The sequence below is a fragment of the Monodon monoceros genome, unplaced genomic scaffold (genome assembly GCF_005190385.1).
Source record: "Monodon monoceros isolate NGI ecotype Baffin Bay Population unplaced genomic scaffold, NGI_Narwhal_1 Super_Scaffold_19, whole genome shotgun sequence".
NCBI lineage: Eukaryota > Metazoa > Chordata > Mammalia > Artiodactyla > Monodontidae > Monodon > Monodon monoceros.
Genome location: NW_021703775.1, coordinates 71,088,322 through 71,376,679, shown reverse-complemented (window position 1 = coordinate 71,376,679; position 288,358 = coordinate 71,088,322).

The following is a 288,358-nucleotide window of genomic DNA, read 5'->3' as shown; positions in this document are numbered from 1 at the left end:
CAACCCACTTAGCCACTGGGGACAGACACCAAAAACAACGGGAACTACGAACTTGCAGCCTGCAGAAAGGAGACCCCAAACACAGTAAGATAAGCAAAATGAGAAGACAGAAAAACACACCGCAGATGAAGGAGCAAGATGAAAACCCATCAGACCTAACAAATGAATAGGAAATAGGTAGTCTACCTGAAAAAGAATTCAGAATAATGATAGTAAAGATGATCCAAAATCTTGGAAATAGAATAGACAAAATGCAAGAAACATTTAACAAGGACCTAGAAGAACTAAAGATGAAACAAACAACAACGAACAACACAATAAATGAAATTAAAAATACTCTAGATGGGATCAATAGCAGAATAACTGAGGCAGAAGAACGGATAAGAGACCTGGAAGATAAAATAGTGGAAATAACTCTTGCAGAGCAGAATAAAGAAAAAAGAATAAAAAAACTGAGGACAGTCTCAGAGACCTCTGGAACAACATTAAACACACCAACATTCGAATTATAGGGGATCCAGAAGAAGAAGAGAAAAAGAAAGGGACTGAGAAAATTTTGAAGACATTATAGTTGAAAACTTCCCTAATATGGGAAAGGAAATAGTTAAGTCCAGGAAGCACAGAGAGTCCCATACAGGATAAATCCAAGGAGAAACACATCAAGACATATATTAATCAAACTGTCAAAAATTAAATACGAAGAAAACATATTAAAAGCAGCAAGGGAAAAACAACAAATAACACACAAGGGAATCCCCATAAGGTTAACAGCTGATCTTTCAGCGGAAACTCTGCAAGCCAGAAGGGAGTGGCAGGACGTATTTAAAGTGATGAAGGAGAAAAACCTGCAACCAAGATTACTCTACCCAGCAAGGATCTCATTCAGATTTGATGGAGAAATTAAAAACTTTACAGACAAGCAAAAGCTGAGAGAGTTCAACACCACCAAACCAGCTTTACAACAAATGCTAAAGGAACTTCTCTAGGCAAGAAACACAAGAGAAGGAAAACACCTACAATAAGGAACCCAAAACAATTAAGAAAATGGGAAGAGGAACATACATATCGATAATTAACTTAAATGTAAATGGACTAAATGCTCCCAACAAAAGACACAGATTGGCTGAATGGATGCAAAAACAAGACCCATATATATGCTGTCTACAAGAGACCCACTTCAGACCTAGAGACACATACAGACTGAAAGTAAGGGGATGGAAAAAGATATTCCATGCAAATGGAAACCAAAAGAAAGCTGGAGTAGCAATTCTCATATCAGACAAAATAGACTTTAAAATAAAGACTATTAGAAGAGACAAAGAAGGACACTACATAATGATCAAGGGATCAATCCAAGAAGAAGATATAACAATTGTAAATATTTATGCACCCAACATAGGAGCACCTCAATACATAAGGCAAATACTAACAGCCATAAAAGGGGAAATCGACAGTAACACATTCATAGTAGGGGGCTTTAACACCCCACTTTCACCAATGGACAGATCATCCAAAATGAAAATAAATAAGGATACACAAGCTTTAAATGATACATTAAACAAGATGGACTTAACTGATATTTATAGGACATTCCATCCAAAAGCAACAGAATACACATTTCTCTCAAGTGCTCATGGAACATTCTCCAGGATAGATCATATCTTGGGTCACAAATGAAGCCTTGGTAAATTTAAGAAAATTGAAATTGTATCAAGTATCTTTTCCAACCACAATGCTATGAGACTAGATATCAATTACAGGAAAAGATCTGTAAAAAATACAAACACATGGAGGCTAAACAATACATTAATTAATAATGAAGTGATCACTGAAGAAATCAAAGAGGAAATCAAAAAATACCTAGAAACAAATGACAATGGAGACATGACGACCCAAAACCTATGGGATGCAGCAAAAGCAGTTCTAAGAGGGAAGCTTATAGCAATACAAGCCCACCTTAAGAAACAGGAAACATCTCGAATAAACAACCTAACCTTGCACCTAAAGCAATTAGAGAAAGACGAACAAAAAATCCCCAAAGTTAGCAGAAGGAAAGAAATCATAAAAGTCAGATCAGAAATAGATGAAAAGGAAATGAAGGAAACAATAGCAAAGATCAATAAAACCAAAAGCTGGTTCTTTGAGAAGTTAAACAAAATTGATAAGCCATTAGCCAGACTCATCAAGAAAAAAAGGGAGAAGACTCAAATCAATAGAATTAGAAATGAAAAAGGAGAAGTAACAACTGACACTGCAGAAATACAAAAGATCATGAGAGATTACTACAAGCAACTATATGCCAATAAAATGGACAACCTTTAAGAAATGGACAAATTCTTAGAAATGCACAACCTTCTGAGATTGAATCAGGAAGAAATAGAAAATATGAACAGACCAATCACAAGCACTGACATTGAAACTGTGATTAAACATCTTCCAACAAACAAAAGCCCAGGACCAGATGGCTTCACAGGTGAATTCTATCAAACATTTAGAGAAGAGCTAACACCTATCCTTCTCAAACTCTTCCAAAATATAACAGAGGGAGGAACACTCCCAGACTCATTCTACGAGGCCACCATCCCCTTGATACCAAAACCAGACAAGGATGTCACAAAGAAAGAAATCCACAGGCCAATATCACTGATGAACATAGATGCAAAAATCCTCAACAAAATACTAGCAAACAGAATCCAACAGCACATTAAAAGGATCATACACCATGATCAATCAAGTTGGGTTTATCCCAGGAATGCAAGGATTCTTCAGTATACGCAAATCAATCAATGTGATAAACCATATTAACAAATTGAAGGAGAAAAACCATATGATCATCTCAATAGATACAGAGAAAGCTTTCAACAAAATTCAACACCCATTTATGATAAAAACCCTGCAGAAAGTAGGCATAGAGGGAACTTTCCTCAACATAATAAAGGCCATATATGACAAACCCACAGCTAACGTCGTCCTCAATGGTGAAAAACTGAAAGTGTTTCCACTAAGATCAGGAACAAGACAAGGTTGCCCACTCTCACCACTCCTATTCAACATAGTTTTTGAAATTTTAGCCACAGCAATCAGAGAAGAAAAGGAAATAAAAGGAATCCAAATCGGGAAAGAAGAAGTAAATCTGTCACTGTTTGCAGATGACATACATAGAGAATCCTAAAGATGCTAACAGAAAACTACTAGAGCTAATCAATGAATTTGGTAAAGGAGCAGGATACAAAATTAATGCACAGAAATCTCTGGCACTCCTATACATTAATGATGAAAAATCTGAAAGTGAAATCAAGAAAACACTCCCATTTACCATTGCAACAAAAACAATAAAATATCTAGGAATAAACCTACCTAAGGAGACAAAAGACCTGTATGCAGAAAATTATAAGACAATGATGAAAGAAATTAAAGATGATACAAATAGATGGAGAGATATACCATGTTCTTGGATTGAAAGAATCAACATTGTGAAAATGACTCTACTACCCAAAGCAATCTACAGATTCAATGCAATCCCTATCAAACTACCACTGGCATCTTTCACAGAACTAGAACAAAAAATTTCACAATTTGTATGGAAACACAAAAGACCCCGAATAGCCAAAGCGATCTTGAGAACGAAAAACAGAGCTGGAGGAATCAGGCTCCCTGACTTCAGACTATACTACAAAGCTACAGTAATCAAGACAGTATGGTACTGGCACAAAAACAGAAAGATAGATCAATGGAACAGGATAGAAAGCCCAGAGATAAACCCACGCACATATGGTCACCTTATCTTTGATAAAGGAGGCAGCAATGTACAGTGGAGAAAGGACAGCCTCTTCAATAAGTGGTGCTGGGAAAACTGGACAGGTACATGTAAAAGTATGAGATTAGATCACTCCCTAACACCATACACAAAAATAAACTCAAAATGGATTAAAGACCTAAATGTAAGACCAGAAACTATCAAACTCTTAGAGGAAAACATAGGCAGAACACTTTATGACATAAATCACAGCAAGATCCTTTTTGACCCACCTCCTAGAGAAATGGAAATGAAAACAAAAAATAAACAAATGGGACCTAATGAAACTGAAAAGCTTTTGCACAGCAAAGGAAACCATAAACAAGACCAAAAGACAACCCTCAGAATGGGAGAAAATATTTGCAAATGAAGCAACTGACAAAGGATTAATCTCCAAAATTTTTAAGCAGCTCATGCAGCTCAATAACAAAAAAACAAACAACCCAATCCAAAAATGGGCAGAAGACCTAAATAGACATTTCTCCAAAGAAGGTATACAGACTGCCAACAAACACATGAAAGAATGCTCAACATCATTAATCATTAGAGAAGTGCAAATCAAAACTACAATGAGATATCATCTCACACCAGTCAGAATGGCCATCATCAAAAAATCTAGAAACAATAAATACTGGAGAGGGTGTGGAGAAAAGGGAACACTCTTGCACTGCTGGTGGGAATGTGAATTGGTACAGCCACTATGGAGAACAGTATGGAGGTTCCTTAAAAAACTACAAATAGAACTACCATATGACCCAGCAATTCCACTACTGGGCATATACCCTGAGAAAACCATAATTCAAAAAGAGTCATGTACCAAAATGTTCATTGCAGCTCTATTTACAATAGCCGGGAGATGGAAACAACCTAAGTGCCCATCATTGGATGAATGGATAAAGAAGATGTGGCACATATATACAATGGAATATTACTCAGACATAAAAAGAAATGAAATTGAGCTATTTGTAATGAGGTGGATAGACCTAGAGTCTGTCATACGGAGTGAAGTAAGTCAGAAAGACAAATACCGTATGCTAACACATACATATGGAATTTAAGAAAAAATTAATGTCATGAAGAACCTAGGGGTAAGAAAGGAATAAAGACACAGACCTACTAGAGAATGGACTTGAGGATATGGGGAGGGAGAAGGGTAAACTGTGACAAAGCGAGAGAGAGGCATGGACATATATACACTACCAAACGTAAGGTAGATAGCTAGTGGGAAGCAGCTGCATAGCTCAGGGAGATCAGCTCGGTGCTTTGTGACCGCCTGGAGGGTTGGGATATGGAGGGTTGAAGGGAGGGAGATGCAAGAGGGAAGAGATATGGGAACATATGTATATGTATAACTGATTCACTTTGTTATAAAGCAGAAACTAACACACCATTGTAAAGCAATTATACTCCAGTAAAGATGTAAAAATAAATAAATAATTTTTTTAAAAAAAGTAATATAAAAGAAGAATGAAATTCTAAGTTGTATTTACTTTACCTGTAATGATGAGTTCCCTTTTTGACCGTATCCTAAGCATCTATATTAATTATCCCAGGCTGAGAAAGGCCTCACAAGAAGATGTCATAGAACAGCTAGTTTTGAAGGTTATTTATTCCAGTCTAGAAATGTTTAAATTTTCTCTATTACATTTCTACTTTCTCTATTACATCTTCACTGAAATCATCCAGACCATTCTACTCTGCCATAAGTAAGATAGGATCCAGTGTATTAAATCTCACCGAACATGATGAGTAAATATGTGTTTATCTAAATCCTACTGTTTCAAGATCCACTGTGTATCTCTTCTATTACAAGAAAGTCTCCCAAAGTCTCAAAATTTTATGACTAGACATTAAAAAAAACTGTATGACCAGACATCATTATAAATGCATACATCTTGTCATGTAAATAGATGAGATGACTGTATGGACATAATATATACTATGGATATTTTCAAGATGATTTGAGGTAATCTATAATAAAATCACATTTAAAATAGAATAACTAAAAATAATTATTCTAGAAAATATTTGGAAAGTCAATAAATATCAGGTCAAGGTCAATTCAATATCCTATGCTGAACTGCAGATATCTGTGTGTCTTTGACCAATAAGAGGACCAGATGGCAAAGCTAACAGTCATTTATGCAAATAAAAGGGTCAGACTTCTTTTCCTTGCTAGTAAGGAGGCATCCTATCACCATGTTGTACCCATGGAAAGACAATTTTTTCCCCAAAGTTGTTCTTTTCCAAGTATGTAATTCTTAGTTATTCATAGGGTAGAGATGGACAACAAAATCTGGATATTTTTTTTTAAAGCAAATTAACTGCTTTCTCAGAGTGGCTTTTGTAGAACATATGAATTTTGACTGTATCTTTTTTTTTTTTTCCCCCCAGAATGAGACACTGTAAAATAAATACCTAGTAGATATTTGGTGGAATTCACGGTTTGCTCATTTTCATGCTGGGGAATGGTAGACAAAAATAAATTTTGTCATTTTGGTTTAACCATTATTAAAAATAATGAAATATTCTGTTCGATTTTTTTATAGTAATACCCAAAAGTTTAAGGTAAGTACTACAAAGTATGCTAGTAATATCCAATAAATTAATCTATCAAATAAATGTGTTGCTTTTTATAGCCCCTATGTAAGGAGTTGGATCTACAAAAATAGAATGGATAAGACCCAAAGGTCTAATAAGGGAGAAAAACATGAAAATATGTAATCATAAGACACTGTGCTAAATGCTTAGATAATGGTACATACAGTGAAGTTATGAATTATCCATTGGAGGAGTCTTGATTTTCTTTGTCATGCCAGATGATTATGCTTGCAATTATCTAAAAACTGAGTTATATTATTTGAGAACATGTTAATGTATTAGGGATTCGGAGGGAAATCTCTGCTATATTACTTTATATGTACATTCTGTATATGTATAATCAATGCACTATTTCTTCTCAGTCTGGTTCTGGGATTTATATAAATATACAATTGTTAATGCCCACGTTATGTACTTTTCCTTGGATCTGACTTCAAGCTAGATATTCTTTCAATAACTAATATACAGAAATATATATCTAGCAAATATAGTATATATAGAGAGAATATTGATTATTTACTGAATGACGTTTCTATAGCATTTGGTTATTCATTGTAGTTTTCTACTACTTTTGTTTTCAATTCACCTTCAAGTACATACAAGGAACATTGTGACAATCAAAAGCTCATTAAGCGATTGAATATGGATTATGTAAGTTACAAAGCAGAATATTAATTAGATGGGTGTTGTTTTTTTTAAACAGATTTGCCTTTTTACAAAATTAAATCACTTAGAGGATTCTGCATATCTGTTAACTTTCAAAATGTCCTTCAAGAGCAGTGAAAAGTAAGACTTAGAAATTAGCAATGTACAAAGACTTACACCATTCTTCTGGCTTGCTCCAAAGATTTACACCTCACTTTAACTACTGAGTGTCCAACCAAATAGCATTTATCAACTGAAACAAGGGCATAATTATCCTCAAGCAATCTACAGTCCTCCTACATCACTATGAGAAGTATAGGCCCACTGAACAGCAAAGCCCAGACCCACAACTTTGGCATCGCCATTAGCCTTGAACTCTTGGGTGAGCATCTGACATCTTCCTGGCCCTCTGCTAGCCAGGGAGCTGGGTGAGCGATAACATCATACTTATTTTGATGGAGCTTAAACTCTTGATTTCTCTCTCTTTTTTTTTTTTTTAACCCCCTCTAACATTAATCTTCACAGTTAAACTTTCTTGCATAAAGGAATTCTATCGTTGAAAATTCTGTGTCTCACAGCATTGTCCACATGAAATATGTTTAATCAAAAATATTGAGTAGTTGTATATGTGAAAAAGTGAATGATGAATTCAGCCACATGATACATTGGCATGCCAATTCTCCTTAACTTCTCGAAAGTTGTGGATGCCTCCTACCTCGAAAGCTGTAGGCTTCCAGATACAAGATTTACTTGAGTATACAAATAATTATAAAAGAAGAGCAAATGGTTCATTAACTTACCAAGTTAATATCAGCCTATGTTGGTCTTCAGCCAAAAACCTTACCAGTAGGTGGTTATAAAGTAAGCTTTCCTAGGTCCAAATGACATCTATGTTCTATTAAGTGCTTAGAGTCGTCTGGTGTGCCAGTAAACAAGACTATCGCCCCCCAAGATCTGAGATGTGACATATGATAATGAGCTAAAGCTCTGCTCTATCCTCACATTCAATTTGGGGATCTTTCTGGATGAAAAGGCTATTAAGCCCAGAGATGTCATAGCCATCAAAGCATCAATATAAAAGTCATTTATTTTTAAGGAGCTTTACTTCATATGTTAACCTTTCCAGGGTTAGATTCTAAATTCTCCAGGATCAATTAGAATTAATCCAAAGCAGAATATTAGACTGTGCTTCCCTTTTATGTATTTATTTGTAATTCTCCTGCCAGAAACACACTGGCATACCGAGTTTGCTGATGAACAGCCCTCTACAGAGAAAAACATTTCCTGCCTGTGATCACTACACAATGCAAATTTTCCCCTGAGAATCTTATAATCCATCGTGCTAAATAGGAAAATAATATGGCCTTAGTGTGGTCAACTGTAAGTTCCAGGAAGAAAGCTCACTCGTTTCTTGATGAGTTAGGACCACTGAGTTGGAAAGGAGTGACGCCCTCCACCTCCATCTGCTGTGGCTTCTTTCCACTAGGGATTAATTGACGTGAACTGAATTAGCAGGTACTCTCTGTGCAATTGCTTAATGAGTTGACGATGATCTCAGTTCAACCACTGATCAGCTTGTTGGAATGTCCAGGTGAGGTGATCATTGTTTTAAAAACCTGAATTTAAAACTAAATTTCTGCAGACAACATTGAAGAAACAGAACTTAATCAGAGAAAACCTGTGCTCTTTATTTACTGCAGTAGGAAGCAAGCTCTAAAAACCAGGTCTAACTCTGATGCATGTGCTTTAAACACCGATGGCATATCTGTCATCCATTTTTCATTCTCAGACAGGGATGGTTAAAAATATTATGTAAAGAATGTATGGCAGATTTTTGAGTCAACAACTGTGAAGAAACAATGTGAATAACCAAATTAAAGATGTGACAGTTGAGAAATTGGAAAAAAGTTATTATGGAGCATGTGTACACTCAAAGTTCCTAAAAGGTTCTTAAAATAGAATTAATCCTTACAAGCCACTAATGTTTCTGAACTAGATTAATGTTACTATTCACAGAGGCTGATCATCCCCAAGGAAGTTCACAGTACATCAAACTAACACTGTTCACGAAAGGGCAATTATATTTGGTAGAAATAATCCCCTTGAAAGTAGAAAAAGAAAAGAAAATCAATCACTTCATGATTTAATGGACTACACAACAGCAATGCTAGCCATTACCAAATACAAACTACTATGGTAATAATTAGAACATACTTTACTATGGAAAAAACACTCACACTTTGGAACACTTTAAATTCAAGCCCACTAAAATTTAATTCATATTGTCTATACAATTAAAAAAACAGCAATTTGGAAAATTTATCACAAATTTGAGATATCCATTAATTATTTGATTATTCTGTCATTTAAGAAATATTTATTTATTGTCTTTAATATGCTAGACACTTAGTCTCTTTTATACATATTAAAAAAGTTGTTCTTTTTAAATATAGATGTACTTTCTTCTGATCAATGTCGGTCTCAATAACGGTAGTTAAATCTATTTTAATAAATTCAGGATATGTTGAATGGAATGCAGAAATTGTAGCAAACAAATTCTTTTGTATCTGTTAAGATCCTAGCCTTATCATTCATCTCCTTTTCTGTTTTCCCTATTCCCAAGTCTTTACCTAACATGTCCTATGCTGAAACATGGTCTTCACTTGCAGTTTTTACACCTTGGTTTATGCTACCCTTTTGCCTGTACGATTCAGCATTTCCATCTCTACCTGTCAAAATCTGTTTCTTCCATCTAAGCTCTGTGTCAAGGTCAAGTAAAATTAGCAGATATTCTCAGTCAGAGCTAATTACTCATTTTTGGGCCTCCCATGTCATGGTATACGTATTTCTATTATAGCACTTTTCATGGCTTTACATAGTTGAAAACTTAACAAATGTTTCTTCCCCCTAGACCTAGAGATTCTTTTTTTTTTTAATTTTTCTTTTTTATTATAGTTGATTAACAATGTTGTGTTAGTTTCGGGTATATAGTAAAGTGACTCAGTTATACATATGCATGTATCTATTATTTTTCAAGTTCTTTTCCCATTTACGATATTACAGAATATTGAGCAGAGTTCCCTGTGCTCTACAGTAGGTCCTTGTTGATTATCTATTTTAAATATAGCAGCCTTTACATGTCAATCCCAAACTCCCCTCCCCCCATCCTTCCCCCTGGTAACCATAAGTTCATTCTCTAATTCTGTGTGTCTGGAGATTCTTGAAAGAAGAGAATACATCTTTTTTAACCCAGAGACAGAAACTTATGTAGAAAATCTGAATTATAGAAATTAGTATAGAAACTTGCAAATCCATCTGGAAAGGACTTTATCATCCCTCATTGATGATTTAAATTAGTGGAGAATTTGCAAGCCATATTCTATTTCTATGAAGGCTATTGCAGCATAATTAGTGGTTAATTAGTGGATGTGGAGTTCAAGATCCAACTATGCCACTTATCCACATGAATGTCTGTGGAGAAATTCTTTAAGCTCCTTAAGGTTCAGGTTCCTTATGGGAAAATGGTGATAATAACAATACTTATTTAATAGGACTTTTGTGAGAATTAACTGAGTTAAGTATATAAAGAGCAAACTGTAAGTGGTATAGTAAAAATATACTCTTACTAGACTGGAACTCATGAGCATACATGAACGGAACTGCTATGGAAGTCATGAGAACCCTGAAGAACTCATAAAAAGATAATAAATTTTAGTGGATTTTGAGGCTATCAATAAATCAGTCTTTGAGAATAATCTATACTACCTAAAACATCTGCAAAACTCTCTTTTCACTTCTCTTTCACAGGGGAGAATCTAAAAATTAAGACCCAGTTGGAGATTATATATTCCATATCAGGGTTTCTCCCTTCATTTCTTTTTTCTTTTTTTTTTGGCTGTGTTGGGTCTTCACTGCTGTGCATGGGCTTTCTCTAGTTGCAGCAAGTGGGGGCTACTCTTCATTGCGGTGCGTGGGCTTCTCATTGTTGTGGCGTCTCTTGTTGTGGAGCATGAGCTCTAGGTGTGTGGACTTCAGTAGTTGTGGCACACAGCCTCAGTAGTTGTGGTGCATGGGCTTAGTTGTTCCATGTCATGTGGGATCTTCCTGGACCGAGGCTCGAACCTGTGTCCCCTGCATTGGCAGGAGGATTCTTAACCATTGCACCACCAGGGAAGCCCTCTCCCTTCAGTTCTATGGATTACTTTCATCTCTATCTCAAGTAAGGGATGTTCCAAGCAGTAACATTTTAAGCTACAGTCGCAAATCAAAGGCAGGACTATGTTCACAGTTCTAGACAATACACTCATGGTATCTAGTGGTAACTGAAACTCACACCAACATCCTCAGGCATGGGCAGATTTTGCCTGACTCTCCATGCTAGGCACCCTAGCTTCTCTCTGCAATATGGTGACATTTTAGTCAACAAAAAGGATATTTATTATTTATTATTCATAATGAGCAATAGAAATAAAGCAATTTTTGTTTACTTCCAACACAATTCCTAGATCTATTATTGATGTATATAAACTGCAGGGACACTTCAATAACATGGCGAAGAAGAAACCCCAAATAATTCCAGAATTAGATACAAAAAAAACACAAACAATGCTTCAATACGTAAGTAAATCTCCCTTCTTCAATATTAAATCGTGTTTCAACATTTCCATAGTTACAGAAAGCTTGAGTGTTCTTGGAAAGGATTCTATGCACAGAGAGGTTTAAATGTTTCTTTTAAACTGAGGGTCATTTGTCTCATTCTAGCTATACACAACACTCTTCAGCGTTAAGAACCTTGATTTATGCCTGTACATAAATCCCCTCCCTCATTTTCCTAATGAGTAAAGCCTGGTAGGAAATAGAACACATTTTGATTAATAGTGCTTTGATAGTTATCACTTCTTTGTCTAGGAGGAAGCTTGCTCATTGCCTCTTATTTGCAAATTAGAAAATGATACTTGAGTCATCCAGGCCTCTCTATGGTCTCTGAGGCAACTCAGTTCTAGTTAATTAGCATTAATGAATGTTTACTCTTTTCCTGGCACTGTATCCAGTGAGGATAAAAACAGGAACGAGCATGGTGCCTGACCTCAAAGAGCTTACAGCACAGTTGTTCCTCGGCATCTGCAGGGGATTGGCTCCAGGACCCAGACAGATACTAAAATTCTCAGATGCTCCAGTCCTTTATATAAAATGGTGTAGTACTTGCATACAACCAATGCATATGTGCCATATACTTTAAATCATCTCTAGATTACTTATAATCTTTAATACAATGTAAATGCTGTGTAAATAGTTGTAAATACAATGTAAATTCCATGTAAATAGTTGTCTGCATGTGGCAAATTCAAGTGTTGCTTTTAAAAACTTTCTGAAATTTGGAGGGAATATTTTCAATCTGTGGTTGGTTGAATCCCCAGATGCAAAACCTACAGATAGGGAGGACCAACTATATACTCAGGCAGACAGACATACAGACACATAAGTGAAGCAGTGTTATTGAAGGGTTGCTTCTATACCCTGTACAGAGGAGAGGGAAAGATGAGGCACAATAGAGGAAGAAATAAGTTCTGTAGGGAATGGGAATGTGTAAAAAGATAAACTTCCATACCCGGAAGTTTGTAAATATAATGTGGTCATATTACTATATTAATGACCCTAACCTGTTGATGTCATAGTTCCCCATGAAGTCTCCTCAGGTGTTTCCTGGAGACCCCAGGTGATGTGTCTTATGTGCTCCTAATATGTTTCTCTTTTATCTGTTCTGATCTCGCTTTCCTGTTGATGTTTGCTGTTTACAAACCAGTTGAGGGATTTCCTCTTCACTGACCTGGAGAGAGGTACCCTCCAGGGAACCTTCGGCCTTCCTCCCAGCATGCCAAACCTGATGCCACTGACTTGCCCAACAGCAGTGTGATCCTTTCAGGCCCCACCCTGTGGGAGACACACTGTGTTCTGTGTCCTTTTCCAGTCTCCATGTTGCATTTTCTTAGCTGCTTCTGAAGCCCTATTGCTTGTGCACAGTTCACACAATGTCCTGCATCATTTTTTCCCTTTATATTCTACCTGCAGCCTCTCCCTCTAATGGATTCAATAGTAGACACTGGCTGTGACACACACTCTCTAATCTCTAGACATCTGAACGTCAAATTTCTTCCCTATTGAGTCTTCTCTGCAACCCTCCTATCCCCTGATTGTGAATGACAGTAACTAGATGTTACATGGGGAATATTAGCTCACCAGTTCATGAAAAAGAGCCATTTAGGCTTAATCCCTGCTATAACACCTAGAAGAGATGAAGCCTGAATTTGAAGTTACTAGACAGGAAATGTGGAAAAGCCATCCCAGGCAGAGGGAACCACCTGGGCACAGCACAGAGTGGGAGTCGGGCCAGTGTAGTTTAGTCCACTGAGAAGAGCAGTGTGGCTGGAGAGAGAGTAGGACCAGATCACAGAGAGCCTTGAGCACTCCGATGGGAAACAGTAACTTACTTGGGTTGGCATTAGGGAGCTATTAGCCCATTTTACCTGAAGGAAATAACATAGTTTTAACTGTACACAGTAATTACTGTGATCTACAGAAATGTGGAGGAAGAAATGGAGGATAAAACTACTAAAGAGAGGGAGACAACTGTGATCATTTATGATGGAGGAAATTCTAAAATGCAGCACTGGCTCTGCAGTAGCTGTAAAAAATCCTAAGAGGATATAGGCAATTACAGGACAGACAAAGTTGCCAGATTTTGAGGTTGTCTAACATCGAACATGTTGGTTCCACTAGCCAAACCAGGAAATTGAGCTAGAAAAGCAGGTGTGAGGGTAAGATTGGGGAGTGGGGAGAATAATAAGCCTGTTGCAGATATGTTGAGTTTCTAAAGCCTCTGCTACATTGTAAAGGGAGCACCTGAATTTGCATGTCTTAAGCTTGATCCCAGGAGGCAGCTGAGTTGAAGATGTAGATTTGAGTCATCAGCCTGTAGATGGTAGTTTAAATCAGACCAGTGGGTGAGACTGCAAAGCTATTCAAAGCTTGAGTAAGAAGAGATGAGGACCAAAGAGGAACATTTTGAACAAAAAATAATTTCTAACGCATATTTGCTAGACTAGTATATGATCCTTAAAATAATCTGTCCTGTGCATTCTTACTCATATGATCATTCTTAGACCTAAAGGCTTTAATTTTTTTGATACTTTTTCTAATTTTTTTAAATTTCATTTTTCCATTGTTTTGCCTTTTTTTTTCTTTTCACCAAGAGGTCTGGTAAGTGTTGTGCTCTTACTTGTTCTGAAGATGAATGTTCTGTTCAGAAATGAAGCCGAAAACATTGCCCATAAGACTGGCTTTCTGGTAAACAACTGGATCATGGTACCCTAGTGCCTGGTACTTTTTTGTTTTACAATGCCACTGCCACGGGGGCTAAATTTCAGCAGGCTTGGCATTGGCCCAAGTTGTTTTACTGTCGTAAGAGATGGTCCTTCAGGGCACTTACACTTGCTCAAGGTATAAAATGTACTGATTAATAGCATGACTTTGTAACAGTGGGCCAGTGGGTGTTTGTATCAACTTGATGGCACTGTTTATTGATAACCGAGATTAATGGTTTCAGAAGCCCTTGCCAAGATCCGTCTTGGGCTCCCTGGTTCTGAGGTGCTTTCAAGAGAGGAAGTATATCCAGTATGGCCTGGAGGAAGGAGGACTTTTGAAACTCATGCCGGGTCTCCCCAGAACCTTTGCTGTGTAGCAGCCTTTGACTGCAAGGCATATCCTTACTTTAATGCTGTTTCTAAATTGTGTCATTTTCCTCTAATAAATCATAGATTTGTAAGCACTATCATTCTGGGTCCTGAGGGTCTTCTTTAGAAATTGAACCCTGTCTATCTACCATCATTAGAGCAGTGCCTCTGAACCAAATTAATTAAGTAGTTAGATCCAAATAATCATAGTCATTTATTAACAACTTAGTAGTCATTTGAAAATATACATACATTGAAAGAAATAAAATGTCCATTTCATTTTTCAGTAACTACAATTGGTCACTAATGGGTCGTGTACACTGAGGATTCTGTATAACTTCACAAACCTTGTTATCAGATTGGACATCCTCACTCTTGTTTCCTGTTCTGTGATGATATTCACACCATATTTTCTGGTTATCATAGCAACCTCCTGCAGCCCAGTCATGTAAGGATATGACATCATCTGGAGGAAAGTAGCTCAATCTAGTATTGAAACTGCAAACTACTTTGGGTAGTAGTTTGGACCATGTCCAACAAACACTGTTGTTTCACTCAGACATTGAAACTATCGTACAAGGCCCATGTGAAGTTGCTGCAGCACTCTGGAGCACTTTAGCACACATTATGGGAGCCACAGATACAAAAGAATGATACTAAACAAATCCCTTGTTCGTAGATGGTCTTCCTACAAGAGTCAACAATAATGGTTTGGAGGTGGAAATGTGATAGAGGTGGGGTGGGAAGACAATATTTATTTTTTAAAAAGTCCTAGCATTTACTTTCCAGAGAAAAAAATTTAAAAGGTGGCTGAAATCAGAAACTTAGATACACCTGAAAAAGAGCTTTTCTTATCAATGAGCAGTCCTGCCACCTAAATAAAACATTATTTCCTTGTACTTTTTACTCTGGAAAGCCTGTGGGTAGTCTCTGTACATTGCCTCAGTAAGATAAAGAAGCCACATTTATCAGAAACAGGTGTTTTCAGCAGGTGAGAGGCATATTTCAACAGACAGGGGTTTCTCTTTGTGAAAATTTACCTTTGAAGATGGAGAACGTAATTTTAGGTCTATAGATATCTGATCTTTGAAAAATCAATAGAGAAACTTTCTGAATGAGATTCTTCAGTACATATTGCATGCCTGGTTCTTGCACTCTGCTGCTCTTAAGGACGGCGATCAACTTTTTCTATTTAATCATTCATTCACTCATTCAGTTATCAAACATTCATTGACTATCAGCTCTGTGCCAAGTGTACTATTCTAAACACTGTAGACAATTAACGAGTGGAATGTTGAAAGGTAATGTCCACTGGAATTTGGGAATAGGGTTGTCTTCTACGTTTTAGATGTTACTTTTGATTCTACAAAAGCCAGAAGGCATTTAAAAGACTAGTTGTCTCCAACAGGAGCTGAGAAAATGCATTTACCAGTTAAGACGTTCTTTGTTCGTTGAGGTGTTTCTGGACATAAATTCCCATGTGTCTGGTTTCCAGTGCAGTCATCTTTTTCCCATGGTCTTGAAAATGAATCTGAGCCATATATTCTAAGGGTATCACAGAACTGTCATAGTGGAAAAGAGAGAGTACCCAGCTGTGGACTTTTATCCCATTTTATCTATGGCACTATCGTTTTTATCTGTTCTATGTATTAGACTTAAAATAAGTTTTCAAACAAAGGGATTCTCTTAACAAAAGAAAAAAATTGAAAACTATCACCCTTTATTCTGCTACCTCCCCTTCATCAAAAAAAAAAAAAAAATGTATTCTCTAGCAGGGAAATTCCAAATAAATCACATGCCTCTGGACTTCCACGGTCTTGTTCATGTTTGTCAGCAGTTATGGTTATGTTATTTACCATCATACATGTCTTAGCCAAAATGCTTTGCTTTCTAGTTCTTTGGAGGGAATTAATACTGAGCTTATTAACTGAAGCAAAAGAGGATATAGTGAGATCATTCTCATCTCGTAAGAGGGCATTCAGAGGAGTCTAACAACAAATTATAGAGGAAAACTTCAGTCGTAGTTGTTGGAGTTGAAGAGGAAGCAATTGTTGTTGCCTCTCTATCCCAGTTCTGATCTCATTGAAAGAAATTAATCAGGAAGATAAAGATGAGTGTATCACATCTATTGCTCTCAAAAGCTAGGTTGGAGAATATGGTTTTAAGCCTGTTAACTAGGTAGACTCGTTAGTACTACATCGTTGAATTTTAATTACCCACCTCATTACAAGCGCTGCTAGGAAACCATAGGCCTCACCTGAAAAGTCAGCTTACCACATGGCCAAAGGCAGACCAAAGCTTAAGCTCTGGGCATGCAAGCATATCCCAAAGAGAAAAGGGGAGCACCTGTGTTTCTAGGCTTTAGTTCCTGCTCCAAGAAGTATTAATCAGAATGTACTCCTCTTTTCCTGGAAAGGAGTGAGTTAGGAAATAGAGCAAGAATCTAGGCATATATAGGAAAAATCTCTCCTGGGGGAAACCACAGGAGTGGAAATAAGCAATCCATACTGATATTGCATAGCATCACCTGTGAATGAGGAATCAGGATGAGTACTTCCCAGTTTGTAAAGGAGTGTATGTATGTGTGGGGGGAGGATGGCATATGAATCTACATCACCTGCATCTAGTTGGTCAGTACTATGACATTAAAACCATCACACTGAATATCCCAGCTTGGACTCTAACAGCTACAAGTAACAGGATCAGCCCACCAAGTAACATCTTTAGAAATGTGATCATGAATTTATTTGCAACAAAATTCTGGATACTAGAAAGGGAGAGGGGAGGCAGGTTAACACCAGGATTAATGGATTCCAGTGCTACCCAGCAGTATCTCCAGAATGAATCTGTGTCTGAATACACTGAATTAAAAAGCATCCTGGGCACATCCATTTGATCAAAATGAAAGAAGATAACTAAGGCTATGTGAGATATTAAAGCAAACACTAAGGGAGGGCACGGAGGAGGAGAAGGAACTAAGGCAAGAATGATAATAGGAAGGTCCACTTGAGCTTTCCCCACATCCCTGATAAAACTCAGAAATTTATCTCCTCATTTCTCCTTTGCAAAGAACTCTCTTTTGAGAAGAGAGATTTTTTTTTTTAAATCATCATTTTATCTTCCTCACTACCTTGTCCCTAAGTATAATGATTCTGTTGATCTAGGTAAGTGACAATCTATAAAGAAATTTGAGCCAAATTTACATTTTCTCTAATATCCAGCAGTGTATAGAATAACGGGCTCCAAATACATATGCAATGCCTTTTAAAAATCCAAAGTCTGCTCTCAAACTCGATTCCAAAGGCTGTTAGGATTCACTCACTCATCAATCAAGTATTCAACCTTCTTAAATTAATTGAGCACATGGTAGGTACCTTAGGCACCTACAGGACCTAGTGAAGAAGAAAACCACCACGACTTTTGTAGAGTCCATATGGTCCGTTTTAGACCTACACAGAAAAAGCTCATCATGATGTTCGTGATGTTATCCTACTTCAAATCTTTCACCTCTACACTGCTTAAAGAACAAACGCTAACCTCCTTTTATGACATACAAGCTCCTCCTTATGCATTTTCAGCTTCATTCCTCATTACACCTCTACAGACATCCCATACTATCAGCCACACTTAATTACTTGCTATTCCTCAAACCCATCATGTGATGTCATTGCTTTAGTTCTTTGCATAGGGTGTTTCCTCTATCTGGAATGCCAGTCACTTCATTCTCTTTCGGAAAATGCTGACTTATTATTCAAAATTTCTGAATGAAAGAAAAAAAGAGAGATGGAAGGGAACAAGGGAAAGAGGAAGGAAAGGAAATGCCTTTATTCTCTTGGCAGTGTTTGATTCTTCTCAGGTCTGGCTGTCATCTGGACTGGGTTTTCTCATTGTTCATTTACTCATTATTCAATGAATATTTACTGAAAACTAACGAAGTAACTAAGTTTGCTATTTCACTTCCACTTGAATCTGGGCTGGCTTTGTGACTTGCTTTGACTAATGGAACTCAGCAGATGTGACACTGTGCCAGTCCTGGGCCCAGACTTTAAGAAGCCCGGCAGCTTGAGCTTCCTTCTCTTGGAATCCAATCACCATAAACTAGGGAAGCTGGTCTAGACTAATAGAAGAAGAGAGACCATGTGGAAGAGAACTGAGCTGCTCAGCCCACAGCCAACATGCCTGACAAACATGTGAATGAGGCTATCTTGGACTTTCCAGCCTCAGCTCAGCTGCCAACTGAATGCAGAGGACTGCTCATAAACTCACAGAACTGGAAATAAAAAGAAACTGCTGTAATATTAAGTTACTAAGGTTTGGGGTATATTGTTATCCAGCAATAGATAAATGAAACATTATACAACTGATGCTATGCCAGTCACTAAAAACAAAAGGTAGAAGTCTACACCTGAGAATAACTCAGTTATGGCTAGAAGAGATGGATGTATAAATATTGAATGACACATTACAAAAACATGTATAAGTGTGATGAAAGCTGTCTTATCAGTAATCTCTTTTTGGTGCAAAACATTAAGATACATCTTCCTTTGCAGTGGTAATAAATTAAGAAAAACAAAAAACAAAACAAATAAACAAGTAGTGAGACGGTCCATAGACCAACAGAGAGGTGTCCTGGCAGAATCCCACAGATTTTCAGATCTGTCCTTTCCTTAATCATTAAATAATCATGAAGCATGAGTCTGAAAATTCCTTGCTAATTGCCACTTGGCAATGTGAAAAGGAAAAAGAATTGTGAGAGAATTTCTAATTTTTGTCTCTCCAGTTTTTCCAGAGTCCTTCAAATTGGTTTTTCATTAAAGGAGTGTTAATAATTTCCAATCAAGTTGTCTGGTGCCAGAAGGAGGGTTTTTTTTGATTCAATACATATATGAAAATTTAGAATGTACAGAGTAGAAAACATTATTTCTTAGCTGGCATTATCATCCTCAGAGAATGTGTTGGCCTCAAAGCTAGTCCATTATATTAAGCACCTTCTTTATGTTCAGCGCTCTGCTGGTCATGAAGATAGAAAAGAAGCAAGATACATATGCTAGAGGAAACATATGCAAACATATTAGCAAACTTATTTGACAGAAAGTGCTTTATTCTGTACCTGTGAAAGGCCAAGGATGGTACTGAAAGACCCCAGGGGTGCGGAGAGTGGATCCAAAGTGTATTAGGCACAGCTTTGACCCTCCATGAAGTAAGTCTCTGGTGGAGAAAAAAACTCTGTATAAACACTGGTTCCCTAGGCTGCTGATACTACTACTAATACTATTAATAATAATAATTTGATGATGACAGTTCTACAATAATGGGAATAATTCCATATAAATGTGCTTCACATTTCAAAATGAAATGAACATTGTAGTAAGTTCTGTAGGAAATAAAATTTATATCGAGGCAGACAATTTTGAAGCTGTCCCTAATTTCAGGGAATGGATTTCTACATTAACGAAATGCTACAAATGCTGACATATATTTTCTGAAATGAATCTCATGGGATTTTTTGTTTCAATGCAAACACACAGCAAATCAGACATTTTTGCTGCATCTGTGGTTGTTCAGCCTTGTCTAAGGGGTTTTGAAATATTGCTTTTAGTGAGCATCATCTTGCAACCTCACTGAGGCTAACCTGCCTAAAAGTGGAGCGTACAGTTCTTCAGCCCTCCACAGACTTCTGGGACCTTCAAGAAAAGACTGATTTGATTTCTCAAGGGTAATGGAGGATTGAGCTGTTTAACTTGGTGCCAGAAGGGCAGCATCTTCTGAGAGCTCACTGTTAGCATTTTAAACACATGTCTAGGGTCTGTATTTACAGCACGTTCATTCTGCTGCTTTTTTGACACTTGGGGACTTTGCATTGTTTCTGCATGTCAAGGTTCTCCTGTGGGTTTATTTTTAATTGTGGTCAGGCTTTAAAAGCCTGTTATTACTTTAAAGAAAATCCAATCAAGCAGGCTTTCAAAGACCTGTTTAAGTTGTGAGAGGTCAACATGATACTTCCCTACCAACCCCATGATTTTATTTATTTATTTTTGTAAAACTCCAAAACAGAGATATAGAGAAACCACTGTATACCTCTAATTAAATATCTCTTTACTATTGATATTTTAAATGCATCAAAATTTAAAATTAAAACTCAGAAGGAATTAAAATTTGTTTCTATCACAAAAATATAGGTAGAAAACTTGAAAGGTTCTCAAATCTTGCTGAAGTGTTTAATAGATTTAATTAAAGTAGGATTTTACACATGCTGAACTTCACTTAAAAATAAAAGTAAGACCAATAAAGACACATCAAAAGAAACAGTAAAAAACAGCCACAGGGAAATGTTGTATCTCCATGGTTGCATCAGTTAGATTTGCTGCATAACAATCTACCCTAATACTTAGTGGCTTAAAACAACATTTGTTTTAATAGTTGACAATTACATGGATCAGCATCTTGGGCTGGGCTCAGCTGGGCAATCCTGCTACACTTTCCTGAGCTCATTTATCCAGTCGCAGTCAGATGGCAGATCAGCTGAAGGCTAGTTGGTCTTGGATGGCCTCACACTCATTCCTGGCATTTGGCAAGCTGTAAATATGGGGGTAGTTTTTCTCTCATGTGTCTGATGGCTTGATGTCAGCTGGGGTGATGCCTACATGTCTCTCATCCTCTAGTAGTTCATTCACATGATGGTGGAAAACAATACTTTTCAAGCTTCCGCTCGCATTACGTTTGCTAGTTTCCCATTGACCCAAGAAAGTCTTATGGCTAAGCTCATATTCAAGAGGTGAAGAAATAAAGAATTCCTTTTGATGGGAGGAACTTCAAAGAATTTGTGGTGATTTTCTACATGTGAACAAAATACTCATAACCTTCCTTAATATTTCCCTGTCTGATTATAAAATATAAATACCTAACATCTGTTTTGTACCAAGCAACCTTCTTATTATGTGCTAAACAATTTTGTGTGAATTACCCTTTGTCATCTTCACAATGCCATGAGGCAGATAATATTATTCATTGCTATTTATAAATGATGAAACTAAATAACAGAAAGTAAGCTGTCTAATATAATACAGCTTGTGTGAGATGAAGTCAGGATTCTAGCCTATTAAGTCCAAATCTAGAGTTCATTTTCTTAACCAAGACTGTACCTACAGAGGTTGAATTATTTCTCCTTTTAGTGAGATAAAAGTTTAAGACTAGTAATTTCACAGGAGAATTGAAGATAATTATATTCAATTAAGGCTAAGATGCATATTTTAACATGTCTGAAATTAAATTCATCTTGCATTTGCTGAGTATCTTCATGTAGTTAGCTGCAGTATTTTTTTCTGTCTTAATGGTACATAAAACCATGGTGTACCTGCTATCTAGGGTATCTTATATTCAATAAACATGATAGTATCATCATATGTCACTTGGTTAACTTATAGCATCAATGTATTCAGCAACAAAGAGGGTTAAGCAAAGGGATCACAGCCCAAGCCCAGTGGCTCAGATACTGCTTAATTTATACTAAATGATGAACAAAACTTATTATAGGCTCAAGTGTTGGCATTCTTTGCATTTTACTCTAAATTTTATCATTTTGAATGAAAATGTTAGTTTTGATGATATGTTGTTACATGAAGCCAAGAAAGGCTCCAGAAAAGACATTTTCTGAACACATTAGAGATTATTTGTCTCTGTTATGTACACATCAGTGGTTTATTCACTAAGCATTTTGTTCATTTGAACTATTCTGAGAAAACTCAGTATATAAAACTAATGAACTCAGAAGTGTACTATTTAATTGGGGCTTGTAGAGTATTAGAGAGGCGAGTGGACAACAGAGTACCTACAATTCAGACACAGGGTAGTGACTGGGAGTGGGGACTATTAGTACCTGCCCCTTGGGTATAAGGCCTGGTAAATAGTCAATAGACAGTATAAACTATTATTATTATTGGCACAGCTCCTTCCATAGGAGAGCTCCTGGGGTGGTGAGGTGCTGTGTAAGGGTAGAGTTTGTAAACTATGGAGTGGCAGCTTTTAAAGTTAAGGTCTTTGAACCACAAAACCATAGCCAAGTAAACCACAGCAGCAATATTTATGAGGTGAATGCTACACATACTTACTAAGAAGGTAGTGGCTCTGTACTATGCAGGGGAAAAACAAGTAGGACATAAACTTTGCCCCTTCAAAAGACTTACAGTAACCTGAATTATAGGCATAGTGTCTTAGGAGGAACGGATTGATGGCCAGACTCACACATCCTAAACTATTAGTTTGGGGCAATTATATTGGTGGTGATGGTAATAAGGGTGTTGGAATCAGCAGACTGATGTCATTTTCCCTTTTCCCATGAATTCTCTCAAAATTTCTTCAAAGTGTATGAATGTATCTGTGCCTACTTTACAGATGGAAAAATAGGGTTCCATGTAAATTATAGATTCTCTCCAAATGAAGTGCAAAGAAGTGCAAGCTAAGTATTCAGACTTCCAAAGTCTCTGTCTACTTAGAATGCTTCTTGGTAGGAAAAAACCAACAACAACAGAGTAACACAACTGATTTCTTTCTGCTGAAACTTTCAATCTTGGAGTCAAACAGGGCTTCAGAGAGAAAAATCCTTGCCCGTTCTACACAATATATTCATCATAAAGGTCTTGGCCGAGTCAGTTAGCAGGGGGTGAGATCAGGATTTAGGGGTTAATCCCTGAGAATGGTCTCTCATAAAATGTCATTTTGTTCTTAGTGACAATTAACTTAGCAGAGCACTTGAATCAAAGAGCAAGCAAGGTCAGTTTACAGTTGGTGCTTTCTCCTCCATTAAATGACACACGGTGCCTATATTTTTAAATTATGCATAGGAGGTGACAGCCTCCTGAATGCATTCCAAAATATATCACAGACCAGGTGTTAAAGCACATTGCTATTAAGCTCAAAACATGAGCTGAAATCCGTAGTAATAAAGTGAGAGACTTTTCTACAGATGTGTCATACACAGTGTAATTTTTTTTCTAATGTTACACAGACAAAAGGAACCATCCTTTTGTTAGTGACAGCTGATGGAAATAACAAATAAAAGTAAAACAACTTCCCTAAGCATAGAGGGTGCGAAGCCTATAAAGTCAGGGAAAAGTTTTAAAGGTGGACCTGTGAGGAAGCAGGAAGCAGAGAAAGCACCTCTCCTTGGTGTATCTCCTGTCCATCATGCATACATCTGTTATAGCAGTGTTTCCCAAAGAAGCTCTGTGGACTAGGTCATCAGAATCACCTGCAAGGGGTTTTGTTTTTAATACGGAATTCTGGGCCCCACCCTGGAAGGTTCCGTTTCAGTATCCCTGGAGCTGGGGCAAGAAATCTGGGTTTATATCAAGTATCTAGTAAAGTGCAGTCATTTGTCTTTTCTCTTATGCTCTGCAAAGGATTCTTTTCTCCATCCCTCATTCTCTGTCCCCTTAACATTCTGGATTAGGAATTAAATATTGGAGGCAAGACCGAGGGAGCTGGAGAACATGGGGGACGAAGTACAGTAAGGAGGAAGAAACCATCAGCTAGGAGAACATAGGCAGAACCTGGCTGTGGATCAGCTCTTACCATTGCCCATCACTCTCCACTCCATAAGGGGGTGAGTCTCCGTGGTCCCTCATGTGGACACACAGTAGCTCAAATCTGGGGATCATTTCCTGCCCGGTAGCCATGAGTGCAGACTCTCTGGATGGCAGCACTCCTCTGCTTCTGCATATGTCTCTCCCAGCCCTCATCTCATCATGGTTGCACATGGTGACATACTTGTCTTTGGGGAATGAAAAGGAAAGGAAGACTTTGAGAGACAAAGACAGATAAAATCAGTTGGCATTAAAATTTCCTCTCCAAGTTGACTGGCCTCTATTTGGTCCTGGTCTCAGAACTCCATAAAAGTTGTCAATAATTTTGGCTGCATTGTCTATTAAAAAGAGTCTCTTTAAGGCATGATTGGTTTCTCTTTAGAAAATTTTAAAGTGTGTGTGTGTGTGTGTTTGCAATTATAGATACATGGAAAAATAAAATGAAATTCTTAAAATGTAGGTCCTAAGTTCTGTATGTAATTCATGATGCTCATCACTGATGGTGTCTTCCACAACAGGACCCTCAGACTCACAACTCTGACCTGATTGGGAAAGTGCCCATTGTCAGCCCTCTACATTCCACCTTTCAGATGTTTTAGCGGCTTCTGACAATGGCAAGTTACCCATGTTCAAGTGCATTCATTCTGATTCTTATACTCTTCCTTCATATTTATGGCTTCTGCCTTAAGGTTCCATTCCAAGACAGAGCACTATGTCTTAACTCAAGCCACTGACTTCAGAATATCCTTCATATATTTCCCAGACTCCAGAGGGGAAAGAGCCTTTTTGGAAAGCATACATGAGAATAATAATTAGTGACTGAGTTCCCATTTTATCCATGGCTACATGCTGGGTTTATATAATTTAAAAGATCAAAAAAAATGTCGGTTGTGGTAAATGACTATTCTCTCCTCATTACCCAATAATCCTAGACCTAAAGGTTTAAGAGTGATGTGAATCCATAGCTTGAGATTCTGATCTTCCCCGTGAGCTCAGCTTCACTTCAGATTAAATATGCGCCCAAGGATTAGACAGCAGCCTGGCAAAATGGGAACACTGGGATTCTGCAGGCAGCCTCTCATTTGCAAGCCAGGGATTGTGCTGGATAGAAATATCTGCACATAATCAGCTTTGTCCTTACCTTCTTGTAACACCATCTCTAGGATACTAAGGACTTCTAGAAAATATATACTTTCGATACCTGACTTTAAGCTACTGCCCTACCTTGCAATCTCAGAGACAACTGTTTTTCAAGTATGACCCTTCCCCCTTGTAACTCCTCCAAGTTAATTTCTCTCAAATTAACCACGCACCCCCCCACTACTATATCAGTACCTGGCACACAGTCGGTGCTTAATAATTATTAAATTAATAAATCAAAAGAAGAAGGGAAGGGGCTTCCCCAGTGGCACAGTGGTTAAGAATCCGCCTGCCAATGCAGGGGACATGGGTTCAAGTCCTGGTCCAGGAAGAACCCACATGCCGTGGAGCAGCTAAACCCGTGTACCACAACTACTGAGTCTGAGCTCTAGAGCCCTCGTGACACAACTACTGAAGCCCGCGCACCTAGAGCCCGTGCTCTGCAACAAGAGAAGCCACCACAATGAGAAGCCTGCGCACCACAATGAAGGGTAGCCCCCGCTCGCTGCAACTAGAGAAAAACCCACGCACAGCAACGAAGATCCTACGCAGCCAAAGATAAATTAATTAATTAATTTAAAAACAAAGAAGAAGGGAAATGTTACAGTGTGAGAAATGAATCATTCAGTCCGCAAGTGCTTCTTAAGTACGTATGTCCAAAAAGATCTCTGCCTTCATGGAATCTAGAGTCTTGGGATGAGGGAGTTAGAATAGTGGGAAAAGACATAGGCAGCTAAACAAATAAGTAAACAAGACAAGTTTATAAAGTTCTGAATGATAGAAAGAAAGTGAATTTTGATGCTGTGATAGAAAGTGAGTAGGGAAATGGGGACTTACTTTATAAAGGATAATCAAAGATGTCCTCTCTTAACATTGAGGTGATCTGAGAAAGATTATTCCAAGCCAGGGGTCAGAAATTAGGAAGATTTCCAAAGATTAACGGGTAATGTTGTGTCCAGACATGGAAAGACACAGTCTGTACCCTCCAAGAGCCCCGGGCCTACTCTGAGCTTCTCCCCATAAGAACTGCCTGGATTACTTTTGCACATGGCTGTAGCAAACAGGTCTTGCCTTGCTGCTTGGCTTCCTCAATTTCTGCTCTATTCTTGTAAAACATTTAGAAAAATAGCTTCAGATGAAGAACAGCCTGATTTCCTCTGTGTCTGGTAGTGAGAAGAGGGCATTTCTGATGACAGTTCAAGGTGGACAGCCATCATGCAGGACATTTAGATGGAGCTTGTTCTTTCTCCGCTCCTATGAACAAGTCTGAAAATCATCATTCTGGACTTGCTATTAGCCAAAGTTGAAAGTAAATGATGGGATGTTTTTTCATTACTGCATTCATTCATTCACTCACTCATTCATTCACACATGCCTTCATCAGGCATTTGGTCAGTTTCTCAAACACAATTCTGGGCACTGGGAATACAAAGAATACTTCCCTTTCAGAGGTGTACACACTAGTCTAGGGATAGACAGGTAAGCCCCAATCACAGTAATGTGATGTGTGCTCTGAGAGATTTGCAGAGGTTGGTGTGGAAACACAGAAGCATAAGTACTTAATTCAGCCAGGAGAGGTTACAGCAGATTCCTGAAGGAGGTGATGCTTGGCCTGACTCTCAAAGGCTGTATAGAAGTGTGCTAGGTGAGCAAAAAAGTGGGAGAGGATTGCTGTTCTACAGAAAGAGGGTGTTGTTTAGGCATGCAGTTATGACATGCATAGTGTATTCAGGGAACTAGAAGCCTGTCAAGAAGCAGTAAGAAAACTTAATAGGTGAGGGAAGGATGGAGAGGGAGTTTGGGATTAGCAGATGCATACTAGTATATATAGAATGGATAAACAACAAGGTCCTACTGTATAGCAAAAAGAACTACATTCAATATTCTGTAATAAACAACGATGGAAAAGAATATGAAAAAGAAAATATGAAAAAATATAAATTCAGTTAAAATATATAACTGAATCACTTTGCTGTATAGCAGAAATTAACACAGCATTGTACATCAACTATACTTCAATAAAATAAAGCTTTAAATTTTTTTTTTAGAAAAGAAAACTTCATGAATTAGAAGGGGTACATTGCCTCAAATGCCAGTTTTCTGTGGCCATAAATTTTGCACCCCTTTGTTCTAACAGTTCATTATTTTTTTAAGGCAGTCATTTCCCTAGTTTTCCAGCCTTGTCTGGCTGTGACACTGTCTCTTTTCCCTTGGGTGCTCACCAGCAACCTTAGCTCTTCTCTGCTCTCCCAGGAGAGAGAGGGGTGCCTCCAACGTACCGGGGAACATGGAAGGGGCTTGACAACCATCACCTCATATTCTGACTGTGCAAGGTGGTTACCATTCTTAGAATGGAGGTGAGGAAGGGTTGGGCCACCTTGCTTAAGGTCACAGCGCTAGGAAATGGCATGGTTATGATTCAGCCTCAAACTTGGTGCTCCTCAGATTACACTGGAGCAGAGCTGGTCGTAAGTCAGGCTGGCAGTCCACTGAGCCTGTGGTTTTGGCTGGTGTGAAGATGTTGAAGGAAGGTTTGTATTAAGATGCTCTGTGGGGCTTCCCTGGTGGCACAGTGGTTGAGAGTCCGCCTGCCAATGCAGGAGACACGGGTTCGTGCCCCGGTCCGGGAAGATCCCACATGCCACGGAGCGGCTAGGCCTGTGAGCCATGGCCGCTGAGCCTGTGCGTCCAGAGCCTGTGCTCCTCAACGGGAGAGGCCACAACAGTGAGAGGCCCACGTACTGCAAAAAAAAAAAAAAAAAAAGATGCTCTGTGATTTTGGCACAAGAGCTGTGGAAGCTTATGGGCCTCTGGAGAGGTTAGCAATATGAGCAAGAAATAGCAGGATGAGATTCATCTGGAAAAATGCTAACGAATACATCTGGAGGCAAATAAGTGGAAACACACACAATTAATGGGAAGAAGAGTGGCAGGGACCACAAGGGCTTGGAGAAAGTGGACACTTCATCATAAAGACATTGCCAAGAGGAGATGGGAGCAGACGTGCAGGAATCACTTGGGCTGTGAACAAAAAAGACTTCATCGAACCCAGGCAAAAGAAAAAAAAAAAAGTCTTCTGCGTGCCTGATATTTTGGACCTGCAATAGCATTTTCACTTTGGGTCTCTGTATTTTAAACAGGCCTCTACTAATGCTGGGGAATTCAGAGAGAGAGAATCACACATATGATTTAATACCAGAGCGGATGAATTCAAGAGGAACAAACAAATAAGAAAATAAGATCCTCTTACATCTCTACAATTATGAAAAAGGCAACTGTAAAAATAGCTGAACTGAGAATGTGCAAATACGAAGGTTAACAGGGCTCCTACCAGTACCAATTAAGGCCCTGGGTCTCCTCCGTTATTTGATCTTCTGCCAAAGATAACTGGGAAACTGTCTCCTAAAATGTGGGTGTTCCACGACTGAAGTCTAGCACCAACCTTGTGGAAGCTCATTTCATGCCGATGCCTATAGAGGGAAGGCACTCAAGTCCTTGGAAGGCAGCCTGTTGCATTTCTGATCATCTTTTAATCTTATTTAATGACGGCTCACAAATGATGCCTATGGATGCCTTGCAGTATCTTCTCTAGATGTGATGTAACGGACCTCCGTTCCTGAGCTACAGCCACAGGGCAGGGAATGACACCATTTCCTAGTTTTTACTCTATTTTTTTCTCCTTCTGTCAAAGAACACTGGGTAGATTGGAAATGACCCAAGTGGCTGTCTTAGTAATTCCTCAACCAAATGTTGTTTTTCAATAACCATCTATCTTAGAAACTGTCTCTCCCATTATCTTTATCCTAACTGCTTGAAACAGATGGTACTTTGTACCTTAAACTCATATCAAAATCGTTTCAACTGGCACTGCCCTGTGATTTGGGACTCTAGACCTGAGAGGGGGAAAAGTACATTATAAAGTGTGAAAAAAATGCTTCCGTTTTGTAGGGGAACAGAAGGTACTAGTGATTTTGGTGTATCATGTTATGGGCCTCTAAGAAATAAAGGGTCACGTTCTTGGTGAAAATTCCCCATGTAAACCCTATGAGTACTGTGCTAAAGTAGAAGATTCCTGAATGGAATTCCGGCATATGCTGATGTACCCTGGATGTGACAAGAAAAACGTTGAACTGCCACCCTACCGTTAAGTTTTAGTTTCTTCTCATTCACTCAAGATTCTAAAAGGCAATATTCTCCTTTTGAACATAAGAAGTGCTTCAGAAACATTTGCTCAATGCATGGATGGGTGACCTCAATGATGAAGCAGAGTCAGGACTTGGCTGGTTTTGGTGCAGTGGAAAGTCCCAAGTTTGGACTTTAAAGTCAGACAGATCTCATTCAAATCTTGCCCTCACCACCTAAAAATTGTATGTTTTCAGAATAGTAACTTCAGTTTCATGTCCTTGATTTCCTCGTTGCTGTTGTTATTTTTGTTTTTAAGGGACCATTTTACCTAACTCACAGGGTTCTGGTGGGGATTAAATGGAAAAAACAAAAACCAAAAAACAAAACATGTCTGATGACTAGCGTGATTCCTGGAGCATAGGAGAGGTTTAGCTAAAGTGCTTTTGCACCTTTTGTCACTGCTTTGGGGACCACCCGTGACAGTTTTCTGGCCAATATCTCATTTACTCCCTTCCTATCCACGGTCCAAAGCCCCAAGGGAGCTTTCTTGACAAAGCTTCCCCTTCCCCGTGTGCCTTTCTCCTTTCCCAAAGCTCTTTCAGCAGTCAGTGTCTACATAATTCATTTAGACACTATGCATATCTAGCTGGCCATACTGTATTCCTTATTTAATTGTTACTTTACAGATTACATGTATCAGTTATGTGTCCTCGAGTTGAAAACTTGAAAGCAGGGGTTGCAAAAGGCTGAGTCCTAACGCAACGGGAACTTCATGGGAGATAAATTTAGATAAGCGTTAAATGAACACAATATGTCACTCTTAAACCTTTTGAACCGGAGATGCTTCATTTGTGAAGGATATAATATGTACTCTACTTACTTTTTAGTTGGGTTATAAGGATGTAATGAGATGATGTATGTGAAAAATTTTGTAATTCTTAAAGCTTTCAGAAATGTATATAATTCTTCTCTTATGATTATTTTATCCTATTTATCCTTTAACTACAATTTCAAGTATGAAAAGATGGTTTCAGACTTGACTTTGAAGAACCAAGCCCAGAAAGTGTAGTTAGGTAGGCAATATCAAATCCAGTACTAATAGCTGGCTCCCCCATGTCCAAACACCTTCTTTCTACTACCTATGCTTACAGTGACCATATTATTTAATTAAAAAGCAGGATATGCGATTTTTTTAAAGACATGTCAGCACAATAGGAAGATATATGTATTGCCTATCCCTTCCCTCTCTACAGCATCCATTGCATATCTCTATTAATGGATATTATATTTTATTGAAAAGATCCATGAAGACCTTTCAGCTGTGGCCCTGATACAGCATTTATGAAAACACACACACAAACATTACCAAGTTGAAACAGTACTAGAAATTCTAAATTTCTCAATGCTTTGCCAAAACCCTGGAGGAATTTCTACTAACCAAAGCACAGATGAAGCTTTGATGGAATAAAAAAATGACTAGCAAGGGCAGATGTGGAGTCATGGGAAATTGATGAATTTTCTCAATTGTAATTTCTGCATTATGGCAAGAGAATGATTGTAGATTACATTAATTGTTCAGAAGTAGGAACTCCTCTGTACCATCAGTTGATCAAATAGTGAAAGAAGATATAATTTTAGTAAAGCCCAGGAATGGGAATAAAATAGATCTAGATTTGCAGGCCAACTTGCTACCTAGTAGCAGCAGGGCTTTGATAACCTTACTCAATAGTTCTAAACTTCAGGTTTTTTATTGATATGTAATTGACATATAACATTGTGTAAGTTTAAGATGGACAACATGTTGATTTGATACATTTATATGCTGTGATATGATTACCACCACGACATTAACTAACACCTCTATCATGTCACATAATTGTCATTTCTTTTTTGTAGTAAGAATATTTAAGGTCTAGTCTTTTATCAACTTTGAAGTATGTAATAAACAGGGATAGTGTTAGTGATTCCTTTATATAGTCACTATGGAAATATATGTAATGTTGCTAGTATGGTGAGTAGAACAAGGTGAAGTTCAGTAGTATTCGTTTTATTATTTATATTATTACTATTTGCTGGAGATTGTCTATCTGTATTCAGGCCTCCTCCCCCCAGCAAAAAAAAAAAAAAAAAAAAAAAAAGAAAGTTATACACATACATACATTCACACACACACACACACACACACACACACACATCTAAGCCTCACAAGTTCTGGAAGCCTGGAAAGCACCTTTCTCAGATTCATGGGTTCTGACTTAGATTCCATCAATGAAAGTCACCTACACAAAATTAGGAAGAGAGAAGAGAAAGCAAGCCATTATTCTCATCCTCCAGTGGCAGGTAGACAAAAGGGCAGAAGCAAAAGTGGGATTCACAACTTTCTGGGTCTGCTCCTATGAATCACCCACCCCAGAGCTGCAGGTCTTTGAAATCATGTGCACAAATTCCTGGAATTCCTACATTTCTTGATTTGCACAAAGTCAGCTGCTTTAACTGACCCTCACTCTTGGCTTCCCCAGCTTTCCCCAAGTTTTATAAGTAGCTAATTTCCTATATTAAATCCTTCCCACTTAACATATCTAGAGTGAATTCTATCCTTCTGGCCACATCTTGCATAATACATATTCTTTCAATACTCACAACTGTTGTTTGATTCAGCTGTGTCTACCAGGTAATTCACGGGCAGGTATTGACAATTTGCACTTGAGCTGGCCTCCATCTCAATCTCTGAAGGAGAAAATCTCACTCCAGAGGCTTATTTCTCCCTAGACCTAGAACAGCAAGATTGTAATGATCTTTCCTCATTAAAGGAAGAATAAGGAGAAGACAACAACAACCATAACAAATCAAGAAGTACAGCCAATAAAAGGTGCAGCAACCTTGCAATCAAGATGTGAGCAAAAAGAATAATTTTTCTGATTGTTACAAAATTTTCTCCAATAAGCTTCTACTACCGACACAAATGAAGGATAACACATTTCAAAATTAAATAATAGCCCAGGAAAAATAAAAGTGAAAAAAAACTTAGCTAATAAGGTTTGTACTCCTCAAATGATCTGAGAATTTGAGGAGGAGAGGAGGAAAAGCAGGAGGAAAACAATCATGTTTAATTGATATTCGTATCCCAAGCACCTTGTGTAGATTCTGACACACATTTGCTGAACTGAAGGGAAGTTGGAAATCAGGATTAGCCTGTACTTCAGGACACAGGGAAGTTGGTGTGATCTGGTTAGTTCCAGACCAGCTCCAGAGCCAGTTTTCTTCCTCTGGGCTTTCCCTGCCCACCTTCCCCAGCTTTCACCCCTTTTAGACAGAGGTCCCTCTCTGTGTACAGAGCAGCGCCAGCTCCAGGCTCCCTCTCCAGGCCCGCCCTGTGGATTTGCCTTTCCCATCCCCCATCTGGGCAAGCGGGTTTTAATAAAGAAACTTTTCCAGATTGGCACCCCTACTTCTGATTCAGTACTTTTGGCATTCTGGGTTAGTTAAAATAAAAAATAATGATAATAAAATTCCAGAAAGCTTAATTATTTAAAAGATGTGCTTTAATTTAACTAGAAGCTTACAATAACATTTATTTCCCATTATAACTGACAAAACAACTAAAAGTTGTGAAGAGTGTTACAGCGTTTCTGATGAGATAAATCTTTATTCTCAAGGACATAATTAACTTCTCTGAGAAGGCACGCTAAGTCGAAAATTCAAGCATGCTTATTTTTAAATTTCCGAAGTTCTGAGATTCCACATCATCAATTCAGGTAATGCATTTTACCTTCTGTTAAAATATTTTAACCTCCTCCTCCCATACATGAATTTTTGGTTCCAATGGTTGTTAGGCGTATCCTTGAGAAACTATGGATTCTTTAAAGCTGACATACTTCTGGCTACAAGAGCCCAGAAAACAAATCCTCCATGGGTTTTCCATGACACTTGTATCTGGGAGATGGGTGAAGTTATCAGGTTATTAGTAAGGTTCTGTCCATCAAGGACAGAATGCCACTGACCCACGGCTATTTACTAAGCTTCCTGTGTACCTTGGGGAAGGGAGTGGTGGTAGTTTATCTACTTTTAAAAATATTTTCTTGGGCACAGAAGCCCAGACGCCACTCTTTGGCTCTCATTCCTGATACAGAGCACTACATTTAGAATGTCCATTCTCCACAGAAGTGACAGGGCACCTACTGCCACAAGACTGTTTTTTATAATTTAGAAAAAAAAAACAACACACATCTTGCAGCTGAGTATTTACATAAAGGAAGAACCATGAGGATAAGGGTTTCAAGGTGATGGATCATTCAATAATTATGGCAGCCAAAGCTACTAATGACCCCCCAAGAAACCTGTGGATAGACTACTGGTTTTATGTAACTGCACTGAATTCCGAAAAAAACCACAGTTATAATGAAACAGAAGATTAATGTGGCATTCCTTGGTCTCAGTGACAAAAGGATTGAAGGCATCAGTCAAGAAAGAAATGTGGGATATATAATAGATGCAGCCCAACTGCAGCTGTTGATGTCAGGATCTCTGAAATGAGGCTATTCTTCACGCAGATGCAATTCCACTCAGAACGTAAGCAAGTGAACCATTTGGATTCAGGTGAGAACTGGAATTTCGCACTTCTAATGTTGCCATAATCCATCCCTGCTTGCTGCATGATTCATATACTTCTTGTATATGAAGTATAACCGTTAGAACTAACAACTTTGATGTTCACAGCTTCAGAATGCTTTTCAGTTTCTTAGCTTGAGATATAGTCCAATCTTAAATAAGCAGAATATGAGTTAAACTTTGCATCTTTTAGTAAGGGATCCTTGTATTTTCTTTGTCTCATGGGGTACTATAGATTCTTTAAGTCAGGCATAGAGAGGGTGGGGATACTCTTGGCTCAAGAAGTTTAAAACTAGGGCAATATTTTTATGGATTAGAGACCCATCCTCATCTCAGATACGTCCAGTGAATTCAGAGTTCCCTATAAGAAATTTGGGGAATTCTCTATTTTTTCCAGTGTAGCCTGATTCCCCCATAGAGACGGCTGCTGAAATCTCCATACTTTCGTACCCACTGAGCCCCAGTGGAGGCTACACGGATAGCCTAGAACCTGAGAGGATACTAATCCAAGCCTTTCATTTTGACGTCCCAAACTGGGGCCACGATCTGGGCCCACATGGGGATTCTGTGGGCTCTGAACGCTTGCCCCATCACTAACACTATCCTGTAAGTCCTGATGCCCATGTGAGAATTGATCCTGCTCTGCTGTGGATTTAACCGAGCTGAGATGAGCAAAAATCTGTCAATCACTGGGACAGATTGAAAGAGCTTGGGCATACCAGAGTGTGTTGCCACTGCTTCTGTATTGTAATGAAAATGACAATATATTCTACATTTTACACTGCAGTATGTCCTCTTCCAGAAGATATTTGCTATTGGTGAAAGCTACATAGGTCATTCAATGTCAAACTGTTTATACTACTTCAAACTGACAATTTCCCTTTCTTCAGGCATCAAAAAATAAAAAATATCCTCAACCTCCTGCTAAAAATGCAATGTCTAATTATAGCACCATTCATACAACCTCTGAAAAGACAGCCAAATCTGATAGTTAGTCACCAGACCTCTTGCTTCCTATATTTGAAGTTATTGTTTCCTAATTCTATAGCTCCATCTCCCTTATTACAGGTATAAGGCATAAACTAAGTGAAATGTGCTGTGTGTTCTGGTCATGGCATAAGTCACCAGCTTGGCAGAAGCAGTTATTAGGAAATCAAAGATTATCATAACATCTTCAAAATAGCAACCATCTAGGAGTTCCCTGGTGGCCTAGCAGTTAGGATTCTGGGCTTTCACTGCCGTTGCCTGGGTTCAATCCCTGGTAGGGGAACTGAGATCCCACAAGCCGTGCAGCATGGCAAAAAACAAACAAACAAACGAACAAAATAGCAACCATCTGAACATTGGTATCTGGAAGTAAACCCTAAGGTAAAGGCAGCAGGAAAGGAGGACCTCAGATATTTAAAACCACATTTAATTATAAGAGCATGTCAGATCCCTGGTGGGGAGTGGTGCTGGGAGGTGCCAGGGGAGGGCTCATGACTTGGTGGCTACAGTATGTTTCCTGGAACCAGTGATTGTACCCTGAGTGTTACAGTGCATTACTCAGGGAGGAAGGATGCCGTGGGACCTGAGAGTGTTCACGGTGGGTGGGCAGCATGGTGGGGGAGAGGGAAGAGTGCAGTTACAGAGAAAAGAGGATACTTAAGAACTCAACACAAACTGGGTGAAAATATTCACAATATAAGTGGGACAGTGTAACAAAGGACTTGAATCACAAATATATAAAGAGCTCTCACAACTCAATAATAAGGTAACTTTTTACTTTTCATTTAAATTAGGATAAGATTTGAAGAGACACTTTAACAACAACAAAATATATGAATGGCCAATAAAGATATGAAAAGTATCTCAACGTCATAAGACATCAGGCAAATGCTAATTAACACTGATGAGATATTGCTTCACACCCAAATAGAATGTCTCAATTTGAAAAAGATTTCTAATACTACGTGTTGTCAAGGATGTAGAATATGGCACCAGAATTGTCATGAATTTCTTGTGGGAATGTAAAATGCTACAATTATTTTGGAAAACATCAAGCAATTTCTTCTCAATTTTATAATATACATACTATAGAACTTAACAATTTCATCCCTGGATATTTACCCACAAGAAATGAAAGCGCATTTCCACAAAAAGTCTTCTACGTGAATGTTCATAGCAGCTTCATTCACAATAGCCCCAAACTAGAAAATTCAAATGTCCATTGATAGGAAAATGGGTAAACAATTTGAGTTGTGCTTGTACCGTGGGAAACTACTCAGCAATAAAAGTGAGACATAAAATATCATGCTTGAATCTCACAGACATTTTATTGCATCCAATAAACCAGATATAAAAAGTATATACTCTAGTATTCTAGTTTAAGTGAAGTTCTAGACTAGGCAAAACCATTCTATGGTGACAGACATAAGATGAGTGATGGTTTGGAATGAGGAGTGTGGGATTAACTACACCTGAAATATGTATATTTTATTGTATGTAAATGATATCTCAAAAGTTATATTTTAAACAGAAAAGCAAACCAAAAAAATACTACCAGATATTTCATAGGTCACTGTAAATAAGAAGAGTAAATATTTAGAGTCGAAGAACCAAGAAAGGGGGGTAAGAGTAGAAGAGATGGATAGTGAACCACCAAGTGGAGGGTTATATGTGTGGTTGACCTTTCTGTGCTCTCTACACCGTGTATGAGCAAACCAGCTATGTATGGAGGGGACAAGTCCAGGCTGGTGCAATATCCCCTCACATGTGCAACTAGAATCTCAGAACGTTCTAAACTGGACTAGATTCGAACTCTGGCTATGACCTGCTTAGCTGTATGATCATAAGACAATTGATTTTAAACTCAAGGAGCCTCTATTCTCTCAATTGTGAAATGAAAAGGATATTGGTTCTTAGGGTTATTAAAGGATTAAACTAAGAGAAGATATGTAAATTACTTATATACCTCAATACACTTAAGTATTACTTTTATCCTCATACTCAACCTACTGATGGGGCAGAGAGCAGCCCAGACTGAGATGGCCAAGAGCCCCGTGGGCAGTGTGAGCAAACCCAACAAACACAGTCTGAAGGACTGTGAGGCAGACTCAGACCACCGATCTTGCTCTTCTTGCTTTCTCTGATCTGTCCAATGATTGCAAGACAACTGGACACAAAGACATGGTGATATTGGAACATAGAAAAAAAAATCTTACTACTGTCCTACAAAAGAAAAATGCAAGCACATCATAGAATAATTAATATTAAGCTCAATTTTATCTAACTGAAAACAATAAATTCAGATGTAAACATAATCAGCCGAGCCATTCTAAAAATAACCACAAATCCATCTGTCATTTGCCAATGACTGGAAAATACTTAGAACATATTTGGCAATGTTTTGGACACCTTGCTCGCAGTCTTTGTGCCTCTGGTTCCCCAGAGTGCTTTATGGTGCACGAATCACAGGTCCAAGGTAACAAAGCTTCTGTGTTACCTCCTTTTAAGACCCTCTTAGAGCTATAGCAAAAGTTTGCCTTCTTCCCTCTGAGTTTTCAGCATTAGCTGTACTGTTTACCTCATGTCAGTTTAGTCATCCCAAAGCAAACAAATAAATCACTTCTCCCCCTATTTATTCAACCATGACCAAAAAAATAAACCATACATGTGATTTCAAAGTACAGGTTCATTTCAGAACGGGGCTGCAAGGGGGAAAAACTAAGTGTGTAAACTATTATTAATTTGAAATGTTTGTAAATGTTGCTGAGAGTCAAAGTGCCTAGATTTTCCTACAGCCTCAATTACTCAGCCAAATCATGGTGACCACAGCTCCCTAAATCACAGGAAAGGGGGTACTTTTGCCTCTGAAACATCCAGAGGTTACCTCTAGGTTGTCCCTGGGATCAAGAAGAAACATGGGAATTAAGACACATTAAAAGGGGTTCTTCAACAATGAAGCCCATGGACATCATCCAGGAAGAAGCCCAGACCAGCCCTACTGTAAACACCCTCTTTGGGGGCTTGTGAGCAGTCTGCCCAAGGGAATGGAGATAACTCTTACATGAGCACAGAGCAGATAACTCTTATAAGAGCACAGAGTCACAGACAGAGGAGCCGAAACACAGGGCATTAAATAACATTTGGTGGTTTATCATCTCATTATAAAAGTAATAAGAACGAATTATAGGAAATTTTAATACAGAAAAATTTAATAAAAGAAATAAAAACCTGGCATAAGCATACCACCCAACATTAAATATTAATAGTCTCATCTAATTTTTTCTACAGATACACATACATGCTTGCATGTACAGAGTATTTTTTAAAAGATGGATTAGGCTGTAAATATTTTGTACACTGATTTTTTTCACTCCTCATATATAATAAAAGCTCTTCCATCTAGTGCCTTCAGAGTTAGTAACTGTCAATTAATCAAAAAGTTCTGTAAAGCAGATAATCCTTAAAAAACACACACATTGCTTAAACATATTATTTTCACCTAAGATATACAAATATGCATTTATTAGCTATGCTTATGTTGTAGGGCCAAAGTCTTTTCTTTGTGTTCAAGTCCTCTATGACAGTTCCACAAAATTTTCTTACAAAAGCAATGTTTATGTTGCATGCTCCACAATTCTCTTTTTTGGTATCTTTGAGAGTGAGAATGCAAAATCTCTGGAGAGTCAATCTGAACCAAGAATTCTAGAATTTTACAGCTTCCCTCATCTTTTATAATTGTCTAACTATACCTAATTCCACAAAATTTTTAGCAACCTTACCCTCCTAGAAAAAACAATCTGAAACATTTTTTTCTTGCACTTATGGCTCATTGATTTGCATAATATTTAATAGAGTTATGCAATTACAATGGCAAAGGCAACTGGCATAAACATATTTACTGACTCGTGATAAGCTCCCCAGCAGTGGTGGGAACAGGCTGGCACAGGAACAGGGGTGAGGAGCCTGTAGGCCATGATATAAGCATGCCTGGACACTGCTCAGTGTGTTTACAAATGGAGTGCGGGGCTAAATTATTCTGATGAGTTGGTTACGTGAAGGTTGGTTAGGCATCTTCTGTAATGATCAACTTCACTATGTTTCAACAATGAAAAAGTTCCCAGACTCTTGAACCAAATGGAAATGTTGTATAGGGGTTGGAAGAGATGAGTAATTCTACACTTAGGTTTATACTATCTCTAAGTGGTCCACCTGTGGATTTGGTGATAGTGAAACCTAGCAGCATCAATCTATGAACTCCTTCTTTCAGAAGGAAGAACACAGTTAAAGTCAGGGAGAAAAGTGAAGCTTAACTCACAAGCAGCGATTCATCTTTTTGGCAAAAGACGATCAAGAGACCTGCTTCTATCCCATTTGGGTATCAATAGTCAACTTAACTTGATGGCTTTTGCATAATAATTCAGCAAGGGATGTTGACATCACCTTAGATTAGGGGGACTGCATAGGCTTGCTGTTTTTCTAAAAGAAGCCTGATATTTCTACTTTTTGTTTTGTTTTGTTTTGTTTTGCGGTGCGCGGGCCTCTCACTGTTGCGGCCTCTCCCGTTGCGGAGCACAGGGTCCGGACGCGCAGGCTCAGCGGCCATGGCTCACGGGCCCAGCCGCTCCGCGGCATGTGGGATCTGCCCGGACCGGGGCATGAGCCCGTGTCCCCTGCATCGGCAGACGGACTCTCAACGACTGCGCCACCAGGGAAGCCCCTCTACTTTTTACTGCAATGTATGTTCTCACAAGAGTCAGCAGTGTTCTAAGTACGGTGCCTGGGCAAAGTGCTAACAAGTAATTAACAATGCACTCATTAGTAAGGCAGTTAATGCCTCTGATGACCCTTAATCACATAATGAAATGTTTATTAGAAATGTTTTATTCCGCAACTTTTTCCAATCATTATTTATTATTAATTAGTTAGTGAGGAGTTGTGAGCGTTATCTTTTGATAAAAAGGAATTGTACAAAAGAACTAAAAAATTGCATGATTGGCAATCTTTCAATTTAATGCATATACTGTTTAATTCTATGTATCTGGAACCTTAGCTACAAGATTCTTTTTCTCAACACACGTAATTCTGTCTAAGACATAAATGCCATATGTTTAAATATGGTCCAATTATTGCATTTATCCATTTTCCACTTAAAACTAATGCTCTCTTGGGCACCTTAGCCTGGGGCTATACATCTGTTAACCATTTAAGAAGTCAAGCTCTGTGACTGGGCCTCTTTGAAAGAATGCAGACACTCTGCTTAACTGGCACAGTTTAAAATTGATCAGTGTGGATACATATGTAAAATATATACTGTGTGTGTGCCTATAATGCTATATATGTATTGTACATGTGTATTTTATATGTGTATACTTAGATGTATATATATGCCTTTAAATAACTTTTAAAATAAGTTCTCTCCTTTACTAGTAATCTTTATTAATGGCTTCACCATCCATAGACTCAAACAAGCCAGACCTCATAGAGGCATTCAAGATGCCTCTTTTTCATGTACCATATTTCATAAGTCAAGTCATTAGAATTTTACCTTAGAAATATCTCTTACATTTCTACTCTGCTTTTGTTCTGCTGCCATCATTTCTCATTTCTCATCATCTCTCTTAAAGAAAACATTTGTATCTTCCCTATTCGATATTCTTTCTGATTAAGAGAAGAATTAGGGCAGGTTGTGAGTAGGGATGATGATGAGAGTAGGAGACAGTTGGGCCATAACGCAGGAGGTCATGTCTCAAGTTTCATAGGGGAAGATGGTGCTTGCTGGCCTACACAGTGCATGCAAGAGAGAGAGAAAACAACCTTCCTAAGAAAGTCTGATTTTCAGAAGTCATAGGTGAAACAAGTCCTAGAATACTACACTTATAGATCTAAAAGGGGCCTCACCCATCATTCAGTCTAACCCGGAAAACACTTACACTTTGTTATGGGCTGAATTGCATGAATTCCCTCAAAATTCATAGGGCTTCCTAAATCACAGGGCCTCAGAATGTGACTATTTGGAGATCAGACCTTTATACAAGGTGATCAAGTTAAAATGAAACTAGGCTGGGCCTTAATCTAATCTGTCTAGTGCCATTATAAGAAAGAGCAACTTGGACACACAAGGAGATGCCAGGGATGCGCACACAGAGGAAAGACCATGTGAGACACAGGGAGAAGATGGACATCTGAAAGCCAAGGAGAGAGACCTCAGAAGAAAGCAGAGCTGACAGTACCTTGAACTTGGACTTCTAGCCTCCAGAACTGTGAGAAAATAAACATCTGTTGTTTAAGACCCCCAGTCTCTGTTATTTTGTTATGGCAGCCCTAGTTGACTAATACACTTTTATTGACTCCAGAGAAGGAATGCTATCCTTTCCTACATCTCTGCACACTTTACTTTTTCAGGCAAAACAATATAGGAAAGAATAATTTTCATACTGGAGAACATTTAGGGCTGTGTAAATCTCATAGGAAAGCATGATAACAAGAGATTTGCAGCAATTAAACTTTAAAAAACCTCTCAAGATCTCCCAAATGTAATGTGCACATTTCAACAAAGCCAAGTGCTAACAAACACATCTCCTGAAGCAACACCACTAGAAAAACACCTTCTCTACTCCCTCGTGATTCTAATTGTTTACTTGATAACTTCTTATCTCAACCAAATTCCCAGCGTGGAATCAGATAGTGGTTGGGTTGAAGCTGTAATGTGCCGTATTGAAGGTATGAATCTAATGTGAAAAAGGGAAGTCCTGTAGTTCAAAATGACATATCATCAGTACTTTTAACACAAAATAGACAATCATCAGACACAAAACATATTTCACCCCAAGCCATTCTTTCAAGAATCTGATCTCTAGTCTGAATTATTGCTGTACTGAATAACTGGGTAAGGAATTGATTCTACTCTGAGTCATTGCTATCATTGTCCAAGGCCACCTCTCCTTCCTGGTGGCCAGAGGCTCAGAGACAGAAATATGTCTTCCTGTGATGTCTATTTCTGACCTCTGGCTCTGAATAATATATGATTCAAGGTTCCCATCAGGGCCTTAGCGGGCTGAAGAGCCGTCAACAGAATGTACTGAGCATCAATCTGTACGATTCATTGATGACTAAAGAATCAAAGCTAAGTTACTCATTGGTGGCCCTTTCTGATATTTTCTCCTTCAATTTTATAATTAATTTTCTAATCCAAGCAATATTCAGAAGTTTTTAAACAGAAGACTTTTGGACTCCTTATGGCTATAGATTAGTTTGGAAGGTACATTTTTTATTTGAGAAATGTATTTGTATATAAACATCAACACTTACATGTGGATTATACACACTCTCGTTTGCCACAGTCCTCAGGGTCCTCACTATACTTTGCCCTCTTCATAAGATACTTGAAGGGACCCTAAAGTCATCTGAGTTTTTGTGGCCTTTGAGAGACATTTTGAGATCCCTTAGCTGTAATCTAATTGGAGGACTCAAAGGTAAAAGTACTGTCTGAAATACAAAACTTCCAACAAGCAAAGTTGTTCTAAAATGATAATAAAACACAGGGACTGGTTAGGGCAAGCTCCTTGGATGCTGTACCACCCAGTCACCAAAAGCTGGGCAGTCTTCTAAAATCTGACTTCTATTCTCTCAGCAGCAAACTGACTCCAGTGTGATTTTCCCTAAAATTCCTTTCTAAAAAGAAAATATATATTCTGAAAAGAGTAATAAACTAATCTATGAGATCAGGGATCTTATTTCCCAGAGTATGAACCTACATACCACTTTTTCATAATATAGGACAGGAAAATACTGATTGAGAATTGAGGAGAGCAGAATAAGAACTTCAGGGGAGGGATGACAGTGAACATGAGGGTAGAATTCACAGAGCCTGAGTGCAGAAAAGGGGAACCAGAGACAAATCACCTAATTCTCTACTAGCCTTGAAGTTAAGCTTTGTGTGGAAGGTGACCCTTGACTTCTGTAGACAAGGCAACCCTATAACTTGAATTTCCCTCTGATATCTTAGGGTTAGTCACTTTTATTCTTTAAGAAAAAGAAATACATGTTGCTGAATAAATAAATTATATACAAATTGAATTTAATTTTATGTCTGAGACTTTCTATAAAAGCAGATTATTATATCAGGAATAATAATTGATAAAATTAGATGTTTCTATTCAAAAAACATGCCCAACATGTTCTCATCTAGAAAACAGGCAAAATCATCTTGACCTATTTAGTATCATTAAGATAATGCTAGGGAAGTACTTTGATTTATACAGATTTAGAAGGTGTTACCTTTACTGCTATCTTGGTTTATGAAAAGTACATTGAGTAACACAATGAAGATTAATTCATAAGAGAACCTAGTACTAATCTTAAGGGAGCATTAGGTGAGATTACAACCTTCTCTCTCATGCATCCCTGTTCTAGCATCTACACTGCTATCTAGATCTTCTTGCCTCCATTCCTGAATTTCCCTGGATTTCTAACTCCCCTCTTTCCTGTATGTGGAACAATTCATCTCTGTCCAAATTCTGACCAGCAGTCCCTCCTTATCTCCCAGTACCGAGTGAAACTAATGCTGTCCAAATGGCAGCTGCCACTCTCCTTAGAAAACTGTTTCATGGCTATCTTTCACTACTTGTGTCCTCTTGTTGAATATCACCTCCCATTTCAAAATACTTATTTCTCTAAATTCTCACAGTGCTCTCCCTAAGAGTAACCAAGGTGAATAAACTGTCCTCCATCTAAATATTTTAAAGTGCAGACAACCTCCATCCGAAGAGGGGGTACAGCCACTGGGAGCAAGATGCCAAGATCCCAGAAGTGGGCAAAGTGCTCACCCTCAACATGCCTTACCGTCCTCGCCACAGACTTCCTCTCACAATGTATACATACATCAAAACTTCAAGTCGTACACCTTAAACATATGCAATTTTTATTGTCAATTAAACCTTGATAAATCTAGGAAAAAAAAAAACAGCTCAGAAAACTTGACCCTGCTTGAACTGGAATGCAGTGGGGATTCCTATGGACTGGAAGAAAAACTGAGTTCATATAGAGATATGAAAGCTAGGAAGAGACAGGACCCATTCTGAGAACCCCCAGCACAGGGCAAGTGATGAGTTAAAAAGCCAGCTCTGCACCATCACCCAGCATTCCAGAGAATGAAGATGCCTCAGTACACCAAGGCTTCCCAAGATGTTTACTGTCTGAGCCCAAGCTCAGGGCTCACCGTCACTAATGCCAGTCCTCAGCCATAGTGAACCCTGTTCTGCTCTTCCAGTTTCCAACTCCTCATAACCCAGCATTAAAGTACACCTTTGAACCACACAAACCAACGGCTTCAAAATGCAATGTCATATTCTCCCCCTTTACCAGTGAGAGCAGAGAAAGCACCGTCCCTGGGGGCTTGGGAGAGAGGTCCTTCAGCCTCAGGACTGACTCCCAAAGGCTGCCACAAATTCATTCCTCACATAGTCACAGAGCCCTATAGCAAGGATGTTGTCATGGCAACCAAGAGACAGCCAGGAGCCGAATGGATCTTATCACCCCACAAGTGGTGCTTCAAGTCTCCCATCTCATCCCTCTTTCCATCTGACAAACTGTGTCATTAAGAGGCCCCAGACAGTAATTAATTACCAAGTGTGTCTCCTCGACTCCAAGTTTGGTCATGCCAGAATCAACCTGAGGATGAGTAAAAAGCAAGTTGCAGTTGCAAGGTCTAAAATTTCAGATTGGGATGCAAGGGAGGATACTAGGGAGAGAGATCCAGGGAGGGAGAATCCTGGAGGTCATGTCCCTCAGTGCCCACATTGCAGCCCTCTGTGTGAGCATGGTGATGAAAAATCATGCACTGTAACATCTGATTGCCCTTTTCAAATTCCCAGAACGGAGCAATATGAATCAGCAGTGTCCCCTGGAGCATAGGAAAAAGGCCTCCTGAGACAGCGGCAGAATACTGGCCAAGGTCTCTGAAAATTTATTTATTCCCTGGCTCAGCCAAGGCAGGATTGGAGTGAAAAAACTGGGGTAGCTAAGTCATTTGAGGGCAAGTTATTTTAATAAGGAACCCATTTTGTATAATTTAATAAATTCTATGCTTTGTCACTTGCTTTTTTTCTTTTTTCTTTTGCTTTCTATTTTTCCCCTCATTATTCTCATAAAAAAAAGAGCCTCCTTATCTTTAGAGGACAAATGGAAGGTCCCTCTTTCCATGACTCACCCAGTAAAGCTTGAAGGTTCACAGTGTTATACAGTGTTATAAGAAGCCTGTTATCATGGCATCAGGGATGGAGGGCCTGCTGAAGCAGGGGGTTGGGAGAGGGATGTCTACTGCCCCTCATCCTTCCAGGCAGAGGAAGTAACATATTTGGCATCCTAGAGAGTGGCAAATTGGTGTATCTTCACATACATCTAAATGGCAGAAACATATGTAATAGTAGTGAAATATTTGACAGCAAAGATAGGCAGAGTCTGGTTATTAAGCTTTATTGAGCTAAATAAAGAGTTTAGATTTTGTTTTAAAAGTATCAGTAGACAGTGATCAGATTAGTCTTAGCTAAACCATGCCACCAAGGCGAGGAAGGCAATTAAACCTAGGACTGGTATTCATGATGTCCCGAAGAAAGAGGAAAAAATATGATGGTTTTGAAGAATTTGGACAAAGACATTATTATTATTATTGTTTTTTTATGTGGTACGCAGGCCTCTCACTGTTGTGGCCTCTCACTGTTGTGGCCTCTCCCATTGCGGAGCACAGGCTCCGGACGCGCAGTCTCAGCGGCCATGGCTCACAGGCCCAGCCGCTCCGCGGCATGTGGGATCTTCCCAGACTGGGGCACGAACCCGTGTCCCCTGCATCGGCAGGTGGACTCTCAGCCACTGCGCCACCAGGGAAGCCCACAAAGACATTATTGAGAAGAGTTGCTTCTATAGTGTTGTCTGAAGGGGTAAAATGTTCTCCTTACAGGTGAGATCAGAGCCATTTCTTAACTGTGAAAGGTCAAGTACCCCAGGGAGAGGGATGAAATAGATCCATTGAAGGTCAGAGTCACAGGACTGAGCTGGTAAGGGCAGAGGAGTCACAAATGAGAGCGGAATCTGCTCGTTTCCTTCTTCCTTGCTCCAAAGCAAAGCAACAGAATCTAGTCCAAAGTCCTAGGCTACAGATGGTGAAATAACACAGCATGTTTTGCAAGTATTTCCAAGAACCACCTATATCTTGGCACCTAAATACTTCACAACACAAAAAAAATGTGCTGATAAATCATATATTCAATACATGTTCATGTGGGTATATGTCCAACACACACACACATGCACACACTCACACAGAGACAATGCTTAGCAAACTGCACTCCTGAAACTCAGCTCATGAACCCTACACTTCTCTTTCTTATGCTTTCCTTATTCCTAGTACCTTCGCACTCTCTTGGTGCTCCAGTCTTCAGCCCTGCTCTTGGGAAAAGTTTTAAAAACAGTTTCTTATCCCTCCAGAAGACTCCAAACTTCCTAGGATGCTCAACTGTTAACCCCTGCCATACGAAAAGTTGCTTCCTACTAGAAAAATTTAACACATCAGTAAGCATGAAAGGGAGGGCCACAAATTGACCTCATAGTCTATAGTCCACTACCTAAAGCCAGGAATACACACGTACGGGTACACGGTGTGTGCATACCCCATAGACACCAGGATCTATTCAGTAAGCATGTGAAAATGTCTCATTCTGTTCTCCCCGTGTTTCCATCTTTAGTCTCCAGAGGCTCTGGCAAGTAGGACAATGGGTACCATTGTACCACATCAAAGCAGATAGAGAAAGTGATGCTGAGAGTACCCAAGACGGGAATTGCTTACCTTCCAGTTTTAGACTTCTGAATCTAATCACAACTCTCAGAACCAGCATCACTCAGTGGACTTAAAAATGTATTCATTCTACATTTTCAGAAGTAGTTTGTATTGTGTCTCCATTATCCATGTGACTCTGAGTAGGTCACCTCTTCTTGCTATGACCTCTTCTCCAAAACATCCCTAAGATGCCTGGGATGATTGCATTTATGGTAATTAAGTAGACTAGGCAGCAACTGCACAAATCTCTGGCTGTGTCAATCCTTTGTTAGCAAATGCTTGCCAGAATAACTGTGCACATGACAACCCCCAACTCCTCCTCACACACTGATATACATACCCACTCAACACACACTGCATAGACCCACACAGCCACATTCCCCCCAAGACCTCCACAGCTATGCCCATCCCCACACAGATACATCTGCATACACAAATGCACGCCCTGTATGCAAACACGATCCCCACATATATTTATGCATGTGCTTTATAAACAGCTAAACCTTGCTAATTCACAAGCTCTTTGGCTGGCAGATTACTGGAGTGTGAAGATTAGAACTAAAGCAAATGATTACAAGGTCAAGGATAGCCCACTGCCAAACACATTCTGTTCTTTTGCTTAGCATTGTAGTTTTGCCTTAATTTATGGTAATCCTGCCCACGCTGCAAGTTAACGTACTGCTGGTTCATAAATGGAGTGCAATCTACTACTCCATTTTGGCTGGGAAGGAAGAGAAAACCGCCAGGTTTTTAAACGGTGCTTTAGAAAATGAAAATTACAGTTTTGCCACATATTAATGTGAGAATAGTTGAGATTCCTCACTGTACATATAGATGGTGTGTGTGGACCAATATATAAACTTGTAATGAAGTTCCAGTTCTGCAAGAACTCAGAACAGATGTTGAGTTTAATTTCTGTCATAACATATGATAGTTTGGTTCAATAAAAAAGAATTTATAGGCTTCAGTAACTTCATGTCCAAGGTCTATATTCTTTGCACCAACTGTCATTACCTCATCTTCTCTCTCCCCTTCATGCCATGTTGGACTTCAGACCCCACATTCAGTCCTTTGGCCATTTACCCTTTCTTCTCCAACGTAGGATCTGATCAAATTTCTTCAGTGTCTCTCTGTATGTGTGTATGTATATCTATCTATATCTATATGAGTATCTATCTATATCTATGTCTTATCCGTATCCATATAAATATCCATATCCATATCTATATCTATATCATCTACAACATTCAGTACAGACTCCTTAAATTGGAGTTCCACCAGAACCGCATGTCAGCTACATTTTCCTCCAACTTCTAATCAGCCTTGTTTATATCTAAATCCAGGAACATATCCATAAATAGTCTACTTTCTTTAGTTTCCTGTTTCTTTTTCACTGAGTTCAAATCTATTGATGCATCAATTTTTCTTAGTGTGAACTTGTTCCTTGACTTGGAACAGGTCATAATTTCTCTTTCCCATGCATAGAATTTCTGGTAAATAGAAAGTATTTCTATTCACTAAAAGGAGTTTCCATCATTTCTAAATCCCAAGCCAACTTACGGGATAGTATTTTTTAACTTTTGTATGGAGGTGTAATATACATACAAAATAGTGCATGCATCATAAGGGTGCAGCTAGTTGAATTTTCAGAATTGAAATACATCTTTGAAACCAGCCACCTTAGCTCAAGAAGAATATTAGTAATATAACAGAAGTCTCCCCATGGCCCATCATAGTCACTACCTTCCAGCGCAGGAGGTTATCTTATCTTCTGTAACCCCCAATTAATTTTCCTGTTCTGGAATTTTACATAAATGAAATCATGTGATATTTATTCTTCTGTGTCTTCCTTCTTTCAGGCAACATTACATATGAAAGTCAACCACCCTGTTGCATGTAGTTGTAGTTTGTTAATTCTCATTACTGTGCAACATCCCATTTTGTGAATAAACCACGATTTATTATTCCTCTGTTGGTGAACATTCGGGTAATTATTCTATGGTATTATGAATAGTTCCACTGTGAATTCTTTTGTGCATGTCTTTGGTGAATATATATATGAATTTCTATTGGGAAATTCCAGAAGTGGAATGGCTGAGTCCTAGAGTCTGATATGTTCAAATGCAGTAGATTCTACCAAATGTTATTTTAAAGTGGCTGTAGAAATTTATACCATCCCATCACTGCAGGAGTGTCCCAGTGGCTCTACGTACTCACCAACATGCAGGTGTTTATGGTTCTATTTTATTATTACTGCAATTTTGATGGGAGTATAGTGGTATCACATTTTTATTAATTCACATTTCCCTGACTCATCACATTTTCATACATTTATTCATCATTTGGACATCTGATTTTGTGAATTGCCTAATGAAGTTAAGCACCTTTGCATTTGTTTTTTGGCCATTTGGATATCCTCATTTGAGGATTTACTGTTTAAGTTTTTGCATATTTCTCTACAGCACTGCCTGCCTTTTTTCTTATTGATTTGTAGGAGTTCTGTATGTATTCTGGATAGGAGTCCTTATCGGATAAGTGTACTATGAATAACTCTTCCCAATTGAGGGTTGCCTTTTCTCTCTCTTAATGACTTCTTGTGTTGATATATTTATGAAATAATCATAATACAATTCAATTATCATTTTTTCTCTTATGGTTGGTGCTTTTTATGCTCCATTTAAGAGACCATTGCCTAATTCTAAGACAGGACATTTGTAAATTCTTTTGTATCCTTTAACTTGATCCTCAGAATCTACCTGTGAAGTGGGCAGAGGAGATATCATGATGCCCACATCAAAGAAGATGAACATACACTCAGAGAGGAGACCAAGTGAAACAGTTCTCAAGGTCAAGTCTTCTGACTCTAGCAGTTTGGCCTCTGAAAACACTGGACACTAAATTACATCCAAATCTCTTGAGATTTCTGCACTTGGGTCACTGTTCATACCAAACCCCACCTCTCCACGGCCTGAAGGGTAGCTGCTTGGGAAATATAATGCCAATAAGAAGGTGATGGTTATGAGTATTCACGGCAAATGATTCACATTAAAACATGACAATGTTCCTAAACCCAAGGTCTCTTCTCCTCTACGAGGGTAGAGTAGAAGTTTTCTGGAAAAGTCTGAAGTCCATTTGGACTTACCATTTTCTCTTACCATTGAATGAGGCAGAGAGGAGAGAGGTCCCTTCTGGTTTTGGTTCTCATCACAGATATTCCATTATAAGAAAATAAGGAAATGAAGGAAGAAATAGAGGAAAAAGAGTGAGAAGAACAAGGAGGAAAATGGGGTGAGAAAGCACAGAAGGAGAGGCTGAGAAGAGAGAGATGAAGAGGGTTGAGAGGCAGAGTGAATCAGAGGAAGATAAAGGAAGTGAGTAAAAACAAAGAGAGGTGAGGTAGAAAGAGACAGAGAGGAAGTGAAAACAGGAAAAGAAAACATGAAAATGAAAGACAAAGAGCACTGTTATCAGTCCACACTGTGATCTTGGCCATGTTGTTTTAATCGCTTCAGTTTTCATCTCTGTATTTTTTATTATTTTTATACATTTTTATTGGAGTATAATTGCTTCACTATGCTGTTAGTTTCTGTTGTACAACAAAGTGAATCAGCCATATGCATACATATGTTCCCATATCTCCTCCCTCTTGCGTCTCCCTCGCACCCTCCCTATCCCACCCCTCTAGGTTGTCGCAAAGCACTGAGCTGATCTCCCTGTGCTATGCTGTTGCTTCCCACTAACTATCTATTTTATATTCACCAAATATATGTGTTATATGTGTTATATATATATATGTTATATGTGTTATATGTGTTATATGTTGATGCTTCTCTCACTTCCCCCCAGCTTCCCCCTCTGCCCACCGTGTCCTCAAATCCATTCTCTATGTCTGCAAAAAATAAAGATATTTCTGCCCTGCCACTAGGTTCATCAGTACCATTGTCTTTAGACTCCATATATATGCATTAGCACACAGTACTTGTTTTTCTCTTTCTGTCTTACTTCACTCTGTATGACAGACTCTAGTAATCTCTATCTCATGTAATCTCTATCTCTATCTCATGTGGCTGCTATTGGAATAAAATGAGATAATTCAGGTAATCATATTTGCTTATCCACCCCTTCTCTATGATGGCTAAAATTTAAAAAAATAAACATCACATTGAAAAAGGCTTCAGGTGTGGCCCAATCCTGAAGTTAATGATGGGTAGTATGTTTACACTCACAGCCTACCAAATAAAATTCTTAGCTTTACCATTAAGAAAAAGAGATTTGATGACTCACTGTAGATGTGAATTGACTACATCTAGAGGTACCTGGACTCTCCAGGCTGAGCTTCAGGGATGATGAACAACTTCAGATTGAGCACCAAAGCTCCATAATGAGCTGAGTTTCAGTAACACTCTTATTAATGATCAGATCACATGTTAAACAGGAAGATAATTACTTGCTTGATGATAAATAGAGAGATGTCATAATCACCAGGTAAAAAAAAAAAAATACCCCACAGCAAAAATATATAAAAAGAGGACCAAAGTGTAGCAATTTCCTTCTTTAGGTTCTTTGAAGGAAGTTTCAACTCAGCAAAGTTTGGCACATGTGCACACACACAAACACACAACATATATATATATTACTCCAGGAGATATGCCTTCTATTACAGGGGTTTAAAATAATTGCGACATCTAGGAAACTTCCTAGGAAGAAAATACAGTGAATTTTCTATTCACGATCACAATGTCTGTTTTTCTAAGACTTGACACTTCCTCTAACCCTATTTGGTTTTACTATCCTGTCCCCCCTATATTTGCCTTTTCTATAGTTAGCACTCATCTCCAGCACAATCACCCAAAACATACTTGTTTAAAAGTAAACCTGAACACTGTTGGAATTGAAAATATAGAGATAGGGGTAGGCTAGGAAAATATGGTCAATTTCTTTTGTGGAGCTCAGAGCCTAGCTCAGTGATAAAGAGATAGAAAAACAGATTCAAAGACAAGGCAAAGTCCTGTTGATATTTTGCAGCTCTACAAATGATGGGGACCATGAAGTGTTTATGAAAGTTGTCTCAGAAGCCTCAGAAATCATATTAAGACTTCCATAAACATTACAGCCATGGTCCTGGAGCCTGGAGCAACAAAAATTCCCAGAGATTCCTCTCTTCTATGCTCAGGGTAAGGTAATGTCAGGTTATTCTGAAGCACAGAACAACAGAGAAATTTCTCTGCAATGACTTCTTTCTGATGCTTACAAAATCTTCTCCTCTTTCTCTGCTGGTTGTATTCTCAGATGATGGAAAAAAGAGTTTCTTTCTTTCTTTCTTTCTCTTTTTTTAATAACATCTCTTTAAACTGCCAAGGGAAAGCCTAAAAAACTGGAAGCCTTTTGAGGGTAACCTGTTGCAATACTTCAAAAAGTACAATATAAAGGAGATAGATGATGGATAGATAGATAGATTAATATAGATATTAGGAAATATTCAAAATATACAACACCTCAAGATAGCTATAACACTGAAGCAGGGGGGCGTTTTGAAGTGAGAAAGGAAAAGAAAACCCACAGTGCTCATGGGATACATTTGGGGAAAGATAAAGTGATTCAGATAGTACTGCTATGGCCTCAATGTTTGTGTCCCCTAAAATTCGTATGTTGAAATCCTAATCCCCAAGGTGATGGTATTAAGATGTGGCATCTCTGGGAGGTGATTAGGTCATTAGCTCCCTTACAGAAGAGGTCAGAGAGCTCCCCAGCCCCTTCCACCACGTGAGGCCACAGTGAACAGTCACCATCTGTGAACCAGAAAGCAAGCCCTTGCCAGACCTGATCTTGGACTTGATCAAGCTGCCAGCGCCTGGATCTTTGACCGCCCAATCTTCAGAACTGGGAGAAATAAATTTCTTTTGTTTATAAGCTATCCAGCCTGTGATATTTTGTTATAGCAGCCCTAACAGACTTAGACACGTACTAGATACACTGATCCTGAATGTCAACTTAGAAGCGCGATTAGAGGCCTGAAGCTCAATGATTCAGGCTGGAAAAAAGCCAGACAGGGTCATCTTAGGAGTCGTGTTCTGTCTGATGTCTAGGGAGATGCTTTCTGTGGGAGTCTAGAAGTAATTCATTTCTATATGGTCCCATAGACTGATGGGGAACCCCATGATGAAGGAGTGCTGCCCAGAGTGAAGCCAGAGGGAGGATCTGTCCTCCTTGCCAGGCCCTTGTTGATCTCCTGTATCCCCAGCCCACAGAGTACAACCTACAGTGCTCTCTCTCAGGGCAGTCCTGGCTTCAGGCTCAGCTCTATGCAGACAGCACCAGAGCAGGATGCTGGCTCCATTCAGCTCTCCTTAGAAATTGCAGAAACTGACTCTGCATTTACAAAGGCCTGTGGGGTTGAGATTGAAGTTACCTTGGAAATGTCTCAGTGATAAATGGAAAGGACTTGAGTGGAAATTTGGGAGACTGAAGCACAGCATTTGCTTAGGTATTGCTTGTCTATTTGCTTTGTGCTGTTTTGAATGCACAGTGCTCTCATTCCCAAACCTCTAGGGGGCCCATACAAACTCACAACTGCATCCCCTTTATGTGCATAGACACACAGAGAACAACTGTCCACTCCAGACAAAAGCATCACATTACAAAACTCTTAACTTTGTCTTTTTCTACCAAATCATGTGGTGAGCAAGTTGCTGTAACTTAACTCCTTGTCACATATTTACTGATAATTTATTTTGATCTAACAATGCTTTTTAGTTTTTAAGCAAACATCATGCCTCTCGGTGTGGAATTATAGTCCCTTCTGGTTCCACAATGAAGTGCACAGCATATTGTCTTTAAGGGGACCTAACATCACCTCGTTTAAAATATGGGAATGGGCGCCTGGCATGGAAAATAGGGATTAAATGATCCAGAAACATCATTTTCCAAGAATTAAAAAAAAGTTTCCTAAATTAGGCAGTGAAAATCAGGCAGTGAAAGTCAGTTTCCTAAATTAGGCAGTGAAAATCAGAACCCCAGAAGTCCTTGAGGGTTTGCCTAGCTTAGATGCTTCTTCAGCACGGCAAGCTTGCAGTCAACTAACCACTGTCTTTCTACCCTTAAGGCTACACCACCTAAGCAATCACACTATGACAACTTTCTTTCTGAGATGTTCACAGTCAAAACCATCCCTTTTCTTAGGTCTCTCCTCTATAGAGTTTCACCTTTCCAGAGAATCAATTCATATTTCCCTTTCAATCAAAATGGAAGCATTGCCATCTTGCTTACTAATTTTCACCAGCAAAGGGGATGTGAGATTCTTCTTGGAAACTTAGGCTGGGGGTGGTAACGGGTGCAATCTAGGAAGCAGTAAAAGGTTTGCAAAGTCCAACTAGTGTTGGAGGCAGATTCAAGATTACCCCAAGGCCTTCAACATATCCAAGTGTCACGCACATCTGAGCCTCTACTGGCCTTCTCTTCACACAGCTGTTATCAGAGAAGTCATATGGGCTTAATGTCACTTCTGCCAGTAAATGAAGATCCCCAGACCAACACTCTAGAACCCAGCATTACTACTGAGTTTTGATTTTGGGGCCCATGCTAGTGACTGGGCTGCTGCTTTGTTCCACGTTGAACACTAGTTGGATAACTGGATCCTTGTCTAGCAACTACCATCAGAGTCTTTGTGTGTGATCCAGACAGAGTCAAGGGCTCCCTTCTCTGGCCTATTTGCCCTTCTATCCTTCTTTTATCATGGAGTATAATGCAGCTTATTGTCACTGACCTTTTTTTAAATCCTCCTCTAGTAAATTCTATATGTGAAGAAATGCTCCTTGCTCATCTCTACCCTTGGTCCCCAGACTGTTTCTCAGATAGGATAGTCTATTACAAATCACTTTATACAGTAACTTTTAGTTAATCTGACCTGGCCTACCCACCATATTTTGAACTAATTAAGAGAAGGAGTTGGGTCTTATTCATTTTCATTTAACTCAATTTAACCTCATGTCAAAAATGAACACACTCCTATCTCATCTAGTAAAACACCTTATGAAAACACATACTTTAAAATACATTTAGAAAATATTTGTGGTCAGAAATATGTGTGAAAATTAGATATGTGTTACTTTGTTAATTTATTCATTCATTCATTGTATAGTTATTGAATCCTTACTACATGGCAGATATTGTGAATAGTACTTAACTGATTTAATCTACTCACTTCTGGACCTTTCAACAGCATGATGTACTTATTGAAAATAAAATAAATATTTATAAGAGAAAGAAGCCCCTGAACATTTAAAATATCTCGTTATCAATGGCAAATACGTCAACTCACTTTGATCAAAATCAAAGTATGAAAACAGATACTATCATGGAATCCCGTTTTCCATTCTATTTCAGACCAAATCTACTGTGTTATACTCAGGTATAGTGAATGCTACCAGAGTGGTCACAGTTCACAAGTAAAGCCTCTCCCATTCAGATTTCACTGGAATTGGAATTTGCTCTATTGTTAGCCAAGGCAATAATGTTATATCATGGCTGGAGAAAAACACTTGCCATAGTGTCCTTAAGGATAAGAGAAAGGCTTGTCTAAGTTGGCTCCCTTTCTGGAAGAAGGGATATAAGTACACAGAGTTCAAGTGCACAGGACACATCCTGACTCACCAAGATAGGGCTCAGCAGTAGAACTCACATGGAGGCCTGGCCTGTTGTTGCAGGAAGCCCTCCAGGAGCAGCCTCCCAGGCAACCAGTCCTTCCAGTGAAAATGGCCAAAATAATTAGTCTCTCAATAGCCATCCCATGGCATGCCAGGCTCAGAGAAACAGTTTCACAGGACACTAGTCTCTCATTGGTCAAGTCAAATTAAAGCAGACTAACAAGAACTGGCAGTGATTCATTCAAAACAAGGTGTTGGGAAAAAATCAAAGTTGGGGCTTCTTTTTCTTTCCTCTAAGCGATATAGACTTCCCTACAGCCTGTAATATATTAGAAGTAGAAGGAAAAAGTGACCTTATCAATAATCAATGAAAGGATGATGAATGTATTCCCTCAGGATTTAGAAACCTTTAATACCCCCATGCCATCAAAATGGAACAATCCAAACACCTGCAGCTATTCTTAGTCTATGGGCTCTCCACAGTCTCCACCTACTCCCCCAAATTCAGTATGAAGCACATGAGTCATCTCCCTAGAAGGTGTCTCCCCTCCATTCTTTATAATTTTCTATGTTCCCTTTGTTAGGGGAACCACTGACTGAAACCGCCTGCCCTTGCCAGGCAAGATAGTAGCACCTGCATGAGTTATTTTACAGGGGGTCCTGGTAAGGAACGTGGAACTAACAAGCTACCACCAACGGGAAGAATTCGGGAAAGGTAAAAAGAAGAGAGGGGACACCAGTCCATATGTCCTACTGGAATCCATCTTGGCTGAGTGATGCAAGCGCCACCAGGAAGGACCCTGAGTCAGAATGATTGGACAGAGACAACCGGCAAATAACCCCATCACAATAAAACCCAAGACTGCGAGCCACGAGGCAGAGCAGTTCTCCTGGGCTCCCTTACACTGCTGCTCTCCACCTGGGTGGCCCTTCCCAGTAAAGTTCTTGCTTTATCAGCACGTGTGTCTCCTCTGACAATTGATTTCCGAGTGTTAGACAGGATCCCACTTTCAGGCCCTGGAAGAGGTCTGCCTTCCTGCAACACATTTAGCTTTAAAAGTCCATCCCAAGTCATACCTTCCCCTGGTCACTACACTGACCACACAGTTCACTGGATTCCCTTCCCCAAACTGGCAGAGCCACACCTAAACTACCAAGGCAGGCTTTGCCTAGTAATAGGTTTTGTAGGTATGCTATCCCCTCACAGAAAGCACAAGTCTTTCAAGGGTGAAAGCTTACGGTAGTTTCCTAGGGGTACTGTAAAAAATTATCACAAATTAGGTAGTTTAAAACAGCAGAAATATATTCTCTCACAGCTCTGGAGGCTAGAAGTCCAAGATTAAGGTGTCGGCAGGGTCATACTCTCTCTAAAGGCTCAAAGGGAGGCTCTGCTCCATTCCTATCTCTTAGCCTCTGCTAGCATTCTTTGGCATTCCTCGTCTTGTAGCTGTAGCTACTCTAATGTGTGCCTCCATCCTTGCATGGCCATCTTCCCTCTGTATTAGTATGCTTGTGTGTCCTCTCTTTTTCTTATAAGAACACCAGCCATGTTGGATTTAGGGCCCACCCTGATACCGTATGACCTCCATCTTAACCAATTACATCTGCAAAGACCCTATATCCAAATAAGGCTGCATTCTGAGGTTCTGGTTAGAAACAAATTTGGGGGAACACTATTCAACCCAGGGCAGAGATGTACCCTCATTCGGTTTTTGATGCTTAGTGTCTTCCTTTCACCAGGAGAACAGCAGGACTCAGCTGATAATTGTGACATTATACTTATGGAGCTTGCTTTGTATGAGGTGATATGCTGAGTTCCGCAGGGGACCCTTTCTGCACTGACTCAGCCACAGAAAAGCAGTAAAATTACTCTTCCTATACATCTTGGTTCTACTAAGAAAAAGCCAATCACTTTGTAATGGTAATTGCTTTTGACCTGCTCTTCTGGGAGGCCACTGATAGATACAATGGAGTTCACTTAAGCAAAGCGGTAGTATAAGAGATGAGGAATAATTAAGGCAGGGAGGGTGGGGAGAGGAAGCAATCATGAAGAAGCCTCATCTTAAAACATGGAAAATGCCAAGTGGATTCACTCTGTGTAAAGGTCAGCCTTAACATGCCGACCTTTTTGAATTTCATTTGAAGGACTCTGTTTAAAATATCATGCTACAAATTTGCTAAAAAACCATTCACTCTGGAAAAACATTTTATGCAGCCACAGAAGACAGAGTTACCACATTAGAGTACAAAACTAAATAAAAGCAATATAAAGTCCCTGAATTTCCAGGGAAACAAGTGAACGAACACACAAAACTTTAAATATCCAGGAGAACACTCTGGTAGAAGGGAAGCAAGCAAATGATAAACGAACAACACCACACTAGTCTTGGAATCAGAAAAATTTGTTTCCAGTTCCAGGCTGCTATTTGCTGGCTTTGTGACATTCAGCAAATTTAGACATGCCACCTTTCTCTAATATGGAGTAATACTTGGTATACTTACTATAAATGCTTACTTTCTAAAACAAAATAAAATCTTATGAGTGAAATGTTTTGTGAAGTCATTAATCACAAATACTTGTGATTATTTTGAGACCTTCAGATAAGCAGTTATATGTTACTTTAATGGATATCAAAGTTACAACCAAATGTCGTCTGCCATTTTGAAATAAAACAAATTTGTTCTTGAGTGAGGTCCTAAGGGATCAACCCAAACTGGTTGCCTAGGAGAAGAGGCATTTAAGTAAAGGTTACGCGAAATTGAAAACGGCAATCAGAAATATAAAATTAGAGTTTTTAAAAGGTGATCTAGTCTGCAAATCAAAAAACATGCTGATTGAACACCTACTATATGTAGGTGTACTCTAAGATTGAAAGAGAATCAAAACTGAAAATAATTAGTACTCCTCACCCTGAAAAGATAACAAAGCAGCCATACACTATTAAAAACTATGTAAAATGTCAAGGTAACACATGAAGAATACAGACGCATGGCTGAATAAGAGCTGAGTGGCTTCAGGGAAAGGAGGGACCCCTGTGGATATACAGGTCAGGGAAACATTATGGAGGAAGAGATGGCGAATTGGACAATAAGAGACTTCTCAGTGGCAATTTTGAGTCTATGTTATGGCACAGACATTTAAACGTCTTGGATGGAGTGGAAGTTAGAAGGTTTGAGAGTGAGGAAGAAGAAGAAAGAAAAATTTTTGTTTTAATCCAGGACTTTGCCATTTTAAGTATTCTTTTGTCACTGAGGTTATTATCTACAATATCAGTCTGGACCCTCATGTCAGACTGAAACAAAAGGGATTTTAGCAAATTAGCTAGACCTAGGAGAAGCCTTAATTTGAGATAGTATCATCTGCTCTGTTCATTCCAAACAGGAAAAAAGATGAAGAGGTAAAGACTGAACCTATTTATCTTTAGGGTTCCACAGACACTTGGCCAGAATTCCCACTATTTATAGACAAATGAATCCATCCATTTGCTTTAATCTCCTTAATGCAAAAATATATACATATATGAAGATTCTTGTTATATACATATATATACACAAATAAGATATGACTACACTACTAGTATCTATTGGAAAGGGGGAAGAGGAAAAACACAACTTGATGAGAGATGAAGTATGAAAAAAAATCAGAGTGGAATTTAAAGTTGCAAAATGGATGCTTTTTTCGAGGATTGAACAGGAGAAAATGATCAAACTGAACTTAGCTGGATTAGAACAATGCTTTCTAAAAAGTGACCTATTCAGAGATGGAAAGATCTTACCCCTTCAAGAAGAGACAATCAGCTTTTGTGTGTTGTGTCAGTGTAAAAGCTGCTTCCAGTGGAGAGGAGCACAGCCCAGCACTTGCTTTTGAGAGGAGATGGTGAGATGACAGAACGATGAACTTTAATGGGCTATCAGATATTTTTAAATAGCCTTTTCCATTTTAAATGTGGATCCAAACCCAGTGCTTATAGAATGAGGGCTAAAAGCTTCAATTCAAACCAGCAAGGCCATCACCAGTATCTGCACCGAAAGCTCTCTGACAAAAATACACTTGATTTCCAACCAGCAAGAGACTAGTTATTCCATTTAGGGAAATGACATCGTGATGACCTAAAATTACCCTTGCAGTTTCTGCAGACTATAGCTTCAGCAATGCATCTATTCCAGGTTGTACAGAAAAGTTTGCTGAGGCATTTAGAGAACTCTCTCCATGGGGATCATGCTTTCTCTGCTCCTTTGCTAAAGGTGATACGAGTATCTGTCAACATGGTGCTTACCAACCACCCAAGCTGGAAATTCATTCATTTAGGAACAGTTAGTTAATGCTTATAATGTGCCAGGCTCTGTGTGAGATGCAGGTGACACAAAAATTAAAGACATAATGCCTGCCCTCAAGATTTTATTGTCCTTTGGGGAAGACAACAAAGTAGACAAATAATCAGAATACAGTAAAGAGAGATGGCCGGTTAATTCCTTAAAGGGTGGTTGACTTTTGCAGCCTTCACCCCCTGCAATCTGGCCCAGGCTCTTTCCTGATATTAATCTCCCCAAGATCACCAGGACTACTCAACATTCCAATCGGATGGCCAGTTTAATCCTTAACATACCCACTTTCCAACAGCATTTTTCATTCTGTGTTGCCCACTAATTTTCTGAACCATCTCTTCTATCTGTTTCTAGGACTGTGCAATATCTTGATTTTTCTCCTTACCACCTTGAAAATTCCTTCTAAATTTTCTTGAGTAGTCTTTTCCATTATTTGGTCCTCAAATGTTAGGGCTACATAGAATAGGATTCAATTACCTCTACATGTGCTTTCCTTATACAATCCCATCGCTCAGCCTCCCACACAAAACCAAACCTCCAAATCTCTCCCATATATAATCCATTGTCAATTCTGTTCATTAGATTCTGGAAATGCTTCCAAGTTTCCATTAGAGATGGTAAACAGAGCCCGTATATTTGACTACACCATTGCTAAATTTTCATTTATATTTACAATGTTATATAAAAATATGTATGTTTTAGAAAACTGTATCAGTGTGACCAAACAGGGAAGGATGCGATTCACATTCTCAATATTGTGAGAACATTTTTCCAAGATATAATATAGGCTTGAATTACTAGATAGAAAAATTACTTACTATGCTTAGATTCAATACATGGAAGGCAAACTCCCCAGTTCTTTGAAACACAGAGGCAGGGACTGAAGGGATGGGGAGGACCTGGGCAATCATCAAGTGAGCCTGAATCTCACAATGTGAATGACTTCAGGATCAACGGCACGGAAAGGACTGAGGGCACCAGGCTTGGACTCTCCCTCCAGAGTGCTTTAGCAGCCACTCACAAAACACCAATTACAATAGGGAAATTTCCTCAGCAACACATTAACAATGACTTGGCTGCTTTGTGCTCTTTTCTGCACTTTTATTTTGCCAGATAAAAATACAAGTTGTAAGTGAGGAGTGGGAAGGAAACTATTACTACAGGCATTTGTTCAGCGAGAAAGTTTTACTCTTCTGACGTGAGCTTGTTTCTCTGTGTCTGTTTTGTCATTTATGCTTGTTGTAGCAGCTCAGTAGAGAGCTGGTCCTTGTTTACTAGGTGGTGCAAATGTCCAAGTTGTGAGATGGTCTCAAGGCCTCCTTCTTACCAGGTGTACGTCCAGAGCAGGCTCTGTGCATCTCTGCCCTCGGTATACACCAATTCCATTTCCAAAAATTAAAATTTGCCCCAGTCTCTCCAACCCTTCTCCTCCAGCCCCTGCTGCCTGCCCTGATGAGTGCCTCTGCCTGGCTGCATTCCAAAAGCTGGAGAGAGCAATCTATGGTTAAAACAAAAACAAAAACAAAAAATCTTGCTGCTACTTGTAAAAAGTTGGATGTATTTCCCTCTCAAGTTGGTTGTGACACAATGAAGTTAGTGGGGCTACTCCTCCCTCTCGTTAATGGACATGACTTTGTACATTAACAAATCCTCTTTAATGCCCTGCTTTAAACGGCATGTGTGTCCCATGCCGAGTATAATAAGGGAAAACCCGTGGTGTATCAGTAAATTGTTGCCACAATAATTTTGTGTGACAAGCAGCCTCAAGATCTTAATACGTTACCATAGCAAGCACTTATTGTCTTACTTTTGTGAGTAAGCTATGGCTTTTCTGGGACAGGATGGGCTTGGCTGCAAGTCAGACTCAGATTGTCCTAAACATCTCTTTCTGGGACAGCAGATCTGAAGTATGCGCTTCCCAGGGTGAATCACAGGACCATAAGATGGTGAGCCAAAGCAGAAGATATCAATACTTCTTCAGGCCCAAGCTTGAAACAGGTACACTGTGAGCACTGAATACATTCCATTGGCCACAAGCCCTATGGTTAAGCCCACCGAGGTTGAGGTGGATAGGACCCCAAATGAATAAGAATAAAGGAGACACGAAGGGGTAGGTAATGATCGAGGTGGTTGGCATATAGTTCTAACTTTATGAATTATTTTAGGAAAATAACAGATGTCTATACAAGTTGTGGTTGGCCATGTATGATAAACTTATTTATTGTTCCAAAAATTTCCCTTTGTCCCAGTTATAATCCTCTGTAATATGGCTTCACAATTATTGGACCTTGGGTTTATCAGTCCAGCCTTCAATTTGATACTGTCAACATGACACTTTGTACACAATTCTTTCTTTACTTATCCATGCTGAAGCAAATTTCTCTAATGTGTGTTTGTGTGTGTATATATACATAGACATGTACACATACATAAATACACATTTATATTCACATACATAAATACACATATATACACATTTATATTATAGTTGCATATATGCATATATGTATATATGCATATATTATATACATATACTAACTAGATCTATTTTATATATATATATATTCATATAAATGTGAATTTGGCAGAGAATGGAATTAAGTTAAATGCATAGGGCTCAAATTTTCATCTTGAACCAGAAGACTTATACGTGTGGTTTTTCCATATTTGTTTAAGTGTGTTTCTCCCAAAGGGACTATGTATCATTCTTATATCCTAAGCATGTAATATTGTTCCTGGAAGAGTCATATAGTAGTATGTGCTCAACAAATGTTCAAACTATTAATTAGTCACATTAATCATTTGGTTCTTCTCTGTCCAAACATTTCATGATGATAAAAACTTAAACCTTGTACGGCAATCCTGCATTTCTTCATCTCCAGCCATTCTCTGACTCAGCAGCTTGATCCTGTCTCGCTCTCCCTTTATGTTCTTCAGTTCTTTGATGCTTCCTTTGAGATGGGATGAAATTTGGGCCTAATAACTCAGGCGTAAATGAACTGTTATCTGCTAACAAGGCAGAAGCCTTTCTGTGAGTTTCCATCACAGGTGGTGCACAGGGAAATTTAACATCAGTGGATAATGGTTCTGACTTTTCTGCCATTGTTATAGTTTTGGAAGCCACTTCACCTCTCTAGTCCTCAGTTTTTCCAGAAAAAGTGGAAATAATTTTTTAAAAGCTCCCTTCTCTTCCTTCCTTACCCTGCTACATCAAATGAACTGATGTTTGAGAATACGCTTTTTAAAAAAGTGTTACACAAACATGATCTGTGATTATTAAAACAGAAACGTAATAAATCTAAGAACTATTATTTAGAAAGTAAGTATGACTTGTACTTCTCAGGGCAATGAGAGGAGAGCAGAAGGAAAAATATGGAGAAGCTATCTGCCCCACCTCGTTGAAATGGCTTTAAACAGTATACAATTGCAGAAAACGTACAGCTCCTCAAGATATAAAATGCTCCCCATCTTATCTCACCTACCACCCACATCAAAAAATCCAGAATGGAAACAGGCAAAGGGAAAAAGGGATCAGAAGCTACAAAAGGGCATTTATTGGGGAGTGGTATTTCAGAATCTGTCAGCCTCACTCAACCTTCAGCATGCCATCTGATGTATTTTAACAGGGAAGACAGCTTACCCTGATTAAAAGGATACGTTCATGTAGGGAGGTTTGGGGGAGCAGTGCAGAGAGGGAAAGACGAATAACCAGGACTTCCACAGTGTACAATTCTGGGCTGATGCTCCATCTGACTCCATATAATACAGGGCATTTCTTTCAATGCCATCTGTACTCTAGGACTAGAAAAAAAATCACTTCAAAGATTAAACTCCATGCTGTGGAGCCAATTTCTCATAACAATAGCTAATAATGAGTCTTCTTGAAATCCTTTTTCCAATCAAAAGACAGGGATTGTCAGAACAGATATTACTATATTAAGGCCAGACTAAAAGCCCAGTCAGGACTTCTATGCTATGGATAAACCCACTAATAAAAGCAATTCTAAGATATTTCTGTGAGAGTTTCAGAAAGAACACTAATTAACCCAGACAGAGAATCTTCCAAAGATGCATTCCTTCTGTTGAAGAATATCCTGTATTGGCATTTTTGTGAATCATTCTTGACATTTTGCCAGTTCTGCTGTCAACTTTCAAGGGATACAGAAATACTCAGTGGATTTTTAAAAGCAAAATCTATAAAACAAAGTCTGATTACAAAACTACTGGCTAGCTTAAAAATAAAACAAAACACAGAGATGATCATTAAAAAACAAAACTTCTAGGAAAGCCTCTTGCGGTGAAATTGCTTCATCTAGTAGAGTAGAACTATGTCTTAAAGGGTCAACTTGGATTAAATTAGAGTGTTCCTCAGGTTATAGACTAAAATTATTTTCAGTTATTGAGTGGTGTGTATGCAGGAGTGAGCAGACACTCATACATATACACACACATTTAGTCAATAAATGTTTATTCAGTACCTACTATGTGTCAGCCACTACTAATAAGCTCTTAGAGCTACTGTCATTGTTTGATAAAATATTAGTAATTGTTTTAAAAAATGTAGTTTATAAATATTTAAATGTTATTTTATGTTTTTAGTAACTGAATTCTTTTTTAAAAAAATAGAATATGTTTAGAGCAGTTTTAAGTTCACAACAAAATTGAGCACAAGGTATAGAGATTTCCCATTTAGTCCATGTCCCCACACATGCATAGCCTCTCCGTTATTAACATTCCCCACCAAAGTGGTACATTTGTTGCAACTGACGAACCTACACTGACATCATTATCACCCAGAGTCCATAGTTCACATTAGGGTTTACTCTTGGTGTTGTGCATTCTGTGGGTTTGCGCAAATGTATTATGACACGTCTTCACCATTACAATATCATACACAATATTTTCACTGTTCTAAAAATCCTCTGTGCTCTGCCTATTCAGCCCCCACCAAACCCAGATCTTTCTATTGTCTCCATAGTTTTGCCTTTTCCAGAACATCATATAGTTGTTACACAGTATGTAGGCTTTTCAGATTGGCTTCTTTTACTTAGTACTATGCAATTAAGTTTCCTCTATGCCTTTTCATGGCTTAATAGCTCATTTCTTCTTAGTGCTGAATAATATTCCATCGGCTCCATTATCCGTTCACCTACTTAAGAGCATCTTGGTTTCTTTCAAGTTTTGACAATTATGAATAGAGCTGCTATAAACATCCATGTGCAGGTCTTTGCCTGTATATAAGTTTTCAACTCCTTTGGGCAATACCAGGGAGGTCAATTTCTGGATCCTATGGTAAAAGCATGCGTAGTTTTGTAAGAAACCCCAAACTGTCTTCCAAAGTTATTGTACCATTTTGTAGTCTCACCAGCAATGAATGAGTGTTCCTGTTGCTCCATATCCTGGTCAGTGCTCTGAATTTTGTCATTCTAATAGGTCTGTAATGGTATCTTGTTTTAATTTGCCTTACCCTAATGACATATAATGTGGGGCACTTTTTCATATGCTTATTTGCCATCTGTATATCGTCACTGGTGAAGTATCTTTTAAGGTCTTTAGTCCATTTATCAGGTTGTTTGTATTCTTATTGTTGAGTCTTAAGAATTCTTTATATATTTTGGATAATGCTTCTTTATCAGATGCATCTTTTGCAAATATTTTCTATCAGTCTGTGGCTTCTCTTTTTATCCTCTTGATCTTTTTTATATATAATATAGTATGTGTAAGTTTTATGTGTGTGTGTGCGTGTGTGTGTAGTTACATAAAGTAGACTGTCTACTATTAAACTGGAAGTAAAGTGTCTATTCACTCATCCCAAACTGTCCCAGCCCCACTCACCACTTTCTGTGGAAACTCTGAAGCTTGATTTGAAGAACATTATGCTCAAACATTATTGTCACTCAGAATTTGCTAGTGGCTTTCGAAATTGACATAAGTAATATTTCACACATATACCCTTTCTCTTTACTCACATAGTATTTACACGACTCTGGAAAACAGTTTTCCTGCCTTCTTCACTCTATCCCATCCATAAGCAAATGCAGTAAAGACACAAGTTTCTGGATCATCAAAAAAATCAATGAGAGAGACAACATTTTGACTAAGAACTCAAGAAGTAAGCAGAATGGAGGACATGGTGTTTTTCTTTGTAGCTTGGAGAGTGGGGTCTTTGAGAAGCTACTACACAACCAAGGATAGAAGATTTGGGTATTAAAGTAGATCCTTGCTCAGCCAATGGCAGATGGACTAGAGAAGCTGATCCAGAAGGCTAGTGCCTGAGACTTGACCCTCATATGCTGATTCCACATCTGTTTTTCTAAAGCAAACAAAAGGCAAAACAAACAATAAACAGCCCAATATTGACCTACCACATGCTACAAACCACGGGTGTAAATTAATGAGTGAAAGCAGAATGATTATTTTTAATATGTTTGTATAGCATTTGGAATCCTCAGAGGCAGGGCCTGGGTAAAGATAACACAAATAGTGAGATGCCCCACAAAGCTCTGTGAGACGGTGGCTGTAGGGCCCTGCTCTCCCCTGGGTGTTGTGAGACGGTGGCTGTGGGGCCCCGCTCTCCCCTGGGTGTAACTGCCTCCTGTGGAGCCCTGCATCACAGTCTGATGGGGGTGCCCCACCCTCATTCGCCCTTGCTATCTGATAACCTCAGCAGGTGCAGAAGGGAATGGGGACTTCGGCAAGGTGGAGGACCTCTGTCCACCTCACTGCTTAGGCACTCAGCCCTTGGTCATCCACTAAACTCTCAGAGACCATTGCTGGAGAAAAATGCCTCCTGGGAAGAGCCTGCCAGCAGGAGGTTTGGCTGAGGCAAAGAATGAAAAAGTTCCCTTTGAGCATCATATTTCTTCCTCTGCCTCAGTAACAGCAAGAAGAGTAAGTGACTGGCTGAGTAAGTTGTTTCTGGAATAAATGCATCTCTCTCACTGCTCCTTTGTGTTCCCTGGCGGCCCCCTCCCTCCCTGGATCCTCCCATCCCTCCGCAAGCAGGAACACCTCCCTCCTCTCTTTCAGGTAAGACATACCTACTGACAAAGCTCTGGAACAAAACATCTACGTATATAATTTTCCTCCTAGCACATCAGGACTAGCCTCCAGCTTTCCAGGTCATGAGGTAGATGTGGTCAAGATAGAAACAATGTTCATCTTCAGATTCACGCATCCTACCAGCATGCAGGGGTCACACTTGCTTGTCACTGACCAGGTAACGTGGTCTAGCTCCTGAGGCTTTTCCACAAATATTAGCTTGAAGCCCCTTGGCTGCTGAAATATGACCCCATACTGAAGAGACAGTTGAATTTTCAGGCTGGGTACATTCCACAGGAGGAAGTCGTTTGCTTTGTGGCCACGATGTGCTTTGCGACTGTGCACTCATACCTCCTCCAGGTTCTCTCTCATTTCCAGCCTGGGTTCTGCTCTGGGAAAGCTTTCTCCAGACCTCTTCAAACACCCTTCTTATCAGCCACACAGATCCTGTAATCCAACCTTCTATGAGCTTGGCTCTCTCCAACTGTGGTTGAAATTATGCTGAGACACATCTTTATCTGGGAGATACTGCTGTGAAACTTCCTTTTCACCAGGGAAACCATGTAACTTATAAAGCAGGGTGTCTACTAAATTAATGAACACAGAAGACCAATGACAGAAGGTGGAATTATATGTGTCTCCTCTCTCTTCCACCCGCATACACAAATGCCCCTTAACAAACAGCCTCAGCTGCCAGTTAACTCAAGACCTCAGGACTTACCTCATCTGAGACCCAGCCTTCAGGGACCACTCCATGCTGGTTGCCTCATAGGATTGAAATAGATTGAGCTTAACTTTCTGTGCTATTATTCTGTTTCCTATTGCCTGCAGCTCAACTTACACATGTCTAGGTGATGTGTTACTCCAGTTAAATAACAAATTAACTGAGGCACGGAACTTATGCAAATTTTTTCCTTCCATCCCCAGTATTCAGTGCAGTACCTTTTTAGGCATCCATAAATGTTTGCTAATTAATTGATAGATTTATGAAATGACTATAACTGGGAATAATAATAATGATGATAAAAATATCCTTTAAAGAATATTTATAGAATTGCCAGGAACTTCAATCGACGTTATACATTTAATCTTAATGATTAATTTAATTTATACAAAACACTTATGAAAGAGAAAGAACATTCTCTCCACAGAATAAAACTGAATTTTAGAGAAAAGAAACAAAGAAACTGCCTCAGGGCTATGCATATAAGAGGTAGAAAAATTATTATATTTCTGCCCCCTAATCTCCAGAATGTTGGTCAAAGTGGGATTTTGAAGGCATCCTTTACAAGATTTTTCAATGCTCAGTAGGGAAGATTGAATTTTGCCAATAAAACTGATCTCTCCTTTCAAAATCTCATCCGGAATTTCTTTTAGTATATATGTGAGTAATCAGGATTTGCAACGTGCATATCCAGGTGCTCACAGATTTTCAGTAAACGTCGTTTGTATATCACAGAATGCCTGAGTGAGAAGGACTCTAAAAGAGAATCTAATCCAACTTGGTTACTTTCAGCATTCCATTTGATGTCTTTAAAAGCCTGTAGGTAAAAATGCTTTACAACTTGAGTGGATGACACACTTCAAATGCTCCTGGGCAAAAACGATGCCATTTGGTAGAAGGAGTTGCATTTTGCTCTAAAGTCTACTATATGCATGCCTCCAAATATGTAGGCTATGTCTACTAATTCTCAATTGTTGGCTTCCTTTTTAGGCTGTAACTTTCAGGATCACCTTTTTGGGGATCTTGGTGTCCCCCACTGTTACCCAGGTCAGGTCTAATCTTATCTATTGACTACAGTCTGGCAGCTAGTTTCATGAACTACTATACTCCTCGCTTCCAATGTGGTTCAGTTATGTATGTTTCTGAAGCTTGGCAAGATAAGTGATTTGTTCTTAACTTTAATAAGACGTGGGAATCAAACTGGATCTTCAGTCCAGAAGTCATATTTTCTTTCTGTGGCACCATGCAGTAAAATGAAAGTTTTTGCCAGTGGAGAAGCTCTGTATTGATAACTGAATTAAGCACTAGATGAGAGGAGATATGGATGGATGGGATGAGGGAACAGAAACACATGAGCTATTTCAGGTTATTAGATAGTATGATATAATCATAATTTACTTGATGAGAATAAGCTAAACACCAGAGGTTTGACATAGTTTTCTACCTGGATTTAATTATTCCCAGGACCTATAAAAAATTCATAATTTGGGGGATCTTGACCCAAAAGAAAGAGGAACAAGGATACAAAGATTTCTGGGGAAGTAGAATAAATTACCTTGATTATAATTAGTACTTAAACAAAAACAAAAAAATAAGCAACTGAACAAAACAAAACATAAAAACAAATCCAGAAAACCCTGGGCTGGTGCCCATTACATGAAGTCAGCTCAAACACGCACCATTATCAAAATGTAAGAGTGGATGGCCCTTCTTATACATATCTTTTAACACCTGCTGCTCGCTCCCCTTCAAAGCTATTCTAATATCCATATAATATTCTCCCCTATGAGTGTTCAGAAGATGCACGGCCACTTCTGAAGATTAGAGGCACACCTAAGTGCCTTCAAGCCTCCTTAGTGGCCATGGATCCACTCCCCCAAGCCACAATTCCACCTATTTGCCCACATACCAATCCCTTAACCAAACTGAAGTGTCTTTAAGTAATAAAAGATTACAGTTCTTTACATTGGCAAGATAAATAAATAGTTGTTCAAACATATGCTAACTTCTTTCCCTTTTGCAGATATTAGCCATTGTTTCTTTTCGATTTGTGGTATCTATGGATCCAGTGCCTATAGATTTTGAATAAATGAATGCAGTTTTAGCTGTTCACATTAAAAGTGAAACAGGGCTTCCCTGGTGGCTCAGTGGTTGAGAATCTGCCTGCCAATGCAGGGGACACAGGTTTGAGCCCTGGTCTGGGAAGATCCCACATGCCGCGGAGCAACTGGGCCCGTGAGCCACAATTACTGAGCCTGCGCGTCTGGAGCCTGTGCTCCGCTACAAGAGAGGCCGCGATAGTGAGAGGTCCGCGCACCGCGATGAAGAGTGGCCCCCGCTTGCCACAACTAGAGAAAGCCCTCGCACAGAAACGAAGACCCAGCACAGCCATAAATAAATAAATAAATAGATAAATTTAAATCATATGGGCTTCTAAGAAGACCTCTGCCTAAAAAAAAAAAAGTAGAGATGCAATGAACATTTTGGTACATGACTCTTTTTGAATTATGGTTTTCTCAGGGTATATGCCCAGTAGTGGGATTGCTGAGTCATATGGTAATTCTATTTGTAGTTTTTTAAGGAACCTCCATGCTATTCTCCACAGTGGCTGTACCAATTCACATTCCCACCAGCACTGCAAGAGGGTTCCCTTTTCTCCACACCCTCTCCAGCATTTATTGTTTCTAGATATTTTGATGATGGCCATTATGACCGGTGTAAGATGATATCTCATTGTAGTTTTGATTTGCATTTCTCTAATGATTAATGATGTTGAGCATTCTTTCATGTGTTTGTTGGCAATCTGTATATCTTCTTTGGAGAAATGTCTATTTAGGTCTTCTGCCCATTTTTGGATTGGGTTGTTTTTTTGTTATTGAGCTGCATGAGCTGCTTGTAAATTTTGGGAGATTAATCCTTTGTCAGTTGCTTCATTTGCAAATATTTTCTCCCATTCTGAGGGTTGTCTTTTGGTCTTGTTTATGGTTTCCTTTACTGTGCAAAAGCTTTTAAGTTTCATTAGGTCCCATTTGTTTATTTTTGTTTTTATTTCCATTTCTCTAGGAGGTAGGTCAAAAAGGATCTTGCTGTGATTTATGTCACAGAGTGTTCTGCCTATGTTTTCCTCTAAGAGTTTGATAGTTTCTGGCCTTACACTTAGGTCTTTAATCCATTTTGAGCTTATTTGTAGTGAGGTGGATGGACCTAGAGTCTGTCATACAGAGTGAAGTAAGTCAGAAAGAGAAAGACAAATACCATATGCTAACACATATATATGGAATCTAAGAAAAAAAAATGTCATGGAGAACCTAGGGGTAAGAAGGGAATAAAGACACAGACCTACTAGAGAATGGGCTTGAGGATATGGGGAGGGGGAAGGGTAAGCTGTGACAAAGTGAGAGTGGCATGGACATATATACACTACCAAACGTAAAATAGATAGCTAGTGGGAAGCAGCCGCATAGCACAGGGAGATCAGCTCGGTGCTTTGTGACCACCTAGAGGGGTGGGATAGGGAGGGTGGGAGGGAGGGAGACGCAAGAGGGAAGAGCTATGGGAACATATGTATATGTATAACTGATACATTTTGTTATAAAGCAGAAACTAACACACCATTGTAACACACCATTGCCCACTCTCACCACTCTTATTCAACATAGTTTTGGAAGTTTTAGCCACAGCAATCAGGGAAGAAAAGGATATAAAAGGAATTCAAATTGGAAGAGAAGAAGTAAAGCTGTCACTGTTTGCAGATGACATGATACTATACATAGAGAACCCTAAAGATGCTACCAGAAAACTACTACAGCTAATCAATGAATTTGGTAAAGTAGCAGGATACAAAATTAATGCACAGAAATCTCTGGCATTCCTATACACTAACGATGAAAAATTTGAAAGTGAAATTAAGAAAACACTCCCATTTACCATTGCAACAAAAAGAATAAAATATCTAGGAATAAACCTACCCAAGGAGACAAAAGACCTGTATGCAGATAATAATAAGACACTGATGAAAGAAATTAAAGATGATACAAATAGATGGAGAGATATACCATGTTCTTGGATTGGAAGAATCAACATTGTGAAAATGACTCTACTACCCAAAGCAATCTACAGAGGATATGGGGATATCAGCCTCAGAAAGACATTTCTCCAAAGAAGATATACAGATTGCCAACAAACACATGAAAGGATGCCCAACATCACTAATCATTAGAGAAATACAAATCAAAACTACAGTGAGGTACCACGTCACACCCGTCAGAATGGCCTTCATCAAAAAATCTACAAACAATAAATGCTGGAGAGGGTGTGGAAAAAAGGGAACCCTCTTGCACTGTTGGTGGGAATGTAAATTGACAGAGCCACTATGGAGAGCAATATGGAGGTTCCTTAAAAAACTAAAAATAGCACTACCATATGACCCAGCAATCCCACTACTGGGCATATACCCTGAAAAAACCATAACTCAAAAAGAGTCATGTACCTCAATGTTCATTGCAGCTCGATTTACAGTAGCCAGGACATGGAAGCAATCTAAATGTCCATCAACAGATGAATGGATAAAGAAGATGTGGCACATATATACAGTGGAATATTACTCAGCCATAAAAGGAAACGAAATTAAGTATTTGTAGTGAGGTGGATGGACTTAGAGACTGTTATATAGAGTGAAGTGTAAGTCAGAAAGAGAAAAACAAATACCATATGCTAACACATATATATGGAATCTAAAAAAAAAAAAAAAAGGTTCTGAAGAACCTAGGGACAGGACAGGAATAAAGACCCAGTTATAGAAAATGGACTTGAGGGAGGGGGAAGCGTAAGCTGGGACGAAGTGCTAGAGTAGCACAGAGATATATACACCACCAGATGTAAAACAGATAGCTAGTTGGAAGAAGCCACATAGCACAGGAAGATCAGCTTGGTTGTTTGTGTCCACCTAGAGGGGTGGGATAGGGAGGGTGGGAGGGAGACACAAGAGGGAGGAGATATGGGGATTTATGTATATGTATAGCTGATTCACTTTGTTATAAAGCATAAACTAACACACCATTGTAAAGCAATTATACTCCAATAAAGTTGTTAAAAATATTAGAATTGAAATAAATATTCATTAAATATAATAAATAAATACATACATAAACACATAAAAAGAATGCAAATTTGAGGATGAACTATGTTCTCTGTAGAAAGAACACTGGATCTGGGGTTTGGAGACCTACGTTTAAGCCTGGCTTACCCTCTTACCAGGTGTTTCACCTAACCCTTCTGAACCTCAGTCAATTGATTTTTAAATTAAAAGGATCTTGTAGTAAAGGTCCCTTCCAATTCTACAATTCAATTATCAAATATGTCACAAACTCTATACATTTCTGAAAATCAAATAAAGTCTTAGAATAAGTTATTCCTCTTCTATATTCAGTATAAGGTAAACCTTTGCTGGATTTTTTTCAACATTTGTATTATAAGTACATGATGCCTGTCCCCAAGTGCTTCCCCAAAGTGGTTAGTAATATAACTGAAGATAGAGCTCTACATAGAAAATAATGACTTATTCTATCACCTTGAGGAAGCAAAGCTAGGGATCCCTAAGAGGCATTTAGGGTCACTCAGTACTATCTCTAATCTAGTGTGATGCATGGGTTATTGGTCTGTGGATGGCACTTCCTATTAGAACGTTTGTGCCGCACACCTCTGATTTCTAAATCTCATGCTTCCTTGTTTCTCACCATCACTTACCTCTGGTTGGATTCCACTTCTCTTTATTCATCTTGCCAATTATGTCTACTCTGTACCTTCAACTGAACAATAGAGAATGAAAGCACAGTGTTTTTAACATATGCTGACCATAGCCCATTACATAGCTATAGCAGCGCATCAACCCTGGCCTCTGCCTGCTTCTCAAAGTAGACTACTGATAAAGAAGACACAAATTATCAATATCAGAAATAAAATAAGGGTCATCAATACTGATCCCATGAACATTAAAAAGAAAATAAATACTATGAACAATTCTATGTCCATAAATTTGATAACTTAGATGAAATTAGCCAGTTCCTTGAAAGACACAAACTGCCAAATCTCACACAGGCTCTGCCCTCCTAAACCAGACTAGATAAGACAAGTAGTACAACATCGGCCTCAGCCCACTAGCTGACGAGAGTAAGGGTTGGAGGTAGTGCAATGCCTATTAACAGTGAGTTTAGGGAGCTCTGGTCATACATTTTCACTCATCATCACCCATGTTGGTCAGCTTGCTTTCATGTCTAGTAACTGAGGTTCTCTCCGTGCCTACAATCTTGGCAAATGTCAGCATTATTTAGCCAAATTTTGACCTTCTCATCATCCTGTTCTCATGAGAACGGTGCTCTCTGTACCCTTAGCTACTGATGGAGGTCCTGTCATAGCAGACTAATGGCCAGACCCCAGATGCCTTCTGTAGCTGCGTTCCAACAGCTCTGCCTCCCCACACCGTCCTAGTGCTGTAAGTAATAGATCCTACCACCATAAGACTAGACTTGCTAACAATGGGTTTCTGGGATTTCTCCTCAGGAATCATAGCTTCCAACCAGATCGATTTCTTTTTTCGTCCTCCTTATCTTTCGTTACTGCTTTCCTTTGTCCTGGTCCATCATGATAATTTCTAGATATTGCTTTCGTAATGACATAGTGTCTCTTTTTCTAGCTTTAAGCACAGTAGGAAGCAAAAAGCAGTTTAACACTTCAGCCAATCGCAGGTATGTCATAGTCATCAAGAGAGGCACAACATTAGAGGTAGACCTAGCTTAGATATCTGGTTTCATTATCGTATAATGAACTTGGACCATCACTCATTCTTTCTATTTCCTCAAGTCAAACCTGAGGATACAAATATCAACTTCATAGGGATGCTGTAAGATTAAATGAGATGACATATATAAAAAATGTAGCACAGAAGTTGCCATAAACACTCAATAAATAGAAATTAAAATAAAATCTGAACTACCATTTGTTTTATAGATACCTCTATCATCTAGTAGAAGCATCGTTCTTATTTGTTCTTATTCCAAAAGCACAAAACTATTTATCAGAGAGTTTACCTTTACGAGTATGAATGAACTTGGATCATAATTCTTGCTTTAAAGTACTTGTTCCAGTAGTTTTCAAAGCCTTTATTTTTTTTAATTAATTAATTTTTTTTCCAGACCAGCAAATATTTAAGTATTTTTAAGGTTCCATTTGTTACATTAAGATCAGATTTGTCTTGAATTTACTTTGATACAAGGTGTATGACATATAAATGTGTTCATGGCTTGCATATGCACTAATTTATTGATAAGGCCATCATTTCCCTACTGGTCTGAAATGCTGATATTATCATGCATGTACTTAAACATACATGTGAATCCACTGAAGATCTTTTATATTTTTAACTAGAAGCATTTTAATTAGATCAGTCCTACTCCTCCCATTCCTCCAATCTTATATATGTAGAACTGAAAAGGCTCTCAGGGACTAGGTCTTCCCCTTTACTTGAGAAAATATTGCTTAATATTCCATATTTTATTGAAAGTAGAGTCAGGACTAGAGCTCAGGTCTATACTCCCAGGGTAAAGGATCTGGGAGGCTGGTTTGGGGTGGGGGGCATGAGAGTGTTGAGGACTAGAGCACTCTTCTCTTCTGTGTGGAGCTGAAAGGAGGGCATAGGTCCCGGCTGGTTTGGGGTGGAGGGCATGGGAGTGTTGAGGACTAGAGCACTCTTCTCTTCTGTGTGGAGCTGAAAGGAGGGCATAGATCCCCCCAGTCCTGTTCTTTGCTGGATCTCATGTAAGACGAGAGTAGAAAGTAGCAGAGAGTCAAAGGGAGAGGAAAGTCCCTTGGTTATGAGTGCTTTAATTTCACAAATTAAAGGAATCAGTAGAAAATACAGTTCCCAATGCAATATCCATTAATAGAGTTGTGAAATATATTAGCCAATTATACTTTTCTCAAGCAGCCTGGGAAACTTCTCCAAATATCCTTATCAACACAATCAGGTACTCAGAAAAACAGCTGTGCTAGAGCCAATACACCTTTGAGTATGAAGGGCTGAAAATTCTTAGATTTAGTCCAAGACTAACTTAATTGTTTTTTTGGCCGCATTTTGGGTTTTCTTTGCTGCACATGGGCTCTCTCCAGTTGTGGTGAGCAGGACCACTCTTAGTTGCAGTGTGCGGGCCTCTCATTGTGGTGGCCTCTCTTGTTGCACAGCACAGCCTCCAGGCATGCGGGCTTCTAGTTGTGGCCTGTGGGCTCAGCAGTTGTGGCTCACAGGCTCTAGAGTGCAGGCTCAGTAGCCATGGAACACAGGCTAAGTTGCTCTGAGGCATGGGGGATCTTCCTGGACCACTGCTCCAACCCGTGTCCCCTGCAATGGCAGGTGGATTCTTAACCACTGCACCACCAGGGAAGCCCCCAAGACTAACTTTAATCAGGGAACTAATTTTACTTTTAAAATGGAAATCATGGAAGGAGAAAGGGAGAAAATTTAAGTTGAATGGTTGAAAATTAAATAGGATGTTGAAGGTTATAGAAAGCTGGCAATGTGGAATTGACTTTCATTTCACACACAGACCAATTGCCTAAGGTCAGAATGAGTCTTCAGTGGCAAAAATACCTTGGTGCACCTAGCGTTTCTGTCTCTGGTTGTGTCTGGAACCCATTCTGCAATGATCTTCATTATGGCTAAAGTGCAAAACTGCCTCATGATTAGCTCCCCTGCGTGGGCCCCCTCTGAGTAGGCTGAGTCAGATGTTGTTGTCAGAGAATTGAGGTTATTACCATCATTCTTACCAGATGTGTATCAGAATCTTATTAGAGGGAACTACCTAGTATCTTTCCCACAGCTTTTTCATCACATATTGGCACCCTTGGCTCCCACATGCCTGCTCAACACTACCTTAGGCCTGAGAACAATCCCGTCCTATGGTGGAGAGGATTGATGAGTTCCCTATCTAGGAGCTTGACAGACTCACACCAACCCAGCCTGGCATCAGTTTTGGCTTTGGACTTGGACCTTAGTCCCAGGAAGACCTTTCACTATTTCTGTGGGCCAAGGTCTCCTCATCATTTTTAGTTCCACTTTTAGTAATGCCTCAGTTTTCTCTCCAGCTTGAGACTTTTCACCCCCACTTTTCTAACTATAGAAACTGGCTTTGCTCTTACCAGTCCTTCTGGGGAACGGTCCCTGGATCTGTGGTCAGGTCTCTCCAGTAAGTACCACATTCCTCCCCCTGGACTGTCAACCCAGGACTGGATTCCACTCCCCATCAAGCTGTTCACCATCTAGTTGACCAGCTACCACCTCTAATAGACCTCCCGGGCTCCAGTCTGCCTGAGCCACTGTCTCCAGCTGTTACTACCCTCCTTTCTCTTCCTGCTTCCTGTTACTTTCTCCTTTGATCTTCTCCTGATCACCCATTTCACCTGTCCAAAGCCCTCCATGTCCCACTTGTCTAGGGATCACACGCTCTGATACTAGCCTCTTCACATCCAACTTTTCCTGCCTTCACAAAGGATAAGTAATAAATCCTACTGCATTGTGATAATATCTGTAGGGGTGACTGGGAGACAGCCATTAGCTACGAAAATGAACTAACTTGCCTCCTGGTCTTAGAGTCTTAGCATTTCACTGGAAAATGTGGCAGCAAAAAAGTAAGTCACAACTTAAGGAAGCTCATACTAAAAAGCAATATAGGTGGCAGGTCAAAAATGGGCCATGTTCATAGCTTCCAACTCCTCTCCTCCTTTCATTTCCCCTTTGTATATGGCAAGTTCCGAACACATTTGTTTCATGAGATTATTACAGAACTTCCCTCAGCATCATTGCCCACCTCAACCCTGTCCATGGTACGATACTGAGAAAAGTAGCTTGCAAGAAACATGAAAAAATCACATCTTTGACATCATGACATAGCTTTCTTTCCCCTTTATTCAATGTCTGGGATCTACATGCTGGGTCCAAACCCAAATATTACATATTTGCTTCATATTCTTTTGAGTGTTCACCTCACCTTGTGAGTGCTAAAAGCACCTCCTCTTCTTCCTCTCATTGTATAATGTAGGACAAAACTTATTTCCATTTTCCATCTGATGTCTGCCCTCTACAAGAATCTATGCTCATCTACTCTACAGAGACATACAGAAATTTGACTTAGGAATGTGTCATGAATTTCTCTTTAAGGGTTAGATCAAAGGAGCCTGGAGAGCCTGGATTATCAGGGCATGTGTACAGAAAGGATACTCCAGATACAAGACAGCAGGTTTATGGTGCAGATGCAAGAGGCTAGAGAAAGGGACCTGGGTCCTTCATGCCTCTTCCACCTAAGGGCAGCAGTAGTTTGGAAGTGACAAACTATAGGGTGCCATAACCATATAAACCTGGAAATGTGGGAGAGGGGGGCATGCAGGAAGTGACAAATGTTTAAAAAAATTTAAAAGGACATCAACAGCTGCTCTTAGCTGTGATCAGCCACTCATGCTTCCTATCCCTCCTCTGAGAGCTAGATCCTCAAGGATAACCCATGGCTTGGAATTTTCATGACTCCATTGTCAATAGATCAGAGTCCTTTGTGTTTTTACCATTTCTTGTACAAACTTCTAATTCCTCTGTAACATAACCATCTGTTTCTGTTCCAGTGCCTCAGTAACCTATGCAAATGGGTACCTAGGACAGTGCCTGATGAGTGAGAGATGCTCATTAAATGATCACTTAATGACTGAATGCAAGGATAAAGAATGTGGTGTTTATTGGACTCATTCTGCATGAATGGAAATTTAGAGTTCTGGACCATAATGTTTTACTGGTTCTGAAAGGTCTCTGTTTTCCTAAGGAAGTGTCAGGAGTGAAGGGAGTCATAATTACTGAGACTTCTGAAGCTCTCGGTTCCCCCAAAGAATGTTTTCCTGTTACATGTTCCTATTACGTGGGGGAGTTTAACAGTTTACTTGGTTTCTATAGGGAAATTTACTTGATAACTAAAAGGAAGACAGTCCCACTAATCACTTGTCATTATTGCTAGCTGGTGACTTTAAATGAAATAACATTTAAATTTCTTGAACACCTACTCCTTTTTTAGGCACTTGCTAAGCACTTTATAAATAAAAACTCATTTGATTTTCCCCAAAACCCTGCAAAATAAGTATAATTATGTCTGTTTTATAGGTGATGGAATTGAAGCACAGAGAGATTTTCACAATCACACAGATTTTAGCTACGTCTAGTAAATGACAGCCAGAATTTTTTTTAATGGCTCATGTTAACTAGACTCTTGACTCAGAGATTAGACTGAAAGTTTTGAATGATTGTCAGTGCAAACACATTTCCCGCTAATGATCTGTCACATTGTTTTAAATGAAAAATACTTTCTTTGACCCCAGGAATTAAATACTTAGTATTTGTTGTGATCAAAGGCTTGGGATATAAAATAAAAATATTCTCAGATATCAGTCATGACTGGGAATGAGATGATTAACATGTTACAATCAGAGATGGGAAAGTTGGTAATTATGATGCTGTCTGACATATAATAATACATATCAGGACTGGACCCTCACTGATTTGGGGATGGCCAGGTAGTAATGATAATCACAATATTAATACTAACATATATATATATTACATGCCATATTTGTTCCTTCATCTAATAAATATTTTTGGAGCACCTACCTCTTACGTGCCAGGCACTGTGTGAATTGCTGGGAATATATTCATTTAACCTCCTTAATGTTTCTATAATCATTTATTTGCTTCCTATACCCTCTGTTCTTGACGTGATCTGGGTTTTTATCTGTTCTTCATTGGACAAAAATCTTCAATTTTTGGCTATAAATCTCCACTTGTTCTTATTGTATTCAGATTTGAGCCCAATCTTTCTCCCCCACTGCAAAAACCCAATTGTACTAGTCCTTCTTGAATAAAGTCTTCCTTACCATCTTTAACAAGTGTCACAAATAATTTTTTTTAAACACTACCCATTGCTCTTTGGATGATAGTCTGAACCTGTAACATGGATTATAAGGCTCCTAATAATCAGTCATCCTCATCTCCAAGGAGACCAAAGACCTACCTAAAACCTCTCTCAGCTAGTTTAGTCAACTCTCTTTCTACTCATATACCCATTTCATACTATGCCAGGCTGGATTACAACTCCTAGTTAATTGTCAGTTTCCTAACTAACCTCTGAACTTTTCAAGGAAGGGATTTAAATATATCTATCTTTGTTTCCATGACACCTCTTACAACACTTGGAGAACTACATGATTTTCAAAAGTCTGATGACTATTTAGACATGATCTTCACCTTCAGGATTTGTTCATTTAAAGTGATTTCATAAGCTCCACAAAGATAGAGGTATTTGATGGCACTGAAGCTGATGGTTATATGCCTTTTACAAGGCGTTATTTTGACTGAGTGATTATTTCAATGCACTTACTTCAATTGGTCACACTCTAATTTCATCAAGATGCTCTAGCCCTTCTGCACAAAGGCTTAGACATGGAAATATGCAGAATTCGTAGCAGTTAACTTCTACCCTCATTCCTTAGTCTGTTCACTTTTCTGCCTCCTACCTCCCTTTACCCTCCTTCTTGCTCTTTTCCATCCTTTTTTTTTTCCCGTTAAGATTACTTGACTATTTGATTATTATGATAGAGTTTTCCGAAGATTCACCATCAGAATGATTTATCTGGCATTTAACATATTATTAAGGAAGTAGGACATTGCTCGAAGGTCATAGTTTGGATTTGAAGCTTAAAGGTTTTCATAATGTTTAGTAAAGGTAGCATAAATGTCATCTCTCTCTAGAACTAGCACTCCCATAGTCAGTGCCAATTGGATTTATTCAGGACTTAGATTTCTTGAGCTTTCCCAAGAAGCATTTGTCAAAAATGATTGCAGTTTCCAGGAAGTTATTTTGTTCAGCACACTTACTCCTTTAACTAACATGGTCAAACACATGATACCCATAAAAATACTCTCAACCATACAACGTGCTGTCAAACCAGAGGGAAGAGAAAAAGAGGTGAGAAATATGACAAAGATCTACCATGGTCCTCTCACCAGTGTTCATTAATTTCCATATCAATATCTACATAGGAGGGAAGATTCATAGATATCTAGGTTACCACAAGGATATAAAGTATAACATATTAAATAAAATTGGAAATAACTGAAATATACAAATGTTGTTTTGCAATCCATCATGTTTACAAAAATACAGCCATCAAGACACCCAATAAATTAGTCTTGATGAGATTTGTAATAAGGCATTAAAGATAAGCTAAGTAAACTATTGAAATGTTAGAAAAATATATTGCTACATATCTAGTCATACTCTATATTTTATGCAAATAATCAGACAAGAAATACTTTTAAACAAATAGAAATTTAAATCTTAAACTACACAAAGCAAATTTAATATTTTTGATTACCTAGTAGAGTTCAAAGCCATTAAACCCTGAGTAGGGATTATAATGGCTGGAAAGAAAATTTTTTTTTTTTTTTTTTTTTGGTACTGAAATCCTTTGGTTCTGTTTTTATCACCAGTGAAAATTAAAGACTTTTAGTATAAATGAAGTCATATTCAGCTTTTTAAAATTCCAGGGCAGTGTGGAATTTAATATACTCCTTTGGTTTCTGGAGAAAGCTGCTCATTACAAGAGCTAAAAGAAGAAAAAAATAATTATTCCTATTGGTGGTTCAGTCGTGCACCCAGAAATATCATTTTGTAGAACTGTCAGAACTGTTGATAAGATTTTTAAACAGATCACAGAGGATCACTTTTTGCTCAAATATTCTCATTTCTTTAAAAAAGCCAAAGTGATTTTATTTTTTATAACTGGATAGAATTGTATAGGATAGCAAGCCTCAACTCCGTGACAGCAAATAGTTGGAAGTACAGTTTGTTATTTTGGGACAGAGTCTACCCCAATTATTGTGGCCCTGTGGACTCACTGCCACTCAATGAGGACAACCGCTCTGAGATAGAGTATGAAGGCTCTATATGTTTCTGTAAGAGGACAGAGAGGCAGTACAACCCCTTCCCCACCAAGTCACTGTTTTCAGGAAGGTGTCTGCTCTCAACATCCTACCTCCAAAACCTCATGGTATGCATGGGCATCCCTTTCCTCTGCCCACACAAAGAATGACATTTGCTTCACTTCGTTTTCTGCACTTCATTTTCCCCAGCACAAAGTTAATATCACAAATGCCAATGGGGAGCTGAAAATTTAGAGGGGAAGGAGGACAAATAAACTTTGGTCTAAGGTCTTCCTACATCATGGCCCCTGTTCTGCACAGCTGGAACTCATGATATTTTCCAGGAACAAAATTCTGGGTTTGGCAGAACTTTACAAATGTGCATATCCTTTGTGTATATTTGAAAATGCCAAAAGCGTCTCATTTTGTGCAGACTTTCCTGACCTCTGAGTCAGTTTCAAACGTCTATAATTCACGTTCAAACCCAGTGAAAAAGGTAAAGGTTTAGAAGCTTATTTCCAGCACCCTGACATTCAAACCTCTCTAATCAACCAATCTGGCCTCATATCGCAGGATAGCAAGCATCCTTGTGAGACTTTACAATGTTTTGCTCCCAAGTGAGCTGAAAATACTATAAGAACATGAGAATCACTTTCTACATTTCCTCTCTCCCTGTGTGTCTGTATGTATTTTCACTGGATTTTGTGACTTTTGTCACTTCTATTGCACATCATCATGAAAGATAAACATACGTTGCAGTTGGGGTGGAGAAACTGAAGGAGACAAACACAGAAGAGTCTAGAAATTTGAAAAAACAGGTCTAAATGGGACACTAATTTTTTGCAGGTCTAGTGTTTCTTTTAAATTAGTTAAACTAAAATGTGCATGGGGAAAAGTAAAGTGAATTTAGGAAAAGAAAATGAGTGGCTTTGTCCTTACATGTTGGGGGAGGGGTCCTGTGTTGGAAATCTCCCAGACTGCCCTCCAGATCCAGTGATCTGCTAGAAGTACTTATAAAAAGTTCAAACTAGGGCTTCCCTGGTGGCGCAGTGGTTGAGAGTCCACCTGCCGATGCAGGGGACATGGGTTTGTGCCCCGGTCCGGGAAGATCCCACATGCCGCAGAGCGGCTACGCCCGTGAGCCATGGGCGCTGAGCCTGCGCGTTCGGAGCCTGTGCTCCACAATGGGAGAGGCCACAACAGTGAGAGAGGCCCGCGTAGCGCAAAAAAAAAAAAAAAAAAAAAAAAAAGTTCAAACTAGCAAAAGGATAATTCCAGGGGGCTTAGAGGAGTTCCAAAAATTTGGAACTCCCTACCAGACTCCCTGTTTTATATGGTTTGAGTTTTCCCCATGGTGACCAATGGCAGGGCACAGCCGACTTTATTAAGCCACTCTGACGGGGCACCCTAATTTTTCCACCCACACTTTCGGACTCCAGGAATCAGAGGATAATGAAGTTAGTGCCAAGGCTCTAGTGCATTAGTGCAACTTCCACTCTCTTCTCTCAAAGATGAATGGAAACAACTTTGGCCATGCTCTCCCTTCTCATTTCCATTCATCTGCCTAAGCTCCATTTTCTTCTTTTCTAAACTAACTGACTGTGGTAGAGCTTCTTTCAAGAAACCTTCCCCAAGTCCCTGCCTGCAAATTCCCTTGCTCCTTTGAGTGCCCTGCCTCTCTTCTCTGTGCTTCAACTAGGATGCTTAAGACTGGTCACCTTAAAGGATCACCATTTAGGGATATGCAATCTATTCCCAAGTAAATGTGCACTCCTGCAGGACACAGGCTCCCTGCAAGTGTATCAACCTGCCTGGCTGAGATAATGGCCTTCCATCTGTCACCTACTAAGTAACTCAGAGAAGCCGTCAGCAAGAGAAAAAGAAAAGTTAAAAAGTTAAAATAGGTATAAACAGGAAAGCATGAGGAGACACCACACAGTTTTCTGAAAATTCGGACTTAGAGTTGGGGCAAGGAAGGGTGGAGTACAGCTCAACATAGAAGCAGATGGCTTTTCAAGGGCAAGCACAGAAACCCAACTTTGTGGGCAAAATCTGAGATCAAAACTACAAAAACAGATAAGAAACCAAAACAAGAGGATTTACTTCCTAATATTTCCCAACTGATCTATGAAACATAGTCCTGTTTCAAGCTCCTCAGAAAAGAAAAGAAAAATTTCCATTTCCAGACAGGCTTGGGAAATATTCTATACTATATCCCCTACTCACAGCTATCTCAGGAATTATTTTAAATGCTCCCAGAAGACCTGCAATAAAGGTTAAATCTTCTTGACTAGAAATGCACCATCTTTTTGTTTAAGTTCTGTACTTTCATTGTTTTATTAACACAAATTAATGTTCCCCAGATCTGGGTTCCATGAAACATGCATTGGGAAACAGTATTATACATGCATTCTTAGAAACACCATGCTGCTGTCCTTGGTCTCTATGAAATGTCAATCTATCAGCTGACTTATGTTCATCTTGCCTCAGAATTCACTTATTTCTCAACACGTAGTTGTTTTATGAATGAAATAATTAGTGACCTGGTGTCATGAGTACAGTGGCATAAAAAAGTCAGGCTCAATATTTAGACAATCTGAATAAAAGGATGGGTGAAAAGCAATCCCAAGAAGGAAAAAGAAATAAATTCGTTTGTTGGAATCTGTTCAAGGGCTAGAATGACTAACACTGTCAAAACCACTCACAAGTGATTAAGAGAGAATATCAGGTCCACCTTATCAGATGCCTGTGGATCCCAGGTGGTGTAACCACAGTCTGACCCAGGTGTTCTTTCCCCAGCTTTGTGATTATTTGCTGTGAAGCCAAGTGTAAGCTACTTGGTATTACTATCTTTGGCTTACGGATCTATAAATTTAGGCTAGTAGTGCACACCCACGACAGGCATGGGAATGAAATGAACATAAATGATTTCAAGCTCTTTGCAAATTTGAAATACTAGTGATCTGTGCTAACTAGACTAACTCTGTCTTTATGCTCCATTTATCCTTTCCCTTCCCTCAGGGAGACTTGTGCTTGTCTAAGAGCACTGAGAAAACCCATCTTACTGAGAGGTCATTCTCTCTTTGTGTGTGTCCAACCAAACGTGAGGACCAACTAGAACTCTGGCCTATTCAAATTGAGCATTAACTAAAAACAAGGTCTCTCAGATAGCCATTCACATTTCTAGTCTCTTAGATAGCTATTTGCTTTTCCATGGATTTCAAATAGGTGTCAAAGTCTTTCTGCAATTATGACAACTTGATCACCTCAACAACTTTGTGATTTGGGTAGAACCAGCATTAGATTCTTAGAGATTTGTATTTGTTTTTCAGAGAAGAAAAAATAAACTCAAAGGAGTTATGGGGATTAGGTCAGCCAAGAGTCAGGAGTACTGGCCTCAGATTTGGCTCCTGAAAAAGAGACACTATCTCATGCACACATGTACCTGTAAGCGGTCTTACAGTAGCCCCTTTCCACTTTATGAATGGACCATCAGGGCACGAGTGAGGAGAAGAGGAGTCATTGCTTCTTAAGTATCTAAAAATATATCAGATTCCTGTTTCTTCATGGCTCTGCAGAACAGAGATCCCATAATCCTAATCTGTCACAGTCAAAACCAGCTGAACAAAGGTTTCTGGAAACGTTAATAGAATCATAGACTCCTATATTTGAAAAGAATCTCATAAGTTATCCGTGTAGCTTTCAGGCCAAAGCATCTTATATGGTACCAATGCATCTTATATGGTACCAATGCATCTTATATGGTACCAGTGCATCTTTTATGGTACCAATGCATCTTTTATGGTACCAACGCATCTTATATGGTACCCTCTCATTCACTCAGCCTTTGCTCCTGATCTGACAACATTATCGCTATCCCACCATCAATGGCCAAAGTTATATGACAACTGTGCATGCCTAACCCCCTCAATAGGCAGCATGCTCTTTAAAGGTACTCATTTTATATTTTGCCTTTGTATTTCTAGGAACCAGCCAAGGTCTGGCCCAGAAGATGTGGCAATAAATAATTTGACAGCTTCTCTTCTCACCCAAACTAAAGCAATAGCCTTCTATTAGTTCCCCTACTTACACCTAATGGTTGCCTTTAGTTCAACCATATTATCCACAAAGAAAAGAAAGAAAGAAAGAAAGGAAGAAAGGAAGGAAGGAAGGAAGGAAGGGAGGAAGGAAGGGAGGGAGGGAGGGAGGGAGGGAGGGAGGGAGGAAGGAAGGAAGGAAGGAAGGAAGGAAGGAAGGAAGGAAGGAGGGAAGGAAGGAAGGAAGGAAGGAAGGGATTTTATAAAAGTAAACCAGACTATGCCCCCAGTCCCTGCTTAAAACCTATATATTTCCTTGAACATACAAACATAAAATCTAAACTCAGTACTACTATCTAGAAGCCATATCCTTTATTTTATTTTATTTATTTATTTATTTATTTCTTGCGGTACGCGGGCCTCTCAATGCTGCAGCCTCTCCCGTTGCGGAGCACAGGCTCCGGACATGCAGGCCCAGAGGCCATGGCTCATGGGCCCAGCCGCTCCGCGGCATGTGGGATCCTCCCAGACCGAGGCACGAACCCGTGTCCCCTGCATCGGCAGGCGGACTCTCAACCACTGTGCCACCAGGGAAGCCCTAGAAGCCATATACTTTGAAGCTGAGATTATTACCTCTTTTGCTTGGTCTCCTCCCACCTTCCCATCACTGATGATGGTCTAGTCAGAGGGGCCACCTTCCTGCAGATAGAACACGCTACACTTAAGCCAATGGTCCTTTCATTTCTGGTTCCCTCTGCCAGAAACTCTCTTCCCCCAGTTCCCATAGGACTGGATGCTTCTGCCATTCAGATCCTTGGCTAAAAAGTCTCTTCCCTGGAGAGGGCTTCCTCACCTACTCTAGCTTATATGCCTATTCACAAATACCTTATCACATTCTATTACCGTACTTCTTTTATCTTAGTGAAAAAAACTTATGCTTTTGGTTTGTTTTCTTGTTTATTGTATACTTCCTGCAATCTGGTAGAAGCCTGCTAAGAACAGAATCTGGCCTGCTCATTCACCAATCTCTAAATCTAGGCCTTAAAATCAACTCTTAGCTTATAAAGAGGATATTCCACTCACTCTCCTCTGAAACAATGACTAAAGGAATTAATAATTCATTTAATGCTTAAACTCTCTCAAATACACTTACTGTTGTCTTAACAGTGTCTTAATACACTTAACTGTTGTCTTATTTTTCCTGGAGTAGAACATGATAAAAAACAAAACAAAACAAAAAAAAACAGTGGTTCTCTACTTTATACCAATTGTTACCTAAGATTTCCCTTATGCAGCTGATGTTTGTCTTTCTGAAATATTCTTCTTATTAACGAATATTCTCACTCCTTATAAACAAAGCCAGTCGACGTTCTTTTCTCCATCACAGTTCTCTGATTATTGCCTTCAAATCCTCTGTACAGATTCTTTTATGCAGGCTAAGAACATCAGATCTTTCTTCTATTTCATACTTTGTACTTTCAAATATACCTAATTTTTCTTCTAAATATATTCCAATTTGTATTTATTTCTTACAAAGTATGGAGCTTTAAGTTGATAACAAAAATCAGAAGTGTGTTTTCATTGATACAGAGTAGACTGTGTGTGTGTGTGTGAGCTCATATGTGTATTTGATGCCACTTAATATCACATAAACTTTGTTGGCAGCTACATCACACCAAAGACTTAAGCTGTTTATGAGCTAAAAAATCCCCAAGCCATTTTTAAAGACCTGCAGCAAGTCATGTATGATGACGGACCTCCAAGAAGGCCACTAGTGATCCTGGCCTCCTAGTATTTAAAGCCCTATTGCAGTCCCCTGCCATATTGTATCAAGGCTGGTCTATGTGATCAGTACAATATGGCACTCGTGATGGTATGTCATCTCTGAGACTATGTTATAAAAGACATTTTTGATGTCTGCCTTGCTCTATCTTAACTCACTTGCTCTGGAGAGTGAGGTACTATGTCATGAGGACATACCATCCTCATGGACTCCAGTGGTTAAGGTCCTTCTCACAACAGCCATGTGAATGAGTCATCTTAGAAGCAAAACCTCCAGGCTCAAGTAAGCCTTGAGTTCAACTTCATGAGAAACCCTGAGCAAGAACCACCCAACTATGCCTCTGCTGGATTTCTACTCTCAGGAACTATGTGAAAACATGAATTTTTGTGTTTTAACTGCTAATTTTAGGCTAATTTGCTATACAGTAACAGACAACTAACACATCATGTCTCCACCATCCTATACTCATACAGTTGTTTTTCAGAACTAAATCTGCATCTGTACATTTATTCTTAATAATTTCATAGCTTTACATCTGGTTTTCTCCAGTCTGTTTAGATCTTTTCCAGTAAGTGTTTAGATAATCAACATATCTGACATAGACACCATCTTATAGAATTAAAAAAAAAAATCTATTAACTTCCAAATTACTATTGCCTTTCAAGTTACTGATAGACAGGCTAAAATGGAAAATATGTTGGACTGCATCCTGGTGGCTTTCACCAATCTCTCTGGATTTATACTTTTACAAACTCTTTTCAAAGAGACCTTCTACCACCTAACACTTCTCTTTATTTTCTCCTTTTCCATCCTATGTATCTCTTATCTATAAGGATATTAAAACACTTGAGTTATGTCAAGTTGCATCTTCTTGCACTGCCAGCCTTAGTATTGTTAAGTTAAAAAAGGAAAAAAGACTCTCGTTTGGACATGACTTCTTAGAGAGCCCGTTTTGATACCTGGAGATATTATTTTCCTATTTGTTTCTCTTTTAGGGGCTCAGAGGCCATTGTTTTATGGCTTCATAATAATGCCATAAGTTGGGATAAAGGTCATGCCTGTCAACTTACTATTCTATCTTCTTCCTTTTATTAAATATGAATATTCATTTCCAGTCCTGTGTCTACTCCCCCATTCTGCACTGCTCATCAAAGATCACTGTTTGCAACTCTCAGGCCAGGACTCACTGGCAATCTCTTCATACATTTTGCAATGGTCACCTTGCTTCCCAAGGTAGTTCATTCCATCTGTGCATATTTATTTTTATATTTCATTATATTGAGTCATTCTCTATTTCCTTTTAGGCATCTCCTTAACAGAATACCAATCTACAAACAAATAAAAAACAACAACAACAAAAGGAAAATACAAGGAAAGATAATATACTAACCACTCCATATTTTATAACCACTACAAACCCTGAGGAGTCACATCCGTTAAATTAGTGAATGAATGAATGAATGAATGAACCAACAAATATATGAAGTATCCTCAACCAGAAAATCCAATTCTGTTAATCAACACTAAAAATTCAAACACTTATATTTGAATTCAGTTAATATACTCTTTGCTTTAACACATTACGAGAAGGTGATAACATTTATTTTGCTTCACTTTCCCCTGAAATATATTAACATTTTCTGCCAAGTTTTTAAATCAATAAGCAGAATATTTCTTCAGTTACTTACTGTGTATGAAAAAAAGCAAGAAGACAGAAATAGAACACAGTTTTGAAAATTAAAGGCCGATTTAAAAATATTTTCAGACATGATTATATTTTCCATTATTAGCTTTAAATAGATACCATCAAAAAAAGGAGCGTTCTGCCTGTCAACCAAAGAATACTGTTATATGCAGGTAATAAGCCAATCTGAAGATATATAAAATAAATTATTATGCAATAAGTGAGACATTCACAATTAATGTAGAAGGATAAGAACAATAAATAGAGCTGGAGTAATAAAAAGTTTATTAAAAAAATAGATCCTACTCTTAGACTGTACCTCCAAACACGTTACAGATGCAATGGGGAGCTAAATTCTAAAAAGTAAATAATAAATATATAAAGAATCCACTAATTAAAGGAGCAATGGATATGAAAGGATAGTTTGCCAAAATGGAAATAGAGCATTTTAACAAACCTGTTGAAAGAAAAGTGTTTACCCTCATGTGGAACCAAATAAATAAATAAAATAACAATACATATTTATTAATTCCAACAAATTAGCAATCATTTAAAGTTAATACACACATAGAAATGCCAGTTGGTAGAAGGTGAAAGAGGCACATTTATAGCAACAGAAGTGCGAATGCAAATTACTTAATGACCTTATTGAAAAGACATCTGTCAATATCTATTTTCAAAAAGTCTTAAAAGTATTCATTTCCTTTAACTCACTAATTCCATTTCTGGAAATTGCAGGAGAATTCTCTCCCCTTTTCTGTGTGGGGATATCTTGGCAAACAAATGTGTCTTCTTCCACACCCAGCCCAAGCTTCATTCCTCTTCTGAAGCTTACTGTCCTAGCACAGGAAATGTCTTCCTCCACCTTGTTCATGATGATCTGGCCTTGCAGGAGGGGAGGACTCTGATTATTTAGAAGACACATCTCTGCGTGTGTGTGGCGGGCACAGGGAAAGGGGAGACAGGACACAGCAAGGAACTCACATTTCTATCAAGAGTAAATGAGATGCTCTTTGAAATAGTGAGAGGTCCTTAGGTCTTATGAGCAATATAATCCTGAATTACAGAAAAGCAAGGTCAAAGCTTACATAGAAAAGAGGAAAAAGGAGATGATAAGAAAGGTAAAGGTGTCTGTGTTGGTGCTGCAGATAAATGAGAAAGGCCAAGAAGATGAAATCAGGAATGAAAAAGATCCAGGTCCAAAATGTTGCTTCCAATTGGAGTGGTGAAATAATATTTCAGGGCCAAGCTTAGAAAGGCAGGCAAGATTTTAATCAGGATGACTTGGTGAGCAGGAGTTAAGTTCCAGGCCATGCTTTTAGTGACACCAAGTGAAGGGTCTGATTCCAAGCTTCACAGGTTGGAAGAGAAAACTTAGACAAACGTCAGAAAAATTTACATAGGCATGGAAATGACCTGAAGCAAAATAAACGCAGGCATGCTTCTACATACATATACACACAAGTGTATTCACAGTTCTTTATTTCTTTGGTTTTTCACCTTTCTGGACCTAAGATACACAGAATCGAGCTATTTACACTTATTAGTCACTAGCACACTCTAATTAGCAGTCCAAGTAAGACCACTGCTTTCATCGTGTTATTTTTTTTAGCCTTTCATGTCCTATCACCAAATCCATTCCACTCTGCAGCCCCTTAAAACTCCCTCTCATATACTGATTATGTCCTTCATGTCTGTCTTCCATATGTTTATTTAGATATAGATATTTCCTTGAAAATATGAATCTGTTATTTCTTATCTTTAAAACTAATCTGAGGGAATTATTATAAAACACTAATTTTATGCTGGAGATGCATAGATAAATTGATATTGTATTGCTCTCTATAATTTCCTGTATATTTGTATTATTTTAAAACTAGATAGATAGATGATAGACAGAAAGACAGTGGCTTACTATGGAGAACAGTATGGAGGTTCCTTAAAAAACTACAAATATGACTACCATATGACCCAGCAATCCCACTACTGGGCATATACCCTGAGAAAACCATAATTCAAAAAGAGTCATGTACCAAAATGTTCATTGCAGCTCTATTTACAATAGCCAGGAGATGGAAACAACCTAAATGTCCATCATCAGATGAATGGATAAAGAAGATGTGGCACATATATACAATGGAATATCAGCCATAAAAAGAAACGAAATTGAGCTATTTGTAATGAGGTGGATGGACCTAGAGTCTGTCATACAGAGTGAAGTAAGTCAGAAAGAGAAAGACAAATACCATATGCTAACACATATATATGGAATTTAAGAAAAAATAAATGTCATGAAGAACCTAGGGGTAAGTCAGTAAAAAAGACACAGACTTACTAGAGAATGGACTTGAGGATATGGGGAGGGGGAAGGGTAAGCTGTGACAAAGTGAGAGAGTGGCATGGACATATATATACTACCAAACGTAAAATAGATAGCTAGTGGGAAGCAGCCGCATAGCACAGGGAGATAAGCTCGGTGCTTTGTGACCACCTACAGGGGTGGGACAGGGAGGGTGGGAGGGAGGGAGACGCAAGAGGGAAGAGATATGGGAACATACGTATAACTGATTCACTTTGTTATAAAGCAGAAACTAACACACCATTGTAAAGCAATTATACTCCAATAAGGATGTAAAAACTAAATAAATAAATTTAAAAAAAGACAGTGGCTTTTTAATGTACATAAATGGTATTACGCTACAATTCTTATACTTTTTTCCTACCCTTTTAAAAATTAATTTCTATGTTTTTGGGAGTTACCCATGTTGGTTTACAGAAATACGTTCCTTGGGACTGGTACGTTATATTCTGGAGCATGCATATTGCATATTTTATTTATCAATAGCCAAGCTTCCAACCATTTTCTACAAAATATCTTGCTATGGATTTATGATTTTCTCTGTAATCTTGCTGAGCCCCCAGGTACATACATACTCAATTTTAACAAACCCTGCTAGGATGGCTATACCAGTTTATACTCTTAGCAGCATTGCATGGAAGTTGCCACATGATCTTATGCCCTTAATATTATGAAGCTTTGATTTTTACCATTTGGAAGTAAATAAAGTAATGTCTCCTTGTTTTAATCTACATTTCTCTGGTTACTAAGGGGATGAACATTATCTCAAGTTATTTGGATTTTTCTCTCTATTCATATAGAATTGGCTTTTTATATTCTTTACTCAATTTGCCCTTTTCTTGCTTATTTATTGCTGTTCTTTCCTTTTCTATATAAGAAATAAATTGCCAATTTTACACTTTAAAAATATCATCACTCAGTTGTCATCCTTCTGTTAACTTTTCCCTGGTAGTATTTGTTGATTTCTTTTATGATGTATATATGACTTTTTTTTTAACGTTTTTAAAGATCTTTATTTTTTCCCATCCAAAGATGAAGAAATATTCTCCTACACTTTTGTTTTATTGGCTTTATAATTTTTCTCTTTCACATTTAGTTTCATTTTATTTGATATGCTGTTATATAGGATTCTGTGATGTTGTGATTTGTAAAATATATATATGGTCTTCATCCTTGTTCCTGGCCAGAGCTCCTAAACTCTTGGTATTTCCTGAGTGATAAGAGTGATAAAGATTCCTTCTGTTATTAATTACAAGCTCCTTTTAATCATACCTGAGTTTATATTAATGGGACAACTTTTGGAAGGTCCCTAAGGATGGGGGCTGGTTGCCAGGGGAACCAACCATGTGATTAGAGTGTTGGAACTTTCAGCCGGATTCCCCTATCTTTAGGTTGGAGAGGGAGTGCTGGAGAATGAGGTAATCACTAATGGCCAAAGATATCAGTCAATCACGCCTATGTAATGAAGCTGCCACAAAAATTTAAAAGGATAGGGTTGGGGAGCTTCTGAGTTGATGAACACATGTTGTTCTGGAAAGGTGGTGTGCCTGCAGAGGGCACAGAAGCTCCGTGCCCCTTCCCTCATACTTTGCCCTATGCATCTCTTCCATCTGCCTCCTTTTATAATAAACCAGTAATCTAGTAAGTAAACTCTTTTCCTGAGTTTTGTGAGCCTCTCTAGCAAATGGTTAGAGGAGGGGTTTGTGGGAACCTTCAATTTATAGCCAGTTGGTCACAAGCACAGGTAACAACCTGGACTTGAAACTGACATCTGAGGGCAGTGGAATGGCAGTCTTTCATGTCCAGGTAGATGGAGTCAGAATTCAGTCAAACTGTAGGACATCCAGCTGGTGTCTACAAATTGCTTAGTGGGGGAAAACCCTGGCGCATTTGACGACCAGAAGTATCAGTGTTGTTCTGGGAAGTGTTGAAAGAGAAGTAGGGTGTTCTGTGAGTAGACAGAAAAATGGGAGTTTTCCCTTTTCAAGTTCCAGTATAGTTTCACTATATTGTAAATCTTAACTACAATATATACTAAGCAACTTTTCAATACCATCGTCTAAATAATTCATTATTTCCTCACTTCTTTGTGATGCCATTCAGTACCACCTGTTCCCACGTATATGTAAATCTCTCTCTGGGATTCTAATGTGTTCAGCTGATCTACTTCATCCTGTGTCAATACTACACTCTTTTTATCACTATGCCTATAGAATAAGTCCAAAAAACTATGAGAGTTTACATTTTCCCCCCAAACTAGCTATTTTATAAGCTCTATTAGTCTATGTACTCCTTAGAATCTTCTTGTAACGTCCTCCCCAAATCTTGGCAGAACTTTGATTAAAGTTGCATGGAACTTCTATAGAATAAATTCAAGATAGTGACATCTTTCTAAGGTTAAATTTTCCACCCGTAAACAAATATATCTCATTATTCATTCAGGTTTTCTTTTATCCTCTTTAATTAAGTTAAATTGTTCCTTCCATGAAGGTTTTATTTCTCTTTCAATCTTTATTATTTCTTGCCCTTGTCCTAGCATTTGCCAGGGGCTTCAGTACTACAATGAATATTATAACAGTTTACAATCTATTTTAGTCCTATTAGGATCTGCTATAGAAAACATGAACTAAAATTTATCACATAAGTTTACAGAAGGACAGAATGTCCAAATTCAATCAGAGGTGGTCACATTGTCTTTTGTATGACTTGTTCAAATCATAATTGATTATATCACCTGGATTAAGCATGCCTAAGGGAATACAAATGGGGAAATGATTTTTCAAATTTTTCCCAGCCCTGAAATTATACAGGTGAAAGGTCATTGACTGTATTTTCTATATATCTTGAACACGGCTCATAAAATGGCAGTAAACAAATCCTTACACAGAGAAATTAGGGAAACTTTCGTTATTCTTGAACTACCTCCCCAAATTACCCTAAACCCTAAACCCATCCCTAAAGGGATAAAAATTCATCAACAAATTTCAGTCCTCTTCTTTTCAAGTTGTAACACTTATTTCCTTTGACTGGAGAATGGGAGCAAGCGTTGAGCATTGTGGATGGGCAGATAAGACTGATTCTGAATGGCAAGAAACCCAGATGAGAAGATTTAGCCAAATGCACTTTCCTAGGCAATGTCCCTCCACCATGTTTTAAGAAGAGATCACTAGATTTTTGGCTAATAATTTCACCACCTTCAGAAAAAGAGACAGCCTTAAAGAGATCTCTGTGCAAAGCTGCAAAAGTTAAGTGGCACTTGAAATTAAAGGAAAGGATAGCATTCTTCTGGAATCATTTATGAAATGAACCCATGCATTTATTTGTACTTTCTAAAACAGCATCATTCACAGAGCCTGAGACTGGCAACTTAGTTCAGGGGAGCCTAAGGAAAGGAAAGCTAAAATTGATTAATAAGGAAATAAAAGTTTACTCTTAAGAAAAAGAATCACTTTTTCAAAGCAGGGATGGATCCAAAAAGAATTATGGTTCTTTAGAGTTACTGAAGATTTACTAATGTATAGCCAAGGAAGTAACATTCTAACAACCAAGGAAATTCTATTATATAGGCTGCTGGTTCTATTTTTAAAGAGTAAAGTTAGGCAATACCATTAGGAGAATGTGATCCCTAGATTATACTGCTATGCAGGGAACACTCTCTCTTGGTATAACTTTAAAATGCAGCCTCATGCATCGCAAAAGACAAGCCAAAGGCCAAGAAAGGGCAATTTCACACCAAAGCAAGTACTCAAGTGTTCTCTCCAGGCACTGTGTCTACTGCACGTGGTCCTCTTAAGGGAGAGATGCTTAAATGGGATGGCTTCCTACATCACATCTGCAGGCCTGGGAAAAGCTACTCCTAAATTGATCAACTCAGTGGTGGATAGAATGAAGTTTTGATGTGAGTCCACCCGATTTTACTTTTTTAACCACAAAGCCTGGACTCCATAGCTACAGCCTTATTGTTCGAATACGTGTTCTCTACGATCGCTAAATGACTGCTATTGCCAACACTTTCCCGTAAGAGTGATCAGAAGCCAAGAGATCATTGACCTTGAAATATACCCTCTTCAAATAAGTGTGTGTGTGCTTAATATTTAATTAATTTTGAATTTCTTCCAAATGGCCAAAGAGCAAAATTTCATGTCTCTGTGAGGCACCCAGCACCGTGCTAGGTGCTGAGGTTATGCTGACGTATATGACAAGCACAGTCCTTGTCAGCAGTGAAAACAGATATTTAAAACAGTGGCACTAACTACAAATAAGTTCTTAGATGATTCAAATGAACAAAGTGCTGAGGAAGAGAAATATGGGATTTCTGGGGCCCATTATGTGGCCTTTAATCATGGCTGGAGGTAAAAGGAGCCAGAAATGTAGTCCTGGCCACTTCCACAGACACTGAAAGCTGGGCATGTGCAGAGGAGAGGGAAGAGTATTCTAGGTACCCAAGAATCCCACTTGTGAAGACCCAGAGGTCAAAGAAAATGAAATAGTTGTCATGGGGTTTCATAGATGCTGCGCTGCCTGTTCCAAAAGAGAAATCTGATTCTTTCACCTTTACCCAAGATTACTCCATCCCAGACAAATTTTAATTGACATGATCCATGTCTCAAGGATTCAAGTTCTAACATAAAACTTTATGTTCGGATCAAATTCATTATTTTTTAACTCCAAAATAGCTTTTCTTCTTATTCTTTCTTAAATTCATTTTATAATTTCCCTAACAGAGCCCAATTCTTCTATCTTAGCATAACTCCAGATCAACCACCTAGGATTATCCAATGGAGTTATCTGCATGAAGTAATTACTTTCTTCTTTTGTGACCCCATTTTCATATTCCAAGATAAGTCTTTAGACTTTAAGGCATGCACTTACAGTTTGCAAATTTTCTTGGAAGTTAAAAGTGAGGAGTCAGCAATTTACTTCACTGACTAAAAAAGAAACTTGAAAGAACCATCCTACCTATGCATCTTTAGACACCTACAAAATCTTGATTAATTTCTTAAGCTGTCAAAACTGGCAGTGAAGTGTGTGCCTTTTGTTGAAGACGAGGAACCTTTGCTCAGGGCATTTGAATAATAGTTTTATGATAATGTACAACTGTGGTGAGTACAAGTCACATTGAATCATTCACTCATGAGGTGAAAACTAGGGAAGTGTCCTGCCTGCTGAAACAATAGCAAAGTGACTTGTGAACTGATACTGAATGTAAGGCATTTTATTAAAAATCCCTCTGATAACAAGAATAAAAGATGGAATATATGGATGAGAATACATTTTCTTTTTCATCAGTAATTCATAAGTGCTTACTAAATTGACATTTGAATTTAGATATGCAGGTGTGTCTTGTTTCACACAACAGATGTCTTCCTAAAAGGATACACAGAAATTACTGAAAAGGAACTCACATTTTATATGTGCTGGGGAAACTTCCTATTAAAAGGCGATCTGATAGACTCTCCTTTGCAAATATAAGGATGTTGCTGATATGTAAACAATCCCTATTAATGGACTTGTTTCATGAGTTAATAGGCTTATATATTAGGCTTTGTTTAAAGTGTGCATAAACAGTATGGAACGTCAATATGATACAAATGTTTCAGGTTTCAGAATTTACATAGACTCTAAGAAAAATACACTTTTGTTAAAGAAGAGGGAGAAATGAAAGGGGAGAAGAAAAAGAGAGAGACAGAGAGGAGGAGGACAAAGAAAAAAGAGGTGGAAATGATTTAAGACATTCTACTTATGCGTTGAGCTTTAAAGCAGCCACAGGTACCGTTCTCAGATCTGTCTAGAATCTGTTGGCGCTCATTTGTTTTTTCTTCACATGACATCTTTGTGTAGGTGTATATTTGTTCAGAAAAGCCTGATACACATTTTCAATAGCTCAGGATGTCTGAGCTGGGCCAAGAGGTGGCATACACAGAAATGCTTATCAACTTCATCTGAAGTAACCTGAAATTACCTAAAATCCAAATCAAGCACGCATACACACACAAAAAAAACCATGATGAAAACAAATCCCATTCTAAGACTTTAGAAGCTGCCTGTATGGAAGGGGAAGGGCACAGAGCCATAGAGATTTCCCTGCCTTTCCATTTGCCATTTTCTTGACAATGGCCAATCCCTTTGTGACAACATTGCACTAACCATCTATAATCATCACTCTTAATAAAAAGCTCTGATACTCTCCAGCCCTTTCAATCCCTGTGTTTTTAAGTAATCATCTTGTTGTCCCAGGTAGACTGTGTGCCTTTGGTAGTAAGATTCAAAATATACCTACAATTTTCAGACCCCAAATTATGCACCAAGAACATCATTGTGCTTTAAACAGTGCAGTCATTCATGTAATGCTCACAAACCCAAAAATAGGTATATGTGTATTTTTTTCATTTTTAGAGTAATTAACTAAGGCACTGAGAATTTAAATAACTTGTCCACCCTTTCATAGCTAAGTGACAAAGCATGTTGCATGTTGGAAACATGATAGAAAAATGAGTCTATACTTGAAGGAACGAATACATGAGTAAAACAAAACAAAACACCAAAACACTGACTGCTACTCAGCAATTATCAAAAGAAGGAATCAAAAGCAGAATTATAAAACTTCCATGTGTCAGTGGAGGAAAAAAAGAGATAATAATGGTTTATCTGGAAAATAGTGCCCTCCTTTCCCAATCTCATTCCACAAGTCCCCCAACCCAAGTGATGACTCAGGATGGGAACAGGCTTTACAAGCTTATCTTTCACATACCTTAAACCTCTCTCTTATTCCTGGCTTCCTTCCCTAACCTACAGCTCTCCCTGCCCTTTGTTATGTATTCTCCTAGTTAGCGCCTCAGTTCAGTTCTAAACTGAACACTCATTTAAAACAACCACATTTTATTTTTATTTGTGTCCACTTTCTATATTATGTCCCAATAAGGTACTTCCCTCTCAGAAGAGTCTTAATGAATATCTGTCAAATAAATGGATAGGGAAATAAATAACATATTGCTTAGTCTTTCTGTGCCGCCTCGTTGTGTTTTTTTTTTAATTTATTTTATTATTTATTTATTTTGGCTGCAATGGGTCTTAGTTGCGGCACGCAGGATCTTCATTGAGGCATGTGGGATCTTTTGTTGCGGTGTGCGGGCTCCTCTCCAGCTGTGGCATGCCGGTTTTCTCTTCTCTAGTTGTGGTGCGTGGGCTCTGTAGTTTGTGGCACACGGCCTGTCTAGTTGAGGTGCGCAAGCTCAGTAGTTGTGGTGTGGGCTTAGTTGCCCCACAGCGTATGGGATCTTAGTTCCCTGACCAGGGATAGAACCCATGTCCCCTGCATTGTAAGGCGGATTCTTTACCACTGGACTACCAGGGAAGTCCCTGCCTTGTTTCTTAGAGTGTTGTGCCCTCAGAGAATCTGCAAGCCTCACAGGGCAGAGGGCACATGCATCATGCATTCTTTTTTATGTCCCTCTCTGAACCTAGCTCATAACTGGGTGCAGCGCACACCTGGCTGTTCTATAGACAAGGTAAGTGCATGTTGGTGGATAGGTAGGTTCCATATTTCAAGACCTGCAGGAACACTATCAGGAGGTCTTTAGTATGGTTTTCAGTTACCAGGATCTCCTTCTGAGCCCTTCCCCGCTCTCTAATAACCCCCCAGAGGGGTAGCCCTAAAGGGCTCCCGGACCCTTTACCCTACCAAAAGTCACTTGGGAAGGAGTTTCATTAGTGTAATGAGTGGAGTTGGTAATTTCTCTTGAGCAAGTTCCCACCTATGATCTTCATGGAAGGAAGGGCCTTTCTCCTTTCTCCTCCCAAGAGAGACATTTCCAGATCTATTCAGAAATAATGGAATACTCTGGGGGCGTGAATGACCCTTTGCTGTAGTCCTGAAACACAGAATAAAGGGCCACCAGCTACAGTCACCTGTAATTCTTCTTGATTGAATTAACTGAGAAGAACAAAAGTTGTCACCCAGACCTGAATTAACCAAGAAACTGTGCATATACACTGGCAACCATGTTTCATTTGCTTTGTTTGGTTTCTGTCAACCAAGCCAGTACCCACCCTGAGTGTCTGACAGCAAGAGTGTACAAGCTCACAAGACTCAACTGTGAAACCAAGGCAAGAGGCCAGCAAATACTTATCTCTAATAGGCTTTGCAAGGCTTAATTAACTCCTGCACTAGGAGTTCTTTGTGATGTGTGCAGATTGCCTATATTCTCAAAGGTCAAAGATGACGAAGACGGAAAGGAATAATGACTTACTAAACACTCCTCAACTGGCTCAGAAGGACACTTCTAATACTTTAAATCTTAGTTACTGTTTTATTACTAAAATTCTAGAATTGACTGATTACCTGTAGAAAATATATCTTGTAAGTGGTAGTGTTTTTTTTTTTTTTTTTTTGAAGGTGGGTGTAGATGTGTCTGTAGCACAAGGAGGGGTGCTAAGAGATCTCTTTTTTTCTCTTTCAGGTTGTTTCCATAGATGGGGACTCAGAACCCCAGTTAACATATGTAATATCTGAGCCTAGATTTCCGAGGTCTTTCTCACTATACAAGTGAATTCACAGTGTTACAGCAGAACCTGTGTTATTGCAGTGTTCTGAAAGTTCCCACTGACATCACTGAGCTTCTGGAGCAGGCTGAAGGAGCATTCTGAAAAGAATTTAATTCTGTTTTTTAATTAATATCATTTTCTTTATTCATTCATTTCAGTCAAGAAAATACATCTAATTCAAGAAAATAAATACCTGCTCATGCCAAACTCTGGGAAAAGAATGGTAAGGTAGACACAATCTTCCCTACAGTCCTCCTAGCTCCCTAGGAGACTAAGAAGTGTGATATATGTGATGCAGGGAAGTGTGATATGTGATATGGGAGTGCAAAGCGTCATGCTGAGGCTCATTGAAAGCACAGGTCAATGAAGTATTGGTGAGAAAAGGACATGCTACCAGATGAATGAACCTTTTAGCTGAAAACTGAAGGAAAAAGAAGCAGCCAACCTGATAAGAGAGGACTGAAATCACTGTAGTCAGAATTCAGTTATGCAAAAGCCTTAAAGTGAGAGAGAGCATGGGACTTTCAGAAACTCCAGGAAAGCCACTTGCACCAGCTTACAGAGAGCCTGTGGTGAAAAGAGAAGGAGCTAAAGAAACAAATAGGGACCATTCACAAGGGCACTTTATCTTGAGGCTCCTTGGGGTCACTTCAATAGTTTAAAATTTAAAAGTAAACACTTAAAACAGCACTTTAGAAGACCAGTGATGGCTTTGAAGGGAGTAGTGGTGGGTGGAGAAGCCCCAGAGGCAGTGAGGAGACCAGTGAGGAGGTGATAAAGGACTTCTGGAGGAAGTTAGACTTTTGCCTGAGAAAGTATAATGCAGAGGGAGGGCACAGGAGAGGAGGTGGGTTTTAAGGATGTCAGGATATAGAATTAAGGGGATGTTCTGTTAGACTAGACAGAAAGGAAGATGGAAAGGGCAAAGATCACTCTAAGTCTCTGGCTTAGGGCTTCTACTACTAGCCGGTTGTGGTGCCAGTCACTTGGGCTGGGCGTATAGGAAGATGGGGGAACTGCCCAGGACCTTGGTGCTGGTGGTGGTGTTTGGGCAGTGAAAGGAGGAGAGTGAACGTGTTCAGTTCTGTTGAATTTTTTTTTTTTAAATATTGATCTAAAACATGAATTCCACCAAATTCACCCTTCTCGCATATTAGCCTCTGGATCCCAAAGCCCTAACTCAGCACACCATCTTCTATCAGGTAGTAGTTTGATCAGTAGAGTTACTCAATTAGACCTTGTTATTTACCACTTATCTTAAAATACAATTAATGTACAGTTTATGATGTCCTTAACAGCTATTATATGATTAGTTTCACTTTTTAAAGGGGCTAGGGTATTTTCAATAATCCAAAAGTAAAACTCACTGGAGTGTTTATTTTTTAATTAAAAGCTACATATCAATCTTAATTTAAATTCACAAAAGCTCTGTGATGAACACAGTGTATTATATTATATTATTGTATTGTATTATATTATTTTGAGTTATAGTGGATGAAGCCCAGCATCTAAAAGGTTAGTGACTTGGCGAGGATGATCCACATCAGTGTTCTTGCCTCTGGAGCTTAGCCTTTTTGCTCCCAGTCTGGGGCTCATTACTCTCCCCCAGTGGCTGCAAAGGGCATGCCCAGATGTTGAGTTCAGCAAAGATGCATATTTCATTGGTCATTAGAACTTAGCACTATTACTATCATCATTATTATTTTGCCTAGGAAAGTTCACTGCTCTGACCAATATTCTGGCGAATGGAATTGTCCTTATATTTTAAAGCACAATGCATTTTTTAAAAAGGCATGAAAAGAAATGCTATCAATGGTTTTCGTGAGTGTTTTCCCCTCAAATGCACTTTAGAGCCTGGTTCAGCTACAAACTGTCCACATTGGGAATGCATTCTAATAAAAGCACATGCATTATGGAGGTGAGAACACTTGAAACAGTATTTGCATCTGCTATAAGACTTACAATGTAATGGATTTCTAACTAATTAACATGATTTCCCAGACTGAATTATGCCACATGTAGGAGTAGCTGGATATAAAAATAAATTTGATTATAATGTGCATAAATTGCTCATTTCTTACAGAATTATGGCTTTTTCTTAAATGAATGCCCAACTTCCCCAAATTGTCAATGAAAACGTGTTTACAAATGGCTGCTCTTTTTGTGGCCGTGCTGCTTTCCGGGGGTTTGGGTACTCATGGCAGCTGCTTCGTTGGAACATGACACACACAGCACATCAGGCAATGACTGTGACCTACATTCAGGACGTTTATGAGTTCTGCAGAAATTGGGTAATTTCACTCACTATTTTGTTCTTCTGCTGATGTGAGAGGTCTTTGAGCACCATTTTGGGCAATAAGCCCTTGGATGGAAAGGGGAAAATACAGGGCTTACAGAAGGACAAGATAAAAGGCACAAATCCATAATGGCATATTTTTCCCAGTGCTGTGTCAGGTTTTGTTAGAATGGGATAAAATCAATGACAAACATGCTCCTCTATTCCTTGGAGCTGCCATTATATACAGACAATAATAAAACAAAGCAAGACAGAATATAACCAAATGCTAAATGGCAGGGCACCAATAGTATATTCTGTAAGTCAGAGGAAGGGACATTCCTTTCTCTGAGGGCAAGTATATGGATGGCACTTAATCTGGGAAGGAGAATGGGTGGAATGTGGATGGTTGAAGTGTAGGAGACATCCTACATCTGTAACCTAGAATGAAGGTGAGCAAAGCATGTTTCTTTCATGCACAGATTCATCTATTCACTATTAGGCTTCTATTACATGTGGACTGTAGTGATTCTCTATGTGTGATGTATCATAGGTATAACATCCCACATGCAGTTTGTTAATAGGTATAGTAGACACACACACAAATGTTCCTTTGTCAATATGCCTGGAAAGCAATGAGTAAACAAAGTTAAAGGTGACTATTTCAAGACTTCTTGGTATTCAGTGTTTTCCAAATTTTCAATGAGGGAAAGCTTGTTTTAAATTTTCAACCTACGTAGATATTCAAGGAATTTTTAAAAAATCATACAGAGCTTTTGTATAACCAAAAAAAAGTTCTGTAAGAGAGTAGTAAAAATTTTATGATATTAAGGGAAGCTTGACACCCTTTTCATCAATCCCAAATCACAATAACAATATATCAACTGTCGTTTACTGGTTATCTGTGCCAGGCATTGTACTAGGTATTGCACATGATTTTTGTGTAGCTGTCACGAAAACTTTCTGGATTATCTGTAGCTATTTCTATATACAGATGAGAAAACTAAAGCTCAGAGAGATTAAAAATTTTATAGAAGGTCACAATTTGTAATTGGCAGAATCCATGCTGTCCACTTCTATATGTGGCATTTTGATAAATCATGCTTTATATAATTCTTTGCTTTGTGTATAAATAACTTGGAATGGAAGTTCCAAGAAGGACAGATATAGTCACGGAAATTTAATACAAGTGGTAGTTGAGCATCAGTCCATAGACAAGTTCAATCAATGTTTTTCGAGGGGAATGCACTTTTACATCCAAAAGGGGATATATGTAAGGACCAAGTAATTTTGCTTCCCATTCACCTGAGGAAGTTACTTAGGATAGGAGTCGATAGATAGGTAGATAGGTAGATAGGTAGGTAGATAGATAGATAGATAGATAAGGATTACTCAAAAAAGAGGAAGACTTTGGATCCAGGAATAAGTGGGCCCAGCAAGGTCAAACAATGTAGAGGCCTGTATTTACCTTACTAAGATTCTAGCTCCAACTTTAGAATTTTAGCCCCAAATTTAGCACTAGTAAAATTCTGCTCCTATGGGAATGACTGACTCATTTGCTCCAATCTTTTTTTCCCCAAACTAAAAACATTTGGTATTTTGTTGGTAGATGTAAAATGAGATCACTTTCTTACCCATTTCTTACATATCAGTTCTCATAAATCCCGATTCACTATTAGGAAATCAAGGTGAAGCTTGAGATTAGAGATCACAGTACGGATCACACAGGAACCCAGGACTCTTTGTAGCATAGAAAGACTAAAGTAACTGATCCACGTGACAGGATAGAACAAAATTTGGTCAAATACCCCTTATCACAATAGCAATACCTCTTACTCTAAATTGGGCCTAGCAAGCCCAAATAAATAGTTGGTTCTTTGGTGGGCCTCAGCAACAAAACCAAAAAGAAAGTTTGCCTTCAGCCTGGAGTGGGCAGCCACAATCACTGTGTAATTAGTGGTGACCAGCAGGAAGTTCAATTGTGTTTTTTGCATGGTCTGAAGAGGCTGATTTGCCCTCATTCAGCTAACCCAATGGGGAGTGTTAGACACAAAAAACCAACTGATTCCCAAATCCCATTTTAATTATTTGTTGTAGGCCCTAGTGGCCAGTTTCATCAGAGAGTTTGTTCCATTTTGGCAAGAATGCTTACTCAGAGTACCACGGAGACTTAATTCCAGAGGTTGCAAAAAACTGTGTACTCCTGAAATGAAGCCTCTCCATTATTCACAGAAAATATAAAGTCACTGCTTCTATTAACTTTCCAGCTATCACTGATTTCCTTTAAACCAAAATATTAGATTTGATCTATTCACAATACTGTGTTCACAACATAGTTATTGCTCTGAATTGCTGGTTTTCTACCTACTTCATTTTAGTACTTAATTTCTTTTTTTTTTTTAACATGTTACACCTCAGTATTTTAATTATACTCAGCCAAATGTATCTGAATGCTCTCAACATGCTTCATTATTTATATTAGTAGAAAAGCACATAAAATCAAATTGCATGCTGACATTCTATAATTTGTACTTGCATATCTCTAAAGTAGATTTCTATAGATACAGCAACTATTCAACAGTGGCTCAAGATATGCTATGATTTTAAAATTTAACTGAATTTTAATGTATTCTGAAAATAAAATTTATGAGATTTTGCTAGAAAATGTCTTATCTGATTATCCATATTCTACAGTTATTAACTGCTCCTATTCTGCATTTGATTGAATTGTAAAAACGATGAATTCCTTCCCTTCTTACCCTAGGCATTAAGCTGTAATTTCTGCACATTTTGAGTTTTCCATATCTAAACTGGAAATTATGTTAGATCTACTGAAATATCAAGTATAAATAAAATATAAACCTTCTTTTTAATTAGAAATGGACATTACTATTTAATTTAGTAAGGAGGTCTATGGTCACACTGCCTTTCTCACAATAAATTTTTTCTGGGTTAAGGAGATACTCTTTATCAAAAGTTGGTTTAAATTCTCCCCTTTTTCATTTGGAATTAAGAGTCAGAAGTCCCAGGAAGAATTATGAGAGCCTATGCTTTTATTTTTAGTACCACTCTGAGAACTCAGCTATGTTCTTGAATCTGGCAAAATTACCTCTCCATCAGCTTCATCTGAGACTAGGATTCCCCAAATAGATGCTTTGATGTGGTTTTTAGGCTTATTCTAAACACAGAAAAGGCAGATTAATAGCAGAGAAAGCTGACAAAATGTATGCTTCTTCTTTGAATGATCAGGGGCACAGAGGATATTAGTATAAATTTTCTCTCTTGTTAGAATCTCCTCTAACATGCCACCCATTGTGAGAGAAAGAGGAGAGTCCATTGAGTTGTGGATTTCAGGGAGGAAACTGTAAGTCCTTAAAGAATGAGGAAAACAATAAGAGGCAGAATTAGCAATATAATAACATTTTAGGTGAAGAGACTACCTGAACAATTTGCTGAAAGAGGCTGAAAGCATATTGTAAATTAAAACAAACAAACAAACAAACAGTACAATTGTAAGGGAAGTATTAAAATGGTATCTTGAGTAAAGAGAAATAGAGCTTATCACCTCAGAATAGAGAGCCCTTGCACTGGTGAGGAGCATGGCCACATCTACGTAACTTGAGAGGTGGTGGGAGCTTTTGAATATTTGTGTTTGGAGGCTAGAGCTGATCAGGATGGTGTTGCAGGAAGGTGGATCTGGCAGTGCTTGAAGGATACTGGGGATATTAACTGCAGGTAAAACAAACAAATGAGAGGCTATTAGAGCAACCCAGGAAATGGCTGATTCAATTTAAGTCCAATACAGCAATTCTGTAAATGCCTAACTTGAGAAGGGCACAGTGCTAGACACTATGTAGGCATCAGTGATAAGACAGTCTTTGTTGCTTTCTCAAGTAACAGAAAGTTTATGTATTTAGTGTTGGGAGAAACAAGAAAGCAGACAGATCAGGAGGCAGGAAGCAAGGTAACATGGAAGAAGAAGGAAACATGGAAGAGAAGATAAAAAACAGGCAGAAAGTAAGGAAAGATGGGTCTGAGGAAGGTAAGAAAAGGACGTAACCATAGACAAAAAACAATAAATAAAAAATAATCCATACAATTCTCCCCTAACACCTCTAATTATTTTAAAGCATCATATAATTTCCTAGAAAAATAGAAATGATTAAATTAATCCATTTGACAGAGAATATCAATGTTCATAAATACCTATGTTCTCCTCTCCTTTCTGATCACAGGGATGGATTTGAGCATTACCTCACGGCCCATAATAACCTCCCACAAGTGGTTCTCTGTCTCCTCACGAGCTAGCTAAACAAATCAGCTCAGAATCTATAGGAGGGCAAAACTACACAGTGGAAGGAGCACAGAACTCTGAATGACAGGGGAGCACAGTCTCCCCCACACTGATATGCGGCATTAGATAGTGACTTGAAGGATGATTAAATGCTTGCTGTGTTAAGCTCTTCGAGTACATTAGCCTACCCTGACTGACACGGAAAAATACGTACAAGAACTACCAGTCAGACACTGATTTGATCAGTAAGATAAGTCTGCTCTGCTAAGTCCTCAAGAAACAGATAATTCTGAATAATAATTAAAATACCTAGGTTTTGAGAAAATACCCCAATCAATTATAAAAGCTACCAAAGGCTGACAATATATTTATATGTGTTTATGAAACAATATAATTTATTAACATAGGTGTTCATAAATGTGATATAGCTATAATTTTATAAATAAAATTTTAGGGACGATAATTTACAACTGTAAAATTTATTCTATGCAAGAAAGGATGGTACAAAATTATAAAATCTAAATATATTTTATTACCTTCTTACTAAATAAGAACTACAATACCATCTTAAAGAAGATCAAAAGAGAGAGAAGAAGATTAAGATATGATAGAAGATAAAATTTATCACTTAATTAAAAAAATTATCTTAGTAAAAAAGAACAGGATGCCATTAATATGATAAAGAATATATACATGGTACTAACAGTGAATATCACAATAGAGTCACTCACATATATTTAAGTCTAAAATGAGATAAGGGTGCTTCTTATCACCATTACTATTCTGTAACTTTACGAATTTTCCAGGTGAAAAAAAGATAACACAAGAAAAACCTGAAGATCAAGTTTCAATATTTATAGATATGATTGGTATCCTATACAAGATAGTCAACTGAAAAAATAAATGGAATTCCTATGTAATATTTCTGGACACTGGTTGCTTAACAATAATAAATTCTTCAGCAGCTGACTAAGCTATACACATACATGTACCCCCCCCAACACACACACATACACACAAATAAACATGAAATATCCAAAATCATTTCTAAAACAAAAAGTCTATGTAGGACACTGAAGTTTACTGAAGAATATATTAAAATGTATTGTAGGGCTTCCCTGGTGGCACAGTGGCTGAGAGTCCACCTGCCGATGCAGGGGACACGGGTTCGTGCCCCGGTCTGGGAAGATCCCACATGCCGCGGAGCGGCTGGGCCCGTGAGCCATGGCCGCTGAGCCTGCGCGTCCGGAGCCTGTGCTCCACAACAGGAGAGGCCACAACAGTGAGAGGCCCATGTACCGCAAAAAAAAAAAAAAAAAAAAAAGTATTGTAGGGCTTTAGTAATTGAAGTAAAGAATGGGTCATTTCAAATAAGAAAGGTAGATTTTTAAATGATTATTATTGACATAAATAGCTGATGTTTAGAAAAAGAAATAAAATAACATCCCTACCTCACACATTATTTACATGTAAATTTCTAAATGAAGTAATATGTACATGCAAAAATGAAAGAATCAACCAATAAAAATGCATTCACTAGTGTAGGGTATTTCTATAATACTCAGGATGGAGTGAAAAAGATAAAATAATAACATAACAATACTTTAGAAACTTCTTCAAATTAAAAAAAGACAGATAGGAGCCTGAACCAAGATGGTGGAGTAGAAGGATGTGCTCTCTCTCTCCCTTGAAAAAACACCAGAATCACAACTACCTGCTGAACAATCATCGACAGGAAGACACTGGGAACTCATCAAAAAAGATACCCCACAACCAAAGAAAAAGGAGAAGCCACAATCAGACTGTAGGAGGGGCACAATCACAATAAAATCAAATCCCATAACTGCTGGGTGGGTGACTCACAAACTGGAGAACACTTGTACCACAGAAGTCCACCCACGGGAGTGAAGGTTCTGAGCCCCACGTCAGGCTTCTGAACCTGGGGGTCCAATAATGGAAGGAGGCATTCCTAGAGAATCAGTCTTTGAAGGCTAGCAGGATTTGATTGCAGGACTCTGACAGGACTGGGGGCAACAGAGACTCCACTCCTGGAGGGCACACACAAAGTAGTGTGCGCATCGGGACCCAGGGGAAGGAGCAGTGACCCCAGGGGAGACTGAACCAGATCTACCTGCTAATGTTGGAGGGTCTCCTGCAGAGGCAGGGGGGTGGCTGTGTCTCAATGTGAACACAAGGACACTGGCAGCAGAAGTTCTGGGAAGTACTCCTTGGTTTCAGCCCTCCCAGAGTCCTCCATTAGCCTCAAAAAAGAACATGCAGGCTCCAGTGTTGGGTTGCCACAGGCCAAACAACCAACAGGGAGGGAACACAGCCCCACCCATCAGCAGACAAACAGATTAAAATTTTTCTTCTTTTTTTTTTTTTCTTTTCTGTGGTAAGCAGGCCTCTCACTGTTGTGGCCTCTCCCTTGCGGAGCACAGGCTATAGACGCGCAGGCTCAGCGGCCATGGGTCACGGGCCCAGCCGCTCCTCTGCATGTGGGATCTTCCCGGACCGGGTCACGAACCCATGTCCCCTGCATCGGCAGGCGGACTCTCAACCACTGTGCCACGAGGGAAGCCTGCAGATTAAAGTTTTACGTAGCCATGCCCAACAGAGAAACAGCCAGCTCTACACGCCACCAGTCCCTCCCATCAGGAAACTGGCGCAAGCCTCTTAGATAGCCTCATCCACCAGAGGGCAGAGAGCAGAAACAAGAACTACAATCCTGCAGCCTGTGAAAAAAAACCCACATTCACAGGAATATAGACAAGATGAAAAGGCAGAGGGCTATGTACCAGATGAAGGAACAAGATAAACTCCCCGAAAAACAACTAAATGAAGTGGACATAGCCAACCTTCCAGAAAAAGAATTCAGAATAATGATAGTGAAGATGATCCAGGACCTTGGAAAAAGAATGAAGGCAAAGATACAGAAGATGCAAGAAATGTTTAACAAAGACCTAGAAGAATTAAAGAACAAACAAACAGAGATGAACAATACAATAACTGAAATGAAAACTACACTAGAAAGAATCGATAGCAGAATAACTGAGGCAGAAGAATGGGTAAGTGACCTGGAAGACAGAATGGTAGAAATCACTGCTGTGGAACAGAATAAAGAAAAAAGGATGAAAAGAAATGAAGACAGCCTAAGAGACCTCTGGGACAACATTAAACACAACAACATTCACACTATAGAGGTCCCAGAAGGAGAAGAGAGAGAGAAAGGACCTGAGAAAATATTTGAAGAGATTATAGTTGAAAACTTCCCTAACACGGGAAAGGAAATAGCCACCCAAGTCCAGGAAGCACAGAGAGTCCCATACAGGATAAACCCAAGAAGAAACACGCCGAGACACATAATAATCAAATTGGCAAAAAATAAAGACAAAGAAAAATTATTGAAAGCAGCAAGGGAAAAACGACAAATAACATACAAGGGAACTCCCATAAGGTTAACAGCTGATTTCTCAGCAGAAACTCTACAAGCCAGAAGGGAGTGGCATGATATATTTAAAGTGATGAAAGGGAAGAACCTACAACGAAGATTACTCTACCCGCAAGGATCTCATTCACATTCGATGGAGAAATCAAAAGCTTTACAGATAAGCAAAAGCTGAGAGAAATAAGCACCACCAAACCAGCTCTACAACAAATGCTAAAGTGGGAAACACAAGAAAAGAAAAGGAGCTACAAAAACAAACCCAAAATAATTAAGAAAATGGTCATAGGAACATACATATCGATAATTACCTTAAACGTGAATGGATTAAATGCTCCAACCAAAACACACAGGCTTGCTGAATGGATACAAAAACAATACCCATATATATGCTGTCTACAAGAGACCCACTTCAGACCGATCGACACACACAGACTGAAAGTGAGGGGATGGAAAAAGATATTCCATGCAAATGGAAATCAAAAGAAAGCTGCAGTAGCAATACTCATATCAGATAAAATAGACTTTAAAATAAAGAATGTTACAAGAGACAAGGAAGGACACTACATAATGATCAAGGGATCAATCCAAGAAGAAGATAACAATTATAAATATATATGCACCCCACATCAGAGCACCTCAATACATAAGGCAACTGCTAACAGCTATAAAGGAGGAAATCGACAATAACACAGTAATAGTGGGGGACTTTAACAGCTCACTTACACCAATGGACAGATCATTCAAAATGAAAATAAATAAGGAAACAGAAGCTTTAAATGACACAACAGACCAGATAGATTTAATTGATATTTATCGGACATTCCACCCAAAAACAGATTACACTTTCTTCTCAACTGTGCATGGAATATTCTCCAGGATAGATCACACCTTGGGTCACAAACCAAGTCTCAGTAAATTTAAGAAAATTGAAATCATATTAAGCGTCTTTTCTGACCACAATGCTATGAGATTAGAAATGAATTACAGGGAAAAAAACGTAAAAAACACAAATACATGGAGGCTAAACAATACGTTACTAAATAACCAAGAGATCACTGAAGAAATCAAAGAGGAAATTTAGAAATACCTAGAGATAAATTACAATGAAAGCACGACGATCCAAAACCTATGGGATGCAGCAAAAGCACTTCTAAGAGGGAAGTTTATAGCTCTACAAGCCTACCTCAAGAAACAAGAAAAATCTCAAACAAACAATCTAACCTTACACCTAAAGGAACCAGAGAAAGAAGAACAAACAAAATCCAAAGTTACCAGAAGGAACGAAATCATAAAGATCAGAGCAGAAATAAATGAAACAGAAACAAAGAAAACAATAGCAAAGTTCAAGAAAACTAAAAGTTGGTTCTTTGAGAAGATACACAAAATTGATAAACCATTAACAAGACTCATCAGGAAAACGAGGGAGGGGACTCAAGTCAATAAAATTAGAAATGAAAAAGGAGAAGTTACAACAGACACAGCAGAAATACAAAGCATCCTACGAGACTACTACAAGAAACTCTATGCCAATAAAATTGACAACCTGAAAGAAATGGACAAATTCTTAGAAAGGTATAACCTTCCAAGACTGAACCAGGAAGAAATAGAAAATATGAACAGACCAATAACGAGTAATGAAATTGAAACTGTGATTAAAAATCTTCCAACAAACAAAAGTCCAGGACCAGATGGCTTCACAGGTGAATTCTATCCAACAGTTAGAGAAGAGCTAACACCCATCCTTCTCAAACTCTTCCAAAAAACTGCAGAGGAAGGAACACTCCCAAACTCATTCTATGAGGCCACCATCACCCTGATACCAAAACCAGACAAAGATACTACAAAAAAAGAATTTTACAGACCCATATCACTCATGAATATAGATGCAAAAATCCTCAACAAAATACTAACAAACAGAATCCAACAACACATTAAAAGGATCATACACCACGATCAAGTGGGATTTATCCCAGAGATGCAAGGATTCTTCAATATACGAAAATCAATCAGTGTGATACACCATGTTAACAAATTGAAGAGGAAAAACCATATGATCATCTCAATAGATGCAGAAAAAGCTTTCGACAAAATTCAACACCGATTTATGATAAAAACTCTCCAGAAAGTAGGCATAGAGGGAACCCACCTCAACACAATAAAGGCCATATATGACAATCCCACAGGAAACATCATTCGCAATGGTGAAAAACTGAAATCATTTCCTCTAAGATCAGGACCAAGACAAGGATGTCCACTCTCACCACTGTTATTCAACATAGTTTTGGAAGTCCTAGCCATGGCAATCAGAGAAGAGAAAGAAATAAAAGGAATACAAATTGGAAAAGAAGAAGTAAAACGTCACAGTTTGCAGATGACATGATACTATATATAAAGAATCCTAAAGATGCCACCAGAAAACTACTAGAGCTAACCAATGAATTTGGTAAAGTTGCAGGATACAAAATTAATGCACAGAAATCTCTTGCATTCCTATATACTAATGATGAAAAATATGAAAGAGAAATTAAGGAAACACTCCCATTTACCACTGCAACAAAAAGAATAAAATACCTAGGAATAAACCTACCTAGGGAGACAAAAGACCTGTATGCAGAAAACAATAAGACAGTGATGAAAGAAATTAAAGATGATACAAACAGATGGAGAGATATACCATGTTCTTGGATTGGAAGAATCAATATTGTGAAATTGACTCTACTACCCAAAGCAATGTACAGATTCAATGCAATCCCTATCAAGTTACCAATGGCATTTTTTACAGAACTAGAACCAAAAATCTTAAAATTTGTATGGAGACACAAAAGAACCCAAATAGCCAAAGCAGTTTTGAGGGAAAAAAGGAGAGTTGGAGGAATCAGATTCACTGACTTCAGACTATACTACAAAGCTACAGTAATGAAGACAATATGGTACTGGCACAAAAACAGAAATATAGATCAACGGAACAAGATAGAAAGCCCAGAGATAAACCCATGCACCTATGGTCACCTAATCTATGACAAAGGAGGCAAGGTTATACAATGAAGAAAAGGCAGTGTCATCAATAAGTGGTGCTGGGAAAACTGCACAGCTACATGTAAAAGAATGAAATTATTAGAACACTCCCTAATACCATACACAAAAATAAACGCAAAATGGATTAGAGACCTAAATGTAAGACCGGATAGTATAAAACTCTTAGAGGAAAACATAGGAAGAACACTGTTTGACATAAATCACAGCACGACATTTTTTGATCCACCTCCTAGAGTAATGGAAATAAAAACAAAAATAAACAAATGGGACCTAATGAAACTTCAAAGCTTTGCACAGCAAAGGAAACCATAAACAAGACGAAAAGACAACCCTCAGAATGGGAGAAAATATATGCAAACAAATCAATGGACAAAGGATTAATCTCTAAAATATATAAACAGCTCCAAAATATATAAACAGCTCCAACAGCAGTTCAGTATTAGAAAAACAAACAACCCAATCCAAAAATGGGCAGATAACCTAAGTAGACATTTCTCCAAAGAAGACATACAGATGGCCAAGAAGCACATGAGAAGCTGCTCAACATCACTAATTATTAGAAAAATGCAAATCAAAACTACAATGAGGTATCACCTCACACCAGTTAGAATGGGCATCATCAGAAAATCTACAAACAACAAATGCTGGAGAGGGTGTGGAGAAAAGGGAACCCTCTTACACTGTTGGTGGGAATTTAAATTGATACAGCCACCATGGAGAACAGTATGGAAGTTCCTTAAAATCTAAAAATGGAATTACCATATGATCCAGCAATCCCACTGCTGGGCATATACCCAGATATAACCATAATTCAAAAAGACACATGCATGCCAATGTTCACTGCAGCACTATTTACAACAGTCAGGTCATGGAAGCAACCTAAATGCCCATCGACAGACAAATGGATAAAGAAGATGTGGTACATATATACAACGGCATACTACTCAGCCTTAAAAAGGAACGAAATTGGGTCATTTGTTAAGACGTGGATGGACCTAGAGACTGCCATACAGAGTGAAGTAAGTCAGAGAAAAACAAATATCGTATATTAACGCATATATGTGGAACCTAGAAAAATGGTAAAGATGAACCGGTTTGTAGGGCAGAAATTGAGACACAGATGTAGAGAAGAAACATATGGACACCAAGCGGGGAAAGTGGCAGTGGGGTGGTGGTGGTGGTGTGATTTATTGGTCGATTGTGATTGACATATATACACTGATGTGTATAAAATTGATGACTAATAAGAACCTGCTGTATAAAAAAAAAAATAAAATTCAAAAAGAAAGAAAAGTAATAAAAGAATAAATTAGCTATACATGCAACAAAGTGGACACATAAAAAAAGTGCTGATAAAAGCCATACACAAGAATACTTCATGTATGTCTCCATTTATATGAAATTAAAAATTACATGAAATCTTAAAAAAAGACACACAATTGAAATGAAATGGAAAAATATTATTTTCCATGTAAAAATTTTATAACATATATTCAGTCCAAGGAGTTTTTATGTTAATACATTACTGTATTATTATAAAGATATACTGCTAAGAGATAAGATAAATGTAAACAACCCAAAAGGATTAAAAAGTTTAAAAAATAGAAATATTCGTTAAGCAGAAGACCTATAAACATATAAAAACTATACCAGTGCAATCGTAATAAAATGAGTGCAAATTAAGACCATAATACACTATTTTTCTCTGTCAAACTGTCAAAGACAAGGAAAAGATAACTGTCAATGCTGTCAAGGGTTAGAGAAAAACAGAAATGCTTCCATAGTACTGAGGTGTAAAAGTCATCACAACATTTTTTTTAATTTATTTTTTATTATTTATATATATATATATATATAAACATCTTTATTGGAGTATAATTGCTTTACGATAGTGTGTTAGTTTCTGCTTTATAACAAAGTGAATCAGCTATACATATACATATAGACCCATATCTCCTCTCTCTTTCATCTCCCTCCCACCCTCCCTATCCCACCCTTCTAGATGGTCACAAAGCACCGAGCTGATCTCCCTGTGCTATGCGGCTGCAGGCACAACCTTCTTGAGTGGTCATGTGCAACACAGTTTTTAAAAGACTACAAATGTATAGTCTTCTGATTAGCAATTTTTCACTTCAGTTGATTAGTGATACAGCTATAAGTAATAATTTACAAATACCATGACAAGGGTTTTTCTAGCAACATAGCTTATATAGCAAAAATAAAAAAAGGAAACTTATTACATCTTCAATGTTACCATTGGTTGAATAAATGTTGGCATATCATGTAATGGGAAAATATGCAGCCATTAAAAATGGTATTATAGGGCTTCCCTGGTGGCGCAGTGGTTGAGAGTCCGCCTGCCGATGCAGGGGACACGGGTTCACGCCCCGGTCCGGGAAGATCCCACATGCCACGGAGCAGCTGCGCCCGTGAGCCATGGCCGCTGAGCCTGTGCGTCCAGAGCCTGTTGCTCCGCAACGGGAGAGGCTACAACAGTGAGAGGCCCGTGTACCACAAAAAAAAAAACAAAACAAAAAAAAACAAACAAACAAACGAACAAAAATGGTATTATATAAAAAATACTTAAGGGCCTGGAAATATTCTCATGATATATATTTTAGGCTTAAAGATTTGGGTAATACATATCATAAAATGAAATGCTCTCAATTTGCATGATATACACAGGTGGAAGTATAAATATATGCATATACACACACACACACACACACACACACACACACACACCCCTCATGTGTACCAAAATGGAATCACAATGGAAGGAAATAATTCTGTGATTAGTTCTGGGAAGTGACTTGTAATATTTTTTAAAAAATATATTTTGCTAATGTCTATTTTATTAAGTTTTCTAAAGTACACAAACTAGTTTCACATTTAGAATAACAAATATGTTATTTTAAGAAACAAGGCCAGAAAAGATGTTCTAAGGGAACAGTTATTATGTTCTCATATGGTAAAAATACCTGACTTGGGAATAGAAATATCTAATTCATTGGTGGTCATGAATTCTTTTTTAACTGGATCAAGTTAGGTTATGCCCTCTGGCAAATCACTTCCTGTTTCTAAGCCTCAGTTTATTCTTTTGCAAAAGGAGAGGATTCAGCTAGATAATCCCTGAAGTCCTTTGAGAGTCCATGATTATTAAAAATATTTTGTGAATAGGCTATATTCCGTTATAAAATAAAAAGTTAAAATAATATTTTGTGCACACACATAATTTATTTGTATTGGTTTAAATCTTCTAATTTTTTTCCTACTTCCATTGTAAGCTCCTATACCCTGATTCTTAGATGATGGAAAAATTATGCTTCCTGTTTTATGATCATATTATAAGACCTGGTTATGTAGGAGGGTCCAAAACAAAATTTGTGAGCCCCATCTCCACTGTTCTAGTCAGACAGTAAAGAGAAGAGTCACACAGAGGATCAGGGAACCTATGTGTCTGTGAATGGCAAGCTCAGAGACTGGTGTGTTATAGGAAAAGGAAAGCAGAGATGTATTGGGACCAGAAGAACTGAGCAGTATAAATTGTATGACCATATATTTTATGCTATGAACAGGGGCCTTCTGAGAATGAAGGAGGACTTACCAATAATTATGCTGAAACAACAGGTAAAATGAGACTGTCCAAGGAAAAGCAGGACTTATGGTCATTCCAAATATAAGTCCTGGAGTTTGGAAAGAGAATGTTATTCTCTCTGAATCAAATCTAAGAAAGGAGGTAGGTTATACTTGGGTGACACAGTCTATCAACTAAGAATGTGCCATCCTTACAGCAAACTGGAGATCTGTTCAACTTCCCAATGATGTTGGGAATTCTTGATTCTATTCCATGATCATAAGGAGGCCTGCTTGCTTGAACATAATTCACCCTTCTGGTAAAATTTTAAGAACTCGAGAATGATGTTGTTTACTATACTACCATACTACATTAGGTCACAAATGTTACCCTTAGCAGTGGTTGTCGGGTATCCAGCACATGATGCTGGGTGACCAACCATTCTGATTTGAGAACTTTTCCAGGGTATAGGACTTTCGGTGCTAAAACCAGGCACACCAGGAAGGTTGGTCACCCTACCAGCTGATCAGGACCTCTCTCATGTAAGGTATTCAATGCATCTCCCCTCTATTCATTTCTGCATTGATATTTTTGTTGCCTAAATTGTGTATAATTTGTGCATTGAACATTGTTATGGACTGAACTGCGTTCCTCCAAAATTTGTATGTTGAAGTCCTAATCCCCAGTATCTCAAATGTGACTGAATTTGGAAATTGGGTCCTTAAAGAGGTAATTACGGTGAAATGGGGTCATTTGGGTGGGGCCCAAATCCAATACAGCTGGTGTCCTCATGAGAAGAGGAAGGGACATCAGAGACACACAGAAAGAAGGCCCTGTGAGGATGTCTGAAGGACAGCCATTTACAAACCAAGGACACAGGCCTCATAAGAAACCAACCTTGCCAAAACCTTGGTCTTGGACTTCTAGTCTCCACAATTGTGAGAAAATACATTTCTGCTAAGTGCCCCAGTCTTCGGTACTCTGTTATGGCAGCCCTAGGAGAGGAATACAAATATACTATAAAAGTAATTTTGTTCTTAACCTCATTGCCCAGGAAACTTGAAAATCTAAATTCTCTAGAGGAATGGTTTTCCTGGTTGTTGGAAATATAGTAATCTATCTTGCTTCAATGTAATTTTTTTTCAGTAATTTGTACACTAGGAGTAGCTATCCAAATTTTGCATAGGGCTTTAAATTGCATTTCATTTCTCTTTCATTAAGAAACCCGTCATGATTTGCATTCTGTCCATCTGTACAACTTCACTTCATCTCTCTGAGGAGCTGACTGTCTCTTTATGTTTAGTACACATAATTATTTTTGATGTCCATGTTAGATCAAGTTTAATTATCAGGTGGCCAATAGTCCCCAATGGCTTACTTATTTCAAGTTTACTCATTTAGAATATATTATTTCACAACACATCAGGACTGAAATTATCCTAGTTAAAGTCTGTCATTTAAGCCTTTACAAATCACACCCACAGTACATTAGGGTTTTGTTCACTAATTACTAAGTATATTATGAAAAAGCAAATTAACGTTTTGAAAATAAGTAGCATTATACTCTCACAAAAATGGAAAAAATACATTTTTTTCCCAATTGGGAAGATTTTAAATTTAATCCTTTTATTTTTCCTTTAATATTTAAAACTTATAGTGAAATAGAAACAAAGGTTTTTGGTCTCAGGAGATGAGAGAATCCCTTACTTCACTGAGAACCATCAGACCCAGACCAAGGTAACTAGTGACCAGGCCTGGTGTTAGTTCTATTCTCTGCTTCCACATCTAGTAGCTGAGGTCTCCTCAACAGGTGGGGTGATCTCAGGCATTCACTCCCAATATTGATACCTGTTGTTTTTTTTCCTCCCAGTTCACCATTTGTTGTAATAAGACAAATTTCTCTTTCTTTTTTTTCTATGAGAATATTCCTTAAAAAAAAGGTCATGCACTCAAATACTTTCTCATCTATAAAATGGGGCAACAGAGGTTCACATTATTTAAGTGTAATTTCCAAAAAAATTAGAAGGGTGTTAAACATTGGGTTGACCGGTTTCTAACATGGACTTGAATCCCTTCTCTGGGTTATTTAGACTGTACAGACCCAATAGATCCCAACCAGGGCCTAGAATAGCCCCCAGCATGCACTAGGCCCTTGATATACACTTTCTGAATCCATTTAGCTAGTATTTTAAGAACACGTACTGTAAGAAAGTAATTTGGCAGAGGAGACCATCAACCTTAGATGTCACATATAGTCTGAACTCTTCAAGTGGAACTGAAGTACAAATGACAGTTAGATGACCGTGAGGGAGAAGCACACTCAGTTCCTCATAAGGACAACATTGCAGGAGATGAGGTCAGGGTAATAGACTACAGGAATAGGAGACCTGTGGGCAGCTAAAAGTGAGCAGGCAGATAGTTTTGAAACCTCAAGAGTGCAAGCAACCAAACTCAGGAGAATCAATGCCTGTTGAATATGTCCATTTAAGGCTCAGCTTTGATGCAAGTTGCCCTCAAAAGTCGGAACTGGCACAATTAGCCCTGCATGCCTCAGCCTGTCCAAAGGAGCCAGGAGTTGAGGCCTGCCTTATAGGCAGTTGTGATGGTGGGGTCATTTCTTCTGTTGCAGGCTTAGGTATTAGGCTTTTTGATTCGGAAGCAGTTTGAAAGAAAAATATAAACATGATCTAACTGTGAACTCCCCCTTGAGCTCTTCAAGACAACATGCTGACTTTGTGCAGGAGAACATTTATAATCACATGACATTATTCTTCAAACTCAGATGACACGTTCTCTTTCATATTTTAAAAAATGGTTCATAACATAATGCCTTAGAATCATCTAATGGAATCATCTATACTTTCAATTTGTTTTGTTTTGTTTTAAATTTGATTTTTTTCTTTATTCTTTACATATTTAGTTATGAGATCATTTTCATAATACATAATTCATACTACACTAAAAAGATGGAATAAATGGTCTTAAATGGAAATGAAAGTCTCCCATATATCAAATTTGTTTTGGTGAATACTTTTATTTTGAGAACTCTATTTTATGAATTATACCTTATTTATAGAAAAGTTTGCCTTAAAAATCACTTACTCGATTGGAAGACATTTTATTGGCATATGTGGTTTCTATTTTGATGTCTTCTGAAACCAGAAAACTTGCTAATGTTTAAACATCTTTATTTCTTTTAGGACGGGTATCAGTTAGGATTACATTTGGCAGCAAGTAAGGGAAAAAAAGACGCTTGAGGAAACAACGGCTTAAATAAGAGAGCAATCATTTTTCTCTTTAGCAAAATAAGCTCAGTGATATCCAGGGTTAGCATAGTTGCCAGCATGGACTCAGGCTACTTCTAGAGTTGCACTAGGCTGTGGCATTTATCCTCCTGCTCCAAGATGGATGCAAGAGCTCAGGACCACATCCACAGCAGGACAGATGCAGAGAGAAAGAAAAGCATGCCATCTCTCTCTACCTTCTAAGAGGGGGTCCCAGAACTCCCATGCAACATTTCTCCTTACATCTTATTTACAAAAATTGGTCTCAGGACCACACCTACATTCAAGGGAGGTTTGGAAATATACTTTTGGGTAAACACATAGGCAGCCAGGGAAAATCAACAGTACATTTCATGGAAAATCAAAAGAAGAGATACTGAAAGGCAATTGACAGTTTCAGATACAGGAGACTTAAAGAGATGTCTGTCGTCATTAGGAAGTCACGTTGAATGATCAGGGCAACAGCAACAGATGGAACCCAGGTCAAAATAAGTAGGCAGTTACATGCATGAGAGATAATTTCTGAATGAAGAAATGAATGATAAAGTAATGTCTTGCAAGTAACAAATATTTGACTTGACCCTGTTCTGTTTCGAGAACTCCATGACCATCCCTCACCCTAAGATTGTTAAATGCCATGAGGTCTGGCTGAGATTTCACTGGCACTGGAATCAATAGTTGTTAGTCGGGTCACAATTCTGTCCCTACTTGCTAAGTGACCTTGAGTTGTTTATTTTTATTGAGACTGGGTTTCCTCACTTATAAAATAGGCATAAATAAAATACATATTTATTGATGTATCCATTAATTCACCAGATATTTATTGACTGGTTATTAGGTACTACCCCTGTGTTGGATACTAAAGACATAAAGAAAACACAGTGCATGCTCTCTTGGAGCTTAGCAGAGAAGATAAATACTTAAAATAATGTACCAATAAATATATTTTTGCAAATTATTATAAAGAAAATGTAGGGTGCTATAAAATATAACGGGAGTCCTTAACTCACAAGGCTTTTGTAAGGATAATATGTATTATAATATGTAACTGTTACGGGACCTGATAGCTAATGAATGTTCAATGAATGTTTGTTCTTTCCCTTCTTTCTTTAAGTTGGAGAAGTAAAAACAAACACAACTAATAAAGCACAGCATTATCCCTATGGCAGTAAGGACCAACACTACTGTATTGTATTCAATTGTTTTCAGTGTATTCAGTTGAAGGATTGAGTCTACCTGGAGGAAAAAGGGGAGTAAAGGAGGATTTGAAATAGGATGCTACATTTAAACCAGGTCTTTAAGAATGAAGAGTATTGAATCAAGAAGAAGGAAAGGAGAAGAATTTTTAAGAGAAGGAAGAGCTTGAGGTGCTCCAGTCTGAGTGTTTCCTGGCCCCCCCCTCCACAGAAATGGGAAGTCCATGACATGAGTAGCTTCTCTCTCATCCTGTAAGGAATTAGTGCCCTCAGATTTCTCCTTCCTTGTCCCTTCTCAGAAAAAAAAAAATCTGATTGAACCCAATCACACTACGAAGTTCATGATATACCCGCTTGAAAACTCTTTAATGGAACAGCCTAATAATAGTTCTAAAATCCAAACCGACGGCCTAACAAAGTCAATGCTATTTTGAAATTAAGTGCTGAAAACTTCAAACTAATTATAAGCTAAAAATTATTACTTTATTTGCTTATTCTTTCCTAAAAGCATTGCAAATCTCATGTCCTATTTAAAGTGAAACATGACACATATATCAATTGAATAAGAATCAGACAGTTCAATTACAATTATAGAACCCAATAAAATGTTGAAACTATTACCTAAGATGATTAAACCTAATCTCTTAGGGGGAATGAGTATGTGGCTGTATATTGTTTTTTAAGAATTATAAGAATTAAAAAGTATTAAATAATTTATTAAAATCAAGGTTTCTATCTAGTGGGCCAATTTTGTAAGGAAAAAAAAAAGCACATATAAAAATAAGGCATTCGTCCACCTACATGTGATGGAGTAGCTTAAATAAATAGGGATGAAAATATATTATAAAGGGACAACATGCAAATGAAAGGAGTAAAGTCAAAACAAGGAATGGGTTCTGAGTTGGATGCCAGAGGAATGGTGTAGGAAGCCAAGGGGTAGTCTGTGAAAGAAGTTAAAATTCCAGGCCATGTTCAGACAAGATTAGTTAAAGAGTTGCAGAAGTTCGGGAATTTAAAGCATGAGCGAGAGGACTGAAGAGATGTTTGGAGAGCAATGGGCCTGTGTGTCCCAGAAATCATGTTTCCATTGGTCTTCTCCCCCCGTGAGGCTGTGAGCAGCACCACATTATAACCATTGCCTGTGTCCTTGTTTATTAAATAATTTATTAAAATCAGGGTTTCTATCTAGTGGGCCAATTTTGTAAGGAAAAAAAAACCACATATAAAATAAGGCGTTCGTCCACCTATATGTGATGGAGTAGCTTAAATAAATAGGGATGAAAATATAGTATAAAGGGACAATATGCAAATGAAAGGAGTAAAGTCAAAACAAGGAATGGGTTCTGAGTCTAATTCCCCATTAGACTTTAAGAAGGTGCTCAGAAACATGAGATGAATGTGTGCATGATGCAGAATATATCAGACACCAGGGACCCTGGGACATGTATCTGTTACACCTAAACTCCATTACATATAGCCCACTGCATTAGTGCCAGAACTTGTTTGGTGTTATTTCAAAGGACGCCCAGGAATTTGAATTGGTGCTGTTTGTAGCAACCGGTTTATTAAATGATTTGAGTAGGACTTCCTTAATTGAGTATGTACTGGACATAGAGAAAAATATTCATCACTGTAACTATGTTCTACAAATTTCACAAAACCTTTAATTCCATACAGTGCATACCAGAATGCATACTGCTGCTCAACCAAAGGGCATTTTTCTTCTATCTTGCTTGTCAGGCAGAAACTTTACGATTCAGTTTATTAGTGAGTAAAACAGATTGTGACAAAATATTTCCACAGGCCAAGGACAACTGGGCATAATCACCATTTTTAGGAAATCTTTCTCTTGTCTCAAATACTCCCAGAGGTCCTCATAGAGATCAGAATAAATGATTATTTAAAAAAATAAAAAATCCTAGAAAGAACCAAAAAGGATAGTGCTGGCCGTGCTATGAATGTTTAGATAATGATGGCATGAGAAGAAATATATGAAATAGATTTTCTAAAATAAATTGAAGGTAACATAATCTAATTATAACCTATCCTACAATTGCACCTGAAAGGCAGTTTAGAGCTCTTTGATATCTATTAATTTATGTATGTGTTCAATTTCACTTATTTATATAGTTAATGAATTGACATATAGAAGTCGGTTTATTTTATTCCCCTTTATCTGTTTCCTTCTAATTCTGAGGGAATCATCTGGACTGAGTACAGTAATTCATTAGGACAAAAATGATAATGATTTTGATGAAATGAAATAGCATGTCCTAATTAGGATTCTTTGTCAGTATAATTTTATATACTACCCATTAATTATTGCTTATTTTCTTTAAAATATATTATCCAGAAATTATATCCACAGAATGCTATGATGATGTACAGGCAGCATCACCAGCTCTTACCTCTTCTTAAAACCATTTGAGTTTGGGTATCTTATTTTGGTCTCATTCCAGAAACACATTGTTTCTTAATTGGCATGCTAGTATTCTCCTGGCACAATTCCTGCATTCACTGCCATATTTGTTTTTCATATCTGAGATTTCTATTTATATATATATCAGATCAGATAACTGATTTTGTGTTTTGCTATTATTTTGGACATTCTGCTCCATTTTGTTAGGCACCTCTAAAACTTATGTTTTTAATCTTAATTTTTTAATCCCTCTTATTTTACCTCTTTATGTGATTTCATTTTTTTTTTTAACAAAACGATTGTCATTGAATTTTCTCTGCTGGTATTATCATTCAAATATTCTTGAATTTTAACTTTCATAAATTTTTAAAGTATATCTGGTTAATGAATTATTTATGGCCTACTTTTTAGCTGGAGCATCATTTTCACAGACTGTCCAGCTATTCCTTGATGAACCTATAGTGAATGTATCATTTATAGGTACTATGGCTCAAACCTGAGTGATATTCTCAGCAGTGGCCTTGAATTCCCTGCCAAAGGGCTGCTACCTTGGTTAGAAGAAGGCTTGAGAAAATATGGAAAAGATTACCCAAGGATTTCTGAAATATCAGCAGGCTACCATCATTGAACTATACTAGCCTCAGCATCCCCAGATACAAAGGAATGATAACATTAACAAATAACAGAGTATTCCCGAGGACATGTGTGCAAATTAAAACTTAGAGCAAATATCAACTTGAAAATGAAAAACATTTTGTAGCACAAAACAATAACAAGAATGCATGGACCAGAACTAACTTTCACCTTGGAAAGATTTTCCATACTACATACAAAAGACCTTAGAGATCCTCTGAAATCTATCTTAAAGAAACAAAAGAACTCATTGGCACTATTCAACAAGAGAAGGCAATGCATTTTTACAAACAAAAAATATGCAACAGAACAATTAGCATAATCATTGGAAGCATCAAAAAGTATAATGAGAAGTACAGAAAAACAATAGAAAGAAAAAAGGAAAATGCCAAACTTTAAGTCATGGAGAAAAGAATGTGGGTGCCTAACTCATGAATAATACAAATTATTTTAAAAAGAGACAGAAAAAAACTAGAGAATTAATAATCATAATTAATTATTTAAGTGTTCTCTGCATCATTTTCACAAAGGATTTCAGGCAAAATACAAAGGTATTATATACAGGCTTTTACATTAAACAACATGACCGCTCCAGTTATGTGTCTTTGGTAACTTGCAATTCCATTTTTACAGCTGTATTTATACTGTTCTCCTGCATCTCTTATTAAGAGTATTTTCATGTATTTTACATTTTTGTTGCTAATGTGAGTGAAATATCAGTTTCCTATTTTTTCTAGCAGATTGTTGCTTTGGAATACGTATCATACAAACTTCTTGATATATTAAACCCATTGCAAAACCCAATACATTTTAGTTTATTCTTTGATATTAATTTGACATATTGTACTATTTAAATCATCCTTTTGAAATTTATCATTAGTCTTTCCATGTTTTAATCCAACAATTAAAAATTTTTAAAGAATCCAATAAGAATAATGAGACTAGAAGTGATTTTTATGTGTCTATTTTCAAAAAGAATGCTTAGGATTTTACTCTACAAGTTAAAAAAAAAGATTCATGATTTAACATACATCAACTTTATTGCCTTATATAAGTAATGTATATCTTCCAGATGAATTTTTGTTGTTAATAGCAGTTAAATTTTACCAAATTATTTTGTACTGGAATGTGTATTTTTCTTCTAGAAGCTTATTAATTATTAGCATATTAGTAGATTAGAGATATCTCTAATTTACTATTTTGTATTTGAAGTATTTAGAAATTGAGCACAGTCCCATTAAAATCCTATAGGTACTTTTACTTGCTTGTTTTTGTCTGTTTTACATGAATACATAAAACAAATTTTATTTTTATTTGGAAAAGATAATCAGATGAGAATGTAAACATGAAGGAAGGTAAAGTAACCTTCAAGCTTATATTGTAAAAGTATAATAAATAAATACTAAAATATATCATAAAAAATAAATAAAAGTATATAACAAGCACAAAAATAACATGACAGTGAGAGAAATTAGAATAAAAATTGGATCATGTATGATAAATGATAACTAAAATAGTTAGAAATATATTAATAAGATCTGCTACAATTAAATAAGAATAATACTTTGTTGTGAAACTGCTACCAACCCAAAGAATTCTCCAGGATCTGAGTTACCTATTTCTTTCTCTGACAGTTCTGCACTATCCTTACTAGCTAAAGGGGTTTATTTTTTTTTAATTCTAAGCAATAAAAAGTGTCTTCTGTAAGCTTGTTTTTGTATGTTCATGTGTGCTGTGTTTTCCTTTCTGATAGGGTGTGTGTGTGTGTGTGTGTGTGTGTGTGTGTGTGTGTGTGTGTGTTTGAGAGAGAGAGGGAGAGAGCTCCCACCCATGTGTCCTGGCATCCAGGCTGCCTAACAAAACTTCTTACTCCTATCAGCTTTTCTATTTCTGAAGGTCTTGCAGAAATTGAGGTTATAATTTAGACTTTACTTGTTGTTCTTTAAATGCCCTCAGTCTAACTGATCTCCATCTCCAATTTTATCTTCCCAATGGATAGTCTCTTGTACTAATTTGGCATCCTCTGAAATGTTCATATTAGCAGTCTGATCCAAAAGGAAATAAGCATGTATCTATTTGGAGTAAACCAGACACATCAAGTCTTCTGGATTATTTACATTGTTTGCTCCTGTTTGAGGGTGATACCTAAGAGTGGGAAATAGTGCCACTCACTAAACATAACAGTAACAGTTGAAACAGGATAGGGTGGGGGACAAACAAACGTGCCATGAGTAAACACAGGTCCAGTAAGGTCTGATGAAATTTGAAGGTGGGTGAGTGAGGGCCAAGAGGAAAGGAATGTCTTTGGTAAATGTAGACTTTAAGCTATACTAGATGAGACAAGAGAAATGAAGGGTTTGCAAAAGTACAGAGAGAAAAGCACTGGAAGTTACCCCTGTTCTACCCTTTCTCTTCATTGAAAGAGAGATTTTCCTTTCAAATTTAATTACTTAATATTTCTTAAAGATATTATGGAGGAGATGAGAGTGAAAAATTGGACCAAGTAAATAGGAATACTTGAGAAAATATAGACAAAGAGGGGATGAAGAGGACAGTAAGAACGACCAGTCCCTAAAGAAGGGAGGAAGACTTGGCTGAGCTGAATTAACCTACTGAAACATGGGGCAAAACCTCCTGTAGATATTTTTCTCATGTTACAGGGTAAATTCCCTACAAGCAGGGGTTGTATCCTTCTGTGTCATTTTGGACAAAGACATGACACAACATGCACGCATTCATTCTTTCAGCAATACTGAACACCTGCCATGTCTCAGGGACTGTCCGAGAAGTTCTAGGTACACATCAGTGAATGGAATAGATAGAAACACTTGACCTTGTGAACTATACATTCTAGAGCTGGGAAACCTACAATAAACATACTCAGTTACATAGTATGTTAAAAGGTGCTCACTGCTATGGAAAAAAAATTAGATCAGGTTAAGAGAGAGCCAGACTTGCCAAGAACAGGGATACAATTAAAATATGGAGTTTTTAGGGAAGATCCTATTGGGAAGGTGATATTTGGGTAAAGACATGAACATGTTGAGGGAGTAAAGTGCAACTGTCTGAGGAAATTTAATTAACTATCTTTCCAGGATGTCAATTTCCAAAGTAAATTGTATCAATTTTTAAAATAAAATAACTGCTATACTTAAAAAACAAAATGTGTATTTTGAAAGAAATCACTTTTTAAAAGTCACAGTAAAGGCATACTAAAATCTGTCTTAAACCTCTTTCCTTGGGAAAATTCATGCATTTTTCTCATCTGAATAATAGGCTTTCAAATAAGATCCACCATTTAGGTGTATGACACATGAAAAAACTCTCCTCACAAGGCTTGGGACACAGTGCATATTAAATAAAAGTGAGTTTTCCATTCATACAACAAATATTTATAGAACGATAATAATGATCATGAATTAAAATAATTCTGTTCATGGTACTCTGAACTTTTTCCTTTTCAGTAGAAAAATTCTAAATAGTTTTAGAGTTTCTAACATGACCATTACATAACAAGATACATTCTCTTGTCATGTTTTAATGTACCAGTCAGGAATTTATCATTAATTATTTAAATTTATTTTAATTCTAATTTTGTTCCAATTCAGATACAGTATTACCCTTTATGAAGAGACCCATTCATTAGTCCACTTATTCAATCAGGTTTTATTCATTCTACCAATACTGCTTCAGTGACCTCTACCTCCACCAGTCCCTTACTGGTTGATACCTAGTAATCATCCTACAGTCTTTAATCTGTTCAACCTTCCGTTCTTCTGGAAATTATTGTCCACATTCTTCTAACATGGAAGATTAGATCACCAAGGTTGACTTCTCCCAGTGGATAAAGACTTTATGACCTAGCCTTGGAAGTCCATGGCACCGCTTCTGCCACATACCCTATTGGTCAGTCACTAGCTCACCCAGATTCAAGAGAAGGCCAATTATAGCCTTTTCTTGATAGTAGGAGTATCAGAGAATTTACAGGCTATGTTTTAAAACGTCCAGTCTGGCCTCTGGCCATCAGTTATTTATATACCTCTCACACACAAAATACTCTCACCCCCTGAGGACTGTGGAACTCCTGGCACAGCATGACTCCATTCAAACCTCTGCATTAAGAGAGGACCGAGCATAAGGCTGTGTCCTAAGATGACCGCAGGCTTCCAGTAAAATGCCTGCCTGAGAAAGCACAAAGCTGTGTCCCTGGGATGGCCCCAGCCCTCATTAAAGTGCCTGCCTGAGAAAGCTCCAGGCTGCCAAGAGAATTTACTGCTTGTCCTAGCCAACACTTGAAGATAGGCCCCAACCTCAGTTTCTGACAGCATTTACTAGAAAGGGCTCACAGTAGTGAATCCTTCCTGTCTTCCTCTGAGATGGATATGCATCTCTTACATCTCAGGAGTGCCTTTTGCAAGGACCTGAAAGAAGCCGCTCCTTTGAAAGGTGAACATCAGGAAGGATAGGGTCTCTGTCTCCCAGTCTCTGTGGGAGGACAGAATTCCTAACTGCAGAAATTGCAAGGTTAGCAGGCACAGCTGGCCTATGAGTTTTCACTTGAGCCCCTGCTCTCTCCCTTCCCTATTCCCTCACTATCCCTTTAAAACACCCCATCACATCTGCACACATGGGAATGGAGCTCAGTTCTTCTCCTTAATGTCAGCAGTGACTGAATAAAATCTGTTTTCACCACTTTAATTAATGTATAGCTTTGTTTATCTTTGACATCCCTCCTTCAAGATCCCAAAGTCTCATCCTATAACAAATTCCAGGATCTTGTCATTTAAATCAGGTCTAGATACAATGAGGCATTTAGTACTGTAGCTCTCAATCTGAAGAACTGTAAACTAAAAAGAACAAATCATCTTATGCATTCACACCCAAAACACAATGTCGGGGCAGACCGAGATAACTGCTGTACACACTCTGTGGGATGCACGCGACAGTCACTTGTTCAAAGCAATTCTGAAATTCAGCTGGACACAGGTCTGTTCTTTGGATAAGGCGCAGTCCTCCTACCAGGAAGTTATTTGCTCTGATCCTTAGTCCCACATCTTGGATTCTTGGTTTCATCCCCTGGGCCAACTTTTTTTTTTTTTTCCCCATAAGAAAGAGCCTATGTTTACCATACCAGGTAGACTTCTCTGCCTGCATCCTGCATGTCAAAAGCTGAGAAGGGTGGTATCCCAAGTCTTCTTTTTTTTTTTCACCTTGTACTGTCTTTGTCTCTTTCAGTTCAAACTGAGTCTAAAAATACCTTTAAAAACGTTTTGGATATTTTGTGTATCCATTTATAGTCCACTCCATCAAACAAAACTCATATCCACAATTCTCTTAACAATAGGTCCTTCTCTTACCTTGGGCTTCTTACGAGGCAACTGTGGTGTAATGCCTTTAAGGTTCTTTGAAAGTCTACTGTTGAGAGGCTAGAGATCCTTAGAAGGCCATTTATTTAATTGAAAGGGTTTATGAAATCTTTTCGTCAAATCTTTCTGAGGTTCTAACAAAGGGTTTTACAGTTATACCTTTGCTTTATCTTTATCCTAAGATATATTTCTGATATCACCCTGGGTTTTATTTTTTCCTGAAGTCCTTTCTAACTTTGAAGAAAAAAAATTTGGACCCTAGGGACCTCCTGATTCCAGTCTGGCATGTAAGAAGCAGGGAAGTCACCACTCCATCCTAAAAATTTTTAAGTAAAAAGTTTAGCAAATTGAAAAACGACTGTATCTGGTACTATAATGTTGGATGCAAGTCATTATATATTTGTCCAAATCCATAAAATGTGCAACAGCAAGAGTGAATCCTAATGTAAACTATGGATTCTGGGCGATTATGATGTGTGAGTGAAGACTCATCAGTTGTAACAGATGTACCACTGTGATGGTGGATGCTGATAATGGGGGAAGCTATGCATGAGGTATGTGGAAAATATCTGTACCTTCCACTCCATTTTGCTGTGATGATAAAACTGCTTTAAAAATAAAGTTTATTAGAAAAATTTGCTGAGAGAGGGGGTGAAAAATAGTTTTGTTTCTGAGGGTAGCAAGTCTTAACTCCATTATCCTTGCTCTAAACTTTGCTTGAAAATGTAAAGAGTTTCTTCTTTTTTCTTCTCTCTCCCCTCTATGTCTTCTTATACCCAGCTAAAAGAACTCAGTGGGCACTCTCAATAACTGCCTGAAAATTTACTGAACTAAAGCCATTGATTAATATATGTAAATATTATATTTTTCACATCAGCACAGATGATGGTTTTGCTAAAATTTCTGTCACTACTTCACAAGGGTCCTTTTATTTTCCACCCTCCAATAACAATTTACTCCCTATCCTAACAGCCTTGACTTCCAATCTTTCTGAGACCCTTTTATATGTGATGAAAGGTCTTCTCAAGTTCCTCCTTGTTTTAACTAACTTACTAACTTGCGTAACTATAATTAAAGGAGCTTTCAGCCTATACCAGGTGCCCAGTTCCAAAACCAGCACTACATGTTCTAAGTTTTGCAATAGCACAATCCCACTTATGGTACTAAATTTATATTTTAAGTTTATAATAATTAACTTAGCAGCTGAAAATAATTATTTTTTCCTTTTTTTTTTTTTTTTTTCTGGCCACATGGCACGTGGTGTCTTGGTTCCCTGACCAGGGATTGAACCTGGGCCCTCAGCAGTGAAAGCCTGGAGTCTTAACCGGGGAAGTCCCCAAATAATTATTTTTTTTTTATAGTCAAAGACTTTGTAAGACAGGAATGAAGACAGAGCTCAGTGAGATTTGTTGATCTCTGCTCCGTCATGTCTGCGGTCTCTGATGGGAAGCTATAAAATCGGGAGTGACATTACAGCTGGGGACTAGAATCATCTGAAGGCTTGTTTACTCACATGGCTGGTGCCTTGGCTGGGATGGCTTGAATAACTGGGATGCCAGTCAGTGTGCCTACACATGGCCTCTCTATGTGGCTTGCCTTCTTCACAGCCCAGCAACTTTAGTACTGCTGGACCTCTTACATGGCAGCTTGAATCTCTAAGTGTGAATATTCCAGGAGTTAAGGTAGAAGTTGTGACATGTCTAATGATGAAGTCTTGGAAGTCACATAGCTACACTTTTACTGTACTCTTTTGGATGAAACTATCGCAAATCCACCCAGATTCCAGGGAGGGAAATTAGATCAATTATTAATAGAGGTCACATGTAGAGTAAGAAATATCATTATGGCCATATTTGGAAAAAAATAACCCAATAATTCATCAATAAATTAGTCAAGTATGTGGTTAGTAGAAAATTAGCTTATTCATATCATACACACACACACACACACACACACACACCCATCTACCACACACTTAGCATAATGTAAGTTGCCCTAAGATATGTATGAGATTTATGTTCAGATTGCCTTGAATAAATTTACAGATTAGTTTGTATTTTCTTAGGTCAAACAGTCAAGGAAATTTTCAAGGAAAAAATAAAATTATAACATATAATGATAAATAATTTCAAGGAAGTAATCTACAGTAGCTAAGAGCATGAGCTTTGTGGTTCTAAGTCTGTTATGAAGCTATGAAACTTTAATCAACTCATTCAGACTCACAAAGCTTCAGGGTTTCTTTTGAACAACTTTACTGACATATTATTTATATAGAGTAGACTGAACCCATTACAAGCATAAACTTTGATGAGTTTTGACAGGTATATATACCCATGAAACCAATGAAATTTATATTCAGTGAAACCAATGTCACAAACAAGATACAGAACATTACTTTCTGCCTCCTAAATTTCCTTATGCTTTCTTTCAATCCATCCTTTCTTCCACCCCTGGTTCTTCAACACCTGGCTCTAAGCAACTACTGATCTACTTTCAACAACTATAGATTAGTTTGCATTTTCTAGAATTTTTAATAGATAAAATCTTACATTTTATATATATATATATTTTTACATCAGGCTTCTTTTAGTTAGCATATTGATTTTTGAGGTTCATCAGTGTTATTGTGTGCATCCATATTTCTTTCCTTTTAATTGTTGACCAGCATTCCATTGTATAGACATAACACATTTGTTTATCCACTAACTTACTGACAGACATTTGTGTTATTTCCAAGTTTGGGTTATTATGAATAAAAATTGTATGAATGTTCATATACAAATTTGTGTGTAGATATATATTCTCATACTTTTCCATAAATATCTAGAAGTGGAAAGCCTGAATCATATGGTAGATGTATATTTAACGTTTTTAGGAAACTGACAAACAGTTTTCTAAAGTGCTTGTATCATTTTTATATTCTCACTAGCTGTGGATGAACATTCTAGCTGCACAAAATCTCAATTTTTGCACCTGTAAAATGGGAAATATATTGAATCTCAGGATCTTTGAGAAAACTATGTAAATTAACATAATCAAATTGCTAGCACAGGGCTGTGTGCACATAGGTGATCACTAGCTGGGGATTATTTGTTCAGTGAGACTGTATGTAATAATTTAATCTGAGGTAGGAATTCAAAACAAGAAGGATACAAATAAGATAGGATGAATCAGGAAGTCTTCAAGGAGAGCTGGGAATTAAAGTTGTTATTGAATACCATTACTATTAAAACAATGATTCAAATGGAAACACATGAAAAGACACAGCAATGATTTAAGCAGGAAGTTCAGAGAGTGAAGATAAGAGGGTCTAGGACCAAACTCCAAGAAACCCAACTTTTTTTTTTTTTTTTTTTTTTGCGGTACGCAGGCCTCTCACTGTTGTGGCCTCTCCCGTTGCGGAGCACAGGCTCTGGACGGGCAGGCTCAGCGGCCATGGCTCACGGGCCCAGCTGCTCCGCGGCATGTGGGATCTTCCCGGACCGGGGCACGAACCCATGTCCCCAGCATCGGCAGGCGGACTCTCAACCACTGCGGCACCAGGGAAGCCCAGAAACCCAACTTTTAGAGACAGAGGAGGAGGAGAAGCCAGCAAAAGAGGCCCAGAAGGAGTATCCAATGAGGTAGTAGAAAAACCAGAAGAGATTTTTGTCAAAAGAGCTAAGATAGGTGAATATTTCAAGAGAGGATCAAACAATGAAAAGCTGAGCATGGTAGAGAGAGGGAAGAACTCTTCTAACGTGGAAATTACTAATGACTGTACAAGAACCATTTCAGTGGATATGTGGTGGAAGGCAGATTAGGGTATATGAATAGTGGGGGAATGAAGAAAAGGACCCAAAGTATGTATGCAATAAAAGCCAACATGACCATGGAAGGGAATAGAGATCTGCTAGAACTGTGCGACTCTGAACCCAGCTTCCAAAGGGCCCTGGAAGCCAGGGAAGGAGGTTATAATCGTGTTCACTAGGCAATGAGAGAGCTATGATATTTTCCTGAGCAAGGGGATAATGAGGTGAAATGCTTGCGGTGTGTTAGTTTGGTCTACTTTTGACCTTGAGGTGGAAGAAGAAGAAAATAGAGAATGTGGCCACTTAGGAGATAAATGCAGTAATCCAGGAATGTCACAAGGACCAGGAGTTGGTGGTGGCTTCAGGAATAATGAGGGAATAAAACTCAAGAGATAGTTTCATGTACAGACTAAAAAACTCTGTTGATTGAGCAAATTTTATAGATAAAAACACAACTCTTTGTGTCCTGGAAAAAGCCCCTATCACCAGAAGAAAAGCTGGTTTAAAGAAAAGCATATTACATATTTGTGTGGGAAGCTAAGACTGTTTTGTTAGTTTCTTTCCACCCTTGAAGACTTTCTAATGATCTGCTACATAAAAAAGCTGACCTTTGTGATTAAAAACTGTTAAATAGTCCTCTCCTCACTTCACTTCTCCCTTTGGTGTCACTCCCTTGAATAGCTCAAAGACAATTTAATCTGTTTTGGTTAATTAATTCAGGTTCAAAACACTAGGTGCAGTTGCTGCTCCCAATTAGTAAATCAGATAGACCGTGAGCTATAGGTTCTATTCTATGTTCAGGTATATTAGAATGTACAATAATGGATATTTACAAGCGCTCATGTGAAGCACCCAAGGCAGTTTCCCTTGACACAAAAGACAGTTTAAAGTTAAGCTATACCTGGTCCAAATTTAATTAATTTGGGGTCCTATTTTCTCAAAGAAGAAATCAAACACATACAAAACTGACACTTGACCAGGTAAAGACATGCTTTTTTTCTTTCCTTTTTAAATGTTAGTGAAATTAAGAAAAGATAATATTGGTGAACCTAAACATGTCCATAGCTATTCTGCTGCTGCCGCTGCTGATGACAATGACAATGATGATGAAGATGAAGATGACAGCCATTATGATGGTGGCAGTGGTGGTAGAGATGGATTTCAGAGTGATAGAATATAACACTTAGGAATCCAGTGATGTTAAACAAATTGTATTGTCAGCAGTGACTCACATTAATGGAGTCATTATCAGAAAATTGCATATAATTCCTGTTATTGCAAGTCCTCAGGATAATATGGCTGTTCTGCTAGGAGATTTAGAAGCTGCCTGCCCTGTATAATTTTGGAAATTGCTCTAATCTAGCTCCTGTGGATACAGAGCTCAGGGCAGACCCATCACACGTGCTTGGGCTCCTCAGGACAGCACTCTTTGAGGAAGTCACCTGCCTGTTTGGCAGCACAGGCTGGCTCTTGTCCTCTGATAATAAATTCTCTCATTTATTTAGTACGCCCAAGTCTCTTGCCTGCATTTAACAGTGCAGAAGAAGTAACACGCTCATTTTACTCTAATAATGCTTTAGAAAATTGTCCCATTTCAAAATTATAATGTCAGAAATTACCTGCCACCAGGTCTTTGGAAGGAGAATGGTCAGCCCTCACAGACTTCTTTCAAATGCCAGCACCAGGCTCTCTGACTCTGTTCGTCAGACACTGGGCTATGGCGGTCTCTTAAAATCTTTTTTTTTTTCTCTCTCTTTCTGAGATAGTATCTCCCGTTAGATAAATTCTGGTTGCAATATTTTACTATTTTTAATCTTCCAGGAGGGAGGCAGTAATGCCCTTCTCCCTGTCCTTCACACTGATTTGTCTTTGCTTCTCATTATAGAGAGTCTGCTTAAGTCGTGGTGCCTGCTGCCAGTTCTATTAAACTGCAGAAGGAACTGCCAGGTCACAATTTATGCTACAATATCATAAAATTAACTTTCATGCAGAAACCCTTTTTTCCATCTCTCTTATTCATTTTTATGCTTAAGAAATCCTGATGATTTCTGTTAGAAGGATTAGTTGTCTTTTTCTTTGGAATTGACAAATTGGGCAGAATTTTGGTCTTAAGAGCAAAAGAAAATAGAATAAGAGCTTAATTCAAATTTCCTTCCTAATGATTACCAAATTCTTCCTGCCTTATTGCACAAGATTTAAAATAGAAATGTGTGCTATGGAATCTGGTGGGGTGGGGGAAATGAGTCTTATTATGCAATGTGTCTATTACTCAATCTCAAATTGAAGATCTCCACCCCTTGTGTGCCTGTTTCTTCCTGCTGCTTCAGGACCCTGTGGGAACTATTCTTCATTAACTGGGACCTGGGTGTCGTGCTCCTACTTCCTATTACATCCAGTGGAACCTGTGCTGAGTAGCATGTGTTCCCAACTGTCTTCCACTCCTCTCTTCTATCAGCCTGCAGGCTCAAAGCTGGAAATGCAACTTGGTAAGTCTAGGCCTTGAACTCCAAATGCACCCCATGATGTCTCCATGACATCTGCTGGGCCAAAACCTTGGACAGGGTTTGAGGAGTAAAATATGGCAGATTTATGATTTTACTTTTCCTATAAGAACCTATTATTTTGCTCCTTAACAAATTATACTCCCCCTTCTCCAGTTCCCTTTCTTCTTAATCAAATAAAATATTCTCTTGCTGGATACAGGATGTAAAAGTAAGTATGCTGTTGTCATCAAAGGGCTTTCAAGGAAGAAAATCCTTTTCTGATATTACAGATATCAGTAAAAACAAAATGATACTTGTTCTTATAGCCAATCATAATATTTCAACCTTAGAGTTACTCCTCAGCTATGAACAAAAATTTATCATTTAATTTGACAAATTTTTGTATAGATATTTTCTGATATTACAGGGTAGAGTGAAATAGGGAAACCTAATCTAAGTTGTCATCTTTACAGTTAGAATTTCTTTCTTTCTAATACAAGAAGAATGTTTTATAATGAATAATGACTATTGCAAAACTGATATCATATTTCCATATTGTATCATTCTATTTATTTTTTCTGAATGGTGGAAGAAGAATATCTACATATAAAAATATTAAATGGGGGCTTCCCTGGTGGCGCAGTAGTTGAGAGTCCACCTGCCGATGCAGGGGACACGGGTTCGTGCCCCCGTCCGGGAAGATCCCACATGCCGCAGAGTGGCTGGGCCCATGAGCCATGGCCGCTGAGCCTGCGCGTCTGGAGCCTGTGCTCCACAACGGGAGAGGCCACAACAGTGAGAGGCCCACGCACCACAAAAAAAAAAAAAAAACAATTAAATGAAATGTTACAGTTGTGAGTGTTTCACACTGAAGGCTGTCTTGGGAAGCAAACTTTTAAATTACCCAGAGTCTAAAAATATAGCTGAATGTGATATAGTTGCTAACCTGCTTGGAAAAGAACATTCTGTAATGTTATGAGAAAAGTACACAAGACATTTACCCCATAACAATGAAGGACCATTGGACACTAGCCACATGACTGTTCTCATTAGCATAACATCCCATTTAGCTAATCTCTGCTGAGCTTTCATTCATAGTTTATGTACAAAAGAAAAGCATGCAAAATAAACTGACTAGGAAGGAAGTGAGTGTGAGATGTCAATGAGCGTAAAAACCCTGGCACCTACTAGTTAAGTATATGACCCCAACTTAAAAAAATGTAGCAAGTGAGCATTATATAGAGTTCTCAGAAAGAACTGCTTGAATCAATCCTGTGCCATTCTTACCAATTAGATAAACATTTCCCTGAGCTGGGCTTTGATCTAATGGGGGTCTCAAAAAAAACCAATGACTTGTACTAGGTGGCATGGCTGTAGCTACTGAAAAACAGAAATAGGTAATATCTCATTAATTTAAGTGTTTCTGAAAAGGTTCTAAATCTGGTGTGAATTATAAAGACTCTATTGCAGTTTGAAGCCAGAAAATAAATGTTTTCTGCCAAATGCACTTAAATAGTGAATTGCCAGTTATTTAAATTATAGGTCCATGCTAAATTTATCCATTCCTTTAATATAATGAAGATAGCAAGTCTACCTGAGAGCATGTAGCAGAAGAGATATGAGGCTTTCTTCCATTTACCACCACTGTGTTGCAGCCACAGGCTATAATTGTGTCATTTTAGGACAGGGGAGGAGACATATGACTAAATGCATGCTGAGCTCATTCTCAATTCTAGATAATAAGTGATCATTACACAAAAAAAGTTGTCTCTTTCTGACCCCCATAGGTATATCTTGGCAACTGAAGCACCTTATAAACTTCAGTCCAGGATATATAAATATGAATGGGATCCCTGGTGCACAGTGGTTAAGAATCCGCCTGCCAACGCAGAGGACACAGGTTCGAGCCCTGGTCCAGGAAGATCCCACATGCTGAGGAGCAACTAAGCCCGTGTGCCACAACTGCTGAGCCTGCGCTCTAGAGCCTGCGAGCCACAACAACTGAAGCCCGTGTGCTGCAACTACTGAAGCCCACATGCCTAGAGCCCATGCTCTCGCCTCAAGAGAAGCCAACGCAATGAGAAGCCTGCACACAACGAAGAGTAGCCCTCGCTGGCTGCAACTAGAGAAAGCCCGTGAGCAGCAACAAAGACCCAACGCAGCCAAAAATAAAGAAAAATAAATAAATAAATAAATAAATAAATAAATATGCATGGGTGTTTGTGCCTCTGTATGTGTGTGTATCTCACAAACAGTATCATAGTCTTGACTGGTTATCTGTACTTCACCCATGCATGTATTTCCTTTTCTTGTACATTGGTTCTTTTCAGTGCTGCTCCTGTGGCTTTAAAGGGCTGCCTTTCCCTCTTCTCCATTTAAAAATCTCACTAATTCTTTAAGCTTTACATAAATACCAGTTGTTTCATGCAGCTTTTTAGACACTCCCTGGCCCATTAAATTGTTCCTAATTAGAAACTCCCATAGCGTCCTGTATGTTCCTCTCCTGGAGAACAGGGTTCATTCCGCTTTGTATCAAAGTTACTTTAAAAAAAAAAATACATCGATTCTTATAAATACACAATCAGTCCAAGGAATGCAAGGTCCAGAACTTACTCATCTTTGTATTTTAGCTCACATAATGACATGCACATCCTAAATCCAAATTATATGCATATTAGAATTAAACTGTATTAAACTTTGGTTATTTCCCCTGTGAAGAAAGAACATTAATGAATCTATTAAAGACTTTGCAATCTCAAGACTTGCAAAATAAGGAATTACTACTTATACAACGTCTATCTAAATCACAGTTATTGAGGACAAAGTGTGTTTCATCAGCCTGATTGACCAAAGTGAACATACAAGCTGTCATGTACTGGGGACACATTTTAAAATTCTTATTTTAAACATTAACTCAGAGACTAGATAGGCCAACAAAAATAAAGTCTGAGTTTGCTCATCGATGGTTTTGGTGAAAGACTTGCCTTATCAGCTGTCTGACACCAATTTGTTGGGTGGTCTTAGGCAATTCATGTCTTGTCTTTAGACTTCAACTTCCTTGATTTATTATTTTTTCTGACATCATTACAATGCCTTGTTTCACTTAATCAAAATGGTAGAAAAGTCCTAAACCAGAAGAGGAAATATGCATTTTGTCCCATTTCGCCATGGGCAGACTGTGTCATTTGGGGTAAACCCTTTGCACTCTCCAGGATGCTCTGAAATTTGAGGTTATTAAACTAACATGTATGAGTGCACCCATTGTTCACCATAGGATGAGCCTCTCAAGATATAATTTCTGAAGTTCAAATGATTCAAACGAAGGACTAATTCCCTGGATAGATAGTCTATTTCATTTTTACTTCCTTGAGAATATATATGTTCCTACCTAGCCAAAAATTATTTTAAATTTTTTAAAAAGTGAGTTTTTTCAGGGCCCTGACCAACAGTGAACAATGACTGACCTCACCAGCATGTTATCCTGGACACACTGCATGATGGTTCCTTTCATGTGTCAATTTGCTGGGTCCAACAGGTACCATGATTAAGCATTCTTTTTCAGTGTATCTGTTAGGGTGTTCCCAGATGAGATGAGCATTTGAATCAGTGGACTCCTTCAAGTAGATTACCCTGCCCAGTATGGATTAGCATCATCCAATCCCTTGAGAACCTGAGGGGCTAGGAAGGAGGAACTTGCCTTGTTTGCTTCCTACCTATCTGTTGAGCTGGAACATCTGTCTTCCCCTATCCTTAGACTGAGACTTACATCATGGGTTCCGCTGGTTCTTAGGCCTTCAGATGCTGACCAGATGTGTACTACCAGCTTGCAGATGGCAGATCATGGTACTTCTCAACCTCCATAATTGTGTAAGCCAATTCCTCAACAGGAGATAGATTAGATAGATAGATAGATAGATAGATAATCTCCCTGGTACAATTTCTCTGGAGAAACCTGACTAATACACTCTAAGACATAAATGAAAAGCTGAATTTCCAAACAGGGCTCAGTTGGGAAAATGTTAGCTTATTAGAATCACAGACATAAGGCCACTGACTGCTCTATATCACCTGCTCTTTCAATATCTCCTTCTCATTCATACACACAGTCATGTGAAAAAATGCCTACTTATCATCTGTCATTCCTAGTCATTTATTCACCAAAAGAAAGATTCCTCATCCCTCAGTACTTCTACCTGAAAACATGTAACTCCTCCACAGCTTTTTGCATAAGAACTACTGGGTTTTAGAGTAGAAAATCCTCCTGTTTCCTGCAAAAATCAGAGGGCTGATTTCAAACAGTGTAACAGCGACTTCATTTTATTAATTAATTCATCAATGGGATAAAACTTGTCATTTAAACTTGTTTCTGAGATTCCAATCAAAGCCTAATTACCATAAACATTTCAACATGTGTTCTATATTAGCAGCAGCCATCAGGAAATGAAGACTTCCAGCATGCAGGGGTGAGGAGGCTGAAAAGGTCATCCTTGTAGCCATTGGATATGTTTTTGTTAAAAATGAGCATCCAAGAAAATGTTACAATTTGATGAATTCTAACAGCAGCCCTTTGTATGGGCTTGATGAATCAGTAAATTAGCAAACTTTTGCTCTACCAGCAGGGAAACCTTTGTAATAGTCAGACCTGTCCAAAGATGATGTGAGCTACTCTAGGGACAGTGAGATTCCTGACATGGAAAGTACTTATAAACTAGCCCAAGAAGCAGGGGCAAGCCTGATAACCCCAGTTGGAAAACTATAGTGGATATAGATGACAGTTGAAGAAGAGAGAATAAATTCCGTCTTTGAGTAGCTTTCCCAAGGTCAATTGGCCATAGCAGAATTCAGCTAGATGTTGGAGGCTCTATCTAGTTCAACTACCTTGAACTATCACCATTCCAAGCACTGAAAAGACCCTAGGGATATGAAACTTTGCTGACTTGAGGTAGGTTAGATAATTAACAGCTCATAGCCAATACAGACTTGCAGGAATATTAAATAGATTGGATACCTGGGAAGAGCAAAGGTTTGAAGAATAATACTTGCCCAAAGAATGGTAGAGAGAAGGACCTATATGCCAACTTCCCAATTTTATCAAGACCCAGACTAGGCTTCCAGGTACCATGTCCCAAAGTGCCAAACAGTCTGGCTGCTAGCAAAGAAGCATGAGAAGTACAGTTCTCCAAGTCAGCAGACATCCCAGCTCTGCCTTTTCAAGGTAACACCAAAGGAGTGCTGGACACTTGGCTCCCAGCTCTGCCATGCATTTGTAACAATGGTGTCTTGACTACCTTCCCTTCCTCAACTCTCTGGTCACCCCGTTTCTCTCATGACTTTAGATAAATCTGAAAGAAAAATTCTTCCCTCCTTCACCATCTCCCCAGCCTGGGCTGTGGCTACCAATTTCACAGCTTTTCCTCCAAGCAACGACAGGTTACCTCAGTTTCATTTCTGAGTTTGATGACCTCAATTGCTGCCCATTTCCTATCTATGTTCATGCAGAATTGTCTATTTATATTTGAAGTTTTTAGAAACATGGAAGAGAAGGCTGAGGCTTTTCCTTCAAATAACTGCTTCGACAGCTTTATGGATGGCTAGTTGGTTTCTTCCTGACCTCCCTGAGAGGTCCCATCAGCTCTAACCCAGTTTCCTCTAAATTCTATATTCCTGGCTCTGGGACAGCAGCAGACAGTTGTATCTTGTTCCACAATCCATAATTCTCAACTTCAAAGTTCAGTGCCAAATAAGATCGCACACTGTTGGATAACCTTTTGTACCAGCCCTTCAGCAGTAATTAAATCCTGCTCATTCCAAGCTGCCTAGAGAAAACCTAGGCCCTCTGCTTGTTTTCAAGTGCAAAAACAAAGCAAAACAAAATACAAAAAGAAAGAGCAGCCACACAAGCATCAGAGATTTCCTCTCCATTAACTGCAAAGGCAGGGCACAGAGAAAGGCCTCTGGGTGAGAAAGAAGGAGGTGGCTGAGTTAAAGGGGATGTGTCAGAGCCCTTTGAGGGGCTTCTGCTAGAGCATAAGTGAGAGCAAAGTCTTAGTCTGTAAGTGGCAGGCTGATAAATCCTTTACAAACCTTAAGTAGGCATGACTAGTCGGATCATGTGAACCGGGGAGACTGTGTGAGGCCCTGAGGTGACAAGTAATCAGTGCACGAAGCTTCTCAACTATTAAGGAACAGACAGGACTTACTGAGCTACTAGTGTGTGCCTCGGAGGTCATTATCATACCGACCATACACTGAACACTTACTACAGGATTTACTTACATGATATATAATCTTAATTGCATGCCTGGATCTATTTCTGTTTTACAAATAAAGAAACAGACTGAGACTATTTAAGAGACTTATCCAAAATTTATAAATAGTAGAGCTGGGATTTGAACCTGTTTCTTAAGTGAATTAAGTCAGAGAAAGACAAATATCATGTATCACTTACATGTAGGATCTAAAATATGACACAAATGAACTTATTTACAAAACAGAAACAGACTCACATACATAGAAAACAAACTTAAGGTTACCAAAGGTGGAAGGAGAGAGAGGATAAATTAGGAGTTTGGGATTAGCATATACAAACTACTCTATATGAAACAGATGAACAAGAAGGTCACGCTGTATAGCACAGGGAACTATATTCAATATCCTGTAATAAACCATAATGGAAAAGAGTATGAAACAGCATATATATGTATAACTGAACCGCTTTGCTGTGCACCAGAAACTAACACAACATTGTAAATCAACTACAGTTCCATGAAAAAAAAAATTTTTTTTTTTTAAAGTCTATGCTCTCTCTACCATGCCATGTTCCTGCACCCCACCCAAGGAGCATCCTTTCTGTAGGCATCTATGTTGAACACTAACTCTCACAGGAAAACACTACTCAGTGGTTTGCCAAACACTGGCTAACACTTACCACAGTGAAGTTGACAAAAGTCTGTTGAACCAGACATTGTTCTTATCCCCACCATGGCTCATCTCTGTAACCATCACAAAAGGGAGGTTCTGTGAAATGAAAGACACAAAAGAGCCCTCAGAAGCTGGCAATCAAGTTGGGATGATGTGCAAAGATTCACAGAGAGAATAACATCACCCTAGGACAAAGACATCAACACAAGAGATGTTGGACTGAGTGAGTACAAATTCTTGGTTAAGAGCCCAGGAGAAGGAGAACAGTTTGAGTTAGAGGTTAGAGTGTCCAGGGAATGACGCATGGATGAGAATCTTTGAACAGGTCTCTGAAAGTTGGTTATTATTTGGGGAGACAGAGAGAAAGTGATAGAATCTTCAAAATTTTAAGAGCCACAAAGGTCAGATGGCAGAAGTGGAAAAAATCATGGTGTTTTCAAGGGACAGTGAAGACATTCCTTTGGCTGAAATAAGTTGTTAATGCTTTAGGGCTAATGAAAGAGACAGTCCAAAAAGTAATGATCCACCTAAATCAGAGATCTCATTATCTTAATTGTACAGTCCATCAGTAGAAAGAATTTAGCTGGAGCCCCAAGAATACGTACATTTGTTCACATCTAAATTATACATATGCATTACTGTCCAAATAGACTATTATGTAAAGTGAATATGTCAGAATATTTTAAAGGATAAGACAAATAACCATAAGTTCTAATATTTATTTTTTTCATTGACTGGATTTTGGGGGGTACTCATGCTCTATTTTAGAGCTAAATTCCTGCCCACATCCTTTTTATTTCCCCACTTTTATTGACGTATAGTTGACAAGTAAAATTTGTACATATGTAAGGTGTGCAACATGATGTTTCAATATACATTATGAAATGGTTACCACAATCAAGCTAATTAATATATTCATCACCTCACATAGTTCCCTTTTTAAGTGTGTATGTGGTGAGAACACTTAAGATCTAGTTTCTTATCAAATTTCAAGTATGCAATACAGGATAAGTATAGTCACTGTGCTATACATTAGATCTCTGGAAATCATTCATTCTACATAACTAAAATTTTGTACAGTTTGAGTAACCAACATCTCTTCATTTTCCCCCACACCTCTTCTTCTAGCCACCACCATTCTACTCTCTGCTTTTATGAGTTTGACTTTTAAAAATTCCACATATAAGTGAGATCATGCAGTATTTATCTTTCTGTGCCTGGCTTATTTCAATTAGCATAATGTTCCCCAGGTTCATCAATGTGTTCACAAATGGCAGGATTTCCTTCTTTTTTAAGGCAGCAAAATGTTTCTTTGTGCCTTATTCATCCACTGACAAGCAATTAGGTTGTTTCCACATCTTGGCTATGGTGAATAATACTGCAGTGAACTTGTTCAAGATCCTGATTTCATATACACATAAGTGGGATTACTGGATCAAAAGATAGTTCTAATTTTACTTTTTGAGGAAACTCCGTATTGTTTTGCATAATAGCTACACCAATTTACATTCAATTGTGTACCAACAATGTGTAAGGGGGTCTCTTTACTCTACATCCTCACCAAAACTGGATATGTTTTGTCTTTTTTTTTTTTAACATTTTTATTGGAATATAATTGTTTTACAATGGTGTGTTGTTTCTGCTTTATAACAAAGTGAATCAGCTATAAATATACAGATAGACCCATATCTCCTCCCTCTTGCGTCACCCTCCCACCCTCCCTATCCCACCCCCAGGTGGTCACAAAGCACCGAGATGATCTCCCTGTGCTATGTGGCTGCTTCCCACTAGCTATCGATTTTACATTTGGTAGTGTATATATGTCCAGGCCATTCTCTCACTTCGTCCCAGCTTACCCTTCCCCCTCCACATGTCCTCAAGTCCATTCTCTACTTCTGTATCTTTATTCCTGTCCTGCACCTGGATTCTTCAAAACCTTTTTTGTTTTTTGGTTCCATATATACGTCCTAGAATACAGTATTTATTTTTCTCTTTCTGATTTACTTCACTCTGTATGACAGTCTGTAGGTCCATTCACCTCACTAAAAATAACTCGATTTCATTGCTTTTTATGGCTCAGTAATATTGCATTGTATATATGTGCCACATGTTCTTTACCCATTCATCTCTCGATGGACATTTAGGTTACTTCCATGTCCTGGCTACTGTAAATAGAGCTGCAATGAACATGTGGTACAGGACTCTTTTTGAATTATGGTTTTCTCAGGGTTTATGCTCGGTAGTGGGATTGCTGGGTTGTATGGTAGCTCTATTTTTAAGGACCCTCCATACTCTTCTCCATAGTGGCTGTATCAATATACATTCCCACCAACAGTGCAAGAGGGTTCCCTTTTCTCCACACCCTCTCCAGCATTGTTTTTTTCATTTTTTGATGATGGCCATTCTGACTGGTGTCAGGTGATACCTCATCGTAGTTTTGATTTCCATTTCTCTAATGATTAGTGATGTCGAGCATGCTTTCAGGAATTTGTTGGCAATCTGTATATCTTCTTTGGAGAAATATCTGTTTAGGTCTTCTGCGAATTTTTGGATTGGGTTGTTTGTTTACTTGATATTGAGCTGCATGAGCTGCTTGTAAGTTTTGGAGATTAATCCTTTGTCAGTTGCTTCATTTGCAAATATTTTCTCCCATTCTGAGGGTTGTCTTTTTGTCTTATTTATGATTTCCTTTGCTGTGCAAAAGCTTTTAAGTTTCATTAGATCCCATTTGTTTATTTTTGTTTTTATTTCCGTTTCTCTAGGAGGTGGGTCAAAAAGGATCTTGCTGTGATTTATGTCATAGAGTGTTCTGCCTATGTTTTCCTCTAAGAGTTTTATAGTGTCTGGCCTTACATTTAGGTCTTTAATCCATTTTGAGTTTATTTTTGTGTATGGTGTTAGGGAGTGTTCTAATTTCATTCTTTTACATGTTATCTGTCCATTTTTCCCAGCACCACTTATTGAAGAGGCTGTCTTTTCTCCATTGTATATTCTTGCCTCCTTTATCAAAGATAAGGTGACTATAAGTGCGTGGGTTTATCTCGGGGCTTTCTATCCTGTTCCATTGATCTATGTTTCTGTTTTTGTGCCAGTACCATACTGTCTTCATTACTGTAGCTTTGTAGTATAGTCTGAAGTCCGGGAGCCTTATTCCTCCAGCTGCTCTTTTCTTTCTCAAGATTGCTTTGGCTATTCGGAGTTTTTTGTATTTCCATACGAATTGTGAAATTGTTTGTTCTAGTTCTGTGAAAAATGCCATTGGTAGTTTAATAGAGATTGCACTGAATCTGTAGATTGCTTTGGGTAGTATAGCAATTTTCACAATGTTGATTCTTCCAATCCAAGAACATGGTATATCTCTCCATCTGTTTGTATCATCTGTAATTTCTTTCATCAGTGTCTTATAGTTTCCTGCATACAGGTCTTTGGTCTCCTTAGGTAGGTTTATTCCTAGGTATTTTATTCTTTTTCTTGCAATGGTAAATGGGAGTGTTTCCTTAATTCCTCTTTCAGATTTTTCATCATTAGTGTATAGGAATTCCAGAGATTTCTGTGCATTAATTTTGTATCCTGCTACTTTACCAAATTCATTATTAGCTCTAGAAGTTTTCTGGTAGCATCTTTAGGATTCTCTATGTGTATCATGTCATCTGCAAACAGTGACAGCTTGACTTCTTTTCTCATTTGTATTCCTTTCATTTATTTTTCGTCTCTGATTGCTGTGGCTAAAACTTCCAAAACTGTGTTGAATACTGGTGGTGAGAGTGGACAACCTTGCCTTGTTCCTGATCTTAGAGGAAATGGTTTCAGTTTTTCACCATTGAGAATGATGTTGGCTGTGGGTTTGTCATATATGGCCTTTATTATGTTGAGGTAAGTTCCCTCTATGCCCACTTTCTGGAGGGTTTTATCATAAATGGGTGTTGAATTTTGTCAAAAGCTTTTTCTGCATCTATTGAGATGATCATATGGTTTTTCTCCTTCAATTTAATATGGTTTATCACATTGATCAGTTTGCATATGTTGAAGAATCCTTGCATTCCTGGGATAAACCCCATTTGACCATAGTGTATGATCCTTTTAATGTGCTGTTGGATTCTGATTGCTAGTATTGTGCTGAGGATTTTTGCATCTATATTTGTCAGTGATATTGGCCTGTAGTTTTCTTTCTTTGTGACATCTTTGTATGGTTTTAGTATCAGGGTGATGTTCGCCTCGCAGAATGAGTTTGGGAGTGTTCCTCTCTCTGCTATATTTTGGAAGAGTTTCAGAAGGATAGGTGTTAGCTCTTCTCTAAATGTTTGATAGAATTCGCCTGTGAAGCCATCTGGTCCTGCACTTTTGTTTGTTGGAAGATCTTTAATCACAGTCTCAATTTCAGTGCTGTGATTGGTCTGTTTATATTTTCTATTTCTTCCAGGTTCAGTCTTGGAAGGTTGTTCTTTTCTAAGAATTGGTCCATTTCTTCCAGGTTGTCCATTTTATTGGCATATAGTTGCTTGTAGTAATCTCTCATGATCCTTTGTATTTCTGCAGTGTCAGTTGTTACTTCTCCTTTTTCATTTCTAATTCTATTGATTTGAGTCTTCTCCCTTTTTCTCTTGATGAGTCTGGGTAATGATTTATCAATTTTGTTGATCTTCTCAAAGAACCAGCTTTTAGTTTTATTGATCTTTGCTATCATTTCCTTCATTTCTTTTTCATTTATTTCTGATCTGATGTTTATGATTTCTTTCCATCTGCTAACTTTAGGGATTTTTTGTTCTTCTTTCTCTAATTACTTTAGGTGTAAGGTTAGGTTGTTTATTTGAGATGTTTCTTGTTTCTTGAGGTAGGATTGTATTACTAAAAACTTCCCTCTTAGAATTGCTTTTGCTGCATCCCACAGGTTCTTGGTCAACATGTTTTCATTGTCATTTGTTTGTAGTTATTTTTTGATTTCTTCTTTGATTTCTTCAGTTATATCTTGGTTATTAAGTAGTGTACTATTTAGCCTCCATGTATTTGTATTTTTTACACATTTTTTTCCTGTAATTGATATCAAGTCTCATAGCATTGTGGTCGGAAAAGATATTTGATATGATTTTAACTTTCTTAAGTTTACGAAGGCTTGTTTTGTGACCCAAGATATGATCTATCCTGGAGAATGTTCCATGAGCACTTGAGAATAAAGTGTATTCTGTTGTTTTTGGATGGAATGTCCTATAAGTATCAAATATCAATTAAGTCCATCTTGTTTAATGTGTCATTTAAACCTTGGGTTTCCTTATTTATTTTGATTTTGGATGATCTGTCCACTGGTGAAAGTGGGGTGTTAAAGTCCCCTACTGTGATTGTGTTACTGTTGATTTCCCCTTTTATGGCTGTTAGCGTTCGCCTTATGTATTGAGGTGCTCCTTTGTTGGGTGCATAAATATTTACAATTGTTGTATCTTCTGCTTTTATTGATCCCTTTATCACTATGTAGTGTCCTTCTTTGTCTCTTGTAATAGTCTTTATTTTAAAGTCTATTTTTTCTGATATGAGAATTGCTACTCCAGCTTTTTTTTGATTTCCATTTTCATGGAATATGTTTTTCCATCCCCTCACTTTCAGTCTGTATGTGTCCCTAGGTTTGAAGTGAGTCTCTTGTAGGGAGCATATATACGGGTCTTGTTTTTGTATCCATTCAGCCAGTTTATGTCTTTTAGTGGGAGCATTTAATCCATTTACATTTGAGGTAATTATCAGTACGTATGTTCCTATTACCATTTTCTTAATTGTTTTGGGTTTGTTATTGTAGGTCTTTTCCTTCTCTTGTGTTTCCTGCCTAGAGAAGTTCCTTTATTATTTGTTGAAAGCTGGTTTGTTGGTGCTGAATTCTCTTAGTTTTGCTTGTCTGTAAAGGTTTTAATTTCTCCATCAAATCTGAATGAGATCCTTGCTGCGTAATCTTGGTTGTAGGTTTTTCCCTTTCATCACTTTAAGTATGTCTTGCCATTCCCTTCTGTCTTGCAGAGTTTCTGCTGTCAGATGTTAACCTTATGGGGATTCCCTTGTATGTTATTTGTTGCTTTTCCCTTGCTGCTTTTAATATTTTTTCTTTGCATTTAATTTTTGACAGTTTGATTAATATGTGTCTTGGTATGTTTCTCCTTGGATTTATCCTGTATGGGATTCTCCGTACTTCCTGGGCTTGAGTGACTATTTCCTTTCCCATTTTAAGGAAGTTTTCACCTATAATCTCTTCAAATATTTTCTCAGCCCCTTTCTTTTTCTCTACTTTTTCTGGGACCCTTATAATTTGAATGTTAGTGTGTTTAATGTTGTCCCAGAGACTGTCCTCAATTCTTTTCATTCTTTTTCTCTTTATTCTGCTCTGTAGTAGTTAATACCACTATTTTATCTTCCAGGTCACTTATCCGTTCTTCTGTCTCAGTTATTCTGCTATTGATTCCTTCTAGGGAATTTTTAACTTCTTACATTGTGTTGTTCAGTATTGTTTGTTTGCTCTTTAGTTCTTGTAGGTCCTTGTTAAACATTTCTTGTATTTTCTCCATTCTGTTTCCAAGATCTTTACTAACATTACTCTGAACATTTTTTCAGGTAGACTTCCTATTTCCTCTTCATTTGTTTGGTCTGGTGGGTTTTTTCCTTGCTCCTTCATCTGTTGTGTGTTTCTCTGTCTTCTCATTTTGCTTAAATTACTGTGTTTGGTGTCTGCTTTTCACAGGCTGCAGGTTCATAGTTCCCGTTGTTTTTGGTGTCTGCCCCCAGTGGCTCAGTTTGGTTCAGTGGGTTGTGTAGGCTTCCTGGTGGAGGGAACTGGTGCCTGTTTTCTGTTGTATGAGGCTGGATCTTGTCTTTCTGGTGGGCAGGAGCACGTCCGTAGGTGTATTCTGGGGTGTCTGTGACCTTAGTATGATTTTAGGCAGCCTCTCTGCTAATGGGTGGGATTGTGTTCCTGTCTTGCTAGTTGTTTGGCATAGGGTGTCCAGCACTGTAGCTTGCTGGTTGTTGAGTGTGCCTGGGTCTTAGCATGGAGATGGAGATCTCTGGGAGACCTTTCACTGTTTGATATTACATGGAGCTGGGAGGTCTCTGGTGGACCAATGTCCTGAAATCGGCTCTCCCACCTCAGAGGCACAGGCCTGACACCCAGCCAGAATACCAATACCTTGTCAGCCACACAGCTCAGAAGAAAAAGGAGAACAAAAGAAAGAAAGAAAAAAAATGAAATAACAAGAAATAAAGTTATTAAAACAAAAAAATTAATTATTTTTTAAAAATTAAAAATAAAGAAGAAAGAAAGAAGAGAGCAACCAAACCAAATACAAATCCACCATTGGTAACAAGCACTAAAAACTATATTAAAAAAATAACAGAAAACAGACAGAACCTTAGGACAAATGGTAAAAGCAAAGCTATTCAGACAAAGTCACACAAAGAAGCATACACATACACACTCCCAAAAAGAGAAAAAGGAAAAATATCTACCTATATATAAAAGGAAGAGAACAACCAAATCAATAAACAAATCTACCAATGATAATAAACTCTAAATAGTAAACTAAGATAAACATAAAACCAAACACCAATCACATACAGCAAACCCCAAGTCTACAGTTGCTCCCAAAGTCCACTGCCTCAATTTTGGGATGACTCATTGTCTATTCAGGTATTCCACAGATGCAGGGTACATCAAGTTGATTGTGGAGATTTAATCCACTGCTCCTCTGGCTGCTGGGAGAAATTTCCCTTTCTCTTCATTGTTCACACAGCTCCTGGGGTTCAGCTTTGGATTTGGCCCTGCCTCTGCATGTACGTCTCCTGAGGGTGTCTGTTCCTGTCCAGACAGGACAGGGTTAAAGGAGCAGCTGATTAGGGGGCTCTGGCTCACACAGGCCGGGGGGAGGGATGGGTAGGGGATGCGGGGTGAGCCTGCGGCGGCAGAGGCCAGCATGACATTGCAACAGCCTGAGATGTGCTCTGTGTTCTCCCAGGGAAGTTGTCCCTGGATCACAGGACCCTGACAGTGGCAGGCTGCACAGGCTCCAGGGAGGGGAGGTGTGGATAGTGCCCTGTGCTTTGCACACAGGCTTCTTGGTGGCTGCAGTAGCAGCCTTAGCGTCTCATGCCCGTCTCTGGTGTCCGCACTGATAGCCACAGCTTGCGCCCACCTCTAAATCTCATTTAGGCAGTGCTCTGAATCCCCTCTCCTCGCACACCCTGAAACAATGGTCTCTTGCCTCTTAGGCAGGTCCAGACTTTTTCCCAGACACCCTCCCAGCTAGCTGTGGCGCACTAGCCCCCTTCAGGCTGTGTTCACGCAGCCAACCCCAGTCCTCTCCCTGGGATCTGACCTCCGAAGCCCGAGCCCCAGCTCCCAGCCCCCACCTGTCCCAGCGAGTGAGCAGACAAGCCTCTCAGGCTGGTGAGTGCTGGTCGGCACTGATCCTCTGTGTGGGAATCTCAGCTTTGCCCTCTGCACCACTGTTGCTGCACTCTCCTCCGTGGCTCTGAAGCTTCCTTCCCCCACGCCTACCCTTCTCCACCAGCGAAGGGGCTTCCTAGTGTGTGGAAACTTTTCCTCCTTCAAAGCTCCCCTCCCAAGGTGCAGGTCCTATCTCTATTCTTTTGTCTCTGTTTTTTCTTTTTTCTTTTGCCCTACCCAGGTACATGGGGAGTTTCTTGCCTTTTGGGAAGTCTGAGGTCTTCTGCTAGTGTTCAGTAGGTGTTCTGTAGGAGTTGTTCCACATGTAGATGTATTTCTGATGTATTTGTGGGGAGGAGGGTGATCTCCACGTCTTACTCCTCCACTATCTTCAAGGTCTATCTTTTGTCTTTTTGATAATAGCCAGTCTACAGGTGTAAGGTAATATCTCATTCCAGTTTCGAATTGCATTTCCCCATTACTGATGTGAATACCTTTGGACATTTGTATATCTTCTTTTGAGAAATATATATTACAGTCCTTTGCCCATTTTTAAATTGGGCTGGTTATTTATTTATTTACTTACTTACTTACAGTTTGCAATTACTTTCACCCACTCCATAGGTTATCTGTCATCTAGGGATTGTTTCCTTTGCTGTGTAGAAGCTTTTCAATTTTATTCAATCTCGTTTATTTTAGCTCTTGCTGCCTGTGTTTACAGGTCACATCAAATGAAAAAAAAATATATTGCCCAGACCAATTTCAAGAGATTTTTCTCTATGCTTTCTTCTAGTAGTTTTAGAGATTCAAGTCTTATGTTTAAGGCTTTAATCGATTTTGAGTTGATTTTTGTTTATGGTGTCAGATAAGCATTCAATTTCATTCTTCTTCATATAGATATCCAGTTTTCCCAGCATCATTTAATAAAGACACCAGCTCTCCCCAATGTATGTTTCTGGCACCCTTGTCAAAGATCAGTTGACCATAAATCCATGGATTTCTTTCTGGGCTCTCTATTCCACTCCATTTGTCTATGTAATATCTTATGAAATCAGGAAGTGGGATCCCTCCAGTTTGTTTTTCTTTCTCAAGATTGTTTGTCTATTCAGAGCCTTTGTGGCTTCACATGAATTTTAGAATATTTTTTTCTATTTAGATTAAAAATATCATGGAATTTGTGTAGGAATTACACTGAATCTGTAGATCTCTTTTGGAAGTATAGGCATTTTAAAAATGTAAATTCTTCCAACCTATAAACAGGGAATGTTTTTTTCATTTATTTGTGTCTTCTTCAATCTTTTTCATCAATGTTTTATAATATTCAGTGTACAGATCTTTCACCTCTTTGGTTAAATTTATTTGTAAGTATTTTTCTCTTTTTGTTGTTATTATTGAATGGGATTGTTTTCTTAATTTCTTTTTCAGATAATTTGTTGTTAGTGCAGAGAAACAACTGATTTTTGTATGTTGATTTTGTGTCCTGAAACTTTACTAAATTTATTAGTTCTAGCAAGTTTTTGGTGAAGTATTTAGGGTGTTTTATATATACAAGATCATTTCATCTGCAAACAGAGAAAATTTTCCTTTTTCCTTTCTGATTTGGATGACTTTAATTTCTTTTTCTTGCCTAATTGCTCTGGCTAGGACTTCCAGCATTATGTTGAGTAGGAGTGAAAAGAGTGGACACCCTTGTCTTGTTCCTGATCTCAGAGGAAAAGCTTTCAGATTTTCATCACTGGGTATGATGTTAGCTGTGGGCTTGTCAGATATGTCCCTTATTATGTTGAGGTACATTCCTTCTATACCTAATTTGTTGAGAGTCTTTTTCTTTTTCTTTTTTTTTTTGATCATGAATGGTGGTTGAATTTTGTCAAATGCTTACTCTACATCTATTGAGATAAAAATGTAATTTTTAATCCTTCATTCTGTTAAGGTGGTGCATTAAGTTTATTGATTTGTGTATGTTGAACCATCCCTGCATCCCAGGATCAAATACCAATTGAGCATGGTGTTTGATCCTTTTACTGTGATGTTGGATTTACATTGCAAGTGGTTTTTTTTTTGAAGATTTTTGCATTTATATTCATCAGAGATATTGGTCTGAGGTGTTTTATCTAGATTTGGTATCAGGGTAATGTTGGTCTCATATAATAAGTTTGGAAGTGTTCCTTTCTTTTCAATTTTTTGGAAGAGTTTGAGAAGGACTGTCTTTAATTCTCCTTTAAATGTTTGGTAAAATTCAGCATTGAAGCCATCTGGTCCTAGGCTTTTTCTTTGTTGGGAGATTTTTGATTACTGGTTCAATCTCCTTACTCATTATTGGTTTGTTAAGATTTTATATTTCTTAATGATTCAGTCTTGGTACATTGTATGTTTCTAGGAATTTAGCCATTTCTTCTAGATTATCCACTTTTTGATGTATAATTATTCATAGTAGTCTTGTATGATTTTTGTATTTCTGTGGTATCAGCTGTAGTTTCCTCTTTCAATTATAATTTTATTTATTTGAGTCGTTTCTCTTTTTTTCTTGGTTAGTCAAGCTAAATGTTTGTCAGTTTTGTTTATCTTTTTTTAAAAAAGAACTCATAATTTCACTGATGTTTTTTATTGTGTTTCCAGACTCTATTTCATTTATTTTGGCTCTAATCTTTACTATTGCCTTCTTTCTGATAACCTTGGGCTTATTTCTTCTTTTTCTTGTTCCCTGAGATATAAAGTTAGAATGCTTATTTGAAATCTTTCTTTTTTCTTAACATAGGTATTTATCACTATATATTTCCCTCTTAGTACTACTTTTGCTGATTCCCATAAGTTTTGGTACATTGTGTTTCCATTTTCATTTGTTATAATGAATTTTTTACTTCACTTTTGATTTCTTCTTTGACTCATGGGTTCTTCAGGATTGTGTTGTTTAATTTACTCCTATTTGTTCATTTTCCAATTTTCCTCCTGTTGTTAACGTCTAGTTTCATATCACTTTGGTCAGAAAACATGCTTGATATGATGTCAATCTTCTTATATTTGTTAAGACTTGTTTTTTATCTCTTCTCCTAATACTATTAAGTTTTACAAGGGCAGAGAACTTGTTAAACATGAATTGATAAGTCCTCCCACATAGAGCTAAATGTTATTTAGAAAGCTAGAGTTTATTCAAATATGTTGTGTGATTGGGAATATTTAACCCTAAGGAGTTAAGTAAAAACCAAAGAGATAAAGAGTTGAGTAAAAAATCTTAAATGCATGGGGACAGCAATATATTACTTCATCTGAGGGTACACAGTCAAGGCTTAAAAAGAACTAGCAATAGAAAATATGCTTCTGGCGATGTGAGAGGGAAGTCTCCCCAATGTGAACACATCAGCATTCCACCAAGCCCCCACCTCCAGGATAGCTGCAAAACCTAGGGCCTATGGGATTTTCACACAAAACCATCAATTCCACAAGAGATCAAGAAAGAAGCCAGACTGACTCACAAGAGAGCTTCCTACAATGACAGACAGGGGACTTTACCAGAGATCAGAAAAAAACAACAGTCTTAGATGATAGCTCTGAAACCTCAATGAATTAGATAAAGCACCTTAGGAGGTCAAATCGATGACCTTGATCTAGATCCATCTTAGAATAACCCAGTAACTGAAAAATTAACAAGGTTGCATGTACACACTAGCATACTTCTAAGTAGTAGAGGTCTGAGTAGGAGAAACAGAAAAGTATTATTAAAATCTTATATAGTAAACAATATTTGACAAAATATAAGCCACAAAATTCAAATTAATGTGGATAATGATACACAGTTCTTTTGCAGTTATTTCTTAGCCTTACAATGATTAAAAAGAATTGGGTATTCCTGTTTTTATGTATTACATTTGGATTGTCTTTGAGTGTTTTGTAAAAGACTAATTCAGAACAATCTCAATTTTTGTTTTTGCATGGATTACAACTTGTAACCGTTAGTTATAATTTCATTTAGAGCATTGATAAAATCTCTTCCTTGGTTTCTGTTTCCAATACTTGCCCCTTAAATCAATTCAAGTGTTGTTTTAGAATCAGGGCCAACTTATACATTAGGCTCAGAGGAAAAATGTTTTAAGCTCACATTACTTTTAGGGGCCCAGGGAAACAGTTTAATTTCCTTTGAAATCAGAATTTTAAAAAATGAACTTTTAGGTCAAAGAAAATGTCTTAATGTATAAGATTAATATGTTCGCCTTTATACCAATGCAGTCATAAAATATAAATTTAAAATTTTTTAATTTTTAAACAAAAATTTTAACAGAAGGAAATGCCCATAAGGCAAAAGTGCCTAGAACTCAAGAAATTCATAATATCGTTCTGTTCCGATGGACTCTTTCTGAAATCAAAATCGTATCTCTGCCACTCCACTATTCCGAGGCCTTAGAGTTTTATTTGCTGAGAGTGGATACAAAAGACAAACATAACACATCTTAGAATCTGGTCCCTACCAGACTTTTTGGCATCATCTTGCACAAGACGTCATCCCAATTTGTGCCTGGATATTAGCTGTATGAATCTACTCTCAGCTCTATTCCCTTAAGTCGCTGCCTCCTCCTCTCACCTCTAGATGTTTCCCTCAATAAATGTAACATACCTTTTTCTGGATGCAATTATCATTCGGATAATATGGAGAGAAAGGCTATTTACCAAGTTTTCCACTCAAAGGAAATATTTCTCTCTCAATTTTTACCAAAGTTCTGCCTCTATGCAAATTCCACAGAAAATGCCATCTCCTCTGAGAAGTCTCCCCAGATTTCCCTCCATAGCATGATATTTATATCTGTTACATTCTTTTTGCCACCCTCTTCATGAACTCTTAGATTGTACACAGCCTAATCATTCCCCTTACATAATTTAATATTGAGCACATGTCACTCTTCCACTGGTGTAAGAGTCAGAAGTAAAATTTCCCCTCTAGCTTGTAGCTATTAGAGGGCAGGGGACATATTTTTTTTCATTTTCGTTCCCTTATTTAACCCTCCACAGTGTCTTATTACATATGCTCATTGTAAGTGCTCAATGTGTTCTTTATAGTTAAATGCAACGTAGGCGATATTTGCAGTATTTCATCAGCATTACCCGCCTAAAGCTGTTTTACTAAATGGAGAGGCAACTACTTTGTGGCCAGGATAATGTTCTCTCACCTCTGATAGTTCCTGCACTTCTGTGTTTGTTACAACAGCATATTTTAATAGACAAATTACTGGACCAAGTGTCAAGAGTCCATGTTTCTACTCTTTACTTTTAAATTAGCTAAAGGCATCTTATATCACTTTATCTCTCTGGGATTATTTCCTCACCTATAGAAGCAAGGGATGGACAATAACTGATCTCAGGGAACTTCTGGCTCTGGCATTCTACAGTTTTATGACCTACTGATGCTAGCTCTAATATGATCAAATATGAATTAGTACTAAGGGCTTCCACAAGATACAAGAAGGGAATACATTTCATGTGGCTGCTGACAACTCTACCTGAGCAGGCTGGTATTGATGTGAGCCTTCAGGTACAGTCCAAGAACCATGGCAAGTTCCCACCAGTGGGTAAAGCTCATTCTACCTCTCAGTGTGCCTAGCCCTTAAGTTATTTTTACTCCTAAGTGTAAGGAACATGAGTTCCTAATCTCCTTGGGAACTGAGATCAGTGTAAGAGGACACTAAATGAGAATTCTCCAAACAAAAGCAATAGTTTTTCACCTCTCACCAAAGACAGAAACAAGGTCTTATTAAAACTCACACACAGTGCATGAAATAACTACATGGCCAGTGAGAAGGACTGTTAAAGGGCCTCCTTCTGCTTGCTTTAAATCTGTATTTTCAATTGAATTTTAGAGATTTTCTTTGTTCTATTCCTTTTGCTTCAGTAACACCAAAAGAGAGACAGCTGGGGACCACAGGGAATAAGACAGTTTGGAAGAATAGTTTCTAGTAAGTCCTCCAGAGCAGAAATTTGTACGGTTAATCTTTTAGAGAAACTTGTAGTTCTCTGAATTTGCGTCGGTTTTACTCACATTTTCCAGGTGTTTACTGCCAACCCAGTGTCACCAGCCTGAGTTAACTCAGATTCCATGGGTTTTTCTAAATTTTCTAACCAAAGAAAAACCCTAGTTGCTATCCATAGCCATGGGTTTTTAAGGCTAAGTTGAAGATGTCCTGATTCATCCATAATCTTCATTCTTGCTCTCTTGAGAGGACTAAACACGGCATGGCAGACAAGTCTGACCTGGAGTCACCAAAAGCCTCAAACTGTGACCAAACCTGTAATTGGAGTCTCTTTAACCATTTGCTAACCTGAATACCAACTAGGAAATAATTATTTAGCACCTACTACAGGTAAGACCTTTACCATGCATTTTACATTTGTTAGCTCATTTAACATATAAAATCACCCTACAGAATAACTGTTAATTTTACCATTTTAAAAATGAAAAAGCTGAAGACCAGAGCAATGACCTCTCTGTAACCACATAGCTAGGAGGGGGAGGGGCAGTGCCCCGCAACATTCCTATTGCGCCCCCAGGGCATCCTATCCACAGATACCTCTGTTATTACCACCTTAGCTGCTGCCTCCCACAAGTAGGATCATATGTTTTCTTCTTTGCACCTACAGTAGCTAACACAGGGCCTTTCATGGAACTACTACTGTTTGTCTCTGTGTGGACTTGAGAAAGGAGAGACAGGTGGGGCTGGGGCCATCAAAGAAGGCTTCCTGAATGTGTGGGGAGGGGAGGAGGTGTAGATGTGTCTAGAAGAATGGATGGGTTTGGGTTGACCAACTTAAGCTGCACAGCATTTATTTCCGTAAGGGAAAGTTTGCCTGGGCAAAGGCACAGGGGACTGAAGGTATGTAACATGACTGCGTGTGAACTAGGGTGGTGCCATTAGCCAATACTGGATATAAGAAATGAGAAATTACTGACTGATGTGATTAGCCTGGGCTCAGAAATACTGCCTCTTTTAAGGTCTAGGTTCTGGTCTTGCAATTTCTCAAGCTTGCCCAAGGGCAATGATTGGTCTCACCCACACACCTCCTCCCATTTTCCATTTCCACTAAAGAGAGAAAGCTTAACTCTAAGGTGAGCTCTTTGCCTTTGATATTCTGACAAGAAATGTACATTGCTGTTTGCCAAACCTACCCCACTGAACTGCCCTTATTCTTGGAAGAAAATAAAAAGGAAACAGAGGACATTAGGAAGGGGCTGATTTCTGGTACAGTTGTTCATTTAGAAAAGTCATTTCAAATTGCACGAGGTGCTTCAATTGCCCTAATTTCCTGAAATTAATTCTAAATTTTATGGGTACAATTTGTTTCCCTAAGTCTCTAATTATGCTTTTAACATTCAATCTTTCAAACTCAAGCCATTAGTGACTTAATATGGTGTTATCAGGAGATAAAGTGGAGTTAGGAGTGTGGGTGGGAATTACAAGAGCAGAAGTTGCACCTGTGCTTGTGATGGTTTGAAATTGATGTCCCCTGGAGGAAGGCTAAAAGAAAAATCTAACAAGTCACCAAAACAGACTAAAGTAAAGTCTGAAAATTAGTATTTAAGGTATTAGGACAAGGGGCTAGGAAGGGCTTGAGAGGTAATCACAAAGTTCCATTCAAACTTATTGAACATGGGTGGGATTTCAGGTCAAATAAGAATTGTAGGAAATACAGATATCATCAGACAGCAAAGCATGCACAAGATATAAGTGCTAAGGTTAGAGGAAGACTTTCAAGGACATAAAAATTAAGGAAGGAGACAGGTAATAAGTGGCTCAGAGACAGGACAAAAAAATTGAAAGTTGAATCATTGAATATCTGGGAATAGCCTGTTGGAGAAGCAAGACAAGATAATCAGTAAAGCAGAATCATCATTCCTTAAATGTTCCATCAATATGCATCAACTCAGCAGCCACGGGGCTGCTTCTATTTCTTAAAAGAGGAGGTTTACCAGGCGACCTGTACACCTTAACACCCCAAACACACATAGTTCCCATCTGTGCCAACACAATCTGCTCTGTGGTTCTGATGACAGTATATGATTTAAACCCTAACATGCTGTAGAGTTTTAGAAACAGGGACCAAAGGGAGCTAATATAGGCATGGATGTTCAAACAGAGGAGCAGATGACCCAGAGAATTCACAGTTTGAGAAACTGAGGAGGAAGGGAAAATAAAAGACCTGACTTTCAGGAAACTGACAGACTAAACCCACCGGAGTTTGGGAAGACCCAAGTCCTGCCAGGAAGACCTTGGAAAGGAGACACAAGAGAAGCCCAGCTAGTTATAGGCATTCATCTCTTGAAGTCTGGGAGTAGAAAAATAGGAGACATTGTCTCTACAATCAACAAAATCAACCACTGAGGCAGGCGGAAGAAGAAACGATCACTATTTGGTGGGAGAGAAGAGAATCACACCCATGAAACAACAATCAGTTGTTTGGAACAGAAAAATTCCTCATCAAAAAAATGTTCTGTAGAATCTTAAAAAGGTAAGAAATCATTGGATCTTGAGATGTCCAGTGAACTCTTCTCAGATGAGAGAAGTTCCTAGCTGGAGTCAAAGGATGAATAGATATCGGAGAGATGGGAAAATTAAAACGCTGAGCAAGGACAGTGACCTGAGAAGGAATACAAAGTGAGTCAAAGATGAGTAGAGTAGATATGATGATAGTGAAGACCACACCTGACAGACTGCTTGGTGCCTCTGGGGATGATGGAGAGAGTTGGAATGGGGTGATAAAACTAGGCTGTGGTCGGCCTTGAATTCGATGTCAAACGTGTTAGACCTCCTGCAACCAAACAAGTAGATAGTATTAAACATTTCTGAGCAGAAATTTGACATTAAGATGGATTGTTTTAATCTTTCCATCTTTTGCATATGATTCTGATCATGACTCCTCACCCTAAGATCCTGACAATTTTCAGATGTGGGGGAGATAATAGTAAAGGAAATATTTTCCAGAGTTTCAGAGTCGTAAGTGGTATACATTTTAGGAAATGTACATCCTGCACATTTTAGGAAGGCATGGACCAATTGCCCAACCAAAGCTCAGACATCAGGATCTCCTCATGTGTCATCCACACAGAAATGTTTCAGCACAGATGTCTCCTAAAATCCTACATGTACAAGTATGTACCATCCATTTGTTCTATCCACACAACTGCAACAAATCAGGTGTTCCATCTGCACAGGTGTGCCATCTACCAACTTGCGTCATGAACATAGGTGTGCAATAGCGAACTAATCTGTGTTGTTAAATGGGGCATATGTAGCTCCTTTCTCTCCGATATCTGTCCACATGGAATGCTTTCCAATAAAGCAAAGTATATTGAATTCTCCTCCACAGCACTATGAGACACTAAAGGTGAGGAGCAATGTTAGGTACCAAACCACACTTTCTTCTTGACTCATCTTTCAAGTCCTAAAAGGAAGGGAAAAAATATTTCCTTCTAAGAGTCTCACATTCCAAACTTTTATTCTAAATCAACTGCAGAAATCAGCAACATGTAAATAACAAAGAAACAAACACAACAGTAAGCTTAACAAGTATGCATTTTAATAGATTTGTATCAACATCTGTGCAAATTTAAGGAAAAGGCATTAAATACAAAAATGGAGGAAGAATAATCTTCTCAATCTACTCTTACTTATCCTCTCTCCCCTTGCACAGGAAACAAATACTATAACTCAAGATTCACACTTTAAAAAAAACCTTTTAATTCAAAGTTTAATTTGAGTATGATCTCAGAGTATTCAGAACTGATGCTACGTTAGTCCTTTAATAAACTGGACTTGGAAATAACTGATCTCAAGGAAAATTCAATCAAAACCAAAGTCTTAATCTTTCTTCAAAAACAGGACAGTTGAGAACTGAATGTGATGTTCTGGAAAAATCGAAGAAGAAATAACATCAAACTAGTTTGTTCCTGGAAACAAGGCAACAAGAAATTGATGGCATTTTCACCTGTGGTTTTACTACAAAAGATTCTGGGCTTAGAAACCATGTCACTGGGCTCTCTTAAAATCCAACAACAGAGATAGAGACAGAGAACAAACAGGAATGATGGTGGCAACATTTCTGGGGTGATTTTGAAGTATAAAGTCCAAGGAGCGGGGTGGGGGGTGGTGGTGGTGGGATGAATTGGGAGATTGGGATTGACATATATATACACTAATGTGTATAAAATAGGTAACTAATAAGAACCTGCTGTATAAAAAATAAATAAATAAAATTCAAAATTCGGATAGCATCACCCTTAAAAAAAAAAAAAAGAATCCAAGGAGGTCCTAGAACCAATGACTATCAGTTCAGCACTTAAAGTGCTCAGTCTCTTCTCTCAACTTCCTCTTCCTTGCAGGCAATGAAGCAGAGCAAAGAATGTAAAATTAAGAAAAGGGAGAGACTTTGTAACTTCTTTCTCATATCCTACTTAGTAATATATTTTAAGAAGAAACAGAAATGGCTTGTCATTTCCTGTCTTTTCATGACCTTAAAGATGGGTAAAGTTAAACAGGAAAGCCAATCTCTAAGGAACTGGAAAGGGCTTACCCATGTGGACAATTGTATCGCATGCCCAAGTAATTTTTACAAAGCAAGCAAACAAGCAAATCTAGCTATAGTACTAAATTCTGTCTTTGATTTTCCTTGTAAAATGAATTAGAACAGGCTGAGACTAGTTGAGTTCTATGATGTCACTCTCTTTCAGTTTAATGCTTTACTGAACACGAGAAAGTATGAAATTTTGCAAAACCCACACTCGCTCATCTATGTTACAGTCCATGAAGTATGTTACGCATATGAATGACACATATCTGTCATGTGAATCCTAGTAGGAAAAAAAATATGGCATGCTAACTTCAGTTAAAGGAAGAAGGACTGCGAAGGAAAATGGAGATATCTGATACATAATAGCACAAAGAATTAAACACCCTCATCCACATCATAAAATTTGCATGTCAAGCTAGCAAAGATATAGAGAATGCTTACTAAGCTAGTTTAACCCCAGAAAAAAGTTTTTATCTAAAAGAATCAACTTCTGTTTTGAACTTGCACATATGAAGTCCATGATTTTTTAAAAAATAATCCAGTGAACAAGAAAAACTAAGATTCTGATTACTGAATAAAATACTAAATCATCCCATGAAATATCACTGCATTATGAGAATAAAGTTGCATTATGAGAACTATAGGAACCACTATTATATGAAGATGGAAAAGAAGGGATTTCTACTCTTGAGGAACTCACATTTTAATAGGGGAGACTAGTCAAACAAACAAACAAAAAATATATATATATAATATGTAATATAGAGTAGGATACTCTAAGTCAAATTTAAAAAAAGTTTATTTATAAAGGTGTATGCAGGGGTTGAGAAATGACGAGGGATAATACAGGTATCCCAGACTAAAGAAGCATAGGAGGAAGAAATAATTGGATTCCAGAAACAGAAGGGCTGCTTGCAATCCAGAAGTCCTGAGACTAAATCTGAGGGTGCAGCCAGCCCCCTGCAAGGCTACAGGGAGGGAATCAGGAGGGTAAATACTCCTGACCTCACTCTTCACTCACCCCTTGTCTTCACTGGTTCCCCACCCTCCATGGTCAAAGCCTACCTGAAGCTGCAGGGCAAAGGAGCCGACTGACACAGTATCTTGCAGTCAGAAACCCTCCACGCAGAATACACTAGAGAAGGGTGGAGTGTAGGTCTGGAGGACAATCTAAATTACCCAGCACAGAGGTGTATAGACTGGGATCAGTCCCAAGAGAGGTAATCTCTGAATTATTTCATCGTTGAAGTCTCTGTTAATAGTTTACCTCTTCCCTGAAGCCTCTCCAGAGGATCAGTTACTACTTTTTGTGATCCAAAGAATGTTCTTTTCTTTACATTTAACGCTTATTTCATTGTGACATGTTTCATGGTCAGATGGGTGTGTATTTGTCTCTGTAAACAGGTTCTGAGATCTTCTAGGAAGAAAGTTATGTGCCTGAGTCAGCTTTGCATTTCCAGTGCCCAGCGTGAATAAGAATTACCTACTTTTTGTTAAACTGGATGTAAATAATTGCACCCATCATCTGAGTAACTCAGCATTTCAGGGAGCCATGCTGGGTGTGAAAACTACCCTGTACATTCTTACCGCTTTCAGTGTGTCCATGTAACCTGTACCTGCACGCTCATGAATCTGAAAAGGAGCGATTATTTAACCACCCAGATGACACACAGCAGTAAGGTGCAACATAATTATCCAAGAACCAATGGAACAGCCAAATGTTTGCAGTAATAGAGATTTTTAACAGATAGCATCCTCTTTTATTGACTCTATAAATACCAGTATTCAAAACCTTTCAGAGTTAGACAACACACATTTTCTGAGTGACTATTCTGCCCAAGATGCCTGTGCTGAGCACTTTCACACCTGTGGTCTCATTTGATGGTCAGAAAAACTATGTGAGATAGTAGATTATTACCTGCATTTTAGAGACAAGGTTAACTGAGGCTGAGAAAGATTAAGAGACATAATTGTTAAGTGGCAGATATAAAGACAATTATTTTGATTTCAACTTGAGGTCCCCTTCTTACCACAACAGAGTAAATTCTTTATATTCTGAGAAATAAATGTAAATAGGATTTATTGTTTTTATTATGCATAATTTATATTTATTTATTTAATAATAATTACTATTTATAATAATTATTACATATATATGAAATGCCGAATAATAATCAAGAGAATGTTTAGATCAGTGTCTCTTGGGCATGTTTCCACTAAGTTATAAATGTCAAACTCTACTATTAATTGAGTTTTGTAATTTGCGGAAGGGTAGAAAGAAAATATTTTATTAGAGAATAAAAACAAATGAGTAATTACCAGGACCATTCATATTATAAAAAAATAAACTATTGATTAATAAACACTTTGTAACAACCTTAGTGGTAAACATTAGGTTGATGTGACCTGGAACATTTTCTTGTTCATTTTACTAAAAATCTATGAAATTGCAAGCCACTGATTAGAGTTAATGGTAATGAGTTTTTATGGAAAAGCCTGAAAGTGATTCGGGGAAGCTAGAAACTTTGTTTACTAGCTAAAGAAAAACATTACAAAGCAAAATAGACTGTGGCAGTAAAAAGTAAAAGCTGCATGATTTGTAGCTCTGGGTGCCAACTTCATTAATTAATACAGACTTTAAAATCCTTTCAAGAATATGAGCTAAAGGACCAGAATTACTGCTGGTGTAGATAGTAAATACAGATCAAATGGGTTTCATTTAAAATATGGTGGCTTCAGATAAGACTAATTAGCAGGATGACAAAAACAGTCAATAAAACAGAAGCAAATCTTATTCTTAAATGCTGGCAACAATTAGTGGAATTAATTGGAAATTGGTCCTCTTGCCCATTTTTATATAAAAAGTTTACACTAGTTTTTGGTTGCTGTTATTGGGGTATTTTTAATTATTTTCCTGTGTTGTAATACTGTATATCTTGTTCTATGTGAGCAGAGGTGCTAATGTCATCAGGGAAAGAGGGAAGTTGGGGCAAGCTGGGGAGTCGGGGAGAGGAATGAAGGAGAGGATGTGGACAGGGGCTAAAGGAATATAACGCAGTAAATAGCAACAGGGTTTTTTTTCTTTAATGCATTTTTTTTTTTCAAAGCAGGGTTATCTGTTCTGCTTCTTTGGATGGCTCTCAATTTTCTGGTTATTTGTTGTTTTGGTTATATATTACTGCATAATTAACTATCCCAACCTTAGTAGATCTTAGCAACAATAATTTTATTAGTTTGCTACAATTCTACAGTTCGAGCAGAGCCCAGCAAAGGCAGTCCATCTCTGTTTCATGGGGTATCAGCTGGAGTGTCCCGACTAAGGATAAAGACTCCACGTCTTTGATGACCTTGCACATGGGTGGGCTTCCCATGGCCTGGTGGTCTCAGGGTAGTTGAATGTCTTACATGGAGGCTGGATTCTCCCATGCCACAAAAGTGAAAGTATCCAGGTCTTAATGTTTAGGCTTGAAACAGGCATCACATGATTTCTTGCCACAATTTAATTATTAAAGTAGGTCATGACCCAGATTCAAGGGAAGGCACCACACAAGAGATGGATATTGGAAGATATGGTTCACTGGAGTCATCAAAGTAACAATCTACCCTGCCTGTCTATAAAAGAGATGACTGACGTTTGACAAAAACAGTAGTTTTTCAGATTTTGAACTATGTTCAAACAGCAGTCTCTAACAGAGGCTCATGATGACCCTAAAAAGTAAACACCTTGCAACAGAATTCATGTCATCCCAGACTTAAAACTTACCGAAGAACACAGAGTAATAGTATATACATAATGTGAAAGGTGGGGGCATTTTTCTCCAAGTTTTTGAAATGAATGCTTTAGGAAGGGAAATTTACAAGCTAGAAGCTTATAGATCCACTTCAGTTTCCCTGCCTCAATACAGTGTTTACTTAACTTACAAACTCTCTCATTTGCTTACTCACCAAATGTATATTGTCCCTCTGCTGTGCAGTACATGGTACATAAGGTACAATGATGTGTGTTAAAAGGGAATCGTAACTAAAGCAGAGTCTTCAAATATTGATCTCGTGTGCATTTGAACTATCTGGGAAAAGTAGTTTAAAGAAGATTTCTCAGCTTTGCTTTCTCCTCAAACTAATAAAGCCCTCCAAGATTTGTGTATGGAATTATGGAAGAGGAGAGCTGCTCCAGTAGAAAGAACAAGTGGCCTTAACTGAGTTTCTGCCATAGATGTTTTTTACTCATCTCAGGTGGGTCATCACCACCACAACCCCTAGGGCTCAGTTTCTCCATATTTGATAATCTAGATATAAGGATTAAGGGAGATGGAATAAAATAAGTAAAATAGGACAAAATAAGAAACGTGACAGATGGTAACTAGACTTATAGTGCTGATCACTTTGGAATGTATAGAAGTATCAAATCACTATGTTTTGTAATGGGAACTAACAGTGTGGTAGGTCAATTTTACTTCAAAAACTAACAAGCAAACTGGTAGAAAAAGAGATCGGGTTTGTGGTTTCTAGAGGCAGGGGTTGGGGAGAGGTGGAAGTGGAGGAAGGGGTCAAAAGGTACAAACTTCCAGTTATAAGACAAATAAGTACTAAGGGGTGTAATGTACAACATGATAAATATAATTAACACTGCTGTACATAATTGAAGAGTAAATTACGAGAGTAAATCCTGAGAGTTCTCATCACAAGGAAAAATACATTTTTTCTATTTCTTTAATTTTGTATCTCTATGAGATGATGGATGTTTCATAAGCTTATTGTGGTAGTCATTTCATGATGTATGTGAGTCAAATCATTTATGCTGTACACCTTAAACTTACACAGTGCAACATGTCAATTACAGTTCAATAAAACTGGGAGGAAAAAAAAAAGAAATGTGAAGTGCACCATATACTGTAAAGTATTATACAAAAGTACCATTTCATAATGATGGTCTATAATGATCTATTTTAAACTACTCCATCAGTTTTCTTTTGTTTTGTTTCTGGCAAATGCTTTGCCTGATGATCTCACACACTGGGACTGCAGAGTTCTACGGCTGTAACTCTTATTGCAGGTGTTTTTGAGTACTCCGTAAAAAGAAAAAAATCTAGGATTTTTACAGAGGATAAAGAAGTATCCACAATAAATGTTAACTGTGGGTGAGAAAAGCTAGTTGAGAGATGCTGAACGTGGAGTACAGTGTCTCCAGGCCACCTGAGACTTTCATTAAGAAAACTCGTGCCAATGGTAATTATCCAAACCTCATCTGACCATGCCTAAAGATGAGAACATGTCCTTTTTCGTAAGCAATGTAGATTTCGTTCTAAAAATATCAAATTATGAAACCTTGACTAAGTCCTGTGTTTCACACATCCTTGGGCACTCTGGGGGATATAAAAGAAGCAAAAGCTCTATTCAGAGTTCTTGAGGAGGGTATGATCTGTTACCTCTTCAAAACAGCCTAGACTGGCAGTGGCGGGCTGCACAGGCTCCCAGGAAGGAAGGTGTGGATAGTGACCTGTGCTTGTACACAAGCTTCTTGGTGGTGGCATCAGCAGCCTTGGCATCTCATGCCCACCTCTGGTGACCGCGCTGATAGCCACTGCTCGTGCCCATCCCTGGAGCTCATTTAGGCAGTGCTCTGAATCCCCTCTTCTCGCGCACCCGAAATAATGGTCTCTTGCCTCTTAGGCAGTTCTACTTTTTCCCGGACTCCCTCCCGGCTAGCTGTGGCACACTAGCCCCCTTCAGGCTGTGTTCACGCAGTCAACCCCAGTCCTCTCCCAGGGATCTGAACTCCAAAGCCAGAACCGCAGGTCTCAGCCGCCACCCGCCCCAGCGGGTGAGCAGACAGGCCTCTCAGGATGGGGAGTGCTGGTCTGCACTGATCCTCTGTGTGGGAATCTCTCTAATTTTCCCTCTGCACCTTTATTGCTGCGCTCTCCTCTGTGACTCCAAAGCTTCCCCCCGGCCACCAACCATCTCTGCCAGTGAAGGGGTTTCCTAGTGTGTGGAAACATTTCCTCCTTCACAGCTCCCTCCCAGAGGTGCAGGTCCATCCCTATTCTTTTGTCCCTGTTTTTTTCTTTTGCCCTAGCCAGGTACATGGGGACTTTCTTGCCTTTTGGGAAGTCTGAGGTCTTCTGCCAGCATTAAGTAGGTGTTCGGTAAAAAATACAAACACATGGAGGCTAAACACTACACTACTAAATAACCAAGAGATCACTGAAGAAATCAAAGAGGAAATCAAAAAGTACCTAGAATCAAACGACAATAAGAAAACGACGACCCAAAACCTATGGGATGCAGCAAAAGCAGTTCTAAGAGGGAAGTTTATAGCAATACAGTCTTACCTCAAGAACCAAGAAAAATCTCAAATTAACAACCTAAACTTACACCTAAAGCAATTAGAGAAAGAAGAACAAAAAAAACCCAAAAGTCAGCAGAGCGAGAGAAATCATAAAGATCAGATCAGAAATAAATGAAAAAGAAATGAAGGAAACAATAGCAAAGATCAATAAAACTAAAAGCTGGTTCTTCGAGAAGATAAACAAAATTGATAAACCGTTAGCCAGACTCATCAAGAGAAAAAGACAGAAGACTCAAATCAATAGAATTGGAAATGAAAAAGGAGAAGTAACAAGTGACAGTGCAGAAATACAAAGGATCATAAGAGATTACTACAAGCAACTACAGGCAAACAAAATGGACAACCTGGAAGAAATGGACACATTCTTAGAAAAGCACAACCTTCCCAGACTGAGCAGGAAGAAATAGAAAATATAAACAGACAGTAATAAGCACAAAGATTGAAACTGTGATTAAAAATCTTCCAAGAAACAAAAGCACAGGACCAGATGGCTGCACAGGCGAATTCTATCAGTTAGAGAAGAGCTAACACCTATCCTTCTCAAATTCTTCCAAAATATAGCAAAGGGAGGAACACTCCCAAAGTCATTCTATGAGGTCACCATCACCCTGATACCAAAACCAGACAAAGATGTCACAAAGAAAGAAAACTACAGGCCAATATCACTGATGAACACAGATGCAAAAATCCTCAACAAAATACTAACAAACAGAATCCAACAACACATTAAAAGGATCATACACCATGATCAAGTGGGGTTTATCCCAGGAATGCAAGGATTCTTCAATATACACAAATCGATCAATGTGATAAACCATATTAACAAATTGAAGGATAAAAACCATATGATCATCTCAATAGATGCAGAAAAAGCTTTCAACAAAATTCAACACCCATTTATGATAAAAACCCTCCAGAAAGTAGGCATGGAGGGAACTTACCTCAACATAATAAAGGCCATATGTGACAAACCCACAGGCAACATCGTTCTCAACAGTGAAAAACTGAAACCATTTCTTCTAAGATCAGGAACGAGACAAGGTTGTCCACTCTCACCACTATTATTCAACATAGTTTTGGAACTTTTAGTACAGCAATCAGAGAAGAAAAAGAAATAAAAGGAATCCAAATCGGAAAAGAAGTAAAATTGTCACTGATTGCAGATGACATGATACTATACATAGAGAATCCTAAAGATGCTACCAGAAAACTACTAGAGCTAATCAGTGAATTTGGTAAAGTAGCAGGATACCAAATTAATGCATTGAAATTCTCTTGCATTCCTATACACTAATGATGAAAAATCTGAAAAAGAAATTAAGGAAACACTCCCATTTATCACTGCAACAGGGCTTCCCTGGTGGTGCAGTGGTTGGGAGTCCGCCTGCCGATGCAGGGGATGCGGGTTCGTGCCCCGGTCCGGGAGGATCCCACATGCTGCGGAGCGGCTGGGCTCGTGAGCCATGGACGCTGGGCCTGTGCGTCCGGAGCCTGTGCTCCACAGCGGGAGAGGCCGCAGCGGTGAGAGGCCCACGTACCACAAAAAAAAAAAAAAAAAAAAAGAAGTGGCTGACAGTAGTTTACAGACTTCAATATGTTCTTGACAATCAAGATGCTCAGAGAGAGAGGTGCAGCGAAGGTATTTAAGATGGAGGGAGAAGCTCCTGATGAGGGTGACTGGAACAGAAGGTCCCTGCTAAGAATTTCAGAGATGAAGTTGGCTAGGGAAGGGAGCTCCAGCTATGGATGGCTTCTGAGTCCAGGCCTAGGAGTTGGGACTTTCAACTGACAGGCAGTAAAGGGTAATTATTTTATGCTTTTAAGTACAATATTCCACTTTGTTACAAAAAATTATGGAGTGAACATTTTCTGTAGTTCCATTTCCAATACTTAGAGTTCGAAGTCTTGCATAATTCTGATGTTCAGGAATAGAGAAAAACCTTAAACATTGAGTCATTTTTCAATGATGGAATTATTTGTCTTTGATTAATCATGAAGATATGTCATTTCTGATTGTCTCCTTTCATCTACTTCATACATTTCTTAGATACTGAAAATCGACTCCTTTGAAACCCTAATAAGAGATTTTTGTGTGCTGACTTCTTTAACTTTTGCATAAAAAAGCATTATGTTTATAAGGATGCTGTAATAATAGACACAGCGGTGAGTAAGGCCATGGGAAGCATGGTGGCCCCCTGTGACAGTTATCATTGTCTTGAAACAAATGCCTTATGATGCCTCTTTTAGGAATTTCAGTCAAAGGGTAAACAATCATTGAGTCACACGATCACCAAGTAAAAGAAAATATGGAAAAAGAATTATAGCTCATGCAAGGGTCTGTTTGGATATGAATTATGATAATAGGCTGTGACTTCTGATCTTTTTGTGTACATTTTTTTGTGTACCTAATCAGCTCTCCTAAACTGTGAAATGAAAAGTGCCTTGTGCATTCAGACTTCTGGAGCTTATGGATGCAGAGAGGTAGCTCAGCTAGGAGATAACCTGGTGCTGGCAAAGCCTGGCTAAATATTCTGAGAAACACAGAAGTCAGGTGAACAATCAAGCCTCTGCAGCCCTCTGAGGCACAGCCAAGCTAGCCTTGCCTACTCCTCCATATTCTACAGAAGTGCTAATGTTAATACCAGGCTGGGTCTGTACTTAGCAAATCTCCAAGCCTTGCACACAGATTTAGAATCGTACCTGACATATCCTAAAATGATACTTTGATTTTTCACTCTCAAACCATGTAATTTTGCTTTCTAAAACTTCGGCTGAGAATGAATGTATTTAACATTTGGCTTTGGCAGGAAGAAAATGTTTCAGTATAGAAATTCTTGTCTCCATGAACACAATTGTTAATTCAAACTCTGTCTATGCAATTAAACACAATGGCTATGTAGCACACAGTAGGTATTCAGTTACATTTTTTACATTGAATTCCATGACCTAAGTAGTCAGAACTTAGAATTTTATGCGTAATTTGGACAAGTTAAATGAATTAAATGATGCCCCACACAACCAGAGACAGGAGAGGAATGACTAATGTTTCCACGACAAAATAGACAATAAGGAAACTAGAGGTCCTAGAGGATGATCCATAGAGAAAAGCATGAATCTCATCCTATTTTGTCCCTTGAGAGTGCAATGCCTAGGAACAGGAACCTCTCCTGCCCTCCCATGCTAGGAGATCATAGACAAATGGCCCCAGGAATTGATTCTAAGGACAGGCAATAAAGGGAAAAAACACCGTATTTGAATTCTACCTCTGAATTTGACTTGCTGTGTGACAACAGGAAAATTGCTTCCCTTCTCCAGGCCACTAAACTGCTAAAGAAAGGTTTTGAAATAAATGGCTTAGGTAATGCCCTGATTATATTTAATGACACTAGAGGTTATTTCTTCTCCCCTATTCTCTACCATAATTCTAAAACTTCCCAGAAAGTAAAGCTTGCTTCCAGGTGAGCATTTTTAAAGGCTGGAATAACAGAATTATCAAATATGAACTACACAAATATCAAACTTAAATTCCTGGTAAGATGAAGGTCCAATTAGGAAGGCAGATGCAGCAGCTCTTTTGTCAGAGGGAGGCACTGAAGTGGCCAAATGCACAAGAATAAGGAAAATGAGGATGTTTGTGTGCTACGGGCTGCGGATATTAACTCAGCCGTTTATCTGCTGAATGCGGTGTCAGAGATCATTCTAGATGAGTGGGTTCCATAGCAAACTAAACAGAAAAAGGTCCTGTGCTCATGGTGCCCAGTTCTAGTGAAGAGAGACGGACAATAAAGCAAAAATGAGCGGTGTGGGGGGCCAGGGTAAATGACAGGAAGAGGAAGGACATAGGGTGAAGGGAGAGACTGTGAGCACCTGGGCTGCTTGGCACAGGCCTTTTTTTTTTTTTTTTTTAACATCTTTATTGGAGTATAATTGCTTTACAATGGTGTGTTAGTTTCTGCTTTATAACAAAGTGAATCAGCTATATATATACATATATCCCCATATCTCCTCCCTCCTGCGTCTCTCTCCCCCCCACCATCCAACCCCTCTAGGTGGACACAAAGCACCGACCTTATCTCCCTGGCAAAGGCCTTTCTGAGGAGGTGATATTTGAGCAGAGATCTGCAGGAAATGAGTAAGCAGCCATGTGGATAACAGAGAAAAATCATTCCAGCCTGGAGAATCAGAAAGTGCAAATTAAGCCCTGGACTGGAACGTGCTTGGTGACTTTGAGGAAACTTAAGGTGAGCAATGTGGCTCAGGGAGGTGGGAGGTCAACAAGGGGAGGAAGGGGGACAGAGCAGGTGTCCAGCTTACACAGGACAATGTGGTGGCTCCACTGCTGATAAGGGCCATGGCTTATGCTCTGAGTTGGGTAGGAAACCCTTACAAGACTTTTAGTAGACTAGCAACATGTTCTAACTTAAGTCTTAGAAAGACTGCTCTGGATGTTTTATAGAGAATGGATTTCACAGAAGCAAGAATCTAAGAGGAAGATGCATTTAGGGGGCTATTGCAACATGCCAAGGCAGAGATGATGGTGCTTTGGACTCACAAGGTAGTGACAGAGATGGTAAAAGATCCACCTGTGCACGTATTCTACAGGCATAGCTAACAGGATTTGCTGGTGGGTTGATATGGCACTCCAAAGAGCAAAGTTCTCTCCATGAGTATTTCCAGAAGATGAATGCTTGGCAAAGGGGGACAGCAAGTACCAGTGAAATCCCAGAAAATGTGATCCTGCCAGCACTTGGGACCATGGAATGACTAAGGTATTGGGTTGCGTGTAAAGTAATGAAGGCACATTTGAAGAGTCTAACCTAGCAGCCTTCAGTACATATAGGTCTCAACGGTTGGTAAGTCACAAGGCAATTCCCTACAACACCATAGGAGATGGTTCACCTATAATTCTGTGTTTCCTTATCCAAGTCAGAAAGAAAGCCCATTGTACTTAGGGTATAACAGGCCCTGAGGCCATATGATGACAAATGTATAGTAAGGAAAATGCAGCTTTGCCCAGGCTGAGTCTGGGAAACAAGAAAATCTGACTGGGAACTCAACCCCCTGGAGTCTCAGGGAAATCATGAGCCTGACTTTATCCTTGGATGCTCTGACTGTCAGTCGTATTCAGACAATTGGGGGTAGCACCATGTCACCATAATTTTCTTTTCAGAATATGCCAGAATTGAAAATGCTTGTTGGAACCATATCACAATAGCTCCTCAGTGAGCTTTGACTATTCCAGCCACTGAGCTGTGAGTTATACATCTTCTGTAATAAAACGTGATGTGACCCCAGAAAACTTTGCATCATGTGGAGACACACACAAACATATACACAGCTTTCTCATCATTATGCAAATTTAATTAATTCTGATGTTTTAATATATACTATATGATATTTTGAAAACTTTACCTTGAGTCTACCAGTTAACTTTGTGAGTAAATTCAGCTGTACGCTCCTTCCTTTTTGGACAATATTTAAGCCCGTGCTGAGGGTTTCCTCCCTGCAAAATCTCCAATTAGTCAAGTTATTTTCTTAGATTAATAAGAATTACCTGGCAGCACACTTATTTATTGATCCATGCTCAAGACTTTTCTAGAAGAATTTGACATTTAGGAGATGAGACCAACAACAAAAGGTCAAAAGGAGATACCGGGATACAGGAGCGAGCAAGAGCCCCTTTTCTTCCCTTATTACCTCTTATGCATGTCATTTTCTGGCTATTCCTCCAGTCCCTTGAACTTCCTGTCTTATTCAATCTGAACAGGTAAACTCAAAGTGGAGATAAATCTCCGGTCAGGCTGACAAGGGTTTAAAGGAGTTTCATGGTGGTCCATACTGTCTGCTTTAAGGAACACGGGAGAGCCTCCATGCTCACAAATTTCTCCTGATGCCTAATTCAGATCCTGAAATTTTAGCATTATGGATTTATCCCTTTGTGTATGGATTGTCTCTCTGAATTTTTCTTTTAAATTCCTAGTGCCCCTAGAAAGGTCAGTGTACTAAATCAACATGGATAGGTTTATGGGAGTCTTTCCTCAGTGACTAAAAGCACTAGCAATGGGAGGAGGAAAGAGGAGAGACAGCTGCTACTAAAATGTTTAACACGAACCCAGGAAGCACACACAATGGGAAAGGAGAAGATATCAAAAAGAAACTGCTTCATGTTCCCTAAAACTTGGCCTTTCACAATGACTGAGATGCAAGGTTGAAGTCAGAGGACAGTGGAGAACTGGACACTGGATTTGACAAAATGAAGGTAGTTGGTGACCTCATTAAGTACAGTGATGAGAATGAAAGCCCAAATGGAGTGGGCTGAAATGCAAATGGGACATTTCAGTCTCCTAGTAAAATGATGTTCTGTAATTGGAAAGTGGGAAGCAGCAGGAGCCCTTGGGTCAGTCTTCACTCACTGTTGTCAAAGGATGCCTGGAATCTTCACCCTATACAACTACCAGAATTCAGAGGGACCTAGGTTCTTTGATTAATACTATGCCTATGAAATTAACTGAAAAAGAAGGATTAATGGGGTAAAAGGAGGGTCCGGGAAAGAAAATGTAAAAACCCATTCACAAAATTTAGCCAGCAAAGATATGGAAGACACCGGACAATAATTTGAAAAGAAGTCTAAGTGAATGATGCGTGTGTGATGTTTTCCTATTCCCAGGAAAAATAATAGCTAACATTTATTTAATGTTTTTTTGCATTCCAGGTACAGGCCTATGTTCTCTACATACATAAACTCCTTTAAGACAAAACAACCATATGAGGAAGGCATTATTATCCTTTTTTTACAGAAAAGAAAATGAACCACAGAGAGATTGTCAACTTCCTTAAGGTCACACAGAAAGTAAGTAGAAAGACCAATGATTTATCGCAGGTAGTTTGGTTCCAAAGTCTCTACAATTAACTGTTATGGTTTACTGGCTCCCAAAGAAATTATTAAGTCTCACAACAGTTTTTATATCCCCTACATTAGCATTATAATAATATACTGTTACTTATGTGCTTATATGTCTATGCATCTATTTCTCTAGATTGTGTAATTCTTAAGGGCAGGAACTCATTCTCTTTTGTCTTCTCAAGAACTTAAACAGTGTCTGGTATAAAACAACAACAGTGAATATTTATCTAGGATGCCAGACACTAAAGAAGTGTGTTGTTCATTTGCGGGGTTTTTCTGGAAGACAAGATGAAAGAGAAGTGGAGAGGGAGTAAGAGAGAGGGAAAAAGCACGAGGGAAGGAAAGGAAAGAGAGGTAGGTTGGTTCTAACTACAAAGGCACCTGCCACAAACAAAAACAGAAGGTAAGAGGCAGTGGAAGAGCAGGTATTTTATGAGAACGTGAACTAGATTTTACTTTTGCTCTGCTCAATGTTTCTAAAATTCAGTCTAAGATTTAATGTAAATCTATTTGAGAGGAGTTGCTAAATTTTAACTGGAAATACTTCTTTGTGCTAAATAATCTTTATAGCATTCTAAATTATAGCCAAGTAGCCATATCATTATAGGGCTGTTTAGCCATAGCGGTTTATGTGGAAAGTTAGGAGAAGGTGATGATGCATATCAAAATATATAATAAAGAACTTTAAAAAATCATGGGTATCTTAATTTACTCAAAATATTTTTTATTTAGCCATTTTAATGCATTCAAGATTAAAGGGGAGAATGAAACTAACCAGTGGGAACTGCAAAATGTCTGTGAAATGGTAATAGTAATATTTTGTACTCTTGCAGCACTTTCCAGGAGAGAAGGTCAAAGCACTTTACAACCATTAACACATTCAACCTCACAGAAGCCTGTGGGGTATGTGGGTGGTAAGCACATACCCCACAGTTAGAGTTCCCTTTTCAGGAAATAAAAATGGAAAGGAAAGTGTTAAGTGGAAATACTCAAGGCTGCAAGTCAGTGCTGCACTTGGGTGCACTGGTTATCCTTGGACAGCATACACGGGATTCCCACTGCACAGTGATGGAGCTTGAGAAGACCGCCTGCAGCCTCTCCCTGCAGCCTTCCCCTCCCCCACCCCTCAGGGACCGTTCTCACAAAACATCCAGAGAAAATGTGTGTACATTGAAGAATCCTAGAGAAGGGTGTGTCTGATCTAACTCGGTGACCCACGCACAGCATAGCCCGTGAGGTGCTTATATAGCCTCTGCTTGAACACTTAGGTTCATAAGAAGCTCACACTCCTGTGGCAACTTCTTCCAAAGTTGACCTGCTGTAAGTAGAAGAATGAGGGCAGGGAATCTATTAAGGACTTGTTGACTGAGGGAAAATTGGGTAGAACTCAGGAACCAAGGCAACTTTCAAAATTCATGAGTTTTCCTCAACTCTCCAATGCTAAATATACTTATCCAGAGAGCAGTCATTTATGTTATTGCTGCCAAACCAGGCTCTTCCCTTGGAGTTGCATTTAGGGAGAAAGACAGTGATACTGGGAATAAGATCATGCTTATGACATTGGCTTCAGGAAGAACCACTCCAGGCAACTCAATATTCTCTACTGTTTGAATGCACCCAATCCAATAAGGAGCCCTCCCGCAATCCTGCCCCAGTCTATGAGTTTCAGAAACCCTTTAGCAGGCTTCTAGTTCTTTACATATGCAACACCCATGGTATCTTCAAGACAAAGTCAGACAATTAACATTTTTTGAGTGACAGAGATATGCCAAGCCCTAAGGTAGTGCTGAGGTATCTTCAGTTTCAAATTAATAGACTGTCTTAAATGCAATTACATTTAGAGTCACTCCCATGTCTTGAGAGATATTGAAGTTCAGCCTGAAATCTAGGATACCTCTGGACATCAAGATCCACTCCTTCGTACAATTGTTAGAGATCAAACATCTCTTCCCTTGTCCACTTGAGACTCACTATGTACAATGTATTGAGACAGAAATGGTCAGGAGTCCAGCAATATATTATATAATGCATGATCCCTTGGAGATGATGATGCTGCTGAGAGATGTAAATATCATACCAAGAATTAGATAACAATCTAATCTTGTATAGGAAAAGTCACAAGGTAGATGTAAGCAAGCAGTATCCAAGGACAATGCTGATGGTAAGGCCTGCAGAAGCTCAGAAGAGGGAAGGATTCCTGAAGGAGATGGGAATTAAGCTGATTCTTGAACCATGGGTAGTAGGTACAGTTGTAGAAAAGAAGAAAGAAAATTTTGTATTTTTGTCTTACGATGTATCCTCATCACCTTGAATAGAACATTTCCTTAAGGAGTGACTGAGTGAATGAGTAAAGATATCCCAGGGAAAGAGCATGTCAGGAATAAAATGAAAACTGGAAGGTTCTCTCTCTTCAGAGAGATTAGTATCTCTAAGTCTATAATATATCAAATGGTGCTCATATCAGCAGTGATGACAGGGAATAAGAGAACACAAGGTAAAGAGTTGAAAATAACACACCATGATTTATTTCTACCTAAAAACAGATGGGCATGCAGTAACCAGTAAATAAATGCTAGCTGACTTGAATGAATTATCACCCTGGAAAACCGACTACGTTAAATTTAGCCCTGGGGTGCCACAGTGAAGAGCTCTCTGCTCCTCTGCAAGCCACCCAGAATCAGAATGGAGTGGGAGCACACTAGTCTGAATCAGGGCCTGGCTCTGAACAGCTTGAAGTGCCAGGCTTGGAGTCCAGACTTTACCTTTGTGGTCAGTCCCATCCCCACCTCACGCTAGAAGAGCAGATCCACACAGGTGCCTTGCTATTGCAGGTGAGAAGCCATCTTCATATTGCAGGAGACAGGGGCATTTAATATTGTCCTAAGTGAGATTGCGAAGAAGAAAACTGATATACAACAAACCGAAAACAGTGTCCCTTTCCTTCTGATTATGCAAAAGGAAGGGCCCTGCATAGAGAAGAATGACTGCTGACATAGAAAAATATTCCCCAACTAATCTCTCCTATCCCATAATATCATCTCTCCTATCCCATAATATCATCTCTCCTAATCTCAGCCTGTACCAAGACCCAGGAAGTGATTATTTTGGAAATAACATTTGTTTGCTTCTTCCCTTTTAAATGTTTTCATTTCTTTTTGACTGAGGTACAGTTTCTATTTAGAAAAATCTTAATTGCTGATACATGCAACAACATGGATAAACAAAGAAACTATGTTGAGCAAATGAAGTCAGGCACAAAAGAGCACATAGTGTACCAGCACTTCTATGAAGTTCAAGAAGTGGAAAAAATGATTTATAGTGATATTTGTTTTTAATTGAGGTTATCTAAACTTCCTTCTCCTTGAGGGTGCCAGTGACCGGTTATTTCGTTTAATTTGCATTAGAATTGTTTCTTCCTTGAATGAATACTTGACACAAGCTCCAAAATTGCTCCATAAAGTAATATAGTAGAAGATGGATTGCACTCAAGGATGACATTCAGTTTCTTCTACTCCTTTTCTTATGTCAAAACCCACAAAATCAAGGGATCCTATAACAGGATGAGTCCATTATAATGTCCTGTCTAAAGGTCATATTTCCCAGATCAGAACGTTAAGATTAAACAGATGGTCACAATGGCAAAGTCTTCACTAAAATCCACATCTTCCAACTCACAATTCACATTAGCTCATGAAAAGTCAAAGCAAGTCTCTCTATATATGGTTGTATGTGCACACACAAGTGTTAGCTGATTTCAAAGTTTAGTCAGTATCTACTCTCTCACAGAACAGTTTAGCAAGGTTAAGAGTTCAGAAAGGTATAAGAAATATCGATTTTCTTATCTGGATTTACTTAGAATCCCCCCAACATAATCTAAAGGAATTTTAAAATGTGTGGCTTAAGAACACTGAAGCAGGTAGACTCAAAACCGAACTCTCATTTAATTTGGGTGTTCCTGCTTATAGTGATTTGTGTCTCCTGTAATTCAGGTTTAAAGCCAAATAAAATGGGAAAGATATTTATCCATAGTGCAAAGCCAATTTGATAGCTATAGTGTGGGAAGTTATTGACACCATAGTAAAACTCCAGTTAGCACATTCTGTTTTTTAAGATTTTATTTCAAACGAAGCATAAACCATCCACTTACTTGACCAAATAGACCATCCTCTTTAGTAATGCAGTTCCCACCTCCACCAGAAAGCTTCTTCTCTGCCCCCAGTTGTGTCTCTGGTTGATGAACGCTTGCCATGTGCATCATTTGTACTGTCTTGTAACAGTCCTCACTCTGTCATGTATCAGCAGGAACTCATTAGGTTTTTCAGTAACTATTTGTGTTTGTGAGTCTTATTTCACTCAACTATTTAAGGGCAGGAACCATCTCATCCTTCTAAGCCTCAGTTGCCATATCCTTAAAATGGACATAATATCAGTGTCTTAGGGTAGTGGTAAGGATTATATGCCTGGATGGCTGAACATCTGCCACAGTAACTAGAATATAGTCCATTTCAGTAAATGGTAGCCAGTATCATTATCCTCAACAACGTGAGCATGGTTCTCAATACATTCCTAAAAGCATATAGTATATATAAAGAAGATCTGTACCCATAGAAGAATTATAGGATGCTTAATGCTGCAGAGATGCCTGACCTAACTTAATACCCCACCCATAGCATAGCTCCAAGAGGTAGCTCGTCTAGCCTCTGGCTGAACACTTGTAGTGACAACCTGCTCATCGTTTTCAAGGCAGCTGCATCCAAAGGTGATGCTCTCTAACCAGAAGCAGGCCCTCCCTATGTTTACATTTGCATCTTTGAGTTTGGGAAACACTTCTCGCATGAATCAATAGTTTCTCCTCATTAAACTCTGAAGAGGTGACTGATGTTGAAGGCTTCCAGGCTCCCCAGAGTCTGATGCACTCTTGATGCCAAATAAATGTTGCGTTGTGTTAGCAAGGCCACGGTTTACTCCTGGTCTTTGTTCAAGTGGCCCTTTCCTGTCTCATTTCACAGCACAGAACATTTTCCCAGGCCCTGCTTGCCACAAATTCTGCACCCTTGTTTCTGAGCCTGGGTTAATAGTCTTTGAAAGTCTGTTAGAAGGCCAGAAATTCTGACTTTGCCAGCCCCTGAAGCCACAAAAGAAACAAAATATTACTCCACTCTGAAACGGGCCTTGTTGTCTCACAGAAGAAAGAGTGGCACCCACTTTCCAAGTGGGATATAGATGGGAGTTATATTTTTATATAGTTATATACATAGATTATACTGACTCATTTTGTTTGCAGTAAAACTGAAATACTACTAATAATTATTTTTATCACCAACTCTGATCTTCTCTGGCTCATGGCTTAGTGAATATATATATTTCTTTTTTCAAAAATCAATATTTAATAAAGTTATCAGTATCTGTGTTCTAAATTGAAGCCTCCCCATCCAAACACACACAGACACACTCCCACATTCTTTTTTGAGAAGCTGAAGCTATTGCTGCTTTCTGCTGGCTGCTCACAGCTCTTCATTTTAAAAAGCAATGTCTCCTTATAGTAGCTAGCTCCCCATGTGCTAAGTGTTTTATCATTCCAAACAATTTTAGCCACTTTCATATTTCTGCAGCAAGGCTGGCAAGATGTCTTGCTTTGGCACATCAAGTATTAGGGTGGCTTGTCTGCACCGTGCACTGCTGTACATAGTACACGATTCCTGCCAGGTCTCCTGTCCTTCATGCCAGTCACAAAGCAAGGATCAGAAATACGACCCATCTGAGAGTCACTGCTATTTCTCCCACTGTTAGTTTCTATTTCCCACTTATACCACGAATTCTTATAAAATAAATCCTAACTCACTTCAGGAAGAAATGTGTAAAGAAACAGGATAAACCACCACATTAGATAGTACTTAACCACCTGCTCCATGACGAGCTTTCAGTGCCTTTCTTCACCCAAACAATGCATACAAGGATACCAAAGGCATATCACACATCAGAGTCAACTGCAAAGCGTTGTCAAGTCCCCAGGAAGGATGTAGAATCCCCAATTGCTTAACAATTTTCCAAAATTGTCATAGATTCCCAAGATATATCTATGACATTTATCACACAGATGGCACTCCAGGCAAATGGCAACAATGATGAAAATAACATTAGTAATGATAATAATAATAGCTAGCATGTGTTGTGCATGCTTACCATACACTCGAGGGTATTCTAAGCCCACTGAATGAATTAGCTCCTTTATCATAATCATACCTCTTTAAGGAGATACATTATTAACCCCATTTTGCAGATGAGGAAATCGATACTCCAAGAAGTTATTTGCTAAACTCACATCTAGTGGGATGTGTTAGAATTAGGATAAAATTAGAATTAGAATTAGTTTTCTTTCTGTTTTTCTGCATTCCCATGTTTATTTTAGCATTATTCACAATAGCCAAGTATTGGAAACAACCCAAGTGTCCATCAGTGGATGAATGGATAAAGATGAGGTATTTATATACAGTAAAATGTTATTGAGCCATGTAAAAGAAAGAACAACATGGATGGATAATGAGGGAATTATGCTTAATAAGAAAAGCAAGACATAGAAAAACAAATACTGTATGATATCACTTATTTAATGGAAGTTTAAAAAGCCAAACTCATAGAAACAGTGGAATAGTGGTTCCCAGGGGTTGGGATGGAGGGGCACTGTGAACATGTTATTGAAAGGTACAAACTTGCAACTAGTAGATCAACAAGTTCTGGAGATCTAATGTACGGCATATCAATTATAATCAGTAATACTGCACTATATACTTCAAAATTGCTAACAGACTAGACCTTAAATGTTCTCATACCACAAAAGAAATAGTTATGTGACGTGATAGAGGTGTTAGCTCAACGGTGGTAATTATATTGCAATATATAAATGTTTCAAATCAACACATTACACAACCTTAAACTTACACAATGTCATGTCAATTATATATCAACTCAAAGAAGAAACAGCATTTCACTGAGGTAAATGCTAGACAGCAAGAATACAGACATGAGTTACACAGTCCCTTTGATGTCAGCGTGTTTAGGGAAGAGAGATAAAATTATTAGTTTTCTAACACGGAATGACCTTACACGTGAGGCCCAAGCTTTCTTTGTCAGTGACCACCTTGGCCCCATACCCCTAAATCACATCCTGTCGTTGCCACTGTGATGCTGAAAAGAAGCACAGAAAGATGAATCCATTGACCCACAACCTATTCTTCTCAAGGCTTGCGGCATAACTGAACTCAGCTACTCTGCCGGTTAGTTCTTGTCCTAAATCCTATTCTGATTCTGTAACACTTTCTAAACTTTCAAGTCCATGTAACCATGCCAGCCCAGAGAGAACAGTATAAAAATGTAAACAGGATTCCGTGTATGATTATATGAAGAAAATACTTAATTTCTATCTATATTTCAACATAGAGCCTTTCCTCGTCAAGCACCCTATGTTGTTGTTGCATTCTATCATCTCTAAAATGTGGATAACAAGGATATCTACTTCATTGAGAACTTATGAATTTAAACCAAATAATGTACATAGATCACTTAACAGAGTGAATGACACATCATATTGTTCAGTAGATAATGAAACGTTTATAATTGTAATATATCATCATCATCATCAAAGTAAAAGAAATTTTGCACTTTGGACAATTTATTTACAGACATTTAATTCCCATGGCATTAGAAAAGTGACCTCAAGATCAACAAATCATAATATGGATCCAGTTCAGGAATTTCCTCTTAAATTTCACAGTTGACTGTGAAATTCTTATTCATAAAATTTTCTAAGGGAAAAGGAGGCATGAAATTCAACTTCAAATATTAAATTGTTTTGTTACTACCTTACTGAACATAGATATTTTCTTCCATATTTTAGGTGACATGTGGCCATTTTTTCCCCCATATCATTCCTTTAATTCCATTTCAGAACTTAGTGGAAACCCTGAGCTTTGATTTTGTTATTTACAATCCCATCATACTATCCCTCAAAAATGACTGTAATTTTCATTTAAAATAGTTTTAAAATATGATCAAATTTTTGGAGTGCATATGAAGTTTCAAGTTTTAAAAAACATGCTAAAACATTCAGGACAAGTGTAGACCATTTCTGCAGGCAATATAGTTTAAACAGCTAAGCTTTATGTTGAATCTACCTTGTGTTAAAATTCCGTTTCTGCCATACATGGCAGAGATGTGTAAACTAGAAGAAAACACTTGGCCTTGCCTGGTGGTGCAGTGGTTAAGAATCCGCCTGCTAATGCATGGGACATCGGTTCGAGCCCTGGTCCGGGAAGATCCCACATGCCGCAGAGCAACTAAGCCTACGCACCACAACTACTGAGCCTGCGCTCTAGAGTCCACGAGCCACAACTACTGAAAGCCTGCGCGCCTAGAGCCCGTGCTCCACAACAAGAGAAGCCACTGCAGTGAGAAGCCTGCACACCAAAAGGAAGAGTAGCCCCCACTTGCCACAACTAGAGAAAGCCTGCGTGCAGCAATGAAGACCCAACGCAGCCAAAAATAAATAAATTAATTAATTAAAAAAAAAATCTTCCTGAACAATGTTTAAAAAAAAAGAAAACACTTAATGGACCCCAATTCATGTGCAAATTAAAAGAATATTTTATGTATTTCAAGAAGTTGTGGTTAGGATTACTTATGACAATATACAACACTCATTAAATATAAGGTGGTTGTGATGCAATAGTGGTTTGTGGTATCAGCAGTTGTACTGACGAAGTGACTACTGATCATTTTGCCTAGAAGAAAAAGTATCCCAGAAATAATATACTTGGGTTAAGATTAGTTTTTGTTAGTTTTGTCTTTAAAAGCCCATGTTTTGCAGGCAGAACTCTAGTCATCTCAAGGTAAAGTTGAGGTTCATTTCTCTAGGAAATAGTACCATTAAAACCTCATTCTAAGTCATGCCAGCATAAAATATCTTTTGATCTTATTGTTTGTGATTTATATTATTCTGTTTTTATGGATTTGAATGATCTCTGTAACAAAATTGCTCATCATTTTTTTTAGTCTTCCTGAGCCCAAACTAAGCACCTTGACATAAGAAAAAGTAAAGAAAAAGAATTAATGTTTATTGAACACCTACTATTGCCAAGGGACATACATAAATGCTATTTGTTTGCTTGCTCATTTGTTTATTAATATTTATTTACATATATGTTACCTAAGCATCTGTGTCCAGATACACTATTGTACATTTTACAGATAAGGAAACTGAGGCTCTGAGTCTTACCTATGATCAAGTGGCTAAGATGTTTATGACTGTTGTATTCTTTTTATTAATGGATGTATTTATCATTCTGAAATGCCCCTCGTTATTTTCGGTAATACTCTTTATCTTAAATTTTATTTTATTGATATTAATATAACCACTTCAGTCTTCCTATCTGTATAGTATATTCTTTTCATCCAACTACTTTAAAACTATCTGTGCCTTTATATTTAAAGTAACCCTCTTTTTGACAGCACTGGGGCTAGGTCTTACCATTTCATGCATTCTGACCATCTCTGCCTTTCATTTGGAACATTCACTTTGTTAATACTTCATGTAATTATTGATACCAACAGATTCAAAGTTACCATTTTAAAATGTTGCTTGTTTGTTGTCATTTTTGCTCCTCTGGTCTTCTTTTTCTGCCTTTTTTTGATTATTTGAATATTTTTTATAATCCTATTGTAATTTATCTTTTGACTTTTTATCATACTTCTTTACGTTCTTCTTCTTATAGCTTCTCTATGGATTAAAATAAACTTCCTTAATGTTTCAAAGTATATTTAGAGTTAATATTGTTAATTTTCTTTTCTCTGAAAATGTCTTTATTTTTGCCTTCATTCTTGAAGGATATTTTCACTGGGTACAGAATTTTAGCTTGACATAGTTTACTTTCTTTCAGCATTGCCCTTTGGCCTGCATAGTTTCTGATGAGAAATCAGTCAACATTTGGATCACTGACCCCCTACTATGTAATGTCCTTTTTCTCCAGTTGTTTTCAAACATTTCTCTTTTCTTTAGTTTTCAGTAGTTGACTTTGACCTCATTGGGTGTGATATTCTTTATAGTTATATTTCTTGACTTTGTGGAACTTCTTGAGTCTATAAATTTGTGGCAATTACTTCTTCCAATGAACTTTAAGCCCCGTTGTCCCGCCTGTCCATATGTTAGACAACTGACTTTATGTTAAACAATGTGTTACTGTCCCACAAGTCCCTGAGGTTTGGTTTATATTTTCTCAATATTTTATCTCTGTTCTTAGTATCAGATAATTACTGTTTCTCTATCTTCAAGTTTACTGCCCCTGTCTTTTGTCACTTCCACTCTACTGCTATATCCATCCAATGAACATTTTAATTCCAGGTATTATATTTATGGTTCTAGAATCTGATTTGGTTCTTTTTCAGTTTCTCTTTCTCTGATTAAACATACTATCTTTTCAATCATTATGAACACATTTTACTTTAATCATTGGACACAGTTATAGAAACTGCTTTAAAATTCTTGTCGTCTAATTTCATCATCTTCGCTGTTTGTCATTTTTCTTGAGACTGAGTCACATTTTTTCTGATTTTTTTAAGTTGTGTAATGTTAGCATGCATCCTGGACATTGTGAGTGCTATGTTATAGTCTCTGGATTCTGTTATATTCATGTGAAGAGTATTGTGTTATTTTCTCTTAGCAGAGTTTAAATGGGCTCACACCACCAATTTTGTCCCTTAGGTTGCATCTAACACGTCAACTCTGTTATTTTACTCTCGGCCAGGCTGCATTAAATCTATCTGTGCATGCAAGTTTTAGGGAGGAGGCAGATATTTGAGCAGAGCTGGTGCATGCCTTGGGGACTGCCCCTCTCCGGACATTGGCTTTCTGGGATTCTCCCTCCCATTTTCCAGTGGCTATAATTGCCCCAAATTTGTCTTTTTGGGGCCAGAAAGACATGGGTTTTGTATTGGAGTTTTAGTCACTCCATGTAGCACCAACTGTGGCCTGGCTCAGTTTAAAGGCTGTAATAGTAGATAACTCACTCTGTACTTTTTCCTTCTTCCAAACGTCAACTCTCTTCTAAAATACTCCTGCTCTTGTTCACATTCCAGGGCCTTTAAGTAATTGCTGTCTACATTTTAACCACAGTTTATAGTTGTTTACTGCAAAAGGGTTGCCTGATAGAAGCTTTCTGAGCCATATTGTTCCACTAGGCTGTTCTGTTACATTGGACTGTTTCTGAGACCCAGCTGTTTGACATAAAGGTTCATTGACTCTTGAATACACAGTACTGCACATATTAAAAGACTGGATAGAGGCATAAAAAGTGTAAGTGCAAAATCTGTAGAATATTGCCATGGTAGTTGTTGATATCCTTATAGTTAATTAATTCCACTAGTATTTACTGAGGGCCTAAAATGAGTGTTGCAGTCTGTTAAGACACTGGGCAAACAATTGTGAACAAAATAAACACAATTCTTCCCTTATGGAGCTTGCATTCTAGCAAGGGTACAAACATCAACCTAAAACTCACAAAGATATTATAGTATAAATTGTCCTAAAGTAAAAATGCAAAGTGTCATTCAGTATATCTTGGAGGCTGGTTAGGAAGAGACTTTGGGGCCATGCTCTAGAATTAATGGAAATTCACTGTGCAAAGGTTGTTAATAAGAGCATGTTAGAGAGAAGAAAAATCAGGTTCAAAGAGACTGGTATAGGAGAGAGCTTGGAGTGTTTGGAAACAGGAAAATAATCAGGCTAGAATAACTGTAGCAAAGACACTGGATGAGAATGGAATTGTCAAAACCAATCATGCAGGACCCATGGTAAGGCTACTGGAGTATATATTATGAACAACGGAAACTTAAAAGATTTCACCAAGAAAGTAACATGGTTAGGCTTGGGGGTTTTTTTGCTTTTCTTTCTCTGAAAGAACACTCTGGTTATGATGGAAAATGGATCAGAACTTGTGTCTGTATAGAGAATAATAAGTGTTATTTAGTGGCCCACACATACTGGTTTCTTAAACTGAGATGGTGGAAGTAAGCTATAGAGAAAGAGAAGGATGCAAGAGAATTTTAGTAGTTTAAATCTTCCAGATGGTTTATACCTGAAGGTGGAAAGAAAATCAAGAACCAAGAAAGTACTAGATTTCTGTCTCCTGTAAATGGACATATGTGTGTGTCATTCACTGAAAGATAGCCAGGTTCAGGCAAAGAAGATAAATTCAGTCTTGAACATGAGTTTGAGGTACCTTCAGGATATCTAAAAAAGATGCCACATTAGCAAGCAGATATATGGGTTTGAAGCTTAGAGGTTAAAATCTGGGGGCCAGTTCCATATAAATAACAATTGAAACCATGGAAATGAATGAGATGATTTAGGAAGATAGGATAGAATGTAAAGAAATGGAGGCCTAGTTGTGGGCAAATGTTATACAACTCAAGCCAGGCAGCTCTGGGTCTAGTACGGAGTGTTTGGGGATGCCTGTGTAGCAAAGAAGGGAGATAGAAGGAAAGCCTGTGAGTGTGACATCATGGAAGTCAAGAGCAAACATAAATAAATAAATAAAAAGATTTAAAGAAAAAGGGAATAGCAACAGAATCAAATACTTCTGAGATATCTAGTAGGTTAAGGACTAAAACATTCTCATTGAATTTAATATCATGTAGGTCAATGGTGACCTAAGCAAAAATATTTTCTATGTAGAGAGACAGGGGTGGGAGCCAGATTGGAGTGGGCTAAGAAATGAATGGAAGTTGAGAATACATGAAAGGTGAAGGTTAACAATACTTTAGAGCATTAGCTGTGAGGAGGAAAGAGAGACAAAAAAGTGATGTCTGAAAAGTGAAGATGGCATTTGAGAAACAATGGCATACAGAAAAATAATTATTGTTCATTTGTTTGTTACAGACAGGGGAAACTTCAGTGTTTCAATGGTGATGGCAAAGAGTAGAGTGGGCAAAGATGAAGATAAAAGAAAGAGCAAAGTCATATGGGAATGGGAATATAGCCACAAGTGGAGCTTGGTCTTACACAAGAGGAAGGCTCCTTCCTAGTTATGACTGGAGGAAAACAAGAATGGAAGACAGAATCATTGCAGGTTTACATTATGTATAGGGCAGCTAGCAAAAATGTGAGGAATGTATCAGCTACATAATCTTTATTTTCCTTGTGAAGTAAGAAGCAAATTCTTTTGTTGAGAGTGAAGGGAAGAGGAGGTGAAACTAGGCTTGGAAGAAGTCAAAATGGTTTAAAGTATTAGTGTAGAGGGCTCCCCTGGTGGCGCAGTGGTTGAGAGTCCGCCTGCCAATGCAGGGGACACGGGTTCGTGCCCCGGTCCGGGGAGATCCCACATGCCACGGAGCGGCTGGGCCCGTGAGCCATGGTCGCTGAGCCTGCGCGTCCGGAGCCTGTGCTCCGTAACAGGAGAGGCCACAACAGTGAGAGGCCCGTGTACCACAAAAAAAAAAAAAAAAATTAGTGTAGAGAGTAGGAGATTAAAAAAACATGGTAGGTAGAATTGCTGGTAATTACAGAGGGCCAACTTGAGATTGAGATCACGAATGTATAGTGGACCCAATCTATCTGCTGAGTGATTTTCCTACAGGAGTGTGCAGCTGCTAGTGTAGTCATCAGGTAACCTGGCTGTTGGTACATCTATTTCCCAGAAGATTTAATCTGAAGTCTGCTCGACTAGGTAAACCTATATGGACCATGCCTTTCCCATCTGTTTATCATTACCTACAAGAAAGAGAACTAATGCTAATTGTAGTATCTTACGTTCATTCAGGAATTTTCAAACTTTTGTTTCTAGAGCTCCCACTAGAGTTTTGGGAAATATATGTACCCTCTTCCATAGTGTTCAGTGCACATCTAAGTTTTTTCATCATAAGAATATGGGGTTGCAAAGGATTTAATTTCCAGTCTTTGGAGCTGAAAATTTATCTCAATTTACAGGTATAGTTCTTTTTACTGTGCTTTGCTTTATCATGCTTCAAAGATATTGTATTTTTTACAAATTGAATGTTTGTGGCAACCTTATGTTGGGCAAGTCTATCAGCGCCATTTTTCTAACAGTATTTGATCACTTCTTGTCTCTGTGCCACATTTTAGAAATTCTCACAATATTTCAACATTTTTCATTATTATTATATTTGTTATGGTGACATGTGATCAGGGATCTTTGATGTTACTATTGTCATTGTTTTGGGATACCATGAACTGCACCCATATAAAACAGCAGACAATGAACGTGTGGTGTGTGTTCCTGCTCCACCAACAAGCCATTCCCCCAGCTCTCTCCCTCTCTTAGGGCCTCCCTATTTCCTGAGACAGAACAAAATTGAAATTAGGCCAACTAATAACCCTACAGTGGCCTCTAAGTGATCAGGTGAAAGGAAGAGTCACATGTCTCTCACTTTAAATCAAAAGCTAGAAATTGTTAAGCTTAGTGATTCATGAGAAGTGGTCAAAATGTTAACATTAACAGGAATTTGGAAGAAATTGATTCCAACCTTCATGGATGACTTTAAGGGGATCAAGATGTCAGTGAAGGAAGTAAATGCAGATGTGGTAGGAATAGCATGAGAACTAGAATTAGAAGTGGAGGCTGAAGATGTAACTGAATTGTTGAAATTTTCTGATAAAACTTTAATGGATAAGGAGTTGCTTCTTATGGGTGAGCAAAGAAAGCAGTTTCTTGAGATGGAATCTACTTTTGGTGAAGATGCTGTGAAGATTGTTGAAATGACAACAAAGGATTTAGAATATTACATAAAATTAGTTGAAAAAGCAGTGGCAGGGTTCAAGAGGATTGACTCGAATTTTGCAAGAAGTTCTACTGTGGGTAAAATGCTATCAAAAAACACTGCATACTACAGAGAAATCACTCGTGAAAGGAGGAGTCAGTCGATGAGGCAAACTTCGTTGTCATCTTATTTTAAGAAATTGCCAGGAATTCCCTGGCGGTCCAGTGGTTAGGATTCCACACTTTCACTGCTGGGGCCAAGGTTCAATCCCTGGTCGGGGAACTAAGATCCCACAAGCCATGTGGTGTGGCCCAAAACAAACAAACAAACAAACAAAAAACTGCCACGGCCACCCCAGCCTTCAGCAACCACCGCCTGATCAGTCAGCAAGCATCAGCATCAGGACAAAACCCTCTACCAGCAAAAAAATTACAATTTGCTGAAGGCTCAGATGATTGTTAACATTTTTCAGCAAATAAGTTAAAAAAATTTTTAACTAAGGTATGTGCATTGTTTTTATAGACATAATGCTACTGCACACTTAAAAGACTATGGTATAAACATAATTTTATATTCAGTGAGAAACCAAAAAATTTCTGTGTCTCTCTTTATTGCAATATTTGCTTTATTGCAGTGGTCTGGAACTGAACCAGCAACATCTCTGAGGTATACATATATGTATATATAATATCTCCCACTTGAGCTAATTGGAAAAACAAACTTTTGCATCCATTCAATCAATCAAATAAGAATTATTACTATTTTTTTTGTCAGAAAAAGACTGACTTCGACTCAGAGTTCATATAAACTAGTTAATAAATGACTTAATGGCCAGCATCTCTCTTCTGACTCCTAATTCAAACATAAATTGACAGCTAGAAAAAGCATAGAGCATTGCCAAGAGCTTGTCACCTGGATGAAGCAGGACCCCATAGTCTTGCTTTGCTTTCTCAGGGCTTTTCTCTTTGAAGCAAGACATTTCCCTCTGGCCCCCTGTTTTGTGGCTCAGAAGTTTTTACTTCCCAGGGCAATGAATCAGAGTGAGAGTCACTAAGGGTGGAAAATTGGTTTTTCTTTATAAAGTGGAAACGGAAAAGTGTGAATGGGAAAATGGGAAAAAAGGATGGCAGTGCAAAAGGACTTTCTAGAGGATCAATTTTAGGAAAGAGGATATATGAATCTGAAAACTGATTTCCTTAAAGTACACACTCCCACATAGCTCTGGACAGTTTTCATATGTGACCAAGTAAGTGCTAATTCCAGGTGGAAGAATACCACTTTACACCACCGCTTTCCAGTGTGTGGAAAAGCAATCTATATTCCAACATTTGTTTAAGCTGTTTTGTTCATGGCAACTTGCAAAGTCCAAAAATGTCAATACTGGGAACTAGGAAAACATCTCCATGTGTTAAGTATCAATCTTCCATTTTGCATATGAGAAAACTGAGTCTCAGAGTTGAAATAATGTGACCCTAGTTGTCATAATGGTCCTTTTAGGACAATTTTTAAATAAGGTTCAAAGTCTAAGTAAAGGTCTAAAAATACCCATGAATAAAACTCTGTATTCACTTATCACTTACCCATCCATTCCAGAACACAACTAAGCCCCTTCTTTGTTTTGGGAATTATAAGAGATACAGTAATAATTTAGCAATGTATCCTATCCTTAAGGAGCTACCAAAAGACAGAATGTGCGCACAGAGTATAACTCAAGAAAGTACATAAAAATGGGAATGTGCATACAGAAACAGTGCCCTGTGGCTTCAGAGAACCTTAAGGGGTCTGATTTTACTTTTGTGGGTAGAACACCAAGCTGTGAATTAATCTCCAGGGCCACCACATTGCTGATCAAACACAGACCAGGAGATGAATCTCTTTCCAGTATTCCCAAAGCTCTCCTACAGAGAACCAAAGTCTTTGGAGAGCAAAGACTGAGCCAGCCTCTGCATTACCAGTTACTGACTAACTAAGAACTGGGAATCCAAGAGCCAACGGCCACCTTTCTCCATCTCAGGAGGTATGAGCGCTACACATTGCCTTACGCACAACCCTTCAATGATCAGCAATGGAAGGTGAGCAGGGTGTTCTAGTGGCAGAAAGAGGAGGAGGAAGTGCCTTTGAAGATGCTAGAAAAATGGGTAAATATAGTTCAGTAAACTTTTCTTTAAACTCCTTCAAAAACAACTTTCAGAAAAGCTATATTTTAATACCTACAAAGAGTAGAGAGTGCAAACAATGCTATTGAAGAGTCTGACCTTTCTCAGCAATAAAAAATCGACATCTCACTCTCCCAAACTCTCATAGCATTTTGCTGCTGCCTGTCTTCCGACACTGTTCCTGGTCTGACTGAATTGGGGTTTATACTCATATTGGGCTCTTTCCCCACTCCTAAACTCTGAGCTCCTCGAATAAAGACCTGGGTCCATCTCAATTTTTTATCTTCCTGTAACATGAGCACAAGATAAGTGCTCATTTTACCTACAATGTAAGATCAAGAAATCAGTTGGTACCATGTAGGTAACTCAAAGGATTTCTGCCAAAATCCCAAATTGGCCTCCTCTAAAGTATCCTATAAACATTTATTTTTCCCTAACTTTCTTAAACTATAATAGTAAGAACTCAATGTAAACTATAATGCCTATTTTGAAAGTAATTCGCCCTTCAGTGTTTGCTCTGTGATATCACATACCTGCCAGGTTAAACTATCATCTGACAATGGCTTATGAACAACCCTTGATTTCAGTGACAGCTTCAGGACCAATCCCCAGAGATGTGACAACCAAGTAAATAGGGAACAATTTTTCTTATTATGTCTTTTTTTGTGGCTTGGAAGAATGTTGGCTTGGATTTAACCCAAAGCAAACTTTTGAAGTGGGCTGGACTCTGAGGAATTCTAGTTTATAACAGAAGAGCTGGCAGTCGCTTCTCTACAACCTCACAACCAGGTTTCACTCCACTGCCAACCCCTAACTTAATTTTTTATCTGTAATTCAATGAGAGGTTTTGCTTCCAAATCGCTTTCAAATCCTCCAGCTGTGCTTTCTCCTGGTGCATGATAGGTACATTGCCTTCCGATTGAATTATCACCCTCTTTATCTATCTTTCTATATTAAAGTCTGGTTAGCTGCTCTCCCCAGTGCCCTGGGGCCAGGCCCCTTCCTTGGCAGAGGCTACCATTACTTTCTCAGTAAAGCACTAGGTAGACTCATTAAATTTCAATATTAAACAAGCTGTAAGAAACTTTGGAGTTTCTTCCACAAAAGAGAAATGAAATCTTGATATACCTATAAATATGTGGTGTTTTCAACCCTATCCCAAGCTGTTTGTTATTTTAATGCATATTAATATATGCAAAATAAGTTCGCCGAAGAAAAACTGTGGTTTAATGAGTGTTAAGAATGACAAAATCCAAGACTAATTGAACCTCATAAGGGACTTGCAGATAATTTTAAAGGATAAATTCTCTGCCTCCTCGCCTTATTATTTGAGGAAGAGCTGGTGCACATGGGGAAAGAAAAAAACAATGAGCTAGAGATAAAATATTACCAAAAAGTTATCTGATTGGAAGCTCCCTTACAGCAGCATTGAATGCATTTGCTCTTCATTGGACCAGCCAAAGTTCCACCTGTATATGCACATCACTGTCTCTGAACATCAGAGATGTGCTCCTGGCCTCCCCGCAAAGAAGAACAAAGCCCTATGGCTTGGAAAGGGATGCCTAAGGGCTGCTCCACCTTTGGATGTAATACCAACCCTGCAGGGATGTCTGAGCAGGGTGGCACTAAGAGTTTGTGGCTTCAGTGGGCATTGGAGAGCTCCATGCCTAGCCCTTCAGCCTACTACACAGTTTATACTGCCAGCCCGGTCTCTGAATGGTCCAAAATTCACAAAAGAAGGGAAGTAAGGAGATAGCCAAGTAATTACAAGAGAAGATGTTGAAAGGGAATTATTTTGTACTAAATTACTATATCCTTATAAGTGAATGGGATTATTTCTGGGGAAAAAAGAGAAAATTATGTTTACCCAAGTGGAAAGTTTTATTTTCAGTCATAAGCTGAGGCTTCATATCCCATTAAGTAGCAAAGAGAAATAACTCTTTTAGCCTTTTCTTCTTCCTGTCAGTTTTGATTTAAATGAAACAAAAAGAGAATTAACCAGGGCCACAGGTCAAAGGATTCTAGCTTTCAAAATCAGAACTCTACAATGGATGTTCTGAGGCAGTCAGCCAACTGAGGAATAGATGTGGGTTCTATAGGAACCAGTTGACACTACAGGAGCTTAAATGGGGCCTCAATACCTTCCATCATTCTAGCTGCTAAGGCTCTGACCCTGCTTGGGATGCACGCCGCCTCTCCTCATTCTCTCCTTGTAAAGAAGGTGAGATGATTTAACTCCCATCAGGAGCTGCCATGTAGGAAGGACCATCTTCACACACAGGCAGGCAGGCTAAGTGGTGGGGAGGGAAGTGCTACACAGTGTGATGGAGTCATGCAACCACCCCAGTGGTTGAGCTGCTCTCCCTACAACCACATACCTGCATCCCTTATGGAGAACACAGGAAGACAGAGTGGAGGGACGGGAGCCTCACTGCACTGGGAAATTTGGAAGCAGCAGCAGCAACTGGAGCAGGCAAAACTCAAACATTCACTGAAATGAAAGACTTTAGGCAGCCTGTCGCAATAGGGTCTCTCCCTATAAATCAGAGTCACTTCAGAATTTACCAGCTTCTTCCCACCTGATTCAGAGGGAATACCACCAGGGTCTATGCTGGTAACATTTTCTTTCCTCCTGAACCCTTAAGAATGGAAATCTACAGTAAAATATTTCAACAGCTATGGTCCAGAGAATATGCACTCCCCAAATGATTATTACATCGTTAGCTTTATTCCAATTCCTTAGGGGTTCCTGATCAATATCTTGGTAAGAAAAAAGTTATGACTCACAGAGAGGAAAACTCTCAAAGTAATTCCACCAACCCTTCTCTGATGGTAGCATTAGTCCATAATGGCAGTGTATTTTCAGATAAATTCTGGGATCTTTTCCCTTAAGGGTGTTACTGAGCTGAGTATATTAAACACCTTCCCAGACACACAGTAACTCCTTCTCTTCATCCATCTTGTCTTTTCTCAAGGGCTATTCCTTCCCAGTCTTTGATATGTTGTTCACCTTGTTACTACCTATCTTGTCAGGCATTTCCTCTGTGGTTTCCGACATTTCATGCATCATTGCTCCCTATGCCTTTTTCTTACATTTTTTGCTTCCTAGGCCTTGAATCACTTTTTGGTGCAATATTTCATGACATTCATTTTTCATACAAATTTGCAATTTATTTCCGTTTCCTTTCTGATCACACCACATTTCACACTCCTTAAGACACTGACTGGAGATCCTTTTCCAGAAGAGTCATGCATGAAAAGAAGGAAAGGAAGAAAAATGATGTGCCATCATCACAAAGCCAGTTTATACACCTGATTGGCTCTAGAAGATGTTATACTGACCAAAAGTAAAGGTGAAGATCTTGGTCAATGATGAAGATGAACAGGTCTGCATAAATGCAGTTAATCTGCAAAGGAGAGAGAGTTTGTCTTTCTCCAGCATGATTAGTATTTTAATCCTTGGAATCAATCTTAAAATTTTTGCTACCAACCAAGAGTTAAACTATCTTTTTAAAAGATGGTCTTCAAGGTTAGCAGACGTTGAGATAAAAATAAGTTATGACTCAAAGAGAGGTGAAAAATCAAGAGATCCTTAGCACAGAAGAAGGAGATGTGTTTTAATTGAGTTTCAAAGCCATATGGAGAGCTGATGAGGTGGAGAAATGTAAGCAGGATTTTTTTTTCCAGATGGTGGGCACTTGAGTTGAGGAGATGAATTTTGTAGAGGCCAAGGACCCAGGGAAAAAGGAGTTTGAAGCTGTACAGAATTGAATCTCAAGGTCGAAGGAAATGAAGGATTCGATGGTGCGTATGAGTCTAGGTGAAGGAGATGAGATGTGGAACCAGCTGGTGGTATCCAAAATATTTCTCAGTATATGTAAAATTCAAAGGATATAAGGGAAAATCGCTAATGCAACAACAAAAATCTCATGTGTTCTTCTAGAACAAAGAATGTGTGATCTACTTACAGAAAGACTACTTAAGGATAGAAGTAGATAGAAGTAGATAGAAGTAGATAGAAAGGATAATCACTATTTCTCAAAATGTGGTCCCTCAACTACCTGCATTAGAATCACCTGAAGTCGTACTTCAAGATGCAGAATTCCAGGCCTCAATCCATTTCCTACTGAAAAGAAACTCTTTGCTGGGGGAGAATTTCTAAAAGTTCATCAGGCAGTTTTATGGTGACTAAAAATGAAAATATTGCTGTTAACAAATATACTACAGATAGATCCCAATACACAAGGGAAAGTTCCTGGTGCCCCATCCCCCAGCCTGTGGCTGATTTTGAAGGACACTAAAATATATTTAACAATAGGAGTAAGAGTCAAATGCTAAAAACAATTACTTACAAGGATACTATCATATAAAGGAGCTACAAAACATTAATCAGACTGATCAGTTGATGGGGATTTGTGAATAATTTATTTTCTAGTTATTTGATAGTTAACCAGAAAACACTTTTTGATATTAAGGCTTTGTTTGTTTAAATTCTGGATACCTCTAAGAGCAGAGTAATCATGGTATACTTATGCTTGGGTCACTGGGGATCTTGCGTATTTTCACGCTAATTGCCGGGAATAAAACGGTTTAACATCTTATTATGTGGATACAGAAGAAGTAAAAATTAGGACAGCTGTATACTTACTTTAAGTCAAATCTAAAAACTTCCTTTTAAAGGTATGTTGTTTTTGTGTGTGTTTGTTTTTTATTATTTTTAGTTTTTACGTTTCTTCTCTCTTAGATGGCAAACAGAAGGGGATATTTAAAACCTTAAAAATATTATTATAAAAGAGCCCTGTAGATTGTAGATATTGCTTTACCAGGAAGTACCATTTTGTCAAGATTTCCTCTAAAGCAAGTCTATTACTGCACTGATATGCTGTTCATAAAGGCCACTCTAAGTCAAAAGGTAATGGTTGAAAAATTCTTTTCACTGATTCATTGTAAAATGAAAAATGTAAAAATACTTCCTTTTCATGAAGACAAATTGCATTTTTAAATTCTTCTAATGAAGCAGCATTCATCAATGTTTGCTCATTTGTCTTTGCAGGGGGAGTTCTGGGGCACAGATAAGAAGATTAATGTCTCTGAACTTTTCAACACATTGAGTTTAGTCATGGTCCTCCCCTAGTGAGCAGGATTAAGTCAACATCATTACTAACATTCTCAGTAACATTTTAAGATTTACATTACGTTTCAATCTTTTATTTTTTTAGACTCAGAGTCCATCCTAATAACACAGTTTATGTTTCTAATTCTCCAAGAATATAGTTTCAATTTCTTTTCATCTTGGTGAAAACAAAATTGTAGTCAACAGGGATGAGATGGTAGTATGAAAGTTAATAGTGCTTGAGGGCTTTAAGGAATGAGGAAGAAGACAGCCCTTTGTTCCCTTAGAGATCATTCATTTATCAAACATTTATTAAGCATTTATTCTGAGGTAGGCATTGAAGAAGGCTCTGGAGATGTAAAGATAAATAATAAAGCAGTCTTTCTCCAAAGACTCAAAATTGTTGGGAGAGGTAGCCAAGAAAACAAATGCATGCTGTATGGCAGGGACACAGCACTACTCCATGGAGAGAGAAATATTTTATGAATGAATTATAAAGTACTCAAAGAGGAGAGTCATTTGACTGGGAAATGACAAATAAAATTTAGATAATCTACTGGATTGAATAATTCCCCCCCAAAAATCATATCTATGAAAAAGCTATAAATGTGACTTCATTTGGAAATAAGGTCTTTGCAGATGTGATGAAATTAAGATGAGGTCGTTCTGGATTATGGTTGTCCTTAATTTTAAAAAAATGATGTCCTTATGAAAAGAGGAAAATTTGAACAGAGACACACAGGGAGAACGTCATGTGTTGATGGAGGCAAACACTGGAATGATGCATCTAGAAACCAAGAAACACCCAGGATCTCTGGAAACCACCAGAACCTAGGTAGAGGCAAAAAAGTCTCCTCCCTTGGAGCTTTCAGAAAGAACATGACCTTGCTGACACCTTTATTTTGGATTTCTAGCCTCAAGAACTGACAATAACTTCCAGTTTGTTTTGTTATGGCAGCCCTTGGAAACTAATATAGATATGTATAATAATGAGAACAAAGAATGGTTCCAAACCTTGCCATATTTGGAGAAAATGAGTTTTTCAGGAAGCCAGAAATAGAGAGAATTAAGTGGAAGACACTATCAGAAAATTTGGCTGGAAAGGTCAACTTGGTACAAAGGATTAAAAAAATCATGTGCACAGGTGACATTTACCCAGTACACCCAGTCTGGAGCACTTATAAATTACTAAATATTTTAAGTCTTATTCTTGTACATGTACCCTAGTAAGTGGTATACACTTTAAACTGGAGGCAAAATGAAGCCTTAGAATAGTTTACACAGGGGCAGGAAAGAAGCAGAATTGATTTTGCTTTCGTTTTTTTAGAAAACCTACTCTGAATGTCCCATATGCAAAAGTATGTGACGAGAAGTGGGTTGAAAGACTATAAGCTGGGAGACTAGACAGGAGGATGTTACCACGGATCAAATGAAAGACTAAAGTAGATGGTTAAGGAGTACCACTTTCAATAATGATGGACTAGCTTGTATCAGATAAAAGAAAATCATGTTGCAGTCATTGCAGACCAATCAAAAACAGGTATAAATTAGAGGGGATACGACCCTTGAAAGCAATGAAACAAAGTAGGTGAGATCCACATTAAACTAGTTCTTTCCCTGAGAACATTCTCCTGTTCACATTATACAGATAGAGCTCAAGCAAAAATTGAGAGCTTTTCTGACAAGGAGTCAGGGAAAAGTTCAGAGCTGCCATGGAGGTGAGAAATTGAAGAGAGAAATTCCTCCCAAAGGAAATAAAAACAGGGAAATCTCCAAAATCTGAATACACATACCATTCAAATCTTGATTGATTTCTGATCTGAATACACACAGAGCAAGAATAGAAACCAAGTTTTGCATTGGAAGAATTAGAAGAGTTGGAAGGCTAAAAGAGTTGAGCAGAGATTTTCAATAGCTGCTTAGGGCTGGGTGGGAAAACTTCAGAGTTCAACTCCTTCCATGTTAGAAGGGATTGACAAACTCAGAGTTAGTCTTAAAATCTTAGAAGGACAATGCCATAAAAGTAAGAACATGTCCAGAACTAAGGACCATACCTTAGGATTAAAGACAAAATTGAAATAACAAATCTTACATCTAAGCTTTCATAATGTCAAGATAAACTACCAGTAATTTAGTAATTTAACTGTCTAAAAAATAAAACTTAATAGTATATAGAATTTAACAGAATCCAGTGTCCACATTTCATAGTATCTACTGCAACCAAATATTATTGTATATACCAAGCAGCAGGAAAATGTAACCTATATTCAAGAGAAAAAAAAAAAAAAAAAGCCATTAGAAGACCACCTAAAATGATCCAGATTGGAATTAGCAAACAAGGACATGAGCGTGAAATATGTCAAAACATTTCTCAGGAAAAGATCGATATATTGGATAAAGAAATGGTGAATTTTAGAAAAGTAATAAAATCTCTAAAGAAGGACCAAAGAAAAATCCTAGAATAATAAAAAAAAATACAACATCTAACATAAGAAAAAGTAGTGGATGAAATTGAGTAGATTGAACACAGCAGGTAAAGAAACAGTGAATTTATTGATAAGTCAATGGAAATCCTCCAACCAGAAGCATTAATACAAGAAAAGACTAAACCAATAAACAAATCCCCAGTTACCTGTGGGACAGTATCAAGACCTCCAACATACATGTAATTGGATCCCCAAAAGGAAAGAAAAGAGAAAATGCGGCAGAAAAAAGAACTTAAAAAATACTGGCTAAAATGTCTCTGCATTTGATTAAAGGCATCAACCAATAGATCCAAGATGCTCAGCAAACCACAATCGGGTAAATATGAAGAAAACCACACAAAAGCATATTATACTCAAACTCCTAAAAACAAAAATAACAAAAAATCATAAGAGCAGCAAAAGAAACAAGGATGGTTGATTTCTTATCAGAAACAACAGGAAAGAAAAACTGATGGAACAAAATCTTTAAAATACTGAATGAATAAAACCTCCTAGAATTCTATACCCAGTGAAAATATTCTTCAAAAATCATTTTAAAGTAAACCTCTTTTCAGTTAAATGAAATATGAGAGAATTTGCAGCCAGAAAAACCTCACTACAAGAAATGCAAAGGAAAGTTGTTCAGGTTGAAGGGAGATTTTACCAGATGGGAAATCAGATCTAGAAGAAGAAATGAAGAGCAGTGCACTGGAAATAGTAAAAATTGGGGTATACTGAATTTTTTCTGTTAAATTCTTTTACAGATGGTTAAATGTTTTTTTTAATTCATTTTTTATTGGAGTATAGTTGATTTACAATGTTGTGTTAGTTTCTGCTTACAGCAAAGTGAATCAGTTATACATATACATATATCCACTCCTTTTTAGATTCTGTTCCCATATAGGTCATTACAGAGCACTGAATAGACTTCTCTGTGCTATACAGTAGGTTTTATTAGTTATCTATTTTATATATATAATAGTGTGTATATGTCAATCCCAATCTCCCAATTTGCCCCTCCCCACACCTTTGTTTAAAGAAAAATGGTATTTGTACTTTATATTAGGGTTCAAAATACATGTAGATGTAAAAGTATATGACTAACTTAGCACCAGAGAAGGGAGAGGTACGTTGATTTATGTTTTTGTAAAATTCTTACATTATAGGTGAAGTACTAAAAAGTTCAGGATGCACGTTACAATTCCTCGAGCAACCGCTAGAAGTTAATACAAAATTAAAGCAAAAAGTCCATTAGAGAAGATATAATAAAGTACTAGAAAACACTTTCTGATTAACCTACATGCAGGCAGAATGGAGAAAAAAAGGAGAGGGGACAAGCAGAAAAAAATCAAGTTACTAGATTTAAATCCAATCATATAAATAAGTATAGTTCCTCAATTAAGAGAATATCTTATCCAGTCAAATGGGATAAAATTTCTGGATCCACTATATCAAATATAGTAATATAAAGTTATATACAGCTGGAAGTAAAAGGATGGAAAATACAAAGTTTCAACTATCAAACTTAAGAAAGTAGAGTAACTCTAATGTCAGCCTTTTAAGACAAAAAGTATCACCTGAAGTAAAGGGAGGCATTTCATAAGCAGAGAAGGGTAATTCTGTCAAGACAACATAAGAATACTGAATAAAAACAAATACATATCTGACAGATGTTTAAGATACATAAAGGAAAAATTAAAAGCAAAAATCCTAAAGAGAGAAATAAACATAGCTGGAGATTTTAACACTCCTTTTGTAGTAAGTGATAGACCAGTAGACAAAAACAATTCAATAACAAAAAGAATATTTGAATAGCAATAGAAGTTATCTTGATTTTATTAACATTTATGCAATACTGAATCTGACGAATTTAAACACATTCTGTTAAAGTGGATGTAGATAGTACACCAAAAAAAGATCATGTGCCAGCCTATAAAACAAGTCTCATTACTTTTAAAAAATTGAAATACCTCAGTTTATTCTCTGACAACAGAATTAAATTACAATCAATAGCAATAACCACTACTGATCTTGCGAATTTATCTAAAAATGAAAAAACTGAATATTATGAGCAGCCTTATGCCAATGAAATCAACAATCTGAAATGGAAAAAATCCTCAAAAAAACACAGTTTATCAAATTGGCCACAGGTAGAAATAGAAAATATGAATAGCCCTACATCTTTTGAAAGAAACCAAATTTGTGGTTTAAAATATTCCCAAAAAGAAAACTCCAGGCCCAGATGGCTTTACTAGGAAAATCTATCAACCATTTAAATTACAAATGATACCAAGCTTATGCAAACTCTTTCATAAAATAAAGTTGAGAGAACACTTCAAAACTCACTTCATGAGGCCAACCTGAGCCTGCTGTCAAAACTTGACTAGGACCGGACAAGGAAAGAAAATTACAGACAATTATTAAAAGATAGAAATTCAAGGTAATTTGAACACCAATTAGATATTTGATTTTATTAAAGAAACGTATGTTTTGGTGTGATAATGGTATTTCAACCATATTTTTTGTTTTTTGCAGTACGCGGGCCTCTCACTGTTGTGGCCTCTCCCGTTGCGGAGCACAAGCTCCGGACGCGCAGGCTCAGCGGCCATGGCTCACGGGCCCAGCCGCTCCGCGGCATGTGGGATCTTCCCGGACCGGGGCACGAACCCGTGTCCCCTGCATTGGCAGGCGGACTCTCAACCACTGCGCTACCAGGGAAGCCCTCAACCATATTTTAAAATAACTCTTGTCTTTTGAAAGATGTACTGAAATGTTCCTAGGTAAAGTGGTATTACGCTGAATCGTATAAAATGGATCTCTTTATTGGTCAGAAATTATAAAATATCAGCAAGTTCACAGTTCAACCTAATGTAATACCTGGAATCTTACTCATTATAGTCCAGTAGGGAAGGTGGAATATATGTATAGGGGAAGATAAAACAAAAATGCTGAGATGATGATTATTGTATTTGGACACACCATTTGCCTCATGACCATTTTCATTATATAAAAGCTGTGCTGTTCGTTCTGCCTATGACATCACCTGTCTTGCTTGTGCAAAGGGACACATTTCAGATTCCAGGAAGAGGATGTAGCACACAGAACCAATCACACTTCACATAGACTGGACATTGTCACACTGAAAGATCAGTGCATGTCAACTCTGAATGCCCTGGTCATAGCATTTTTCATGATACACCATCTGTTTCACAACTTCTAAGAGCCATTTCTATTCAGCTATTCCCTCTCATGTATTCCATTTGGAAATTCTTAAGCAAAACGAAGTCTCTTTATAAATCACTTCACATTAGTAAATTGTTCTGAATTGTACTTGAATTAGTCAATTTTTGAAGAATGTTACACACATGATCTTTCTTGTAAATTTCAAAAGACATCAAAAAGTGTAATCTAGTCATTGATTTATGGACTTGAATCTTTCAAAGGAGGGATTCAGATTCACTTTGTGTCCTTGAGTTGCTCAATCTGGCATTTAGATAGGAAATATTGTCTAACACGTGGGAAATTGGTTCCTCATTCTCCTCTTCCCAGGACAAAGATTCATCATCAGAATATCTAAGTATAAATTCTACTCTCAACTTCAAAACTTAGACAGACAGGTGCACACACATACACATTCATACACACACAATCTGATAGATCTTCTTTCATCATTTCTTCCACTGACTGAGAAATATGCTCTTTCACATGCATTTCCTGTGTGTCATGGTACTCCACAGTACTCAGGCTACTGGGCTTTTACATCAGTTCAGGTCTGATCAGGAAAGAGAAACCATGCTGTAATTTTAAACAGGGGAAGCTTGATATAAAGAATATTAAGCTATGATTAGAGAATAACTGTAAAAATGTAAGAAGAACTCTGAAGGGTACTCTAGGGCTGATGAGAGTGTGCAAGGAAAGATAAAATTGGAAGGGAGATGCCACCCAGACTATTGGGTGGTTGGTTTGCACAAGCCAAAGTTGTCCATAACTGCTGAGCAAGTAGAAACAATCCTCCAGGTCACAAGTGAGCCAAGACTGGTGAGCTAACAGACAGGGAATTGGGCATTACCCCAGGCACAAGACCTGGAACCATGGTGTTCATGTCAGGAGAAGTGTGAGAAAGTGGGCACCTGGCCTGGGCTGGGCTTGGGCTATGAGGTTTCTGAGGTCCTGTGCTCTGGGTGTGTGGCTGGGGCAGAGCCCCAACGGACACCTCCCCACCGGACACCTGAGCACACCCACACCACAGACCCATCATGCAGCCAGAGCAGACAGAAGTAAACACGGCAACCAGAACCAGGAAGAAACGTCCCCTTCTCACAGAATGCCCCTCACTGCTCTCTCCTGACAAAACTTCACATCACACTCATTATTAAGGAGAAAATTTAATCCATTAAACCTTCGGAACAAGTACTAAAGGATGAATTTGGAGCTGAGAGAAAAAAGAAACCCTGTTCTGACTAGTGGATTTCTGGGTTTCACATGTAGACACAGTCTCCCAAAAGTGAGCCAAGATCTAACTTATTCAGCTCATGCAGCTCAATATCAAAAACACAACCCAATCCAAAAATGGGGGCTTCCCTGGTGGTGCAGTGGTTGAGAGTCCGCCTGCCGATGCAGGGGACATGGGTTCATGCCCCGGTCCGGGAAGATCCCACATGCCGTGGAGCGGCTGGGCCCGTGAGCCATGGCTGCTGAGCCTGTGCGTCCGGAGCCTGTGCTCCGCAACGGGAGAGGCCACAGCAGTGAGAGGCCCGCGTACCGCAAAAAAAACCAAAACAAAACCAAAAATGGGCAGAAGACCTAAACAGACATTTCTCCAGAGAAGATATACAGATTGCCAACAAACACATGAAAGAATGCTCAAAATCATTAATCATTAGAGAAATGCAAATCAAAACTACAATGAGATATCATCTCACACTGGTCAGGATGGCCATCATCAAAAAATCTACAAACAATAAATGCTGGAGAGGGTGGGGAGAAAAGGGAACCCTCTTGCATTGTTGGTAGGAATGTAAATTGATACAGTCACTATGGAGAACAGTATGGAGGTTCCTTAAAAAACTAAAAACAGAACTACCATATGACCCAGCAATCCCACTACTGGGCATATACCCTGAGAAAACCATAATTCAAAAAGAGTCATGTACCATAATGTTCATTGCAGCTCTATTTACAATAGCCAGGACATGGAAGCAACCTACATGTCCATCAACAGATGAATGGATAAAGAAGATGTGGCACATATATGCAATGGAATATTACTCGGCCATAAAAAGAAACAAAACTGAGAGATTTGTAGTGAGGTGGATGGACCCAGAGTCTGTCATACAGAGTGAAGTAAGTCAGAAAGAGAAAAACAAATACTGTATGCTAACACATATATATGGAATCTAAAAAACAAACAAAAGAAATGGTCATGAAGAACCTGGGGCAAGACGGGAATAAAGACACAGACCTACTAGAGAATGGTCTTGAGGATATGGGGAGGGGGAAGGGTAAGCTGGGACAAAGTGAGAGTGGCATGGACATACATACACTACCAAATATAAAACAGATAGCTAGTGGGAAGCAGCTGCATAGCACAAGGAGATCAGCTTGGTGCTTTGTGACCACCTAGAGGGGTGGGATAGGGAGGGTGGGAGGGAGGGAGATGCAAGAGGGAAGAGATATGAGGATATATGTATATGTATAACTGATTCACTTTGTTATAAAGCAGAAACTAACACACCATTGTAAAGCAGTTCTACTCCAATAAAGATGTTTAAAAAAAAAGATCTAACTTAGTGATTTCCATGGCATCCTGAGCTCCATGAGAACACTTTTCATCTAAGTATCACTGATCCTTCACATAATGGTTAAGAATCTCAAGGTGAGCTCTGGAGCTGGGCTTCCTTGGACTAAATCCTGGCTTGTCCTCTTTTCAGCTGTGTGACTTCAGTGTAGTTTTTTATTCTCTCTGTTTCCTCATCTAAAAGGGAGAATAATAAGCCCCACTCCTGGAGCTGTTGGAATGATATAATGACTTAATATGTGCTAGAGCTCAGGATAACCCCTAGCTCATTGTCAGAGCTCAATAAATAGTAACTTTTAATAATATTATTGATGGAGCACCTATGAGGTAGGTCTCTTACATCTCTGGAAAGAGGTAACAAAAAGCCTGGGAGCCAATCTTTTAATCACACTTACAGGTTCAGGTATTTCTTTCATCAACCCTATTGACTTCTCATGTCTCCTCTTGCAAACCACGGAAATTACACTGACATTGTTTTGTGCTTGAATTCCATAAAATATGGAAAGTTCATTACATCAGAACTCCCCCATATGTTTAACTCCCCACTGACTCTTCCAAATATGTCTTCCTCTTTCTTTCTTCACCTCCATTGTACAACCTGAGATACTTCTCTCAACCATTTATCTCTCAATTTGTATCTCACACATTAAAGCATACTCTATAAACAGAAAGGCAACTTGTTTAGAGGTCAAAAGTGATGCTCAATTTTGAAATTCTAAATTTGAACATCCTCATTTTCTGAGAATGTTTCCTACTTCATTTATTTAAAACCTAATTTATGCAATGAGATTGCCAAGAACATATGCCAGTTAGTCTTAAATGCTAAAATGAGAATCACTAGGTTTCCCACTACGACCTTTGGGTACAGCTCTAGTCTTCCAGTTTTGAAATATTCACTTCTCTGAAGGGTGGGCAGGTGGGTGGGTGGTAAAATTAACACTGAGACACTTCTATTTTATAATTCCTTCTCCACTTCTGTTCATTATTCTGAGTGTGAAACCTAAACTTTTACTTTGCTACCTTTCAAAATGATTAATGTTAGGTCAAGTCAAAAATCTTTTGTTTCCAAGTCCAAAGGGCCCAGAATGATCAGACTTCTGACATGCTCCAGGCCAGTTCAGCATAAAGAAATAAGTGGAGACTGGGGGCACGTTGTCACCTCCATCTGCATACCTCCATCATGAAGTGACACAATATATTACAGTTATTTTAATACTTCTATATTCTCCACTATACTGAACATACCCCTGCAGACAGACACTGTGTCTTATTCATGCTGTAACTCAAGTAACTAGGATAGTTTTAGCACAGAGTATGACCCTAATAAGTGTGATATATAACTGAATGACTGAAATTTGCAAAGTTGAAGCCCCCTTGCTCCTTTTCCTAAATCCTTTTAGGAAACAATGTTTCCAGATATGTAGCTTAGAAATAAAATCTTTTTTCAGTCTGCAGCATACAGTAAAACATTTCTACCAAAGCTAAATGGCTCACAGGATTTATTTTTGTGTCCACTGTTACAAGCCAGGAAAACTCAAACCTCCACAGGATGACTAAGTTACTGTTTATCCTATTTGGGGATATCAGTGACAAAAATATCTAAAATCAACAATGAGAGTCCCCATAATACTCAGCAACTTCCTTCATCCAACCTATCTTCCTGCATGAAAGGCAAGCGTACCTCAGTGAAGAAAGTTTCAAGTAAAGAATCAAGAGGACCTCAGGAAAATTCAGATATAAGTGTTTGAAGATGCTAATCCTACCTGCATTAGAGCAAACCCAGCTACAAAGAAACATCAAAGGATGAAGGCAAAAGGCAAATTCTCACATGTGGTAAATCAATCATGACCTATGGTCCAAAGCCCCAAATACAAGGTATCAGCAAAGATGCTGACCAATTTTCCAAGCAGAGCCAGAAGTAAGAAAACACATGATTCATAGTACCTGGAGACATAGAAAGCTCAGATTAAATGGATAAATCAAAGCAGAAGTAGGAGAATTTTTTAGAGAATAAAATAAAGAAGGTGACAGAACTGATTTGTCTATGGCAGACAGATGGATGACATTTTTACATTTCTTTAGGTCATCACTAGGCAAACCATAAGGAAGACAATGTAGACAAGAGGAGCTCAGAATAAAAATACAACAGCCACATTGCAGAATTTCTAGAAAGATAACTCATCCATTCACTTACTTATTCATTAATTCAATAAGTCTTTGTTGAGTACCTCAGATGCCATGCACTGTTCCAAAAAACAAGATAAATCAGATAACACACTGCGAGAGAGAGCAAAGTGTTTAATGTGGATAAACATATATGCAAACAGTTAAATTTTGTACAATGCTTTAAGTATCATAATGGAAGCAGGGACACTTCCATGAGAAGACAGAAGTGTGAAATATTAAGTAGACATGGTATGGTAGCAGATTAGGAGGTTAAATAACAGTGTAGACTGCCTTTGGTTTAGCCAGCTTGGTCTACTCTAACAAATACCAGAGACTGAGTTAGCTTAAACAACAGAAATGTATTTCTCACAGTCCTGGAGGCTGGGAAGTCCAAGGTCAAGGTGCCAACCAATTAGGTTCTGGTGAGGACCATCTTCCTGACTTATAGACCGCCACCTTCTTGCTGTATCAGCACACAATGGAAAGAGAAAGAAGAAGCAAGTTCTCTCCTGTCTCTTTTTATACTAATCCAATCACTCCACCATCATGACCTAATTACCTTCCAAAGGCCCCATCTCCAAATACTATCACATTAGAGATTAGGGTTTCAACACATGAACTGTGGGAGGGAAAGGGCTCAAGCATTCAATCCACTGCAACCTTCATCTCTTCCCTGGACCACTGCTAAACCCTTCTCACTGTTCTTCTCACCTGTCTGGCCTCTCTCCAAGCCACTTCCCATAAAGTACCTGGATTGATTTTCATAAAATGTAGATCTGATTATGTCTTAGCCCTGCTCTAAACTATTCCATTGCTTTCCACTCTACTTAAAGTAGAGAAAATCACCCTTTGTGTGGTTTGTAAAACCTGCAGGATCAAGCCTTGTTTCATGTCAGTTTCATCTTGCTTCTTTCTCCTCCTTGCTCTCTCAACTCCACCTACACAATGTATTAGTTTACCAGCACTGACACTGCAAAATACCACAGACTGGGTGGCTTCAAATAGATATTTATTTTATCATATTTCTGGAGGCTAGAAGTCCAAGATCAAAGTGTTGGCAGGTTTTATTTCTCTGGAGGCTTCTCTCCTTGGCCTCTCACCGTGTACTCATATAGTCTTTCTTTTGTGCATATATACCCCTGATGCATCTTTGTGAGTCCAAATTTTCTCTTCAGGTGAAGACATAAGATTGGATTAGGGCCTAACCTAATGGTTTCATTTTAACTTAATTATCTCTTTAAAGACCCTATCTCCAAATGCAGTCAACATTCTGAGATAGTGGGCATCAGGGCTTCAAAATTTGAATTTGGAGGGGGAGACACAATTCAACCCATAGCAATGTATTTCTTTTCATTTCCTAAAACATGCCATCTTTTTTCTTAACTGGAATCTTCACACATGCTATTACTACTTTGGGGTGATTTTCCTCTCCACTTCAATAGGTTAACATCTATTTATTCTTCAGGTCTCAGGAGGCTTTTCCCTAAATTCCAATGTTGAATGAGTTGCCCCATTACATGCATATCCTTATATCTTATTTACAGAAATTTGTCCTCTTGTAATTACATACTTAATTACTCATTACGGTTATATTAATCTTCTCTTGTCTTTAAACAATGCTTCCTATGAACATAAGAACAATGTCTTTTATGCTTATATTCAATTCCTTATTCATTATATGAAATTATACTCAATTTTATTTTTTGTTTTGTTTGCACTGATTGTGTTCTCTAATTAAAAGAAATCAATTGTCCTTGTATTTAATTACAAATTTGTCCTCTCTAGCTGTTATCTTATTTATAATTATCTTCAGTACTTTGCCTTTGTGTTCTGCATTCTTTTTATTCAGCATACAGATTCACTTTTCAATCATGTATATTCTTTGCTTTGTGGTTTATATTTTATTTATTGGTTCTGAAATGGAGTTTCTCTGGACCTCAATTAATTTTTTTTACATTAACAATATCCTTTTTCATGCCATTTTATTATTTTATTACCTTATCTATAAGACATACAAGGAAGCTACCAAGCATAGCACAAACAGTAGGCACTAAAATAACAGAAATAAAATCTGTGCTTTCCAGGTAAGTAAAAGAAAAATGAATAATAAAAAGCAATCAACAGAAAAGGCAGAAATAAATGTAATGAAAACAAAATCAATCCCCAGAAGGCAGAAAATAAGAGAAAACCATTAATTGTAAGAAGCAGTCTAATTTTAGTGATGTTCTACTGTAAAACCATGAAATAAAGTCACAAAACATTCAAATATAGTAGTGATCTTACAAATATAAAGGAAATATATACCTATTTACTCATTTGCATTCAGTAGGATATATATATGTGCATATGTATATATTTGTAATCCAGATAAACTGCTTGAAGTGTTAATTTTAGAAGAAAATGAACCAAAAAGTTCAATATTGAGGGACAGAAAAATACATAAAAGGGCAATCTTACTAAAAAGGAAGCTAGTGGAAAAACATCCATATCAGAAAAAAAAATTCAAAGTAAAAGTGTCAATAGTTATAAAAAGCGAAACTATATATTGCTATGGCTATAAAAAGAGAAACTATATATTTCTAAAAGTACATCCACTGAAAAGAAACCCGTTGTGAACTTTAATGACCTATAGATGCAGAAATAATAAAGCAAAATTACAGAACTAAAGTAGAAACTGAAAAAGAATATTAATCACAGTAAGAAATTTTAATCATCTATTCCAGAAATAGATTTCTTAGGCAAATGAAAATAGTACTAATCTATAACTTTTGAAAAAGAATGTTAAAAGCTTAATCTAATTTTTACAGAGACTCTATAAAAATGACTCTTCACCAAATAAGTAACATATATATATATATATATATATATATATGTTATTTTCAATTATATGGAATACTCTTAAAACTGATACTGCACTGTAATATTTCATTTCTAAAAGTTGTAAGATGTACCATTAGTTCAAGAAGTGGAAAGCTAATAATAGAAAGGAAAATAACAAAGAGAATAATACATAGAAATGAAATAATAAAGATTAGAGCAGAAATAAATGAAATAGAGAACAGGAAAACAATAGAAAAGATTAACAAAACTAAGAGTTGATTCTTTGAAAAGATAAACAAAATTAACAAAGCCTTTAGCTTGGAGACCCAAGCTAATAACATTAATAAATTAGTTTATTAAAATTGTAAATTTTAATTAATAAAATTTAAGAGGAAAATTAATAAAATTATAAATGAAAAAGGAGACATTACAATTGATACCACAGAAATACAAAGATCAATAAGAGACTACTATGAACAACAAACTGGACAACATAGAAGACAGGAATAAATTTCTAGAAACATATAACACACTAAAACTGAATCAAGAAAAAGTAGAAAATCTGAACAAAAACCTCCCTATAAAGAAAAGCCTAGGACCAGACAGCTTCAATGGTGAATTTTACCAAACATTTAAAGAAGAATCAACACCAATCCTTCTCAAACTTTCAAAAAATAGAAGAGGAACTACCATATGATCCAGCAATCTCACCTCTAGGTATATATCTAAAGGAAACAAAATCACTGTGTCAAAGAGTTATCTGCACCTCCGTGTTCATTGCAGAATTATTTACAATAGCCTAGACATAGAAACAACCTAAGTGATGGATGGATAAAGAAAGTGATACACATATACAGATATCCATCCTTTAAAAAATAAAATCTTGCTATCTGCAACAATATGGATAGACCTTGAGGACATTATGTTAAGTGAAATAAATCAGACAGAGAAAGACAAATACTGTATGATCTCACATATATGTGAAATCTAAAAACAAAAAGACAAACAAACAAAAAAGAACAGATCTGTGGTTACCAGAGGCAGAGGGTGAGGAGTGGGCAAAATGTGCCAAAAGGTACTAACCTATGGAAATGTGAATACAGTATACGTTTTAGTTAATAATAATTTATAAATATTGGTTCATCAATTGTGACAAGTGTGCCAAACTACTGTAAGATGTTAATAATTGATGAAAATGAGTGTGGGATATATAGAAACTCTCTGTAGTATCTTTGCAATGTTCTTGCAAATCTAAAGCTATTCCAAAACAAAAAGCTTATACTTAGAAAATATACAGGACACATAGAACTAAACCTTGAGAAAAGATGTACAAAAATATTTTGAAAAAAATCATGAAATGTTATTAAAGGTGCATAAAATAAAATCTGAATAAAAAGACATTCTGTGTGCATGGTTGTGAATGTTCACTATCATTTACATATCATTTGTTCAGAAATTAATTTATAAATTAATATAATTTCAGAAAAAAACTCTAACAGAATTTTAAAAGACATAGGCAAACTGATTTTAAATTAACTGTAGTTAAGTTTAGATTCAAGAACATCCAAAAATTTTGTGATTAAAAAGAGAACAATATGTTGATGTATGCCATACTAGATATCTATAATTAGTATAAAGTTGTATTAATTAAAATCATAAGGTGTTCATGTGGGGGTAGACAAAGAGATCAATAGATCAGAATACTCAGATAATATTTAGACTCAAACACATATGGGAACTTGCTAGATGACAAAGGTAGCATTACAAATCAATGACAAAGAAAATAGGTGTTCAAATATAGTGCTGGGACCACTAACTTCCATATGAAAAAATATTAATTTAGTTACCTACCTAATCCCATACACAAAAATAATTCCCATGTATATTTAAAAACTAGGGTTGTAAAATACATTGTAAAATTATTCAGAAAAAAGGCCTCTGTATATTAACAAATTACAAAGAAAGAAAAAAATCAAACAACTGAATTGAAGAAGATAACTGCAGTACCAAAAAATAAAGTATAAATGTCCAGAATGAATTTGACTGTTTAATAAGAAAATATGAATCTAATTAACAGATTAGCTGAAATGATATGTCCAAGATTAATTCAAAATATCTGAACACGAAGGAGGAAGTGAGTAGGGAAATAGATGAAACAAGAATGCTTATTACTTAAGTTGGATGACAGGTGAATGGGGAGGAGAAATCATTATGTTATTTTTTCTACTTCGGTGTTGGCAACTGTTGACTCCCCAAAGACCACGAATAAGCCTTTTGCTTTGCCAAGGCTGAATGTATCAGAGTCATGGTAGTGACTCAAAGCAATGATATCAAGAAAGGACATTTATGAAGATGGCAGAGTAGAAGGACTGTGCTCACTCCCTCTTGCAAGAGCACCAGAATCACATCTAACTGCTGAACAATCACCAACAGGAAGACACTGGAACTCACCAAAAAAGATACCCCACATCCAAATACAAAAGAGAAGCCTCAAAGAGACGGTAGGAGGGGTGCAATCACAATAAAGTCAAATCCCATAATTGCTGGGTGGGTGACTAACAAACTGGAAAACAATTATACCGCAAAAGTCCACCCACCGGAGTGAATTTTCTGAGCCCTACATCAGGCTTCACAAACTGAGGGTCTGGCAATCGGAGGAGGAATTCCCAGAGTGTCAGATATAGAGGGCTAGTAGAATTTGATTGCAGGGCTTCGACAGGTCTGGCGGAAACAGACACTCTACTCTTGGAGGGCACACACAAAGTAGTGTGCGCAACAGGACACGGGGGAAGGAGCAGTGACCCCATAGGAGACTGAACCAGACCTACCTGCTAGTGTTGGAGGGTCTCCTTCAGAGTTGGGGGATGGCTGTGGTTTACTGTGGGGACAAGGACACTGGCAGCAGAAGTACTGGGAAGTATTCCTTGGTGTGAGCTCTCCTGGAGACCACCATTAGCCCCACCAAAGGGCCTGTAAGCTCCAGTGCTAGGTCACCTCAGGCCAAACAACCAACAGGAAGAGAACTCAGCTCCACCCATAAGCAGACAGCAGATTAAAGTTTCACTGAGCTATGCCCACCAGAGCAACACCCAGCTCTACCTACCACCAGTTCCTCCCATCAGGAAGCTTGCACAAGCCTCATAGATAGCCTCATCCACCAGAGGGCAGATAGCAGAGGCAAGAAGAACTACAATCCTGCAGCCTGTGGAACAAAAACCACATTCACAGAAAGATAGACAAAATGAAAAGGCAGAGGACTATGTACCAGATGAAGGACCAACATAAAACCCCAGAAAAACAACTAAAGGAAGTGGAAATAGGAAAATTTCCAGAAAAAGAATTCAGAATAATGATAGTGAAGATGATACAGGACCTTGGAAAGAGAATGGAGTCAAAGATCGAGAAGACGCAGGAAAGGTTTAACAAAGACCTAGAAGAATTAAAGAACAAACAAACAAATATAAACAATACAATAACTGAAATAAAAAATACACTAGAATGAATCAAATGCAGAATAACTGAGGCAGAAGAACGGATAAGTGACCGGGACACAGAAGGGTGGAAATCATTGCCTTGGAACAGAATAAAGAGATAAGAATGAAAGAAATGAAGACAGTCTAAGAGACTTCTGAGACAACATTAAGTGCATGAACATTCTCACATTATAGGGGTACCAGAAGGAGAAGAGACAGAGAAAGAACCTGAGAAGATATTTGAAGAGATTATATTCGAAAGCTTCCCAACATGGGAAAGGAAACAGCCAGCCAGCTCGAGGAAGCAAAGAGAGTCCCAGGCAGGATAAACCCAAGGAGAAACATGCTGAGACAAATAGTAATCAAATTGAGAAAAAATAAGGGAAAGAAAAATTATTAAAAGCAACAAGGGAAAATGATAAATAATATATAAGGGAACTCTCATAAGATTAACACCTGATTTCTCAGCAAAAACACTACAAGTCAGAAGGGAGTGGCACAATATATTTTAAATGATGAAAGGGAAGAACCTACAACGAAGATTACTCTACCCGGCAAGGATCTCATTCACACGTCACAGAGAAATCAACAGCTTTACAGACAAGCAAAACGTAAGAGAATTCAGCGCCACCAAACCAGCTCTACAACCAATGGTAAAGGAACTTCTCGAGGTGGGAAACACAAGAGAAGAAAAGGACCTACAAAACCAAACCAAAAACAATTAAGAAAATGGTAATAGGAACTTACATATTGATAATTATCTTAAATGTGAATGGATTAAATGCTCCAACCAAAAGGCACAGGCTCACTGAATGTACACAAAAACAAGACCTGTATATAAGCTATCTACAAGAGACTCACTTCAGAACTAGGGACACATATAGACTAAAAGTGAGGGGATGGAAAAAGATACTCCATGCAAATGGAAATCAAAAGAAAGCTGGATTAGCAATACTCAGATAAAATGACTTTAAAAAAAATGTTACAAGAGACAAGGAAGGACACTACATAATGATCAATCCAAGAAGATATAACAATTATAAATATATATGCACCCAACATAGGAGCACCTCAATACATAAGGCAAGTGCTAACAGCTATAAAAGAGGAAATCAACAGTAACAAAACAATAGTGTGGGACTTTAACACCTCAGTTACACCAATGGACAGATTGTCTAGACAGAAAATTAATAAGGAAATACAAGCTTCAAATGACACAATAGAACAGATGGATTTAATTGATATTTATAGGACATTCCATCCAAAAACAGGAGGTTACACTTTCTTCTCAAGAGCACATGGAACATTCTCCAGGACAGATCTCATCTTGGGTCAAAAATCATGCCTTGGGGGCTTCCCTGGTGGCACAGTGGTTGAGAGTCTGCCTGCCGATGCAGGGGACATGGGTTCGTGCCCCAGTCCGGGACGATCCCACATGCGGTGGAGCGGCTGGGCCTGTGAGCCATGGCCGCTGAGCCTGCACCTCCAGAGCCTGTACTCCACAACGGGAGAGGCCACAACAGTGAGAGGCCCGCATACCGGAAAAAAAAAAAAAACATGCCTTGGTAAATTTAAGAAAATTGAAATCATATCAAACATCTTTTCCGGCCACAACAGTATGAGATTAGAAATAAATTACAGGGAAGAAACCATAAAAAACACAAACTCATGGAGGCTAAACAATACATAACTAAATAACCAAGAGATCACTGAAGAAATCAAAGAGGAAATCAAAAAATACCTAGAGACAAATGACAATAACAACACAGTGATCCAAAACATATGGGATGCAGCAAAAGCAGTTCTATGAGGGAAGTTTATAGCAATACAATCTTACCTCAAGAAACAAGAAAAATATCTAATAAACAATCTAAACTTACACCTAAAGTAACTAGAGAAAGAACAAACAAAACCCAAAGTTAGTACAAGGAAAGAAAACATAAAGATCAGAGAAGAAATAAACGAAACAGAAAAAAAAGAAAACAAGAGCAAAGATCAATAAAACTAAAAGCTGGTTCTCTAAGAAGATAAAATCGATAAACCTTTAGCTACACTCATCAACAAAAAGAGGGAGAGGACTCAAATCAATAAAATTAGAAATGAAAAGGAAGAAGTTACGATGGATACCACAGAACTACAAAGCATCATAAGAGACTACTACAAGCAACTCTATGCCAATAAAATGGACAACCTGGAAGAAATGGACAAATTCTTAGAAAGGTATAACCTTCCAAGACTGAACCAGGAAGAAATAGAAACTATGAACACACCACTCACAAGTAATGAAATTCAGACTGTGACTAAAAGTATTCCAAGAAACAAAAGTCCAGGACCAGATGGCTTCACAGGTGAATTCTATTGAACATTTAGAGAAGAGCAAACACCCATCCTTCTCAAACTCTTCCAAAAAACTGTGGAGGAAGGAACACTCCCAAACTCATTCTATGAGGCCACCATCACCCTGATACCAAAACCAGACAAATATACTACAAAAAAAAAGAAAATTACAGACCAATATCACTGATGAATACAGACACAAAAATCCCCAACAAAATACTAGCAAACAGAATCAAACTAAACATTAAAAGGATCATACACCATGATCAAGTGGGATTTATCGCAGGGATACAGGGATTGTTCAATATATTCAAATCAATCAATGTGATACACCATATTAACAAATTGAAGAGGAAAAACCATATGATGCTCTCAATAGATGCAGAAAAAGCTTTTGAAAAAACTCAACACCCATTTATGATAAAAACTCTCCAGAAACTGAGCACAGAATGAACCTGCCTCAACATAATAAAGGTCACATACAACAAACAAACAGCAAACATCATTCTCAATGGTGAAAAACTGAAAGAATTTCCTCTAAGATCAGGAACAACACAAGGATGTCCACTCTCACCACTATTATTCAACATAATTTTGGAAGTCCTAGCCACAGTAATCAGAGAAGAAAAAGAAATAAAAGGAATACAACTTGGAAAAGAAGAAATAAAACTGTCACACTGTTTGCACATGACATGATGCTATACATAGAGAATCCTAAAGATGCCACCAGAAAACTACTAGAGCTAATCAATGAATTTGGTAAAGTTGAAGGATAAAAAATTAATGCCCAGAAATCTCTTACATTCCTATATACTAATGATGAAAAATATGAAAGAGAAATTAAGGAAACACTCCCATTTACCATTGCATCAAAAGAAAAAAATACCTAGGAATAAACCTACCTAGGGAGACAAAAGACCTGTATGCAGAAAACTGTAAGACACTGATGAAAGAAATTAAAGATGATACCAACAGATGGAGAGATATATCATGTTCTTGGATTGGAAGAATCAACATTGTGAAAATGACTATACTACCCAAAGCCATCTACAGATTTAATGCAATCCCTATCAAATTGCCAATGGCATTTTGTACAGAACTAGAACTAAAAAATTTTAAAATTTGTATGGAGACACAAAAGACCCCAAATAGCTAAAGCAATCTTGAGGGAAAAAAACACGGAGCTGGAAGAATCAGGCTCCCTGACTTCAGACTATACTACAAAGCTACAGTAATCAAGACAATATGGTACTGGCACAAAAACAGAAATATAGATCAATGGAACAGGATAGAAAGCCCAGAGACAAACCCACGCACTAATCCATACTAATCTATAACAAGTAATCTATAACAAAAGAGGCAATGATATACAATGGAGAAAAGACAGTCTCTTCAATAAGTGATACTGGGAAAACTGGATAGCTACATATAAAAGAATGAAATTAGAACACTTCCTAACACCATACACAAAAATAAACTCAAAATGGATTAAAGACCCAAATGTAATGCCAGATACTGTAAAACTCTTAAAGGAAAACAGAGGCAGAACACTCTGACATAAATCACATTTGACCCACCTCCTAGAGTAAAGGAAATAAAAACAAAAATAAACAAATGGGACCTAATGAAACTTAAAAGCTTTTTCACAGGAAGGAAACTATAAACAAGACAAAAAGACATCCCTCAGAGTGGGAGAAAATATTTGCAAACAAATCAACAGACAAAGGAGTAATCTCCAAAATATATAAATAGCTCATGCAGGTCAATATTAAGAAAACAAACAACCCAATCCAAAAATGGGCAGAAGACCTAAATAGACATTTCTCCAAAGAAGGCATACAGATGGCCAAGAGGCACATGAAAAGCTGCTCAACCTCACTAATTATTAGAGAAATGCAAATCAAAACTACAGTGAGGTATCACCTCACACTGTTTAGAATGGGCATCATCAGAAAATCTACAAACAACAAATGCTGGGGAGGGTGTGGAGAAAAGGGAACCCTCTTGCACTGTTGCTGGTAATGTAAATTGATACAGCCACTATGGAGAACAGTATGGAGGTTCCTTAAAAAACTAAAAATAGAATTACCATATGACCCAGCATTCCCACTACTGGGCATATACCCACAGAAAACCATAATTCAAAAAGACACATGCACCCCAATGTTCATTGCAGCACTATTTACAATAGCCAGCTCATGGAAGCAACCTAAATGCCCATCGACTGATGAATGGATAAAGGAGATGTGCTGCATATATACAATGGAATATTACTCAATCATAAAAAGGAATGAAATTGCATCCTTTGTAGAGACCTGGATGGACCTAGAGTCTGTCATACAGAGTGAAGTAAGTCAGAAAGAGAAAAACAAACATAGTATATTATAACATATATGTGGAATCTAGAATAATGGTACAGATGAAATGGTTTGCAAGGCAGAAATAGAGACACAGATGTAGAGAAAAAACATATGGACACCAAGGGAGGAAAGCTGGGGGGCGGGGGTGGTGGTGGTGGTGGGATGAATTGGGAGATTGGGATTGACATGTATACACTAATATGTATAAAATGGATAACTAATAAGAACCTGTTGTATAAAAAAATAAATTAAAATGCAATTAAGAAAAAAAAGAAAGGGCATTTAATGTCCATCAACAGATGAATGGATAAAGAAGATGTGGTGTGTGTGTGTGTGTGTGTGTGTGTGTGTGTGTGTGTGTGTAATGGAACATTACTCAGCCATAAAAAGAATGAAATACTACCATTACAGCAACATGGACAGACCTAGAGATTATCATACTAAGATACTAAGTGAAGTAAGTCAGGCAGAGAAAGACAAATATCATATCACTTTTATGTGGTATAGAAAATAAATACAAATCAACTAATTTACAAAACAGAAACAGACTCCCAGACATGGAAAACAAACTTATGGTTGCCAAAAGGGAAAGGGGATGGGGAGGGATAAATTAGGAGTATGGGATTAATAGATTCATACCACTATATATAAAATAGATAAACAGGGCTTCCCTGGTGGCGCAGTGGTTGAGAGTCCACCTGCCGATGCAGGGGACACGGGTTCGTGCCCCGGTCCGGGAAGATCCCACATGCCGCAGAGCAGCTGGGCCCGTGAGCCATGGCCGCTGGGCCTGCGCGTCCGGAGTCTGTGCTCCGCAATGGGAGAGGCCACAACAGTGAGAGGCCCGCGTATCGCAAAAAAAAAAAAAAAAAAAAAAAAAAGATAAACAACAAGGATTTACTGTATAGCACATGGAACTATATTCAATATCTTGTAATAACCTATAATAGAGAAGAATCTAAAGCTGTACCCCTGAAACTAACACAATATTTTAAATCAACCACAGTTTAATAGGTAAAATTAACAAAAAAAGAAAGGACATTTATAGGTTTTAGAGTTTGGGCTCAACTGATTTAAGGTGGTTCTTTCAGGGTACAGAGCTGCTTCGTTTTGAGAGAAGTTTGTGACATAATTGTGGTAGACATAGAGAGGCAATGATTTTGAAGTGAGTCATGATAAATAAACAGTTGTTTGACAAACTAGCTGTTTACCCAGATGAGCAATCTAATATCTTGTAGGGAAACCATTTGCCCAGATGAGCAAACTCTTTGCCCTGAACTACTGGTGTGCAAGAATTTCCTGAAGCAAATAGTGAAATATTTATTGGTTTACAGCCTCATCTTTTGAGGCAAGAATTTGATGGCATAAATCCTGTAGATCTGCTGACAGAGGTGGCCTCAGTCCTCAGTCATGATATTTAAGCTATAGAAAAACAGATCTCAGTATATGTTTTCCTTAATAATGTTTTTTGGTTTTGCTTTTTAAGTAGGCAATCACAAAAGAATAAACACCAGAGGAAAACCACTACATGAAGAAACACTCATCTTCTTTAATTATTAAGGAAAATTATGGACATATAATTTAATACCAGTTAAATTAGAAAACCAAAAATCTCATACTACTAAGATTTGACAAGGACAAAAAAACCTGAAAACCATTCACTGCTGGTGGAAGAATAAAATGGTAAAACATTTTACAGGGCAACTTGTAAATATCTGGATATAATGAAGTATATAATCTGTGACTCAGCAATGCTGATTTTAAATATATGCCCAAGAGAAACTCTTACACATATTTGCCACAGATGATATGCATGAAAATATCCATTCCAGTGGTGTCCTTAGTTAAGGGAATGAATAATAAATTACTGTGCATTCACACAATTCTTATAGCAATAAAAACTAGATTAATATATGTGAATGTGGATAGATCTCAAAAAAATACCGAGTAAAACAAAAACTTTTGGGGCTGCCCTGGTGGCACAGTGGTTAAGAATCCACCTGCCAATGCAGGGGACATGGGTTCAAGCCCTGGTCTAGGAAGATCCCACATGCCGCAGAGCAACTGAGCCCATGCGTGACAACTACTGAGCCTGCACTCTAGAGCCTGTGCTCTGCAACAAGAGAAGCCACTGCAGTGAGAAGCCCACACATCGCAAAGAAGAGCAGCCCCCGCTCGCCGCAACTAGAGAAAGCCCGCGTACAGCAACAAAGACCCAATGCAGCCAAAAATGAATACAAATAAAATAAATTAATTTTTTAAAAAAACTTCTGAAATAATACACTATAACAGCATTAATATACATTTTTAAAACAACAATGCAAGAAGCAATGTTTATGGATTTAGTGACAAAATAATGAAAACATGAACAGGAAGGCATATACCATATTTAGCTCTGAGAAAAGGAGTTAAGATAATGTGATTGCAATGGGGATCAAAAAGGACTTTACCATCTTTCATAATGTTATATATCTTTTATTTGAAAAAAACAATAAAATGAAATCTGAAGCAGAAGCAATAAAATGTTAACATTTCTTCATTCTGGCTGACGGGTGCTTGTGTATTTGATATTTTATTGTATGTATTTTTGTATAGCTTTAGAACTTATCGATTTTCATTAAAGGGGAATAAAAAAGTTCGTCAAGGTGGGAAAAGAGTACAGCATAAGCTAAAGATAAGCAGAATCTAGGGCAGCTAGTCTATTTTCACCTGCCATTCCCTTGACATTGGCAATCCCAAAGCCAAAATCATATACAGTTGAACACTTTCCTTGGTCTTCTAGTTAAATTCCCAGAGACACATCCTAACCCCCAAAATGAATCTCTTTTCCCATTAATATAATAATTTATAGGAGTATCTTTCTCTGTGTGTGGATCTTTGTTGCTCAAATGTTTATATTTTTGTGCAATAAATTTCTTTTTCTTTCAAACCTCCACTGCTGTTGGTGAAAGATCCAAAGAAAATGAACAAGAAAGAGTACAAGAGCCAAAGTAAGAGAATAAAATAGTCTTTGCCCTAATGTCTAAGTTTACCAAGGCAAATACTCAAGTTATTTCATACAGAGTAATTTCCAGCCAAGAGGAGATATTCAGGTCACTTTACCAGCCAGGAGAAATAAAGACAGAGATGTTATCTCAAGTATAAACGGTCCCATGTTTCTCTAGCTCAAGGTTATCTGATTAAATTACACTGTTACTCCCAAGGCTCTATCCTTCAGAAAATGTGCCCAAATGGCTAACTTTACCCTTAGGTGGGAAGAAGCAGAAGAAACATTGATGAAAATGTTGGCAGAGATGACATCATTGAGTGAAGAAAAAGATGGCTGTCATCCACTGTGCTGCAGGATGATGAAGATGAGAGAGTTTAAAATAAATGTAAGCTTGCACTTCAAGATACTGATATTGGGGGTCACTATGGATTGGGGAGTCATAAGCATCCTGAAGAGTTGTTGAAGGCATAGGAGGAAACGGGCTTTTAGCCAAGAAGAATGTATTAACTGAAAAGTGAGCAGGAACAGAAAGAAAGCAAATTTTAACTCATCCACAAATGAAGAAAAGCCAATAAAAGAGAATAATAGAGGAGTAGCCAAAGAGTTAGAATGGGAATCAGCAGAAAATGTGTGAAAATTCAAGAAATGTAATGGTTTCTTTTTCTACCTAGGATGAAATGGTCAATAGTACTGAATGCCTTGAGATATCTTATGATGAAGCTTGAAATGATCTTATCGCGTTGAACACTTGAGAGGTCCAGAGTAAATGTGAGAGGAGTCCTAATGGAAATAGAGTAGCGGAAGTTCATTATGGTAGCATGAGATGCATCAATAAATCGGAGGAGAGGAAATGGTTGTAAGTCTATGTGATACTCCAGAGTTGTTGGTTTTTTTTTTAAAGCAACACTCCACGTGAGATAGGACAGATATAAATTAAGTTAAACCTTGGCATCTTGCTGCTAAACTCTAACAGAAAAGAGTAATTTTTGAAATCTACAGCATCCATTTTGTTGTAAAAAATACTGTACATTTAATTCATTCATTTAATCTCTAATAAATACATTTAAATCAGCTATTAATTTATGAAAGAAAAAGTCAGAACATGTGACTTCTTTATGAATCCATTATCATTTAAGTTTATTTATACTGATTTCAATTATTTTATATTATGCATTTCACTTTATTGAGGCAGAACTAAAATGTACAATTCTGAGTTTGGACAAAGGCATAATCATAGATTCTCCACTCAAATCAGAATATAGAACAGTTCCATCACCCAAGAAAATTCCTACAGGTTGTAGTCAATCTCTTCCCTCACTCTCAGTGCTAAGCATGCAGTAATTGATTTGCAGAGTTTTATATAAATAGAATCATAGAATATGTAGTATAGTGAATTATGCACTTAGCATAGCTCATCTGAGAATTATACGTATTGTTACATGTATCAGCAGTAGACACTTGTATGGATGTACCACAGTGTATTTATTCATTCAGTAGTTGAAGAACATTTGTGTTGTTTACAGTTTGAGTTGATTATGGATAGAGCCACCATAAACATACGCATATGTATATGAACCCAAGTTTTCATTTATCTTGAGTAAAAACTTAGGAGTGAGATTACTGGGTCATGGGTCATATGGTTATTGTATAACCAGTGGGATTTTGTTTTGTTTTTTGTTTTATCTTCCCAGTCATTTTAATCAATGTGTAATGATATATGATTTTGGTTCAAAATGTGTTTCCCTAGCGACAAATGATAGTCAACATTTGTATTCAGCATCTTGTATTGCCATTTCTATATTATCTTTGGTGAAGTGTCTATTCAAATACTTTGCCCATTTATGTTTTACTGCATTGTTTCTCTTCTTATTGTTCTGAATTTTCTTTATAAAGTCTGTATAGAAATCCTTTAGTAGGTATATTTTTGGCAAACATTTTTCTCAATCAACAGTTTGTCTTTTCATTTTCCTATCACTGTTTTTTGAAGACCTGAAGTTTCTGTCTTTGCTTTTTAAATTTTAAATGGAAGTCCAATTTATTATGCTTTTGTTGTCATACCTAAGCAACTTGTACCTAAACTGAATTTACAAAGATTTTCTTCTATATTTTCTTCTAAAAGTTTTACAATGTTAGGCTTTACATTAGGACTATGATACATTTTGAGTTAATTTATATATATGGTATGAGTGGGTGTCAAGGTCCACTTTTTGCTTACATGTCAATAGCTCCTGAAACACTTGTAGAAAGCAGTCATTTCTACATTAAATTGCCTTCAATCATTGTAAAAAGCCAGCTGTTCACATATGTGTGGATCTACTTCTGGACACTTTATTCTATTTCACTGATTCATGTAACTAATTTATCACCTATACCACATTGTCTCAATTTATAGTAAAATTAAAATTTGGTAGTGTGATTCCTTCAGTGTCTTTTTTGATTGTTTTTGTTTGTTTTTTTGTTTGTTTGTTTTTCTTTGCTCAAGTCACTCTAATGACAACTATATAACTATTATAACTAATGTTATAATAACATTTTCATAAAATCTTTCATAAACAATCATATCACATGTAAACAGAATTTCATTACTTCTTTTACAGTCTGGATACTTTTTCTTTATGCTTTTTGCCTTTTTACACTGGCTAGGATCTCCAGTACCATATTGATTAGGACTGGTAAGAGCAGACATCCTTGGCTTTTTCCCTATCTTAGGAGGAAAATATTCAGTCTTTGACTATTAAGCATATTGTTAGCTAAGGGGGTTTTGTGGATTCCTTTATTAGGTTGAGGAAGTTTCCTTGTGTTTCTGGTTTGCTGGGAGTTTTAATATAAATGGATCTTTTTAGTTTTCCAGTGTTTTTTCTGCTTCTTCTGAGAAGATTATATTGTTTTCTTTGATCTGCTGAAATGGTGAATTATATTGATTGATTTTCAAATGCTGCACCAATCTCGAATTAATGGGATAAACCCATTTGACACTGTATTGTCTTTTTCACATATTGCTGGATTTGATTTGCTAATATTTTGTTGAGGAATTTTGCTTATGTTTTCATGAGACACGTTAGTCTGTATTTTCTTTTCTTACACTGTTTCTATCTGTTGATGTTTTAAGGATGATACTGGCCTCAAAAATTGAGTCAGGAAGTGTTCCTGCTTTTCTAAAAAACTGGAAATTGATGGTTTAAAAGAAATTTATTGGGAGTTTTAAATATCTAGAATAATCTAGAGAAATATTGTTATTCTGAATTCTTCAGAAACATATTTCCAAGCAAAAATGTCTGTACATAAAACATGATCAGGGCTTCCCTGGTGGCGCAGTGGTTGAGAGTCTGCCTGCTGATGCAGGGGACACAGGTTCGTGCCCTGGTCCAGGAAGATCCCACATGCCGCGGAGCGGCTGGGCCCATGAGCCATGGCCGCTGAGCCTGCACATCCGGAGCCTGTGCTCCGCAACGGGAGAGGTCACAACGGTGAGAGGCCCACGTACCGCAAAAACAAAAAAAAACAAAAAAAACATGATCAAAATTAAAATAAATGAAACCAGTTATTTCAAAGTAGAGATTGTTAAATGGACTTCATATAAATGTATGCACGAACTCCACATAAATATATGATATTATCTGATACTACAGATACACTATAATACTGAGAAAATTCATAACATTAGATAAACAAACATAATTTAAAGAGAAACTAAAAAAATGACTATTTAATACTGATGCAGAGTTGTCAAAGAAAGCTGAAGTGCTGGTGTTCATTAATTCTTTGCAGCACAGATTTAGAATAAGTTGTATATCTTTCAGGTACATGCAAACTCACTCCAGATTACCTGATTTATGCAGAAGATAGTACACATATTTCCTTTTCCAGACATATACCCAGTTCCCTTTGGAGATAGATGGAGAGGGATATTCACATTTCAAGTGAGAAAACCAACAAATATGTGATTAACAAAACCCCCATGGGTGTTTTGTTTTTTTGTGGGGTTTTTTGTGGGTTTTTTTGCGGTACACGGGCCTCTCACTGTCGTGGCCTCTCCTGTTGTGGAGCACAGGCTCCGGATGCGCAGGCCCAGTGACCATGGCTCATGGGCCCAGCCACTCCGTGGCATGTGGGATCTTCCCGGACTGGGGCACGAACCCATGTCCCCTGCATCGGCAGGCAGACTCCCAACCACTGCGCCACTAGGCACGCCCCTCTACGGGTGTTTTTATTATCCTAAATACTATGAAGTTTCTAATGTATAAGTCACGGCTACTTATATGTCAGAGGCATTTTATTACTTGCTTCATTTTCTTTTAGGTAGAAAACTTTCACTTGGGAGAAAACTAGCAATGTTGAAAAACATGAAAATGTTATTCTTTACAGAATATGTTTTAAAAAGCAATTCCATTTCTACTGTTACTTTTTCTTGCAGTTGGTGTTCGTTGATTCTAGTGGTTGTTACTTTTGGTGGTTCAGTAGGAGTTTGGCTCAAGCTAAGCTAGTGAGTAAAGGGCAAAATGAGGTAATGAAGGAAGGAACATGGCATAAAAGTGAAACTAGATTTCTTAATTAGCATTAAAACTTTACTGAATGTCAAATATTTATGGTTTTGAAACATTAGCAAAAACTTAGGGTTTCTTTGATCTGGATATCTAGGAAACAAATTAGCTAACAGTTAACTTAGAAAGTGAGCTCAATAAGAATATTAATCGTAAAATGCATGCCTATGTCCTGAAGGCCTAGCACCACACGTGGCATATAATAAGTGCTCAATAAATGTTATATCCTCTTGGAAGCAATAGATGATGTGAAGAACTTTTGTTCAGGCATATTAGTTTCCATATAGTTTCCAAGAGGAGCCTTCTTTTAAACTTTTATATATAAACTATGGAGAATTATCTATAAAAGCATATTGCTGCATACAGGGAACACCAGGTTAACCCATTCAATTTTCACACAAAAACTTCTCATTGTTCTTTTTTTCCAGGGATATCACATCCCATTCCTTGCTAATTTTCTCCTTTATTTTTCTAATCTGATTAATACATTTCCATTTTTATTAGGTCTAATAGATAGCTGATCTAATTTGGAGCTTATAAATTATACAGTTATATGTGAATTGATTATAGCACATAACTCTAATGGACTGGCAATCTTTTCAGAGATTAGAAGTGCTGCTCGGTTCCCTTTCTATGGATGATTAATTTTCAGTGGTTATCAACTCTCAAACTGAAAATTAAGCAATACATATTTGCTTTGTGGATGACCAGTTTTATTAAAGTAGTAGAGCTGATGCAATTAATTATCAATACCCTATGAAGTGAAGCCAAAATTAAAATGGCTTAAAAGAAGCAGGCAGGTATCTATTGTCAATGGTAAAATTCAGTTACTGCTGTAAAGAAATAGTGCCAGGCTGTTCTTGATCATTTATGCAACAATCTGGGAAGCGTGCGCAAGCTATTCCTAGATTTCTTGATTTTTACATCTTTTAAGGAAAACTGATTTGTGTCAAAAACCATTTAAGGTAGAGTGACTTGAAGACGATCAATGTTACATTTGACTCCACAGAAATCTTTCAATCCCCATTGGTGCTCAGAGGCAGCTGCTTCCTTTGGTGCTGACCATCACTAAAAACAAGGGAGAATTATTCCCTGGAGTCCACGTATTTAGCTCTCATGCTTGCGTGATCACCATTTCTGAACAAAACAATGTAATTAGCGCTCTGAGAACTAAGAGTGGGTACTTGGCGTCTCATCCTTGGTCCTTGAAGTTCTGGGAACCAGAGATTCTGTGATAGTGTCCCTGTAGGGAAGCCATGTTATAGCTGCAGGCTGGACTCCCCTGGTGGTGACTTCTCAGAGGGGCATGAAATTGGCCCAGGTAGTTTATAGCTAGGAATTTCCTTCTGCAATATGGGACTCTTCTGTCATACTATCATTATTAATATAATTAATTAAAGTTATGAATAAGATATAAGATCTGCTCAGCTTGTGTGTGTGGGGAGATCTATGGTCATAGCTTTGAGATTATTGATCATTCATATTTTACGGCAAAATAATTTATCAGATCCTATCCTTTGTGACAGCTAGACGAGAGTATGACTTTGGGTAGAGTTTTGGAAGGGAAAAGATATAAGCAAAAGAAAGTCATCTGAGTCAATGAGATTCTGAAAGGATAGTGGGAGGATGCTGAATGTCAGGCAGTCCTGAGGCTGGGGCTTCCAGCAATAAAGAGTACAATGAAAAAGAAAAATACTACTAAATCTACAAACTTTGCATCTATTCTTGCTTATAACAAACATAAATGTGGCCATGATTATTACAATGACTGAAAATTCTATCTACATTCCCCCTCAAAAAAATCAAGCTTTAGTTCCCAAATAGGTATTATTTTAGAATCACTATTACATCAGCTAAGTAATTCTCCAAAAAGCAGAGACAAACAATAGTATTTATTCTTTCTCCTCTTTATAATACTTATTGTATTTTTAGAAACATAAATACTCTATAGAGCAAACAAAGAAAACATTCTGTGCCACTCTGGCTCCTACTTGAACCCAGACTCTATATGAAGTCTCTGTCTATGCCCAGGGTTCCTGCCACATTGGACAACTTACAGTATTCTAAGCTGTTTATTATCTCTTGTGATGTGCAATTTCCAAGAATTCTTAACCTCCCTGATTCTACCTAGAAAAGCCTGATTTTCCTCCAAAGTACAGTTTAAATATTTAATATTCCGTGAATAGTTCTGTCCCCTCCCACAAAAACTAGTCTCCAGGTAATCAATCTATGCTACCTTGGTTTCTCAAGAATGACAGAGGTCATGCCCTCAGCTGGCTGAACGAGGAACATTTATTGGGCATTTATTATTTGGCAGTACTGTGCAGAGGGCTTTCAATGTGCTATTTAATCTTCCAATCAAAAGTATGAATTAGGTACTATTATATTTCCATTTTTCAGATTAGAAGACTTAGGCTCAAAAGTTTAAGGAATATGTCCATGGTCACAAAGCTTATAAGAGATTAAATTCAGTTCATCTGACACTAAAGTTTGTGCATTTAACCAACACACATCACTGCCTCTCATATTCTGGGAAAACCCACATAAACCAAGGTTTATTAATAGAGTCCTGAAACAAGAAACATATTTCAGTACATCCTGGACCTCAGTGAAGAAGAGATATCATCCAGCATGATGCGCCAATCATCAATGACCTTGGAAGATGAATCCAGACAAGAGAAAAAATATTCTAATAGCTAACACACTGTGGTTTTCGATAAGTTCTATTTTTTTTAAGCAGGGTATAGATGTTTTACAATGTTGTGTTAGTTTCTACTGTAAAGCGAAGTGGAGTTCCCTGTGCTATACAGCAGGTTCTTATTAGTTATCTATTGTATACATATTAGTGTATATATGTCAATCCCAATCTCCCAGTTCATCCCACCCCCAATCCCCCCCAGCTTTCCTCTCTTGGTGTTCATACGTTATTTCTCTACATCTGTTTCTCTATTTCTGTCTTGCAAACCAGTTCATCTGTACCATTTTTCTAGGTTCCACATATACGCATTAATATACGATATTTGTTTTTCTGTTTCTGACTGATTTCACTCTGTATGACAGTCTCTAGGTCCATCCAGGTCTCTACAATGGACACAATTTCGTTCCTTTTTGTGGGTAATATTCCATTGTATATATGTACCACAACTTCTTTATCCATTTGTCTGTCAATGGACATTTAGGATGCTTCCATGAGCTGGCTATTGTAAACAGAGCTGCAATGAACATTGGGGTGCATGTGTCTTTTTGAATTATGGTTTTCTGTGGGTATATGCCCAGTAGTGGGAATGCTGGGTCATATGGTAATTCTATTTTTAGTTTTTTAAGGAACCTCCATACTGTTCTCCATAGTGGCTTTATCAATTTACATTCCCACCAACAGTGCAAGAGGGTTTTCTCCACACCCTCCCCAGCATTTGTTGTTTGTAGATTTTCTGATGATGCCCATTCTAAACAGTGTGAGGTGATATCTCACTGTAGTTTTGATTTGCATTTCTCTAATAATTAGTGAGGTTGAGCAGCTTTTCATGTGCCTCTTGGACATCTGTATGTCTTCTTTGGAGAAATGTCTGTTTAGGTCTTCTGCCCGTTTTTTGACTGGGTTGTTTGTTTTTTTAATATTGAGCTGCATGAGCTGTTTATATATTTTGGAGGTTAATTCTTTGTTCCTTGATTCATTTGCTAATATTTTCTCCCATTCTGAGGGTTGTCTTTTTGTCTTGCTTATAGTTTCCTTTGCTGTGCAAAAGCTTTTAAGTTTCATTAGGTCCCATTTGTTTATTTTTGTTTTTATTTCCTTTACTCTAGGAGGTGGGTCAAAAAAGATCTTGCTATGATTGATGTCAAAGAGTGTTACTCCTATGTTTTCCTCTAAGAGTTTTATAGTGTTCGGTCTTACATTTAGGTCTTTGAACCATTTTGAGTTTATTTTTCTGTATGATGTTATGGAGTATTCTAACTTCATTCTTTTACATGTAGCTGTCCAGTTTTCCCAGCATCACTTACTGAAGAGACTGTCTTTTCTCCATTGTATATCCTTGCCTCCTTTATTGTAGATTAACTGACCATAGATGCATGGGTTTACCACTGGCCTTTCTATCCTGTTCCATTGATCTATATTCCTGTTTTTGTGCCAGTACCATATTGTCTTGATTACTGTAGCTTTGTAGTATAGTCTGAAGTCAGGGAGTCTGATTCCTCCATCTCCTTTTTTTTTCCTCATGATTGATTTGGCTATTTGGGGTCCTTTGTGTCTCCATACAAATTTTAATATTTTTTAGTTCTAGTTCTGTACAAAATGCCATTGGTAATTTGATAGGAATTGCATTGAATCTGTAGATTGCTTTGGGCAATAGAGTCATTTTCACGATATTGATTCTTCCAATCCAAGAATATGGTATATCTCTCCATCTGTCTGTGTTATCTTTGATTTCTTTCATTAGTGTCTTATAGCTTTCTGAGTATAGGTCTTTTAACTCCTTAGGTAGGTTTATTCCTAGGTGTTTTATTCTTTTTGTTCCAAATGGTGAATGGGGTTGTTTCCTTAATTTCTCTTTCTGATCTTTTGTTGTTAGTGTATAGGAATGCAAGATTTCTGTGCATTAATTTTATTTCCTGCAAATTTACCAAATTCATTGATTAGTTCTAGTAGTTTTCTGGTGGCCTCCTTAGGATTATCTATGCCATCTGCATAGATAATCTGTATGTAGATTATCTGTATCATGTCATCTGCAAACAGTGACAGAGTTATTTCTTCTTTTCCAATTTGTATTCCTTTTATTTCTTTTTCTTCTCTGATTACTGTGGCTACGACTTCCAAATCTATGTTGAATAATAGTGGCAAGAGTGGACATCCTTGTCTTGTTCCTGATCTTAGAGGAAATTCTTTCAGTTTTACACCATTGAGAATGATGTTAGCTGTGTGTTTGTCGTATGTGGCCTTTATCATGTAGAGGTAGGTTCATTCTATGCCCACTTTCTGGAGAGTTTTTATCATAAATGGGTGTTGAATTTTGTCAAAAGCTTTTTCTGCATCTATTGAGATCATCATATGGTTTTTATTCTTCAACTGGTTAACATGGTGTATCACATTGATTGATTTGAATATACTGAAGAACCCTTGCATCCCTGAGATAAATCCCACTTGATCATGGTGTATGATCCTTTTAATGTGTAGCTGGATTCTGTTTGCTAGTATTTTGTTCAGGATTTTTGCATCTATATTCATCAGTGATACAGGTCTGTAATTTTCTTTTTTTGTAGTATCTTTGTCTGGTTTCGGTATCAGGGTGATGGTGGCCTTGTAGAATGACTTATGGAGTGTTCCTCCCTCTGCAATTTGTTGGAAGAGTTTGAGAAGGATGGGTATTAGTTCCTCTCTAAATGTTTGATAGAATTCACCTGTGAAGCCATCTGGTCCTGGACTTCTGTTTCTTGGAATATTTTTAATCACAGTTTGAATTTCATTTACTTGTGATTGGTCTGTTCATATTTTCTATTTCTTCCTGGTTCAGTCTTGGAAGGTTACACCTTTCTAAGAATTTGTTCATTTCTTCCAGGTTGCCCATTTTATTGGCATATAGTTGCTTGTAGTAGTCTCTTATGATGCTTCATATTTCTGTGGTGTCCATCGTAATTTCTCCTTTTTCGTTTCTAGTTTTATTGATTTGAGTCCTCTCCCTCTTTTTCTTGATGAGTCTGGCTAAAGGTTTATCACTTTTGTTTCTCTCAAAGAACCAGCTTTTAGTTTTATTGATCTTTGCTATTGTTTCTTTGTTTCTATTTCTTTTATTTCTGCTCTGATCTTTATGATTTCTTTCCTTCTACTAACTTTGGGTTTTGTTTTTTCTTCTTTCTCTCGTTCTGTTAGGTGTAAGGTTAGATTGTTTATTTGAGATATTTCTTGTTTCCTCAGGTAGGATTGTATTGCTATAAAATTCCCTCATAGAATTGCTTTTGCAGCATTCCGTAGGTTTTGGATCGCTGTGTTTTCATTGTCATTTGTCTCTAGGTATTTTTTTATTTCCTCAGTGATCTATTGCTTATTTAGTATCATATTTTTTAGCCTCCATGTGTTTGTGTTTTTTACAGTTTTTTTCCTGTAATTTATTTCTAATCTCATAGTGTTGTGGTCAGAAAAGATACTTGATATCATTTCAAATTTCTTAAATTTACCTAGGCTTGATTTGTAACCCAAGATGAGATCTATCCTGGAGAATATTCCATGTGCACTTGAGAAGGAGTGTAATCTGCTGTTTTTGGATGGAATGTCCTATAAATATCAATTAAAACCTTTCTGGTCTATTGTGTCATTTAAAGCTTGGGTTTCCTTATTAATTTTCTGTCTGGATGATCTGTCCATTGCTGTAAGTGAGGTGTTAAAGTCCCCCACTATTATTGTCTTACTGTCGATTTCCTCTTTTATAGCTGTTAGCATTTGCCTTATGTACTGAGGTGCTCCTATGTTGGGTGCATATATACTTATAATTGTTATATCTTCTTGGATTGATCCCCTGTGTCTTGTAATAGTCTTTATCTTAAAGTCTATTTTGTCTGATATGAGAATTGCTACTCCAGCTTTCTTTTGGTTTCCATTTGCATGGAGTATCTTTTTCCACCCCCTCACTTTCCATCTGTATGTGTCCCTAGGTCTGAAGTCAGTCTCTTGTAGACAGCATATATACAGGTCTTGTTTTTGTATCCATTCAATGAGACTGTGTCTTTTGGTTGGAGCATTTAATCCATTCACAGTTAAGGGAATTATCAATATGTAAGTTCCTATTACCATTTTTAAAATTGTTTTGGGTTTGTTTTTGTAGGTCCTTTTCTTCTCTTGTGTTTCACACTTAGAGAAGTTCCTTTAGCATTTGTTGTAGAGCTGGTTTGGTGGTGCTGAACTCTCATAGGTTTTGCTTGTCTGTAAAGCTTTTGATTTCTCTGTCAAGTCTGAATGAGATCCTTGCCAGGTAGAGTAATCTTAGTTATAGGCTATTCCCTTTCATCACTTTAAATATATCATGCCACTCCCTTCTGGCTTGTAGAGTTTCTGCTGAGAAATCAGTTGTTTACTTTATGGGAGTTCCTTTGTATATCATTTGTCGTTTTTCCCTTGTCGCTTTTAATAATTTTTCTTTGTCTTTAATTTTTGTCAGTTTGATTACTATGTGTCTCAGCATGTTTCTCCTTGGGTTTATCCTGTATGGGACTCTCTTTGCTTCCTGGACTTGGGTGGCTATTTCCTTTCCCATGTTAGGTAAGTTTTTGACTATCATCTCTTCAAATGTTTTCTCGAGTTCTTTCTCTCTCTCCTCCGGGACCCCTATAATGCAAATGTTGGTGTGTTTAGTGCTGTCCCAGAGGTCTCCTAGGCTATCTTCTTTTCTTTCTTTTTTCTGTTCTGCAGCAGTGATTTCCACCATTCTGTCTTCCAGGTTACTTATCTGTTCTTTGGCCTCAGTTATTCTGCTATTGTTTCCTTCTAGTGTATGTTTCATTTCAGTTACTGTATTGTTCATCTCTGTTTGTTTGTTCTTTGATTCTTCGAGGTCTCTGTTAAACATTTCTTGCATCTTCTCGATCTTTGCCTCCATTCTTTTTCCGAGGTCCTGGATCATCTTCACTATCATTATTCTGAATTCTTTTTCTGGAAGGTTGCCTATCTCCACTTCATTTAGTTGTTTTTCTTGGGTTTTATCTGGTACATAACGCTCTTCCTTTTCATTTTGCCTATCTTTCTGTGATTGTGTTTTTTCATTCCTCAGGCTGCAGGATTGTAATCTTTCTTGCTTCTGCTTTCTGACCTTTGGTGGATGAGGCTATTTTTGATGAATTCTTAAAGTGACCAGATATGCAATTCAGAATCCACTGTATCTTTATAATTCCTTGTACATTTATTAATACAGTAAATATATTTAACCTCTTTTGAACATTTAATCTGTACCAGCACTGTCCTTAGTGTTTTACATATTTTACCTTAATTCATACTTACAGTAATACTCTGTGATAGATACTATTATTATCCCCCAATTCCTCAAGTTCACTGAGGAAACTTAGTGAAAGAGAAATTGGAAAACAGACATTAGAAAAAGGAGTTGAATTCAGCCAGTCTGGTTCCAGAGTCCAAACTAGCTATTTTATCTAGGTTGTGATAACTATATTATATATCATACATGCACATACAGTACACTCCACAAGTATGTAGTTAGAGCATATTTCTCATCTTGAATCAGGCTTTGCCTTGCTCACCCAATACTTTTGTGATTTCTATAAGCCCTTGATGTAAAGAACTTCTTGACATTTTATTAAATACATATACATATATATTTATGTACATGTATACACACACATGCATACACACACACACACACTCTAAGTATCCCAGATTTTTTTGATTCAGGACTCTAGTTCAAAACCAGGTAAGTAATTTTTTAAGTAGAATGGTATTTTAGCAAGTATCATTTCAGACTTGATCATAAACTATATTAGTAAACACTACTATCTGTTCTTTCCATTAATGGAAGTTCCAATATTTGAAATATTAGTCTGATAGGCAGAATAATGGGCCCCCCAACAGACGTTCAGGGTGCTCATTATTCAGTATAGGTTTTTTTCTTAATCCCTTCAGTTTCCTGTTGGAGTCTTGCCTTCACGTTTGTTTGGTGCCTCTATCATTTCTTTTGGTTTAATCTCTCTATAGAGTAAGCCTCCAGACCTCTACTAGGTGGGGGAGAGGCAATCTCCAGGTTGTGAGAGGTTGGGAGGGAGGGATGTGTGTGTGTGTGTGTGTGTGTGTGTGTGTGTGTGTGTGTAGAGAGAGAGTGAGAGAGAGACAGAGAGAATGTTAAGGTCCTAAATCCTTATTAGGCAATAGCCCCAAATGTATTTTAAATAATTGATGTGTTTTTATTTATCTCATAATTTTTAAAATGAGATCATCCTGTAATTCAGCCATAACCTTTACTTTTACATAACTTCTTCATTGCATTTCAATTACCATTTAAATAACATATTCTTGTTCTGGAAGACAGTGAGCTTTTCATCATTCTTTCTGTCTAGATAACATCCAAAGACAAATCCCACAGAGGCGAGTATATGAACCCAATAGTTTCACACTACATGAAGTAAGCTGTGGCTCTGATGTCAACAGTGACCCTCAGGACCAAGGGCAGAGGTGAGCTCAGCCCGCAGACTTATTTTCATCAGAGAAAATTCTTAAATTGTAGCATCACCTAAATGTGTATATTCTCAAATTAGAAACAGAGACAAAGTTTTTCCAATATAGTTGATTAAAAAGCAATAAACTTGGAAAAATTGCAGATAGAGAAACTGAAGACTTCCTGGAGGATGAAGATAAGCATTTGGATTTTACAGAGACAGTGCTCCTATCTGCATAAGCCATAAAATGCTGAATATCAAGTATCAGCAAACCTGAGCACTGAAATATATTTTGGGGTTGGGAGGGTAGCGTGAGTGTTAGGAAGATCTCTGTCTTTTACTGAAAAACTATCCCATAAGTGGACTAAGGGGAAAACCAACACATAAGTAAAAACACAAGACAAAACAAGCCAAAAACCCTGAGATTTATGCCCACTGGATGCATGCACAAACGGAGGTTGGCAGAGGAATGGGGGACCCAGCCCCTTATCTTATTTAAGTTCTGATAAGAGTTTGTCACTTACTGTCCAGTCTCAGATATCACAAAAGATGTTTCTAATCAGTTTACTTCTCAACTGATTCTCTTACTATGTATAAGAAAACATATCAGACTTCAATTAGAAATATTCCTAAGCCTTACAATATCACAAAATTCAGGGAAGTTCTACAAGAATTTTGAGATTATTCATTCCGTATGCATAAACATTTTACTAACCATTCATCAAGTCGGTGCAAAATTACCAAAAGAACAAATGAATGCTAGCAAAGATTTAGCTGCAGCATGTCACTTCCCTTCAAAATGCAATATAAGCTCTGTTTTAACCAAGAAGTTGCCTTTTACTTAGATCATGAATGGTTTACTGTAGTGTTTTGTCATTTTCTTTAAAAGTGCTTTTCTTTAAAAATATAAGTACCATGGCAAAGTATCTATTAAATTCATACTCAATTAATTGCACAGTTCTAGAGACTACTCACATACAGAGGGCTTTTAACCAGCAGGTGCAATGCGTAAAAGTTATTAAAAGTTTTAACTGTTGCAAAGCATGGGTATTTCAAGTACCTGTTTAGATTTAAAACACTTAAGGGAAGGAAGTATAGGACCAAGGGGTCATGAGATCTAGACTTTAGTCTCTGGTTTGTTGCTAATTAATTGTGAAAACTTGGTGCTGTTAATCAAATTCTTGGGGTCTCAGTTTCAGAAAGGAATAAGGAAAGACAGAGCAAAAGAGATCTAGAAAGAGATCCTAAAAATGTTCCTCTGCTTCTCAAGAACTGTGAAGGGTCTGAGATGATATCCTATATTGGCAAGTTAGTTTGCCACAGTTTCGTGGATGCTGATGGAACACACGAGACTCTTGGGTCAGCGATGAAGGACAATTTATTACTCATAGCAATAACAGTAGGTGGAATATCAGCATTTTTGTGCTGGTTATCTAAGCACCTGTTCCCTAGGGCAACACAATGAGATCCAAGAGAACTGCACACTCTGTGGGTTGTGTTACAAGAAAAGACCCCGAACAGAGGAAACACAGTTCTTATAATGGGCAGTGTGCATGCCTGCCCTATGTTCTAGTGGGAAACACTATCTCCATCTTCCAAGCTTTTTCAGTACACATTCTTGAAAAGATAGTCCAAAACTATATAGAAAATTAAGTTCCTCTCTTACAAGACCTGCAGAAGAAACATGAGAAACACATGGAAAAGTGTCTCTTAGCAACACCCACCCCTTTTCTATATCATCATAGCATCTAGCAAATTTTCCCATGAATGTGCCACTGCCAGCCACTCTGAATAATATGAATGTCAGAACTTGAAACAAAATCCTTCAATTTAACTCATACAGCCTATAATTAAGGTTACCATCAAGAGGACTACAGGCATGAGGATGAGGCCAACATGCAATGTTGCCCTCAACCATGCCCGCTGAGGGTTCTAAACGTATAGAAAATTGTTTCCAATTACTTAGATTTGTCCTACTATTAAAATTTAACAATGCTATGTAATATTAATATTGAATAATGTATAATAATATTATTACTGTTAACATTAATGTTTCTGATTTTTAAAAGGCAAATGTGAATAATCCATTAAGTCACAGTACTCATTCTCCTTCTCAGAAAAGCTAGAGATGTTAAATGACATTTAGTAAACTCCTCCATTTACAGATAAGAAAAATAAGACCCTAGCAGAAGGAATATTTGTTCAAGGTCACAAAACAGAGTATTAACCTAGGTCTCCTAGCTCCCTGTGCACTTCATGGTTTAAATTATCTATCAGCTAGCAAAGTAAGATTCCCTGGCACACTAACATTGTGTCTGGGGAACCCAGAAGAAATGCCAACATACCTCATCCACATAACCAATTAGCAAACAATTTAGTGCTAAACTGTATGTTACCAGATAATTCAGAAAGATATGGTGATTAAATTCCATTGAATAAAGGAAGGACTGACAAGATATGGAAAGACAAGAGATCTCACCTAATGAAAGAAAAAAAAATAAGGTGAACACTCTAAGCTCAGGAATGATGACTGTCACAGCTGGTAGTAACCAAGTCACAGCTGGTTGGGAGGCACTAGTGTGAAGTAAAGGACAAGAAGCCCTGCCTATGTAGGGAAAGTGCAAGTCCAGATAAGAGAGCGAAGTAGCATCGCAGAGGATCGTGAAAGTCAGGGAGAAGAGTTTATGCCTGCAAAGATGGCAGCCAGGAACTCTTTATCCCGACCAACCCAGCCTTCAGGCAAAGTGAAGCTTCACTGTGGGTGCAAAAGAGGACTCAGTTGCTACACACACACACACACACACACACACACACACACACACACACTCTACATGTATACATTATGCATATGCACAATACATATGTGTAATTATATATACACACACCACATATGCTCTAAGCCATAGTAAAATTATTTGTTGGACAAGTGAGTTATATACCAAAACAAAATAAATATATATTTTTGTAATATTCATAAATTAGGATTTTCTTTTTTTTTTTGGTTTATTGTTATAATTTCTGCCAGACCTTAGAAAATAAACTCTGTAATTATTGACAATCAACTAATCCAAAAGGTGTACTCATATCTAAGCAATAAAAGACATCATTCAAAAGAAAAGTGATTATTTAGGATTGTGTGTGTGTGTACACACATTCTGATTTGCCAATACATCAGACATCTACCATTCACTAAATAATCATTCATTCCCCTGTATCAACTACAGATGGCCTTCTTTTCTAATAATCACTGAAAGAATGGCACTGCAATATACACAAAACTCTCTGTCCCTACGGTGTTTACATTTTGGCTGGGGAGTTAGATCTAGATCTTTTCATGTACATAATATGCCTAACAAATTAGGTATATTACTATTATATATATTAATAAACAGCGTATACCTAATATTGTTAGCTATACTACATATAATATCTATTATAATATACCTAACATGCCAGTCTATAAAAAATGGAAGACAGAAACTCAATATGTTCCACAATTAAGAGCAGAGCTACAAATCCAAATCCTAACACCTCCAACCAATTAGAGATGTGACCTTGATTAAGTTACTCAGCTGTTCCATACCTCACTTGTTTCTTCTTTTTTTTCTTATTTTCAAGTATATACCTCACAGGGTTTTTCTGAGGTTAAAATGAATTAACATGTGTAAAGTGCTTACTTACTGCCTAGAATTTAGTAATCCCTCTGTAAGTACTGGATAGTATCACAATAGAAGGTGGGAGAGCCAGATTACTAAATGTTGATCAAAATAGTTTAGATTCTGTTATTTTTCTCTTCAAAAGCCTTCCTCTGTTTCTACAACTTGCCTTTGAAACCCTGAAGTCCAAACACACCAGGCTCTTCATCTTTTTCTGAGCATGTCTCGCCATCATACACACACACACACACACACACACACACACACACACACACCTATGACATTTCACAGCCTCTCTTCCCTGAATGCCAGCCCCATCATGTCTTCCAGGTTCTGCTGACTCTTCCTCCTTCATGAAGCCTTCCCCAATTATTCTAGGTGGAACTAGTTGTTTGTTTAGCTCTCAGCATTCCCTGAGCTCTCGCTTTTTCTATATCATTTCCCGGCCATATGACTTTCAGCAAAACAATCCAGCCTATCTATCTGTGTGCCAGTATCCTTATTGGTAAAGTGAGAGTAATAACAACACCTAATCCTATCGAGTTACTGTGAGGACTGCTGTATATAAAATGCTCATAAAAATGTTGGTACATAGTAAATGTTCATGAAAATTATTGGCATTGTTTTTATTATCATTAAAAGCATGTACATAAAATGTTATAATTATTTATTTTTGTCTGCTTCTCACTAGCGTCTATATTATTGGTGTGAAGGAAAGGGACCACATCAAACTTTCCTTATCTTTGCATACTCAGTACCAAATGCCCAGAACATAGAAGAACCAAAGAAATATTAGGTAATTAATTCACTTTATACCACTAGCATAGTGGCTAATGCAGAGTAGATGATCAAATTTTTTTTTAGAAAAGAACTTGAATGAGTTCTTTGTCAGACTATGATTTGAGCACATCCATTCATGTACAGTCTCTAGAACTATTTTATTTCATGAAAAAAGTTTGTTTTGATTTATGGGGAAATAATAAAAAACTATATATCACCCTGAGTGTTTTGGTTGAGTCTTTGTGAACTAATTAGGTAATGAGGGCCCTGTATTGTATATCTGAAAGCTGCCAAGAGAGTACATTTTAAAAGTTCTCATCAGAAAAAAAAAATGTGTAACCATGTGAGGTGATGAATGTTAGCTAAACTTACTGTGCTAATCATTTCACAATATAAACATATATCAAATCATTACGCTGTACATAGACCTTAAACTAATGCAAAGTTATATGTCAATTATATCTCAGTAAAACTGGAAGAAAATACAGCAATTAAGAATAAAGGAAAAAATTTGGTATAATACAGTAGAATCTACACACAAAAAAAGCCTACAGCAATATGCCTAAGTGCTTTCCTCTAAAACTGGGAATAAACCAAGAAAGAAGTTACTATCTCCATTCCTATTTAATATGATGCTGGGCTGAAGGTCGTACCCAGTGCAATGGGGCAAGAAAATATAAAAGATATAAGGTTTGGAAAGAAAGGAATTAAAAAATAATTAATTTGCAGTTGAAAAAGAATGCATAAAGATATCTAAGATAATGCAGTCAAACTATTAAAATTAAGAGTTGAATGTGACAAGTTCACTTTGTACAGTTATTATATAAAAACCAATTGTCTTTCTAGAAAACAAAACAATTAAATAGAAATAAAATGGTTCAAATGCCATCGCTCACAAAGCAAATTCTTTAAATAGAACACAAAAAGCACTAACCATAAAAGAAAGGATTTGACTACTTTAAAATCAAGAACATCTCTTCATTAAAACACACAAACCATGGACTGAGAAAAGGTATTTACGATGCATATATTCAATAAGGGACTCCAGATTATATGAAGGATTTCTACAAATCAATAAGATAAAAGACACTCAGCACAACAGAAGTGTAGGCCAACCCCTAAATGGGTATTTCATACACACACATGCAATTACACAATCCAAATGGCCCAACAAACATGTGAGAGGGTCCTTTACTTCATTAATCATTAGATAACTGCAAATTAATACCACAATTAGATGCCACTATGAAAAAAATCACAATGGCTACAGTTTAAGAAACCTGAAAATACTAAGTGCTACAGAGGATATGAAGCAACTAAAACTCTCGTTCAAGGCTAGTAAGAATGTAAATTTGTACACCACTTTAAAAAATGTTTTGAAAGCATTTATTAAAGCTTGGCATAAGTTTAAGGCCCAGCAATTCCATTCCTAGGTGTATACCCAGTAGAAATGTACACATTTGAGCACTAATAGACATATGCTAGAATAGAGCAGCACCATTCCTAATCATATACAAAAGGCAATCCACATTTTCATCAACAGGAGAATTGATCAATTGTGGTAGATTTGTAAAACTGAAAACATACAATAAGAATAAACAGGGCTTCCCTGATGGTGCAGTGGTTGAGAGTCCGTCTGCCGATGCAGGGGAAGCGGGTTTGTGCCCCGGTCCGGGAGGATCCCACATGCCGCGGAGCGGCTGGGCCCGTGAGCCGTGGCTGCTGAGATTGCTCATCCGGAGCCTGCGCTCCACAGCGGGAGAGGCCACAACAGTGAGAGGCCCAGATACCGCAAAAAAAAAAAAAAAAAAATGAATAAACTACTGTGACATGCAACAACATGGGTGAATTTCAAAGACAAATACTGAGAGCAAGAAGGCAATTACAAAATAATATATAACATGTGATTCCACATCTATAAATTTCAAAAATGGTCAAAATTAACTGATGGTGCTATAAGTTAAGATAGTGGTTAACTTTGGAGAGGGTAGTGACTGGAAGGGGGCATATGGAAAGTTTACAGGTTGCTGACAATATTTTACTTTTTGATCTGAGTTGTGGTTACAGGAGTTTTAACTTTTTGAAAAGTCTCTAAACTGTATATTTATGATTGCTGTTCTATTCTCCATATACCTTATTTTTCAATAAAGAACTTAGACACATATGTATGTATGCATATAGATGGGAGAGGTGGGAGGTTTTATAAATGTAATGAGTGTGAGAGAAGGATAGCTCACCAGTACCATATGCCATTCCTCCACAGTATGCAATCCATCATGTCTGAAAGAGCTCATAATTAAAGTGACTCCAGAATTACATAGAGATTGTTGTGAAGTCTGGAATCATAGTACAATAAGACCTTTTTTATTAAACAGATATGGAAATATTTTCGGATCAGTTGTTAAATAACTTCATAGATATAAACATGCTGAATCAAATTTGTTTAAAGAAAGAAAAACGTAGTTTTAATAATAAACATTATCCTATCTCAAATAGATTGAAAATTCAGTTGGAAAGTAATGTATTTCTACCCCCTACCCAAACATAAACACACACACACACACACACACACACACACACATACACACTCTCTCTCTATAGGTTTGTAAACTGGCCCCTGTACACAGAGGGCAAGGAGAGACCAAAGAAAGAGGCAGATCTGTCCAGACTGGTAGGTGCAGGTTTGAAAAGAAAGTGAACTTACATATGAGGCTTGCCTTCAGCGGTTACAAGATGAGTAGATCTAGGTACCTGCAGGACAGAATCTTAGAAGTTTATAGAGAGGCCTTAACTAGGTTCAGTCACATATTCAGTCCAGGTGGTCTCAACCACACCTTACTCTCTCAAGACTGCGTCCTTGAAACCAGCTCCCACTGTCGGAATGCTGGGTGAAATGTACATTCCAAGGACAGAGGAGGGGTGAGGAGCCCCCGATTGCCCGGGTTCAACTCTCTGGTCATGTCCTCTCAATGACCTCCTCCAACACTCCACCCCTCATGACAGGCTCTTACAATCTTACACGCTGCCCTCTTCTGCAATGTGCCCTGAGAGGCCAGCAAGGGGATTGACTAGCACGGAGGTGGCTCGTTCGGTGGCTACCTGGCTGCACTGAAGGCAGATACAACATAAAACACAGATTAACATAATGATTTCCAAAATAAGTAATAATTTTTTCCATCAAGAGTTCCATGAGCCGAACAACTGATTTATTAAAACTTCCATGCTGTGGGTCAGATCACTCCAGGCATTCAACTTGTGTCCTCATGTGATTTAATAAAGATGATACATTAGCAGACTCATCAGGTATGAAAATGCAATATTCTGTTTGGATAATGGCATAGGTGTCTGCTTGTGAGGCAGGAATAATGTCCAAGGCCACCTATTTTGAAGGACAGCTTTTCTCATGAGAAACATTTAGTGTTCAGTAAGGACAGGCTTTGTCAGCTATCATGTAAGTCTTGCTGGGTGAATTATTAAGGGCCTACATGTGCTAAGGCCAATGGAGGGAACAAAGACAGCAGCCATATGATCGTACTAGTGGAAAAGAGATCATGTCCACCTGGCCTTGAGAAGAGGGAGGTGGGCAGTTTTGGGAACTTGACCTGGCTGTGCACACCATACATTCTGGCCAGGAGAGACAGCACTGTCAGGCGAGAGGAGATGGAGCTGGTGGGGGGAAAGGATATGCCAGACCAGGACCCCTATTTTCTCTTCTTTCAATGGTGCACGTTCCATTTCAAGTACAGTGCATTTTATCAGGTCTAGTTTGCAGCAGGACAATGGAATCCCAGGGGAGATTGAGTAGTTCCCCAGCACCCAGGAGTGTGAAATCACTTACCCACCTCAGTGGGATGTCTCACTGCAAATTCCAGTAGATAATGCCTTTCTCAGGAGTGACTAGGCCTGGTGCTCTCAGCAGTATGGCACACTAATCCATAGCGGGGTCTGGGCAATGGCTGTCTCCCTCAATTTCCATACCTCTGTGGTGTTGAATATCTCGGCAGGGGTCCCCAGTCTAGCATGTGGAGCCAGAGGCCCTACCAATTGATATTCGAATGTATTAAAGCCTGGGACAGTACTCTATTCCACCTGGCCAAGATGGTTTTACCTGTTAGTGATTTAATCTACTAATTTAATATTCCATTTTTTTCTACCAATCTTGCTGCTTGTGAGTTATAGAAGACATCGAATCCCCACTCAACGGCATGTTCTTTTGTCTAGTCTCACGTATCATGAAATATGACCCCCAATCCTTGCCTATTTGATGAGGGTATCTTTACCTACTTAGCTTTTCTAATCCCCATAATGGTGGCAGCCCGGTTTGCATGGCAACAGGGGAAAGCTTGGGTTAGGCCAGACACAGTGTCCATATAAGCAAAGGCATATTTAGAACCCTTAAAGGGAGGGAACCAATATAGTCAATTTGTCAATCCCTTACCTGTTGAGAACTCCAGTGAATGGTCCCAGACTCCTTAGGCAGTTGCCTTGGCATTGTTTAGAACACACAGCACATGCTGTTACTACATTAACCACCACTGTATTTCAAGCGCAACCAGCATCCTTGGCAATGCATCATCCCACCCAGGAGCTATGTTAGCTGCTTTTCCTATACACCCGATCTGTTGTATCTACCAAAAGGTCAGTTTCTAGGGTTTACACCCAGGCTAGGGCATCAGCTTCCTGATTTCCAGGGGTTATCAGAGCCTTATAAGCCAGGATGTGAAAACAGTGAGGATTGTCTCAAGCTCTTGCAGAGGAGCCCAAATGTCTTCCCCATATCCTGCCCCACAAAGGCTTATTCATAATCATCCATCTCTTGTTTTCCCATTGTGCAAGCTATCAGGTTAATCCTTTCAGAATAGCCCAACTGTCAGGGAGAGACTAAAGGAACAGCCAGGGATAGATAAAAGAAAGAGGCAGACCACTTCAAATTGGTAGATGGCAGACTTAACAAGCAAAGGATCTTTTACACAGGGTGTGTCTTTGGCAGCTGCAAGATGGGTAGATCCACACATCTGCCCATTAGAATCTTAAAAGTTTATAAAGAGGCCTGAACTGGCTTCAGGCATGTATTCAGTGCAGATGGTCTAAACAACACCTTACTTTCTCAAGGGTGCATCCTTGAAACAGCTCCTAGTGTGGGAACCGTAGGCAGAATGCACATTCCAAGAACAGGCAACGGGTGAGGAACCTCTGATTGCTTGGGTCGAGCTCACAGGTCAACTGGCATCATGCCTTCTCGGTGACCTCCTCCAACAAATACACACACACACACACACACACATCTTCCCTTTGTAGTAGTGATGGGGCACAGATGAGGCAAACAAAGAGATCACTGAATATCCAGGCAGGGTCTTGGGTGAGATGCATGGAGTAAGTGTGGGGCACAGTTCTACTGTCAGAGCCTCCCCGATACCTCATCTTATCAAGGGACCTAGAGATGGTTAAACTTCAAGGTATGAGTCAATTAACTAAAATCATAAAAAACTGATGTTCTGATGCGATATCATTAATTAATGAGAAAAAAAACTCAAGTCACAATGTTCTCATTTTCCTGTCAGTATATACTCTCACTGTCCTATATAGGAAAAGGAAAAGTCAGGATATGCTCAGAGTTTGGCAAGAGAAATGGTGACTTACTTTGATGACAGTGGCATTGACCTCTGAGTGCCTAATGGATCATCTCCACTGGACTATACACAGCTGAGTGTGGAGCCAGACACTCATGCAGGTGACTTCCCATTGGAGTAATGAGAGGGGAAAGCAGATAATTCTGGGCTCTCACATCAATTTTCTAAGCTTCATGCAGGTCTGTCCTTGTTGATTCACTCAGCCTCCTCTAAACATAATAATTGTGTTGGTTAAGCCTGTTTATGTGTGAATGTTATTAGTTTAATCTTCCAAAAACAGTTACAAGGTCTAGGGATATTTTAACCTAATTCTCTATGAACTAACCTCAGGACTCTATCAGAAAGGAGAAATATAATGCAGAAGGAAAGAATACATATTTAATTAATAATTTTCATTAATATATGTGAAACAAGTTTCACAAGAGTGATCACTGGATATCTAGTTTAAAAATAATGCAAAAGTACACATCCAATAGAAGTATTTATCTCATAGCAGAAGATAAATATTCTATACTTGCTAAAAATGGGGCTTTTGCCAAAACTTGAAAATTCCAAAGATCCATCAAGGGAACCTTGCATCAATTCTTCCAGGAGGCCTAGGAGACCCTAACCTGGCACAGATTACAACGAAACCTCCTACTTTTGGGGTGGGAAGCAATGGATGCATTTTATCCTGTGAATTGATTAGAAGTCAACAGGAATATGAAACCTAATTAAACATGTAAGCAGAAATCACATTTTAAAATTCCACAAGCCCATAAAACCTGCAGAGTAACAGAGGAAATATCTACATTGTTCAGTCCTTCCAGAAAAATAGTAAATCATTCAGATTATGGTCTGTCTAATCCAAAGTATTGGAATATTTATATCATTCATAGTAAATGATTGTTTGACGTAACCCAATTGGACACTTTGTTCATTTTAGATGCTGTAGGATCATGCAAATTTCACTGGACAGTGGGAAGCACCCTGAAATGACAGTGCACATTTTATCTCAGATCAAGGCAGTAAAGTCTTGCAAGGCGTCCACTGCACAACTCCAGGAGGTGCCATTTGCTCAGACTATGAAAGGCTTATATAAAAGGAAGCCTGGAAGTTGTACAATGTGGCAGTCTTAAAATATTCTTAATCTAATGAGAAAAGAAAATATTTTGCCTAAAGATAGGTATATGGCCACACTATAAAAATAGAAAAAAAATTATAGTACAATTTTATTAATTCACTGATATTTCTGACAATTCATTTGGAATACCATGTGTCACTGACCCCAAATCTCACAGGACACTAAGCTAGGAGAGGGTACAAAGGACCAGTATCCTATCTGAGGACTACTTTGTTTTCAATTATGTTTTCCTATAGATATAACTGTTTTGTACATTTCTGAAATATCGTTGTTTTCCCTTCCAGTCATATTTATAACCTCTATAGCTCTATCTGTATTATTTGTGTCTTCCCAAATATTTTTAACGCCTTTCAATTTAACATCACTGAAGACATTCTTGTGCTTTCAGTGCTGCTCCCTGATCATTAATAAAGACATTACATTTTTAAAAAATCTACCCTTGTTAAACACATTTTTGCAACTTCAAATTATATAAAGCCTAAAATACAAGTAATTCAAAGACATTGCCACATATTATTATCCTTTGCTTACCATCTTTCAGCTCATTTTCAGTTCTTGAGGCTGAATTTTTCTGGTTTGATTTGAATCAATTTTGCCAGTAAAATCTCACTGATGTTATATCAATTACTGTAAGAGTAGAATACAGGATGAGCACTATACTTAATCCTCTATTCATTTCTGAATTTAGTTATTCTAACAAGAATGCTATTTAGTTGTGTGTGTCTGTGTGTCTGTGTGTGTGTGTTGAGGGATAGTGGTGTTGGGAGATGGAGAGTGCTTTTTAAAAATATACAATTGACAAAAATAGATTTACTATTCTGGGAGAGAGCAGAATTAAAGTAAAAAAGAAATGAGCTCCGGCTCTGACCATCATGTGAACTGACAAAAGAAAAAAAGGTGGACATCAGGACAGTATTCCCCCTAGATCTAGGCAAGCATGGCCCTTGAGTCAGTGGACCTGGTGCCATGAAGCTCCTTTCCTGAAATTTCCTAATTTCCACTCTGGCCACACTCTGGTGCCTGGGACTAGCCGAAGTGGGCAGTGCCCTGGAGTAGGGTACCCTGAGTCCAGACCAGGACCCACAGGGGCCCTAGTCTCTGTGTCCCTCCTTTCAGATCATTCTGCCATCTTCCTCCCACCCACCTCTCTGGGGCAGGAAGAAGTTGGGGTCAACCAGTTGCACAGATGTGCTCAGGAGTTAGAGAATATGGGGTCATTCCAGGCTCCGTGGTTGGACCCTAGTCCCAGAGAGGTGACTTGGCGAAGTAATCATCCCCATTTGTGGGCTCAGTATTCCTTTCACAGGTCTTTGAGAGACTGGAACACAAGAATGGTGTTGACATGCTGATTTGGGGTGACATAAATTGTTTATATAGACAGGAGTCTCGCAAAAAAAAAAAATTACCACACTCTACGGTAATGCTAGGGGGTGCCCTGCATTAGAATATTTAGATGACAGGAAATCTGTGTTAGACACAGAAAATTCTACACAAAAGAGAGTCATTGGAAACTCCATCCAGATAATTTTTTTTTTTTTTACAGAGTTTAAAAGAACCTGGCTACAGAGTATCTACGCTTGGTTTGAAATCATAATAAGAAGTATTGGCACTGACTGGTTATATGAAAAGGCTCCTTCACATTTTCTTTTCTTTGAAGAAGTTTGGAAAATGCTCACACAGTTGATACCTAAAAAGCCAGTTCAATGGAAGTTGTGGTTAACATCTACAATCAGTTGACTTAAAAGGACAGTTTCAAGGACATGATCCTCAATAATGTGGGTGGGCCTCATCCAAGCAGTTGAAGGACCTCAAAAGCAAAATGGAGGTTTTCTTAAGGCAGAAGAAATTCTGACTCTGTGCAGAATTCTGACTCTCTGCAGCAGCTCATGTCTGAGGGCTTCCACCCTCCCACCTCCCCTACAGATTTTGGACTTGTCAGCACCCACAACTATGTAGGCCAATTTATTGAAATCTATCTATATCTATCTGTCTATCCATCCTACAGTTCTATTTCTTTGGTAGAAACCTAACTGATACAGGGCAAGTGTATCTCTTCAAAATGTTCAGGTATATTTCTTGACATTGAGTCTCCTTGGCCCAATGTGGAGGATGCCCTGCCTTCACTCAACCAATCGCTGTGCTCAGAGGAATTGGAAGACACTGATTGACCAAGCTGGGTCACAAGCCCACCCCTGAAATGAGAGGTTAAGTCATCTCCCTCAACAGCATGAACAGAGAGTAAGGAGAAACAACTCAGCAAAGAAAACATACATTCTTTTACCAGCGGAAATGATGCTGGATAGGCAGTCACACCACACGTCCAACAAAGAAGACTTACACACTTGCCTTGTTTCAAAACAGACATTAAGAGGCATCAAGCAGATTCACACTGATAAAACTTCTAAATGTTTTAGGATCTTACCAACCTGGATTATATGTTCTGGTAGGAGTCAAAATTCTCTCCTAGAATATAATTCACTCATATATTAGATAACGTAAAGTGGATATACCAGAATCTTTAAATGTATGTACCCCTTGAAATTTTTTTTCAGAAGACCAATATAGAGCATGACAATTGAAGTTTCCCTCTAGTTTTGCTACCATCTCTTTTTCAGCATCTGGCTATATGTCGTGTTTCCCTCATTGCCACCTTGACCTTTTTGCCATCTCACATCTGCCCTGTGTTTACTCTTGCTCTTGAATCTCTTAAAACTAGCAGCTGGTAAATTAGCATTTTATTGGTGGGCTTGATGCTGTTCACAGTGGTGTTACACTAGTTAGGAAATGAAGAGTTGAGCTCAGGGTGAAGGAGGAAGTCCTCAGCATGACCTGAGGATCCAACTAGACCTGACCTTGGCGTTGATGACACCATTACCCTAAAGGCAGTGTTGTCTCAGAAATCAAGAGGCCTCACAGGCAGTGCGTTCCAAAGGTCCAGTTTTACCAAAGAGAGAGGTCACTACAGCTAGAGCAACCCCAAAGATTTTGAGTCCTGAGTTGGAACTTGGATTTGAGTTGGACTCTGTGCAGTAGGTCAAATTGGTTACGGAAAAAAAAAAAAGTGAAATACAGGCATTCTGAGGAAGGTCAGAATGATCAAAGATACCATTGAAAATATTCTCCTGTGTGGGATTATGAGGTGCTCAGCCTGGCTGGAAAAAAGGAGTATACCCTAAAACTGAGAGAGAGAAGTATGGAAAGAAAGACTGTAGCAAAACTGTGAAGAGCTCTGGCTGTCACTGGTAATAATACAAGCTGGGAAAAAGGAACACCTTTTTATCCAGGAAGGAACATGATGAAATAGATATTTTAGGAGGAACTGCTGGTGTCTCTGTTATAGAGACAGAGGGGAAACAGGAGGAGCGTCAGAACACTGTAACAAATGCAGCTTGAAATCGAAACAAATCGTCCTTACCATTCATTTGGGATTTGTGTTACTTTGCAGTACTCAAAGAATCCTTTCAAAAATATGGGTAATAATGGAAAAGTAATGCAAAAATTGAAATATTTCACCAGCACCATATTTTTCCAGCACCATAATGTTGGTGCAGTTATATGTATTGATTCCTCATTCAAATACAATTAAGCTTTGAAATCAACTGCATATGAATTCAGGCAGTTGAAAATGATATATTTCTTCAGTACTTAATAGATGTCCAGACTGTGTCTATGAATGATAGAAAAGTGAGTGAGTAAATTGTTCTACTTTAACTTCAGGCTAAATTAACTCTTTCTGGTTCAGTCTTTTGTTTGCATTGTTCTTTATAGTTTTCACAGCATTTTCACACTTAATCTCTCTGGATCCTTATACCACCCCATTTTACAGGTAAGAAAAAAAAAGTTCAGAGATGGCAAAGCATTTATCCCACGTATCAATTGCGATTTAATGGCAGAGCTAGATTAAAGCTTGGATCTAGGCACCGTTCGGTACAGAAGGAGATATTAGTCTGGGAGGTAACAGGGTAAGGCAAGCCAAGACAAAGATAAACTATTTCAGAGAGTCAGACGATGACTGCCAGAACTAAGGGAGAACAAAGAACTAATCTAGGTTTGGAAATGGGCAGAAATGACTATTCAGACTCTGCCTAATTTTTTTTTTTTTTCCAAATTCAATATCCTTTCCAACCAATAAAGATAGACAAGTTGAAGATTCCCAGGAATGGAAGCAGCTCCCCTTTGCTTTGGTCCCACAGCACCAAGGCATGTTCAGATTTCATGGATCAATGCTCTCCACCTGGAGTAATCCATCCGATGTGGTACAGTTACAGGAGCTCAGTGCAGCCGACTGGCTGGCTCTTATCCCATTTGGCTGGGGAGGGGTGACCTCAACTTGCATTGTACCAGGTAATTAGGGCTTTCACCATGGTTGTGTGGTAAGTTAGGCCCTGCATAGTGCATCCAGCTGATGGCTGAATAGGCTTATATCCAATCTGCGTTCTTCCCCCCAGGCCAGGCTTGCCCTCATGAAGGGCTGGGTCCACCCTTTTTCTAAGGTGCACAAAGGTGTTTTAAGGATGTGCTTAAAGCGGCCCTGATATAAGGCAGTTCCTATAAAAGGCCTGACCATAGTCTACCACAGAACTGGACCCCAGTATATTCTATCATGTGTATGAATGTGTGTGTGTGTGTGTGTGTGTGTGTATTCTGTGAGCAAGAGAGAATACAAAAGTTAATCAGATGGGCAAAGCGATGACTCAAATTTATCAAAAAACATTATATCCTTTTAGAAAAACGTTTACTCATTTTATCGAAGAATCTAAAAGTGTGTATGGTGAAGTCATTTGTATTATATAGAGACCCAGGGGGAAGACCAAGAGAAGAGAATGAAATAGCTCCATGTCCTTGCCAACTTTCCTCCCACGCTGGGTTAGGCTTCCAAACACTCTGCATGTTCTAGAACCCAAGGGAATCATGGCTGGTTCTTCCACCTGCCCTTCTGACACTGCCTACTCTACTTTGTACCCCACACTCAATCTCCCTCTCTCTTTCTGGTCACTGTATACTAGCTCACTGTCAACTCTGGCATCAATCCTAGATACTGCTTAATGGATTGTCTTCGGACAAATGTCTCTGGCCTACAAAGCTTCTCCACTGCCCTCCTGCACCCAGCCTCTGCTCCCACAATCCTCACAAATCCTCAGGGCATAAATGCATACACTGAACACCGTCCCACTGGAGGAACTAGACTTGACCCAGACTAAATGTTTAAAGGTGTGCTTTGAGCCATACATACTTTATACTTGGAAAAATGAAAAGCTGCCGTCATGGGACTAAGATAATTAATATGGAAGGACAGGCATAGTAGAATATTTCAGAGGAAAAGCTCCCCATCAAACTAAAGCCCTCCCCTCATCATCTCACCTGTAAGGTTTGGCCACTGGGGTGTGTGGATTATGCATGGTAATTATCTGGATGAGTGTGCATAGTTAGTGGGAGTCAGTAAATGTCTACTTCGGTACACACTGTCAATTGCAATTTGCATCAACCCTCCTTCCTCATCGCAGGATGATCCAGGTTGGGAGGTAAGGAAAGGCTCAGGAATATCCAGGCTTAATTAGCTGGTATTTGAATGGAAGATGCTGTGAGCCAAGGGCAAGAGGTCCACGAGTGGGGGTCAAGAAATCAATGGAGGGGAATCAACAAGACATGTAATTAAATGAAAGACAGACTTCAGGACAGATGCTGGGGGTAGTCTGACTTAATTTCTACAGAAAGGTACTCAGGCTTAAAGCTAAATTTTAAAGAGCAGAAACTAGATCTTCCCACTCACTTGGTGCCTTGCCTTGCTAGGCATGTGAGCTCAGATGATAATATCAGCAAAGTGACACTTGTTACACCTCAGGTACTGTTTTAAATGTTTTATATGCTTTAACTAATTTAACTCTCATACCCTATAAGGGAGGTACTATGACTGTCATCTCCATTTTACAGATTAGAAAATTGTGGTACAAAGTGGTTAAGCAAATTTGTCCAAGATCACCTTGCAAGTAAAGTCAGCATTTGGCTCCAAAGTGTATGTTATTAACTACGATACTATCCTACATTCCCAAATTAGGAAGACGTGTCTTTCTTCTTTGAAAGTCATGAGAAATATATCAGAGATAGTGAAAGCTAACAAAGTGGGAGTCCCAAAAATCTGCCACAAGGAAATGAAAGTAGACAAAAGTTAGTCTTAACTACGGAGAATGTCTTGAGGGATACCTGCCCCTCAGCGCTAAAATTTATTCTCCTCGCTCTGTCCTTCTGCCTGGAGTAGCACCACTGGCTCCTTGTCCAAGTTAAATCTTGTAATCTCTGCGTTTTTCTTTTACATTTTAGTTGATCCCAGCATGGGTTATAAGGTTCATCCATTCTAATAGCATCTCCTTATTCAGAATGGCCCTGGCTTCAGGAAAGAGGAGATGCTAAAACGGGTGGGCAGGATAAAAGAGATAGGCAGAAAAGCCTGGAAGAAAAAGGGAGGACCCTGGTTATAAAGTGTGTAAAGAAAAGAAGGTGGGAGCTTTTTTTAAACAATTGGAGCCATCACACTCTGAATCCAGAAATAAATTGATTCGCATCCTGAAAAACATAGAATGGATCCCCAGATTGAGAAATAGTGATCTCTATGTTTCAAATGCAAAGGAGAAAGTGTGTGAGTGTAATGGATTTCCATAAATGGTATTTTTTAAAATTTTAATACTAAGGAAATAGACAAAATAAGGAATGATAGTGGATACATGCAATTGTTCTCCACATTCTGTAGGTCAGGAATCTGAAGTTCAGAAAGGTTAAGTAACTTATCCAAAGGCACTCAGCTAGGGAGTGTCAGAGCCCCAGTGTGTACTTGGGCAACACAACTCCAGAGTTCACACTTTTAACGTCTACAATGTACTGCCTTTTATGTGAAGCAGGTGGGTGAAATGCTGGCCAAGTCCACAAACTGTGACTGGGGCCATAGCACTGTATTTGGTTCAGGGTAAGCTCAACACAATTAAAACAGAGCAACCCTTTTCAATTCAACAAACACATACTCCCATGTCTCGGCATTTTGTTGCATACTCCTGGGAAAACAGATGTAAGACTCAGCTCTCAAAGCAGGAGACACTTGGCATCTCAGAGCATGGGAGGAAACACAGAAGCATTTCTGTACAAAGCAATGTGCCCTAAGCTCAGTTAGAGGAAAGCATGAAAGGTCCGGAGGATTTACACGGAACCCAATAGTGGTCAGGTGAATGTGACTGGGTAAGGGGTACTTCTGGCAAAGGGAGAAATCAAACCAAGGTCCATAGGAGAGCTTGTGGCTGGATGTGTGCAGGAATTACTGTTCTGGCTGCAACACTGAGGCAAGAAGGGAAATGCGAGATATGACTACAGATTACATTCGGTTTGGCATGCCTGGCTAAGGAGTCTCTGATTCCGGAAGGAACATCTTTTGAAGAAAGGGTTGACAGGACACCTAAAGATATATCAAAATGGATAAACGGTTGTAAGTGAAAGATGCAGACACATTTCAAAAATCATCAGGAGGAGCAAAGGCAAGAAAGTCATGAATATAAATACATTGTCTGTGTAGTTAAAGGTGGATATCTCTGTGCTATCTTTTGAAAAGTAAGCAATTAGATAGAGTCATAGAAATTTAATGCAAATGCATATACACACGTGAGTAAAGCAAGGGTGGATCATATAATGAAGAAAGAATAAGATTCAGAGGCAAGTCCAAGATGGATACGGGGAGAAGGCTTCAGAGATTATTAGAGAAGCTAAAAGTGTGCAGTTTTATTCAGTGCAAAACGCTGATCTCCAAGTGCAAGTCTCTTACCATGGCTATTAGAAGAACCCCTGAAGAATCGCTCATGCAAAAAATGCTTCACTGCCATTGTCATCAGGCTCATAAGTGTGCACAGCCAGATAAGTAGACACATGCTCCACTGCATCTTGTGAATATCATACCTTTTGTTCAAATATCACATTGAAATCCTAGGACTATGTCATTTACCCTTCCATATATTTTTTTACTCAGTTTAAAAATACAACAAAAAAGATATGCATAATGGCAAAGCAACCACTCCCAATGACTGAAATTTAGTTTAAAAATGGAAATGGGGAGGTACCCAATGTGTAGAGTTGATATCCACCATGAGATGCGGAAGGCATAATAATTTTGAATTAAATACTCACAAAATGATTATTTTGTAGATTGTTCTTTTTTCCTCACCAAGGTGAGGTAAAATCAATAAATTCACACCTCTCTGTTAGATGATTTGGGAGATATATGCAAAACAGAAAATACATGCTTTTGCCTTAAAGGATTTCATAGTTTTATTAGAAAAAATGAGTCTTACACTATGGACCTGTAAGTAGTGGCCCTGTATTGAGGGATAGAGAAAAGGATGTGTGGTCTCCACAGTTTCACAGAATTGTATACTTACAGGGAAAATACATTCTTCTAAAATGCTTTAAAAATAACTTCATTCAATAAAGAATTTTCCCTGAATGTATTTTTTTGAGTGTCTGGTATGTCCTAGTACTGGAGAAAAAGAGAAGACCGAGAATGTTTTCTGCCCTTGAGCAGCCCATCAAGTAAAAAAGACGACACATAAATGATTTGAGTACCACAAAAAGCTACATATAACAGGGGGATGAACCATGTGCTTAGAAACACAAAGGAAGGGTGACTACCTCTCTCTTTTCCCATGTGTGATTTTATTACCCCAAAGTTCCTTCCACAAAGACAGATGCCAGGACACGTCTAACTAGCTTTTGCTGCCATGATTACAAAATCCGTATTAGAGATGTAACCCCACTGACTATATTTGGATGAGCAATGTATCCAGTGCTCATCTTACTAATTTTAGCCTAATATGTATTAAAGGGTAAAAATCATGCTCAGATATAATTTAATTCCTGAATAATTCTGATGACCCTTAGATATGATGATTTAGATAAGCATAAAGGCACATAGCAAAATCAAAGGATAGACTTTTTCTTTTTTTAACATGTTTATTAGAGTATAATTGCTTTACAACAGTGTGTTAGTTTCTGCTTTATAACAAAGTGAATCAGCTATACATATAGATATATCCCCATATCCCCTCCCTCTTGCATCTCCCTCCCACCCTCCCTATCCCACCCCTCTAGGTGGTCACAAAGCACCAAGCTGATCTCCCTGTGCTATGTGGCTACTTCCCACTAGCTATCTATTTTACATTTGGTAGTGTATATATATCCATGCCACTCTTTCACTTCATCCCAGCTTACCCTTCCCCCTCCATGTGTCCTCAAGTCCATTCTCTATATCTGTATCTTTATTCCTGTCCTGCCCCTAGGTTTTTCAGGACCATTTTTTTTTTTAGACTCCATATATATGTGTTAGCATACAGTAGTTGACTTACTTCACATGACTTACTTCACTCTGTATGACAGACTCCAGGTCCATCCACCTCACTACAAATAACTCTATTTCATTTCTTTTTAGGGCTGAGTAATATTCCATTGTATAGATGTGCCATATCTTCTTTATCCATTCATCTGTCGATGGACACTTAGGTTGCTTCCACGTCCTGGCTATTGTAAACAGAGCTGCAATGGACACTGTGGTACATGACTCTTTTTGAATTATTACAGTTTTCTCAGGGTATATGCCCAGTAGTGGGATTGCTGGGTTGTATGGTAGTTCTATTTGTAGTTTTTTAAGGAACCTGCATACTGTTCTCCATAGCGGCTGTACCAATTCACATTCCCACCAACAGTCAAAGCACAGATTTTTAAGACTTATGATTCTTCTAGTAGTGAGAATCAGGGTGGAGAAAAGGAGGAGGCAAGCAAGGCAGCCAAGGTGCAGCATTTAAAGAAGTGCTCACTCTTCCTGATTAATGCTGACAGCGCGCACCTCCTCAACACGTGTGCCCTAGGTACCCAGCTGCCTTCACCCTAGTCTCAGCCCCTGAGTGAACTGTTTAAAAGGAGAGCAAAATAGAAGGGAATGCTGTTAAAAGAAGCCTACAGCAGCCAGAGAAATGGACCCAGACTATCCATTTCAGAAAGGCCTTTCTCTGTGCCACACTACCTACCCCCTGTAGAATAGACCGGCAGTAAGACTCAGTGATTTCCTGCTGCAGGCACGAGGCTCAGAATACATATTGGGTCTTTTTCAGCTTTTTTTCTTCTTCCAGTTTGATATAATTGACATATAGCACCGTATAAGTGTAAGGTTGTACAGCGTAATGATCTGACTGACATACATCATGAAATGATGACAATAAGTTTAGTGAACATCCATCATTTTGTACATAATAGATACAAAATTAAAGATATAGAAAAAACTCTTTTTCCTTGTGATGAGAACACTCAGGATCTACTCTCTTAATAACTTTCAAATATAACCTACAGCAGTGTTCACTGTATTTATCATGGTGTTCCCTAGTTCTTATTTACCTTATAACTGAAGTTTGTACCTTTTAATTACCTTCCTCGAATTCCCCTGCCCCGCTCCGGCTGCCTCTGGTAAATCTGATCCTTTTTCTATCAGTTTGTTTGGTTTTGTAGTATAATTGACCTACAACATTATGTAAGTTCCTAGTACACAATATACTGATTTTATATTTCTATGCATTCCAAAATGATCATCATGATAAGTCTAGTTGTGATATTGCCACCATACAAAGACATTACATAATTAGTGACTATATCCCCCCACACTGTACAGTTCATACCCGTGACTCCTTTATTTTGCAACTGGAAGCTTGTGCCTCTTAACCTCCCTCACCTATTTCTCTCCTCCCCCTACCCTCCTCCCCTTGGGCAACCATCTGTTTGTTCTCTGTATCTATGACTCTGTTTCTGTTTTGTTATGTTTGTTCATTTGTGTTTTTTTTTTTTGTTTTTTTTTTTTGCGGTACACAGGCCTCTCACTGTTGTGGCCTCTCCCGTTGCGGAGCACAGGCTCCAGACGCGCAGGTTCAGAGGCCATGGCTCACAGGCGCAGCCGCTCCGCGGCATGTGGGATCTTCCCGGACCGGGGCACGAACCCGTGTCCCCTGCATCGGCAGGCGGACTCTCAACCACTGCGCCACCAGGGAAACCCTGTTCATTTGTTTTGTAGTTTAAATTCCACATATAAGAGATAACATACAGTATTTGTCTTTCTCTGTTTGACTTGTTTCACTTAGCATAATATCCTCTAGATCCATCCACACTGTCACAAATGATAAGATTTTTTTATGGCTGAGTAAAATTTTAAATAATTAAAAATAATTAAAAACTTAAAAATAATTTTAAAAATTAAAAATAGAACTACCATGGGATATAGCAATTCCACTCCTGGGTATTTATTCGAAGAAAGAGAAAACATTAATTCAAAAAGATACATGCACCTCTATGTTCACTGCAGCATTATTTACAATAGCCAAGATATGGAAGCAACCTCTTTCTTCTGAAGAAGTTTGGTGAAAGTCACCCTTGGCCCAGTCATTGAGTTGTCTATAAGCAATGAAAGACACCTCAAAGTGATTAGAGCAATTTTTGAGTGAATCTTTATGTCCTCTGTTTTAAAATGCACTTGGGATTTGATCTAATTAGGTATGGAAACACACACAGACACTTAATTGAAGGAAGAAGTTTTTACGCTCAGAGATGCCTAGAACAGGAGGTGCAGCATGCCATGCAGGGCCATGCAGTGAAGAACCAAGGTTGGTCAGGAGGCAAAGGGGAAAATTTGGTCAAGAGCCTTTATTATAGTTTTCAACTGAAAGAAACGGGCAAGGCAGAGTAAGCAGAGGAGTTTAGGATTGCCAAGTTTGTTCGTTTATTTATTTACTTTTGGCCGCACTGCACAGCATTCAGGATCCCCTGACTAGGGATCAAACCTGTGTCCCTTGCAGTGGAAGGGCAGAGAGTTAATCACTGGACTGCCAGGGAAGTCCCTAGGATTGCCAAGTTTAAATAATTTCAGCAGTCTCCATCCAGCATGTGGGGCTCCCCCTAGTTATCAAATACCTGACCCTGGGATGATTAAGGCCAGGGATAGTGGCTTCCAGGGTGAGAGAAGGAGAGAGGAGGTATTGACTCTATTGATAGATTGGTTGGTTTGCATATGAAAGGTGCGTTTCCTGGTGGGCAAGTAATTTGCTTTCTCTAGGAATTAGCTAACTTTGGGAGACAAGTCCCTTCCAGTGTCAGGGAGACCCCAAGATGTCAAAGCATCATAATAAAAAGAGATGCTTAATATATATCTATATTTTAAGAGTTACCTTTCACTAAATTTCCAATATTCCTGAGGCCTGTGGGAGAGCTGAACTTCTTCTCTTACTCAGAAATGATATGGAGGCATTCATGCAGCAAAGTTTGGGAAAACTTACAATATCACTGCATGAGCTATAATCAGAGGGCCCTGGCTTCCCAGAGTTTTCAATCCAGCATTATTCACAACTCTTTTGAAAAATGCATAGAGAGAAAGCTCTTACTGGACTCTAGGTACGTATTTTTAACATTTACACTAACTCAACACCCTAGGGTTTTAACCACCAGAAAGCTTACATAAAAAGTGCAAAAACTGTGGGCTTTTTTCCGTGTTGTGTTTTATGAAAGAAATGGAAAAACAAAGTGTGCAATACAAGGAAAAGCTATAAAGACAACACTCAGGTTTCCCTGGAGCCATTTTGAACAAAGTTGCTGACACGGACACTCAGCTTCCAGATGAAATTAAATGTGTCAGAAGTTCCTTCACAAACCATGTAAGTGGCCATATCTTTGTTCCCACTCTGTGCAGTACAAGGCAAGATTTTTAGTGCTAGGAAAGCTGCCAGCCAAGGAGAGGACTGAAGAAAAGAGCAACTTACAATTATTAAGCTACTGTAGGATATGAATAACCAAAAGGGCTGAAAAGAATGGAATTTTGTTCAGCTTCTGTTAACAATGTTGAAAGTGTGAGAAATGGAATGAACTTAGTTTGAAGATATTTGAGAGGTGCAAACATCAAAGAGGCATAATTAGAAGCAAGTGTTTAGAGCAAAAAATGATAACAGATTCATGGCTGATAGTCAGGAATTAATTGCAGGCCTGCGATTTCTCCAGAGCTACAGAGTCTGTCTCCCAGAACACGGAACATTCCTTTTTTTCCCCAGGAATTCTCCCTATCAATGTCAGCATTCTTGCTTGTAAAGACGGCCCAAGAAACTGCCCATTCTAGGGTGTGGTCTGCCTCAAAATGTATCAATGCTGTGGGTTAAACAGTATCCTCCAAAAAAAGATATGCTCAAGTCCTAATCCCCAGGACCTCAAAACGTCACCTTATTCGAAAATAGGGTCATTGCAGATGTTTAGTTCAGTTGAGGTCATACTGGAACTAAATCCAATATGACTGGTGCCCTTATAAGAAGATGGCCATGTGAAGACACAGGAAAATGGCATGTGATGGTAAAGGCAGAGACTGGAGTTATGCAGCTACAAGCCCAGGAACACCAAGGATGGCAGGCAAACTACCAGAAACTAGGAAGAGGCATAAAATTATTCCCCTGTAGGTTTCAGAGGGTACATGGCCCTGTGGATACCTTGATTTCAGACTTCCAGTCTCCAGAATTGTAAGACAATAAATGCCTGTGGTTTTAAGTAATTTAGCTTGTGGTACTTTGTTACAGCAGCCATAGGAAACTAACACACAGGCTCTAACTGCTGACCAGAATATTTTTAGTGCATCCTAAATTCCTAATTTTGAACACTGAATCTAGTTCTCTTTTTTCCAGCTTTGGGGAGGAAAGCTAATTTCTATCTCTGATTTTGTTAGATTTTTCTGTGGTATCATGAGTAATTCCCTAAAGAACAGAGGGATAGTCAATAGAGTAATACCCAGAACTTGTCCTTTGAGAACTGAGATTTAGGGACTATTCAGGACCTTCAGCTCCAACAACGGTTACCAAGACTGAGCTTCTGGAAAATATGAAGGCCAGAGCAGAATCATGAGTGGCCAAGGAGTAAGATATGACATCAAATGACTTTTGAGATGAACCTGAAATCAATAAATCATCCCTGACACCCTAAAGAATGTAGTGATCCCCTAGCACTGGGAAAGAAAGATAATGAAAAATTTCATCCCGCTACCCCCAGAAACAAAACAAAACAAAATAAAGCAAACGGAACCACTGAAGAAACACAAAGTGAGAGTTTGAGTAATCTCTGTAGGAGGTGACCAAGAAACATTACTCAGTGCTTGCAAGGTTTGGAGAAAAAGAGCATCCCCTATTTGCTGCCCATGGGAGTATGAACTAGTTTGGCTTTCTGGAACACCACCTGATAATGTGTACCCAGTCTTTAAAACAAGCATGCATTTCTCATCACCAAAATGCAGGCTGCACCTGATTTCAGGGGCCTGCTCCATCTCCAGTATACTTTGCAGTGTGTGCAGGCTGCCCAGTGCTCCAGCAAGTCTGAGGGCTGGCATTTTCTTTGTTCCCACCACAAGCAGGTATTCAACTCATGGGATAAGGCTCTTTCTTGCAGCAGCCTCCAAACACCCTCTAAGAGATCAAGACACGTCACACTGGCAAATAACGGTAAGGCCATATCTTCTTGAGGAGTTCTATAGTCTGTCTCTGAGCAGGCATGCAGGGCCACCAACTCATGTCATTTACATGCCAGAAGTAAGAGCCATTCAGGGGTGTGTCCCAGAGTGAGCCATAATTATATCAGTAGGAGCCTGTCAAGGCCAGGCACCATTCTGAGTATGGTTCTTTCAGTGGGACCGTATAATAAAGATAATCAGGGTGGTCTTTCCAGGGCAATTAGAATGCCTGTGGGATTGAAGGTCATTAATGAAATAAGTAGCAAGAATTAAGAGTTTACTCAAGTAAACAGGTCGAGGATGGGCATTCAGCCACATCCAGGCAATTCTGCCTCCTGCTCTGTGATTAGTCCTGCTTCTGTCATGAACTTATGATTACACCTCTGTGCCACTGTGTACATGGCTCAAATCATCTTCCTCTCCTTCCCTTGCTCCTTCCACTTTTCAACCTTTACAACTCCGATTTACCCTTCAAAAACAACTGCTGTATATGACTTGGCAATTCCACTCATAGAAACGAAAAGACGTGTCCACCAAAGTCTTGTACAAGAATGTTTATAGCAGCTTGAATCATAACAGCCAAAAACTGGAAATAATCCATATGTCTATCGACAAACTGTGGGGCAGTCATACGATGCAATACTACTCAGCAATAAAATGGGACAAACAACTGATACGTGCAACCATATGAGTTAATCTAAAAAAAACCAAAAACCAAAAAACAACATTATGGTGAATGAAAGAAGCCATATATCATTTTATTTATATGAAGTTCTAGAACAGGAAAAACTAATCTAAGGTGAAAGAAATCACAGGTTGCATTCTATGGGAAGGGTTGAGGATTGTCTGGAGGAGGAATTTAAATGTTCAGCCTATTGCACAAGATAATCTAAATGTTCAATATACTGATTAGGGTGTGGGTTACACAAGCATATGCATTTGTCAAAAGTGAGTAACTTGCACACTAAGAATACCTGCACTTCACTGCAGAAAAATTATATCCCAATAAAAAATCAATAAATGAATGAAATCTCACATTAATTCCCTATGCTAGAGATACATACAGATTTTTTAATAAAATAGAGATTTCCTTGTAGGTCAGGAGGAGTGAGAAGACTCAGTCTATGTGTGGGAGAAAAAGATGTTTATTTCAAGGTTCCCTGGCAGCTCTGACCCAAGCACCTCAAGTTGAATGAAAGAGAGGAGGACCTTTCTCACTGCTGCCCAGTTCTCAAGACCCAGCTGTGGGCTCCCCTGGTGGTGCAGTGGTTAAGAATCTGCCTGCCGATGCAGGGGACACAGGTTCGAGCCCTGGTCTGGGAAGATCCCACATGCCACGGAGCAACTAAGCCATGGGTCACAACTACTGAGCCTGCGTTCTAGAGCCCGCGAGCCACAACTACTGAAGCCCGCACACCTAGAGCCGGTGCTCTGTAACAAGAGAAGCCACTGCAATGAGAAGCCCATGCACCACAATGAAGAGTAGCCCCCACTGGCCACAACTAGAGAAAGCCCACACGCAGCAACAAAGACCCAACACAGCCAAAAATAAATAAATAAAAATAAATTTATGAAAAAAAGACCCAGTTGTACCTTCCTGCTCCCTAAAATTCAGACTGGCATTGATGTAGGGCCCAGCTGACCAGGGTACACAGCAAAGACTCTGTGATGTTTACAGAGTTCTGTGCCCCCAGTGAGGACAGGCATCACTTTCTTCCATCCACTATCAGTACTGTACCAGGTAATTTCCTTTAACAGTCTTGAGTGGATTTGACCTACAGAACTCATCTCTTGAAGACCCCAAAATGCTATATTGATTCCCATGCTTTCTGATAGTGTCCATAGGATCTAAAGCAACATGGAGAAAAATTTTCAGGATGGGATTGGACAAAGGAAAACACTAGTGAGGCCTTTAGGAACGCATTGGTGACCTCAGGCTTACAGGTTACGTAAATACAGATTCAAGAGACTGAGACAGTGGGCCAGATAAAGCTGAAGCTGTAGAGGAAAGACCGTGTGCAACAGCAGAAGTTTCATTGTTCTGAGGTTCCCCATTCACTCTGTGGCTAACCAGTACTTACGATGGCCTCACTCGTCTGGCCCTCAATGCAACTTAACCGTTGGTTAGAAGGAGCAGAGAGGTAATGCCAACTCCTATGTCCAGGTTGAGAAGAGGTATCTTGTCTCCAAGCTCTGATGGAGAAGTAGTGTAGCAAAGTAGCTAAGAGCACAGACTAGAGCCAGAATACTCAAATCTCAACAACCTTTTCTAGTTGTTTGAACTTGGACAATTAATGTCTCCTTCAGTTTTCTCATCTGTAAAAACGGAGATGGTATTTATATACAGGGTTGTTGGGAGGATTAAATGGGTTAGCTAAATGGGTAGTGTGCTCAGAAAAATGTCAGGCAAACGGTCGGCAAACAATAAATATTAGTCATTATTATCAAAGCTTGTCTTCTTGTTCCTGCACATTGTACACAAATGTATCAATTCTTCTGCTGTGAGAAACACTGATTTTATCAGATACTCAGAAATCCAGAGAGACTAAGAACCAAGGAGGATCCACCTCAGGAAAGTAATTTCTTAATTTCCTGATCCCATAGGTATTCTGCTAAGACTAATAGTACTCCAAATGCCTAGGTCAGATTTTCCAGATGACGACAGCCATGGCTTGAAAATTCCCACCCATAACAACTTCCGCACCCCAGCAGCCCTCAGTGTGACCCAGTTATATGCAAATTCATATCTTTCTAAACATTCCAAGATGCACTTCCCTCGGCAGGAAGCATACACTGAAGAACATCTCTTTTAATATACATTTCCATTTTTTTGGTTGAAATTTCTAGAGTCTGAATTTTACTTCTTAAGTTTTGGATTTGTTTGCTTACAAGTTTCATTGACTTTAGCAGGTCCAATATACGACAGCGGTGCTAGAATGACTCCATCTCACTGATTAAAGAAAAGTCTGTATTCTTCTCACCAGGTGAACAAAAGCAGTGCAGGATTAAAGCAAATAGCATTAAAAACATAATTAAATGAAAGAGAGGAGAAAGTTTTTTTTAAAAAAACTATAATTTTAACTACAGTTGGGATGATTCTCCTCACTTTGTGTTTAATTCTGTGTAGTCTTTAGAAAATCTGAGACTTAATTCTTTAGCTCTTATTTTTACACATTTATCCAGGGGCAAAGATATCGAAGTGGTGAATTTGCTTAGCCCAGAGGCTTATTTCATTTACAAAATTTTATTTTTATGTTTCCCTGTTTCTTTTTTATAAACCATGAGGCGATCTGCTCCACGGTTTCACAAATGCTGAAATTACAAGTGGGCCACTCAATCCTGATAGTCATAATTTCTGCTCTATAGATTCAGCTTGATAAGATATAAAAATTCCAGACATTTTATTTTAGTGAGAGAATAAATTGGATGCATGACTTTTGGCCTGCTGTGATGGCCTCCACAGTCCATGTGGCTTTCTCAGAACTAATAATTTAATTATGGTAAGTACAGGGTTCTTTTGAATTCATTCAAATGATGTATATGTACACTCACTTGCCAGCTGCTTCTGTAGTATTATTAATAACTATGTGCTAATTATATCAATAAATTAATTGAACCTGTACTCCTGTTGGTACGGCCTCTTGGTCCTCCTGCTGCTACTCTTTCTTTGGACTTTTAACCCTGGGCTCTAATAAACTGCCAGTTTGTCCCTCATGTATACATTTTCCCCGAATTGTTATATTTTAATGCATGTTATGTTCAGCATTAAATGTCTTCTCCTTTAACTCATTTATTGACTTCTAGATGTTTTGCAAGAAACACTGCAGCAGTTTAGAAATTTATTTGGTAAATCACTGATTGACCCTTTCAATCACCTAATTAACCATGAATGAAAGATTTCAATAGGTTTATTTTTCTTCTTAAAAAAGAAGAAATTGTTAACCAGGGTAATGCAAATTAACAATGTGGCTATATTATTATTGAATCTGCATTATTAGAATCATCAAATATCAGGAAATGGGGCAGATGTTTGGCACCTCTCTCTAACAAATATGTAATATTTTGCCCTTTTCTCTCAAATAGCATTCAGATCATTGCACACACAGAATGCAATTACCAAAATGCAGTAAAGGCATGACTTTTAAAGGAATGTGATGCCCCGAGCAATCAGTCACTATATGAGATGGAATGAAATTCTGTGCCTGCCAGTTAAACTCAGGGAACTGGAGGAGCAATCTCTATGAAAGGCACTGTTCATCTCACAAGGATATTTTCTTTAGCATCAAGTTGTAAGGTGTTACTGTCAGAGAACTTTCTGGTTTTCTGACTTTTTGCATGCATTATATAAAATGTCTATTATGTATCTTTACCAAAGTGGATTATAGAGAAAATAATAGCAGCAGTTTGCCTTGTGCTGAAAAGGCAGGCGCGTAAAGAGAAAAGCAACCTTTTCTCTTCCTCTAGCCTTCTCATCCTGAAACAAAGCACTTTGGCAAAAGAGCAAATCCCTTTGTCCCCTTCTCTTTCCTGAAATAGCCACACTGACAGCAGAGTTACCCCAAAGATGACTTCTTAAGCTTCAGGTGGAATTCAAGTCTGCCAACCTTAACTGTTGAGCAGCTTCTGGAGGCAACGGGGAAAGACATCAAGGAGGTAGGATACTGCGCATCCCCGCATGGAGTTTACTCTCTAACAGGAGCATTACTTTCCATGTCCCTTAACACATCCAGGGCAGAAATCCTCTGGATAGTTTAGAGGTTCAAAGGACTGAAATAAAATGCTCATCTCATCTCCTTATTTTTGGTGAATTTTCCATGATTCTGGCTAAAGCACCACTCAGGGCAGAAGATATATGGGGTAGAAGTTACAGGCCAGTAATCCCAGGAGGACCAGGGAGGCTTTAGTCAGCTTTTAGAGGCAGAGACTGACCTAAAATGGAAAAGGAGAGGATTCTTGTCAAAATCCCAGGCTCTTATATGAGCTTCAACACTCATTTCTAGGTCTGTCACCAGAGTGGCCAAATGAAACGTTTCCATTTCTAAGATTTCCTTTCTGTAAGGTAAAGCAACTGTTTTTCCTGGTTATAATTCACATTTAAGGAAAAAATACTCTGTAAGTACCAGCTATTACTTTAAGTGCATGATCATTTTAACCATTAAGATATTTTATTTCCTTGTGAAAGTACTTATAGAAGACTTATTTTTAAAAACAGTTTTCAAAGCTTCCAAGTTCAGCTCCTCCCACCCTATCCTTTGGTCTGTGAATCCAGAAGCAAAGGTATGTGCACTAGCTTGGAAATTGAAAAATCTGCTAGACGTTCAAAGACTCATAGGTCTAGGGTAATTTTACAATGGGACAAAAACTGTTATGTGTTTTCTAATCACTCATATGACCTAAGTCCAAAAGATTTGAAAAATACTATATGGGTTAGTTACTTTCTTCATCTTAGTGTCTGACCTATAATTATCATTTGAACATATTGTAAACTTGGCTATTTTTGCCTTTCATTTTCAAAAGGGATTGACACAATAAATTTTCTCTATCAGGCACTTAATGGCCAATTCTCTAATATTTTTTGCACTTAGTCCTAATTCTAAGTGTCATGGGAAACCTTTCAGACATTATAACATTTAGAAGTTATATATCTGGTGACATAGTAATTTTAAGATAGTTTATAAGGCAATACAGTGTTATAATCTCTTATAGGGACTGAGGACATTCCCTTTGAGTAGATTCTTAAAATGATTAAAAATGTTTTTCCATTATAAAGCTTAAAGAGATAATTTTGTTCACCATGGAAAAGTATGGTAGAACAGGGGCTAACTGTGGTTTATGTACATGATTTCTTACATCAAAAAATGTCCAAAAGTCAAAGTTAAGATTAAAATAAACCTTAGAGTTCCAATCCCTGTAGGTTAAGGTTTTAAAATTATCCTGCTCAATCATAGTGATGATAGATAAAATGTAAGATAAATATATTTTTTAAATAGCTCTAGTTCAAAACAAGTTAAACAATTCCAGGGGCCAGAAACAGAAAAATAAATCAAAGGCCAAAGCTATTGTTCTGACAGTTGCCAAGTCTGGAATCTGGCAGACCTGGCCAGAGTTCCAATCAGGTAAAGGGAACAAAAGGGTCTCTTACAAAAACGGGAATCAGAGCTGGAATTAGTGACTGAGTGGGGCTTCCATCCCCTCTAGGGCACCTAAACACACACACACACACATACATAGCCTGTGATCTAATACTTTCTAGAATAATAAAGTAAATTTTAAAATGACTTAAAAATTTTAGCTCTAAAAAAAAAAAGAAATTTTAGCTCTGACATGTAAAGAGCTTAGAAGTTGTCACTTCCATCCTTACAACAACAAGAAAGCTGGACCAACAGAAAATCAAAACTTCTCTTGGACCCATTAATTGAGGTTGCAGGGCAAACCTCCACCCTGAAGTCTGTGGAGCGAGATCAATCCAGTGCCATAGGAACTGAGTGAGATCTGCTTCCCTGGAGCAGAAGGCACCAGAGTGATACACTGGCAGGACTATGCAAATGGTAATATTGAAGAATAGCTGAAGACCAAGTGCAGACTAGTGTGAGACTGAGAAACTCCAGCAGTGGGGGCCCGGTCTAAGGAGGGATGGCCCATAGTGTCATGGGCTTCATCTCCAGGAGCCCCACCAGCTGCTCATAGTGAAGAGCCTAGAAAGACCCCTGTTGGCTCTACTGGGGGGAAAGGAAGATTAATCATTGTGAAATGCACCGAGAGCATTCTTCACAAAACATACCTATATCCTAGGGTAAACAATTTTTATGAGTCATAGCGCACCTCTGGGAAGGTCATTTCTGATAGTCCAACTTCTTTTACTCTTCCTCTTTTACCTAAGAGAAGGAGCTAAGAAACACTGGCGAAAGTCACAGCCCAGGGACACAGGCCCATTAAAAGACTGAGATTTAATCATAATACTGGAGAATGCCTCACTTTACCACACCAACAGGGCTCCAGTATAATAATGGTGGATTACAACTGAAAGAGCTGTAAGACATAGATTCTATCAGAGAAGGACGACTTAGCAAATCCCAAAGTCAAGAGCAGAAACAAAAAACAAGGACACTAGAGTAATTTGAACCTCAGTCACCTACAGCCACAGCAAACATTAAACGCAGCCAACTCCTGGTCAGATTAACATAAAACCTTACATTACAGGCCTATACCTCAGTTCATATTACCCAATACATTGTGTCCAGCTTTCAACAAAAAATTGCAAGGCATGCAGAAAGGCAAACACTTACATGAACCATCTGAAGAGGCAAAGCGAATATCAGAATTAGATATGACACAGATATTGGGATTATTAGACAGGGAATCTCAAATAACTAATATTAATATGTTAAGGGTGCTAAAGGAAAACTTAGATAACATACAGTGTTAGAAGAGAGATGGAAACTCTAAGGACAATTAAAGTGAATCCACACCCAAACATTTCCTAGTGAAACTTCAGAAGCTTAGGTGAAAGTTCAGAATATTAAAGAGAATATTAAAAGGTATCAGAGGGAAAGACATTTTTAACTCAATAGGAAGACAAAGTCACAGCAGACTTTAGCTACACTAGATGCCAGAACAGAAAGGAACTGGAAGGAAATAACCTTAAGGAAAATAATTATCATTCTAAAATTTCATGTCCAGCCAAACTTTTAATCAAGAGTTGGGGTTAAATGAGAACTTTCTGATGCATACCAATACAAAAGGAAACATCCCACCCGCAGACATTCACAGAAACCACAATTAATTGATGCTTTTTAGTAAAAAGGAAAACAAACATAGGAGTAGGGATTAGAAGGAAAAAATGACTAGCACAGAAATGGTAAACTATGCAAATAATTCTAATTAATGTCTGAGGGTAGGCGTTATAATAGTAACTATTTTATGATAAAAATGTGGATGTTGTAATATTCTATGTTGCAACAATAAGCATGATCAGGGTTATTCAATGGGTAAAACGTGCTGTTTTTGCCTTATTTGGAGGAGGATGAAGACATATACTTATCATAGACGTGATTTTTAACAAGTTATAGCTAAGAGTGTACATTAGACATTTAAACATAGTAGGAAAAATATAGAAAAGTTAGTAACATTTGAACAAAAAATGGGAAAAAAGAGAAAAATAAAGTAAAAAATATCGTTAACAAAAAAAGAAGAAAAGGAATGATAGAAATAAATGGAAATATATATTTAATTGCAATAAATAAAACAATTACTGTCACATTAAGGCAATGAATCACTAAGACAAAAACACTTTTGTAAAACAAAATGACATAGAAAGACTGAAAATAAATGGATAGAAATAAATATATCAGAAAAATAGCAACCAAAATAAAACTTGTGTATCAATATTAATATCAAAGAGAATTTAAGGAAAACATCATTAGAGATAAGGAAGAACGCTAATTCAAAATAAATGGAAAACACATGAGTATTTAACAATCAGGAACTTAGGTGCTAGGGAACCCTTGTACACTATTGATGGGAATGTAACTTGGTACAGCCACTGTGGAAAACAGTATGGAGATTTCTCTAAAAACTAAAAAAAAACTACCATATGATCTAGCAATTCTACTCTGGGTATGTATCAGAAGAAAAGGAAAAAACTAATTTGAAAAGATACATGCACCCCAATGTTCATAGCAGCATTATTTATAATAGCCAAGATATGGAAACAACCTAAATGTCCATCAACAGATGAATGAATAAAGGTGTGGTATATACATAAAATGGAATACTACACATCTTTAAAAAAGAATGAAATTTTGCCATTCACAACATGAATGGACCGGGAGGGCATTATGCTTAGTGAAATAAGTCAGAGAAAGATGAATACTATATGTTATCACTTATATGTGGAATCTAAAGAATAAAACAAATTAGTGAATATAATAAAAAGAAACAAACTTACAGATATAGAAAACAGACTAGTAATTACCAGTGGGGAGAGAGATGGGGGGAGGGGCAAGATGGGGTAGAGGATTAAGAGGTATAAACTACTATGTATAAAATAAATGAACTACAAGGACATACTGTACAACACAGAAAATATAGCCAATATTTTATAATAACTACAAAAATTAAAAATAAAAAAATTTTAAAGAACTTAGGTGCTTTTTTCAGCATCTCCTAAATATTACTAGGAAAAAGCTGACAGAATTAAAGATGAAATTGACAAAACTGTGGCAGGTTTTTTACATTTCTATTAGAAATTTTTCTACCAGAAAGTCCAGAAATAAAGAGCAACAGAATTAGCAAGAATGAGCTACAAAGAACCTTGGTATACAAGAAATATTTACAAAATTTGAATAAGTACTAGTCCATAAAATACTTCTTAAAACATTTCAAGTAACTGATATCACATTAGATATGAGCTCTGTCCACAGTACAAAAAAATTAGGAATTAGTAGTAAGTGATAGTCCCCTAAAAACCTTATATACTCTTAAATAACTAATGGATTTAAGAGGCAAACACAATGAAACTTATAAAATATTTACAGCCCAATGGCAATACATGAACTAAACATCAACACCCGTGAGATGCAGCATAAGTGGAACTAGAGATCCATTATAGTATTAAAAGCACTTTTTAAAAAGAACTATTAAAAATAAATGAGTTAAGTATTCAAGAAGCTAGAAAAATAGTATGAACCAAAAGAATGAAGAAGAAAGGAAATAATATGGATAAAAGCATGAATAAAAAGAGAAAATTTGAGATAATCAGAAAATTTGAAGCTGATTCTTTGAAAATAGTCATAAAATAGACTACTTTGAAACAAAATTTATCAAAAAATTGGGAGGGGAGAGAAATAAGGAATGAAAAAAGCAGGGTATGAGTATATATACATTTTAAAAGGCTTATGAAATTAATTTTAACAATATTTTCCAATACATTTCACAACTTAGAGGAGTATCAATATCATAGAAAAATATAAATTACAATAATTGACTTAAGAAGGAAAAGAAAACCTAATCCCCCCACCACAGGATGCTTAAGCTTTTTTTTTTTTTTTAAGGTATACACCGTAGTGGTTTAATAAAAGTATACATTGTGAAATGATTACCTGATTACCATAATCAAGGTAATTAACACATCCATTACCCCACACAGTTACCATGTGTTTTGTGTGTGTGTGTGTGGCCAGAACACTTAGCAAATTTCAAGTACATAGTACAATAATATTAAGAATAATCACCATGCTGTACATTAGATCCCCAGAACTTATTCATCTTATAACTGAAAGTTTCTACTCTTTGACCAATATCTCCCCATTTCCTACACATCCCAGCCTCCAGCAACCATGTTCTATTCTCTGGTTCTGAGGTCAACAGTTTTAGTTTCCACATATAAGTGAGATTTTATACTATTTGTCTTTCTGTGCCTGGCTTATTTCATTTGTCATAATATCCTCCAGATTCATCCACGCTGTCAAATAGAATACCTTTTTTTATAGCTGGATAATATTCCACTGCACATATACAATCACATTTTCTTTATCCATTCATCCATCAACAAGCACTTCGTTTCCATAACTTGGGTACTGTGAATATTACAATGAACATTGGACTGCAGATACCTCTCTGAGATACTGTGTTCATTTCTTTTGGATATATAGCCAAATTTTCTGAGCAACCTCCGTACTATTTTTCATAATGACTATATCAAAATTACATTCCCACCAACAGTGCTTAAGGGTTTCCTTTTCTCCACACCCTCATAAACACTTGTTACCTCTTGTCTTTTTGATAATAGTCATACTACCAGGTGTGAGATAATATCCCAGTGTGGTTTTGTTTGCATTTCCCTGATGATTAGTGATGTTGAGCACATTTTCATATACCTGTTGGCTATTTGTATGTCTTCTCTGGAAAAAAAGTCTGTTAAGATCCTTTGCCCATTTTAATTGGATTATTTTATTGCTATTGAGTTTTATGCATACTTTATATATTTCGGATATTAACCCCTTATCAGATACGTAGTTGGCAAATATTTCCTCCTATTCCATGGGTTATATTTTCATTTTGTCGACTTTTTTTTCTTTTGCTGTATAGAACTTTTTTAGTTTGATGCAGTCTCATTTGTTTATTGTTGCTTTTGTTGCCTGTGCTTTTGGTGTCCTATCCAAAAAAATCATTGCCAAGACGAATGTCCAGGAGTTTTGTCCCTATGTTTTCTTCTAGGAGTTTTATGGTTTCAGGTCTTACATTTAAGTCTTTAATCCATTTTGAGTTAATTTTTGTGTATGGTGTAAGATAAGGGTCAGTTTCATTCTTCTGCATGAGGATAACCAGTTCTCCCAACACCATTTATAAAGAGACTATCCTCTTCCCATTGTGTAAGATCTAAATTGTTTACAAAGTAAACAGTAGCTCTGAAATTAGAACAGTGGTTACAAAAATTCCATCATCTCTTAAGGTCACTAGCACCATTTATTCAACAAATCATTCATTCAACAAATATTTATTGAGAGCCTACTATTTGTCAGACACTATTCTATGCATTTGGGACCAAACAAGAAAAAATGCTATCTTTATGGAGTTGAAATTCTAGTGAGGGGGCACAAAAATAAACTATAAAAATAATAAGAATTGTATGCTAGAAGGTAATAAAGACTATGAAAAAATAAAACCACATAAGAGAGACAGAAGTTCTGGACAGGGGTGGGAAGAAGCAAGATGGGTGTGATGGAGTGGTTTTCCTGATTTGAGTGATTTGCCTTAAACTGAAGGTCAATATAGGTGTTCCTGAGTTGACAGGTTCAGGAGGGAGGAAATCAGCCATGCTGACATCTGGGGAAAGAGCATCCCAAGCAGAGGAAAGAGCTAGAGCTGAACGTCAATGCAAAGAGGCTGCCAGCATGTTCCAGGTACACCCAAGGGGCTGGTGACACTGGAGCAGAAGGAATTGAAGGGGGATGGGGAGCGGAAGATGAGGTCAGATTGGTAAAAGAAATTTACTGGTAAATTTTCTGTAATCTGCAATGAAAAGATAATCCTTCAAACCAGTTTCAAAGAATAGAAAAAGGTTAAAAAAATACCCAACTTCTTTTATGAGACTGATTTAATCTTGACACCAAAATTAGATAAGTAGAGAACTAGATAATTATAGCCCTATCACACTTATGAACATAGATGGAAAAATCCTAATACAATATTGGCAAATCAAACCTAGCAACGTGTCTAGATTTAATCTTGCCCAAGAAAAGATTTTCTTAAGAATGTAAGTCTGGTACAACAACAGAAAAAATATATATCAATGCATATAATATGAATAAGTTAAAGAACAAAAAATATAATCATCTTAGCTGACTATCCACAGTGGCCAGGTAGAAGTCGTCCACGCCCTGAACAATGTGGACTTCCCCACATCTTGGATAGAATGGCTACTGCCCATCTGAGTGGCCACATTTATAAGCAGCAGTGATAAACACGTCTGCAGATACCAGAAGCCAGTAAGGGGCAGGCTGATTACGTGGCACCCTCTCATCATGGAAGTGAGGAGTAGAAATTTGTCTTCACTCAAATAGGATTTGCTTATTCTGGATTGCATTTGCTTTCCCTGCCTATCCTTGTTTCTCCCCACAGTATCACATGGGATCTTACTGAATGTCATGGGAATGCTGCTGTGAGCTGGCTGAGGCCTCACTCCCCCAGCTGCTGGAGGGTCGGCTGTTGTCAGCTCACAGGTAACAGTCTTTCTGGAAATTGCTCCTAGCCAAAAGATCTGCCTTGTTTGAGTTTACACCTCTTCCTTGGTGTCGCCTGCATCCAAGGACATGTTGAGACAGAGGTACAAAGGCCCAGCCCTCTTGTTCCAATGAAAGGCCACCCCAGTTCTGGAACTCGCTGAAGAAGAGGGTGAGGCCTCTGATGCATTTCAGTTGAATTTCTTTCTATGTGTAATTCTCCTTCCTCACTCCCTTACAAGTGTTATTCTAGAGAACACACTCCAGGAAACCTCCCGCAGAGAGTTGTCTCAAAGTCTGTTTCCCAGGAGACTTGACAAAAGAAAAATGACCCTTTTTTACATCTTATTACTCCATACTATAGTGCATTTGAAAAGGACTCTATTTCATGGAAGACAAGGCAAGGTGATGGGCTAGAACTCATGGCATTCCCTGGCCCTGCCACGTGTCCCATCACGCACTAGTAATTGGCCTTAAAGAACAGTGGGACAGGCCACTGCACACTCATTTACAACATCAGCTGAAAGACACCACCGGGTCTTTAAAATAGTCCCTCTCTCCTACAAGATGTACAGTGCTGCTTCTCCCAAGGTTTGAATACAGGAAGGTGAGAACCAGGGATGGAAATGGGAGTGACACCTCTCATTACTGCACAGAGTGATCAGGCACAAATTTTCTGCTTTTCATTCAGTGATTCGAGGTGCTGCAGTTTTAGAGAACTTAGTACCTAAGGAAGGAATGCTTTTACCAGGGGGCACAATGATTTTTCCAGGGCAGAAGAAGTTGAGCATGTCACCTTACCTATTTAGATCCTCATGTCATTGACAAGAAAGAAAAAAAGGAAGCGTTGACTGGGTTAAGTAATTGGGATTTATCAAGGTAAAATAAGATTGTTGCCTATGGTAATCCTAACATTAAGTCCATTCCCAAATATGTTTCTCCTCCTCCTAGGCATATGGTAAGATTGCATTTCCCAACATCTATGATTTAGCCATGGCCTTGTTGGCCTAGTGACTTGGCCAAAGCGAATGTAATGCAAGCAGAAGTGTCGAGATATATTACATTATCTACTTTGTTCTCTTTTTCATGCTTTAGCCATCACAGAAGTTTGTGTCAAGTTGAAGCCTCCATCAGCCTGGGTCCCTGAAAGATGACAAAGAGCAGAGCCCCCTGCTGTCTCAGGTTGGTCATACAACATGATCCACAAATAAATTTTCTTTTTATGATTGTTTCTATAGTCTATTTTTCAAAACTGGGAGCAAGGGGACAATGGAAGCAGGGAGGAGAACCTATGCAACCCAGGAGATAAATCTGTGCCCTTCTCATTAGTAAAAAGAGGAGGCTAGGACTCAGAGCTCTAAGAATGAAGAGTTCAATTATTTGAAGAGGTAAAGAACTCACACCTTGCACAATGCTAGCTGAAGGCAAAGGGAACGTTCAGTGGAGAGTAGGAGTTACATGGCCTCACTGCAGACACAGTTGCAAGGTCTACTGTCTAACCTTGTTTTCTTTCTTATTGGGCTAAACATATGTTTTATATAGTGTGTGATAGTTAAGCCTATAATTTAGTCCATACTTATAAAATATCAAAACAATATTATTTTAGAACCAAAGATGACTTAGATTCCTCAGAAATCTTGAACTTTGAGCAGGATACAGTAACTGATCAGAGTTTAGGGAAAAGACTGTGGTTTCTATTTCCAGGAAGGGTAGTTACAACATTTAAGGAGGAATATTTTATTTCGTTTATTTTTGGTGCTGTTGGGAAATTTAAGTATGAAGAGGGCTTTGTCACGAAGTTAGGTCAGCCAAGAGGCATGATTTAGTAGACATTTATGTTTGTGGCGAGTATGTGTGTATGTGTGTGTTATTTAATATCCTTCTTATAATAGGAAAAATTCCTACATCAGGAGTCCTGAATCTTCAAAACAGAAGCCAGATGCCAATTTTCCAGCCTCTTTTGAGGTATTTGGCTTGAATACATGGTGAAGATTCTGGAGTTCAATCATCAGTATCACTGTACTGAAACCATATTTTCTGCGGTGACACACTCCACTGGGAAGAGGAGCTGAAGCAGTATTTTCACTGGAGTGGCCCCCATGATGTGGAAGACCCATTGTTATTGATGGTATACCATCCAAATCTAATTCTCTGGCTTCCTAGGACACCCAATGAACTGCTTAAGATTCTTTAATAAATGTATTTTCTGGAGCAGAAGCAAGAAGAACTACAATCCTGCAGCCTGTGGAACAAAAACCACATTCACAGAAAGATAGACAAGATGAAAAGGCAGAGCGCTATGTACCAGATAAAGGAACAAGATAAAACCCCAGAAAAACAACTAAATGAAGTGGATGTAGGCAACCTCCCAGAAAAAGAATTCAGAATAATGATAGTGAAGATGATACAGGACCTTGGAAAAAGAATGGAGGCAAAGATCGAGAAGATGAAAGAAATGTTTAACAAAGACCTAGAAGAATTATAGAACAAAAAAACAGAGATGAACAACACAATAACCAAAATGAAAAATACACTAGAAGGAATCAGTAGCAGAATAACTGAGGCATAAGAATGGATAAGTGACCTGGAAGACAGAATGGTGGAAATCACTGCTGCAGAACAGAATAAAGAAAAAGGAATGAAAAGAAATGAAGACAGCCTAAGAGATCTCTGGGAAAACATTAAATGCAACAACATTCGCATTATAGGGGTGCCAGAAGGAGAAGAGAGAGAGAAAGGACCAGAGAAAATACTTGAAGATTTATAGTCGAAAGCTTCCCTAACATGGGAAAGGAAATAGCCACCCAAGTCCAGGAAGCAAAGAGAGTCCCATACAGGAAAAACCCAAGGAGAAACACGCCGAGACACATAATAATCAAATTGACAAAAATTAAAGACAAAGAAAAATTACTGAAAGCAGCAAGGGAAAAACGACAAATAACATACAAGGGAACTCCCATAAGGTTAACAGCTGATTTCTCAGCAGAAACTCTACAAGCCAGAAGGGAGTGGCATGATATACTTAAAGTGATGAAACGGAAGAACCTACGACCAAGATTACTCTACCCGGCAAATATCTCATTCAGATTTGATGGAGAAATCAAAAGCTTTACAGACAAGCAAAAGCTAAGAGAATTCAGTACCACCAAACCAGCTCTACAACAAATGCTAAAGGAATTTCTCGAAGTGTGAAACACAAGGGAAGAAAAGGACCTACAAAACAAACCCAAAACAATTAAGAAAATGGCAATAGGAACATACATATTGATAATTACCTTAAACTTAAATGGATTAAATGCTCCAACCAAAAGACACAGGCTTGCTGAATGGATACAAAAACAAGACCCATCTATATGCTGTCTACAAGAGACCCCCTTCAGACCTAGTGACCCATTCAGACTGAAAGTGAGGGGATGGAAAAAGATATTCCATGCAAATGGAAATCAAAAGAAAGCTGGAGTAGCAATACTTATATCAGATAAAACAGACTTTCAAATAAAGAATATTCCATTTATGATGAAAACCCTCCAGAAAGTAGGCATAGAGGGAACCTACCTCAACATAATAAAGGCCATATTCAACAAACACACAGCAAACGTCATTCTCAGTGGTGAAAAACTGAAAGCATTTCCTCTAAGATCAGTAACAACACAAGGATGTCCACTCTTGCCACTATTATTCAGCATAGTTTTAGAAGTCCTAGCCACGGCAATCAGAGAAGAAAAAGAAATTAAAGGAATACAAATTGGAAAAGAAGAAGTAAAACTGTCACTGTTTGCAGATGACATGAAACTATACACAGAGAATCCTAAAGATGCCACCAGGAAACTACTAGAGCTAATCAATGAATTTGGTAAAGTTGCAGGATACAAAATTAATGCACAGAAATCTCTTGCACTCCTATACACTAATGATGAAAAATCTGAAAGAGAAATTAAGGAAATACTCCCATTTACCACTGCAACAAAAAGCATAAAATACCTAGGAATAAACCTACCTAGGGAGACAAAAGACCTTTATGCAGAAAACTATAAGACACTGTTGAAAGGAATTAAAGGGGATACCAACAGATGGAGAGATATTCCATGTTCTTGGATTGGAAGAATCAATATTGTAAAAATGACTATACTACCCAAAGCAATCTATAGATTCAACGCAATCCCTATCAAATTACCAATGGCAGTTTTCACAGAACTAGAACAAAAAATCTTAAAATTTGTATGGCAAGACAAAAGACCCCAAATAGCCAAAGCAGTCTTGAGAGAAAAACACGGAGCCGGAGGAATCAGACTCCCTGACTTCAGACTATACTACAAAGCTACAGTAATCAAGACAATATGGTACTGGCACAAAAACAGAAATATCGATCAATGGAACAGGATAGAAAGCCCAGAGATAAACCCATGCACCTATGGTCAACTAATCTATGACAAAGGAGGCAAGGATATACAATGGAGAAAAGACAGTCTCTTCAATAAGTGGTGCTGGGAAAACTGGACAGCTACATATAAAAGAATGAAATTAGAACACTCCCTATCACCATACACAAAAATAAACTCAAAATGGATTAGACACCTAACTGTAAAACCGGACACTATAAAACTCTTAGAGGAAAACACAGGAAGAACACTCTTTGACATAAATCACAGCAAGATCTTTTTTGATCCACCTCCTATAGTAATGGAAATAAAAAAAATAAATAAATAAATGGGACCTAATGAAACTGAAAAGCTTTTGCAAAGCCAAGGAAACTACAAACAAGATGAAAAGATAACCTTCAGAATGGGAAAAAATATTTGCAAACGAATCAATGGATAAAGCATTAATTTCCAAAATATATAAACACCTCATGCAGCTCAATATTAAAAAAAAACAACCCAATCAAAAAATGAGCAGAAGACCTAAATAGACATTTCTCCAAAGAGGACATACAGATGGCCAAGAAGCACATGAAAAGTTGCTCAACATCACTAATTAGAGAAATGCAAATCAAAACTACAATGAGGTATCACCTCACACCAGTTAGAATGGGCATCATCAGAAAATCTACAAACAACAAATGCTGGAGAGGGTGTGGAGAAAAGGGAACCCCTTTGCACTGTTGGTGGGAATGTAAATTGATACAGCCACTATGGAGAACAGTATGGAGGTTCCTTAAAAAACTAAAAATAGAATTACCATATGACCCAGCAATCTGACTACTGGGCATATACCCACAGAAAACCGTAATTCAAAAAGACACGTGCACCCCAATGTTCAATGCTGCACTATTTACAGTAGCCAGGTCATGGAAGCTACCTAAGTTCCCATCGACAGACGAATGGATAAAGAAGATGTGGTACATATATGCAATGGAATATTACTCAGCCATAAAAAGGAATGAAATTGGGTCATTTGTAGAGACCTGGATGGATCTAGAGACTGCCATACAGAGTGAAGTATGTCAGAAAGAGAAAAACAAATATCATATATTAACGCATACATGTGGAACCTTGAAAAATGGTACAGATAAACCGGTTTGCAGGGCAGAAATAGAGACACAGATGTAGAGAATAAACGTATGGACACCAAGCGGGGAAAGCGGCAGGGGGTGGGGGTGGGGGTGTGATGAACTGAGAGATTGGGATTGATATGTATACACTGATGTGTATAAAATGGATGACTAATAAGAACCTGCTGTATTAAAAAAAAATTAACAGTAATAAATAATGTGACACTATCAAAAAAATAAAAATATAAAATAAATTTATTTTCTGCTTAACTAGAGTTGTTTCTGTTGTTTGTAGATAAGAATGTTCGACTGAACCAGATGTATATAGACATTTTACATAAAAGGAAACCAGAATATCCAATACACATATTGAAAGATGCTCATCTTTACTAATAGTGAGAGAAACAGAACTTAAAATAACAATGATATACCATTTCACACATAGCAGTAGATTAAAATGTTGGAGAATTCCAAGTGTTGGTAAGAAACTGTGGAGACAGCAAGTTTCAGAACCTACTCTTGTGAACACAAAGGGTGCAATCACTTTGGACAAAAGTTTTGGCAACATCCAGTAAAGCTGAAGATGACTTGGTAATTCCACTTCTAGCTATATATATTCTAAATAAACTCTTACACATATCCCCAGTGGGCAAGTACAAGTAAGTTCTGCTCATCAACGCATTATTTCTAAATGAGGAAAACAAGTAAGATCATGGTTAAATAAATTGCGTTACACTTAATGGCATTCTAAAACTAATGAATAAGAGTTGCATAAAAAATTCTGAGAGCATATTTTGAGCTTCAAAATGTATGTTAGAGATCATGTAATTTCACAGATATAAAAACACAACTATACATTTGATTCATATGTACAAACATTACTACAATATGACTGGGAAAGATATACAGCAATTTCAGTGTAACATGTAAAATACAAACTTTTTAATTTGGGGGTATCTATATGGAAGTCGGTTATAGATTTCTACCTTTCTGTATGTTAGATATATTTTGATATATTTAAATTTTAATAAAAAGAAACTAAAGTTGTTTCTGTAATGCCTTCATATTGCTAACAAATTCATTTCCCTTTGTGATTAACATTATGGATCTTTTATTAATCTAAACAAATACTGGAATTTGGGATTCACAGATTCCACCTGAATAAGACAATATTCTTAGTTAAAAACTTACAAACACTGTTTTCTCTTTTCAGATGTCAATTCTGCAATGGACCACACTGTAAAAAATTAAGCGCCTTAGCCTGAGCACTTATCTGTGAATTAGGCTATCAAGAGGGTCACCCAAATATGGGAATTTAGATACAGTCAACATCCCGGTAGAGTGCCTAAACTAGAGCTTGGTAATATAAGGATTTACTTAAAATTACAAACAAACATTATGAATAAAAACCAAATAACAACCCCAACAAACTTTAACTTAAATCACTGAATTATAATCATATTCCTTTTATTCTAAAAATAGCCATGGTGTAGTAGAGGAACAGACAAACACTGAACTCACAATTAGGAAACCCACATTTGAGTTCTCTTTGGAAGTTGTGTGATTTAGATCAGGTTAGCCTTTTTGATCATCACTGTAGTTATCTAAACTGAGGGGGTAATGATACCACAGGGGTACTCTGAAGAAAAAAAGTGTGATAAGGATGTAAATATTTGTAAATACAACAAAAACAATTAACATTTAATGATCGATCATTATGTGCTTAGTGTTTTATGTGAATTTCTTAATTTTATACTCATGATACCTTTAGGGAAATGTCAGTGGGACAAACAATACCCCATTTCACAGATGGTTATCTGAGAATTTAAGTCCCTTGCCCACATTTCCATAATTTGGTGATGGATGAGGATGCCCAAGATCTCAACAACAGGTTGTATATTTACACAGTATAATGCATTGTAAAAATGTCAAGGGTTGCTATAGAAGCATGTTTCCTTTGAGAGTTTCCACTTGGAAGTCCTCCTTCCCTTGCGGTCTTCGTTGTTTCCTGCTGGGTTTAGTCCATTTCATGCAGATGGTTCTGAGCCATCGAAGCCAGGAGAAGAGTCTGAGCTTCGTTGTTCCTTCCTGGGTTCCTCCTCATCAGTTATCATGTACAGTCTCTTCCTGCATCTCTGTCTCTTTCCCTTCTTTTTCATAATGAAGACTCAGGGCACTTTTCTCCCCTCCTTATCCTCAGTGGATTTTGTCTTCTAACAAAATCATTCATGATTTAATATCTATGTTTTCCCTAAGGAAACTCTGAAATTTCTAAAGAAAAACCAGCTTTCTCACAGTATCCCCAAGAGCATCTCTTGCACTCTCTTGTTCTTGGGAAGAGGTACCAGCAGGTCACTTTATTTTCAAGTTCCAGCTACAGCTTTGTCATAGGGACCTAAGACTCTAAAACAAAGACCTGCGGCATGACTGATGATTCCTCCTAAACCAAACCAGTACTGTCCACATTCTGAAAAAATATTCATAAACAGTTTCATTAATGTAAATAACACAGTTTCTTGGGTTTAGTGAATTTGTAATTTTTACTTGAAGTGTCTCATGCAGGCTGAAATTCCACAAGGGGTAGGGAGGGTGGCTTTAACCAAACTGGTGCTCATGGCTCATTTTATACGGAAGGTGTAATCCATGGTCATAGATGGCTCAGAGAAGATATCTCAGCTTCTGCCAGTGCTGGGCATCAGTCTGAGAAAGTCTGGCTGTATCCCAGGGACAAGGGAGCGAGCATAAAAGTGTTCTGAGAAGAGGGCAGGATTAGCATGATGGGTACTTTTAGCTCATTGCAAGCCAGAGTATCTGATCACAGCTTCACTATTTTGTTTAAAGAAGTTTTGCATACCCTATATTAATGGAGAATATTGGTCCCATTACATATTCTGCAGGAAAGGAGTCTCTCCTGGAGACACATTAACATATAGAAAACCATAAAAAGCCCTCCCTTAAAGAAGTTTATTCAGCTTGGTTTATGCAGTATTCTCTACTTATTTGACCTAGGAATATATCTTTTTATTCCATACCTTTTAGCATTCCCAAGGGAAGTATTTTGGAAACCCCTATTGTTCTCAGTGCCCAGATATCAAATAGTCATATCAAAATATAAATATTAAAAAATTACTTCTTTCCCACTAAGCTACCCACTAATTATGTGTGTCTCTGATTCTATTCATGAATAACTAAACAATAAAACAAATAATTATGCAGCTATACATATGGCTGTATAATTATGCATTATCTCTTTATAAAACATTTTATATGTGTGTCTAATTTTTATCATTCCTCTTTGGATACACATTTAGGCAGATTTCCTTTGCCTCTTGCCTCTCTGGATATAGTCTTCAACAGAGTCACTTCTTTTAAAATGACATGACACTGACTACAGAGACTTGTGAAATTGTTAGCTGATTTACAATAAAAACTAAGCTGGTTTTACTTTTTAAATTGTATACAAAGGACACATCAAAATTTTTGGCTCAGATGGGGTAGAATTTCTCCCTCTCTCCTGTGACTGTCTGGTGCAGACAGGATGTCTCCGACCCATGAAGTTACCCAAGCACCCAAGCTAGCAAGGCAGCTCTGCTCCTCTCAACTGAGAGCTTACATATGTGTTCTAGTCACCTCGTTTCCAGTTAGAGGGAAGGAAAGGGAGTAGAAAATGCAGGACAAGAGCCTTTAAGAAGGTAACCCAGAAGTTGCATATAGTATTTATCCACATATCATATTAGGTACAATTTAGTATCACGGCTACACCTAGCTTCAAAGAAGCCTGGAAAATGTGATTTCTTGCTGGTGCCCAGGGGACTAAGAAGAAAGAGAGAATAGAACTAAAAGTGGGCAACAAACTGCAATCTCCTATAGCCTGTTACTCTGGCCTGCCATACACTAATCTGCACTCTCCTCCCATACATAGCCTTTTTGCCCCAAGGGAGACGATACAAGGTCCCCTCCAGTTATTATTTCTATTCCAGAATCCTGGGCCTTTAGGTGATATACAGTCTTCTTCAAGACTGGAGATATCCCCTGTTGGGATATCATCTTGTGACCTAAAAAGTAACCTTCCCCCTCTCTCTTCACAGTATACAACAGAATGACCCCTGTAAAATCTCCCATTCAGTAAAGGAAATAATTGCAAAAACATGCAGTCACTGATTATAACAATGAATAAATACTGCTGGATAGGAACTGAACAGTCTCCTTGCCCCCAGCAGTGGAGTAAATTAGTAGGTTAGACACTTGGCTGTGTCTCTGGGATGAACTGCCTTGTCCATTGTCCTTCATGCTACCTAGCCATGCCCTTTGGGAGGTTCTTCCTGGTCTTTATTCTTGTGCCCACATCTGAAATAGATGCTGGAAGGTATGCTCTTATTGGGGGCTCCATAGTTTTCTCAAATGGCTTTCAGCTAATGCAGTTTTGAGAGCCTGGGAGCTTTGGTAGACCAGTCCTGTGGCCTAAAATTTTCCCCACACTTAATAGGTTTCTGATCCATTTGGTCCCAGTCACTTCCATGTTCAAGTAACCTCACCCAAAGTTCCTTTCAGTACACCTTCTAAAGTCTGCCTTATATGACAAAATCAGTTTTCAGCCCATTTCTCTCTCCCTCATTTTAATGAGGATACCCTATGGAAATTTAAAACAAGCCATCTGGCAGTCAATGGCAAAGACATTCTCACTAGTGTCATCAAGCTTTGGACTCTCTAATATTTAGGGAGGAACAGTAGGGAGAAACAAAGGAGACCAAGAAGGAGGAGGTGATGGAATAATCAGAAGGGTGTGGTGATAAGGAAAACAAAAGACACATGTGTTTAAAAAGCAAGGAATTTTCAACGGTTCTGAATATTACTGAAGTCAAGTTAGGCAAGGGAAAGAGATGAATATCCGATTTGGCAGTACTGAGGTCATTTGTGACCTTGACAAGTGGAATTTCTGTGGAATGGAGTGTGCAGATTTCCAGTTGAAATGGATTGATGAGAAAATGGGATGTGAGGGAATGAAAGCAGAGGAAATAACACATTAGTTACATTGTCTCTTTTGTTATGTGTGCAGGGAAATGGGACATTTACTTGGCAAGGAAGGTGGTAATGATGCAATTGGTGTGCTAAAGAGAATGATCCAGTATCGAGGCAAAATTCATGTGACACTCTTTTTTTTTTTTTTTTTTCTTTTTTCTGTACGCGGGCCTCTCACTATGGTAGCCTCTCCCGCTGCGGGGCACAGGCTCCGGACACACAGGCTCAGCGGCCATGGCTCACGGGCCCAGCTGCTCCGCGGCATGTGGTATCTTCCCAGACCGGGGCACAAACCCGTGTCCCCTGCATCGGCAGGCGGACTCTCAACCACTGCGCCACCAGGGAAGCCCCATGTGACACTCTTGAAACAACTTATTACAAAACTATTAATATCCCCATTTGATAGATGAAGAAGCTTTATCACAAAGGTTAATTAAGTTGCTAGGGTCACAAGGTGGTAAATGACAAAGCAAGAATTTGAACTCATATCTTTGTAGTTTCAAAGTTCAATCTCTTTTCACTATGTCACCTGTTGTTGGCTGACTAATGCCCCCCATCCCAGGTGCCCACATCCTAACCCCTAATCTCCAGAGAAGCTGCAGTAAGGTATCTTATACAGTATGGTAAAAGAGACTTTGCAGGTGTGATTAACTTAAGCATTTTGAGATGGGGAGATTATTGTGGATTATCCAAGCAGGGCCAATATAATCACAAGGATCCTTATAAAAGGAGAGAGGATCAGTGTTAGTAATAGATATGATGATGGGAACAAAGGATTGGGGTGATGTGAGGAAGGGGCCATGAGCCAAGGGATGCAGTTGCCTTTAGATATGGATTCTCCCTTCAGATCCTCTAGAAGAAACCAGCCCTACCAACACCTTGATTTTAGTTCAGAGAGATTTATTTGGGGTTTCTGAACTTCAGAAATGTAACATAATAAGTCTGTGTTGTTTTAAGCCATTAAGTTTGTGGTAATTTGCTACAGGGGAAATAGGAAACTAATATACCACCTTTACTGTGTTGATTATTTGCAGAATTGTCTACTGCCCCTGAGCTCAACTTAAATGTGTTTTATCATGGCACTGTCTAATGATTATACTGAATAAATAAATACTAACTTCTGTATTTTAAATGTTGCTTTAAAAAACAAACAAACAAACAAACCATCTTGGTGGCATACCAATACGAATCTGATTTTCTGGCATAAGGCTATAGCCTTTAACTTGGCTGAAACTCTTAATGGCAGGCCCTTGTGAAAAGCTTTACATACATAGTCTTAGCTGTTGTTCTTTGTGATACAGAAGCACCTACGTTTTCAAACACTACTTAACAAATTTTCCAATTCTTGCTTGAGTTCATCATTTTCTTCTTATGGCTTACTAAAAGCAACAAGGAGTAGTCACTATACCATAACATGATAGCTTCATCCAGCTACTTTCTATAGAGTTATCATCTCCATAGGCACATGATCAGCTTTCTAAGTTGTTACAAATGACAGTTTTACCGAAAACTTTGCTACAGTACAATAAGTATCATCAGCTTCCCAGCCTGTAGTCTCTATTCCTTCACTGTCCAACAGCTAACCTCTGAGTCAATGAAACATATTTTAGCTTTTTGTTACGTTGGAAGCCTACTTTCAGGTACTAAGTTTGATTTTACTTAGGGTCAAGTTTAAGCTTCTATAGCAAAACTAAGCGGCCCCAACAAAATACAAAGTTTATTTCGCTTTAATAAAACAACCAGTATGAATAGGCAACCTCTGCTTCCTGAAGTCATCCAGGTACCTGGTTAGTGGGACAGTTTTGGCAAACATTAGGTATATCTAAGTTTTCAACAATGGCTGCCTTGTCTCTCCAGAAAAAGGGAAAGATAAGAATAAGTAGAGGAATATTGAGAAATGTAATATCTAGCTGAGTGGCCACATGTTCGAGAAGAAATGGTTAACTGAGTTTAGAGGAAGACCTGAGGTCTACTATGGCTTTAGAGCACATGATCAAAATCATATAAACAATATGATTTGACATGGGATATGATACATCATACAACGACATGCTATGCAATGATATATGTTCAAATAAACAAATCCTACTGAAATTTAACACAAGATTAATAAATCCAGGTTTATAACCCAGATAATTGGTTCTTTGATATTACAAATAATACCACGACATTTAAAAATGTAGTACCACTTAACATGAATAATCCCGGAAATTATGCTCCTGGGTGCTAATAAAAGGTAAAACAGTAACAGCTTAATAAATCTCCAAATAAAATGAGTAACTTCATTCAATTATAGAAGTTTTCTATTTTATAGTTACAGAACAAAAGGAATGAAAAAAATGAGATACTTTGGCATCACTTCAGAAAACAATGGTCTGGATGCTTGTCACATGACCCAACAATAGATCTTTGTAGTGCCTGTGGCTGATATGACTTGAAAAGAGTAATCAAAGCTACAAAACTCAAAATGTTATCATTAACATTCCAAAGCTCTCAGATTTCTGGATGTAAGACCAAATAGAAAACCTTTGGTAACATTGTAGGGACTAACAAATCACTCTTTACTGAATCAAAATAAAAAGTTAAACAGTATGTTTAAGTAATTCATTTAACTGATATATATTATCTGCATCTTCACATATCTTTTCTTCCCACTTCCTATTACTCTATAGGTGGCCAATTCCTCCAGCTCTGCGGTGGTCCCTTTCAGTGAATCTTCAGCTATCTGTTTCTTCTTTCATATCTTCCACTTGGCCTCTCCCTTTCCCCGGACCCTTCCTATGAGCTAACTCCAGCTACTACCAGAGTAGTTATCTTCTCCCAATTGCAGACAGGCTTCTTGAGAAAGCAGTCATTATTCCCTGTGTCCATCCTTAATTTCTATTCTCCCCTCAGCTTTCTAAAATGTTGACTCTATCTATAGTACTCCCTGAATCTGCTCTCACCAGGTCAACAAAAAGCTCTGTTTCCTTAAGGCCTTTGCGTACTTTTCTGTTCTCATCTTACCCAATCCTTTAGTAACTTGTATCATAGGTGACCCATGACCTATTCACTGGCTGCTGTGACACCTCATTTTCCCTCTTTTTCTTTCTACTTTCTGATCATCACTTCTCCCCAGTTCCTTTTGCTGGATCATCTTTATCTATTTTTGGATGTTGGTATTTCTTAGGAGTCAGTCCTTGAGCATCTTAAATTCTCAGGCAGCACATCCTCCCTGGGCAATCCTATTCTTTCTCATCGTTTCAATTTCTTTCAGTGCACTGATGACTAACAAATGTACACATCAGGCCCAAGCTTCTCTTCCGAGTTTCAGGGTCTTGTATGCATCTGCCCACATGATATCTTCTAAGGGACTTTTCTATGACACCTCAAAACTCAGGATGTCCAACAATATGGTCATCTTACCTAAGCTTGGCTCTCTTTCAATGTTCCTCACCTCAGTAAGCGGCATCCTCCTTCACCAAGTTGTTCACCTGATAAAACTAGAAATGAGCTTGGCAGCCCCATACTCAGGATATTTGCCACCCAGAATAACACCACCCTTCTCAACACACAAAAAATTATTTTCAGGAATAATCATGAAATGGAATGATTAGTAATAAAGATTACAACAGATAAACAGTGAAAAATATCTTTATTGAAACCTGCATATATGTAATCATGCTAGAAATTAAATAATATATATGAATTAAAATTATGTTTATAGTAGAAAAAAGAATTTCTTCATATATCTAAAATATAGTAATGTATTTTTTATAAAAATGGTGAAAACTACACCTACATGTTGGTTGTTGCAGTAACGAATAACACAGTTTCTGTTACTGAGCCTTAAAATTTTCAAATTTGTCAAAGTCAGAATTGATCTTCTTCACATATTCGTGCTTAATAGTACAGCAGACTTGTCAATCTTTCTTCACTCACAGTTAAACAGCTTTTTAATTAATTTTAATTTTCAAATCTTTCAACAGATATACAAATAGTTGAGAGAAGTCTTAAACAAAAGATAGATTTGGCAGAGATTCATAAAAATCACATTCACAAAATAAAATACAGGAAGTGCAGTACTGTGCATGTCATTTTTTCTTCAGAATCTATTCTAGCAGGTTTCAGTTGTTCCACAGTCAAAAAATTTTAAACACAAATCCT